At 37.4% G+C, this 277,373-nt stretch overlaps 39 protein-coding genes, 4 long non-coding RNA genes, 3 other non-coding genes and 4 pseudogenes across 66 annotated transcripts; 20 read left to right on the top strand and 30 right to left on the bottom strand.

The window, feature by feature from the left end:
- Window positions 1-786: 786 nt before the first annotated feature.
- On the bottom strand, window positions 787-4,695 carry LOC114822905 (rhamnogalacturonan I rhamnosyltransferase 1-like). The gene is made up of 8 exons (XM_029098062.2): window positions 3,942-4,695; window positions 3,164-3,231; window positions 2,996-3,084; window positions 2,744-2,906; window positions 2,106-2,395; window positions 1,708-1,912; window positions 1,427-1,584; window positions 787-1,353 (listed from the first exon to the last, which is right to left on the bottom strand). The coding sequence occupies exons 1-8, from the start codon at window positions 4,195-4,197 to the stop codon at window positions 1,083-1,085; spliced, it is 1,500 nt and encodes a 499-aa protein (XP_028953895.2). The 5' UTR covers window positions 4,198-4,695; the 3' UTR covers window positions 787-1,082.
- A 2,670-nt stretch (window positions 4,696-7,365) lies between these two features.
- Window positions 7,366-9,092, top strand: LOC114823585 (transmembrane emp24 domain-containing protein p24delta9-like). Its single transcript, XM_029099018.2, has 4 exons — window positions 7,366-7,749; window positions 7,883-8,092; window positions 8,593-8,669; window positions 8,765-9,092. Exons 1-4 carry the CDS (start codon window positions 7,543-7,545, stop codon window positions 8,907-8,909), a joined length of 639 nt encoding a protein of 212 aa, XP_028954851.1. The 5' UTR covers window positions 7,366-7,542; the 3' UTR covers window positions 8,910-9,092.
- Window positions 8,928-12,572, bottom strand: LOC114820488 (serine/threonine-protein kinase VIK-like). 2 transcript variants are annotated; one of them, XM_070811283.1, is made up of 11 exons: window positions 12,075-12,572; window positions 11,874-11,948; window positions 11,647-11,763; window positions 11,058-11,152; window positions 10,717-10,837; window positions 10,557-10,636; window positions 10,398-10,457; window positions 10,077-10,198; window positions 9,883-9,968; window positions 9,661-9,776; window positions 8,928-9,181 (listed from the first exon to the last, which is right to left on the bottom strand). In XM_070811283.1, exons 1-11 carry the CDS (start codon window positions 12,372-12,374, stop codon window positions 9,052-9,054), a joined length of 1,302 nt encoding a protein of 433 aa, XP_070667384.1. In that variant the 5' UTR covers window positions 12,375-12,572; the 3' UTR covers window positions 8,928-9,051. The 2 variants fall into 2 exon arrangements, with proteins under 2 accessions (XP_070667384.1, XP_070667383.1); XM_070811282.1 differs by having other exon boundaries at window positions 11,647-11,793; window positions 12,075-12,493.
- Window positions 12,573-13,697: 1,125 nt separating this feature from the next.
- Window positions 13,698-16,096, bottom strand: LOC114820489 (uncharacterized). The gene is made up of 5 exons (XM_029091228.2): window positions 15,360-16,096; window positions 14,703-14,802; window positions 14,451-14,571; window positions 14,204-14,299; window positions 13,698-14,078 (listed from the first exon to the last, which is right to left on the bottom strand). The coding sequence occupies exons 1-5, from the start codon at window positions 15,766-15,768 to the stop codon at window positions 13,944-13,946; spliced, it is 861 nt and encodes a 286-aa protein (XP_028947061.1). The 5' UTR covers window positions 15,769-16,096; the 3' UTR covers window positions 13,698-13,943.
- On the bottom strand, window positions 14,526-18,953 carry LOC103402860 (vesicle transport v-SNARE 12). Of its 4 annotated transcripts, XR_003767874.2 has the most exons (7): window positions 18,493-18,953; window positions 18,165-18,223; window positions 17,856-18,044; window positions 17,361-17,531; window positions 16,821-17,009; window positions 14,703-14,802; window positions 14,526-14,571 (listed from the first exon to the last, which is right to left on the bottom strand). XR_003767874.2 is itself a non-coding variant. In XM_070811285.1 (6 exons), exons 1-5 carry the CDS (start codon window positions 18,587-18,589, stop codon window positions 16,857-16,859), a joined length of 669 nt encoding a protein of 222 aa, XP_070667386.1. In that variant the 5' UTR covers window positions 18,590-18,953; the 3' UTR covers window positions 16,108-16,625; window positions 16,821-16,856. The 4 variants fall into 4 exon arrangements, 3 of the variants coding, with proteins under 3 accessions (XP_070667386.1, XP_070667385.1, XP_008339852.2); XM_070811285.1 differs by lacking the exons at window positions 14,526-14,571; window positions 14,703-14,802 and adding an exon at window positions 16,108-16,625; XM_070811284.1 differs by lacking the exons at window positions 14,526-14,571; window positions 14,703-14,802 and adding an exon at window positions 16,108-16,615.
- A 114-nt stretch (window positions 18,954-19,067) lies between these two features.
- Window positions 19,068-21,913, bottom strand: LOC114820487 (26S proteasome non-ATPase regulatory subunit 11 homolog). Its single transcript, XM_029091225.2, has 2 exons — window positions 21,658-21,913; window positions 19,068-20,618 (listed from the first exon to the last, which is right to left on the bottom strand). The coding sequence occupies exon 2, from the start codon at window positions 20,590-20,592 to the stop codon at window positions 19,324-19,326; it is 1,269 nt and encodes a 422-aa protein (XP_028947058.1). The 5' UTR covers window positions 20,593-20,618; window positions 21,658-21,913; the 3' UTR covers window positions 19,068-19,323.
- An 11,062-nt stretch (window positions 21,914-32,975) lies between these two features.
- LOC103451782 (CSC1-like protein At1g69450) lies at window positions 32,976-37,514 on the top strand. The gene is made up of 9 exons (XM_029091383.2): window positions 32,976-33,692; window positions 33,964-34,027; window positions 34,267-34,476; window positions 34,612-34,803; window positions 34,946-35,244; window positions 35,513-35,789; window positions 36,420-36,695; window positions 36,775-37,008; window positions 37,098-37,514. The coding sequence occupies exons 1-9, from the start codon at window positions 33,256-33,258 to the stop codon at window positions 37,260-37,262; spliced, it is 2,154 nt and encodes a 717-aa protein (XP_028947216.1). The 5' UTR covers window positions 32,976-33,255; the 3' UTR covers window positions 37,263-37,514.
- Window positions 37,515-41,659: 4,145 nt separating this feature from the next.
- On the top strand, window positions 41,660-45,443 carry LOC103451783 (protein argonaute 7). 2 transcript variants are annotated; one of them, XM_008391210.4, is made up of 3 exons: window positions 41,660-42,215; window positions 42,518-43,760; window positions 43,842-45,443. In XM_008391210.4, the coding sequence occupies exons 1-3, from the start codon at window positions 41,858-41,860 to the stop codon at window positions 45,298-45,300; spliced, it is 3,060 nt and encodes a 1,019-aa protein (XP_008389432.3). In that variant the 5' UTR covers window positions 41,660-41,857; the 3' UTR covers window positions 45,301-45,443. The 2 variants fall into 2 exon arrangements, with proteins under 2 accessions (XP_008389432.3, XP_070667382.1); XM_070811281.1 differs by having other exon boundaries at window positions 41,693-42,215; window positions 42,521-43,760.
- Window positions 45,444-54,861: 9,418 nt separating this feature from the next.
- Window positions 54,862-59,620, bottom strand: LOC103451784 (uncharacterized). The gene is made up of 7 exons (XM_008391212.4): window positions 57,971-59,620; window positions 56,919-57,226; window positions 56,701-56,730; window positions 56,448-56,549; window positions 55,835-55,942; window positions 55,555-55,609; window positions 54,862-55,205 (listed from the first exon to the last, which is right to left on the bottom strand). The coding sequence occupies exons 2-7, from the start codon at window positions 57,008-57,010 to the stop codon at window positions 55,134-55,136; spliced, it is 459 nt and encodes a 152-aa protein (XP_008389434.1). The 5' UTR covers window positions 57,011-57,226; window positions 57,971-59,620; the 3' UTR covers window positions 54,862-55,133.
- On the bottom strand, window positions 57,690-59,214 carry LOC103451785 (uncharacterized). Its single transcript, XM_008391213.4, has one exon. The coding sequence runs from the start codon at window positions 59,212-59,214 to the stop codon at window positions 58,147-58,149; it is 1,068 nt and encodes a 355-aa protein (XP_008389435.1). The 3' UTR covers window positions 57,690-58,146.
- Window positions 59,621-61,782: 2,162 nt separating the features above from the next.
- On the top strand, window positions 61,783-63,185 carry LOC103451786 (uncharacterized). The gene has a single exon (XM_008391214.4). It carries the CDS (start codon window positions 62,015-62,017, stop codon window positions 63,020-63,022), a length of 1,008 nt encoding a protein of 335 aa, XP_008389436.1. The 5' UTR covers window positions 61,783-62,014; the 3' UTR covers window positions 63,023-63,185.
- A 785-nt stretch (window positions 63,186-63,970) lies between these two features.
- Window positions 63,971-69,493, bottom strand: LOC103451787 (probable protein S-acyltransferase 22). The gene is made up of 9 exons (XM_008391215.4): window positions 68,814-69,493; window positions 68,613-68,726; window positions 67,373-67,759; window positions 66,904-66,972; window positions 66,745-66,816; window positions 66,177-66,305; window positions 65,928-66,008; window positions 65,374-65,562; window positions 63,971-65,134 (listed from the first exon to the last, which is right to left on the bottom strand). Exons 1-9 carry the CDS (start codon window positions 68,853-68,855, stop codon window positions 64,343-64,345), a joined length of 1,875 nt encoding a protein of 624 aa, XP_008389437.1. The 5' UTR covers window positions 68,856-69,493; the 3' UTR covers window positions 63,971-64,342.
- An 11,901-nt stretch (window positions 69,494-81,394) lies between these two features.
- LOC103451789 (protein ENHANCED DISEASE RESISTANCE 2-like) lies at window positions 81,395-86,954 on the top strand. The gene is made up of 10 exons (XM_070810635.1): window positions 81,395-81,752; window positions 84,008-84,320; window positions 84,689-84,772; window positions 84,883-85,128; window positions 85,236-85,374; window positions 85,461-85,623; window positions 85,721-85,849; window positions 85,944-86,138; window positions 86,394-86,516; window positions 86,605-86,954. Exons 2-10 carry the CDS (start codon window positions 84,047-84,049, stop codon window positions 86,713-86,715), a joined length of 1,464 nt encoding a protein of 487 aa, XP_070666736.1. The 5' UTR covers window positions 81,395-81,752; window positions 84,008-84,046; the 3' UTR covers window positions 86,716-86,954.
- Window positions 86,955-87,238: 284 nt separating this feature from the next.
- Window positions 87,239-90,583, bottom strand: LOC103451790 (probable WRKY transcription factor 3). The gene is made up of 4 exons (XM_008391217.4): window positions 89,927-90,583; window positions 88,359-89,062; window positions 88,100-88,261; window positions 87,239-87,929 (listed from the first exon to the last, which is right to left on the bottom strand). Exons 1-4 carry the CDS (start codon window positions 90,365-90,367, stop codon window positions 87,656-87,658), a joined length of 1,581 nt encoding a protein of 526 aa, XP_008389439.1. The 5' UTR covers window positions 90,368-90,583; the 3' UTR covers window positions 87,239-87,655.
- Window positions 90,584-95,955: 5,372 nt separating this feature from the next.
- Window positions 95,956-99,984, top strand: LOC103423801 (isopentenyl phosphate kinase). Of its 3 annotated transcripts, none has more exons than XM_008361883.4 (11): window positions 95,956-96,852; window positions 97,222-97,452; window positions 97,577-97,674; window positions 97,791-97,833; window positions 98,154-98,215; window positions 98,322-98,378; window positions 98,540-98,575; window positions 98,660-98,737; window positions 99,124-99,190; window positions 99,286-99,348; window positions 99,522-99,984. In XM_008361883.4, the coding sequence occupies exons 1-11, from the start codon at window positions 96,774-96,776 to the stop codon at window positions 99,722-99,724; spliced, it is 1,017 nt and encodes a 338-aa protein (XP_008360105.1). In that variant the 5' UTR covers window positions 95,956-96,773; the 3' UTR covers window positions 99,725-99,984. The 3 variants fall into 3 exon arrangements, with proteins under 3 accessions (XP_008360105.1, XP_008360106.1, XP_008360107.1); XM_008361884.4 differs by having other exon boundaries at window positions 96,533-96,852; window positions 97,190-97,452; XM_008361885.4 differs by having other exon boundaries at window positions 96,666-96,852; window positions 97,217-97,452.
- Window positions 99,985-100,582: 598 nt separating this feature from the next.
- Window positions 100,583-102,978, bottom strand: LOC103423800 (eukaryotic translation initiation factor 5A-2). The gene is made up of 5 exons (XM_008361881.3): window positions 102,648-102,978; window positions 101,697-101,819; window positions 101,548-101,604; window positions 101,345-101,419; window positions 100,583-100,966 (listed from the first exon to the last, which is right to left on the bottom strand). Exons 1-5 carry the CDS (start codon window positions 102,768-102,770, stop codon window positions 100,865-100,867), a joined length of 480 nt encoding a protein of 159 aa, XP_008360103.1. The 5' UTR covers window positions 102,771-102,978; the 3' UTR covers window positions 100,583-100,864.
- Window positions 102,979-104,037: 1,059 nt separating this feature from the next.
- Window positions 104,038-106,105, bottom strand: LOC103423873 (mitotic checkpoint protein BUB3.3-like). The gene is made up of 6 exons (XM_070811280.1): window positions 105,770-106,105; window positions 105,148-105,399; window positions 104,902-104,974; window positions 104,661-104,741; window positions 104,463-104,580; window positions 104,038-104,373 (listed from the first exon to the last, which is right to left on the bottom strand). The coding sequence occupies exons 1-5, from the start codon at window positions 105,957-105,959 to the stop codon at window positions 104,469-104,471; spliced, it is 708 nt and encodes a 235-aa protein (XP_070667381.1). The 5' UTR covers window positions 105,960-106,105; the 3' UTR covers window positions 104,038-104,373; window positions 104,463-104,468.
- Window positions 106,106-106,660: 555 nt separating this feature from the next.
- On the top strand, window positions 106,661-106,732 carry TRNAW-CCA (transfer RNA tryptophan (anticodon CCA)). Its single transcript has one exon. It is a non-coding gene; the product is annotated as a tRNA-Trp (tRNA).
- Window positions 106,733-106,937: 205 nt separating this feature from the next.
- Window positions 106,938-109,095, bottom strand: LOC103423799 (cell division topological specificity factor homolog, chloroplastic). The gene is made up of 2 exons (XM_008361880.4): window positions 108,805-109,095; window positions 106,938-107,751 (listed from the first exon to the last, which is right to left on the bottom strand). Exons 1-2 carry the CDS (start codon window positions 108,889-108,891, stop codon window positions 107,167-107,169), a joined length of 672 nt encoding a protein of 223 aa, XP_008360102.1. The 5' UTR covers window positions 108,892-109,095; the 3' UTR covers window positions 106,938-107,166.
- LOC103423798 (protein RETARDED ROOT GROWTH, mitochondrial-like) lies at window positions 109,002-112,398 on the top strand. Its single transcript, XM_008361879.4, has 7 exons — window positions 109,002-109,470; window positions 109,845-109,956; window positions 110,513-110,654; window positions 110,846-110,994; window positions 111,179-111,330; window positions 111,705-111,819; window positions 112,064-112,398. Exons 1-7 carry the CDS (start codon window positions 109,175-109,177, stop codon window positions 112,196-112,198), a joined length of 1,101 nt encoding a protein of 366 aa, XP_008360101.1. The 5' UTR covers window positions 109,002-109,174; the 3' UTR covers window positions 112,199-112,398.
- An 855-nt stretch (window positions 112,399-113,253) lies between these two features.
- LOC103423796 (chorismate mutase 3, chloroplastic-like) lies at window positions 113,254-116,335 on the bottom strand. Its single transcript, XM_008361878.4, has 6 exons — window positions 116,093-116,335; window positions 114,946-115,168; window positions 114,763-114,849; window positions 114,480-114,623; window positions 113,816-113,908; window positions 113,254-113,709 (listed from the first exon to the last, which is right to left on the bottom strand). The coding sequence occupies exons 1-6, from the start codon at window positions 116,287-116,289 to the stop codon at window positions 113,470-113,472; spliced, it is 984 nt and encodes a 327-aa protein (XP_008360100.1). The 5' UTR covers window positions 116,290-116,335; the 3' UTR covers window positions 113,254-113,469.
- A 2,212-nt stretch (window positions 116,336-118,547) lies between these two features.
- LOC103423872 (xylan glycosyltransferase MUCI21-like) lies at window positions 118,548-119,648 on the bottom strand. The gene is made up of 2 exons (XM_070810784.1): window positions 119,019-119,648; window positions 118,548-118,862 (listed from the first exon to the last, which is right to left on the bottom strand). Exons 1-2 carry the CDS (start codon window positions 119,646-119,648, stop codon window positions 118,548-118,550), a joined length of 945 nt encoding a protein of 314 aa, XP_070666885.1.
- Window positions 119,649-122,980: 3,332 nt separating this feature from the next.
- On the bottom strand, window positions 122,981-124,915 carry LOC103423871 (xylan glycosyltransferase MUCI21-like; annotated as a pseudogene).
- Window positions 124,916-130,444: 5,529 nt separating this feature from the next.
- TRNAN-GUU (transfer RNA asparagine (anticodon GUU)) lies at window positions 130,445-130,518 on the top strand. Its single transcript has one exon. It is a non-coding gene; the product is annotated as a tRNA-Asn (tRNA).
- Window positions 130,519-139,345: 8,827 nt separating this feature from the next.
- Window positions 139,346-145,512, top strand: LOC103423795 (uncharacterized). 2 transcript variants are annotated; one of them, XM_008361877.4, is made up of 5 exons: window positions 139,346-139,837; window positions 141,486-141,721; window positions 141,934-142,750; window positions 143,098-145,203; window positions 145,312-145,512. In XM_008361877.4, exons 2-5 carry the CDS (start codon window positions 141,488-141,490, stop codon window positions 145,317-145,319), a joined length of 3,165 nt encoding a protein of 1,054 aa, XP_008360099.1. In that variant the 5' UTR covers window positions 139,346-139,837; window positions 141,486-141,487; the 3' UTR covers window positions 145,320-145,512. The 2 variants fall into 2 exon arrangements, with proteins under 2 accessions (XP_008360099.1, XP_008360098.1); XM_008361876.4 differs by having other exon boundaries at window positions 143,098-145,383.
- A 4,791-nt stretch (window positions 145,513-150,303) lies between these two features.
- On the top strand, window positions 150,304-153,921 carry LOC139190672 (pentatricopeptide repeat-containing protein At2g03380, mitochondrial-like; annotated as a pseudogene).
- LOC103414443 (clp protease adapter protein ClpF, chloroplastic-like) lies at window positions 152,896-156,871 on the bottom strand (annotated as a pseudogene).
- Window positions 156,872-157,885: 1,014 nt separating this feature from the next.
- On the bottom strand, window positions 157,886-163,230 carry LOC103414292 (uncharacterized). 8 transcript variants are annotated; one of them, XM_008352689.4, is made up of 16 exons: window positions 163,091-163,230; window positions 162,706-162,884; window positions 162,117-162,571; window positions 161,907-161,984; window positions 161,613-161,668; window positions 161,385-161,504; window positions 161,196-161,266; window positions 160,596-160,689; window positions 160,255-160,458; window positions 159,731-159,982; window positions 159,197-159,305; window positions 159,020-159,087; window positions 158,655-158,724; window positions 158,506-158,580; window positions 158,317-158,408; window positions 157,886-158,180 (listed from the first exon to the last, which is right to left on the bottom strand). In XM_008352689.4, the coding sequence occupies exons 3-16, from the start codon at window positions 162,438-162,440 to the stop codon at window positions 158,105-158,107; spliced, it is 1,689 nt and encodes a 562-aa protein (XP_008350911.1). In that variant the 5' UTR covers window positions 162,441-162,571; window positions 162,706-162,884; window positions 163,091-163,230; the 3' UTR covers window positions 157,886-158,104. The 8 variants fall into 8 exon arrangements, with proteins under 8 accessions (XP_008350911.1, XP_070666883.1, XP_070666878.1 ...); XM_070810782.1 differs by having other exon boundaries at window positions 158,317-158,399; XM_070810777.1 differs by having other exon boundaries at window positions 162,758-162,884.
- Window positions 163,231-164,038: 808 nt separating this feature from the next.
- Window positions 164,039-165,632, bottom strand: LOC103414293 (uncharacterized). Of its 2 annotated transcripts, none has more exons than XM_070810776.1 (4): window positions 165,356-165,632; window positions 164,789-164,878; window positions 164,594-164,690; window positions 164,039-164,415 (listed from the first exon to the last, which is right to left on the bottom strand). In XM_070810776.1, exons 1-4 carry the CDS (start codon window positions 165,558-165,560, stop codon window positions 164,409-164,411), a joined length of 399 nt encoding a protein of 132 aa, XP_070666877.1. In that variant the 5' UTR covers window positions 165,561-165,632; the 3' UTR covers window positions 164,039-164,408. The 2 variants fall into 2 exon arrangements, with proteins under 2 accessions (XP_070666877.1, XP_070666876.1); XM_070810775.1 differs by having other exon boundaries at window positions 164,039-164,346.
- A 953-nt stretch (window positions 165,633-166,585) lies between these two features.
- Window positions 166,586-169,039, bottom strand: LOC103414295 (uncharacterized). The gene is made up of 5 exons (XM_008352692.4): window positions 168,779-169,039; window positions 168,428-168,560; window positions 168,043-168,167; window positions 167,790-167,936; window positions 166,586-166,866 (listed from the first exon to the last, which is right to left on the bottom strand). Exons 1-5 carry the CDS (start codon window positions 168,965-168,967, stop codon window positions 166,732-166,734), a joined length of 729 nt encoding a protein of 242 aa, XP_008350914.1. The 5' UTR covers window positions 168,968-169,039; the 3' UTR covers window positions 166,586-166,731.
- Window positions 169,040-179,412: 10,373 nt separating this feature from the next.
- On the top strand, window positions 179,413-180,579 carry LOC103452319 (uncharacterized). The gene has a single exon (XM_008391822.1). It carries the CDS (start codon window positions 179,413-179,415, stop codon window positions 180,577-180,579), a length of 1,167 nt encoding a protein of 388 aa, XP_008390044.1.
- A 592-nt stretch (window positions 180,580-181,171) lies between these two features.
- Window positions 181,172-181,642, top strand: LOC103452320 (nodulin-related protein 1-like). Its single transcript, XM_008391823.1, has one exon. It carries the CDS (start codon window positions 181,172-181,174, stop codon window positions 181,640-181,642), a length of 471 nt encoding a protein of 156 aa, XP_008390045.1.
- Window positions 181,643-182,550: 908 nt separating this feature from the next.
- Window positions 182,551-184,534, top strand: LOC103451779 (uncharacterized). The gene is made up of 2 exons (XM_008391206.4): window positions 182,551-182,685; window positions 183,367-184,534. Exon 2 carries the CDS (start codon window positions 183,480-183,482, stop codon window positions 184,266-184,268), a length of 789 nt encoding a protein of 262 aa, XP_008389428.1. The 5' UTR covers window positions 182,551-182,685; window positions 183,367-183,479; the 3' UTR covers window positions 184,269-184,534.
- Window positions 184,535-184,677: 143 nt separating this feature from the next.
- On the bottom strand, window positions 184,678-186,362 carry LOC103451780 (remorin-like). The gene is made up of 6 exons (XM_008391207.4): window positions 186,146-186,362; window positions 185,979-186,073; window positions 185,629-185,889; window positions 185,212-185,536; window positions 185,041-185,122; window positions 184,678-184,965 (listed from the first exon to the last, which is right to left on the bottom strand). Exons 1-6 carry the CDS (start codon window positions 186,169-186,171, stop codon window positions 184,774-184,776), a joined length of 981 nt encoding a protein of 326 aa, XP_008389429.1. The 5' UTR covers window positions 186,172-186,362; the 3' UTR covers window positions 184,678-184,773.
- A 384-nt stretch (window positions 186,363-186,746) lies between these two features.
- Window positions 186,747-186,820, bottom strand: TRNAT-AGU (transfer RNA threonine (anticodon AGU)). Its single transcript has one exon. It is a non-coding gene; the product is annotated as a tRNA-Thr (tRNA).
- A 138-nt stretch (window positions 186,821-186,958) lies between these two features.
- On the top strand, window positions 186,959-188,771 carry LOC103451781 (pentatricopeptide repeat-containing protein At1g08070, chloroplastic-like). Its single transcript, XM_008391209.4, has one exon. It carries the CDS (start codon window positions 186,959-186,961, stop codon window positions 188,567-188,569), a length of 1,611 nt encoding a protein of 536 aa, XP_008389431.2. The 3' UTR covers window positions 188,570-188,771.
- On the bottom strand, window positions 188,566-191,385 carry LOC103414289 (probable leucine-rich repeat receptor-like protein kinase At1g35710). Of its 2 annotated transcripts, none has more exons than XR_011574692.1 (11): window positions 191,015-191,385; window positions 190,789-190,936; window positions 190,604-190,675; window positions 190,314-190,385; window positions 190,140-190,211; window positions 189,883-190,026; window positions 189,709-189,789; window positions 189,475-189,611; window positions 189,282-189,353; window positions 188,938-189,009; window positions 188,566-188,850 (listed from the first exon to the last, which is right to left on the bottom strand). XR_011574692.1 is itself a non-coding variant. In XM_008352686.4 (11 exons), exons 1-11 carry the CDS (start codon window positions 191,118-191,120, stop codon window positions 188,760-188,762), a joined length of 1,002 nt encoding a protein of 333 aa, XP_008350908.1. In that variant the 5' UTR covers window positions 191,121-191,385; the 3' UTR covers window positions 188,566-188,759. The 2 variants fall into 2 exon arrangements, 1 of the variants encoding a protein (XP_008350908.1); XM_008352686.4 differs by having other exon boundaries at window positions 189,540-189,611.
- Window positions 191,386-193,395: 2,010 nt separating this feature from the next.
- On the bottom strand, window positions 193,396-193,830 carry LOC103414291 (CLAVATA3/ESR (CLE)-related protein 9-like). Its single transcript, XM_008352688.2, has one exon. The coding sequence runs from the start codon at window positions 193,828-193,830 to the stop codon at window positions 193,396-193,398; it is 435 nt and encodes a 144-aa protein (XP_008350910.2).
- An 810-nt stretch (window positions 193,831-194,640) lies between these two features.
- Window positions 194,641-198,353, bottom strand: LOC103414441 (probable pre-mRNA-splicing factor ATP-dependent RNA helicase DEAH3; annotated as a pseudogene).
- A 5,337-nt stretch (window positions 198,354-203,690) lies between these two features.
- Window positions 203,691-204,389, bottom strand: LOC139190454 (secreted RxLR effector protein 161-like). Its single transcript, XM_070810759.1, has one exon. It carries the CDS (start codon window positions 204,387-204,389, stop codon window positions 203,691-203,693), a length of 699 nt encoding a protein of 232 aa, XP_070666860.1.
- A 15,090-nt stretch (window positions 204,390-219,479) lies between these two features.
- Window positions 219,480-220,317, top strand: LOC139190460 (uncharacterized). Its single transcript, XR_011574691.1, has 3 exons — window positions 219,480-219,629; window positions 219,960-220,061; window positions 220,240-220,317. It is a non-coding gene; the product is annotated as an uncharacterized lncRNA (long non-coding RNA).
- A 97-nt stretch (window positions 220,318-220,414) lies between these two features.
- LOC139190458 (uncharacterized) lies at window positions 220,415-221,527 on the top strand. Its single transcript, XR_011574690.1, has 3 exons — window positions 220,415-220,535; window positions 220,781-220,848; window positions 221,385-221,527. It is a non-coding gene; the product is annotated as an uncharacterized lncRNA (long non-coding RNA).
- A 2,361-nt stretch (window positions 221,528-223,888) lies between these two features.
- Window positions 223,889-224,734, bottom strand: LOC139190457 (uncharacterized). Its single transcript, XM_070810774.1, has 3 exons — window positions 224,371-224,734; window positions 224,205-224,258; window positions 223,889-224,113 (listed from the first exon to the last, which is right to left on the bottom strand). The coding sequence occupies exons 1-3, from the start codon at window positions 224,481-224,483 to the stop codon at window positions 223,951-223,953; spliced, it is 330 nt and encodes a 109-aa protein (XP_070666875.1). The 5' UTR covers window positions 224,484-224,734; the 3' UTR covers window positions 223,889-223,950.
- Window positions 224,735-233,521: 8,787 nt separating this feature from the next.
- Window positions 233,522-233,971, bottom strand: LOC139190456 (uncharacterized). The gene is made up of 2 exons (XR_011574689.1): window positions 233,853-233,971; window positions 233,522-233,680 (listed from the first exon to the last, which is right to left on the bottom strand). It is a non-coding gene; the product is annotated as an uncharacterized lncRNA (long non-coding RNA).
- Window positions 233,972-240,784: 6,813 nt separating this feature from the next.
- Window positions 240,785-243,424, top strand: LOC103451767 (probable inactive purple acid phosphatase 2). Its single transcript, XM_008391191.4, has 2 exons — window positions 240,785-241,578; window positions 241,830-243,424. The coding sequence occupies exons 1-2, from the start codon at window positions 240,880-240,882 to the stop codon at window positions 243,102-243,104; spliced, it is 1,974 nt and encodes a 657-aa protein (XP_008389413.1). The 5' UTR covers window positions 240,785-240,879; the 3' UTR covers window positions 243,105-243,424.
- LOC103451768 (putative SNAP25 homologous protein SNAP30) lies at window positions 242,933-244,885 on the bottom strand. Its single transcript, XM_008391192.4, has 6 exons — window positions 244,757-244,885; window positions 244,256-244,662; window positions 244,030-244,123; window positions 243,826-243,944; window positions 243,642-243,739; window positions 242,933-243,553 (listed from the first exon to the last, which is right to left on the bottom strand). The coding sequence occupies exons 2-6, from the start codon at window positions 244,622-244,624 to the stop codon at window positions 243,457-243,459; spliced, it is 777 nt and encodes a 258-aa protein (XP_008389414.1). The 5' UTR covers window positions 244,625-244,662; window positions 244,757-244,885; the 3' UTR covers window positions 242,933-243,456.
- Window positions 244,886-246,122: 1,237 nt separating this feature from the next.
- On the top strand, window positions 246,123-247,669 carry LOC114820455 (uncharacterized). Its single transcript, XR_003767825.2, has 2 exons — window positions 246,123-246,342; window positions 246,509-247,669. It is a non-coding gene; the product is annotated as an uncharacterized lncRNA (long non-coding RNA).
- An 8,264-nt stretch (window positions 247,670-255,933) lies between these two features.
- Window positions 255,934-263,621, top strand: LOC103451770 (probable WRKY transcription factor 57). 4 transcript variants are annotated; one of them, XM_008391196.4, is made up of 4 exons: window positions 255,934-256,838; window positions 258,383-258,542; window positions 259,287-259,714; window positions 261,750-261,960. In XM_008391196.4, exons 1-3 carry the CDS (start codon window positions 256,592-256,594, stop codon window positions 259,693-259,695), a joined length of 816 nt encoding a protein of 271 aa, XP_008389418.1. In that variant the 5' UTR covers window positions 255,934-256,591; the 3' UTR covers window positions 259,696-259,714; window positions 261,750-261,960. The 4 variants fall into 4 exon arrangements, with proteins under 4 accessions (XP_008389418.1, XP_070666873.1, XP_070666874.1 ...); XM_070810772.1 differs by lacking the exon at window positions 261,750-261,960 and adding an exon at window positions 263,288-263,621 and having other exon boundaries at window positions 255,937-256,838; window positions 258,399-258,542; XM_070810773.1 differs by lacking the exon at window positions 261,750-261,960 and adding an exon at window positions 261,226-261,400 and having other exon boundaries at window positions 255,937-256,838; window positions 258,399-258,542.
- A 4,673-nt stretch (window positions 263,622-268,294) lies between these two features.
- Window positions 268,295-270,952, bottom strand: LOC103451771 (uncharacterized). The gene has a single exon (XM_008391198.4). The coding sequence runs from the start codon at window positions 270,420-270,422 to the stop codon at window positions 268,719-268,721; it is 1,704 nt and encodes a 567-aa protein (XP_008389420.1). The 5' UTR covers window positions 270,423-270,952; the 3' UTR covers window positions 268,295-268,718.
- A 3,080-nt stretch (window positions 270,953-274,032) lies between these two features.
- On the bottom strand, window positions 274,033-277,035 carry LOC103451772 (uncharacterized). Its single transcript, XM_008391199.4, has 3 exons — window positions 276,335-277,035; window positions 275,725-275,875; window positions 274,033-275,586 (listed from the first exon to the last, which is right to left on the bottom strand). The coding sequence occupies exons 2-3, from the start codon at window positions 275,867-275,869 to the stop codon at window positions 274,148-274,150; spliced, it is 1,584 nt and encodes a 527-aa protein (XP_008389421.2). The 5' UTR covers window positions 275,870-275,875; window positions 276,335-277,035; the 3' UTR covers window positions 274,033-274,147.
- Between the last annotated feature and the right edge of the window lie 338 nt (window positions 277,036-277,373).

The following is a 277,373-nucleotide window of genomic DNA, read 5'->3' as shown; positions in this document are numbered from 1 at the left end:
TAGGGAAAATTCATGTCACTGAGACCATCTCCAATGGCTTATAACCTAAAATTTCCCCTTTTTTTCCCCCTCAAATTCACTCCAACCCAAAACCTAAACCAAACCTAAAACCTAAAACTTAAAATGTAGGCAAATATAGGTCACAAATTTAGCCCACAAAAGCTGTTGGGACCCACGGATGAGAGTGAAAAGTGGACCTTGTCCTGTAGCCAACGACTACTTTTCTTCATCGGGTGGTGATGGTAATTGGACCGTTGGTTAATCCAACGGTCCACATTCAATTTTTTTTTTGTTTTATATTTATATATTTATTGAATCCAACAGCTTAAATCGAATATAATCAAATCTAACGGTAAAAATAAAGATCTAACGGTTCAAATTTAAATCCAATGGCTAAAATAATCTTAAAATTTTTGGAATTTAAATATTTTTTTCCAACGGCTAGAATAATTTTTTTTTTTAAGTTTATGTGGTTTATCATGATTTTCATGTATTGATTTAGTGATTTTTCAAAATTTATCGGAATTTAAATATTTTTAGGTTAAAATGTTCATAAAATTAATTTAGGATAGTCTACATAATTTTTTTTTTTAAAAAAAATTAACCTTAATTCATTTTTTGATAATCTGGGGCTAAAATTGTAGGCCAAAATGGTTGGAGTAGAAAAGCTGTTTCTGGGCTAAAACCTAAATTTTCTGGGTTAAATATTTTTAGGTTTTAGGTCAGGATTGAAGATGGTCTGAGAGGGAAGTCATAAATTAGCAGTAGTTTCGTCTATGGACAAAGTTTCCATCTATATTCCTGTTAATTATAATTTATATAGAACTGAACAGCGATGAATTCGTATCAATTTGTGAAATACATGAGAAAACGAAGAAACATATGGACAAATTGAAAGATTAAAAACGAATGAATACATCTTTAGACGCCCGAATTGGGAACTTGAATCCTTTTTATGCCGTTTCCTACAAAACTCTCATGTGTGTGTACATGCTTCCCTAATATGAAAAGCCACATGGATTTGTTGACCCCTCTTTAAGACAATTCTGTGGAAGGTTGATTCCAGACTTGGTCGCTTGCAGTCACCCGGTTTTGCTTGAGTTTCCAGGGCTAAAGTCATCACAATTCGTTTCCTCGCAGAGGCATTCATGAGGATTTGCGTAGAAATAATCTTCCTCCTTTGGCCTGTCTGCGATGACTCTTCGCCGAGTTGGTTGTCCCATTCTTTTCTCATGAATGGAACGTACAGCGTCCGAAAACTGATTCCACGAATGTGTCCCATTCAGATGCAAGTCCAATAATTCTACAAGTCTTTTCCTGTCGAGCAAGATGCTTTTTTTAAACCCATGGTACCTGCATGAAATATAATTAGGAAGTGTGTATTTATAGTACACAACGCTGCACCGACTTGTGAATATTTGCATACCTTCGGTGACCTTCAACAAGTTTCGCCATATTCCCATCATATGTAGGAACAAAAGTATTACTAGCAACCGAAACTATAAAATCCAGAGCTGCCATTTGAGATGAATGATTCTGAAACTGCCGCAACTCCTTCGGAGCAAGAAGTGTTTCCTTCTTAACCTGAAACAGACAAGCAAGAAGACCCAAGTGTTTAAACAACCATTCAGCGCAACAACTAATATCAGAAGTCCCAAACGCACAATGGTAAAAGGACATGATACATAATTTAGAAGACCAACTCACAATCCGTGGAAATGCAGCTCGTAGTGGACCAAGTCTCCTTTCACTACCATAAATCTCACCAGCTGCTATATAGATTTGTGTGTCCTTACTAAACCCCAAGGCTTGCAATATTAATGCACTCTCCTCGGGCGTTAGAGGACACAAACCTTGAGATCTCTTCTCTTCAGACATTATCTCTTTCTCTCTCCACCAAGGATATGCATATCTGAATGAAACGTACAACAATATATATTGCATGTAAGTAAAGCTCAATATATTTCTATGGGAACAATAATGCTTAAAGCATGTCTCTTTTATCAAGCAAACTTTGATAAGTAATACTGATGAAGGTTGTTTGTTGGCTGAATTTCAAATGAACATTCCACAAAACTAATAGTCAAGTTTTGAACACGACAAACCTCAATCGTTTGAGCTCATCAGCTTCTTCCTCAGTGCAGCCATGAGTACAACCTGAGAAAGCCAACATGTCCATTTCGTACCTTAGATGCAAAGCCACATAAGGTCCCTTTTCTTTAAGTAGACGAACCAATTTGTACCCTAAAGCCTCAATCTCGGGAGTGAACTTCAGTGCTTGGAAATTAACACGACACCGAAGTTTCTGAAGATCAAGAGGTATCCAATTGTTTGCCAAACGTGCATCTGTTCTGTTAAAGTGCAACACTTTATGCTTGCTAACAAGTGGCAATATCTGCATAATGGAATCAAGGCACTCAATCAGGATGATTACTGAAAATATGAAACTTCTGCATACAGAATCAAATGCATTCAATCAGGAAGCAGAGAGAACAGATAAACTCAATGAAACCCAATAAACGAAAACATTGAATCAGTTTTATCACACAACAATTTGGAATATGTTTTACTTGCATCTCTACGTTATGCACAAGTGAATGCATGTTATCCATAGGATGACAAATAGTTAACAAAACAAGGTATCACCAATTTAGTAGTTAAAGATTCTATAGAAAGTTGTTAACTTCGTACAAAAGTCAGATACCTTGTTCGCTAAAATAAACTGGGAAGAGAGGACACAAACCTGTTCAAGATAGTATTTTTCATTTGACCAACTAATAGGAGGCATCTCGAGCGGTTTATGTCCATATTTTCTACTAAACATTTTTGGAAGTCTTCTGACAATTCGGACTTCATCTCGCAGTGAATTAATGAAATGTCTTAGATCAAAGATATCCTCAAAGTTACTGCAAAAGAAATACCAATAGTTGAAATTAATAAGCAGAAGCGAATCAGTTTTTTAAGTCACAGTTTCATTTAGACCAAGGACCGTTACCTAGGATCAGCCCAGAAAGATGTCTTATCAAGCTCTGGAACAACCAATGTAAGATTTAAAAGCCGGGCAACAGTGACCATGTCACAAATCTGAAATGCAGAACCTTCTGTCAATAGCTAGACACAGGATAAAGTAACAAAGAAAAGTAAAGAAGAAAACAGCACAAACCGCAGCACGCATTTGATTCAAGCCCCCATTGCAGGAAACTCTAAGAAACCCGTTACTTGTATAATTTCCTGCAAAACTCAGGCCATTAGGCATACTTATCCATATTGTATTACCGAGTTCATATTCATATATCCCCGTTATTATAATATTTCAAGATAAAATTAAAAAATCGCAGAGTAATACTTAGAATCACACAACCTATTTAACAATTTCATCAAAACCTTGAAATAATGAACTTTTCACGAAAGCAAATTTCAAATTCACCATAAAAAGAGTTCCAAAACTATAGTTCTTGTCGGCATTCTTGAGTCATTCTAACAGCCACACTCACCCCATAAAAGGTTCCGAGTCTGCAGTGAGCCAGAAAAAAATTGGACAACAACCTATATGGCTATATGAGCACGTGTACCTTAAATTCTCCACCAACAACTAAAAACAACCTACTCCCTTCTCCTAACCTCAAATGATCCAAACTTATAAACAAACAATCCGCCAATGCTGCCAAATCGGTTTGCATCCATCAATCGAAAAGCCAATTTTCATGGCCTAAACTCTGAGTTCATGAACTAAAGTCCAAATTCATGCATAAGATAATCATAACAAAATCCGGTAACATTTACACAACTTAATTGAAGAAGTGCACTAATCTCAAATTACCAACTCCAACAATCACATTCATGCTCAATAGAAGTAACACCAGCAAAATTATCTGCACTATCCAACAACTTACAGTAAAAAAAAAAAAAAAAAAAAGCTTTCGTTGTATCTAAAAACTCACTGGCGGGGAGAAGAGGCGGCGGAGATGGGACCGCCGGAAGTGGAACCAGCGTGATTTCGGATATCCGATGGGTTATATTGGAGAGCAAATGCGGATGCCATAGCTCCCCAACCGCCACTAACTGAACCAAACACGTCCACAGGAACAAGCTCGAACACACCCGAATGAACCACACCTGCAACCGCGTCCGCCCAATCACCGGCGCCGGAATCTTCTCGCACCGCACATGTAAACCGACTTCAGATCTAACCTCCATTCCTCTTTCACACGCCACATAGCCGCTTCATTGATCGTTTCCGAAATTCCCACAACCCCCCAATTCAAATTCAGCTCACGAAATCCCCAATTTCAATCCAGCATTGCCGAATCAAACACACTTGGGAGCCCTCAAAGCCCAGATTTTGAAACGGGAAAAAGTTCGAAACTTTGTGTGAAGAATCGGTGCGGAGAGGCAGGAGGTTGAAATTTCACGAGTTAAATGTCTAACCCAATTAAAAATCTCAACGACCCAATGCAACCGCAAGGCAATTTTCGATTTTCCTCTTGCTTCCTCCTTTTTCCGGGAAAATCTTGTGATTTTCTCAGCGACGTGCTATGAACTCTTTTTTTTTTTTTTTTTAATTAAACATAAAAGGAATGAAGAAGAAAATCAAGAAATTAGATTCAGGTATTTCTGCTCTCGTTCTATGCTTATATAAGTTGCAAATATTCACACCAGTTTTTTGCTTTTTACAGTTTTACTCGTCTGATAAGTGCTGTCAATATTTTTTTTGTTAGTCTTATAAAAGTAGTCAGTTAATTTGCACTGCAAGCAGAAAACCAAGATCCACCATTTATTAGCTGATTCTCGTTCTTCTAAATTTAGAAATAACATACAAATTATATTATTATGGCGGTGCTATCCGCGTACTTTTTTTTTTACTTCTACACTCTTCTTAATTTTTAACCATCATAATTGAATAAGATCAAATGACAAAAAGTACATTAAGTGTATGAAAGGTAAAAATGAATGCATGAATAACACCACGCAGACAAAATATTTCCTATGTAACATAATGATACATTAGGATGAAGAGAATGCTAAGGGACTCTCTAAAAAAAATGAGATTTTTCATAAATTCTCTCTCATTTAATAGTTTAACATCAATTTCCGTATCAACATTATAAAAAATTATATTAAAAACATGAGGTGATAAAAAATTTATAAAAAATCCTATTTTTGAAAGAATCTCCTTAACGTTTGTTGTAGGATGAATCCAAACCATGTACCAACTATGATATATATTATATAGTATAAAGTCCAAATTATCATGAAAAATAAAAAAATTCCAAAGCTAATGTATGAAATGGTGGAGTTTAAAATGCATGCATGTCTTTTTCGATACATAAAGTCAACCTCCAACTAATTAAGAAATAAAACAGAATAATTGTATTCATTTTTATTTTTAAATTGATGTATTCAAGGTATAAGAGTCTAGGATTCTTCAAAACCAAGATGTTGTAAGATACTAAGATCCCTTTGCCGATCAACGAAGCCTCCGGGGATATGATTTTTGTTGAGTTTTATGGACCATTTTTCTTTGCTTAGGGAGTTCATATTTACTTTTGCTTTCCAATTTTTTTTATTTTTTTATTGTTCTAACTTGTAATCAGTCTATCAAATATTTTATTTTGTAGTGTTTCCAAATGATGGTAAGAAAATTCGAAATTGAAATCTCTTCGGATTTTATTAAAAAGAGTATATGTATATATTAATTTTTATGGATCAATCATGTATGATAGTTAACGCAATATTCAAACCATTGATGTATATTATAGGAGACGAATTTGTGACACTATTTTTTTTATATAACTTTTGACATACGTTTTTATGGGCACACTTCAGAATGTATTTTAATGATCTGAATCGTACAACATTCATAGATCATCCTGACAAAAAATTAGATAAATCTAAAATCATTAAGGCATTATTTTTTAGTGAATAAAATGGACGAATATGATTTTACAAAGAAACACCAAATTCTTAATCTAACCGTCATATGGTTTCAGATACCATTAAGACATTCATTTGTAGTAAAGAAAATAGACCAATACGGTTCTATAAAGAAACACTAAACTCTTAATCCAACTGTCATATGATTTCAAATTTAGGTACTTTTTGGTACAAATGGTATTTGAAAGAGACCTAAATGATAGACAGTCCAAATCGTTGAAACATATTACGAAATGAGTTTCACAATAATGTATATAAAAAGAATGGTGTGACGCATCCGCCTTTTATTATAGATAGAAAAGTGTTGCGACACTTTAGTATTTTGAGAAATAAACGCTAAAATTACTTGTGTTGCATGGAATTGTATATATAGTACGTGTGCGCACAAAACACATGCAACCCTTGGTAACAAGTATGAACCATTAACAAATCAGCTGGTTTTATGTTTCCAATTTTTGGCTTTTTTTTTTCAGGAATTCAACTCCCTTTCTTTCACGTAAAGTCGTTTTGCCTCATTACCCAAAAAAAAAAAAAAAAAAAAAAAGAAAAGTCTGTTTGCCTCGTAAGTTTTCGAAGGAGTGATGTCGGCAAGTGGGCAAAAAGCAGTGTCAAGCAACAGCAATTATATTTGTGTGCGTGGAACGTAAGTGAAGGCCAAAAATGACATATCAATCATGAAGCTTATATTTTTATTTTAAAAGTAAATAAAAATGGTTGAGGATGCTTATGATGATTTGGGGAATATATGGTATAGAGCTGCTTACAACGGAGATGCTATTGTGCTATGTGTTTTCACTTTTTTATATGACATTGCATGATTGAGTTTTGAAATATTTTTATAATCAGTAACGGAGTTAGGATTTTCAAATAAGAGGATCATGATTTCAGCCTAAAAATTTTCATTGGACCACTTCGTCGAGCACCTGATAGGAACATGTCGGTTCTTGTAAAATTTGACGAAGGCTATGCAAACATATGTCAACAATTACAATGATATGTAGATGCTTGTCAAGGGTGGCTATAAGAAACTATAGAGTAATGTTGAAGACTCCAAAGACTCTAGATGAGGCATTTTATCAAGCATTTAGTGTGCATAATAGAAACAACTAATAACTCTATGTTGTCTCCGTCACTATCTTCAATTATCTTGTTTCATGAAAGTCCTTCTCGTCGCCGGCTAATGCAAAATTCATCGGTCCTACGAAAGAATCAGCCTGCATAACGTTTTGGGCCTCCACTTGCAGCCCATGTCAGTTTTAGGTTGAAGTTGGGCCTAAATTTGAGTTTAATCAAATTCCAAATCGGCCCAAAAATTTTATTACAACCCAAGAAAAACAGTAGAGTATTGTCCTGGTCCAACACGGCAACCTTTTCATTTACGTACTTCAACGAATGACGAACAAACACGTGTCTAAAAAGCTGATATGGCCTGGCCTAAAGGGCCCAGCTGTAAAAATCAACACAAGCCAAGGGATTCCAGATTTTCCGAGTCCGACTCACTTCCTAAGAGAACGAAGAAAAAACCCCTTTCCTCTCGATTTCTCTCCGAGTCAGTCCGAGTCGCAGCGGTTTTTTTTTTCCCACCCGAGTCGTCACTCAGTCACAGCAATGATCGGATTGCGTCTTCTACTTGCTGCCGTGATCGCAGGGTTTTTATTGTCTACATCCGAATCTCTACGGTTCGAGCTGCAATCGGGTCACACGAAATGCATCGTGGAAGACATAAAATCCAGCGCCATGACCGTCGGAAAATACAGCATCGTCAACCCCATCGAAGGCCAGCCCATGCCCAATTCTCACAAGTTGACCGTCCGGGTACGCTTAATTTCTCCAAATTTTTCTACCCTAAAGATGAATTCGAAATCTTTTTATTTATTCATCGATATAAATTATTGGATTTAATTGTATATATATATATATATATATATATATATATATATATGTATAGGTGACGTCGCACTACGGAAATAGCTATCACTATTCGGAGCTGGTGGAATCGGGGCAGTTTGCGTTTGTGGCGGCGGAGGCGGGAGATTACATGGCGTGCTTCTGGGCGCCGGATTTCAAGCCCCAGACGACGTTGACCATCGAATTCGATTGGAAAACCGGCGTCGCCGCCAAGGACTGGTCCAATGTCGCCAAGAAAGGCACCGTTGACGTAAGTATTTTCCTACCCTTTTTATTTTCAGCTAAATTTAGCTTGTTTTTATCACGATATTGCTATGAAATTCAGCTTCAATACCGTTAACCGTGTAGTAATTTTGTTTAATTTCTAACTGAAACTGAATTCTCGTCGCAAATTATTTATAGCAAAACTATCTTAGTGCTCGCAAATTTCTAACTAGGGAGTTTCGAAACAATTCCAATTGATCCATGCCTTACGCAATGCTTGATAACTTGCGAATTACGAAACAACACCAATTTTCGTATGTGTTTCTTGGATAAGAAATGTTTTCTTGTCATCTGTCGAGGCCATCGATAGTGTGGAGTCTTGTGCGCACGCAAGATCCGACAATGTAACATTGATAGATGTATCGGAAGAATTCATGCGGGCTACATTTTCTTCGCCGAAGGTTCTTATATTGGTTAGGGTAATGCAAATGTTTTCAGTTGTGAATATATTGAGACAAATGTTTTGCCTGTTTTCTTATGTACCAGGTCATGGAATTGGAGCTTCAAAAGTTGTTTGGTACGGTTACTTCCATTCAAGAGGAGATGTTCTATCTCCGCGAAAGGTAAGCAACTGTTGTTTATTCGATGAGTATTTTCGTTTGGAACAGATGTCAATCGTTTGTTCATTTATATGTTGTCTGCTCAATGTGTGTTTCAGGGAAGGAGAGATGCAGGATCTTAACAGAGCGACAAACTCGAAAATGGCCTGGCTGAGTCTTCTTTCGCTTATTGTTTGCTTATCGGTTGTGGGTTTACAAGTGTGGCACCTGAAGACATTTTTCGAGAAGAAGAAGGTTATATAAAATGTTTTGGGAGAGGAGTTCTATAGTTCCGTCGTTTACTGCTTATTTTGTAAAATAGTTTACAACATGAGAAATTTCAATTGAATCTGAAACAGAATAGTAGAACGCTAGTCACAACGAATACTATCGCAAGCTTTCATATTTATGCATTAAATATGTGCCAGTGATGTTCTGGTTGTACAACTTTTTCCTTTACCTTCTCAAGCCTTTTGATAATCTCCAAGAAAGAAGGCCTTTGGTTCATGTCAGCAGACCAACACTGCTCTATTAACCTGTAAAACAATCGACGGAAAGAAATAAGCAACCCGGATATTCAAGTTCTAGTGGACATATTCAAAGCATAAGGCTCTTTAATTTAATTAGCAACCGAATGCCACTCACTCCTGTTCAACATATGGACATGGTTTTGTGTTGGCTTTTTAGCTGAAATGATCATTCAGATTAGCAGAACACCGCATTTTGGTACGTGAGATTTAAAATCGATAGAATTGGTCCATGAGATTGTCCATCGTCAATCATTTTGATCATTCCGCGAGAAATCTCCATTAATTGAGGGTTTTTTTTATGGTGGATAATCTCAAGACCACTTCTATGAATTTTAAATCTCAAGGACCAAAATGAGAAATTATAACAATCTCAAGATCATTTTGACCAAAAAGCCTTTTGAATTTATCTCATAGATGAGCGATGGTGGAAGAGCACGAATGAAGCGAACATTTTGTTTGACGGAAAAATTACAGAACTGACTTACTCTTTCAGTTCAGGGGTGTGCCCTTTTCCATGAAACGAAGGCCTGCGTCCTTCCGCCACATATTTGGCTGCTTCATAAGCCTCGTAATCCGAAAGTGGTTGGTTCCCTTCAAGCATCTGCATCCGTTCAGAGTGTTATAAATCAGGACTGGAATTGAACAATTTGATATCTTTTCCTTCAAGGGTGAATCTGAATTTGATATCTAGCAGAAACCAACATTACCTCGTACAATATCATTGCGAAAGAGAACACGTCAACCTTCTTATCATATCTCTTGTGCTTAAAAACTTCGGGGGCCATATAGCGGTCTTTTGTTTGTTCCGATGCAAAACACAAAGAACAAGTTTTATGACAATAATTAAACTTTATTCAGTAGTAACTTCGACTCAATGTTAAACTTTTCAGAAGACACTCACAGGTTCCAGTTTCGCCAGTCATCTTGTATACATCGTGAGAATTCTGAACCTTGACGAGCTTGCTTAATCCAAAATCTGTGATTTTTAAATGGTCGGCACTGGAATTTACTAAGAGAACATTTCTGAAATAAACAAACAAAATTCAGAAGCACAAATAGGAAATATTGCGAGCAAGGCACATTTTCCCGGTGATGGAAACAGACTAAAGAAATAGAAATGGAAACTCGTAAAATTGTACAAATCCATAGTTTCTTTCATCCTGTGCAGATGCATCATCTAGGGCATTGTATTAGTTAAAGACATTCTAGCATATAAAATCACCTTGGTTTTAGGTCTCGGTGAACTATAACATTTGGCTCGTTGTGAAGATACGCCATGCCTCTGGCCATGTTGAAATTTAGGAACATTAGAAACCTCTTTCACCTCCAAAAGGGTTGCTTAAACTAAGGCAATAAGTTGATTGAAGTTTTATTGAAGTACCTGGCAATATCCAAAGCAAAGTTAATTGCTGTTGTAGGACTAAGTGCACCCCTTTCCTTGAGGTACTGATGAAGATCACCCTAAAACATAACACAATACATTAAGTAAGAAGCAGCGTCTTTGCACAACACATCTTAAAAACTACTGTCAAGAAGTATACCCCTCTTAAATACTCCGTTATTAACATAAGGGGCTTCTTCTCAGTGACAGCTCCAAGAAATTGGACTATATTAGGGTGATGAAACTTCACTAGCAAATCAACTTCATGCCGGAAGTCTTGGCTGTCTCAGGAAAGCAAAGAGCAAGTCAGAAATCTACAACCTTTTAATATAACGGAACTGTGGGTAAAGAAAATATGCTGATTGTGATTTCAATATTAAGCATAGCTTTAAGGTCACCTCCCGGGCTCCTGAAAAACTTGATATATGCATAAATTGTTCCACAGCAACTAAGTTGCAACTATTTTTTTCTCTCGCAGTTAAAAATTTAGATGGAACTTACATCACCATTCTATCACTGGAAAGAGATGGACGAATTCGCTTGACAGCTACTTCAGTTCCACGCCAATGCACTTTTAAAACCTCACCAAACGATCCCTAAAAGCAACACCCTCCAAGGTGAGGCCATATCTTGCGGAATGCAAAAGATTATAGAAATACAGAAAGATCTAGCGCGGTGACAACAAAACCAAGAGCAGACCACAACTACTTCAACTTGAAAAACAAAAGAGAAATCCAAAAGATCATCGGCACAAAAGAGCAAGTAACTACATTCGTGAAAATAGAGTTCAACCTTGGGGGAAATCTTAGCTCAAAGGAACCTACTATTCATAGCCTGCGAATATTGAGCAGTAACTACAGATTATAGTGGGTTGGGGGTAAATATACAGCATAACGACTCGATATAACATTATGAACTAATTAAAACAACGGAAAATCTTAAAAATCACAGATGTGCAAATCCAGGCAACAAGATTTACATAGCAGTGAATTACAAAGCAAAACCGAGAACTTAACCAGAACGATATTCTTTGAACATACATTGCAAGAATTGGCCATTCTAAAACTCGTAAATGATAAGAAATTCAGACCTTCCCAATGGTAAGTGAGTTGGTGAAGTCGAGCTCGGACGGTTCAATCTCCCAATCACGCTTGCTGGGAAGAGGGGGCGGCACGGGCTTCGGTCCGAAATGGCTCCCATTGTGGCCCTGCAGCACCAGAAACACTCGAAAACAGAGCTTCAGAGCCAATCAAACGAAACAAAATCGAAAGAACTTCACTCCATGAAATGAATGATGGCTATGGAGTTTGGACTTACATAAGACAAGCCACCGTTCGATTTCAGAAGCTCAATCATCGCCTGCTTCTTAGCTCCTTCTGCATCAGCCAGAGGCTGCCATCAACATTAACAAAATTAAGACCTGATTAGCACGTGTAATCGAAATTACACACAAAAGGCATTGCGTTTAATTACTTATTTAAGAAATTGAATAACTAACAGAAGATTGGGAATAAGTACGGTGTTCTTCCAGCGATCTTGGGCGTTGACATCGGCGCCATGCTCAATAAGGCAGTTGGCGACGTCGATACAGCCGTGGAGCGAGGCGGCGTGGAGCGGAGTGCGGTTGTCGTAGTCGTGGACGTGGACGAGGGAGCTATCCTCCTCGAGGAGCTTGCGGACGGCGACGCCGTCGTTGTTGTGGGCGTGCCAGAGTATGAGGGAGGTGCTGGCTCGGGCCTTCTCCTTCTCCTTCTGCTTGTCCTTGTCGGCCGTCGAAGCACTACCCCCGCCGGACGAGTCGGAAGCGTCGGAGCTCATCAGTGATCGGAGTTTCTTCCACCAATGTAAACGCTGTAGCTTTGACAATATGGTACTACTTGGTGTGCGCTAATGCGTTTTTGTGTCATCCTTTTTATTTTATTGAGATCTAAACAAGCAAGTAGATAAAAAAAAAACAAATTGACTTTGGCTTTATGGCGTACTATTCAACGGAATCGCATTCCTTTCCCACTTTGTCGTAACTTTTGCCGTTGCGTTGGTGTGCCCCCATGTGATTCAAGTTGAATCTCAATACCGTTCGTTACTGGTACATAGACGTTTGTGTTTATGATCTGAATAATTTATATTATAAATTATTCTATAAATATTATGTTTGTAAAAAATCAATTAAAATTAAGATTGTTCAGTCATCGAATTGTATCAGAACAAATGAAAGAAAATGATAAAAAAAAAGTTACGAACCGTCTTTCTATTTTCTATAGTTGATTGACTTAACGACCTTAGTTTTAATTTATTTTTATAAAAATGATCTTTAAAAAGCGATTTATAATATTATAATTCTGATTATAAGCACAAAGATTTGTGAATAAGACACGAAGAATTTTAAGAACGAGTTCCTGTTAATCCTAGAATAATTAAGCATTACTCAATGATGTTAATGCTAATGTTTGCCAATTTGGGATTGTATTCATTTCATTCAATGAACACCGCCACCAAATTAATAGACGGCATAATTTGGCGGCGGCATAGTTAATATTTCATGGAGTTAGGGTATAGTTTAAAAAAATAGACTTATGTGTGAATTCGTTATATGATAGTGTAACAATCGCGCTCACATTGAAAACTTTTGGAACTTGGGGAGACTTGTTTGCACACGGGGATTTTCTTAGGCAAATGCATCTCAATTTTGAACTTGGACCTTACGGCAGCCGCCATCAAAATTAGAAAAAATCATTGTATCCACATGCTATACATGCATATTATGATATCCTAATTTATACAGGAACAGAGTCAGAAATTTCTTCTGGCGGGGACAACCGAAAACAACTAAGAAAACCTTATTATAGTATGATTATATGCAATATGATATTAAAAATGGTTTCAAATGATGATGTATCACAATTCTAAAATTTCAATATAGTAGTGGAAAGTAGCAAAGTGATGAGAAAAATATAACTACATGATAGGCAGGAGAAGGTTTTTTTGGTTTGAATGACAGAACAAGAGCACTATTACTCATATAATATTTGATATGGAGTACAAGTAGAATGAATGTATGTTGGATATTAGATACATATATTTTCTTCAAAGATAACCCGTGTATATTATATAATTGTAGTAGTCTGCAACTAAACAAACAAATTAGTTGAGTGAGGGCATATGACCCCAGTGAACCTTCATTGGCTCCGTCCATGAAGTTACATATAACCGGCACATACAAAAATTCAATATGTGAAACGCTATCGAGACAGCGAGAGTTGAAAACCCCCAAAAATGGCAATGGATATACATATATTACACTTTATAGATCCAGGGTATGTATAGGAGCCGTATAGAAGAATGATTTCTTATACAAATATACAGTTTCAAGAAGGAATCGAGTAGTCTTTATGGGTTTTGTTCGTCTTCAAGCGAGCGCTTTCGAGCCCGAAGGTTGAGCTCCAGGCTTTGAGGCAGAGGAGGGCTTATTCCGCGACGGAATAGAACTGCAAAAGCTCGCATTTGCTGGCAGACGTCGAATACCTAAATTTATAACACAACCACACAATTGTTGTTACACTTCAGTAAAAACTGCATCCATCGTCGTTGAATTACAATTTTTGCGATGCTAAAGAAGCCAAATTTAAAGACGGCTCTATATTTCTTACCGATGAGGCCTCTATTTCTGCAACACCTTCACAACCTTTACCTCCTCCTTGCAACAAGTCACAGTACCTTACAGCTTCGTTCTCATCCTCGAAAACCTACAAATGCCATTGGAATTTGCGAAACATATGCAACCGTAGATACAGTAAGACGAGATTTATGAATCCCTACGAAATGAAAACTTCACGCTGACACCAACAATTCAAAGCATTAACTCAATTGGCAAGAACAAGAGAGGAAAATACTTACGAGCACTCCATCCCTAATATCCTCCACAAGCATCTGGAACTTTGTCTCGTTCCTAGGCTGTTTCGCTGGGTTCCATTTCCCTCCTTTCGAAAACAATTTCCCAAGCTCCGTTTCAACTTCACTGTCACATATAAACCACAAACAGTTCACCGCACCGAGTGACTTATTGAGGCCACGAATAACAAGAATTAAAGCCTACTGAAGAGAAAAGGAACACAGACACACACAGGAGAGAGAGCTGAGGAAGGAGACCTGCGATTTCTTCGGGTTTTCATGGTGCACAACTGGTTTTCCCTTTGCGTTAATACATACACAGGCTTGGAACTTCCTCTCCAAGGGTTGGCCTCCAATACTGAACCAAGATTTGTGTACGGAGAGATTAAATCACATTCATCCGACAGGCAATTAATGTGATGGTGAGAAAAATGCACCATAACACTCGGGGTGCTACAATGGCAGTATCCTAAGCCAATTATGCACTACGATATTATCCCAAAGCCAACCATGCACGTGAGTTTTTGCAACTCTTTCATTTGCACGTGTACTCAATAGTTGACAAATGATAGGATAATCTATACTAAACTACGGAGAGGGCAATCAAATACGAGACCTCGGGTGCATGTGCGAATGCTCTTAAAACCGGGCTACAAGCCACTGCACATGTGAATACATTTGGAAATAAGAAAGTATAGCTCATGTCATGTGTGAATCCAGTAAGGTTTCTACATATTTGACATTAATTCAAGCAAATTGAATTATGAATTTCAAGCGAAATGACAAAAACAAAATAAATTGCCATTAATTGTTAATTAATTTATCAATCACTCGTTGAAAGAACAGATACTAACAAAAATCTCAATTCTCAAACGACTAAATAAAAGCAGGAGCAGCTTTGAACTGCATTCGTACCATCGTAGCTGCTGGAATCGAAGGTCTGCTGGAGGTGGTGGCGCATGTCGTAAGCACGAGACGACACGCGTTTCACGAACTCGTCGGAGGAAGAGGGGATATTACCATCGAGGTGAAGCGCTCTCTCCACCTGCTCACTTCCGTCGTCATCTCCGTCGTCGTCCTCCTCCTGCGCAGCTCCACCGCCACCGCCACCGCCGGACCAGCACACGAGCCTCCTTCTAGAATAGGGAGGGCACGGTACACCGAATACAGAGGAGGAGGAGGAGGAGGAGGAGGATAATCGACCGAGACTTCGATTGTGTAAGCTGCCGAGCGAAGACGAAAAGAGAAGCATCCGGCAGCGCCGTGGAGAGAGAGGGTTGGTGACTACGGAGGGCGACACTTTTACCGATGAGAGGGAATCCATGGATGCTTGTGTTAAGCTGTGAATTAATTGAAAATAAAAATGGGTGCAAAATTGCAATTACGGTTCGGTGGGTGGTAGGCGGAGCTTAGAAGAAGTTAGAAGGTGGGACAAGAAAAGGAAGGAAGAAAGGTTTGGGTTGTGAATCTGAATGAATCCGTGCTGGTGGTGGGTCCACAAGAATTGGGTCCTTGCATGAAACAAGACTATATTTGCACCCGGAATACTACTTTGCTACCATCCTTACTCACGCCCAATTTACAGATCTTCGTGATTATAAACTAAATAATATTCAGTAGATTAAATTTATAGTCGATGTGTTACTAATAAGAAATAAGCACATTAAACCAATCAACAATGTTTAATTTACGAGATGATACAAATCGATTATCTATTTATTACAGTTAATTGACTAAACAATATTTATTTGAGTTGACCATGGAAGTATGCAACTACGTACCTAAACGAAAATCACGGTCGTTTTTTAATATTCAAATAGCCCAGATTAAGCACCTCTGAACATAATTAAAAGTTTAAAACAACTCCGTGCGTTTATTCCGCTGGTGAGCGAAGAAGCAGGTGATCGCCATGCGTGCAGAACTGGCAATGTTGTTTGGTAATGTCAAGTTCGAAACTAATCCAGGTGTTTTTTTTTTCGGGTGATGAGTTGATAAGTACATGATCCTACTTGTTCTTGACACAATCATACTCCGGCCAGAGTTCCGGGAAATCTCCCATAAGGGCTGGGCTGGCCGGCCGTCAACTTCCCCGTAGGGATAAGGGCAGCACCACAATTGTACGGCGGAACATCTTGGAACCATCCCGCACACGTATCCGATGCCCCAATTTGCTGTAAATTTCTAATCACTATGACTAAATTTAATCACTTAGAGGAGAAAATTAGCGGAATGACAATTTTTCTTCATTAATCGAGTGGTTGAGCCCTAAACATTCCACTAAAGTGTGCAGAAATATAGAATTAGAATACGAGAATTATGACAAGAATGCGATTCATAACTCTCTGGGCAACAAAGCATATAGAGATATATAGTTACCTGTACCACACAGATGGTATCCGTATCAGGTATCCGTTAATGAGAAACCTTAAAGTATAGAATAAGGAGGATTGCAACGATAAGAGCTCCGATAACTGAGCCCATGATCCATTTATGCTTCGTCATCCTCCGTGACATGGCAGTTAAAACTCTTTTACTCTTGTCAATGGCGTCATCTACGGTATGAAGCTGCAAAAGAAAAGGGGAAGAAATAAAAAAACACAGATTAGCAATTCGTTAGTGCAGCTGCCTTGTTCATATTCTATATCGGAAAGGACTGTGGCCTGGGATGATATAGGGCGAGACGCCCACATTATATCTTGGGTTTTTGGCACACTACCACTGGAGTTATGAGCTCCACTTCATGGGTAAGGTCTTTGGTTCCTCAACAATAAAGTTTAGGAATGAGTCTGGTTTTCAAATATGCGAACGACATCTAAAGAGAAACTCCATGAATTCGATATCAGGGGATGCCAAAAGGAAGTCTAAGTGACAATGAACCTTAAGTTAAGCAGAAACAAGATTAAAAAGTTAACATACTTTTTGATGGGAATGCAGGAGAGTTTCCCGCTGTTGGTGCAAATCTTGGAGAATGGAGACACCAAGCTCTTCTGTTTCCAATATTGTTCTTCTACTCTGTGTGATTCTATCACTTGATTCATTTAATCTCTCAACAGACATTGTCATTCTCTCTCTTTGATCAGAAGAAACCTGTTTCATTGTCCATAAACCACCAAGAATATTTATTGTATTGTGCCGAAGAAAAAGCAATCAACGATAAATATTATATATCTATCCTGTAAATAGTACATTGAGAATAAAAGAAAACGGCCTGGTTGTTACCATTGTCATAAATCAAGAGGAAAAGTATGCAAGAAGGGCACCGTAGATAGTTGGGAATTCAGATTTTGATTGCAGATTGTCAAGCATAATCTCATAAAAATCTTCTAGCGAAATTCCATGCTTTGGTAAAAACTTCTCAATCAACGAAGGGTACAATGAAAGTGGAATGATCCATACAGAGTCCACGCTTACCGCATGTGTATCAGCCACTCCTGCCTCCAGCAGTTCATCGCGAGCAGCCTGAGTGGCATCAGGCGATGCAACTCTCTTGATTTCCCTTTTCAACTTATTGAGATCAGATTTATATTCCCTTAGCTTGGCAAGAAGCACCGCCTTCACGCTTGGCTGCAAGCTTCTGGCTTCGAGGTCCATTTTCCGAATCTGAGAAAACAAATCACATCACTCGTTCACATAAACAAACAAGGAAAGTATACAAAACCAGAAGCTTTCCAGCAAAAGCAAAAACAAGTGAAAATATGCGTTTATTGTGCAGCATATTACCAAAGCTTCGGCATCATCCAATCCAACTTTAATTTCAGAAAACTTCTGCTTCTTCTGCTCTGCAATTCACATTGACCCAAAACAACCCATTTCATAAAACGATCAGAACGAACCCAAATCGTAGAAAAACGCATTAAAGGACCTGAATTGCACAAAGAAATCCAACAAACGCTCGAACTAAAAAAAACCCCAATAAAAGCCCCCAAAATAAATCCCTGAATTAATGTTCTTGAATTACTAATTGATTAAAAAAAACACATAATTAAGAAGATTAGGAGCTAATCTCACAAACCCATGTCATTAAATCGGCAGAATAATAGAATAGTACCATAGTCGGAAAGAAGAGCGGCGGAGTTGGATTTTCGCGAGAGGTTTGCGGAGAGCTCGCAGTACTGACGCTCGTAGCCTTCGAACACCTCACTCATCTTGATTGCTAATTTTACTGCGCGGCGCAGAAATCTAGTAATTCAATTGGGAATATGGGAATCGGCAAGGCAACGATCTGAGGGTTCCGAGACGGAGGATTGGGGCTTCAACGTCGATTTTCAGATTTTGGTCTTTACGGAAATCCAGATTCGACTTCGAGAGGTTCGGTGAAAAATGAACAGGCGTCCACCTCTCTCTCTCTCTCTCTCTCTCTCTCTCTCTCTATTCGTTGACAGTTACTTAAGACGTTCCGGTAGATCTTAAGTTACTCCGTCTTTATGCCATTTTTGCCCCTTGCGACGCTGCGTTTCGATCATTTTGTTTCTTTTTTCCCTGCTAATTTTCTTGTTAGTTGATATGATCAACCATTTAGGAGCGAGGAGGATCGGTGAAATCAAATCCGATACAGAAGCATAGGCATGATTGTATTTCGTCATTTACCGCAATCGGCATTGAAAGGGAATGGGAATAAGGGGATTAATCAACACAAACCACAGTAAAATGGCAAATATCTCGAACAAAGTTAACCTCTAACAGTAAGTACCAAACAACCTGAGAAGGCTCAATACAAGTTCCTTTTGTGTAAAATGAAAATTCTCCGAATGGTAGAGCCTAACTCAAAAGTAATTTAGTCTAAAACCATAATAACAGAGGATTACTGACTCCGAATATAACGAAAAGAAATAAAGAAACAAAGCAACGGGCAGGAAACAGCCTCCTTGACCGTACAACCTCAAGCCATTATCTTCGCAGACCTCACGTAGAGGCTGTCCACGACCTTGCCGATATTAGATATGGTCTCCAACGTTGCAGGGTAGATTGCATCTGTCTTGGGATCGTCGAAAATGATGAGGCTTCCAGCACCCTGATCTAATGTCCCTGCAAACTTCTTGTCCAGGATCATTTGAGACAGTTTCTTTTCCACGTGATCGATTGGCAGTTCAATCAGTTCTGCAATGTGAGCAATCTCCACCCTTGAGAAAGGCTCGATCAACCTGCAGAGATTCTGTTCCAACAGTGTGTCATACAGGGAGGAGAGGTGCCTGTGGACAATAGGGTCTTCCTCTAATTGGGCCTTGAAATCACCAAGAGCAGTCTCAAAAAGCTTCAAAGAACGCTTCGAGTGAGCATCAGCAACCGCTTTCATAGCATCCAGCTCAGGTCCCACGTACTGCAGGCCTGCTTTTGATGAAATTATACCTGCCACATCATCAGCCTGGCTCACCATAATTTTGCACAGCAACATGTACTTGAGGCTAAATACAGCACGAGGATCTTCAAGAGCATTGAAAGCTTCAAATGCTTCAAAGAAATAACTGTAAGCAGTCTTGTAGTCCTTCTCTTCTGCGTGAAGGATCCCACTCTGCAAATCAATAGTTCCCTGCTGAGCTGGAGGCACATATATGGAATTGGCTGCTGTTCTTGCAGCTGTGAGCGAAGCCTTGGCTTTAGGGAGATTTCTCAAAGAAAAGTGAAGTTTACTCTCCAACAAATCTATGTCCACAAGGAGAAGCTTGTCATCTAGCCTTCTCACTTCCTTGATCAAGTCTGATAGGAGAGTTAGTGCTTCCGAGTACTCCTTGCTTTCCATCAAAAGAGATGCAAGCCTGGCCTCCACTCGCTGTCGAAGGAAAGTTCGCTTCTCAGCACGGGTCCACTGCACCATTTCTTTGCAAAGGGAAATCTGAAGTTCAGACGTGTTTGGTATCTTAGCTACTGCATCAATAATAATGCGGACAATTTTTGCAGTTTTCGCCTTGGGAATCAAGTTAAAGAAAGGCCTCAACTGGGTGAGAAGGTTACGGAGATCTTCTGCCCTATGTTCTTGTCTAAGAAGATCCGAAAGATTTGTGATAGCCTGCTCCTTTATCCGTATAGCTTCAGAAGATGCTGATGGGTTTTCAAGAATGCGATAAAGAATAGAGATGGATTCAGATGGAGTTTTGGCCTCTGAAGCCTGAGCAATCGAATCAGTAGTTGCTGGGAGATATGACGAAGACATTGTCAATGCTTTGAACTATCCAAGTCCTGCAGAAACAGAACAGACCAAATTACTAAATTCCTGTAGCAAATTACATCAGCCAATGAATATCAAAATAAAAGAGATCGGTAAGGGTTCCAAGGGGTTGCAAGTCTCTTAAGAACTCTGACGTGCTGGGTGAAATTTCTTTAATAATATAACACGCAAATAACGACGCTACTTAAACTCAAATTCCACAGCACTAACTTCGGAAAATGATTATCAATTCTCTAATGTGCAGGAATAAAAAATAACAAATTCTACCCTCTCTCTCTGCAAAGTATTTACCGAAATTTATTAGCCATCTTCAAAGAAGCAACTAATTTACTTTACAAGAACATTTAACCATTCATGTCAGCCCCAAATACATGCACCACAAATTCATCTAGCCGACCCATTTGGACTTCCGAGAACCTATGAAATCTTCAGTCAAATAAGATCTACATGGCTAGTCTATAACCGATTAGTTTCTTGTTCATCTGCATATTTATATCTGTCACCATGTCGCACCAATGCTAATCAAAATCTAGCACAACGAAAGCATATTTCATACATCGCTTTGCCAACATCACAAACTGGGTTTTAGTAAAAATTTGGCAATCTACAATATACCTTCATAACTAACAAGAAATAGCATCCCGCAGATTTAAGGCCCAGCTATGGTTTAAGTACCAAAGGGACCAAAATTCGATTGGAAAAACACAAAATTGAACTCGAACACCGACGAACAAACTGAACAGGAAATTGAAACAAAACCAGGGAGATTGATTGATGATTAATATAGTAATATATCCAGCAACACATCAACATTCGAGCGAAATCGGATGAAAAATAGAGTAAGCACATACTACCCACAGATACAAACGCAAGTCGGAGGCGGAAAAACCCTAAATTTCCAGCCGAAATCAGCATACAAACATCAAATATTACAAATTGAAAAAAAAAACCCTAAAAGTAGAACGTCTCCCTAATTTGAAAAACACAAAAAAAATTAAACCTAAATTCAGAGAATTTCAAGTAAATAAGATCGCAGGAAGGAGAGATTACCCGGTCGACCTAGGGATTTGAAAGAGCTTCAAGAAACAGTGAAGACGATGCGCAGAGGGTCGGTGGTGATGCAGAGAGAGGGAGAAGGCCGATTTGTGAAGTCCCCAACTCTTAAGTAAAAGGCTCAGCCTTGCCAGTGCAAGTCTCTTTTCTCTCTCTCTCTCTTTTTTTATGTTTTTTTTTTATTTTTTTTATTTTTTTTTAATGGTGTGCTGTTTATTTCTGTTGGAGGTGTAATTTATCTGGTGGACTACAGCTGTATGGAATAGAACCTCATCACAAAAAAAAAATAATAATAATGTTCTTTTCTTTCTTCTCAAGAAAGAATGACGGAAACAATTTGTTTATGCACTCTGGTCGGGTTTTTTTTTTTTTTTTTAACGAACACTTTGTTTCGGATTTAATCTCTACTAATCTCTCTTTTCTCTCTGTTAACTAATAATTTAATCCAATAACGTTTTATTTATGAAAAAATTATCACCAAGAATAAAAAATATTTAAGTTAAAAGAAATGGAGGAGTAAAAATTAAATAACAAAAAACGAGGGCTTAAAATAAATATAATAGAATTGTGTAAATAATGCAAAAAAGTGTAGAAAACTAAAACGCAACAGGAATGATATTGTGGTATGTAACTTGTATTTTTTAACATTTTTCTTAATATATTATTAAACCGAAACATTACAGTTTTAAAAAGCAAAAAAATGTCTCTTCCTTTTTTTGTGGGCCTCTTGTTGTAATCTGTGTTTGTAACTTTGTTTCCTTTCTTATGAAAGGTTTTCCAAAAATAAAAAAAATATTGACCAAAGAATAATAGGAAAGAAAATTAATACATAGGCAGTGTGGATCCAAATAAAAGTTCAGCGAAGGTTTCTCATTTCCCTTTCTTTTATCAGTATTTGTCTCTTCCTATGATCAATATGAAAGAAATATTTCGAACGATATAGCACATTTTTAAGGTATTTATTTACCCACTTGTAATTCAGTAATTTATAATTATTTTTAATTTATTCAACTCGCACTCAATTTGGTGAAATTTTTTTGTATCGTTTTCAAACGATGTTTGAAGTTCTAATCTCCTCTCCGGTTAATAACAAGGGAACATGGCATCGTTTTCATTATAACTCAATACAAACATATAAGTTCCCGAAGTAGGACTACTTTCACATTTTGCAATTTTTCTTCAATTAACACATCATATAATGATACGAAAAACGAATAACTAAATTAAATTTAAAAGATTTAATAGTTGTGGTTATTGTAAGAAGAAAAGCTTTAAGCTTAAACAATGGAGGTTTCACACTAAGAGAGAGAGAGAGAGAGAGAGAGAGAGAGAGAGAGAGAGAATTCTTCTTCTGTTATATATTGTTTTCTTTCACACTGAATCATTACAAACTATTGCTATATATACACTTCACTTTCCTTACAGACTAAGCTAGCTCATAACAAACTTAACAGACATATCAGCTTAATCTATTTACACCTGGTAGCACATCAGCCATTGGATTGATCCTGTGTTTTTATACCTTTACATCCCCCCTCAATCTCATGCTTATGAGAACCAAGCATGAGATTGGAACAATGATCTTGAAACAAAGATATAGACAAGCCTTTAGTAAGAATGTCAGCAAATTGCTCCTTGGAAGAGACATGTTGCACAGCTAGATCACCGCGGATAACACGCTCCCGGACAAAATGGTAGTCTATCTCAATATGCTTTACTCGGGAATGAAAGACTGGATTAGAGGACAATGCTATGGCTGAAATATTATCACAGAACAAGACAGGAGCATCATATAAAGGAACATGAAGGTCACATAGAAGCTTCCGTATCCAAGAGACCTCTGCAGCAGTAATGGCAAGTGCTCTGTATTCGGCCTCAGTAGACGATCTCGACACCGTGTGTTGTTTCTTGGAAGCCCAAGAAATAGGAGTGTTACCAAGATAAACAACATAGCCAGACGTTGACCGTCGATCATTAGGATCCCCGGCCCAATCCGCATCACTATAAGCTTGAAGATGTAGTGGTCCAGAATTGAAATGAATACCGAAGTCAAGAGTGCCACTGAGATATCGTAAAATCCGTTTCACTGCAACTACATGAATATCCAGAGGATTGTGCATAAATTGACAGCATTGATTGACTGCAAATGCAATATCTGGCCTGGTAAAGGTCAAATATTGCAGTGCGCCAACAATACTGCGATATTGTTCGGGACTATGATACAATGTGCCTTCGGTCTTGGATAACCTGTGATAAGGGAGACAGGGTGTAGCACATGATTTGGCATCTTGCATATCCACCTTGGCTAGAAGATCCTGAATATACTTGGTTTGAGAAACAAACAAGCCTGTGCTCTTGTAAGTAATCTGCAAACCTAAGAAGTAATGTAAGTTACCCAAATCCTTCATATCGAATGCTTGTGTCAAGGCTGAAACGACCTCAGAAATAAGAGAAGAACTGCTGCCAGTTAGGATGATATCATCCACATAGAGTAATAAAATCACAATACCAGTAGGGTGCTTCTTAACAAACAAAGAAGGATCGGAAAGAGAGGCATTAAAGCCTAAACCCGGTAAGAAACTCGTAAATTTCTCATTCCATGCCCTGGGGGCCTGTTTAAGGCCATATAAGGATTTTTGAAGTTTGCACACATAATTGGAAGGATGAGAAGAGCTCACAAACCCCGGAGGTTGACTCATATAAACTTCTTCAAGGAGATCACCATGTAAAAATGCATTTCGAACATCCAATTGTTTTAAACTCCAATTAAACTGAGCTGCAAGTGCTAGAATTAACCTGACAGTGGTTGGCTTGACTACGGGACTAAAAGTCTCAGTATAATCTATGCCTTCCTCTTGACTGTAGCCTTTAGCTACAAGGCGAGCTTTATACCTCGCTATAGACCCATTTGGATTCTTCTTAAGCCTGTACACCCACTTACAACCAACCAAGTTCTTGCCAACTGGGAGAGGTACAAGTGTCCAAGTCTGTTGGGCTTCCAAAGCATGAATCTCATCTTGCATGGCAACCTGCCATTCAGGGATTTTACTAGCTGTTTTATACGAAGATGGTTCTGTAAGTTGCACGACTGATGAGGTAACAGAAGCTGAGAAAGCTTTTCTCTTAGAAATCCCACTCTTGGACTTTGTTTGCATTGGATGAAAACTGACAGAAGGTACTGGCAGTACGACACTGAGACTTTCTTGCTGAAAATCAGGATCAACAGGGATCGGGGACTGTGTAGCTGAGAGAGGAGCCATCAAGGGTGAGGGTGACATATCTGGGTAAGTAGAAGGTGTAGGCAAAGGCATAGGATTGGTGGGTGAAGGATTTGCTTCTGCTGTGTTGCTTCTGCTGTGTTGCTTCTGCTATCTTCGATTCTCTCTTCTCACTTCATTCTCTGTGTTGATGGTATGAATTCTTCTCTCGTGAATCTTTATTTGTCTGGCGAAGTATGATCTGCAATTCAGTTGTGTTTCTTGCACGCAAACTGTTTGATGATATGTGTGAATGACTCTTTCTCTCTGAATCTCCCAATTCTTCTCAACACTTTCTGACTATTACTCTGGCAAAGTGAAGTGTGTGTAATTACGAACCCTAGATTCTCAATCTCTTCCAGTTTTCTTCAATTTTTCTCCAAGAATTTCGACGGTATGGTGACTGCTGCACAATTACAGATAGTTCAGTCTCCAATTACAAACCTGATTCCTAATGTTTTGGTTTCTGTAACGATGAAACTAGATGATACAAATTACTTGGTTTGGCATTATCAAATGCGGTTGCTTCTTGAAAGTCATGGAATTTTTGGATTTGTGGATGGAACACGTCGATGTCCAACTCGTTTTGTTGAAGATTTAGATGTTGAAGGTGTTGAATCTGATGAGTACCAAATCTGGAAAATGCATGACAGAGCTCTTATGCAGCTCCTTATTGCCACTCTCTCCACTCCTGCAATGTCGTGTGTCATTGGTTGCTCCAATTCTCATGAAATTTGGACAAATCTGAAGGACAGATTCTCTACGATCACTAAAGCCAGCATTTTTCAACTCAAGACTGAGTTGCAGAATATCAAGAAAGGCTCAGAGAATGTTTCTCAGTACTTACAGAGGATTAAAGATGTCCGAGATCATCTCTCCGCTGCTGGAGTTTCATTTGATGATGATGATATTGTCATCCTTGCCTTGAAGGGGCTACCTCTTGAGTATAACACCTTTCGTACAGTTATAAGGGGTCGAGAGAATGTTATATCTCTCAAGGACTTTCGAGCTCAGTTACTTGCTGAAGAAACAACTGTTGAGCATGCTCCAGTTCATGAATCATTTACTACTGCTATGACAGCACAACATACTTTGTCCAAAGGAAAGGCCTTGGTACTTGATGACGGGTCTTCTAATTCTCTAACTACTCAGTATCATACTGGTAGTTCATCTGGAGGTTCTTCCAATTCTGGAGGACCTTATCCTTCTGGTGGCACCTATCATTCCGGTAACAATACCAATAATTCTGGTGGCTATAGAGGTCAACATTTCAGAGGGCGAGCAAGAGGCAGGCATCCATTTGGTAATAATTTCAGATTCTCTGGTCCTAATAATAGTCCTGGCATTCTAGGCCCTGCGAGACCACATGTCTCTACCTGTCCCGAGCACAACAATGATATCCCTGTGTGTCAGATTTGCAACAAACGTGGTCATATTGCGGTTGACTGCTTCCAGCGACATTCTTCTACTATTGTTACCTCATCACCAGTGCAATGTCAGATCTGTTGCAAGTTTGGTCACTCTGCAATGCAGTGTTATCATCGTGCCAATTTCTCATTTCAAGGAAGACCTCCACCATCCTCCATTACTGCAATGCAAGCTAACTATCAGCCATCTGCTCCTCAAGAACAATTTTGGGTAGCTGACACTGGTGCTACATCACACATGACGTCTGATCTGTCCAACCTCACTTTTGCTGCTCCATTCACTGGCACTGACACAATTACCACTGCAAGTGGTGCAGGTTTGCAAATCTCCCATACTGGTTCTTCGGTTTTGCATACTCCAAAATCTGTCTTTCAATTAAAGATTGTATTGCATGTTCCGAAACTGTCTCAACATTTGTTGTCTATCTATCAACTGTGCAAAGACAATAAATGTCGGTTTATTTGTGATGAGTTTTGTTTCTGGATTCAGGACAAGATCACAGGGAAGGTTCTTCTTCAGGGACTGTGTAGAGCTGGTCTATATCCCATTCCATTATACATACCATCATCCATTCTCAAACAAGCATCACCGACACCTCATTTACACAAACAGCAACATTGTTACCTTGGTCGGTGTGTGATCCAACAACATTTTGAAGTGTGACTGATGGTGGTATAACATGTGAGGAAGACAGTGATGGTGACTGTGTAGTATGAGATTGAGAAATGAGAGTCAAATAGGGATAACTGTGTTCATCAAAGATCACATGTCTCGACACATAAAATTTTTTGGTAAGGGGATTAAAACAGATATATCCTTTATATTGGCCAGCATATCCCAAAAATATGCACTGTGCAGTTTTGGACTGAAACTTAGAAGTATTGTACTGTCTCAACATGGGAAAACAACTACAGCCAAAGACCTTTAAATGTGTCAACACTGGTGATTTCTGAAACAAACAAGCATAGGGAGATTGCCTAAACAAAGTTTGACATGGCATTCTATTTATTAAATCTGTCAGCTACACAGTCCAAATCATTACAAACTGCACACTGGTGATGATGATGTAGATGATGTAGATGATGATGAAGAGGTGTGTGATTTCTAAGAATGTCAGCAAATTGCTCCTTGGAAGAGACATGTTGCACAGCTAGATCACCGCGGATAACACGCTCCCGGACAAAATGGTAGTCTATCTCAATATGCTTTACTCGGGAATGAAAGACTGGATTAGAGGACAATGCTATGGCTGAAATATTATCACAGAACAAGACAGGAGCATCATATAAAGGAACATGAAGGTCACATAGAAGCTTCCGTATCCAAGAGACCTCTGCAGCAGTAATGGCAAGTGCTCTGTATTCGGCCTCAGTAGACGATCTCGACACCGTGTGTTGTTTCTTGGAAGCCCAAGAAATAGGAGTGTTACCAAGATAAACAACATAGCCAGACGTTGACCGTCGATCATTAGGATCCCCGGCCCAATCCGCATCACTATAAGCTTGAAGATGTAGTGGTCCAGAATTGAAATGAATACCGAAGTCAAGAGTGCCACTGAGATATCGTAAAATCCGTTTCACTGCAACTACATGAATATCCAGAGGATTGTGCATAAATTGACAGCATTGATTGACTGCAAATGCAATATCTGGCCTGGTAAATGTCAAATATTGCAGTGCGCCAACAATACTGCGATATTGTTCGGGACTATGATACAATGTGCCTTCGGTCTTGGATAACCTGTGATAAGGGAGACAGGGTGTAGCACATGATTTGGCATCTTGCATATCCACCTTGGCTAGAAGATCCTGAATATACTTGGTTTGAGAAACAAACAAGCCTGTGCTCTTGTAAGTAATCTGCAAACCTAAGAAGTAATGTAAGTTACCCAAATCCTTCATATCGAATGCTTGTGTCAAGGCTGAAACGACCTCAGAAATAAGAGAAGAACTGCTGCCAGTTAGGATGATATCATCCACATAGAGTAATAAAATCACAATACCAGTAGGGTGCTTCTTAACAAACAAAGAAGGATCGGAAAGAGAGGCATTAAAGCCTAAACCCGGTAAGAAACTCGTAAATTTCTCATTCCATGCCCTGGGGGCCTGTTTAAGGCCATATAAGGATTTTTGAAGTTTGCACACATAATTGGAAGGATGAGAAGAGCTCACAAACCCCGGAGGTTGACTCATATAAACTTCTTCAAGGAGATCACCATGTAAAAATGCATTTCGAACATCCAATTGTTTTAAACTCCAATTAAACTGAGCTGCAAGTGCTAGAATTAACCTGACAGTGGTTGGCTTGACTACGGGACTAAAAGTCTCAGTATAATCTATGTCTTCCTCTTGACTGTAGCCTTTAGCTACAAGGCGAGCTTTATACCTCGCTATAGACCCATTTGGATTCTTCTTAAGCCTGTACACCCACTTACAACCAACCAAGTTCTTGCCAACTGGGAGAGGTACAAGTGTCCAAGTCTGTTGGGCTTCCAAAGCATGAATCTCATCTTGCATGGCAACCTGCCATTCAGGGATTTTACTAGCTGTTTTATACGAAGATGGTTCTGTAAGTTGCACGACTGATGAGGTAACAGAAGCTGAGAAAGCTTTTCTCTTAGAAATCCCACTCTTGGACCTTGTTTGCATTGGATGAAAACTGACAGAAGGTACTGGCAGTACGACACTGAGACTTTCTTGCTGAAAATCAGGATCAACAGGGATCGGGGACTGTGTAGCTGAGAGAGGAGCCATCAAGGGTGAGGGTGACATATCTGGGTAAGTAGAAGGTGTAGGCAAAGGCATAGGATTGGTGGGTGAAGGATTTGATAACTCTGGAGCTGTAGTGGGAGATGCCAAAGACTCTGAAGCACTAGAGATCATAGAAGAAGACTCTGGAGCTCGAGGGGCTAAATGTAATGATGTAGATGATGATGAAGAGGTGTGTGATCCAACAACATTTTGAAGTGTGACTGATGGTGGTATAACATGTGAGGAAGACAGTGATGGTGACTGTGTAGTATGAGATTGAGAAATGAGAGTCAAATAGGGATAACTGTGTTCATCAAAGATCACATGTCTCGACACATAAAATTTTTTGGTAAGGGGATTAAAACAGATATATCCTTTATATTGGCCAGCATATCCCAAAAATATGCACTGTGCAGTTTTGGACTGAAACTTAGAAGTATTGTACTGTCTCAACATGGGAAAACAACTACAGCCAAAGACCTTTAAATGTGTCAACACTGGTGATTTCTGAAACAAACAAGCATAGGGAGATTGCCTAAACAAAGTTTGACATGGCATTCTATTTATTAAATAAACAGAAATGGCACAGGCATGGAACCAAAATTGTGAAGGCAAATGAGCTGTTTGAAGAAGAGTGAGAGCAGTTTCTATAATGTGCCTATGTTTTCTCTCGGCAAGGCCATTTTGCTCAGGTGTATAAGGACAAGATTTATGATGCACAATGCCTTTATCTAGTAAAAACTGTTTGAAAGGGGTACCAATGTACTCACCACCACCATCACTTTGAAAAACCTTAATTGCAGTTGAAAATTGAGTTTGTATAAAAGAATGAAACTGCACAAAGGTATGAAACACCTCAGTTTTATTCATTAAAGGAAATATCCAGGTAAACCTGGTACATTCATCAATGAAAAGTACATAGTATTTAAAACCCTCAATGGACAAAGTAGGTGATGGTCCCCACACATCACTGTGTATGATTTCTAAGGGTTTTATGCTTTTATTTGCAGGAAATGAAAAAGGAAGTTTAGTAAACTTTCCTTGCAAACAGGATACACAAACATGTTTAGAACAATCCACAGAAAATGGGACTTGTGATTGTTGCAACATTTGAGAAACAACAGTGTTTGAGGGATGTCCTAATCTGTTGTGCCACAAGCTTGTGGTCACTTGTTGACCAAGGTAACAATGTTGCTATTTGTGTAAATGAGGTGTCGGTGATGCTTGTTTGAGAATGGATGATGGTATGTATAATGGAATGGGATATAGACCAGCTCTACACAGTCCCTGAAGAAGAACCTTCCCTGTGATCTTGTCCTGAATCCAGAAACAAAACTCATCACAAATAAACCGACATTTATTGTCTTTGCACAGTTGATAGATAGACAACAAATGTTGAGACAGTTTCGGAACATGCAATACAGTCTTTAATTGAAAGACAGATTTTGGAGTATGCAAAACCGAAGAACCAGTATGGGAGATTTGCAAACCTGCACCACTTGCAGTGGTAATTGTGTCAGTGCCAGTGAATGGAGCAGCAAAAGTGAGGTTGGACAGATCAGACGTCATGTGTGATGTAGCACCAGTGTCAGCTACCCAAAATTGTTCTTGAGGAGCAGATGGCTGATAGTTAGCTTGCATTGCAGTAATGGAGGATGGTGGAGGTCTTCCTTGAAATGAGAAATTGGCACGATGATAACACTGCATTGCAGAGTGACCAAACTTGCAACAGATCTGACATTGCACTGGTGATGAGGTAACAATAGTAGAAGAATGTCGCTGGAAGCAGTCAACCGCAATATGACCACGTTTGTTGCAAATCTGACACACAGGGATATCATTGTTGTGCTCGGGACAGGTAGAGACATGTGGTCTCGCAGGGCCTAGAATGCCAGGACTATTATTAGGACCAGAGAATCTGAAATTATTACCAAATGGATGCCTGCCTCTTGCTCGCCCTCTGAAATGTTGACCTCTATAGCCACCAGAATTATTGGTATTGTTACCGGAATGATAGGTGCCACCAGAAGGATAAGGTCCTCCAGAATTGGAAGAACCTCCAGATGAACTACCAGTATGATACTGAGTAGTTAGAGAATTAGAAGACCCGTCATCAAGTACCAAGGCCTTTCCTTTGGACAAAGTATGTTGTGCTGTCATAGCAGTAGTAAATGATTCATGAACTGGAGCATGCTCAACAGTTGTTTCTTCAGCAAGTAACTGAGCTCGAAAGTCCTTGAGAGATATAACATTCTCTCGACCCCTTATAACTGTACGAAAGGTGTTATACTCAAGAGGTAGCCCCTTCAAGGCAAGGATGACAATATCATCATCATCAAATGAAACTCCAGCAGCGGAGAGATGATCTCGGACATCTTTAATCCTCTGTAAGTACTGAGAAACATTCTCTGAGCCTTTCTTGATATTCTGCAACTCAGTCTTGAGTTGAAAAATGCTGGCTTTAGTGATCGTAGAGAATCTGTCCTTCAGATTTGTCCAAATTTCATGAGAATTGGAGCAACCAATGACACACGACATTGCAGGAGTGGAGAGAGTGGCAATAAGGAGCTGCATAAGAGCTCTGTCATGCATTTTCCAGATTTGGTACTCATCAGATTCAACACCTTCAACATCTAAATCTTCAACAAAACGAGTTGGACATCGACGTGTTCCATCCACAAATCCAAAAATTCCATGACTTTCAAGAAGCAACCGCATTTGATAATGCCAAACCAAGTAATTTGTATCATCTAGTTTCACCGTTACAGAAACCAAAACATTAGGAATCAGGTTTGTAATTGGAGACTGAACTATCTGTAATTGTGCAGCAGTCACCATACCGTCGAAATTCTTGGAGAAAAATTGAAGAAAACTGGAAGAGATTGAGAATCTAGGGTTCGTAATTACACACACTTCACTTTGCCAGAGTAATAGTCAGAAAGTGTTGAGAAGAATTGGGAGATTCAGAGAGAAAGAGTCATTCACACATATCATCAAACAGTTTGCGTGCAAGAAACACAACTGAATTGCAGATCATACTTCGCCAGACAAATAAAGATTCACGAGAGAAGAATTCATACCATCAACACAGAGAATGAAGTGAGAAGAGAGAATCGAAGATAGCAGAAGCAACACAGCAGAAGCAACACAGCAGAAGCAACACCTGATCAGGATCGAGACGTGCCGACCCGGCTCTGATACCATGTAAGAAGAAAAGCTTTAAGCTTAAACAATGGAGGTTTCACACTAAGAGAGAGAGAGAGAGAGAGAGAGAGAGAGAGAGAGAGAGAGAGAATTCTTCTTCTGTTATATATTGTTTTCTTTCACACTGAATCATTACAAACTATTGCTATATATACACTTCACTTTCCTTACAGACTAAGCTAGCTCATAACAAACTTAACAGACATATCAGCTTAATCTATTTACACCTGGTAGCACATCAGCCATTGGATTGATCCTGTGTTTTTATACCTTTACAGTTATCAAACTTATGAACTAAAACATCGATAACATTGAATTCTAGGTAACTTTGAAGGGAGACCACACATTTTTATGTCATCCACACTTTTCACCTTTCAAAGATGTGACAAAGATATTTTGTGTTGCAAATTGTTAAATGCTAAAGGGACTCTTAACAGTGAAATTCTACTTCATATTTTTTACATAATATTTTATAATATTAGCGCAACAAGAACGTTAAACCTGACAGATAGTTCATAAACTTTGAGAGGGTTTCCATGACATTCCTCATTAAGCACCTTACCAAAAATATCCATTAAAATCACGTGATATATCACGTGACCGTGGCGGCAAGAGTTGAAAGAAAAATCTGGCGATGGCGGGAATTTGACTGGTAGTTGGGGCAGCCGACCGCGGCCACCTTCCTTCCTCCGTACCGAAATCCCCAAAATCACCCCCGAAATCCAAATGCAAAACACCGTCGCTTTCACCATAGTAATGGCAAAACACTGAAGCTTCCCCGCTTCCGTGAGAAATAAGCAAGCAAATGTAGGGGTATTTTCCGCATCACGAAAATATCAAGCACCCAACTGTGAGAGCAGTCCGTTTCGAGCCATTTGAATGCCAACAGTCGGATCGAAAGCTTCATCGCTTCTCGAAACCTCCCGAATCTCTAGGGTTTTTGCAGAAATTGAAAAATGCTGGTTTCCGCCCTGGTGACGTCACTCGCAATCAACTCCGGCCTCTGCGTCCTCTTCTTCACGCTCTACTCGATACTCCGGAAGCAGCCGAGCAACTATGAGGTCTACATGCCACGGCTGCTCGCCGAGGGGGAGTTCGACTCTTCGAGTCGTTTCAACCTCGAGCGGCTGATTCCGTCGCCGCACTGGCTCAAGCGGGCCTGGCAGCTCACGGAGGATGACTTGCTGTCGTCCTCCGGCCTCGACGCCGTCGTTTTCATGCGGCTCATTAATTTTAGTCTCAGAGTGTTTCTGTTCGCCGGAGTTATCGGGGTCTTCGTCCTGCTTCCGGTCAACTGCTACGGGAACCAGCTCGAGTATGTTGACTTCGCCGATCTGTCGAATAACTCTCTCGACGTGTTTACGATTTCGAATATGAACGATGGCTCGAGCAAGTGAGTGATTAGATTAAATTTTCTAATTATAAAATTGTTGATTCTACTTAATCTACAATTAAGCTCTTTTAATGTCTAAAATTGATAAGAAAAATTTATAGTTAGTCTTCCTTGTGTATTATAGCATTTTATTTACAATGTGATATTCTATTTTAAACTACGGTGAGAGGGAATTTGAACTCGAGTTGAGGGGGCGGGCACGCTACTCTGACCAATTGGCCTAACCTACGTATGCAAAAGTTAAACTTACTAACGCAGACGTTTTCGACAGGTTATGGATTCATTTTGCTGCTGTGTACCTTGTTACCATCTTTGTCTGCTGTCTACTTTATTATGTAAGTAAAATCTTTGGTGCACTTATATAGTTGAACATCGCTAAACCGAATTGGATGTGCTTAAGACCGTCATAATTTGTATTAGATGTATGTAATGTTGCTAGTTTTGTTGTTACTTTTTCCTTGGAAAGCAAGCTACGCTCGCAAGATTCGAATTGTGATGTCACTGGTTTACAGCTGATGATCTGTGGAAGAGTGAAAAGTTGGAAGTGGATACTAAATGATCCTTCTTTGTGCAGGAATATAGATATATTTCCCAAAGACGGCTTGATTATTTTCAGTCATCCAAACCTCAACCACATCAGTTCACGATCTTAGTTCGCAGCATTCCTGTTCCTTATGGGAGCAGCGTCAGCGAAAGCGTTGACAGCTTCTTTAGAGAGTATCACCCTTCAACATATCTGTCGCATATTGTTGTTCGTCGAACAAACAATCTTGAAAAACTCCTTGTAAGCATTGTTTCTGATGTTTTATGTACTGTTTTAATGTTGTAAAGTTTTCTATTTCTGTCTTTCCGCATGCTTCAATATGTTTTTGTATGTTATACTTTGTTCTTATTACTATCTGATTTTATCATTCTTTAGAAAGATGCGGAAAAACTCTATACCAGGCTCATTCACTTGCAATCAGATCCCAACCAGCAAAAGTATAAACGATCTTGTTGTTTTGGATTGCTTGGACGCAAGGTTAATCTTGTGGATCACTATGAAAAGAAGCTTGAAGGCGTAGAGGAGATTGTGAGATCGGAGCAATCAGAGGCTTCATTAGGAGTAGAAGTATGTGATGACTCTCTCTCTCTCCCCACCCCACTCTCTTCTGCATTCTAAATGATCTTTCCACTGTTTGTTGTATGTAATTGTGGTTCTCAGGGCATGCTATTAATTCAATTTTTATTTTTATTTATTTTGTATGTTTAAGGAAGTTCGAGCTGCTTTTGTTTCCTTCAAGTCTCGGTATGGTGCTGCAGTTACTCACCGCTTGAAACAATCAAACAATCCTACCAAGTGGGTCACAGAGGAAGCTCCTGAACCTCATGATGTTTATTGGCCGTTCTTCTCGTCATCTTTCATCCGAAGATGGATATCTAAGCTTGTGGTTATAATTTTATGCATAGTCCTAACAATCTTGTTTCTTATTCCTGTTCTAATTGTCCAAGGTCTTACTAACCTAAACCAGCTGGAAGTTTGGCTTCCCTTTCTCGAAAGCGTTCTAACCATGTGAGTAAATATCATAACATTGTGATCGATTAAATTCATGAATACTTCTGCAGCATTTGTGAAATACTTGATCTTAGGCAAAGTTCTGAGAAATTGGTTGTACCAAAAATATTATGGAATTCTGAAGATTACCATCTTTTGCTATTGCTGTAAATGACCGCTGTGGTTTTATACAGTTCAAAAAGTTAAACAATAATTGTTCTAACAATTTTTTATGTTTTGGATCACTTGGTGATGCAAACATCTAACTTTCTGTGTCTTCCTGCAGAACATTTGTTAGTCAGGTCGTCACAGGATACCTTCCCAGTCTTATTCTTCTATTATTTCTGAAAACGGTGCCCCCCGTCATGGAGTTCTTTTCATCCATTCAAGGATATGTTTCTCTCAGTGATATACAAAAGAGTGCGTGTACAAAAGTACTTTGGTTCACAATATGGAACATTTTTTTTGTTACTGTATTTTCCGGATCAGTTTTCTCTGCGGTTTCTATCTTTCTTGACCCCAAGAATATTCCTTCAAAGTTAGGCGTTTCTGTTCCAGCACAGGTGAGAAAATGTTTCCTTTACGATGTAATTATATAAACGTCTTGTTCAATAAATTAATAAAACTTAGGAACTGCTTATATCTTATGTGTTAATTGTCAACACATCTAACCTATAGGCTATTGTCTGTGCTTTTTGAGTACCAAATTCCTGCTTCTCTAATCGATTTCTTAGTGTAAATTTGGTACATTTTTTATTGCGCATTTGCCCTCTGTTTTGTTATCAATAACTGTACTAAATCATGATCTTTCTCACAAAAAATGTATATGAATCCTTTCAAAGCTGATGAGCTAAAATCTTCAAACTTTATTGCTTTTGAATAGTATCTTGTACAAGCAAGTTTTAAGTTATTTCACGATGTTTGTTGCAACTTGCAAGTGATCACACCTGCTGTTGCAAGTGATCACACCTGCTCATTTCAGAAAGATGGCTACAATCGATACGCTCAGACATATTTAGTGTCGGGCACTTCTGAGAATGAATCTATGTTTTTGCAATACACATCTGAATCTGAATTACGTTCCCTTCAGTTTAAGCATGCGATAAAAACGATGAGTGTACAAGTTAACTGCCTTATTTGTATCAGGTTCATTATTTTCAGTTTGTTAACATCATTTACTTTGGGTGATGCAGTCGTCTTTTTTCATTGCGTATGTAGTCACTGCAGGATGGACGAGTACTTCATCAGAACTCTTTCGCATAATTCCTCTGATATGGAGTCTATTAAAAAGACCTTTTACTGACAGTAAAGATGATGAATTTGAAGTTCCAGCAATTAGTTACCATAGTCACATGCCTAGAGTTCTTTTCTTTGTACTTCTCGGTATCACATACTTCTTCCTTGCTCCACTGATTCTTCCCTTCCTCTTGGTGTACCTCTGTCTCGGATTCATCATCTATCGCAACCAGGTCAGTAGATTTCAATTAACTAGTTAGAGGATTTGATTTGAATATAGCGTATTGATACTCGGAAAAAATCACTGTGCAGTTCATGAACGTATATGCTCCTAGGTACGAAACTGCTGGCAAGTTTTGGCCGATCGTGCATACTTCAATGATATTCTCTCTGGTACTTATGCACGCTATTGCAGTTGGAATCTTTACAATCAAGAAGGTCGATCTAGCATCTACATTAACTTTTCCTCTTCCTGTAATCACACTTCTTTTCAATGAGTACTGCCGGAAGCGCTTCCTTCCAAATTTCGTTGCTTACCCTGCCGAGGTATGTTTCAATGTCACACTTCTACTACACTTTCACACAACTTCTGGCCTATAAATCTTTGGCTTGACCTACTTTCTTTTTTGTTCCAGAGTTTGATACGAAAGGACAGGCAAGACGAGAACGATCCTTCAATGCCTGAATTTTTCGATAACTTGGTCACAGTCTATCAGGACCCCGATTTGATGCCTATCAACTGTTCTGGGAGCAGTGACAGGCTCAGCAGTCCCCTTTTATCTTCTGCTCATCGAGCATAGGTGTGAGGTATGCTCGCGAATGTCTTTACGATGTACATTGGTGTTATAGTACAGGCTCTACGCGTTATCTTCCTCCCATTTTCGTTTCATTCCATAGCTTTATTCTTTTCCCTCTGCAATACAAAATGTCCCGAAAAGATCACTCTTCCAGCCCGATCAATGTGTTTATTCTCCTCATGTGTATGCATGCATATCCATCTGAGATGTGTTCTTGAAATCAATTTTTATAAAGGTGTCTTGGTTGTTCTGTAATCCCTACATTTCTTCCGAATTAGACAAGTTAAATTGCGATTAGTCCACACTAATCGCGATTACTTATCCCGGGGAGTTGACAAATACAGTGTAGGGTGTTGCAATATCGATGCATGGTTTAAACCATTCACAAGGTAAATAATGATTAGTGTCTTTCTTTGGTCCAAGTCATGATCATGAGCTAAAATTTAGGAAAAAAGGAAAGTTTCTTAAATCAACTTTCAGATTAAAAAGTCTGATTCTTCCCCTTTTGATAGCAGATTGTCAAGATGTTGTTCTAAAAGTTTATTCAATGTACTAATTTGCAGTGATGGACTAATTTCAAATTAGTTTGACTTAACGGAATATGCATTTCAGTGTTCTAAGTAAATAGGGGGTTTGTCGAATATGGGAATAGTTGCAGAATGTGAGTAGCGAGCGCCCCGCACAAAACCGTCAGTTGACTAGCTATTCACATCTCGTAACTATCCTACAAGATTAATCAAATCCCACATTTTGAAAATTTCTATGCTCTATTTGCAGACAACGAATGTTGACACTTTCCAAAATTTAATTTCATAGTACACAAAATCGAACAATAATTAATTATTTATTTAAATATTAGTTTTATAATTTGGTCTTTAACCTTACCGGTGGCCTCTTCCCATTGGAAGTCTGTAGTGAAGTTTATTATTTGACATCACTAGACTGGTCTTCTTCCCGCCCACTGAAATTTGGCGTTTTCATAATTATGTTTGACTGCAATATATTGCAACAATCTTACTTTTAACATGGTACGACAAAAATGTGTTAAATATTTCAAAAATTTACACCAAATTTTCTAAATCTTACGTTTAAATGTAAATTTTTTTTAGCTTTTCATCATTTGTTACCTGTATTTTTACCTACCGATATTCTAAACTTCTTTATAAACTAAGATTTGGATATGAATTCAAAGGACAAGTGCCGTGTCCTAATCAGTTGCGGATTTAGGATTCGAATCTTGAAAGGTTTTAAGGGTCTAGGTTTTTAAATAGAAACAAAGTACGAAGCGTGCAATTTATTCCCTAAAGCATTTCATTGAACATTTGGTGGGTTTGTTGTTGTTAGCCAAACTAAATTGCATCCATATCAAAAGATATTGACATGCCGAAGTAATTTAACGAGTGCTATTGAGGGTGTTATCAATGCCACCCACAAGAGGCATTTATCACACTTGATATGCACAAAAATGACCCTTAAGAAATGTTCGGAAGGTCTCGGAAGACCCTCATATGTACATTTCTCGAACTTTGGGTGATCTTGGGACCACCTTGGTCCCAATGTGTATCCGACACAAGTCTTAATTAAGTGACTTAACCCGAATGTTTAATCGGTTTTGAATTGTTTAATTTGTTTTTATAATAGAAATTAGAATGATCACTTTAACTAATGAAGAGTCATATTTTATCAGCCAAAGTAAATAATTAAATAATTTTATCATTCCCGATGAATTATTTAATCAAAGGGTCATATTTTTGTGAATGTCAAAGACATCATGATCAAAGCAAAAGCAACGGTTGGAGATGAAAGTGAAATCTTGACTTCAACTTTCATAATATTCATCCATTTAATATTGGAGTGCTGGTAACAGATAATCTTGCATGACGCAATAATGATGACATAAACGATAAACATAGCAATTAGTTTCCGCTAATCAAACTTAAGAGCCGTTAATTTCTGCTAATCGGGTTCGATCAGATTTGCTTGAATTGACTTCCATTGTTGCAGTGGGGAGGATTTGATCTTTTGTCTCCATTCTGTTTTCTCTCTTTCTTCCTTGTTTGTATCCAATTTGGATTTGCATTTCTCACTTGTTGCTTTCCTTTTCTTTTCCAAGTTGTCATCATGAGCATCAAGAATATTGACACCGCCAAAGGAACGTAGTAAGAAGAAAAACTCGAGTGAAAACGTTCAACATGTTATCATTCTCTTCACATAGTAAATGTTGTAATAAATTTAAACTGTATGTAAGATTCTCTGACGTAAACTCATGTAAATGTTGTTCATATTGTACAAACCAAAACAATGGAGGCTACATGGGCAAAAAAAAAAAAAAATCATGAACAATGGATCATCGAGGTTTTCTTAAAAAAAATAGTGAACAATGGATATGATGTGGTCTTAAATTTAAATAAATTAAACATTTATGAGAAATTGGAGCAACAATTTTTTAACTTTGGCTCAATTAAAGTTTTGTTCTCTGAGTTAAAAATTCATGAGTATTGGTTATTGAACTTTTTATAATGTGGAGTAATAATCTTTTTGGCCAACTCTGTTAAAAATTTCATCTATTTTTTGTCCCTTTAAATCCTTTATTTTGAATGAAAGTTATAACGGAGTTAGCCAAAATCCTTATTGCTCTACATTAGACCAATTCTGAAATTAATTTTGACGAATTTTTAATGTAAGGATCAAAAACTCAAATTGAACAAAAATTCAAAGGCCATTGCTCCAATTATCACAATGCTTATAGGCTCCACACTAATCATATTGTCCTATCACCACATTCCAACAATGTTTATCCTTAAAATACAAAGGGGCCCACCTTCCTAAGTGGATCAATGGTCCCTTCTCTTATGATCTTATCATCACACGAGCACTAATCATGTTCACAAAAGATGGGGCAAATGGGGGGCTGCCAGTAGTACTAAAAAGTGGAAATACAATCGGGAAAAATGTTCAATAATGTTCAATACACAAAGAAATGCAGATATTTGTAAATGCACTTCATCATGTGTGTATTGAAAAATAATGATATAATTTAAGGATGGGTTCGGTTTCATTCGGTTTGGTTTTTTGATAAAATCGAAAATCAAACCAAAACTACTATTTGGTTTAGTTCAGTTTTTTTCAAGTTCGATTCAGTGTTCGGTTCAATTTTTGGAACCCACTTCTAATCTAAACGCTTCTCTTTTAATCTCTTGCACTATTTCAGTTCATGTGATTGTACAAATAAATTATAAACTAATCAATTAATGCACAAATTATTAACACATAGCCAAAATCGATATTCGAAGGAGCTAGTAAAACACAATTTTATTTGTTCTCATAACTTTTCAACCTTAACTAACACTTGTAGGTCAAGTATATATTATAATATTTTAGTGTATAGAGTGTTGAATTTTTATTCACTCGAGGTTTAAAACACCCCTGCATTAATAACAACACTTAAAACTAATAAAAAAACACTTGGAGGTCGCATAAAAATGGTCCCAAAAGATCCAAATCAACCGTTTTCAAGGACAATGATGCCTTAAAAAAAAGAGGAGAAAATAGGCAGTCAAATATTATGAATTGTAGAAAGGGAGGAACAAAGTACAAAAGATGAATAAAAAAATAGTGTAAAAGGATAAGAACCCTAATCACTATCAACAAACCTTTTCCATCCTCGTTTGACTTCCATGCATTTTCAAGGACAAGGTCTAAGGTTAAGGTCGAAGAATCCATATGTTTGACAGGTAGTCAATGAAACGAAAAGGGTGTTTGAATAATCAATACTGTAAAATAGAAGAGCATAGTATATAACGTCTCGTATCAATTGTACAATACGTTATGTAAAAAAAATTGAGTAAACAACCAGATCATATAATCCTCAAAGTAACTTTTACAAAGGCTAAGAATTTTGTGTATTTCGATTTCACTCTGTATAGTTTTTGAGTTATCCGAAAATAGTCTAAAGTTTTATTTTTTGCAAAAATTAATAATTTTTTTTAATAGCGTAGCTTGGTCACGTCATTTATAAAAAGCTACGAAATTTATTTCATTTTGTTCTTATTGAGATTGAAAGCTGCCCTAACCAATTAACCACACCAAATATTTACTCTACCCTAAGTATAGACTGCATTAGTAAGTCCAAATGTCATAATCCTACGATTCAGTGATATTTCTTTTCACTTGCAGGTGAGAAGTCATATGTTTAATTCCCGTAAAAAATAAATTTAAACCATATTATTACTAACCTATTGTGATTCTCAATGTAAATAATATCGTTTGTTAAAAAAAAAATCCAAAAGTATAAATTTTTTTTGAAGACTAGTCCAAAAGTATTTGGTGTTTTAACCTTTTCTCAGGCATCGGTCCACTTTTCCCTTCAACTTACCAGTATCAAAACCATCTCGACATAAAGAACCCCCATAGGATTTTCGGAACTCAAACTCAAACTCTCTCTCTGTCTCTCTGCAATAACTACACACAACTTCTGCTTTCTGCTCAGGCATCTCTCTCTCCTCTCTCTCTCTCTCTCTCTCTCTCTCTCTCTCTCTCTCTCTCATGCACACAGCCATTCTTCCTTTCTCACTCCTGTATTCTCACTCAATCAAGCCATGGAAGACACAGAAAACTCCAATGGCGACCAGAAATACCACCCCAACACCAGAAGTCTGAGGGGCGGCAGCAGAGCCAATCCTCAGAAGTACCACCACCACCACCAACTAATCCGCCACACAAACCAGTTCGGTTTCTGCAACCAGAACCAGTATAATCAGAGATACTCCTCTTCCTACCCAGCTCTTCTTCCTCTCCCTCCTCTCCTCCCTCTGCAACTCGCTCTAACTCCACCTCTGCCTCCAAACCACCACTTCCGATCAAAAACCCACCTCCAGAAACATTCCTGCAGGCTCAATACTCCTCCTTTCGCGGCCTCCTCCGAAACCCAGCTGGCCCAACTCACAATTTCACCAGGTAAGCCTCAAAGCTCTCTGCTTTTTTTTGCTATTTCCCCTTTCTTTGCATGCCATTTTTCTCTCTGTGTTTCAAAGTTTTGGTTTTTATATTTTACCTTCAGTTTTACATAGTTGGTTCTTGTTCTCCCAGTAATTTACTTTCAGCTATAGAGATGGATAGAAATTTATCTACAATGAGAAGGGTGATTGTTGAAAAAATGATATTTGTTACCAGTTCAAAAGCATTAATTTCAATAAAAATGGTTGATTTTAGGCTTCAAATTCCTTAAACTTTTTAGTAATCTTGTTACTATTAATCAGAAGCTTTAGAGGGGTATCAGAAGCAAACCAGTTCACCCTTTAAAGGAGAAGATGGAAGGAAGTTGCTCACAGCTGCAAGAACAGGAAAAGCAATAGTGACTGCAAGGAGGCCAGATTCTGGTGGTGTGGAGGGCACTGTAATCTCCCTCTTGGCTAACCATTTTCTTGTCCAATTCGATTTATCGCAACAAATTTTCCATTACAATGTCGACATTTCCCCTAACCCGTCGAAGGAAGTTGCTAGAATGATCAAACAGAAGCTGATCGAGGATAACTCGGCTGTGCTATCCGGTGCAATTCCAGCTTATGATGGCCGGAAGAATCTTTACAGTGCAGTCGAATTCCAAGACGATAGGCTTGAGTTCTATATAAGCCTTCCCATCCCCACAAGCAAGCCAACATTGCCATATGGAGCATTCAGTGACTTACAGGAGAAGCATCAAGAACATAAACTTTTTCGTATAAATATCAGACTTGTGTCGAAGATAGATGCGAAGGAATTGAGTAGTTACTTGAGCAAGGAGGGCAATGAATGGAAGCCGATTCCTCAGGATTATCTCCATGCCTTGGATGTCGTCTTGAGGGAGGCGCCGTTGGAGAAGTGTGTACCTGTGGGAAGATCACTCTATTCGAGTTCAATGGGAGGAAGTAAAGAAATTGGAGGAGGGGCTGTAGGACTGAGAGGGTTCTTCCAGAGCCTTCGACCAACGCAACAAGGACTAGCTCTCAACGTTGATTTCTCCGTGACTGCATTCCACGAAAGCGTTGGAGTGATCCCATACTTGCAGAAGCGCCTCGAGTTTCTTCAAGACCTTCCTCAAAGGAAGACAAGGGGCTTAACTGATAAAGAAAGGAAAGAAGTGGAGAAGGCATTGAAGAACATCAGGGTCTTTGTTTGCCACAGAGAAACTGTCCAGAGATACCGCGTTTGTGGCTTGACCGAAGAAGCCACAGAAAATCTTTGGTTTGCAGACAGGGATGGGAAGAATTTGAGGCTGTTGACTTACTTCAAGGATCACTATAATTATGATATACAATTCAGGAATTTGCCTTGTTTGCAGATTAGTAGGAGTAAACCGTGCTATCTTCCGATGGAGCTATGCATGATCTGTGAAGGCCAGAAGTTTCTCGGGAAACTGTCCGATGATCAAACTGCAAGGATACTTAAGATGGGCTGCCAACGCCCCAAAGAACGAAAAGCCATTATAGATGGAGTCATGAGAGGTCCTGTTGGGCCAACAAGGTAATCTCTCAACTTCTAAAATGTATTTCAGTTTGCTTTATGATTATTTGTGGATGTTCATTTCAGTTTTTTTCTTCACAGTGGCATTCAGGAAAGAGAATTCAAGCTCCATGTTTCGAGAGACATGACTCGATTAAAAGGAAGAGTTCTTCAACCTCCAAAGCTAAAGCTTGGTGATGGTGGTCACGTAAGAGACCTAGTTCCCTCTCGTCTTGATCGGCAATGGAATCTTATAAACAGCCATGTGTTTGAAGGTACTCGAATCGAGAGGTGGGCGTTGATTGGTTTCGGTGGCACCCCTGATCAGAAGAATAGCATCCCAAAATTCATACGCCAGCTATCTCAAAGATGTGAACAATTGGGAATCTTCCTCAACAAGAACACGATTGTTAGCCCCCAATTCGAACCATTCCAAGTGCTTAACAATGTGTCGCTGTTAGAATCCAAGCTCAAAAGAATCCAAAGAGCTGCATCAAACAACCTCCAGCTGCTTATGTGTGTGATGGAAAGAAAGCACAAAGGCTACGCAGATCTCAAGCGAATTGCGGATACAAGCGTTGGGATTTTAAGCCAATGCTGCTTGTACTCAAACCTCGGGAAGATGGGTTCACAGTTTTTGGCAAATCTTGCTCTCAAGATCAATGCAAAAGTTGGAGGATGCACGGTTTCTTTGTACAATTCATTACCAACACAAATCCCGCGGCTGCTTCAGGCTGGTGAACCGGTGATCTTTATGGGTGCGGATGTGACTCATCCGCACCCACTCGATGATTTTAGTCCTTCTGTTGCTGCTGTGGTTGGTAGCATGAACTGGCCGGCGGCAAATAAGTATGTGTCAAGAATGAGGTCTCAGACGCATCGACAAGAAATCATCCAGGATCTCGACGCAATGGTGGAAGAATTATTGAATGAGTTTCGCCAGGAAGTTGGCAAACTTCCCAAGAGAATCATTTTCTTCAGAGACGGGGTAAGCGAAACGCAATTCTACAAAGTGCTTCAAGAGGAGTTGCAAGCCATTAAAGGGGCATGTTCAAATTTTCCCGGTTATGCACCTCCCATAACATTTGCAGTGGTTCAAAAGAGGCATCACACAAGGCTGTTCCCTTTCAAAATTGATCTGTCTTCGAAGCAGAACCAGTTACTCGACGAAAACATTCCCCCTGGAACCGTTGTGGATACCGTGATCACTCACCCGAAAGAATTCGACTTCTATCTTTGCAGCCATTGGGGTGTTAAGGGGACAAGCAGGCCAACTCATTACCACATATTGTGGGATGAAAACCTGTTCACTTCAGATGAACTGCAGAAGCTGGTCAACATTCTGTGCTACACTTACGCAAGGTGCACGAAGCCGGTTTCTCTGGTGCCCCCGGCTTACTACGCTCACTTGGCGGCATATCGAGGCAGGCTTTACCTTGAGAGGTCAGAATCCACAACTTATACCAGAAGTGGTTCGACACTCACCAGAGCTGGCCCTCCGAAGGAAATGGCTTTACCAAAACTTAGTGAGAATGTTAAGAAACTCATGTTTTACTGCTGAGTTTTAATCTCTTTAATTAACCTCCTTAACATGGCAGTTAATTCATTAGTTTAATTATAGTCAAGGCCACGGAGATGGTTAGGCCAATGTAACAGAACAGCTCAACTTATGATGATTAATCTGCATGCCAAACTCATCGTAAACCCTTGTCAAATATTTGACACTGTCAAAGTTGGTAAATAGTCCGGGACGGATTTTATCTGCAGCTCTCAACATACACATGTAAACAATTTAGCTACAAACATCAACTAAAATTATCATTTTATAGTTTAATTAGTTCATTATCCTGGATAAATCTTATGCGTTGCGGTCATCAGTAATATACACTTGTGGATAGAGCATAATCGTTTCCATTGCTTCAAAACTATCATTTGTAACATGAGTATAATTTGTAACATGAGGAGAGAGGGGAGAGGATCTTAGGTTGAGACTTGAGAGTGCAGAGGTGGTGGTCGGGGCAAAAGGGCTGTAGAAGAGAGAAATGTGACATGGCCTTTTCAGTGTAATTACTCTACCATGCATGCAAACTGTGCAAAACTATGCAGACGGCAAGAAGAATAGAAAGCAAAAGTGAGAAAACACTTGATGAAAAAAGCACTTTCATATTTTATATATATATCTATATCTCTGTGTATGTATATATGGTCCCCCCAATGAATGGTATCAGTCACTCAGAATCTGAAGCAAAAGCTGTCGCGACTACCATATGCCAGCCCATTTGAATAATTCTAAAGAGAGAGAGATAGAGATGGGAACAAGACTTGGCTGCTGAATTTTCAGCAGTCACTTCTGCTGCTTATATCCAATTTCGTATAGGCATGTGTTTAAATTTTGATTAAAAAAATTAAAATTTATACACGTGTTCATACGGGATTGGGTGTAAGCAGAAGTGGCTGCTGAATTGTTCAGTAACCAAGTTAATTCCTAGAGATGGAGGAGGAAGAAGACAATGAAGAGCCAAGAAAGGGTAGGATATGAAGTAAAGGGAGTCTAACTGATTTGGTATTGATGTGTTTTAAAAAAAATTGTTTATGCTGTATTGTGAGAATAAGCTTATTTTTACTGTTTCACGTTTTAAACTTTTTTTTATTCAAAACTATGAAAATAAGCTGTTTTTAAGTGTTTACCAAACATCTTTTTTAGCTTAACTTTCTTTATACTTACTTTTTATAAAAACACCTTAGTACCAAATCAGTACTAAGTCTGACTTTGGACATCCCCCTTTGTCTCTTCAGCTTTGCAAAACCCTGGCTTTTTCCCACCATTATTTTCTCTCTCTCCTACTCTGTGCTTCTCATAACTCACCCAGAATCTGTTCATCATCATTGTTGAACTGAGACGTTACATAACAATAAACTGTTTTAGGTAAATAGCTCGTATATTCCCTTCTTTGTGGGAAGGATCCTCTCCGGATCCCTTTCTCTTAATCCACCAAATCAGTGAATTCGTGTTATTGAAATTTGATTCAACAACTGAAGTTATTATAATTTTTAAAGTTGATCCCTATTTATAGTCGTTGGATCAAATTTTAATAGCATAAATCCATTGATTTGATTGACTAGAAAGAAGGGATAGGAACCCTTTCCTTTCTCTGTGTATTTGTGCATTACATTGTGTATGCGTCAAAGTGTTACTTTTAAGTACTGCACGCCCACGAGAAAAAACAGAACGACTGGGACACAACTTGGATTTTGGCAGGGCGCCCCCCAAGCCCCTACCCTCTGTTCTCCCGACTCTCATCGAAGCTCTCTAGACAGTAGGTAGATACATACATACATGGATATTGTATACCTCGGAACTTGACACTCTTGTTAAGTGTATACCCCACACTAGCTCAATCTTACTTCATAACAAACCTAATAATTCAGTTCTATCGGAATTTCTTCACGCATTTATCTAGAGATGTACGATAAATAGAGTGTACTAAACTCAATCAACTATGCGCAAACGATTCTTAGACAGTAACAAAATGAAAGCAAAGCTGCATGAGGCAGATTCTCTGCTCTCTCACTTCTCGTGCTCTTCTGTTTGTGTGGTCACGATTAAACTATGTTAATATTTTATATTATTATTATTTTTTATTTTTTATATTTATAAAAAATAATATAAAATATTGATATAACTTAACCATAATCATACAAAACTGAAGGGCATGAGAAGACATGAGAAGTGGGACGGCAGACCTCCAAAGCTGCATGTGTTGTTCAATAATGGTAGAATTTATGTCTAATTGGACAAGAAAACTTGACATCTGTGTGATGTGATTTGTCCACAGCTCCGTACATGTAGCCTTTGGATACTACACTACAGTATTACCATGTAGGGGTGACTAGGATTTCTGTTTTCGGTCATAGGCAAGCCTTTATATCATCTCCAGCAGATGCTGTGAAACGGATAAGGATCATCTTTAGTGAGAATCTTAGGTATTCTCACATTTTAATTGTTCATTGTATATCGTACGATCAATTTTTGTTAAGTATTATTTGTGTTTAATTTAAAATAAAAAATTTAAAATAACTTATGATCCTATAATGTAAGATAAACAGATAGGATGTGAGGATTCCTATAATTCCTAAATTTTGAATTCAGATGGAATCCAAATTCCTGTAAAACAACTCTATTTTTAAAGGATCGAATTTTAAAAATATATCTAGATGCTGTAAAAGAGTTTATATTATAAAAATAAATAGTCACGCTTTAAATTTGAAGTGCAACTATTCAAGAAAAATTTTAGTGTGTCACAAACACGGTACAGTACATCAAGTGTCACAATATAAGTGGTTAAAAATTCTTTTTCAAGTATCTAACCAATTGTATTATGCACTTAGTATACCAGACAATGTTCTCAACACATTGAAAAATTTCTTCAATTATTCTTGTTTAATATTAAAATGATGATAAAATTCAAGGGTAGATCCTGGAGCAAGAAGAAAAGGAAGAGAAAGAATGTTGTTTTATAAAATGATTGAGTTGAATTTGAATTGCTAATAACAAAATATTCAAAGTTTGTTAAAAGAAATAGTTGTTGGAGATAAAAAATAAATAAACTAAGTAGCTAAAGTAGTTTTTTGGTACTGTTCACTTGCTTGTTTAACTTCTCTCGGAAATGCTCTAACAACTTCAATGTGCAAGACATTACAACCTCAACCCAACCTATCATATAACATGCATCTATTGGATGAACGATGTTTTGTTTGAACATATTTATTCCACAAGTGACACTACCAAAACTATATTTTAAAAGATCAATGAAAGTGAAAGGCTTGAATGTAATCAAAATATAAATATCAATGCATTTGTAAAATATATTTTACGTATGGACCTGCATTGTCGGCCCTCCTCATCCCATACCCTTCTATTTCTGTGGTCGCGGTTAAATCACGTCAACATTTTTATATTCCCATTGCTTTTTGTTTTATTATTTCTATAAAAAAAATCAATATAAAATTTATGACCCTATGATGTACGATAAACAGATAGGATGTGAGGATAAACAAGTATCTAACCAATTGTAAAATTTGAATTCAGATGGAATCCAAATTCCTGTAAAACAACTCTATTTTAAAAGGATCAAATTTTAAAAATATATCTAGATGCTGTAAAAGAGTTTATATTATAAAAATGAATAGTCACTCTTTAAATTTGAAGTGCAACTATTCAAGAAAAATTTTAGTATGTCACAAACACGGCACACTACACCAAGTGTCACAATATAAGTGGTTAAAAATTCTTTTTCAATTATTTAACCAATTGTATTATGCACTTAGTATACCAGACAATGTTCTCAACACATTGAAATTTTTTTTCAATTATTCTTGTTTAATATTAAAATGATGATAAAATTCAAGGGTAGATCCTGGAGCAAGAACAAAAGGAAGAGAAAGAATGTTGTTTTATAAAATGATTGAGTTGAATTTGAATTGCTAATAACAAAATATTCAAAGTTTGTTAAAATAAAGAGTTGTTGGAGATAAAAAAAAATTAAACTAAGTAGCTAAAGCAGTTTTTTGGTACTATTCACTTGCTTGTTTAACTTCTCTCGGAAATGCTCTAACAACTTCAACGTGCAAGACATTACAACCTCAACCCAACCTATCACATAACATGCATCTATTGGATGAACGATGTTTTGTTTGAACATATTTATTCCACAAGTGACACTACCAAAACTATATTTTAAAAGATCAATGAAAGTGAAAGGCTTGAATGTAATCAAAATATAAATATCAATGCATTTGTAAAATATATTTTACGTATGGACCTGCATTTTCAGCCCTCCTCATCCCATACCTTTCTATTTATGTGGTCACGGTTAAACCACGTCAACATTTTTATATTCCCATTGCTTTTTGTTTTATTATTTCTATAAAAAAAATCAATATAAAATTTATGACCCTATGATGTACGATAAACATATAGGATGTGAGGATAAACAAGTATCTAACCAATTGTAAAATTTGAATTCAGATGGAATCCAAATTCCTATAAAACAACTCTATTTTAAAAGGATCAAATTTTAAAAATATATCTAGACGCTGTAAAAGAGTTTATATTATAAAAATGAATAGTCACTCTTTAAATTTGAAGTGCAACTATTCAAGAAAAATTTTAGTGTGTCACAAACACGGTACAGTACATCAAGTGTCACAATATAAGTGGTTAAAAATTCTTTTTCAAGTATCTAACCAATTGTATTATGCACATAGTATACCAGACAATGTTCTCAACACATTGAAAAATTTCTTCAATTATTCTTGTTTAATATTAAAATGATGATAAAATTCAAGGGTAGATCCTGGAGCAAGAAGAAAAGGAAGAGAAAGAATGTTGTTTTATAAAATGATTGAGTTGAATTTGAATTGCTAATAACAAAATATTCAAAGTTTGTTAAAATAAAGAGTTGTTGGAGATAAAAAATAAATAAACTAAGTAGCTAAAGTAGTTTTTTGGTACTGTTCACTTGCTTGTTTAACTTCTCTCGGAAATGCTCTAACAACTTCAACGTGCAAGACATGACAACCTCAACCCAACCTATCACATAACATGCATCTATTGGATGAACGATGTTTTGTTTGAACATATTTATTCCACAAGTGACACTACCAAAACTATATTTTAAAAGATCAATGAAAGTGAAAGGCTTGAATGTAATCAAAATATAAATATCAATGCATTTGTAAAATATATTTTACGTATGGACCTGCATTTTCAGCCCTCCTCATCCCATACCTTTCTATTTATGTGGTCACGGTTAAACCACGTCAACATTTTTATATTCCCATTGCTTTTTGTTTTATTATTTCTATAAAAAAAATCAATATAAAATTTATGACCCTATGATGTACGATAAACAGATAGGATGTGAGGATAAACAAGTATCTAACCAATTGTAAAATTTGAATTCAGATGGAATCCAAATTCCTGTAAAACAACTCTATTTTAAAAGGATCAAATTTTAAAAATATATCTAGATGTTGTAAAAGAGTTTATATTATAAAAAAGAATAGTCACTCTTTAAATGTGAAGTGCAACTATTCAAGAAAAAATTTATTATGTCACAAACACGGCACACTACACCAAATGTCACAATATAAGTGGTTAAAAATTCTTTTTCAAGTATCTAACCAATTGTATTATGCACTTAGTATACCAGACAATGTTCTCAACACATTGAAAAATTTCTTCAATTATTCTTGTTTAATATTAAAATGATGATAAAATTCAAGGGTAGATCCTGGAGCAAGAAGAAAAGGAAGAGAAAGAATGTTGTTTTATAAAATGATTGAGTTGAATTTGAATTGCTAATCACAAAATATTCAAAGTTTGTTAAAATAAAGAGTTGTTGGAGATAAAACAAAATTAAACTAAGTAGCTAAAGTAGTTTTTTGGTACTGTTCACTTGCTTGTTTAACTTCTCTCGGAAATGCTCTAACAACTTCAACGTGCAAGACATTACAACCTCAACCCAACCTATCACGTAACATGCATCTATTGGATGAACGATGTTTTGTTTGAACATATTTATTCCACAAGTGACACTACCAAAACTATATTTTAAAAGATCAATGAAAGTGAAAGGCTTGAATGTAATCAAAATATAAATATCAATGCATTTGTAAAATATATTTTACGTATGGACCTGCATTGTCGGCCCTCCTCATCCCATACCCTTCTATTTCTGTGGTCATGATTAAACCACGTCAACATTTTTATATTCCCATTGCTTTTTGTTTTATTATTTCAAAAAAATAAAATCAATATAAAATTTATGACCCTATGATGTACGATAAACAGATAGGATGTGAGGATAAACAAGTATCTAACCAATTGTAAAATTTGAATTCAGATGGAATCCAAATTCCTGTAAAACAACTCTATTTTAAAAGGATCAAATTTTAAAAATATATCTAGATGTTGTAAAAGAGTTTATATTATAAAAAAGAATAGTCACTCTTTAAATTTGAAGTGCAACTATTCAAGAAAAAATTTATTATGTCACAAACACGGCACACTACACCAAATGTCACAATATAAGTGGTTAAAAATTCTTTTTCAAGTATCTAACCAATTGTATTATGCACTTAGTATACCAGACAATGTTCTCAACACATTGAAAAATTTCTTCAATTATTCTTGTTTAATATTAAAATGATGATAAAATTCAAGGGTAGATCCTGGAGCAAGAAGAAAAGGAAGAGAAAGAATGTTGTTTTATAAAATGATTGAGTTGAATTTGAATTGCTAATCACAAAATATTCAAAGTTTGTTAAAATAAAGAGTTGTTGGAGATAAAACAAAATTAAACTAAGTAGCTAAAGTAGTTTTTTGGTACTGTTCACTTGCTTGTTTAACTTCTCTCGGAAATGCTCTAACAACTTCAACGTGCAAGACATTACAACCTCAACCCAACCTATCACGTAACATGCATCTATTGGATGAACGATGTTTTGTTTGAACATATTTATTCCACAAGTGACACTACCAAAACTATATTTTAAAAGATGAATGAAAGTGAAAGGCTTGAATGTAATCAAAATATAAATATCAATGCATTTGTAAAATATATTTTACGTATGGACCTGCATTGTCGACCCTCCTCATCCCATACCCTTCTATTTATGCGGTCACGGTTAAACCACGTCAACATTTTTATATTCCCATTGCCTTTTGTTTTATTATTTCTATAAAAATAATCAATATAAAATTTATGATCCTATGATGTACGATAAATAGATAGGATGTGAGGATAAGCAAGTATCTAACCAATTGTAAAATTTGAATTCAGATGGAATCCAAATTCCTGTAAAACAACTCTATTTTAAAAGGATCAAATTTTAAAAATATATCTAGATGCTGTAAAAGAGTTTATATTATAAAAATGAATAGTCACTCTTTAAATTTGAAGTGCAACTATTCAAGAAAAAATTTAGTATGTCAGAAACACGGCACACTACACCAAATGTCACAATATAAGTGGTTAAAAATTCTTTTTCAAGTATCTAACCAATTGTATCATGCACTTTGTATACCAGACAATGTTCTCAACACATTGAAAAATTTCCTCAATTATTCTTGTTCAATATTAAAATGATGATAAAATTCAAGGGTAGATCCTGGAGGAAGGAGAAAAGGAAGAGAAAGAATGTTGTTTTATAAAATGATTGAGTTGAATTTGAATTGCTAATAACAAAATATTCAAAGTTTGTTAAAATAAAGAGTTGTTGGAGATAAAACAAAATTAAACTAAGTAGCTAAAGTAGTTTTTTGGTACTGTTCACTTGCTTGTTTAACTTCTCTCGGAAATGCTCTAACAACTTCAACGTGCAAGACATTACAACCTCAACCCAACCTATCACGTAACATGCATCTATTGGATGAACGATGTTTTGTTTGAACATATTTATTCCACAAGTGACACTACCAAAACTATATTTTAAAAGATCAATGAAAGTGAAAGGCTTGAATGTAATCAAAATATAAATATCAATGCATTTGTAAAATATATTTTACGTATGGACCTGCATTGTCGACCCTCCTCATCCCATACCCTTCTATTTATGCGGTCACGGTTAAACCACGTCAACATTTTTATATTCACATTGCCTTTTGTTTTATTATTTCTATAAAAATAATCAATATAAAATTTATGACCCTATGATGTACGATAAATAGATAGGATGTGAGGATAAGCAAGTATCTAACCAATTGTAAAATTTGAATTCAGATGGAATCCAAATTCCTGTAAAACAACTCTATTTTAAAAGGATCAAATTTTAAAAATATATCTAGATGCTGTAAAAGAGGTTATATTATAAAAATGAATAGTCACTCTTTAAATTTGAAGTGCAACTATTCAAGAAAAAATTTAGTATGTCAGAAACACGGCACACTACACCAAATGTCACAATATAAGTGGTTAAAAATTCTTTTTCAAGTATCTAACCAATTGTATCATGCACTTTGTATACCAGACAATGTTCTCAACACATTGAAAAATTTCCTCAATTATTCTTGTTTAATATTAAAATGATGATAAAATTCAAGGGTAGATCCTGGAGCAAGAAGAAAAGGAAGAGAAAGAATGTTGTTTTATAAAATGATTGAGTTGAATTTGAATTGCTAATAACAAAATATTCAAAGTTTGTTAAAATAAAGAGTTGTTGGAGATAAAAAAAGATTTAACTGAGTAGCTAAAGTAGTTTTTTAATACTATTCACTTGCTTGTTTAACTTCTCTCGGAAATGCTCTAACAACTTCAACGTGAAAGACTTTACAATCTCAACCCAACCTATCACATAATAAGCATCTATTAGATGAACAGTGTTTTGTTTGAACGTATTTATTCCACAAGTGACCCTACCAAAACTATATTTTAAAAGATGAATGAAAGTGAAAGGCTTGAATGTAATCAAAATATAAAATTTACGTGATCGGGCACCCTTATCGAAGTTTTCTCGAATCACACAAAATAAATGAGTAATGATGATTGATCGATCCATCAAGAAATCCAGTGTCATTTCGCTGTCACTTCAAAGCAACAATTGATCACAGTTTTCCACGGGCAAGTAAATATTTGGTACAGCAAAATTACGGTATTATCCATCAAATCAATTTCGTTCGAGGTGACCAAAGGAGGCATCTCCAGACGAAAATTATCAGGCGGCATCTCAGAGAGCCATCTCAAATCTCTGACCTTTAACCTGCAACCATGTCTCTTTTTCTTTTTCTTTGATGCGATTGCTTCAAAAACCAATATTTTTAGCATTTTAGCATGCAGATTCTTGTGTTATAAGCCCAAGAACCCTTTGGACTGCAAAGTTGGTGAGTGTACTTCCGGTGGCGGAATTCTTGGATACAGGCTGCCTCATTCATCAGCCTCACACAATGGGTCGACGGTGTGTGTGCCACACCCATTGTTTGAGGATGCCACAGCCCGTACCCAAGAATCTCTCCTTCGGGTGAGTATATTTTTGGTCTTTGGGGACAGGGTTGGGTTAAGAGTGAGCATGAGAAAATGGACACATTTCCAGTGCACCATGTATAATTGAGTTTGCAAGTGAATTCAAGCTCAAGAAACTATGGAAGGTTAAATGCTCCCATTTTACCATAACATCATGTTACTTTACATACCTGATGGCCAAGCACACTTTCGCAAGTTCTGAATCGACCACAAGGGTTGTAACGAGGTCAAAGGGGACACATGCTTTTAATTTTTAGAATAAGAAACAGCAGAGAATCATGCCAACACTCAATCAAAAATTTAAAGATGCAGCTGTAGACAAGTCTGATTTACTTGGAAGTCATGAGACAGCAAGTTTACTAAGTTGTCGATGTCAAAAAATGCGCTCTGAGGCAGTTTTTGCTTCTGCTGGAAGCTGGAGTAATTCTCGAATCCCTTCGCAGACCTGCAAGCAATTTATAGTAAGACTGTTGTAGGCAAACACTTCCAGTACTATGCCAAATTCTGTACAATCACAAAGAATATGATATTTGGAAGTTCTAAAGGAGGGGAAAAGGCTTTAATCCTTTGATCACAATTTCATATTGCCTTTTTACGGGCGTTCTGTCTTATACTTTCTATTTTGGAAGCAAATACTATCTGAATTATTAGGAACACATACTTATAAAAAACACAAAAATATCCCATCCAAATGAGATAAACCGGAGACCATCACACAATTTCAAGTTCTGCAACCCATGTCCAAGGAAAAATGTAACTAATAAAGTAGAAAGCATTGCTGCAAGTGAACATACCAGCTTTATCTGGGCTTTAATTGATGCAATAAGGTTAGTACACTCTTCAACTTGCCTACAGAGATTGATCAGACGCATTAATTTGACAGTACTTAATCAAAGAAGACGGAAGATATTAAAACAGGGAAAAGGGGTTTTTCAACGAATCTAGTAGGATACATTTCACTAATATCTACTAGATTTCGACAAATTTTATTTTGTTTCTGTCCTGTAATCCAATCTGCCATAATAAAACCATCCAAGAAAACCAACATGGAACAATTACAACAAAAGCTCGTACCTGGCTAACTTTTCTTCTCTTTGAGATATGTAATTTAAAGCTTCAGACCAGGTGAACTCCACATGAAATCCTAGTCCAATATCTACAAATATGCGTCGTGTATCTGGCCTGTGAACATGCAGACAGAGAGAAGGTGAATCTGCCCCATCCCACAGCAATAATAAGGAACAGGTAAAAACTAAAAATCCATCGATATCAAAGATGGAAACAAAACTAAGAATGATAATAGTTTCAACACTAGTAAACAAAACATACGAACATATAATGCTTTTGATGAAGATTCCAATGTGTGGACGTGGATCGTGGTAACTACCAATTTAGCCTAACATACCTATGATTACGAACAACGTAGTGATTCTAGTGAATATAAACTTACACACAAATGGAATTGGTTACAAAGTTTTAATCAAAATCAGAACCCAAGGGACACTAAGAAGTCAATAAAGAGGCACCAAAACGTGGTTTACATACGGCTCATTTCGGGTTAGTAACATTATATCTCCTACTCAATTTTTCATGGAAAGTTTGTAACCGGTTCTATTTATGCGTATCTCCCGTACCATATAAAGCACAATTAGAGAAAGTTGAACGATACAGCGATGCTAACACTTACACGTCAGCTTGCATATAAACTTCAGAGCCAAGATTCACCAAACTCCTAAGACTGGTCACACTATTTTTCTCCAAATTCTCAATGTTCTTCCGCAAATCCGAGCTTTAATTTGAACGAAAGTCAAGAAAACACCTTCAAAAACCAAAAAACACCAAATGGAATTGCATATTCCGAATGTCGAGTTTCCAAAAAAAATCACATTTGGGTAAAATTTAATTAATCAAAACGAAAGAGGGAAAACCGAAAAGGATACAAAACTTTTTGTTGCTCGAACACCTTGTCCCTGCAAAGCAAGAATCACACCCAAAAAAATATACAATTAAATTTGATAAGAAAATAGGAAACCCTAATCAAAGTTGATAAGCAATTAAATTTGATGCAACTGGACCTTGGTATTGGTAATGCACGCAAAGAAAACCCTAGAAAACGGGTTCCAGTAAAGTAGTGGGGAGAGGGCGTACGAAACGGTACCGTTGAGCAATGGCGCGGACGAGGTCAGGTTTGAGGCGTTGGTCGACAAACTCCTCGAATTTCTGAATTTTGTTTTGGCGGGAGATGTCCATGAGCGCTGGACTAAACTGGATTTGCAAAGCTCGCTTGCTTCTCTGCACACAGAAAATCGGTCTCTGGAGGTAAACGACGATGCAGCTGGAGGGATGATAGGCTTTGATCCAACGACGTCCCCGATTTGGGTCCCGGACCAATTTGGATGGACAGCATTATTTTTACTGGCTTATAGGGGTACAGGCCCAAGCCCAAAATATCTTCATTGGCACGAACTGGAAAAGAAAAGTAAAAAAAAAATAAAAAATGTGAACCTTTTTGTCCTTATCCAACAGCCCTATACCGGTTCGTGTTCCGAGTACACGAAGGGATCCTTTCAAAATCTCTTCCTCCTAATCCATCAAATCAAAAGATCGATGCTATTGAAATTTGATCAAACAGTTACAAACAAGAACCCACTTTAAAAATTATAATAACTTCAACCGTTGAATCAGTTTTCAACGTACAGATTCCTTGATTTTGTGGATTAGGAGAAAAGAAGACTTTAAAAATTATAATAACTTCAACCGTTTGATCAATTTTCAACGGTACAGATTCCTTGATTTTGTGGATTAGGAGAAAATGATCCTTTCCGGATCTCTCCCCAAAAATAGGAAGTTGGCTTCCCTGCAACAGAGTTTATTTTTGTTTCCTTGATTCTTTTTTTTTGTTAAAAACTGAAGTGTGCATGAAAGAAAATGGATAAGTTGAGATACTCTCCGTATTACCATTTGGTTTTGCAGTGCAAATTTGGATAAGCTTAAAGTAACTTACCTGTATGAATTACACTAACACTAATTTGGCATAATGTATCGGAAAATAAAAATATATATGAATTGAACTACGGATAATTTATTCTTGAAGAAAATAACGCTTCCCATCACTTCCTTTGTGGCCTTGAGAATTCTTTTCCTCATTCTTCACTCTCCTAGCTCCCTCGACAAGTCAATTTTTTGCAATCAAATGAAGTAAATACTAACCAGCTGAAGGCACTTGAGGTTACATCCGGCCGTGAACGCTTGCTCGGAAGGTCTACCAATGCACAAGTTTGCGGCATTTAACAGCCGGTGACCACAAACTGGCAACGAAATCCTAATTTTTCATGCAGCAGCTCCCATCTTCAAAGTAATTGTATCAAAAAGTTATGTTGATGGTGTCATTGAATGCCAACTGATTCAGTAGAAAAGGTTATTGTTTCCAAAATCGAATGAGATTCACCATCCAAAGATGTTTCCATCTTCAAAGATCTGCAACTGAAGTAGAAAACTGCACTGTTCATGGAGTCGATAAGCACCACAAACGAATACATGATCACCAAAAGAGGCCCTTCCCAAATGCGCGAAGACCCGTCTCCGTAACTCAAAGTCTTCACCCTATGCTCAAACAATCCCTCAACAAACGCCATTCCAATACTCGATCCAAGAAATATCAGAAGCCCCACCTGAGTTTGTCCCTTGATCAAAACCCCAGACTGAACCAATGCCTCTGGTCCAGAGACATCCTCCAACACAGAGATCACAAAAGCAATGTTGCAAATAATAATGGCATTGGCAAAAACGACCGAGAAGGCGAGCCCAACCACCATTGCAGCATACACAATATAATTCGGGGACAACCCCACTATCGAACATGCATTGCACACAGCAAGAAGAAGGACCAAAAACAAGACAACGCTACCAGCAACCACCATACACATCCACATATAAGTTGAAACAACCCGCCTCCATATCTTGCACATAACAAAGTAAAACTGGGATGCATCAAACTTCTTCAGGGAGTAACTACAGTACACGGAGTAAACCACCGCAGCCTTCGACAACAATGATAATGTGATGTACAAGGGAAAGCACATTGTACACGAGATAGCCATCTCAGCTAACTTCTGGCAAGAGTGACTGATAAAATCCCTCAAAGGGAGTCCACTGGACTTTGCAATTAACAGCATCCTAATGGTTAGTCTCTTTACAAGTGACTGATCAACTAGGAAATTCGACAAAAGCACGGCGGAAATTGGGCAGATTAGCAACATGGCAATCGCCAAAAACCCCCACGAATTGTACCGGAGAATTCTAACAGTTTCCCTCAAAATCTCCAGAGCACTCATCGAATGAAATCTATGATCGTTACCAGAGAGATCTAACTCAAATCTACGCAAATGGGGTTCTTCGGATCCCTCTTTTTTCGAGTGATCCAATCTCACTCTTGGTGAACTTTCAGCTTCCATTTTTTTTTTCTCCAAATCAATCACTCACAACACCAATTCAACAGAATTACAAAACATATAAAATGTATATATATGTGATGACAATTAAAGATCAAACGGAGCTAGATTCAACTCAAAACGCAAAACGCAGAAGCCAGATTCGCATGAAAAGATTTACCGGCACTACAGATCTGAGGAGTCACGGAATACAGACGGGACAGTACTTTGAAAGCTGGGAGGCCGCATTGGGGGTGGTGATGGAGAGGCGTTTCGCGGAGGTTCTCCGGCGAGATTGGCGGAGGAGGAAGGCGTTGAGAAGGAGGGAGCTCTGACTCTCATGGAGGATTTGATTGAGAATCGTGCAAGGCGTGTGGAATTTGGGCGTGAAGGAGAATTAAAGAAATGAATGAAGGAAATGAGAGTGTGCTCGTCGGTGAGTTTAACTTGGTCGAGCTTTTATATGGGATTGTGGTGGAGCCAACAGGATCCTCTCCGGATCGTTTGGTGAGGATGGGGATCCGTGAATCGTGTCTGTTCATCGTACATCATACCATCGGTTTTTATTAAGTACTGTTTATGTTTATTTTTAAATAAAAATATTTAAAATAATTTATAACTGCATGATGTACAATGTACGATGAACATACACAATTCACAAATTCTCGAAATCCTCACAAAGAGCATCCGGCAAAGATCCGGACTCGTGGTGGAGCTGCCTGCTGCCAGCTGCTTACGCTCTGGACGGCGACGTTTTGGACTTACTTTTGTTTGTTTGTTATTATACGGCTTAGGAGAAAATTGTTTGTTTCTCGGAGGATACAATGAAGAATTGGTTTAGTGAAAAATAAATAATAAAAGAAATGATATTGTGTACAATTTGATATGTTAAGGTCTCGTTTGGCACTGCTTTGAGAAGTGATAGAAACACGTTTCCATAAACAATTTTACAACAAGAGTTTTCCATAAAAGAACTCAAATGAGAGTAATCAATGGTTGTACATTGCACCTAATTCAAGTGACATAACAGCGATATTAGAGTAGAGAGTTTTGAACCCACGACACATGAGTGGAAACTCAATACCGTTCCACTAGGATATTAGACCACATGCGTAGATTCAAAATCATTCCTTTGTGTATAAATATACTAATTACCACATGAAAAGAGTGATTACAAGTAACAAGACTTTAAATCTAAATTCACTTTTTTTTTTGTATAAATATACTAATTACCACTTGATTATTATAATTGGGGTTTTTTTTAATTCAAAATAATAATTGAGATTGGCATAACTCATCGATTTGATCCCTGATAATGAAAATCGATAAAAGGGGTTTCTGAGTTTGTCTATTGTAAATCATTTTGGTTATTCTATAAAAAAATATGTCAATATCTTCGATAAATTGCCACGTGAATGACCACGTAACCAGACACTTTGGTCAAATTAATCATTCCACTTAACGAGGATATTGACAGATTTTTTTACAATAATACTAAAATGATTTGCGATGAGTAAATTCAAGAATCACTTATACGATTTGCATTTTCATGGACTAAAAGGTAAGTACTGCTTTGGTAATGCATGCATGTCTCTTTTCTTTTTCTTTTTTTCTTTTTTTTTATGGAAAGGTATAATATTCGGTAAGATGTACAAGAGGATAGAAAATAAGATTATTAAAGAGTTTTAAAATGACGGAAATTGAAATGATGGAAAATTTGTGAATTTTGTTGTTTGTTAACCTAAAAGAATACTTGAAGTTGAATACATAATTTGTTATTTTTAAACTCTTACTCGTAGAAATTTAGAAATGACACATATTTACATGAAAGTTAAACTTGGGAATTGGATATTCCAAATTCCAAGTTTTTTTCCATGCGAAAATTTTAAATTTATACGTTTATGAATCCAAACAAAGAAATTGGTACATGTCCATTTATAAACTCTGACTTTTATAAAAAATCTAAGTTAATTTCCCTAATTCAAACATAATGTAAAAGAACTTTACTAGAACTTTCAAACCGAAATAAAAATAGAGAGGCCACCATACATTCTAAGTCTATATTAGTAGCATGACAATGGGTTTCAATTAAATACCAGTACGGTGCAACTACCAAGCAAGCATGAGAATTAAATATTTTTCTATTGCAAATACTGCGATTTAGTGATATTTTTTTGTCTTTCTAAACAAAGTATAATATTTGTAAAATATAAAAGAAACACAAATGAAAGTCAAGTTAAAAAAAGCGACTCAATTAAAAAAAAAGTGATGTTTGAAGTACTTTTCAAGGGACATTTTTAATAAATACCCCAGATACGAGTGAAATTTACACGAAACAAATTTAGTTATTGTATCTCAACTCTATTAGGCTGTTACATCTTTTAATTTTAGGACGTGGATTGTCTGCCCTCCCATTTCGGTGCCGTCCTCGTGCCTTTCTATTTGTGTGGTTACGGTTAAGCCACGTTAACATTTTATATTACTATTTCTTTTTGTTTTATTATTTTTATAAAAAAATAATATAAAATATTAACGTGACTTAACCGTGACCACATAAAACAAGAGGGCATGAGGAGGACACCGAAATGGGAGCCAGACAATCCAAGTCCTTAATTTTATTCACGTAACATTGTGTGATTGACGTGATACAGCATTACGTTTGACTGAGTTGTACCGGCGGCCCGACGAAGACCAACCCAAGAAAATATAGCCAGGCCCGTTCAGTCCCCAACAGCCAATTCCTCCAAATTATCACCTTCTTCATCATTGGCTTCCTTCCACCTGCAGTTCCAAAACCTTCAAACTTCTTCGTTCCGGATCAGCCATGGCAATCCCATCTCCGCCTCTAACAGTTTGCACAGTCCTCAACGAATCCAAGCGCATAGTCAACGCCCACTCCTGCCACTTCCTAGCCCTCTCAGTCCTCTTCCTCCTCCCTCTCGCCTTCTCCTCCACCGTTTACCCCACAATCCAGAACCTCCTCGCCGATCGAGTCCCAGACAACTCCAAGATATTCCTCGAAATCTCAACTTTCGACCCCCATCAGCACCAACCCATCATCCCCGCCAAAACCCTTCTCATCGCCCTTGCTTTCTCCCTCTTCGCCGTCGTCTTCTCCCTCTGCGCCCTTGGGTCGATCACTTACAGTGTGTTTCACGGATTATATGGCCGGCCGGCCAAGCTCGTCTCCGCCGTCAAATCCGTCGTCTCCTCCTTCTTCCCTCTATTGGGCACTGCTTTCATTTCCCAGGTCCTCGTTTTATTGGTTTTTGTTCTTTTCGGGCTGTTCGTGTTCTTGGTGGTTCGAGGAGCTGAGCTCATGGGGTTTGAATTGGAGTACTCTTCGCCTTATTTCATTGGGTTTTTAGCGGTTGTTGTGACTGCTCTGTTTCTGGTTTTGCTGCATCTTCAAGTGAATTGGACACTGGCTGGTGTTGTGGTGGTGGTAGAATCAAAATGGGGGTTCGGGTCCTTGACCCGAAGTGCGAATTTGATCAAGGGAATGAGATGGGTGGCATTGCGGTTGCTGATATTTTTCGGCTTTTTCGTGGGGGTTTTGGGGTTCTGCAGTTGGGTTTCGGCATTGGATTTGAAGGGAGATACTGATGGTTGGAAGAGCTGGGCGTTTGTGGTGCAAATTGTGGTGACTGCGACTTCTCTCGTGCTGCTCATGCTCTACAATGCCGCCGCAAATACGGTGTTGTATATGTATTGCAAGGCCGTGAATGGTGAGCTTGCCATGGAAATTGCTGAGGAGTTTGCTAGGGAGTATGTGAGCTTGCCCTTCGACAACGGAAAAGTCCCTCATCTTGTTTCGGTTGCATATGCTTGACGAGGAGCTTCAGGTCAGTCTGCAAGCTCTGCTTTAGAATGTCTGCACTCGTTATTTGCTAGTGTAGTTTAGTACATCAGAGTCGGACTTTATGTGTAAAAGAATAAAATCAAATGTATGTGATCAATACAAATGGCTTGTAAATACAATTGGTGTTGCCTGATTTTCGTGTTTCGACGATTGTGGGAAACGGATGGCATTGTTGTTTTCGGATTGGTATGTAAAGCGAAGCCATAGCGCTTGCAGCTCCTTCTGAAAGTTGTTTTCGTGTTTAGACTAGCTACTATCCGGTAACCCTAACATTAACACTGATTTCCACAATTTGTTCCAACGAAGAAGCTATCTGCGCATTTAGATCTGTCGATTTTAAAGTTGATACGAGATGCATACCTCGCCTTGCTGACTCTGGGTTCATTTGATGTGGTTAGTTCTTCAAGCTTGAGCTTCTTTGAGTTCTCTGGTTTTGGTAGTTGCTTGTGTTAGGATGCAGTGAAAGGCACTATCGATTAATAAACTTAAAACCAATTTCCAAATTGCGAGTCTAAGTCTAACAAGTAACAAGGCGGCATTTGGCCTTATATTTGGATTCAGTGAAATGCGGATGAATGCACAACCTCTTAGGAACTGAGATGCTACGCACAATAATAAATCTGGAAGCAAATATATAATCGAAGCGCTTTTAAACGATGTTTGACAAAAAAAAAAAGTTTTAACGAAATACTTCCGGTACTGTTTACTTTTAACGAAAAATCACATTTTACCTTTCTTTGGTACTATTTACTACATCTTTTTTTGTCTTTTTTTCATTAAAACTAAAAAAAATTTAGACGATCATCCATAACAGAAACGCCTTTTGAAAAAGCATTAGTCGTGATTTTTCAACGTGATTACAATACAAGCACTTATAAGTAAAATAACTTTCTAAAGAAGCAATTTCATACAAGCCCATCATAAACACTTCTCCATAAAGCACCAAAAATTGTTTTTATGACCCAGAAATGCTTTAATGGCTACAAGCTGTCTGTATGAATTGGGAAGCCATTTGAAGTAGTAAATTATCCATATTGTTTTACCCAGCCAGTTGGGGAGGAAGAAAGAAACTACTTACCGACATTAATCCAGCTGAGGCTGTGGCTGCAATTAAGCTCACCAGACAATACAGAAGTATGTGCATCTCGGTTAAAAGTTTGAAACCAAACTTTAGTAATTTCTGTACATCGCATGAAGCCCTGAGACTAAGATCTCGACGCCGATTACAGCCCCACGAATGAAAGAATTAAAATTAAAATCACCTAAGTTCCGATAAATCGCAGTTGTTGATCAGAGCTTTCTTGTGTTAGCCAGGCCAGAAGATGATGAGGCGTTCAGTTTGACGACCCGTTCGTCCTGATCAGACCGAAAGAGAAGGTTACTCCAGTTTGTAGACCTTTGGACAATTCTAGTAGGAACCCTGTCGCTGTCTTCTCCACCCGACGCCTCATACCCTTCGTACCCATCACTGGTTGACCTTGATAGTGGTATTCCCCTCTGGCCAGCTGCAATAGCGCCTGCAGGCAGACCTGTAAGCCGCCTTGCCTCTTCAGCTCCTGATGATGACACCCGGAAGGGATGGATGTCAGGTGAGTCTAAACTGCTCTCGGGAGAAGAAGCAACAATTCCTGTGGAGCTTGACATAGCTCGGCTTGTTTGGAAAGCACTCCGAGCTTCAAGCTGAAGAGGGGCCAAACTAGTCGATGTCTCAGTAAAGCCCTTGTCAACAGCTATAGCTGAACCCTTAGTTATAGACTCCATGGGAAGGTCAGCTGGGAGTCGCACCCGCTTGGTAGGTCGCCTTCTGTTATTGTCAGGCCTTGGAACCATTCGGCGCCCACTGCTTCCGCCAAAGCTGCTGTCTCTTTCTAGTACAAAAGGAGCATCCCGTCTCACAGGCTGCAGGATCTTGGACTTCTTTCTTGCCTCTGCTGCAGCTTTTGATACCTCTTCGGCATTTAACCTTGCCAGAGCCCACGGACTTATCTTTACTGGTGCATTCTTCTTCTTAACTGGTTCCCCTCCCACCATCTTTTTTCCGCATGAACTGACAGATCCGGTCTCTGGGGGCACAACATCAAACTGGAAAAAGGAAAACAGCAAAACAAAATCAGCTCATTTTGTTTTCTAATATCAGGGCTGTTACTGCAATTTACAGATTGGCAAGCCCTATGGAAAAGGAGCTTGCACTGATGCTGATGCTAAGGAGGAGAAACTCTAGAAAAGTCCATCACTTGGAAAACAACCACCCAATGGAACAAGTATAAACACAGATCAGGAAGCACTATCTACTGTAGCAAAACAGTTGCAGGTCAGATTACCTGATCCTCAAGGAACAGTCGTGGAGGTGTACACCATGCGCCACGGTGGAAAGTATTAAAGGAGCTTGCACTGCTTAATCCCGTAAGTGAGCTAGCAGGAGACATTTGAGCACTCTGCTGACCTCCAACTCCTTGTTGCTCTTGCTCCTGCTCCCTCAAAGCGATGATGTAATCATACGTGCTGATTCCCTGCACAATTGCAGGTTACCATTGTTAGCTAATTAACAATTTATTGTATTCACCAAAAACATATATTCTGCGTGAAAAAGGATAAGATAGGTTCTGCAAGTGAACTGTTAAGCAAGAAATTGAGGTGAAACAGACAGATATTCAATGGACAAGTATCATATTGGCGAATAATTATTAATGCTCATTGACAGTGAGACGGGTGACTAACAACTACTAGAGAAAAAGAAATCGGAGGCATTGAAACGGATCCTGAAACTGTAATGACAAAAATGATCCAAACAATTATTACAAGGACTTGATCCTCTATAGTAAATATAAAACGAAAACGCCAACATGATTATGTATGAAGCAATTGCAAGGCTAACCTTCTTTATAAGGAGGATATGAAAAAAGAAAAGCTGTGCAATCGGAAGGGTTGCAATCATAGCCAAAAGGCTGCAAGCTGCCTGCAAAGCTTAAGAATTTCATAAGTTCTATAGTACTAGCACAAATCAGATAAAATAATTCTCATCACGTAGGAATTTCTCAGCTAGACTAGAAAAGCCACGAATTTACAGAAGGTTGATTAGGACATCCAGCTAAATTGGAAATCAAGACAATAGCTGAAGACTCACCACCACAATGATGAAAGGCGCCAAAGAGAAACTGCTTCCCAACTTGGATGAAATATCCACAGAGATATGCTTCCTCTCAATAATACAGCAGATAATCACAAAGATTCCAGTTGACCATTGTAAAATAAGCTGCAATCTCAAGCACATGGTGCACAAACCATGTACATATCTGTCAATAATTAATTCGAATGAAAGTGACTTGAAAATAAAAATGCTTACTCTGAGGCCATCTTCAGGTTCCGGCTTGTTGCTTTTGGGCATAATGACAGATAATATAGGATAAGGAAACCAGGAAAGGCTGTCGAGGTAACAGTTGGGGAAAGCCAATGGTGAAAACGAAATTGATTAGCAATATTGCCAAGGAAGAGTCCTACGAGTTCTAAAGCAAAGGTCATATCTGGTAAGAATAGATGACATATGGAATCACTGGCAAAGCTTCATCAAGATTTTAAAGAAAAGGCTAGAGTGCATGGGGGATGATTAGAGGGCACGGGTTATCTGGAACTGGAGCAAACTCAAAGGGCTATTAAAGAATCTTAAAGGCAAAGAATGGAGGGGGCATGCTTACCAAGAGGAGAGAAGTAACCATAAGGGTGAAAAATTGTCGGTAATTCTTTTTGCCAATACAGTTGTTAAGCCACTACAAATCAAAATTGAATGAAATTAGAGGAGTTACAAAGGCACGCAAAAGAAAATAGGATATTCAACCAATCAAGATCGTGTATACCCTGCAGTGATGATCGAACTGGTCAACACATTTGTCACAAACTCTGCAGTGCTTGCTGTACTTGTAAACCTGTGTGCGAAGAATTATTTGGATTACAGCAACTAAGTACACCATCAAAGCAAGTGCCATGAATAATTTAAGAATGGTTAGGAGATGCTTGAGAAGATATTAGGAGGAAATGATCCCCAACAGGTTACATTTTAATTAAGCTTTTCTCTTAGAAAACAAAATACAAAATAGGAAAACTAGTTAGGCAATCATGAAACGCAACCAATCCCACTTTTGCAGTAGGATATCTCCTAAATGTAAACCAAAACTAGAGTACAAAATATCTGCATGCAACACTATTGACCTGACACCTCAAATGAGTCCTTCAGTTTCCGCTGCTTGTTATTTAATGCAGAGCACGACTCAGGAAATGTATGGGAAGAAGAATGAAATTTAGTAGATGTCAACTGCATTTACACACCTCAACTTCACATAAGCTGCAATAGAACATGCCGTCTTCACCTTGTTGCAGAGATTCCTCACTTGAACCGGAGCAATTGCAGACATAAGCACACGGAGAACAAGCTAGTAGAAAGCAAGATGAATGTTCTGATGGACTCTTTCCACCATCACTGGTGGACATTTTAGAAGTCCCATCTTTGCCCAGAACATCCTTATCCAAAGGTTTTCCTCCAGCTGCATTAGCGTCATTCATTGATGATGTTGATTCCCCACATAGTTTGGAATCTTTTGTTCTTTTATGCTTTTCATCGGCTGGAATGTTGAGATATTTCTTTGACCTAAAAACTCGTGGATCTGCTGGATCAGCAGCTGCACACCAAATATATAGGCTGAAGGCACATGTAATCTGAAAAGAAAATAGATGTTACTTAACGAGGAGGGCATAGGTAGAAGTAATATTATATTGGATGCAATCAAGAAAAATGTAAATCTATTTCGTTAACTGGCACATCAAACATGTTACATGGAGCTCCAAATTTAATGGGATAATGTTGGGGAGACCAAATTTTTAAACCAAATGTGTCACCAATAGGAAATAAGCACGTTAATCAACACTTAATAATCTAATCATCAACATCCACATCCTTTCGTTTACAAAATTTGGTTTAGAAATTTGGACTGCCCGCATTACCCAATTTAATGTCCTTTCACTCAAGCAATGGGAAACTATATATGGTCTAGATTCTCAAGGCAATGAAAATAGAGAGCAATAAGAACGGTGGATTGACGTCTCAAACTTCAATTTAGTTATTTATAAAATCAACACAACTAGATTGCTACTATAGAAATGGCTGCACGGACAAAAGATATTCTCCGAACAAGCTTATTTGTAATCTCTATAGGGCACTGCAACATCAGCAGAAATCACTTCAAAATTTCGAGAATACAGAACGATAGAGCTAGACACTCAAATTATGTGCTTTTGTCCACACAAGTTGTCAAAATCTCGTACTTTAACACATTAAATTTGGAAATTTCATGCAACAGAAATCACACAAGCTAAAAGACAAGCAACCCATTTCCCTTATCAGCTAAAATGAATGATACGAACCAGAATTAATCAAACCCAGAAAAAGCAAGAACCCAGATTGGAGAATAAATTTCAGACATGAATAAACAACAATAAAAAAACGGATCTCAGCTGTCAAACCACCAAAACATGAGCACAAAATTAAGGGATTCAAAAGAAAATGACTTACAAGAGGAGTGTAGAGTCCCATCACAACATACTGAAAAAGTTTCCTTCCAACAAAAGGAGCAAAGAACACATAGAAAGCAAACGCCAGAGCCAGAAATACAGCAACAGCCACCACCTTCAGAGATGCAAAAACAACCCCGCAAAACAAGATTAGTACTCCAATTGACTGATCTTAAACAACAATGGCGGCAAAGATTTTTACCTGGAGAGGATGGTATGGAAGTTGCCATCCATGCATCCTCATCTTTCACTATTTTCAGCTGGAATGCTGAAAACCCAAGATTGAAAAGCAGAGAAAACAATGTATGGGGAAGAAAAATCCTGACTTGGGTGTATCTTTTACTTATTTTCCTCCAGTTTCCCTCATTTTCCAGGTGAATTAAAAACAATTGAGGTAGTGTGGAACCAACCCAACAGAGACTGGATTAACATCTTCCAGGAGGGTGTCTAATCAGAGGGAAAAAGGAGCTCAAAGGGTGGAGAGAGAGTGGGTTTTTGAGAGAAATGGGCAACAAACAGCAATGAGGAAGCTTAGTCCTGGTTCACTCAATCATAACCTTTGCGTTATGGAAGGTGAGAGAAAAAGAGAGGACCTTAGCTGGTTTTGGATTTTCTCTTGTTTCTTTCCGCAGGGCCTCTTTTTACTTGAGCAAAAGATCTATGGCTGGTTGACTGTACACAGATGAGATGTGAGGAGAGAGAGGAGGAGGAGGAGAGAGAGGGTCTCTGGTTTTCTTTCGTTGCCTATAATTACTTACAACCAACCTATTACTTTTTTATTTGTTGCTAGCGTTACCTTTTCCTCTGGGCAAATCATGTGTGTCACAGACCAGTGCAACAGACAGTTCACAGTTGTTTCCCTCTCCTTTTTGTAATTGCCCTCAACCCCCATGCAACCGTGTTCATTATCTCTCCGTAATATGTAGAAGCTCGTTTGAAATTGTTTTTAAAATAATTGAAATTGTTTTTAGATAAGATGTTTTTGGGTTCTAAAAATATTTGAAGGGTTTCTTAGTTGTGTTGTGTGCTTCTTGTAGGAAGTACTTTAAGTGTTTTTTCTAAAATTTACTTACATTTTTACCAACGATTGGTTCTAAAAGCATCATCAAAAGCGTTTTCAACTATTTTAAAAACACTTCCAAATGAGCCTTATATTATTGTGACGGTATTCAAAACTAACAGTTACAGTGAGAATTCATTGCTAATTATTGTTTGAGATAACGCTTCAATGAAGTAACCAATGTAAGTAAGTCCATCCATCTTGTATTTTCTAATGGGAAAACTTTGTATTTCTTATGGTGCTAACTCCTTATAGGAACTGGACAAATACCTACTTAAATTGAATGCTGTTTTTTTGTTCATCATGTTGTCTAAAATTACAAGGAGGGGGTGGTTGGATTGATGCCTCAAGAAAAAGACCCAAGTTTGGATGTATCTTTTGCCTTACCATCAAACCTTCTAAGAACTTGAGTAATTCTGCATACATTTACAACCAAGGATGTTGATGTTGAATGGTCCTACTTTGTTTTCTCTCTCTCCCTCTCTATTGCTTTGCTTTGAAGAATGCTTAAGGTTCACGTTTGTTCTTTTGCACGCCATTAGTTTGGATAAATTTAAGGCTGTTTAGGTATTGATGTGCTTTGAAAAAAAACTGATTCTGCTGTGCTGTGAGAATAAGCTTATTTTTGCTATTTCATGTTTTCAGTTTTTTTTCACCAAAAACTGTGAAAATAAGCTGTTTTTAAATGTTTACCAAACACTTTTTTGAGCTTAACTTTTTTTTATACCCACTTTTTATAAAAGCACATCAGCACCAAACCAGTACTTAATTGGTCTCTCAACTCATGTGTTGAAAGTTGAAACCATTACCATCCAATTAACTAAACCCAGTCTAGAAATAGTGATTTGCATGGATGTGTTTGTTTTTTTTTGTATTTGAGAGAATGTGTTTTATCATCGGTTATAACTTTTATATACGTTTACATGGGTGTATCGTTTCATCTTGGTAATCAGACAGATAGCGTTATAAAATAATCTTTCGACCAAAAATAAAGATTTATAAGGTAATGGAACAAGATTCACTTGTTTACAGATATTTCTTATATGAACCGGAGAAAAGTATGCATGAAGATCCTTAGCCATTAGATCCATAGCTATAAAAGTACAAGTTTCCTAAACCCTAAAGTAAAAAAGTCTTGTGCTCCGAAGAGACTATTGGTAGTTCCCCAATGTGAGAAAAACTTGTGCTTTTAAGAGAGTTGCTCAACGAACGACATAGTACAAGTTGTTCTCATATTTGGGCAGTACCAAAAGTTTCTTCAGAGCTAGAAAATGTGTGTGAGGCAGTGATGAAGCTAATATGGAATCATTGGCTGCTCATGACCCCAATAGCTAGCTTCATAACTTAAATCTATATATTTGTGTATAACACTATACATAACTGCAGCAAACTAAAAGAACAAGTCAAAAGCATTGAATTACTAATTGCCGCTTATTTTGTGCAACCCCTTGTATAACTATATGCAGTTCTTTTCTTTATTTTTCTTTTCCTATTTTTTGTGTTCAATAAAAAGCTTCAGACAAAATGTGGCATAACTTGGCAAGTAGTATATAAAAAAATGATTTGATAATGTTTTTTTAGACTAAAATTATGACCTTATTGTTACAAAATTCTAGTTCCGCCACTTAAATGGATATAAGCAATGTGTTAGAGAGCCAGAAGGAACGAGAGTGACATAACAGTGAGAAAAGGCTCAAAAGGGGCAATCGAAGGGGATGGTGCAGATTGCGAAGTCCATGCATCGGAGGGATGGGCACTGGTTTTAGAGTTTCTAAAAACATTTTGTCAATTTGCATTTGTCCTTTTCTTGTCAGATTTTGGACTCGATGACACACTAAATAACGTTATAAAATAGTACAAAAAATAATTCGATCACCAAACTTAGAGTAAAGATTTGCTCCGGATCTCTATGTCTAAAACTCAAAGATCAGATAATTCAAAATTCAAATTGAATTTGGTGGTTTTTATTATGGGAACTTTAACGAAAAGCACTCGGTACTGTTCACTTTAACGAAAAACCACATTTTTACACTAAAAAGTCAATCCTGGTACTATTCACTTCACCTTTTATTTTGTCCTTATCATTAAAACTCAAAGTTTTCAAGCCCTTTTTATTAGTTTTCCTTTTTATTATCTCATTTTATTGATCCACTTGACATAAACCAAGGGCACCAATTTTTCTTTCGCACAAACCAAGGGCTAATATTTCCTGTTCCTTAAGGGTGCGTTTGGTACGCAGACGGGACGGAACGGGACGGGATGAGACGGGACGGAACGGGACGGGACGAAACGGAACGAAGGTGTAATTTTTGAAAAATACATGGGGTATATTTGTCTTAAAATGGTAAAACAGTGTGTTCCACAGACGTGGAACAAACCCGTTCCAGGGGGGAGGTGGGACGCAAAAACACCCAAAATCTGTCCCATGGAACAGCTCGTTCCACCCATTTTTGGCGTACCAAACGCGGGACGGAACGCCTCGTCCCGTTCCGTCCCGTCCCGTCCCACGTACCAAACGCACCCTAAGGTCTAGAGACTAATGTCCAAAGAGAATCCAAATTCCCATATTTATGCACCAAATAATGTGTCATCAATCAAATTTATACATTAATTCAAGTTGGAATTTAATTAATAGTTATAAATAAAAGTTATATGGTGTAGAATATGATATCTCATTCAGTGCACAAATTTAGAATATGTAGTACCATCCTAACAAAAAAATTACCATCCTAATAAAAATGGGATAGCTATCTACACACTCATTTTTGTTTCACACATACTTCACTCAACTTATGACCGTCGAATTAAATGAATTGAAGAAGATTAAAGATAAAAAAATAACAATAGTGTTAGGTGTGTGAATATCACCAACGTAAAAAACACTACAATTAAATGTCAAGTTGGTAATCAAGAAGATTGTAACATGAATCTACATATGAAATTTTTTTCAATGTATCCAACACACGGCCTTGTGGTATTATTATTTCAGTGAAATTATAAGAAGTAGAATTAGCTTTATTGATACAAATGTGAAATTTTACTGGTTTGTTTGGGTAAAAAATAAGGAAAACTAATAAATAGGTTGAAAACTTTAAGTTTTAACGATAAGGACAAAATAAAGGATAAAATAAATAGTACCAAAATTGATTTTTTTATGTAAAAATATAATTTTTCATTAAAATGAACAGTACCGAAAATATTTCGTTAAAATTCTCAAAAAAAATTGAGGTAAAAAGTGAAAAGAATAAAGCAAGTTTACGTATAGGGTCGCTGACATAGTTGTTGGGCTGCATTAAATTCTTTGGATCTCGATCTGTCCGCATCTCGGGCCTCAAAACTCAACGAGACCCCACCTATTTCCGTGTACGTTGACCAGACAGATGATTACGACCGTGGATGTCCAGCAAAGCTGTATGATGGTTGTGATCGATGATGGAATCGACGGTTCACACAGTACATGTCGGCTTCTACATCATACGAAGCTGTAGTGGATAGATGATTGATACATTTCTGCTCTTGTTCTTTTCTCTTTGGGACCAATGTCGAGATCATGTGGCAATTGCGGTGACGGTGAGACAGAAGCTGCTTTTCTCAGTATTTTTTTTTTCAAGCAATTATATATAAATTTAAGAAAAAATAATTATACACACAATTTTCTTTTTATGTACACTTATTTAATTTTGCGCTTGTTTTTCTTTACTTTATTCAAGTTATGTTATCAATTAACAAGAGTATGTATGGGATGTGAAAAATAATATTTGAAAATTATTTTTACATCTTAAAAGGTGAGTAGGTTTAAGTGTTAAAAAATATGGGGCTTTTAGATCTAGGTCAAAAAATATAGATAGTTTTTAAGAGTGAGTCAAGTTATCTAATTACATGTTTTTATTTTTTTTATACTCGTTTTATATTTTTTAAAATATTAAAAATCAATTAAAATCTTCTAATATTATGCATTTTTCAACTCCAAAAAATCTAATTAATATCTTATAACAAAAAAACTAATATACTAACATAAATTATCTACAAAACATTATACCATAACTCAAGTAACAAATATATGAATGTATATTATACCTGTAAGCGAGATATGAAACCTAATTAAAAGGTAGGAAAAAACATAATATACCTACGAGTAAGACACATTAATCTGTGACACATTGATTATAAAAAAGAATATGTTATATAGATACATAAAAATAATTAACCTATGATATAGGTTGATTATAAAAATAAAAATAAATCTATAAATGGGGTTTAAAGCAGGAGGAAGAACAAAAAATAACAAAAAAAATAAAATAAAAAGAAATAATCAAAGAGATAATTAGGAAGAAATTTGATTTTCATAATAAATCTTATCATTGAATAGATAATTATTGATAATTAAATAATTAAATTTAAGGAATTGGACTTATTTTAATAAATTTGACTATTACTACTATTGGCTAAAAAAATTGGACTTATATCAAGTTTTCCCTAAAAATATTTATCTTTGTATTTGAAGTTCTATATTTGAATCGCTCGTGAAAAATATTCAAGATAAATCTAAGCATTGTTTTGAGGAGTTGCGAGTGAATATATTTGTAAATCTTGTTGTAAAAAAAGTAAACACTAAAAGTGTTCAATGAGTTAATAAAAAGAGATATTGTTGGTTTTCTCCCCGAAATTGTAAGAAGTTGCTAATTTTTCTCATGAACTTTAATTTTAGTTGATTGCTTATTCTGAACTTTATAATTAGCCAATTTGTCCCTAAGCGTTAAATTTTGGTATTTTCCATCTAATTGTCTATACATTTTAGTCACATCGCAAATGTTTGAGGTCAATAAAGTAATTTTATCTCGCATGTGGACAACATATTGCTTTTTGTTTTTTCTTCTCTTCCACTAGTTGACTCCTTACACTTTCTGTTTGAATTAGTTATGAGAATACAATTAGAAGTTGCAAAGTATCGGCTTTGCGCACATTTATCAAAACAAAATTACCTTTTTGCTCACATACAGTTGTCATGTGTTGTCCACATGACCAAGATGAATAGAAATTTTCAAAATTTAACATGGGAGGAAATTGACTATTTATAAATATTCAAGAGATAATTTGCTAATATTAAAGTTTAGAGAAAAAATTAGCATCTCTATACAAGTTAGGGCATAAATCGACAAATAGGTCTCATAAAAATGTTAATGTTCCAAATTTTCGTAATTTTACCAAAAAGTCAAAAGAATGATGCATAAGCAAAACATGAGGAGGTGTTATTTTTGGTAGAAATATAAGTCAAAATCTAACCAACTATTTGCCAAGAAATTGTTGCTTCGATTACTTACTTCTAAGTAATATATAATAATTATAAGACGATGATTACGAGAAGAATACGAAGGTAGTACAAATGAACAACAAAATAAAAACGAATGAAACGACTCAAAATTTATGTTTATAATAATATTATGATTAATTATTTGTTAATTAGAAGCTCGTGTCAAACACGAAGGTGATAGCATTTGAATCCGGATCCTCGTTGGATATTCTTTATTAGGATCTTGAAAATTCGTGAATCTTATCCGCTTATCGTATATCGTACGGTTATAAATTATTTTAAATATTTTTATTTAAAATTAAACATAAACAGTACATGACAAAAATTTATAGTACAATGTACGATGAACAAACACGATTTACGAATCTCCAGAATTCTCACAAAAAGAAAGAGGATCTGTTTGGATAGCATTTGACGCGCGACCATCCTTCTTTCATCTTTTTCTTTTGAGTTGTTTATTCGCAATGCTCGTGACAATAGCTTCCCTTCCCCTTTGCTGGACTTGGATGGAACCAATGGAATCCATGGTCCTTTCGCATAAATGAAACTCCTTTCCACTATTCTTTCTGCTCGTTTCATGCAACGTGATATCATTACGACGACCTTTTAATTCAATTATCACATTGTGATGTAGAGAAATTAAAATATTGTGAGTTAATATATTCGTACAGTAGCATTTTTTTTGGAATATATCTCACATTGATGAAATAAGGAACTTTACATGTACTTATAAGTAGTGAAGCTACCAATTAATTTTATGATGAAACCTCGACTCTTTATGATAACAAAGCAAGTTGTCCCGCATTTGAAGCCCAATGGCCATACATGCTCCACGTTACCCGATTTGTGTTGTCCACGTGCTAGACTTTAAAATTCGTTACACGTGAGAGGGGGTGTTGAGAGTATTAAGCCTACATTGGGGGAATGAGGGACCTTACATGTGTTTATAAGTGGGGAAGTCTATATACAAGACTTCATTTTTAACTTTTTTTTAGTAATTGCTTACATTTAGTATCGACACACATTTAATTGTTATATTTAATTCAACAACATAAGCTCGTTTAAAAGGTCAAGTGAGATGTTTTAAATTCGATTCTCATCAAATGTGAGTTTAAATCACATTATTGCTAGCCTATTGTGAGACTAAACACACCCCTCATTTTTAATATAAATAATATCGTTTGTTAAAAAAAAAACGAAAAAGAGTAAAAATCAAGGCCATGTTCCATAATACCAAAAAGGGTTATGACCATTTAGTTTAGGCCTTTAAGGATGTGTTAAGATTAATCATTGGATTATTGGATATCCCAAGTTAGCTGTCAAAAATGAACACATGTATAATGGATAAGGACTGCTGAATGTAGCTTTCGTAATTAAAAAAATATACGCAAATAAATATCATACAGAAAAGTATGTCAGTCAGATTAAAGGAGAGAGCACTGGGGAGGCAAACTTGCTGATGTTCTGTTTTCCTTTGCAATTTCTCCATAAAACTCCAAGGGGCCCCCAAAACTACACATAAGGAGGAGGAAATGAACATATATAGCACGATACATTATTGTGATGGCATATGTTGGTTTTTTTTGTTGTAAACTTACAAGGGCATTCCCTTTTTCCAAAATAGATTGAAACTTACGATAAATATGGGCTCATTCACGCTATCACGTACAGTCAATGTAAGTTCATTTTCAAATTAAGAGTTCAACTATCGCCTTGCTTCTCACAAAAAGTTTAAGTTTTTGAGTTAAAAACAATTGAATTCTTCTAAAATTTGCTGGGCATCGCTAGATAAAAATGTAGGACTCTTAAATTTTGGTTTCACTTATGATCCACTTGACGTGAGAGCTATCATGATCATGCAATCCTACCGAAATTTATGTGGCCTTTATTTTCATAAGGCTAAGAAGTAGTAGGACCATGGAGAATTAAAGGCGCAGGAGTCAGGGTCACTTTTCACTCTTTACTCGATGGGAAATTAAAGAAGGGGAAATGTTGGGTGGGTGTTGGCCCTTTTGGCTTTTGAGATAAATATTTACATCATAACTTTAGACAAACATGTTATGCATTCAATCATGCCTGGGCCTAGCTAACCTAATGTCCCAACTTTTTTCCTCTTGAGATATTTTTTAATGTGCCGGGTGATACAGCTCAGTACACCAAATATCATAAACTATTTGTATTATGACACTTATTATACAAAATCATGCCTCGACACACTAAAATATTTCTCCTCTTGGATTTTGATTAGATTAGATGGTCCCTCTACCTATATTGGTATATCCTATGTGTGTCCCGCACCTATATTCCCCACTCGGCCTGAAAAATGGGGTAAAAATTTCACACCAAAAAGAAAATTCAGCCCTACTACCTGGGCCCATATTTCTAACCATCTTATACAATGTGACTTTGGGCTGGTCTGAGCCCATCAGCGTCCAAGAGTAATTATTTAGCCGGTCTGGGCTAGGCTGAAATCATTCTCCAAATTTAGGAATCCAAATACTTTCTTCAATAATTAAATCTCGAAAACTTAACAAGTTTGATTCCTAATTTTAGGCTGAGTCCCACTTGTTAATTTATAACAAAACTGTTAGCACATGGAGATTTATCAGTGTGTTCGAAACATGGGGTCGTACCACATGTCATTATACAAGTGGAGAGACTTGAAAAATAAAATTTCCCTTTATTTATATAATGACATGTGATGTACCATCTCATGTTCTGGGCACACTAGAAAATTTCTCATTAGCATGCACTTGAATCGCTTAGAATGCGTGCAATTCTATTCCGCTTTAGTAAACATGTCATTAATGTAGTTGTGTCTACGACGAGTATAATCTGAAATCATATAAATTTCAAGAACATGGGGATTTTAATGCTTTTTCAGCCATCGATGAAGCTGCTGTGTCTCTTAATTTTATATAGTCTCGGCTTTTAAACCTTTGCATGCACATATATACTGCATGCATTGTATCAAATCTGGGAGAAACTCAACCAATGAGAAGGGATATATCCCTTTGGCTTTGCGTGTGTCAAAATACCTAAAATACTATCAATTGGGTAAAGGATTCAACATATAAAAAATATAAATATAAATATATATATATATATATATAATTTTAAATAATTAATATAGTTTATCACTCGTTAAACGGGTCATTCGTTCCAATTTCTCAAAATAATTAGCACTGTCTAAACTGGAACATTGGAAATAATTATGGCTAATGCATGCATTTTAATTTTAGGACATAATACAAAATATGAGAGGTAGAGAGTTACGAGGCAGCGGAGAATTCATAAAGAGTTGTATTTTTGGCACGAGAATTGTGCCTAAAACATAAGGTGACGGAGAGTTCATGAAATGCAAATTTTCATTTTTGAGAGTCTCCTTAACATTTCTCAATTTTTTCTTCCTTCCAAGTTCTAAAAGTGATTTAAGTTATAAAAGTGCTTTAAGTTCTAAAAGTGCTTTACCAAAAATAAAAATGTTAAAAGTGGGTGCGGATTTGTGCAACAGGGAAACCAAGCAGTTGCAGTGCAGTGTAGCTGTCTACCACAACATAATAATTGGGTTGGTGATTTTTGGAAAAATAAAAAATAAAAAAAATCTTGTATCTTCTTTTTGTTGGCTTCTTTTTTGTTCCTTTTTAATAATAATCCAGGTAAAATAATGTTTTTTTTATGATATCCAATGTTAGATTTTGTTCTTTTCTTCTTTTGAATCAGTCTCGTTTTCCAGATGATCATCCACTAATTTGTAATTAATCCAATTAAACAAGTTAAATACTCTGAGCAGGAAGTCTTTCACTCGGTCTAGGCTTTCACACAGTCGTTAATAATCATCAGATTAAATTATGATGTAGTTGTTAGAGATATATTATGTCATCCTCCTTAGTCTTTTGAGTGTGATTTGTACCTAACGAAGATATTATTTGCTTAATTGATTTTAATTGATTTGATATTATTGTATTCCTGGCTAACACTTTATGTATTGAATAATCACAATGAAACAAGGAGCTTACCCCTCATTTGTAGGAAAAAGAAAGAGAAGAATAAGTAAATTAAATATGAACACCAAGTTCAATTTTCTTAAACACCGTTAATAGTGGTGGGGCGGACCAAGATTCGAGTCTTGGATGGTCCGAGTCGTAGAGATCTCAAGTTTTTTTATATAGAAACAAAGCGTGATATCAATAAAATTTGTCAAGTGTTGTCTAGGTAATTTGACGAGATATGTCTAGCATATATTATATCAAACACTTAGTAAATACAATGAGACTCGTACAAAACATTCGGATGATCATCAGAAGACCTTAGCATGTATATTTTTTGGACTCCAAGTAGTCCTAAAACCACCTAAGTCCCAGTGTGCATCCGCCTCTTAGACACCAAATTGCACTAATATTTCATGTAGGTTACTCAAATTTTCACTTTCATCAATATAGTTCTCTTTGACAAGTTTACAAGCGTGAACGTACGAAAACAATTACAATGACAAAAGTAAAATCCGAATAAACTACAGTAAATAGTTAGTGCAAGTGAGCCAAACATTGAACTTGAAACAAGTTTGAAAGGGACTGATCGATCATCAATCGTTCTCATTTCTTAAAAATATTGTCACCTAATTTTTGCTCTTTTGGGGCTTACGAAACATGAAGTCAAGTTTTTCACTGAACACCAAAAAACAGTCTTAGTTTATGATTTGTTTGTTGTTCATTTGGTGGGTGGTGTGAATGTTCGATGGATCATGAAAACAAACCCTAATCTAAATTAATTAATTGTATAGCTCAACCACTTACACACAGCCACGCAGTTAGACTCAGTTCGTCAACAACAACTTTATTAAGATAAAACCCTAATCAAAGACAAAACCAACTAATTATGTGTTAATTTAAAATAAGGGTTTCTTGTTTAAGCATCCCATTCTGATTAAGGACTCCCACTAATTATATGTTAAACTGTTGTTTCATACTTGTTTTTCTAATGTGCAATAGTTTAGCCATCATTGATGTTTTCATAGATAGTGAAACATGCTATTCATGAATTGAAATATTAGGAAGATTCATGAATTTTTTCTAATATTTTTAAGCAGTGGCGGAATCATGAATTTTTATTTTTATTTTTATGGATCAGGTATAAAAACATTATGTGGTGTTTTTGCCTAAGTTTCCTTGTCGGTGGGCAGGTCAATAGCGATGGTGGCGCCAAAGGGATTAAGGAAGGAAATTTGGAACTTGGGATGAAAAAATTTGATTGAAGTGGGTGAATTTGGGTATGAGTACTAAATGGAGGAGTCTAGAGAAAAGTAAAAAATAGTTGTTAATTTCGTGTAAAGAAAATGATATGTAGTCCTGCGCTACCCTATCTTACCCAACTGACATTATATTTCGATCAATATTACACATAGATTAGTAACGATACTCATAATCATCCTAGGTAATAGTTACCAATCAATCACATTTATCATATTTTTGAAGAAGTGGGGGGTTCAACAATCAATAGTTTGAAATAAGAACTAAGAGGTTAGTGGTGTCTTATATGGTGGAACAGTCGTGGTCATTGGTCAGTAGTCACTTGTCTCAGCGGACCGATTCGCATCTGGACGTGCACAAAAAATAAACTCAGTGTCTGCCTTTTCCAATCTCAACTCTGCCATCGATGGCGACCTTCCCGCACTCACAACTGTTCATAAACAGTGACAATTCCTTCTTACCAGCATCCTGCATTGCAAACTCATATGCATTTTTGAACTTAATTCTTTTACATATGTAACTACTAATCATGGATCCTTAGTTTTGTTGATTGAAACAAACTTGATTATGCCGGTTTGATCATGTGACTCGTAAGGCTGCTCTCATCAAAATATGAATTTCGTATTTTTTAATCTTATTAGACTCCAATTGTATGCTACTTTCATTTGGTATGAATGTTACCCTAATCTAGCCCTAATTTATTTCGTAATTGGTATTATAAAAACTTTGGAGTACGGAATCAAGATTTCAATTGCATTAGTTATTGCTCACATAAGCATGCTTGCAATCACTTACTTCGATTAAAAATGCTTCATTCTATGCTTAAAAGTTAAATATACACATATTTAGTTTACAAATTGAGTAACTCGCTTTATTTATCGTAGAAATAAAAAAGGAAAACTAACGAAAAGTTCAAATTTTTATTTTGTTTTAATTAAAAATGATAAATAAATATGTAGTGAATAGTATCAGGAAATTATAAAAATGTGGTTTTTTTTGTTAAAAGTGAACAGTACCTGAAGTGTTTCGTTAAAACCCTCAAATAAAAAACCCAAAATCCAAGCAAAATAGTAAATCTAAATATATGGTTATCTAACACCCTGAGGCATAATTCCCACCCAAAAAACAATGTCAAATTAAGGTATGCCACCAACTCGGAAGCCAACTAAGACAAAGATGGCACCCCAAAAAAAGAAAAAATAAGATAAAAGAGGGGACGAAAGCAGAGGAAACACAGAGAGAAGGAGACTTACGAAAATTGGATCCGGATGCAGCGGAACCTGTTTTCCTTTCCTTCCTCCGTTCCTCTGCGTTGTGTTCTGTCTTGTCTGAATTTATAATCTCTGTTTTTTTTCGTTTGGATTTAAAGCAAAAAACTTTAAGTTGATCGAAAACAGAGAGGCAGAGAGAAAAACAGAGCAAGTTTCAAGGGAAGGAGGCCGAGTTCCTCACCTAGGAACGACGGTTTCCTCTTCTTTTTTTCATGCCGGAATATTAATCGATGCCTTAACCCTTTCTCAGGTTTCTCTCTCTCTCTCTCTCTCTCTCTCTGCATGCAATTATTTTCATTTCCTCGTAATTTACAATCATGCGTCATTGTCCGGCTATGAAACAGACCTCTATTTTTATATAATTCATGTTATTGGTACAAATATGAAAACATTTGTACAATAAAAAACGAACGTCATGCATATAGAATTTTTGTTACACTTGATTATGCATTTAGTGTTTGTTTTAATGTATTCATGAATCATAACACATTGCAACTACTCTCTTCGTACCACTCGATGAAGTGAATTCAATTCATCTAACATCATAACTTGGCTTTCAAATTATCAGCCCTCGTCTTTTCTATCATGATTCATGACTGATGGTGACTTGAATTTATTTCTTGTATGATTTTGCTTTTAGTTTAGTTTTTCCCATCTTATTTTTCCAATATTTCATGTTCCATTTTTTGTCTTTTAAAACATAAAATCTTAGCTGGTAGAATATTTCTGAAAGAATTCCCACCTGGGTATGTAATTCTTTTTTTTTTAAGTAAACGATAGTATTAGGGGTTAAATTGTTATGGTTAAAATATCTACAAAATTGTTAATATGTCTGTTGAAATACTTGAAAAATTAAGGATCAATATGGGAAGGAGGGTGAAGTGGTGAGATTTAAGAAAACCATTTAATATCAATGATGTTTTTCGATTCACTACATAAATTTTATCATAATCTATTACAAATTTCAAACTTTTGAATTTTTTTTTAATTTCAACTAAATCTGAATGAGTTGATATACTATCCCACTGCAATTTTCCATAATTTCTGCCAAAGACAACCGATATCGATATTTAGGGAAAGAAAACTCGGTAAGTATCAAACATGCATTACGTGCATAGACAAATATTTTTTGCTGTTGCAGTAATTCTATCGAGAATTTTTCAAGAAATACTGGGTAGTCTTGAGTTTCATGCATGCATTGAAAAACAAATTATTTTTTATTTTGAATGTTTGCAATATATCAGCCTCTAGTACAAAATTTAAAAGAAAAACTTGTGCATTAATTGTATGTTTATAATTTGATTGGACTGATTGGGGCCATGCCAACTTCAATACGTCTTAGCAGGAAATATGTTAGATTCCACATTAATGCAGATCCCATCTACTTAGAACTCCATTCATCGTCAAAGTCAATTTGCATATTCAAACTTACTCTGTATTATACAGAGTTATCCAGTACAGTCCAATCCTAGTCACTGTTCTAAATTTTTTTGTCTAATGTTGCTTAGATTCAGTCACGGCATTAGACGGTTGGTCATCGTCTCGATTAATGCCTAGACGTTTGAAAATTAAGAAATGGCATCTAGATCTGCTGATGCGCCCTTACTGCCTAGGCATCCAATTAGGTTGCGACTCACTTAAACAAAATATATAACTTTCATTTTGTATTTTTTTTAAATAAATTGTAAGTGACTTATTGAATACTTAAATGAACACACATTATATGCTTGTTTTTTCTTTATATTCTAATACTTCATATTATATATGTTATTCTATTTTGTAGTTTATGATAAAATTATATATATTTTAAATAGAGTAAATTGTAGCTATGGTCCCTTAACTTTAACTCAATTGGAGCAATGGTCCCTCAACTAAAAATCCATTACATTTGGTCCCTCAACTTATCAAAACGTGCAGCTATGGTCCCTCAACTAAAAATCCATTACCATTGGTCCCTGAACTTTAATTCAAGTGGAGAAATAGTCCTTTAACTTTAATCCAATTGTAGCAATGGTCCTTACAATATAACTCGTTTTGACAAATTTTTTGACATAGTTGACGAAAATAACCATAATTATACACTTTGATGAGTTGAGAGACCCTAATTATAAAAATGGTCATTCCAACATAGCTTATTTTGACAAAATTTTGACAAAATTGATGAAAAGGACTATAGCTACATATTTTGATAAGTTGAGGGACCAATGGTAATGGATTTTTAGTTGAGGGACCATTGCTCCAATTTGATTAAAGTTGAGGGACCATTTGTACAATTTACTCTTTTAAATATAAACAAACATTTATTTACACGAAATATAATAGATCTACTTAAATCCATCTAATCCTTTTAGGCGCCCGGTTAAGCTCCCGCCTAATTGCTTAAGTGCTAGACCCAGCCTACCGCCTGACTAGTACTAACTTCTTTTAGAACCTTGATCCTAGTCACTGAAGGAGTCCGGACTCCGGTGTTTGTTCTAAAACCGGAGTTCTATATTTGCCTTGCAGGTTAAGTTTATCTGCATTACTTGAAGAAACTTAGCTGCCATGGGCGTTTGTTACTCAAGACCACATGAAACTATCAAAGCTCATCAGAAAAAGGTCCACAGATCCGGCAAACGCCGGATTAAGGGGAGGAAGACGAAGAAGGTTGCCTCCGCTGCCATTCCCGATGCGCCTAAAAGACAGTCTGTGAGTGAGTTTGTGCATCTTGACTTCGAGAAAGGTGCTGCAACAACCTGCAAGAGATCTGAGGTTTCTAATGGAACATTTCATCTCACTCAGCTTCAGTGGAACCACAGTCAAATAGATGCAAATGGCGGTATGTTTCAAATGTTGAAGACCCGTTTGATAACCATTTCGTGTCTTGGTTTTTAGTTTTCATATTTTTTTTTCAACTAGAAATGGAGCATCATGAAAAGTTAGCACCAACAGAACCCATCTTACTTCAAATACTTTAGGGAAATATACATAGAACTACGTATAAATCTTCACTTCTTCAGTCATATCATATATGAACTTTTTCACTACAGGGACATTAAACAAACAATTAATGGATGATAAAACGTGTTTTATAACATGTTTAGTGTCTTTTTAGGGTAAAAAGTATATTTTTGATCGAAGATTTGCGAAAAGTTCTATCTATATATTTCCCGAGTTTTTCACCGTACAGATTACAACTTCGTGTAGGGAAAGGCCCAGGGGAAGCATGGTTTGACTCACTAAGCATGATGGAATCCGATTCAGAAGACGATTTCTGCAGTGTGCATGGAGGTAATAACGCACTTAAATCACCAGTTAATTTTAATTTAATCCTTCCTGTTTTTTGTGGCAGTTGTGAATTTTCGGTGGCTAAAACTAGTTCTTTGTTTTTTGGGTGCCAGATGGGTTTCCTTTAGCAGGGAACATCCCAAATGCTCAACTGGTGCAGTATGAAACCGCATCATGCATTGTCGATAATGGATGTAAGTACGAAGGGTTCTACGAAAGTTACCTAAAAATAGATGGAAATGCACGCCATTCTGTCGAGACAACCCAAGTGAGTTTCAACGACAAGAATCAGAAGAACCCCGCGGCTGTGATTATGCTTTCTTACAAGAGGAAATCCGTTGACGACAGCGAAAGGAAAAGTAAGTAGTAAATGTGATCAAAATTTGAAGTTAGAGTCTAAGTAACAATTTATCGGTGCCTACGTGCTCCCTGCTACAATACTAAATGTGCGACAATGGATGAACAGGTGCGTCCGATCAGAAGTACTTATTCCGTCCAAGAGCAGGACTTCGAATCCCTTGCTCAACGGAAGAGAAGCCAGCACCGGGATCCTGGTCTCCAGTTCCACCCTCAGTATTCAAGCTCCGCGGCGAGAATTACTTCAAGTACATCGCTTGTTTTCGTGTTACTAATTTTGTTTTGTTTTTGTCAGAGTGCCGCTGTCTAAGGATGAAATTGTGGAAATGTGCAGAGATAAACTGAAGTACCCGGCTCCAAACTGCAGCTCGTACGTACCAATTGGTGTCGATTTGTTCATCTGCCCGCGAAAGAGAGATCACATTGCCCAGCATCTTGAGCTTCCTTCTGTAAAACCACATGACAAAGTTCCTTCCCTCCTCATTGTTAACATCCAGGTACTCTGTGTATCTCCCTCCATACCTCAAAATAATTTGCCGCAGATCAGTTTTCGTTGTGTTTTCGGGGGCATTGATTCTGGTGTTGTTGTTGCAGTTGCCTACTTATCCTACAACAATGTTCCTCGGCGAATGCGATGGGGAAGGCATGAGTCTTGTGCTATATTTCAAAGTGAATGAAAACTTTGAAAAAGAGATATCACCTCAGTTTCAAGACAGCATCAGGGTAAATTTCGTCGTGAATTTTCGGATATCCCACATCTTTGATCCGTGCGCAAAGAAGACGGTTTTACTAACAACGCTTTGTTTTTCTGTCTCAGAAATTTGTTGAGGATGAGACTGAGAAGGTGAAGGGGTTTGCAAAGGAGTCTGTGGTTCCTTTCAGGGAAAGGCTAAAGATCATGGCTGGATTGGTCAATCCAGATGACCTCCAGTTGAGTTCTACTGAAAGAAAGCTCATACATGCTTACAATGATAAGCCAGTTCTTTCACGCCCTCAACACAATTTCTTCAGGGTAAAATGAAAACGATAAACTCTTTCTAGTTCGATGTTATTAGGACAAATACTTATGTAGGGCAGCCTGATCACGTGGTTGGTCATGCCACTCTTTTAAAGAAACGGACCTCACATGGGTACAATTTCCCATGTACAAGGGTCTAACTCTTTGTGATAGTGTTTGACGGGCCACGTGGTCATGCTCTCTTACCGAGGTTTTTTTTCGGTTTTAATACTAAACTATTTTTTTTTTTTTTGGTAATTTATTTGGCAGGGACCTAATTACTTTGAGATTGACCTAGATATACATAGGTTTAGCTACATATCCAGGAAAGGACTTGAATCATTCAGAGAGACTTTGAAGAATGGGGTACTTGATTTGGGATTAACAATCCAGGTAAACTCACAAACTTACCATTTACTGTAACAGTAAATGTGCATCCTGCATTTCTGTAAATTTGAGTTTTGTTTGACGGTGTTGGCAGGCACAAAAACAAGAGGAATTGCCAGAGCAAGTCTTGTGCTGCCTGCGCTTGAACAAGATTGAATTTGTGAACCATGGTCAAATTCCGACTCTCATAACTATGGACGATTAACTCGGACGGGCATCTCACCTGTATCCTGGAGGGTTTACACTTTAAAAGTCTATAATTCCGGCCAAAACACCAATCAAATGCCATGTTTTGTTAACATTCGGTCGCTTCGACCTAATTCAATGGTGCAAGAAGGGGCATACAGAGAAATGAACTGCAAATGCCGTACTACTGTTCTTGTGCAAAATGGCATCTGTATCTGTACGCTTATTCTTTTTAGTTAAAACCATGCGTTTCCTATCTGTCTTCGGCCATTAGATCTTTACCCGTATCTAATCACGTCGATAAAGCTTATAAGAACGAGGACGTAAAGGGCTTTAAGAAACGGATCAGGGCTTTTTCTTGTACATGCCATCGATTAATCGTTGATCAGCACAAAGTTTTGTTCAACAATGTCGGATGTGCAAAGATTGGTGTGTGTTGACACAGCAACAAAAACTCCCTTACAACCCACATTACAGCAAAAGAACTAAGGACGGACTACCAAGCGGCAAGCAAGAACAAAAACAGAAGTACAAAACAGAAATAGGCAACCGGAAAGTAGAAGTAATTTTCTTGGAGTTTCAGTTCAAACATCGATACAACATTACCAAACGCAAGCGTAAATAATCATATAAGCCTACATCACTGTTTACATATACAAAAGAATGCACAGAAGTTGTAAATTTCAACACAGTATGCTTGTTAACTAGTTTACATGCAACAAAAAAATTTGACCCGACTTCTTCCTTCCATAATTACCTCTTTCCTTTGTACATTAGCAATTGGGTAACAGGGCCTTGATCAAATCTACAGCCTGTAGTGAGCAGCAGATTCGGGCAACGATAACTTACAAATTTTGCCTGCTTCGTGGAAATTTCAAGTTCTCCGGCTCCTGCTTTCTTTCCTGATTGATGAAACTCACAGAAACTATGGGGGTTTTGTTTTTTCGGTACAACCCAAACTATGTTATTTGTTCTCCTTTTAAACGTAAACTTGCTATAGGCTGCTGGTCCCTGTTTCTAAGATCCATCTGGTTAACCTTCCCATTTCCTGGATTCGTTGATCTTAAAATCGATGCATTGTTGTTGCCTGTGTAGTGGCTGCTGGTTTTAGAAGCTGGTACATCATGATTATGCTTGCCCTCATATGTTGTTATGACAGCCTTAGGATCTGTTGAGGCTCTCTCTACGTGCTTACGGACGTTACATGCAGGGAACGTGCATTTGTAATAGCTCCTGTAAAATGCAGCAAAGACAAATCAGGAAATTTTTAAACCAACCATACAAGAAGGAATATACCCGTTTGATTGAATACGTTAGGCAACATAAAAATGAAAACATCGTGACATCAATGGAATAAAACTGTATATAACACTGAGTTTAGAAATATTGAGAAACAGTATTACCGTGGATAAGGATTGCCTTTGACGACTTTTTGCCCATACTTTCGCCACCTGTAACCATCGTCTAAGAGGTCGACTTCACTGGTTGTCTGTACTATGATTCTAGGCTCTGTAACAGTCCGATGTGTAGAAGCTGCCGCTGCTTCTGACCTGACCTCGGTGTTTCTGGAAAATAAAAGTTAATTTTGTTAGGAATACATGACAAACAAGTAGCATAATGCCCGCAAGCATGTGCATATGCTTATCAAGATAAAATATCTACCTTCTCTTGGGGTCAGGTTGATCTTCATCTTTCTCATCAACTCTGGTTTCCGCATCTTCTACTTCCTCACTGTCACTTGTCCCAGATAAATTATCATGTGTTGCTTGGCTGGATTCCTGACGCTTCTTAGACATTGAATAAGGACCTGTCCCTTCTTTTGGTTTGTTCAAATTCCCACCATGAACTTGGGAAGCTAAGTCGGAATTTGCCTGACTATTTCCATTGAGGGGACGCTTGGACTGATGACGTTCATGATTATGCTCGCCCCTGTAAATAATTTCAGTTATTTGTCCTTCAATCGAGCGTTCAACCTTCTTCTTTACTGGACAATTTGGATGGGTGCACTTGTAATAACTTCGAGGAAATTCACTACCTTTCACCTGCTTCTGTCCATACTTCCGCCAATTGTAACCATCATCATTAGGCTTATCGACAGTAAATGAAGACAGTTGGGATCTCTGATCTGAAAGGGAAATGTCAGATGATTCTTTTGTCGCAACGGCAAAGTCAGGTGTTCCAGACGGTATCTCTTGTGGTGGTGTTGTATCGGAAGTAAAGGATGGAGGCTGTGTCAACACTGTGGCGGGTGCTGTTGAGAAAGATGTTGAATGCTCAGTTGAGAAATTGAAAAAGGATGGGGAGAGTGCAGCAGCCTGAGCCGTGACCTGTGCTAGTGCCTGCTGGTGTGTCATTCCAAAGGGTCCCTACAACAATTCATAAATCACAACCATAAGAAACCAATATAACTTATATAGGTGGTACCAATCAGACAAGTCTCATATGCATACTTTTGGAGTACCCTTACCCAATTTGCCTAACAAACAAGTGAATCAATCCTAAGAACCCGGAACCAGGCCAATGTGTGCTACTGCAGTGTGCCCGCCCCTTGTACCCAAGTTCAAACCCCACTCCCGCATGTTAGTGTAAAATACAATATCATCTCGAAAAATTAAAAATCCAAAAAACGGTTCAGCTTCTAGTTTCAAGTCGATTTTTGTTTTCGGAAAACTGAAAACATGAAAATCGTTTGATAACTGTTTTGAACCAAGCCTACAAATAGACTAGCCAACTGACCTAACCCGCGTCTAAGTTACAGGAAGACGGATTTCAACTCCGGTGCAACTGACCTAGCTTTTACCCAATTGTCCTAACAAACAAGTGAATCAATTCTAATAACCCAGAATTTGGCAGATTCCCCTTCCCCGCCAAAGGGGTAAAAAAAGGGGCAAAAAGTTACTAAATTTAGAATCTCAAATCCTCTCAAAGTTACTAAATTTAGAATCTCAAACCCTCTAAAAGTTACTAAATTTAGAATCTCAAATCCTCTGCCTTAATTTGCCGCCATTTAACTCACTGCTTTCTTTTCTCAACAAAATTTTTAAATAATTTTCCAAGAGTAACAAATTTCCCAGTTTTCGCAGTAACTAAAGACGAGTTATTTTATTTATCTAAATCGGACTAAAAAAAAGTAAACTTTTCAAAAAAATCCCAGCTCCCTGATAAGCATACAAGCAATGGTAACAGTAATTCAGTAAATAAATGGAGGAAGTGATTGACGAGGGGTGTACCTGACCGGGTGAGAAGATTCCCGGCGAGTCGAGAAACCCGGACGGCGTCGGGACCGAAAACATAGGCGGCGGTCTGTTCTGCTTGAACCGGAAATCCGAACTTCCATCGCCGTCGCCGGAATTTCGCTCCTCGAGCTGCGGGAACCCCAGCGCCCTCGGCGACGGAGACGTCATGGCTCCGGCGAGCAGCTGGGAGAAGGACTTGCAGTCGTCGCCGCCGTCGGAGAAGAAGTTGGAGACGAGAGTCATGGGTCCGGGGCTGAACCCCAGGCCCAGACCGGGCCCAGTATTCCCGCCGCCGGCGGAGCTGAAGATTGATTCGAAAGAGGTGCGCTGCGGGAGAGTGATCGTGGGGCGGGGAGGATGATGAGTCGCTGCGGGCTTCGACGGTTGCGATGGTCCGGACGGCGGCGTGGGCGGTTGCTCTTGGTTGTCAGCCATTGGATCAAAATCCGAAAACAAAGGGGGACAAAAGCGAGAGAGTATTTCCTTCAACTAACCATTTAAACTCTCGTTTTCTCTTTCTTTCTTTCTTTCCGTGTGAAGTTTGCGTCTGTCTGTTTTGTTTTGGTATTTTTCGGATTTGTGGATCTGAACTTCTGCAAAAAGTCCACGCCGCACAGACCAAAAAGTCCTTTCCTGATTTTCCTTTAAAATAACAAATTAAAATTAAATAGTAAATTATCTTTAAAATTGATGTAACTCATCACTTTACACTCTGAGATTTAAAACCAATAGAAAATTCCTTTGATTGTCCACCACAGATAATTTTGATCATTCTGTAAAAAATCATCGTTAAATTGAGGGTTTTTTTTGTCAAATCAAACTCTCTACTTGAATTGGTGTTTTCTTCAATTTAACTGAGATTTTCACAAAACGATAAAAAAATAATTGAAAGTGAGCAATCTTCTTTTAATTTAAATCCTAGAGATCCCAGTAAGAAGGTATGACATTTTGACTAAAAAAAAAAGCTTGGTTTTATTTAATTTTTGGGGTTCATTTATTATTTTATATATGAGCTTTTGGGTTGTTTGGTGTTGTTGGAGCTAAAGTTGCAAACTACTACCGCCTCCACGATCCAGCCTGTGTTTGAAATGACGGTGATGCCCCTTAGACTTTTAGTAACTACAAAATTTCCATCTTCCAAGTTTGAAAATGGAGGGGTAGTGAAGGGGAAGATACAGAGTTGGGCACTGGATAACCGGATTATCGATGGTACCATCTACAATGATATCCATGGACTGATTATGCGGTTAATTAAAATGAAATTAATTTAATTATGGATGTTTTACTTCTGAGTTCTCTCGTGCTTACTATTTAATGTTGCCAAACTTATACTTGCATTATGGTGTGCTCTAAGTCTTTTTTTTTTTTTTTAATACACAGTGTAACATCTCACATCGCTCAAGGGAGTGGATCCTCTATGCCTTATATGTACATGCTCATCTCTTCCTAGTACAATGCATTTTGGGAGTTCATTAGCTTCAGGCTCCATCTTAACTCCGAAGTTAAGCAAGTTCGCGCGCGAGCAATCCTATGATGGGTGACCCACTGGGAAGTTCTCGTGTGAGTTCCCATAAACAAAATCGTAAGGGCGTAGTCGGGATCCAAAACAAACAATATTGTATTACGCCGGAGTCAAGCCCGGGATGTAAGGGCCCGGGCCGGGATGTGACACACATAGCTTGCTTGAAATTGTTTTTAAAAAGAAAAATTAATGAAAATAGTTTCAAATCTTTACATTTTAATCAAAAATCATCTACTAACTTTATTTAATGATAAAGACAAAAGAATAAAAAATAAAAAAAACATAGAGAACCCAACTTGTGTTGGGCGTGTCCCCATATAAACTGAGGAAAATTAATGAAAAAAACTTGAAAACTATGAGTTTTAATAATAATGACAAAATAAATAGTAAAGTAAATAGTACCATAATTGATTTTTTAGTGTAAAAATATGTTTTTTCATTAAAGTGAACAGTACCATAAGTTTTTTGTTAAAATTCCCTATAAACTGATGTAACAAATCCTTCATATTTTGCTTGTCGTACGCATTGTGGAAACCCATATACCAATTGCTTTGGAGTTGGTCAAAAGGCCATGCCTACAAACACCACCCCCACCCAGTCTCTTTTTCCACACTCCACTTTTTTCTCCCATTGTCGGCTGCATTAATAGATTTTTTTTTTGGAACTTTAACGAAAAGTTTTCGATATTGTTCACTTTAACGAAAAACCACATTTTTACACTAAAAAGTCAATCATGATACTATTCAATTTACCCTTTATTTTGTCTTTATCGTTAAAATTCAAAGTTTTCAAGTCATTTTCATTAGTTTTCCTTCTTTCTTTTCTTATAATAAGAAAAAGACTTTAAATTGAATTACATTCCCCAATTTTATTTTTGTGATGTTGTTTCTCAATAGTAGTCAAGATGATGAGAGATTTTTCAATTTTCTCAGAATATGGGGTGGTACACAACGTGTCCTTATACAAGTGATGAGATTCTTGTGTTAAAAAATTAATAACATAAAAATAAAAGTTTCCACCACTTACATAATGACATGTGATGTACCGCTTGTGTTACGGACATAAGGAAAAATTTCCCACACTTAAATAGTATCCAGTATTTTAATTTGGTAATTGAAAATAGTTTTTAAATATAATTATTGAGAATATCATATTCCCAATGTTTTGATCTAAAGGATCACTTCTGGTTCATCGGTTTCGGCGCAATGGATGCTTTTATAGGACCAAACAGGGTTTAAGTTTCAAAACCTTATGAAATTGAACAAAGAATTAGATACTATTTATAATACTTGACCAATAAATATACATTATTTATGAAACTGAACCAATAAGTAAACACTATTTATGAAACAAAACCAATAATTACGCACTATTTCTAAAACTAAACCAATATGTGGAAACCATTTATGAAACTTGACCAATAACTAGACATTATTTATGAAACATGACCAAGAACTAAGCACTCTTTATGAAAGTGGACCAATAATTAAGCATTATTATGAAATTGGACCAAGAAAGAGACAGTATTTATGAAATTGTACCATTACCATACACTATTTATGAAACTCGACCCAATAATTATGCACTATTTATGAAACATGACCAAGAGTTAGGCACTATTTATGAAAGTAGACAAAGAACTAGACGCTATTTATGAAACTCGACCCAATAATTAAGCACTATTTATGAAACATGACCAAGAGTTAGACACTATTTATGAAAGTAGACAAAGAACTAGACGCTATTTATGAAACTGGACCAATAAATAGTGTAGTACCGCTTTCATAAATATATTTTTTTATATTAAAATTATGTCATTTTTATTAAAATTTAAGTTCTTTTGTTTTTTTATTAAAATTTAAGGGTTTTTCATTAATATTTATTTATTTTTTATTAAATAAAGTTATTGCATGATTTTTTGTTAAAATAAACTTGGCCCAAACCTTTTTCATGAAAGTTTTCTTTCTAAAATGACTTAAAATGCTTTTTTGTCAACGTATTTTTGAAATTAATTTTTTGTAAAATGTAAATGAATCCTGACAAAACACTTCAAATGCTTTTAAAAACAGGAAAAAATTTGCTAAGCACTTTGAATTATTTTAAAGATATTCCAAATGAGTCCATAATCAACAAATCATTAGAAGAAACTTGTGTGTATCAAAATATCGTTACTTAGATTTATTATTTCATGTCTTATAATACGAATAATCGACCTAATTAATATTCAACTCACTAGATGTATTTATAAAAGGACAAATGCACATTATAAAAACATAAGATAAGATTGCATGGTTAATGACGTAGATTCTTTCACATGCAAAATATGGTTTGAGGCAAATATATACTCCACACAAAGCAAAACGTGTTGGCATATAATATAATAAAATCATGGAAAAGGAGCGCTGTCAAATGTTGTATTGTGGTTGTGGCACGTACAGTCGCAGTTCCAAACTGCACATATATACATGTAACATGTTGCAACTTGACCATTACAAAATTTCTTTGTCGTTATTCACCCATGAAAAGTGTTTTTCATTAATAATATAATATTATAATTCATATTTTCTTTCACATAACATTTGTATATTGTCAAGCCAAAAGACGTTCAAAGTAAAAAATAAAATAAATAAATATAGAATGGTTCACAACTACTCAAAATCCAAATAATATAGCAGATAAATTAATTAATGTATTTATTTATGAATTTGCAGACAACGTGCCTTCTAGTTCTATTTATATATTAATAATGAATGTATAATGTGTGGGAATATTACTCGTAGGAGTCGAGTTGCATTATGAACAATTATTGCATGTCAGAATGTTAAGAAATCGTATAAAAATTTATAGGTAAATTACAAAAAACTACATCAACTATTGAGTTATTAACAATTTCATACATTGTCTTTAAAAAGTTTCAATGTCATACATTATATTCGAATTTGTTGCAATATCATACATTCCGTCAGTTCCTCTGTTAAATGCTAATGAGGCGGGGTTTATTTTTTATTAAAAAATTATTAAAAACTTAAAAAAATATTTAAAATATTAACTAAATTTCATGAACGAAAATTTCGGTAAAGAGTCAAGCAAGTAAATTTTTGGTTGCCCCACAATAATGTCATGTGATTTTCTTACAACTAGTGTTTAAATTTTTTTTTTGATACGTTTGATATTTTTGTGAAATATCATAAACATCAGAAGAAAAAAAAATGTGAAAAATGGGTTAAAGTCTAAATTTCACGAGATGTTGAATAAGCTCTTAATTTTTGCTAAAATCGACAAATTTCGTCGATATTTCCAATTTAACGATTAAATATAGACAAATTATCATATGGCATTTTCTAAAACCTCGTTTTAAATTTCTACATTTTTTTAGCAAACTTCCATAATTTATATCTAAGGCAATAGTTGTTGATAAACAATTTGCATTTATTTTCCACCGATCTTGATGTAACACGTGCATATATTTATATTAATTGATCACAATTTTCTTACGTGTCTTACATCTATACCACACGTAACCTATTTAAGATAAAGACAAGTTTATTGGAATCCGGATTCTTTTTGGATTCTGTTTGTGAGGGTTCCGAGAATTCGTAAATTGTGTCCGTTCATAGTATATCGTACGATAAAAAAATATTTTAAAATAGAAAATAAAGTTTGTCTTTTCTTTTTTTCTTGTTGTCTTCCCGCGAGAACCCTGTGACAATAAAGGGAAGGAAACAAGAAAAATAAAAAAACATCGGAGGTGGGGTTTTGGGTTTTGACCTGATTGACATCGACTGCGAGTACGAAACCCAGAACTCTTTTTTTTTTTTTTTTTGTAAAAAAACCCAGAATTTTTTTTTTTTTGAAACTAATGACTTGTTTATTAATTCGCAATCAAAATAAAGAGAATGTTTGGATGAAGAAATTTAAGATTATTAAGGAATTTAAAAATGCTGAAAATTAAAATGACGAGATTTTATTTTATAGAATTTGTAAATTTTCTTGTTTGGTTAACCTAAAAAAACAATGAAATTAAATATGAAATTTGTTATTTTTAAACTTTCAATTATAGAAATTGAGAAATGACACATATTTATATGAAATTTGAACTTGGGATTTGGAGGTCCCAAATTCCAAGTTTTTTTCCACGCGAAAATTCTAAATTTCTATGTTTATGAATTCAAACAAGAGAATTGATGTCTGTCAATTTATAAATTCTGACTTTTACAAAAATTTCATGTTTATTTCTTTCATCCAAACATAGTGTTAGATTGAGAAGGAATTGAAATGGAGTGGAGTCAGAATCAGATTATTATTAGAGCTGTTTACTAAACTTTTTGTAATCGGAGTAAGAATAACATTGACTTATATAAATTATTTACTAGTTCATATAAATCGGAATAGAAACTAATGTGATTACTAAAATACCCTTGTTATACTAAATTAAGTTTGTATGCTGATTAATAGAGAGTCAAATGATATAAAATAAAATTAATAAGCAAACTAACCAATTACCAAACCCCAACCTAATTGTTCCTCTCCTTCTCCGCCTCTCTCATCTCTCAACAGTTTGAAATTGAAGGTGGGTTTGTGGCCTATGGGCAGTGGTAGTGGTGATGATATCGTTTCTATGAAGGATTAGTTTACAGGGCTGTGATTTCATGTTGGTTTGGTGTGGGGGTTTGGTTTTTGACATTTTGTTCATAAGATTACCTACTAAAATTGCAGCAAGGTTCTTCTTGGTCTGTGGTTTGATCTACTTTTGTGGTTTAATTGTTGTGGAAGATGATGATGGTTGGGTCTGCGTCCATGGAAAGGCAAGGGATGTGCGACGGTGGTGAGGGAGAAAGAGAGGGATAATAACTCTGGGGACCAGAGCTTGGGTTTCTTTGGAATTTCAACTTTTATGCAAGGGTACAATGGGTATGAAAAATGGATTCCTCATTCCCTCAATCCTCCGGAATCCAAATGCCATCCAATTGTTAGGACTCCAATTCCTCCAAATCTCGGAATTGGATTCCAAAATTTGGATGGGACCACTAAATTTTGATTTCCCAAATATGATAAGCACCGGAATAATTTGTAATCGAAGTTCAATTCCGTTTCTCGTTAGGAGTCCAATTCCTCCAAATCTCGGAATTGGATTCCAAAATTTGGATGGGACCCACTAAATTTTGATTTCCCAAATATGATAAGCACCGGAATAATTTGTAATCGGAGTTCAATTCCGTTTCTCGATGCCGATTACCTACGTAAACGTGCCCTAAAAACCCAGAACTTTTGAGAGTGTAAACTCAGAGCTTTAGGTCCCGGAAACCCCACAAATTTACGATGGAGGAGACCAACACAAATGATCTCCAAAGCGCTTCTGTCAGCCTCACGAAACCGATTCGCTGCATCGTCAAACTCGGTCTGTTAATCTAGTTATTCCTTTTTGGTAGAATTCAATTTGCATCAGAATTTGTGCTTTTGTGGTTGAGTTTTTGTTCTCCAGATTTTCATTTCGATCATTTCTAGCTTTGTTTACGCTGACCCAGAAAAGCTGATTGCTCAAACGAGGTCTAGAAAAGTGCTTTTGGCGTGCTAGATTAATGGGCAGCTGATAAATTTTAAGCCTTTGTTAATATAAACTGTGGAAAACCGATTCGTTTCAATCTGGGAAAATCTGAGGTGTTTGGATGAATGGTTGCTTATAAAACTAAATTATGAAATGCATTTGTAATCATTTGTTCGTATTTTGGTCTTAGATTGTTACAACACGATTTTTTGCCTAGTCTAGGAGGTGCAGCAGTTACTTGCAAGAACGAATTAGAGACAATAAATGAAGCAAATCTCAAGATGGTTTCGTCGCAGCTGAGGCAATCAATGGCTACGGGGTCGCCTTCTGGGGAGGTGCTTGGGATGGATTGGAGCAAGCAACCTGGAGAATCAGAAATTTCATCTGCCATACTTGATTTTGAACATCGGCCAGTTGCGGACCCCTGCCCCTTTATAGTTGTTCATGGAGCAGGTTAGCTGCTTGGTTTATTTCATCACTTGGAACTTGATTTGTTTGTTGAGATACAAAGTAGCCTTTTCACTAATTTCTAAAGATATGTATTCGTCTAATATGTTGTGTGCTATGGTGGCTTCAGGTTCTTTTGGGCATTTTCAAGCTAGTAAATCGGGCGTTCATAAAGGTGGGTTGTACCAACCCCTTGTCAAGGCTGGTTTTGTTGCCACACGCATCTCCGTAAGACTCTGCCTCGTTGACTCGCTTCACATCTATAGACTTTGCTTTAAGTTTGCTTTCGTCTCTTTCGGATTATTCCTCCATTTTCATGTTCATGTTTATTTCAATTATTTCAGGTTACAAAGCTCAATCTAGAAATTGTTAGAGCGTTAGCCAGAGGTATTAATCTACCCTATTAACAAACGTTTTCATACACAAACTATATTTCTAAAGATCAACAGATTCAAAGGAAAAACCAGCTTTCGCAGTTTTAAATTAACAATGCATCTAATGCATCAGAGATACTATTAGCTAGCGGTTGAAGAAGTTTGTAAGTTCTGTAGTTTACTTGACCAATCGGTATTTGTCAATTTTGTTTGGCTCTCAAAGCTGCATGAAACTGTTATTTCACTATCATGATTTCATGCTATTATCTGCTTAAGTTCTTAAATGCACCCAACTTTCACGTTCATGAATATTGTTATGTGTTTTCCTTCCAGAGGGTATCCCTTCCATTGGAATGTCTCCATTTTCATGTGGATGGTCGACCCGTGAAAGAAATGTCAGTGGCTTGTTTCCGCTAAATGCTTTGATCCCAAAAGTTATTTTATGTTCTCTATCCTTATTGTTAAATTTTCTTTATTAATGTAAGTTATCCCTTTCTGCAGATAGCTTCAGCTGATTTGTCTGCAGTGTCCAAGGCTATCGAATCTGGTTTAGTACCTGTAAGTTCATATTATTATTATCATTCTTCCTATCATTCTATTTTTTACGTATTTTGAACTGCCTCCTTTTGTGTTATGAATTATTTATACGTGCTGTTGGTTTCTGTTTTTCTTCTCATCTTTCCCTCAGTGATTAATGTTGATTGCTATACGCTTCCTAGGTTTTGCATGGAGATGCTGTGCTCGATGAGTTACTGGTTGGTCTCTCTTATAGAAGTTCACTAGCTTATTGCTTATATTGAACTTGTACTGATGCTTTGTTAATCGCTTTGCCTAATCAGGACTGTACCATATTGAGTGGAGATGTCATCATTAGTCACCTTGCAGCGCACTTGAAGCCTGACTTTGTTGTTTTTCTCGTATCCACACTGTCTCGAAATGGAAAGTTTCATGCATTTGTATTTTGGGAAATGACTTCGGAACACACTGCACAACTGGATAGTTGATAGAAGTGTCTTAAAAGTTACTTGAGGCCAATAAATTCGCATTAGTCTTTGTAAGAGACCAATGCTAAACCAGTTACTTTAGCAAACTTCACAGGCGAAAGTGAACTAGAGGTAATCTGTCCACTGTCTCAAACTCAATACCTGCATTAGGAGAGTAAGAATGCATCCTCCTTCCATAAAGCATCTAATCTCAAAGAAAAACTGAGTCCAACCACTTGGGGTCAGATAGGCAGGAAATTACCATTTGATATGAGTGGATGAACATCCTATGTTTGTTTTCTATTTAATGTGGATTTAAGACTGATGTTTTTGGGGTTTATGACCGTCCACCGTCGGAACCAAATGCAGTACTCTTGAGAGAAATCGGTAAGCAGTCTTACTAATCCTGGATTTGCACAGAAATGGAGTTTTGTTTTTATTCGTTGAATTGTATTGACTTATTCAAAGTTTGTCAACTGTAGCTGTGGCTAAAGATGGGAGCTGGTCGATCGTGAGCCCAACACTTGAGAACATGAATAAGCAAGGTGCGAATGAACCCAACACGTTACGAGCTTTGTTTTCGTTATTGTTGGCTGTGCCAAAATGGGAATTGATCCCGAATTTGTTCAAGTTACTAGCATCTGTTATGTGTGTGTATTATTAAGCATTAAGCATGCTTCAGCTAATGCCAGATCCTGCATGGTTGTCATGTCAACAGTTGAGACAGAAGCAGCAGCCCATGATACAACAGGCGGAATGCTGACCAAGATATCGGAAGCTGCCGCGATTGCAAAACTCGGAATCGATGTGTACATTGTGAAGGCAGCAACAACCCATGCTTTGAGGGCATTGAATGGAGAGTTGAAAGGCAGCATTCCAGATGACTGGCTTGGAACGGCAATCCGGTTTTCGAATGAATGATCGATCACTTTTGCTGTTATGAACAATCGAGGTGTTAAACGTAAACATTCGGAGACCAACACAAGAAAGAAGTCGGCGTTTGGAGAAGACATAGATGTTAACCACTTATGATTATATGAACTGTCTCGATACAAGATCAGACAATTGAGTGTTTGAGGTAAAAACAAATTCATTACCCGCTGCGACAGGCCAGCCAACTCTGGTCGTTTATGATTCATCGGTCCTCAAAACTAGGTATATAATGAGTGGTTTCAAATTCAGAGGTTAAGCGTACTCTCGCAATTTTAACCAAGGCACGGTGGTGTTTTTGGGGGTAATAGTGAAAAAATTGCTAGATAAGTCATTCTTACTATCACTCTACATAACCGTACATAAAAATATCACCTCAAACCACTCCTTGTTCGATTCTTTTGAAGTCATTAGATCATTTTCTCATTCAAGAATCTCCTCTTCTTCCACTCCATTCTGAAGAGTAACTAGGTCAAAATCGTCCAAACCCTTGTTATTTTAGTTGGGGTTAAGTCTGACGAGAATAAATATTTTACAACTAGCAATTCATTTACTTTTCAAATGACCATTTACTACCTATTATTTGATTGACGAATCCTTTATATTGGAATGGGTGAAGAGTCAAATGTTTTGGAAACTCCTCGTGCCGGGTTTGCAGCGATATAGAGAAGTAGATCCAAACCAGCTCCAAAACACCAAACAGACCATCAAGTTACCAAAGGAAAACAACCAACCGGAAAGAAACCGACTCGGTTGTACGACACCAGCCTCACCGTCGATTATTTGGTAAAGAGTAATTTAACACAGAAACACCAGGCAAACACAATGCAACAAGAAGAATCCATCGGGTGACGAAAACAAGGACCGTGAAATTTCGAACCAAGAACAAGTGAAGGTACTATACAGTCTTCAATATAACTCTTGCCAATACCATGAAATTGGGGGCATGATTCAGAACAGTAACAGAACAAAAATATTGATAACGACACGCTAATTAATGGCAACATTAACTTATAACCCAAGGCCACCTCTAATCAAGAACACTAGTTCCTGAAAGGGGTGACCCGAAAGTTTCTATTAACCGTTCCATTTTATATCTGAAAGCTAACGTTCCCGAAGAACGAAGGGCATCTATTTGGGACCGATGTCCTTCAGGGCGCAAATCTGCTCCTCTCCCATAGCAGACATGACAGAAACAACCAGATCCTTCCCCTCTGCAAACCCATCCTTGATCTGCATAAAATACCAAGAAAATAACCAATTAAGATTCTACAGGGATAACCAGCAGGAAACGTAATTATATAACATTAGTTAAGCAAAGGAAAGAAGTTTTAAAATGCGTCGAACAGTAAAAACGGGAAGAAACATCATAAAGTTGACTCTGCGTCTGGTGAAAATAAAAACATGACAAAAAGTTTTAAACCAAATTTCATGCAAGTAACACCCACAATAAAAGTAAATCCTCCAGCAGACATGGATTCTACAGTCGTTCGGGAATAAAGCCGAACTAGCAGCATGGACAACACTAAGACAATTGAAGCCCCAACAAACATGTACAAGCACACTATACCATTCAAACTAAGTGGAAGAGGCGAATGTTACAAAACTAACCTGCGTAAGCAGATTGTCATCGGTTGGAAGTCTCAGGTCGTCCTTGGTGTTACCATTCTCAGTCAGCAGACTCACCTTCAGTAAGCAACAGATTATGGTTCAAGTCAGGGTAAGCATTGTAAACTAGTGGGAACATCCAAGTAACAAGCAACATACAATGAAATCAATGAATCTTATAACAACAAACGAAAGTGCAGTCTTACAAATCCATCCTCAGAGATATCGATCAGCTGGTAGTCAGTACGGTTGACATGTGGAACCTACAATACAAAGATACAAACATTGATATACCAACGAAAGAAACAAACGACGTGCTTACATATAAATCAAACAAACTTAAGGGGGTTCGTACATCACAATTGTGGGAAGATGGAACAATATCCTCAAGCTTCTTGGCAGTGAAGATGTCGATACCGACAAAGTGGCACTTGGCATGACCGTGCTTTCCAGTCTTGGAGGTGGAAACTTCCACAACCTGTGACAAAAGACAAAAGAAAGAGCAGACCCACAACATTCCATTAGTTGGTTGTTCTTTCACGTTCATATCACAGCCACCAACATAAATCCAATCTGATATAATACCATCGACGAGACGACCTTACACAATCGATTCAACAAATATATTCACTCCCTAACAACGGACAGCCACAAAACAAAAACAAAAAATGAAAACGTAAACAAAAATTAAAAATTATTCAGACATAGCAGTGGAGAAGCAATCAGAGCTCAGCTTAGAACAAGTATCATCTATATTTTCAAGACATCAGCTATATATCTGTGTGTGTATGCGCGCATATATACGTGTGTGTATATCTGTGTATATGTATACGTTTGTGCATGTATATATGTGTGTATATATACGTGTGTACGGATACATGTGTATACATATATACGTGTGTACGGATATATGTGTATACATATATACGTGTATGAATATATGCTCGCGCATATATAGGTGTAAGTAATATGTATATATGTGCATAGTTATTATCAGTCACAGGTAGATAGCAGCAATCAGTAGCAGTAGCAAATCAAAATCAAATAATTTCATACATAATTGATCATCAGCTCAACACTATCCAATCAGTCAGAGAAGGAACAAAATCGGAAAACAATAAAATCGCAAAAACTAAACTCCGATCTCAATAAAGAAGTACCGATCATAATCCTGCACAGGAGAGAGAATTCATCAACAAATCCATACGGCATGCAAACAAATATAATGATCGAACGAAATCCCGCGAATATCTGAAATCAGAGCCCTAAAATACATGCAGATCGAAAGAAAATCAAGGAGTCGAACCTTGCATGGCCTGCCCTTGATGACAATGTAACCGTTCTTGCGGATAGTACCGGCCTGCTGAGGGTAGGTCTTGGAAGCTCCGGCGTCGGCCTTCGATTCAAAGTGATGCTCCTCGTCCGACATGGCTGGTTCTGATCGCACTGAGAGAGGTAAGAGAGAAAGCTCGAGGGAGGATGGAGGGGGAGGAGATACGCGGAGGAAGGGTTACAAGTGATGGATGGTATTTATATTTCGCAAGGAAATGGGAAGAGGACGAGCCCTCTACGGCTTCTGGTTTCAAATACTTTTTATATTTTATTTTATTTTTTGGTTTAAAAGATGCTGCGACTGTGAGGGTCGCTGTCCACCGTTGGATTGCTTGACTTTGCACTGATTAAAATATCATTTGTTGCGTATGATTGACGCGCGAATGCGGATTTAGCACGTGGGCTGCTCTTCTCGGCCTCGGATTTTTTGTTTTGCACCTGCACACACTTTGTCTTTCCATTTTTGTTTTTTTTAATTTTTTTTCATTTTATCCTTTTTCGGTTCCTATTATGGGCCGGCCAACAATGAAACCATACAATTAGGCCCATTTGTACATTATCTTCTAGTCAGCTATGGGACAAACGTCTCATTTGCCGATACGCTAAGAAGTCTTTAACCGAAGGGATTTCAACTTTTTTTTTTATAAAAATTGGAATTTGTTGTGAGGTCCACATTACATTGAACTTTAACGATCTGAACCGTCTATTTTTCAAGTTACACCTCATAGATCATCTCTACAAAATATTAGCCAAATCAGAAATGTTTAAAACATCTAATTGGGTTCAAAGAAATTAACGAATATTTTGTTATACAAGAAACAATGAAATTTTATCTTGATAATTAAATAGGTAAATGATTTCGGATTGGAATGAATTTTTGCAACTATGATCTATGAATCGAGACTTACAAAATAGATGGTTTGGATCATTGTAGTTCGATGTGAAGTGAGCCCCATACCTAATCCCTATTTTTAGAAAAAAATGAGAATCCCTTTGCATAAAGAGCCTGATTACTAATGTGTTGATGTTATTGTTGCCAACATTTATCAATACATGTTATATTGAAACAATGACAATGCACATCTGCTCTTTGTGAATATGTTAGTGTTCTATTCAATTAAGATATCAATTTATTCGAAGGTAAATAGAAGATCGAACATATCACCGGCGCAAAACGGAAACAGGGGCAAATGGTTTCATCACTTTGCAGGCTAATGCGCAAAAGAATTCAACATATCATCGGTGGTGATTGCAAAGTTTACATATTAATACAAACAACCAAGCTTCATGCTTTTCCATTTAAAACTCATGGATCCAATCAGCAGAAACTAAACAAAACCCATGAAAGTGGTATCTGTCTAGACTCTAGAGGAACGGTACATAAGTTAACCACCGACATTATACAGCAGGTGCAATTCCTAAAACTCTACCTTTGCAGCTGATTTCTGTTCATCTGCATATCAAAATCAACTTCGGCGGGTACAACTTTCATAAAAAAGGACAATGCTTAATATACAAGGACCCTGCAAACATCATGGCTTCACACATGATCCTGAAAATTACACAGAAATTGAACACATTTAGCAGTTCATTACCTTCATCTGACGGTGTACAATTAGTTTCTGCTTGAACTTCCAACAGATACAGATCTCATGTTGTCATTGCCAACTTCATGTACGAATACCAGAGGAAGCTCTTCTCTGATGAATGGAAGTGGACAAGAAAGATATATAATACTGGGATTATAGGAGGATTGAGAAATAGTAAATCTTAGTAGTAGCGTGCTCACATTTCATTAGCTTCTTGATATGTGTAGCTTGATGCAACAACCAGAAGTTGTCCCCTGTGTAGCATCCCATGCGGTAACATAAACATCATTGTCACTGGTAACAAAGGCGCTGAAGATGCTAGATCAGAAACATCAAGTAGAAAGTAAGTTTTCAATTGAAGTTGGTCAAAGCTGATAGAATATTAGAGTTACACATACAGCGGATTGAATGCAATGTCATTCACCGATGCTAGGTGATATCTCTTAGCAGTTGACTTTGGATGACACCGGAACATATATCTGAAACAAATGTTAACAAGTAACATTATTTTTTTCTTCCTTCCAAACAGAACAAAGTAGAACATAAGAAATGACAGTTTGTATACATACAAGGCATGTCATGTAGCATGCCAGGTTTGGATATGCCAATCATAATATCACATAGACTCCAGGAATTGACCTGATGTCATCCGAACTGGATGGACAGGAAATCTCCAATGCTACACGTCCATTAATCGAGCCAACCGCAAATCCTGCAAAGACAATTCAAAACTTTTCATAAGATACATGTTCTGATTGCAATGCAAAATCAACCAACAGACCTAGAGTTAATATAAATTAGCCAATTCAAATATTCATAACTATAACCGGTACATGGTTTACAACATACACCGCTAAGTGAACTGGTGAAGTATAGTGATAATACCTTTAGCATACGGAATTGAGCTCACACACACAATCTGAACATCCATATTTGAATCTTTTGATTGAATTGGCTTTTCTAGGTTCCGCAAATCATACACATATATTGATGATCCAATGGCTACCACCATATCAAGACCTGAGAGTGGCATGGACATCACCTCCGAATCCAGATTACTTGCCAACACAAAACCCTTCTCCGTACGGTTGTCCCAAGACAATATCTTCCTGTCCAAACCGGCAGTGATTAGTTGGCCTACAACAAGTTAGGAAAAAAATTGTTAACAATATGTTCGGTAACAAAACCAAAACAGAGAACATCACTATACAGAAGAAGATAGCATTATAAGCTTATTGTTAGCCCATTAAGTCTACAAGTTCAATCATTTCCACTACTCATGCCATAATGATCATATACCGCAGTTAACAATTCCGAATTTTATGAAATATTATGCACAAAATCTTTCATTTAACGGCAATATCAAGCAGTTGGTTTTATGTTTTTCTTAACATCTGCCGAAAATTTGAAAAGATAAATTATTGACTTGTGTAAAGGTCAAAATCTATACTTACAGGGTCAATCAGAATCCAATGCCAATGAGAGTGGAATGTAGATAAGAGCTTACTGGTTTCGCCCGAGTATCCAACGCATGTCGGTATGTCATCGTGATTTCCAATCGAATCATAAATTTCAGAATGCAAATCATATCTTGAGCACAGAAAAACCCAGAAAAGAGTCGGCACATATTGCCTTGACAGTGAAAAGGACATATTAGAAATCAGCCTCGATAACTGACTAAAGTTATGATTACCCATTAATTAAAGCTAAAAATTACAGCGTTACGACGGTGATGAAGGTTAATTTCAACAGCAACCCACTGCAAAATGAAACAAATCCTAGTGACAAACCTTCATCTGATGAAGCCATCAGAACCAGGCGTAAACGCGACGGACTCATCCTGGAAACAGCAATCGAGGAGAGCCGCTTCCGACGGAGCTTCTAGTCTGAGCTGTGAGCTTCCGACATCGTATAATCTTAAGCTCTGCAAAAAGAGGTGAAGAATCAATTTTTACGATTGAAAAGACAAAAGCGCTACAAACTCCAATTTCCGAGCTCAAAAGTGGAGTACCACTCACACAGTCCCAAGGGGAGATGAGAAGATTGTCTGATTTCGGAGCGAACCGGATTCTGGAAATTGCATCTCGGATCGGGTTTTCGAACTTCAAAGGAGGTGCGGCCATTGTGGTCATTGTAGACCGAACCGTCACAACAATCCAACGACCAATATTGGACAGAAATTCCAGTGATTTTTTTCAGAATTGATGAGAAATGGAGCTTTGGGATTCACACCTCCTTAGGTACCATGAACCCTAGAATTTGGTACAGAGAATTTGGGAGGGAGGGAGAAGATGAAAAGTTCCCGCTAAATGAGAAATAAATAACTCTGGTGGATTTGAATTTAATGCTGAGCTATTATTCGCTTAAATAATATTAACTAACGAACGTAACAACAAGTGGATCCGTGGCGCAATGGTAGCGCGTCTGACTCCAGATCAGAAGGTTGCGTGTTCGATTCACGTCGGGTTCAATCCCCGCTTGTTAATTTTTTTTTCTTTTTCCTAACCAGGGATCATGGTAGGGCTAGTCACATTTTTTTCTTTTTCCTAACCAGGGATCTTGGTAGGGCTAGTCACATAACAAGTCAGTAATAATTTGATACGAGCTCGTCATTTATAACGAATTCATATTCTAAGTAATTATGATCATTTCCCCAAACTTTGAATCCATCGCGGTTGATAAAAATAAATAATTAAGCAGATGATCAAATACAGAGTCACGCACGTAAACAAAACCAAACCGTGAATTCCACAGAAGATTTCTCCTAATCGCCTTACAGGAATTTTTTTCATATATATACAGAAGAAACAGGTCCAACCCAAAACATCTAAACCATAAACTTCTTTGTTTTCAGCCAAACACAATAATCTATTTCTTAAACTTAAAGAAACCGAATGAGTTGCTTTAGTCAGGGATGAAGAAATCAAATTTGACATCAACAGAGCCAGAACTGTCTCCGGTATCTTTGTACTCGATATTTGTTATCGACCCAGTCTCGTCTCCAATCTGGTATTCTGGCTTAACCCGTCTTACAGGTACAGTGACAGAGTAAATGGTTCCTACATCAGTATCGGCAGACACACTCAGCTGAACTTTGTCTCGCGATTCTATCTCAACGAAATCTGATAGAGCATGCACAATGTTGTTGACAATCAATCTTTTAGCCTCATCACTAACTGCGCATCGGTCAGAGAACAGGATCATCTTCAAGCGCTGCTTGGCAATGTTAGCATTTGAGCTCCTCCTAGATGTTGGAGATGGGAATAGTATCTTCCAAGCCAAGTTTAAACGGTCAAAGAAACTCATGTTGATGGCGTTGAGGAGGAAGCTCTCGGAATCTTGGCTACTTGAGTTCGATGACAATTGAAAATCTCCAGATAACCGCTTGGAATTTTGACGAATGTTACGTCTATCAAATGACATACTCGGCCATTTCGGCGTAATCTCAGAAATGCAAGACCCTCCATTTGGAAAGCTAGCAAAGTCTACCTATAGCACAGCACAAAACTTGAAAGTTGAGCAGAGACTTAGGGGAAGACATTTTCATATCTTATTAAACCATCTTATGTAACTCGACAATTAGGTGCAAATGAAAATTTCAACTTCTATTTAGGTAGGTTTTCAAGAACAAAACGATAGTGATAGTTTCTTTCCCTTCATGAAGAAGGAAAAACGTTAGGGACACCTCAGTCCAACTGAAGGTAACCGGCCATAAACAAAAGTAGCACTTCAATTTAACATCGAGTTCAGAAAAATACCTTATACAACTCTGCATACAAACACCATGGAAGATCACAAAGATGGACAAACAGTGATACATTATATGAAATCATAGCTCAATAGGCAACCATCATACCCTCAATCACCCAGACGACATCACTTAACTACTAAGAAGAAACACACGAATCTAGAATCGGCCACCCAGACGACAAACGCAATTCAACATGACAGCAAAGCAAGTGAACAAAACAAGAAAGTATTTCCAATAAAATCTGACACCATGGTCATCACCATGACTCTGACAATAAATCGACAATAACGATGCGAAAACCCCTTGCAGTTAACTGTAAGTTATTAATGCTGCATACTTGTTCAGCTTCAGATCGACACCTTTAAGCGGAATCGGAGATGAAATACAACAAGTAAGACTCTAAAGGACCCTCAACCAAGTCTCTCAAGGACCCTCAACCAAGTCATCATTCTCCTTTCAGCCATCAGTCCAAGGGTTAAAACCCTCAGTTAAATGGGCATAAATAACTAAATTGCACCATATCCTTCCAACTTAAGCTTGTAAATTAACTGGCAGTTTGACAAATTCGATATAATCATTCCAATTTTCCTTCCAAAACAGAATAAGAAATCTACCATAAAAATTCACAAAATTCTCCGTCACGCTTGCCCTCAATGAAAACCCAAATTCTCAGTTCATTTCTCTCATTTTCCCGGGAAACAAACAGCCCAGAAATCCAAATCCGAGGAAATGCACGAAACCAGACAAAAAACAAAATACAAGAATTTAACAAAAAAGGAAGAAGTTCAGACCTTTGAATTGGGCAGAAGGGTTCGGATAGAGTGCGTCGAGTGAGAATTCAGCGTAGCCGAGACCCTCAGATCCCCAAAAATCGACATTTTTCTTCTTCTTCCTCAGTCCCTCTGCTCCTCAGATATGCTCACTGCTCGCGCTTCTGGTTTCCTCAAAGGGGCTGGCTTTCTCAGCCGTCCAAGGGTTCAGGTTGTCACTGGCTAGTCCAACATAAAACTACACGTCGTTTGTTCTCGGGTTCAAACGACATGTCGATTTACGAAAAGTTGGAAGAGGAGCAAAAACATACAACTACCAAAACTTGTGCTTCTTTCACTTGAAAGACGGCGGCGAAATTATAACTTCCCAAAACCTTGAAGCTTTCAGTGAATGGGGAGGTGGAGAGCCACTGCTTCTCTTCTCCTCAGCCGCGTAGCCGCCGCCGGAGCTTCTAAATCTTCCGTTCCCGCCAAGCCTCCTTTCCATATAAGCTGCCCTTTAGCCTCCACCTCCTTCCACTTCCGCTTCCTCAATTCACGACCTTTCTCTGCAATCCCGTCTCGGATTTCCTTTGAAGCCAATGATTACGACTCTGAGCCGCCCTGCTACGCTCGGAGTCAGAGCCAAGCTAAGGACGACGAAGAAACGGGAAAAATACCTATTAAAGCCTACTTCCTTTGTACCAGGTTAGCCGTCATAGTTCCTAATTTTGCGAATCCTCGTCTGGGGTTTGATTGTTTTGTCATATGTTTATGTGGGTCTGTCTCCATTTGTGTTTTTAGTTTGATATAGGCTCGTATTGTTTCTTCAAGCTGATAACTTTCATTTAAGAACATTGCTTTAAGGTTTTGTTTTGCACATTCTGACCATTTACTGCTGTTGCAATGCTCCTATGATTTTCTTTTTCTTATGTTTGATCTGGGATTTTGATTTTTGTTTCGGGGTCTGTCGCGGTTTTTGTACTGGGTCAGTTCCGTTTTTCGTTGTCTCTCTCACTTTCTCAGTTGTTTCCGGCTATGTTCTTTATGATTTGGCTTTCTCAGATTCATGGTTTTCGCAGTATCAATTTGAAGAGTATGCAAGCCGAGAATTTAATCAATGTCATTCCTCCTTCTTCTCGCTCATCGAATTACATTGCCCTCAGATTTTGCGATTTCCCTTCAGAAAATACTGTAAGATGATGATTCTTTGAACAATTTGATACTTTGCTCGGTTGAAGTTCTTGTTGTGATAAAATTTCCTTCGTGAGACTATTCTGCCTCATGATATGCATAAAGAAATCATTTGTGGGCATTAAATTTGCGTTGCGGGAGTGCAATGCATCCATTTGCTTCTGTTAGCAATAATAAAAGGGAATTTAGACTGAACCTGGTAGCTCTTTTTCCAACTGGTAGAAGCATATTTTCTAGACTGTTGAAACTGATGCTTGACTTTGCATTGTTGATTAAGCTATTTTCTTCGTTTACTTTTTGGGATAGGCCATGTATGTAATGAGTGATTGATGTCTGATTGACCACTTTCGAGTGAGGACATCATAATCATATTTATACCCAGGGTCATACATGGCGTATATAGAGAAACAAGTGTACTTTTTCGAGTGAGGACATCATATCCAAAACTACAAGTGTGCTTTTCTTGTTCAGTCATGGGCTAATAGCTAATAGCTAACAGCAGCATCGAGTATAATTAATATGATAGTCATTTCATTATCTTGCTGCTTTCTTTTAGGAATTTGGAGTCTGGCGTTACATGGTCGTATTCCAGTATGGATCTGCTGTTCTGTTTAATGTTGAGGATCGTGAAGTTGATGGTTATCTGGATCTAGTTACAAGGCATGCTTCTGGATTACTTCCAGAGATGAGAAAAGACGGTAAATTTCTTGAAGATAACCATATTTCATTTGATTACTCAATGTCATATTACACTTCATTTGAGCTCAACTGCATTGAATCATCAATTGCTAATTTTTTTTTTAAGATATTAGTGTATTCTTCTGAAATAGAAAGGTTGAAAATATTTTGAATAATTCGCTGTTTGGCTTTCTGTGTGTGTGTGCATTAGATTATGCTGTAAAAGAAAAGCCACAGCTGGATGAGGACATGCAGGGTGGCCCAGACTACATAGTTCTTAAGACTTTGGACACTGATTCTATTCGCATTATTGGCAGTGTGCTTGGCCAAAGTATTGCTTTAGATTATTTTGTTTCCCAGGTAATTCTTAACCAGGATTCAATTTTGTGTGAAAAGATTGCACTGTGATGGTATTTTGCATCTTTTGTAAATCAACATTGCTGCATTTCAAATTCTCTGGAGAACCTTCTGTATTAGATTATGAGAATCTAAATCTTTCTCTATCCCCTCCCAACCCCGCGGTTGCATGGGTCTCTCTTTCTAGGTTGATGGTATGGTTGAAGAGTTTGCAGATATAAATCGTGGAATGGAGAAAACTGGAACTTTCACAATGCACAAAAAGAAGCTCCTTCAACTTGTTGGGAAGGCTAACTCAAACTTAGCTGACGTAATTCTTAAAGTTGGTCTTTTTGAAAGGTAATGCCGTTGTGCTTTCATTGGTTGTTTGTAGCGATATTTCAAGATCAGTAGTCTATTGCATTTAAAGTTAGTCCTTCGGTATACTGGATGATCTAGATTTCTCACTGACCTTCAATATTGCATTTAAACCTTAAACTGTAATTTTTCAACTTCTCCCCTCTTCTGGATTAGAAATCTTGGTACCAACTTATTGTGAAATTCAGAAAATAAGCTATGACTTGGCTGAGCTAAGAATCAGATTAAACTCAACTTTGGTATCACCAGTTGCCATCTTTGTTTATCTGGAATTGCTTCTAGTGCTCGAATATATCAGTTTGGTTCATAATATGGCATTGCAGCTTTTAGCATTTATTTTGTTCTTTATCCATCAGATCAGAAATTGCTTGGAGGGATGCAAAGTACGCTCAAATACATGAGTACCTTCGGGAGGAGTACGAGGTTACACAACGCTTCGGAAACTTGGATTTCAAGTTAAAATTTGTAGAGGTAGTTTTGTCCTTGTAATTGTTGATTCATCTTTGTTCTTAAATCATGGAGACTTAATTACCTCATCCCGTCTAGTAAGAGGTTGACTAGAAAGAGAATATAATTGAAATTTATCACTTGAAAAGAAACATATAAATGGAAAAGGAGTTACTTATAAAAAGTTAGGTTGTATGTTGCCGGCATATATGTTATCTTTTCGATCCATTCATATTTTCTTTGAAACTATACCATTCTTTCTTTGCAGCACAACATTCATTTCTTGCAAGAAGTCCTTCAAAACAGAAAGTCGGATCTTCTGGAATGGTGCATCATCTTCCTGTTGAGCATAGAAAACATTATATCACTATATGAGATTGTTCGTGATTCAGCTGCAGCTTAACATTATATCACTACACGAGATTGTTCATGATTCAGCTGCAACATCTCTGTGATCTCGTAAGCAGATGAGAAAAGTTGCAGCAGCCAAAGTTACCGTAGGAAATTAATTTTGTCAACAGAGAAAGTGATTTTTTATGGATATTCTTTCACTGTAAAAAAAATTCTGTGATTCCTTTCTAATTAAATTGCAATTTCAGTATACATCTTGACTCATCTTTTACGTGCTTTTACGTAGAAAGTTCATTTTTACTGTACCATACGCCTTAAACAGAATGCACATCAAATAGAAAAAAAGAAAAAGAAGGAAGCAATTGATTTGCATTATCCATCCAATAGACAAAATGTGAGATTTTTTCAGGTTATCTTCCGACTAACGGCAATAGAAACACCGATGTTACTCTAAACTCAGATTTTTTCTACCCTCACAGAGTCACGTGGTGTTATTGTAAACATCATTTGGTCTTGACTTCTTGAAGCCGGCTATAAACCACAAGTCATCGGACTTAGAACTTTCAACTATTCCACAAGTGACCTTAACCCATACTAGAGCCTTTGTCTTCATTCCCTCTAATCCCTGTGAGCATTCCCCTCAAAAGAATCGCCTTACCCGTTTTTGCTTACCTCATAACAGAAGAATCGTTGAATCCAACTTCACGTGTGGCAAAATATATATTACCACGATGACCATTTATCCGATTAAGCTTCTTTTGAACTACAAGTCACATTCTTTCTTTCTTTCTTATTTTCCTTTGTTTTCTTCCCTTTTGGATGCTAAAGGTTCTTCTGCACGTGGTGGGAATCACAAATCGCGTAATTTTCAGGCCATTTGATTGACGACAACTTTGGACATATGCAGGGTATTCCTTCAAATCCTAGTTTGGGGAACGAGGTCAGGCCAAAACTCACAGAGCGCATATCGTTACGTGTTTATCTCTCTCCTCACATGATTAAAACGTAGTTTCATATCCAAGGACTAATTCAGTAATCTAAGGCAAATGAATGGCATGGACAAATAGATTAAAACGTCTACTAAATAACAACTCGACTCGTAAACAATGAGAAAACAATTCACATCCGTATTAAATAAAAGATAGTGTTATTCACACATCCAGTTTTATCTCTCACACCCTTCTTAATTTTTTGCGATTGATATTCTTCAATTCATTAAATCATACAGCCAGAAATTGCGAGGGGTGTATGAGAAGTAAAAATAAGTGTGCGGATAGCACAACCCTAAACAAATTAAACAAAAACAAATCATGGATTTTCACTTTAATCCAATCTTCTCAAGAGGTATTCAATCTCAACTTGCTTCGTGAGAGGTATGATCCAATCTCCATAGAGACTGGCAACTAAATGTGGCTTGATTTGGTATACAGGGTTAGCTGCATCATCTTCCCCTTCGTCGATTTTAACCTCCTGCCCGTATCGTTTCGTCTTCATCTCCACTCTCCTCTTGATCGCTGCTTCCACTGTTTCGAATGTCAGCAACACCATCAGTTGATTCCTGTCCTGCAAGAACCACACACCGGCACAAGAAAAACACGTCGTCAATATATGAGATAATGAACCATCAAGCAATGCAATGATGAGGGCACATTTATAAGAGGAAGCTTACTTGTGCTCTAATGGCAGCCTCATATTCCGCTGGGGATTGACGGAATTTTGCCTCTGCCACGAATTTCCCATAGTGGATTCTCTTCGAAAGCGCCTGTGACAAACATCCAACATCGGAAAGGAATTTGATAAAAGGGTACACTAAAAGGATTGATGTAGAATCTAACACAACAACGCAAAGTCTTAAGAACAACAGCAGGGAACAAAAACATCGAAAATGCATCCTAAACTACTGTCCCGAACTCAAAATTTCAAAAACCGGTTCGCAAGAGCAGAATTCAATGAACTCATGAGGAGGGAAAGGTTCCATACGTCATGGACAAGGCTAGGAGAAAACGTTAAAATGCGACGCTGCTTCTTTTATCTTTTTATATTTGGGTTTGGAGAGTTGAGAAGCCTTTCATTGAAAGGCTGAAAGGCACCAGAGGCAATACAAACGAAAGGCCAAATTAGAAGGCCCAAGGCAGACGCAACAAACTAAACAACCAGACAAGAGACGAAACAGAAAAACAAATAAAACAATCCTCTCAACTATAATACGACACTTAATTACCTAAACTAGTATAACGTGACAACCTAATAGACTATTATTTGTGTTTGTCATAATTTCTGGACCGTTACGTGAGAATCGTGAACTTCTGTAAATTCAGTTGACAGTGGTTTACCTGCAAACAAAGTGTGTCACAAACAGCATCTGATCCACAATTACCATTGTCTCCTGCTTTGACTAATCTGGGAAGGAGATCTCTAAAGTACATGTTCCAAACCTTACTGTTTATATTAATTGAATCGGCATACGGATGCAAAACCTAGTTTCATTATCAGAGAAAACGCAAATCGGGTCAGAAATCACTTAAAAAGCATACACTAAAACAAGCCAAATTATGCAAGTAAATTTATCAAGTTACAGGGCAAGGGTAAATTATCATGCTGTGTATTAGAATTTACCTGTGGATACTGCAAAGGAGGAAGCATTGGCTCAGGTAAGTGTGCTGGGAAGAAAGGATGTTCATCAGGGCTCTTGTACCTCCCCGCCTGGCATGCGAAAATGAAGCGCAGTTAAGAAAATCTCCGGCATCATTAATAATATTGTAGTAGTTATATTAATCTTTTATATCTTATTTAGATTACCTGGGCATGGAGTTTTTCAGTTTCCCTGACCATAAACTCAACCAGTGAACCACGAAATCCTTCCATCGAGAAGGTGTCATGGTCATACGTGTCTGCATTATAACAGTACTGAGCCCGCTCCAGAAGGCTAAATATTATGCTGTCCTCTTGTCGAATTAAAGAGTGCCTTATACTGTCCAGAGTTAAGATTTCGCTCTCATCCACCCTTTTCTTACTTGAATATCTACAAGAAAAAGAAGCCGCATGTCAGAAGTTAGCCTGCGGAAAATTATGGATTCATTAAGAAATAGAAAGTTCATTTCCTAACATAAAATCTGCTGCTACATAGGCTTTGTTGGGCACATCTGAACTAGTTATGATCTTAGCAAGTATGCTAATTGGGAAATGAGTGCACAATGATAAATTTCCGGCTGCCAAGAAAAACATAACATGATTCTACAAAACATGCAGCACTTGGCTGCAAGGCCACCGTTATTTTATTGTAACAATAGCTCGATTTTCTACGTTCGATCTCAAGCATAATAATAGACTAATCACGTTTCATATACAAATAAATAACAAAACCACCTCACCTGACAAACAAGGAGTATCAAATGAGTCAGCTAATCTTATTTAATTCATAGTTTTCAGATAAACCAAGACTGGACTTTTCTAGCAGGCAAAACAATAAACTGCTGAACTTCATTGGTAAACTCAAAGGGTTGAGTTGCAACAATATCCTGGTTTTAAAAATGCAAGAAGTAGAGTTCTCTGGATTTACACAAATATGGGAAGAGCTTCAACTCACTAACCCAACAGAAAACTAGTGAATAATTAAACCTCAAAACCCTTTGAAAACTTATCTAAAATGTAATTAGATTGTTAAAAATCCTATGGGAAATGCTTCTCAAGAACTCTGCTGTAATCTATCTGTCGTTATTAATCGAGTTCAGATTATACAAATAACCTTTCCTTGCAAGAACATTATGCAATCAGCAAACTGTACAATCCCAAGTTACTCTCTTTCAGAAACCCATATAATTTGATTATTTTCCATTAGAATTTCCCTTTTTTTAATGGCTCTAATCAGCAATAACATAGCACTAAACAGACGATGTAAAAAAAATTAAAAAATGAAGAACAAAAAAGTGAAAACAATCGTCTTTACTTGATGGGAGAGGTTGCACAAGAAGAAGAAGAAACTTGGAGAGGAAAGTGCAGTTTTCTTCCGGGATTTGATCGGAAAAAATTGTTGGGTGTGTTGAAAATGGTGTGGGAGACAAAATGGGGAGTGGGTAATGAAGGCCTTGAGGCGTTGTGGGCTGAAGCGTTGGGAACTGAAGCTTGCAAGAGCTTGGCACCCATGGCGATCGATGGTACAATTTGATTTGTTTGGACTTGGTAACGTACGTTATGGGGATCCTCAAGCAAAAAGTGCTTAAATAAACGCTTTCTGCTGTGGCTTTGTGTTAAAGGCTAAATTCACACGTGGGGACAAAAAAAGAAGTTGGTGACTAAGTAATTGGCCAAATTTAACTACATTATGGTAAGAAAATTGATATGCACATATTATATTTTTCTTTTTTAAATGGTAATTTTAATCATGTCCGTAATTTTTGTTTTATTTATTTACTATGATGATAAAAAGTAAAGATGTTTGAAGAAGAAAAAAAAAAGTGTAATTAACTGTAATTCACCGACTAAAATATGAATTGTGAATATTAAAGGGGTTGTCATTTACACTTTAGATCATCTCTAATGGTGATGTCAAATTAAAATGTTAAATTTCATTTTTACAGTTGAGGTGGCAAAACAACATTTTGTAAAGTCTACTATTCTACCCAAGATGTCAAATAAAAATATTTTTTTGGTTTTTTTTATAAAATCAAGTGGGTTGGATTTAATAAAATCATCAATAATTGAAGAAAAATAAAGAAATATGTGGCCCCAGCATTAAAATAAAATAGAAAAAAGTTGACGTTGCATTCAAATCTGGCATCAAAGTGAAGAATGTCAATCCATGTAGGATTTTGACATCTCCTTTGGAATAAAAAAAGCACCTTTGTTTGTCAAAACAATCCAAGTAAGACTTTTTGACATCGCCTTTGAAGATGCTCTTAAAAACTGGAGGTCTCGGGTTTGAAACCTGTTGCTGGTATGGAAACTAGACTTATGGCCAAGAGGAGGCTAAAATGCATCTGCGAGTCTTCCCAGCCCCTGGAAGGGATGGATAACCTTGGCTTGCCAACAATTGTCCTTTTTTTTTTTGAAATGCACTTAAAAAAATTTATTTTGCACTTTATAATTGTGGAATGCATGACGATTTTTATGAAATGTCAATCAAATCTCTCTTGCTTATAACGATCAACTTTAATTATTAAAAAATTTGAAAGTGAATTAAAGGTTACTAATGGACAATTTATTTTGTTGATACATGTGATTAAAGAGGGTGAGTGGGGATAAAAAAAACTCGAGGACGTATACCTTTTTCTCGAAGGAGTAGGTTTTTTTTTTACGCACACACATGCGTACCATTTCAAAAAGTGGATTTCTTTCTACCACTTTATTGGAAATGTAGTCAATTGGAAACTTTCCAAATCAAACAAATGACTTCCAAGTCTTTAGCACGTTAAGATTTTACTTTGAAAAGGTCTATTAACATGCTAATTATTATACAATTATATATACAGTAGTTGTTAGGAAAATCAGCGTTTAGGTGAGAGAAAACGACTTAAGGTGGTTTGGATGCATGAAATAAAGATCTACATATATTTTAGTTAAAATATGTAACTACAAGATAGAGACTCATAGCAGAAGCAGTAGAGAAATATCTAGAAAAACTTGGAAATAGACTTTAAGAAAAGATACGGAAAAGTGCAAAACTGAGCACAATGACGTTCTAAGATGTATACAACCAATCTCACTGAATAAAATAAAACTTAATTATTGTTGTTTTTTGTTTATTAGGAAAATCACATCGCAACACAATACATGTGACCCCAGGAAAATCACATGGTGCTCAAGTAATATTGTTTATTTAGGGTTGAACCCACTAATTAAGATTCCATGAAATAATTGATACATTGTGGCTTAAGAAAACGAAGTAGAATCCTCTCCCTTTCTATTTCCATCTCCTTCTCTCTTCTCTTCTCACATATTGTTTTTTGTTTTATTATCTTTATAAAAAAAATATAATATAAGATGTTAACATGATTAAACTGTAACATTCAAATAGAAGAGGATGAAATGAGTGAGAGATTAGGAGGGAAAATAACCCCCCTTCTAAAGAAACAAATAGGGCAGGAAAATGTGAGGATGTTCAAATTTAAAATCATTATAATTCAACTTGCCACCAACCATTTGACACCTCGACAATTTCCAGAGCAGGTTCATATGATGCTGATCTGCTATACAATAAAAAATAAAGCACCAATGAATGGGATAAGAGAATTCCCACTATCTCTTCTTTTTCTGTTTTAATTAAAAAAATAATTGAAAAATAAGACAACAAGTACAAAAATGAGTAATAACTCACAGTAAATACTAGTACAATTCAATTCAACACTTTATTTATTCAGCTGAATTTTAATTTATTTCATTCATCCAAATCCAATATTACGTAACTAATCGTTCAACTTCATAAATCTCCTCGCTTTATGATAAACCTCCATCAAACAACTCTCGAACCTGGTCAAATCAAGTTTGACATCTTGTTGGCACAAGTAAATGTCCCTAATGTCGGTGGCCACTGGGCACCCATTTTTATCTTTATTCAGAAGGGCATATGGGTCCTTTAACAACAAACCCTCGTTGCCATACTTGTCCACCAAACAACTCTCGTCCACTCCAATCCTATACTCAATATACTCCAAATTTAAATCCTTTGCCACCTTCCCGTAAAATGCATCCGCCGCCCAGTGTAACCCTATCGGAACCACCTGCACAAACACAGATCCCGGCCGGAGAAAAAATTGGTGAGTGAGTGCAGCCCCATGCACTCCAATCATTGCATGGCTTGCATTCAACAATGCATAATTAAGATTCATTCAATGGGGTGGTGTGTTGGGCTCAAACACTTTCACATCAAATCCCACCTTCTTCATCAGCTCCACCACCTGGTCCAGGTTCGCGACCATGCGTCCACGAGCCCCCTTGCGGTTGGCCCACACGAGTATCGGTTGAGGGTCAGTGGGGTCGGATGCGAAGATTTTGCGGCGGGACGTTTCGGTATAGGCTTGGTGTATGAGCAGACGAAAATCCATGAACGTTTTTGGAGTGGATAGTAGTGTTTGGTTTATGGTCATGAAATCATGGGAGATGAGGCTTATGGTGGCAGAAGGAAAACAGTGGGTGGGTGTAAAACTTTTAGGGATGATGATAGGGTGCCTGGTGAACATTCGCATTAACTCTGGGAACTTGCGAGACCACCACGTGGTGGCCAAGGAAGCCACGATCACGAAGTCCTGATCGGGGCGGAAGATCGTGTTGACGGTGATGAAGAGTGGGATGAGCCCGTCATCGAAAATATGGTAGAAGTTGCGTCTTCGAATGAGCCCGCCGGCGCTGAATACCAGTGCCGGAACGTCGTGTTGAACCTCACACGGCGGGCCTCCTGGACCCGATGTGAGCGTGAAGTTCTTGATGTTAGGCATAATGAAACCGTCGAATTTTCGAGGGTAGGGTTGGATATTTTCCACCGCCGGGGGTTGGGCTGATGAGCTCATGGTGAAGAATGTCAAGGTTTTCGAGTCCAGGACAGTTGGGCCGTTGATTGAGCATTGATCGTAGCGTGCATGAGCACATGATTGTTGTGTTCTTCAGTGGAAGTTGCAAAGATTCTTGAGAGTGTGAATTTTGTGTGCTAATCATCTCCAATTTTTCATGAGCTCCTTCTAATTCTGAAATCAAAGAGTTAATTTTAATAAAAGTTCAACAAAAATAAATTAAAATATAATAAGAAAAAGAAAAAATTTGAGAAATTCTAATTACTTTTCCTATTTCTCTTTTTCTTTTAGCCTTCTTCACATGGCTTTTGAAATGGGGCATTTGCTTACGCTTAACTAAAAATTTAAGGGTAATGCTAAAAAAATTAAATTGTAAAAAAAAATTTGTAAATTAAATATTCTTATTGGTGACACATAATTTATTTTATAAATTTCGTCTACAAATTTAGTCTTCTGAGCATTATCCGAAATTGATTTTTGAAAATACAAATCAGTTCTCTTCTCTCTACCCTTTAATAAATCTAACAAACTAAAAATGAATATAAATTGGTTCCATCCACCTCTCTTACCATCTTAACCTACCCGTCTCTACCGCTTCCTTCTGCAGCACAGTTGCCTCCATGGGTATCCTCAAACCTCTTCGCCTTATCACGTCTTCCCATCCAAACGCTTCTTTCTCATAAAACTGGCAAAACACACGATGTTTTAACAGGGTTTAGGCCTCTTTACACTGCCACAACCACAATAGCCACCGCCACGCCACGGTAGAATTGAATTCGATGATGAAGAAATCCAACCCTGTATGGCTCATCGTTTCTCGAGAGGCTAAGGCCGCTGCACCTTAAAAACTCTACAAAACCCCAAATCTAACAGCGTCAATTTAAAATAATTAACTAAAAACCCTTTTAGAGAATGTTTTTGCATTTTTACTAACAATTGATTTTCAAAATATTTTTTCATCAAAAAAGTTTTCAGTTATTTTAAAAACACTTTCACACGATTCTTAAATTTTTAGTTTCAAGTGCAACTAAAGTTCACATGTCAAAAGCTGAGTGAAGAAGACACCCAAAAAAAAAAAGGATAAATAGGAAAGGTTGCATTTCTGAATACTATTGAATTACCGGTGGACCAATTAAGATCTTTGCGAGGGATCACTGCATGCACCGAGAAATCGAAACAATTAATAAGATAACTAATAAAAGTGGTGGACAATGCATGCAAACCTTTGTTTAACAAACGATATTAAAAATTACGTTAAATTAATTTAAACTACGGAATCAGAGATTTGAGTGCAGAGGGTAGAGCACAATTTTCTTAACAACTATAGTTAAATCCAAATATGTGTAGTTGCCATGCAAACTAAGATGAATATTGGAGAGGAAATGGAAATGCTTAAGCTTTTAATTAACTAAATTAATGCGGTAATTCCATACCTTGATGAGTCTGGTTTGAGTTTGTAGTAGCATATTTTTTTAAAGATCTGGAGGTTGATGAGATGCTGATCTGGAATACAATGATAAAGAAGCACCAAGCCAAAGCCACCACCGCAGCCTTCGAAACTGTCTTCTTCGTCATCTTTTGACCTTCTTTGGCTAATGGCTGCCTCTTACCACTTCTTTCTCTTCTTTAATATATATATATATATCTCTGTGTGTGTGTGTGTGTGTGAAGAGGGAGGTATATGTATGGACTCTTGGACTTTTGAGTTGTAGTGAAAATAATGGAGTTTATATAAATTTGAACTGCATTTGAATGCTCTTACAGACTTATAAGAACTGAGTTTGTGACAAACGACCAAATTAAATGGGATCATAGGCTTTTGGAGAAAAGGTGCTAAATAACTAACCAGAGGTAGGTCTCGTGCTATTGATAATTTTGAGGCAAAACTAGCTAGTTTTTCCTTTAGGTAACGATGAGTTCTAGTTTCAGGTTTAACTCACATTGATATCAGGTCGTTTTAGTCGTATTATCAAGGCATAACTCTTGTGTGGTTTATACCGTTGTACATATTCCTGACACGAACACATATGTTGTTGCATGTAGTGGCAAATTCAGGATTCGAATTAGGACGTCCTAGTGTTAAGGGTCAAGTTTTTATGTAAAAAATTAGTTGATTTACTGTGGCATTTCTCGACACTTGGTGGCCAGTCGTCGCCAACCAAACCATATTGCGCATATGTCAATAGATATCGACATATATATGTCGAAGCATATGGTGAGTGATATCGAGAAAATTTATCGACATTTTGTAGGTACAAAAGGAACTTGTATCAAACTTTCGAATGAGCCTTGGAAGACCTTCGCATGTATATTTCCCTGACTCTAAGTGTCCTAGGACCACCTTATTCCTAGTACCACCTTGTTCCCAATATATATCCCTTAATTGTGTGCATGTATTCCATCGTTGGTAAAAGAAAATAAAAAAACTTAAGTTTGAAAGAAACTGAGTCAAAACACGAATCTTGTAGTTTCAGTTTCGACTCACGTTGATATCCCAACTCATTTAACCACCATTCCGCACTAAAACTAATGCAAGGAAACATTACTTTGGGAGAAAAGCTTCCGTTTTCTTCAAAAATAGTGAATTAAGCTTGCTTGCTTAAGCATGTTATCCAATTAGTTCTAGGAATTGACAAGAAGTCTATATAGTTGTTTTTGTTGGACGTGCGCGTCGGTGTTGTATGCATGTCAGTTACACCGAAAATTGGTCGCTGCATGCAGCGCTGTCGTTGTTTCCCATCTCTGCCTCTTGCTTGCCTCTGCAATCTGCATGCTCACTCACCTACCTTACTACTCTTCTATATTTTTGGCAACTTTTAATCAATCCTTTGGTAATGTCTTGGCAAACTCTAAGTACATTGGAAATTCATATATAGCGTAATTTTTTTTATAAACAATGATATTTTGGGGCAAGATTGATCATCGTACGGGTTACACAACGAGTCAATAATAACATAGTGTTTAACTCAGTAATCATGAGAATCGAAACTAAAACCTCATACTTAAAAATAAAAATCAATTAAATTCGGTGTAGCCATTTTCATTTTCTAATATCTGGTTTTAATTTATTTTAATTTTTATATATTTTTTTGTTGTGGTCTCAAAAAAACAATATCTATTGAGCGCACTCAGGATTTTTAGTTTATTTTTTTTTAGTCTTTTTTTATATAATGAACAAGTTGCAATGAGAAATTTCTTCTTCCACCAGATTTAGACAAAACCAAACTTGGATGGAATTGACCAATATTTGATAAACGAATACCATTGTGAATTTCATTACTTTTCTTCCATTCCGTCAAAATATAAAAATTAAATGATTACTTACTAAGATGTTGTAGTGACGACCAAATTTGATATTAAAAAACCAAAAATAAACACAGCCACTACCAGCCTGTAAATGTTGCTTCCATTATTTCATATCACAGAAACAAAAAACCACAGTAATTAACCATTTTTGTCCACAAATCTCTTAGTCTTTGTATAAGCCTCCTTCAAACAACTCTTAAATCTTTCCAAATCTAGTTTGACATTTTGCTCCTTGATGTAAATCTTCATAAACTCAGATGGCCAACCTTTTTTCAGAAGGGCAGATGGGTCCTTTAGCAAGAAATTCTCCTTCCCATACTTGTCCACCAAGCTACTCTCGTTCACTCCAATCTTATACTCGGAATATTCCAAATTCAAAGACCTAGCCCCCCTCCCGAATCGGGAGTCCCGATATAAGCAAATGCAGCCCAATTGATCCCAATCGGAACCACTTGAATAAACACAGAACCTGGTAGAAAGAACAAAGAGTGCGTCAGTGATGCTCCATGGACCACGATCATGGCATGGTTCGAATTCAGTGACGCATAAGATTCGTGCAATGGGGTTGTCCTCTTGGGATTGAACACAATCACTTCAAATCCCACCTATTCAATTAACCGAGTCACTTGTTTATGGTTCGTAATCATGCGTCCACATGCATTTTCGCGGTAGGCCAACACATGTCTTGGGCGTGATCTAGTGGGCTTGGGTGTCAAAACCTTGGGGTGGGCTTTTGGCCCATAGGCTTTCTCTGGGAGCACACGAAAATCCATGTATGATTTTTTATTTGGTAGTAGAATTTGGTTCATGGTCATGAAATCATGTGTTATATATGAGGCCTATGGGTGGCGGCATGAAAACAATGGGTGGCAGTAGTATTTTTGAGGATAATGATAGGGTACTTGTCGAACATTGCTAGTAGATCTGCATACCTACTAGGCCACCAATAGGGAGCTTCGGAAACCACGATCACGATGTCTTGATCGGGGAAGATTGTGTTGACGGTGATGAAGAGCGGAACAAACCCGTCATCGAAGTCATGGAAGAAGTTTCCGGTGTACCCTCCTGCACTGAATACTAGGGCAGAAACATTGTGCTGGACTTTACATGATGGGCTTTGTGGGCCGGAAGTGAGAGTGATGTTCTTGATGCGAGACATTATGAACCCTTCGAATTTTCGAGGGTAAGGCTGGACTTTTCCCACCTGTGGGGGCTGGGCCCATAGCGAAGAATGTGAAAATATTTGTGTCCAAGACAGTTGAACCGTTGATTGAACAGAGATCATATCGTCCATCTGTACGGTCGCAGACAATTGGAAGTTGCAAAGATTCTGAAGGGTGAGACCGTGAGAGTTGCAAAGACTCTGAAATCGAAGTTTAAAACAAAATTAGTGATGATATTTAGTAGTAAATGATATTATATCATTAATCTGATATTTGATTAAATTATATTTTATTATGAAAGAGGCCTCCATGCGTTAAGTCGAGTAATATAGTAAAGAAGAATCGGTACAATCTGTTCAACACTTTTTATATATTAGCAACAATGGGGAGGGAGTAATCGAACTCGAGACTACGGATGCATTGTAAATGCTATTAATTAACTGAGCTTCAAGCATCGAACCTATGCTTTAAACGTTAAACGACTTATGGTGCATCTGGATTAATATTTTTTTTTGGGTTATAACTTTGATCTAAAATGGTAAACTTCCTTCAAATTTCTTGAAATATATATGCTTCTAAAACTTGAGGGAATTTGATACGTAATTGCTTTGGATGAAAAATAGCAGAGGGATTGAAAATATTTCTCATACCTTGAGTAGTAGTCTTCGCTGAATATGTAGTAGTGGTAGCATATTTAAGAAATCTGGAGGTTGAAGAGAGGCTGATTTCGAACAAAATGAAAAACAAGCACAAGGCGGCCACAGCCACCGCCGCAGCCCTCGGACTTGTCTCCTTCATCCTCCTTGTGCGGCGGGGGCTTGGCTGCCGGCAATGGCTATGTCAAAAACGAAGTGATCAGTTTTCTGCAGCTATATATATCCTCAGCATGCCGACGTACGTGGCATGAATCCGATGGAGAACAACCAGAACATATACGAATCTGCTTTGGATGCTGATAAAATATGTGTGTGTGTGTGTGTGTGTGTGTGAGAGAGAGAGAGAGAGAGAGAGAGAGAGAGGTAGGTTAGCTAGGGTTCTGAAATTGTACAGGATGATTGGGGAGAACAGTGAGAACAGTGCCAAATAAAATTTTAAGAAGAAAAATTAAAGTGACCTATTTGGGTCTGTAAAGAAATTAAATTAAAGCTTTGCTTAAGCTTGCAATCCAATTAATTATTTTCTAATTAATGAAAAATCTTATTTTCTTGGAAGTGCGTTGCATGTAATTCAGTTACATAAAATAGCTCCAATGCTCCATCATGTGTCGCTTGTACCAGAAAATCAAAATATATCAATACCCTTCTTTGTCCATGAATTTCTTGACCACTTAACTAGTTAAGTTCTTTCTCATGCTTCTATTACATGTTTCGTGATGTGTCTTTTCACATATTATATCACTTTTATTTAGTAAAAAAAAAACAAATTCAAATGTTATAGTGTAAATGAAGTAACTTCATGTAATCGTGTTTTTTTTTTTTTTGAATAATCAATATTATATATTAGGGATACAACTCGAGTGGGTTGGACGGGTTGGAAGGTCAACCCAATCCTAACTCAACTTTTACAATTTGGGCTTGGGTTCGGGTTGGGTTTCATTCAGGTTCATTTACGCTCTAGTTTGTTTGGGTTAGGTTTGGGTTGCCAAACTTTTTCAAGTTTAATCTTGTAACATCAAAGCTAGCTAACTCTAATTTCATAAATCAATCCACTATAAAGATTTAGGATTTATAAGCTACGAATATGGGCTGACTAATCAAAACTTCTTATTCCCTAAAAACTTAAGTAATTATAAAGGGTAATTTATTAAAAAATTATTAGAAAGGGAGTTGGTTTTTGGACTTGACACACTTGGGTGTAGTATGAGTATTAATTGATATGAGTTACAATCTGGTTAGATTGGGTGTGGTTAGTCGGGTTAGGTTGGACGGGCAAATGATCAACCCAACTCAACCCAATCAATAAACACGTTGAAATTGGGTGGGGTTTGGATGGGTTATAATTAAAAAAAAAATCCGCTTGTTCGGGTTTAAAGTCGGGTTGGACATGGGTGGGTTCGGATTAGCCCAACCCAAGTTGCACCCCTATTATCTAGGCTAAGGGGGAGGAGGATGGGCTAGCAATAATGTGGTTCAAATTCGTCTTTGATGAGAATCAAACCTAAGATCTCTCTAACTTACAAGTAAAGAGGAATATCATTATATCACAATACTAAGTGGCTTATCTTTTTTTTTTTTTTTTTCACGTGATCGTGTTTTGAATATACAAAAAAATTGTTGGGCCACTTTTTCTGAGTTTGGCTAATTTGGCCAGCTTGGGTTGGTTCTTGTTGAATTTATGCTTGCCCTATTTTATTTTTCAGTATTTAATCTGGGGTGATTCTTACCAGTTTTAATTCTATTGAAAGATGAAATTAGATATTCTGTGTAGTCAATCAATTTCGAACTTCGTAAGATAAACTTGATCATGCATAATGTATATGGTTTGGCACCGTGGCACTACCCTTCATTGTCCATTAATTTCTTGGCCTTCCCATAAGTTGACATCAAAAACCAAGTAAACCTATTCAAATCCAGCTTAAACATCTTGTTCCTTCAAATATATCTTCATCAAAATATCCCAATTGGAACCAATTTTAGCAGTCGGATCTTTCACCACAATGTCATCATCCTTGCCATACTTGTGCACCAAGCTACTCTCCTCTGCATGAATCCTATAGACAATGTGCTACAACCTCATAGTCCTAGCCGGACACTCGTAGCAATCCTTTGCCGGCCAGTTGGTGCCGAGAGGCACAATCTGCTTGAACGCCGCGGCGGGCCTCATGAACAAGTGTGTAAACGCCGCACCATGCATGCCGACCATTTTGCGTGGCTCTTACTAATTAAATTGTACGCAAAGTGCATATCAGTCATAGACGTCGGTTCAAAAGCCACAACTTCAAAAGCGACCTTCTATGTTGCTAGCTTCGCTTCATTTTGGTTCAAGATCGCCTGACCAACGCCTAGGGTTTGACTGAGTAAAACGAGGAGCGGCCGGGAAGTCGAAGGTGTAGAATGATGATCGTTTTTGCCAAAGGCTTTGTCTAGGATGGTATGGAAATATACCATCGTTATAGGGTTGTGCAACAACTTAGGGTTTATGATGACAAGTCTGTGGGATGGCAGAAGTAAAACAATGGTTGGCAGTATCGTTAACGAGTTTTATTATCGGGTGCTTGCTAAAACTCAGTCAATCTGCATACCTACTAACCCGCCAATCGCGTGCTTTCCATTCACGAGGATGGGCTCCTGCGTGATTTTGGCGTACCCGTCCGCATTGAACACAAGGGTAGGACCAGTGTGTCGGACCTGACATTTTATAACCATTCGAATCGTTAAAATGCATTACCGAATAATTTTCACAAAAATATACTTCTCAAAAGTATTTTTGAAAAGTATTACCAATAAAATTTTTGAAGGATAAGAAGGGAAAATTAACAAAAAGTTCTTTTTAAATGTATAATAAATAGTGCCAGTTAAAGATAAAAATATAAATTTTAATTAAAAATGAACAGCACGGATGTGTTTTGTTAAAACTAGGGGTGGATTTTTTTGCCAAATTGCCATGCCAACCGAATTGCCAACCGTGTCATACCGATTTTGTGCCAAATTTTTTGTACCAATCGGTAATGGTACGGTATTGTACCGTACCGAAATTTCATGGTACGGTATTGGTAATGGATACCATTACCACGGTATTACCGTACCATACCGAAAATACAATATAATTTATAATTTATATAATACATAATTATATAACACATATTTATAATATTCCAATAATTTGAAAATAAAACCCTACTTATATTAGCATTGTTGTTGGTGACTTTGATCTCTTAAAATTGTGGAAATCAAACACAAAAGAGTTCCTAATTCTTTCACAAATAGCCAAAATATCTTTGTAACCCCCACTTCTACTGTTGCTAGTGAAAATGCATTTAGTCTAGGGAGGAGGGTTGTGAACCCTTTTAGGGTATCCTTGACTCCTAAAATAATTGAGGCACTAGTGTGTACTAGTGGTTGGCTTAGGGCAAGTGAAGTAAACTTCTACAAGGACCAACGGAAGATATGCTTCAATTTTACAAGGAAATAGAAGAAGAGAAAACAAGAAAGATATGCTTTAATTTTTTTAGTAAATTTGTTATTAAATGGTTTTCAACTTTAATTCTTCTTGCTACTAATTAATATGTTTTCTTTGTTTGTAATGTAAGCTTGACACAAACTCAATCTTCTACAAGTTCAATGCCTCCTCCAAAAGCTTCGACATCTCAAGCTTGAATAACTGATCAATGAATTCTCCTTTTTGAAGTTTACTTCCAATTTTCATTTGGTTTGAAACTTTAATTTCTATTTGGATTGTTAACTTCTATTTGTTTTGGTTCGTAACTTTTATTTGGATTGTAAGCTTAATTTTCATGATGAATCTTGATGCTTCATTTGAATTATTATGTGTGTGAATTGTGAATGATGAATAATAGATGAATTTAATCTATAATGTATGAGATAAAGGTACAAAAAAAAAAGTTTTGCCCTTGAATTGGGTTAAAAAAACAAAAACATATTTTGTCCCAAAACAAAATGGCAATTACCATTGCCATACCATGCCAACCAAACTTTTGGCAATACCGAACTTCGGTATACCGAAAGTTTGGTACGGTAATGGTAATAGATTTTACCAAACCGAAAGTTTGGTACGGTAATTGGTACAAGGGTTTTGGTACGGTAACCGTACCGAACCCACCCCTAGTTAAAACTCTTTATAAAGAATGATGATCATGACTAGGAGGGCTGTGAAAATTTTCATGTGTACCCGCGCGCACAGGAGGAGCACGATTTCATCATCGTGACTGTACTCGCACGTGGCGTTTGATCGATCCGGTGGACCCCACATGATAGCTCCATCGGCGGGTAGAGGAGATAGATGGAGCAATGGAGGGCCCGCGGACGCAGATGATTAATCTGACGCGGAAGGCGCGGATTGGACCAAAATAGATTCCGGTATGGGTCCCGGGACTCATCGGTTCTCTGTTTTTTTCGTCCTTGTTCTGACTCCCTGAATAGGAAAATGACCATGCATAGTCATTCACCGTCCCATCGGATTACATGTAACGGTCCAACCTACAATTTATGACGTCAAATTACGAATACAAATGATTAAAGGTAGTTTTATTCGCGCATTATTTTTATATTTCACATTCTTCTAAATAATTAGCATAAAATGAATTAAAGAAGATTAAAATTGTGTGAACAACAATATCCATAATTAATTAGAACAAAGGCTCTTATAGCATGAATACACTCGAACTACAGCATTTTCTACCAATCATACAACATGATGGTAATTTTCTTTCGCATAACATTGCATGATTGATATAAAATGTTATTATTGTACTGTGGTATGTCGTCTGCATAAACATTTTATTAATTACAATTGCTTAAATTTTATTTCCAATCTTGCTAATTAGACAAGCATAATTGAATATTTAGTTAAATTGTTCCATCTTAACAACTAATAATGCAATAGTGGTTGTGAAGTGAATTTGAGTTATAGCAATTTTATGTCAATAATCATGATTATTTGCAATTACAATTACGATCAGAACCAAATGACATGTCGTCCTCACATAAATAAACAATCCTTAATGGTACATAGTGCCCATGATAATAAAAAGGTCTCTCGCACGCCCATCAACACATCTTAGAGGGCGAACAAAAAAATATTTCACATGCGGACCGTTTAAAAACACAATGATTTGGGACATTAATATTTATGAATGACATTGATCGATTTTCTAATTCAGGAACTATCTTAATGGAGAGGTCAAATTTAGGAACCATTTATGATAAAGACCCATAAAAAAATTAGATTACTCGCCAATTTCCTACTTCATTGATTGTTGACAATATGTGGTCTAGATGATAGACGATTTTTTAATTTGTACATCAAACGCCATTTTCAGGTGAAAACACGATGGAATAAGATACATAGAACTCAAAACATACAGTGGAGATTTACATATTCTATTTCCGTGGGATGAAATTTGTTCTTTTGATTTGAATTCCGGAATCAATAGCCTACTTAGCTGATGAAATGCATCTTCTTAAGAAGGATGTAGAATTCCAAGTACAAAGTGGCCGGGCCTAAGGATTCGCTAAAACACTGCGTAAGGAACAGAGAAAAGCCCGCGTAGCGTTTATTCTGGGCTTAACTCATGCAAAAGGGACAGTAGTAGTCATATAAGCAACAGAGCCTAGTTAAATATTATATTTGAACCATTTATATCAGGAAGCTGGAATAGCTCAGCTGGTTAGAGCGTGTGGCTGTTAACCACAAGGTCGGAGGTTCGAACCCTCCTTCTAGCGTTTTTTTAAATAATTTTTTTTTTTTGTAATTTCTTAATGTCACTTTTTAATTCTTAATGGCACTTTTTAAGCTGACTCTGTTATAAATTCATAAGTTAATTTCTGGACTAATAAGAAAAAGGGAAGGCAATGATTTGCATAGTGCACCAGACCGAAGATTAAATGTGTAATTAAATTGAGTTTAATGACTTATGAGTTGTGACTTACCACTGATATCTAGCTGCTACCCTACTAAAACAGTGGTTGTCCGTAGAACCTTAACTGGACCATTCAAGGGAATAAAATCCTACACCTACCAATCACCTTTTTCTGATTATTTTAATCGACTTGGCCGCTTACATCCTTATGGCAAAGTAATTTACATCAAATTATCAATTTCAGGTCACTTCAATATAGACGGTATGTGATTGTTGAAATATGTTACGGGCAATTGTCATGTCGATATGCTCTAATCATAAAATTAACGAGCAAAATTATTGTTGAGGAGATCATGCAAACGCACATACTAATTCCACGAGTGCAAAAAGAAAAAAAACCATTGTTGTAAAATAGTTTTATTTACTACATTTGTCGAAAAGTGATTTTCACACCTCATTATTTTACGCATTTTTTCTATTCTTTCATTGGTTTTGAATAAATAAGTGAAGGATCAAAATCCAAAAAACAAATGAATGGTTGTACAGAAGAAAAGGGGAAGTGAAAATCATGTTTAAAAAGCAAAATAGACAATAACTAGGAGTAAAATTTTGGCAATTTGGTCAAGTAATTGGTTAGGGTATTCTCAGGTGGAGTCTATCGTTTGTTTTGAGAGTTATACTTATGCAGGATTCGACGATATCTGACAATGAGTTTAGGTCACTAGTGAGAATTTTTAAAATTCGACGATAAAAAATTTATAAAATATGTAAAAAAATAAAAATAAATGCATGAATAACGCTACCGATAAATACCAAATGCATGAGAAGGGAAAGTGATTTTTGTTTATGAGTTTACCTTAAAAGGACAATTATGGTAAATGCTAGGGCAATAGTTTTGACCAAATGTCTTGAAAAAGCTGGTGGAAAAAGGAAACCAGATGCCTTGCTCACAGATAATCAGATTCTTGGGAGTTGTGAGAGGGGAACACGGAGAGAGAATTGGAGATGATGACGTCGAGGGTGAGATGCTGTGAATGTAGGGATCCATCAGGGGTATAGTGGTCAACTCGCTAAGACAGGGGCGTTCCCGTTATTTTTGTTAAAAGTGAGGGGCGGTTTCTCCACATGCTATTCGGTTTGGAAGCCCAGGAATCGTGGACGCAGATCGACATAGGGATTTGAGAGAGAGAGAGAGGAGGAGGAGGAGAGAGAGTATTTTTAAAGTTTGGGATTTAAATGGAATTTCACGCCGCAAGATTTCGGACGCATAAAAGACATGAACGGACAACGTTGGAATCTAAATGTTATCCCTCTGAAATACTCCCCCTGTCGCTTAGGAATCCACTTAATGACCGTTTTACCCTTCGATTAATGACTGTTTTACGATGGAGAATTTCTTTTAAGTTGGATTTTTTTTTCTTTAAAAAAAAAGGGTTTGTTTTATTTATTTATTTTTCTTATTCATCAATTAAATTGTTAATAAAAATGAGGGCATATTTGTCATTGTAACTATGCTCAAATTGACAGAGAGGAGCTCTCTTATTGATTTTAGGGCAAATACTTCTCTCATTAAGTTGGTGGAGAAAATATTATTTGGAAACGTAAAACTAACTATATTGTTGATTATTTTTTTAAGACATTTGGTCTTGCGTATAGTATAGTAGATGAGTAATGCTCGTTAGACACAAAAATTGATCACCTCTTTGACACATGTAGGTCTCCCATTTTACATATAAGAGAAATGCCAAGGGAATCTCTCAAACTTGAACTCTTCATAGACACTCAGTCACTTCACAGTTTAATGTCAATTCATGTGCCAACATTACAAAAATTGTGCCAAAAACGTGAGGTGGTAGGGAGTCTATGAAGAGCCCCACTTTTGAGAAAATCTCCTTAGCATTTCTCTACATATAATGATGGGTATATCTCTATAAAAAAGGTGATCAACAAACTAACTATATTATTAAATACATGTCGGTCTTACATGCAACTGAGGACGGTCTTTATTTAAGGGCTAACAACAATATGGTCGTCTAAAGTGTCAATAACATCTTTCAAAAAAAAAAAAAAAGCCTTCGTTAACTTGAAGTGATATAAGTTACATAGAGAAAGTGTTTAGGAGTATTGTTCTATGCATCGAAAATCCTATGTTTGATTACCTTATCCTCACATCACTTACTGACCATTTTTGTTCACCACCCCAAATGGTGGTACTGCTCACCACCCTGCTTATTGCTATTAGACAAGTTTAAATTTTGAGATTTGTATATATCTATTGGACATATCTCAAAATTTAAACTCATCCAACAATGATAAATAAAGTGGTGAATATTACCATCACTTGAGAGTGGTGAGCAAAAATATCCTCATCGCTTGAATAAAAAGCAATGATATATATTTTTGCCGTCCTTTGTATTTAGTAGATTCACATGCTTCACAATTTGTATTGTTCGACCAAAATTGCGTGCAAATGGGCACCTATGTATGTACCCATTAAACTATAGGTCCCAGAAAACAACAATTAGATGAATAATCAAAGTTTGGTGACCTCAAAACATATGTTTTAATTTGGTTTTCAATTAGGCCACGACCCTATTTCGTGCGTGTTACATTTGTTTTCAAATAGGACAGCCACTGAAATTGCACTAATTGACATGCCTAATTTGCACAAACAAATCCCACCTAATTGCTTAATTTTGGTTTGCAAATCAATTCCCAACCAGGATTCTTTCACAGTCGGAAAACCCTAAAATTCCATGACTGCGCCAAATAAAACCCCACCGATGGTGATGACTTGTCCATTTGATAATTTTGGCCGTCCTATGCTTGCTGCAGGCTTACCTTTCTCGATGCTGGGATTCTGTTTCAATCTTTTTCCGTTTCCATGCACATGCATCAAGTTGTGGGAATACCAAAATTAGGCAATTCTTGAAAGGGAAATAGTTTTCGCAGACCTTTTTTTTTGGTTTTTCATTCTGCATGCTTATGTTTATTTTTGTCATGTGAATCTTATTTGACTCACGAAATGTAAATATGAGTGTGTGAAAATCACTTATATGCTCAAAAAATTTAACCCTGTAAAGTTTGATGCGGTTTTTATAACTAGTGTTTTTCGAAAATCACTTACATTCTCTTCAATCTACTTTGTTTTTTTCGAGTTATAACCCTCTCCTCTCGTTAGTGTTCTTTAGAACATTAATATTTGCATGTAATCAAAACAAGCTTGAGTTAGGGTTAGTTTGGGGCTGCTGTGCTTTTTTCAAAACTATTTTTGCTGTGCTATGAGAATAAACATCTATGAAAAGAAGTATGTAAGTGTTTAGTAGATTATAGTGCTAAAAGTATTTTTAGCAAAAAAAGGACTGAGGTAGGATTTTCAATATGAAGTTTTATTAATTGGTACTGTTCACCTGACTTCAATGGAAATAATCGTTTTTTTTTTTTACAGATATATATATATATATATATATATAGAGAGAGAGAGAGAGAGAGAGAGAGAGAGAGAGAGAGAGAGAGAGAGATGCTTCTAGTTTTTGTTGCTTTGAACCCATAAATTAAAGAATTTTTTTTGGTTTCATTTAACAAACACAATTAAAATTCCAACTTTTCTAAAATGCTGCTTTTAATAAAAAATTTAAAAACCTATCCTTACAATTTACTGGTTGAAATATACTATTTGCTGTGAAAATATTAAATTATTGAGAACAATTTTGGCAGGTTCTTCTCAGAAAAAGGAAAAGTTTGGTAGGAATTTTATCAAAGTGACTCGGCCAATCCTGTTTTATACACACATAGTGCCCCTTAATTTCCAAAGCTAAACTTTTGTGCAATTTCATTTGTGCGAGAAGAAACTTATCCAAATTCCCTTCAGTCAAATCACGGATCAATTTAGATATTGGACAATTAAGTCTTGTTGCTTTCATCTTTAAAAAATGTTAAAGAAAAATCAATAACATGCCCCCACAAGTTAACTCGTTTTCGAAAACTGACCCTCAATTAACTCAACTCGACTCGTTAGAGTTTAGTTTCGGCGGTGTAGAGTTGTGCATACAGTAATGAGTTAAAATTATGATAGATTTAGAGTTTGATTTCTTTTACTAGTACCCAATACATGAACATAATGAGTACTCGAGATTCTGAACCAATTACAACGCTCAAGAAACAAAACATGAGAAACGAGAAATATTTCATCTCGATTATAAGAGACATCAAGATTAAGAGCAAATATGCCACCAAAGAAGGACGAGTGGTAGGAGCCAACAAATAGATGTGCCGATTTAGTGAAGTCAAGTCTTTATGTCCATAAGTAACCCTATGATCCCGAACATACCAAAAGTGAAGTGTTGTGCCAACCTAAATCGAGATAAGGATACATGACTTGACTTGAAAACAAACAATTGACGATGCCTCATTCTTAAAGGCAGATAAGTAAAACCTTCTCTAATAAGTTAATAACCAATCTTTTCATTAACCTTGGTAACAAATCCAAAAGCAAAACTAAAAATATGTGAAAAAAAGATCACGTGAAAAGCAACACATAAAAAACCCGTAGTTCTGTCACCGAAATCATTTTTGTAGCAATTGGCATACATAGAGTAATTAATTTGTACGAAGTCCATGCTGTTTTATTAACTCTTGTAGTTGAGAAACTAATTGAAGGGGGGTGGGGTTGCTATTCAAGGGAATCAATTGAAATACTGAGTTGGCTTTTGTAACTGTTTCTGAAAATAGTACAGAGGAGTAGATCTCAAGAACTCATTGTTCCTGTAACAAACTAGGGTTCCATCAATTTACCCGGAAAAAAAAAACAATTTGTCTTTATCTGATTTTTTTTAAAAGAAGACAAGCAGGTTGGTTTGCCACGAAAATTTACTATTCTGGGAGCCGAAAAAACACGTAGAAACAATATTTTTTTTTTTAATCAAAAGTACGATATTCATTAAGTAAGACTAAATTTGTACAAATTAAGGATAACGTGCATAATAGGCCTCGATAAGACAATTGTTATCTGATTTCAATAAGTTTTTTTTTCCACCAGAGCCTCTCACCAAATTACCCAAAAAATGGAAAAAAAATTAGCGTTAATTGACCAAAAATCAACCTTTTATATTTAACGCTTGAGTCAATCAATTTTGTGGGACCCCATGCACCATAAACCCTTGTGGGGCCCTTAACATCTAGTTTGCCAAATCTTCCTCTAGTTGGAAAGCCTCACACATTTTCCATGAAAGTGACTAATGGGGGAATTAATGGACCATCGGAAAAATATCTAGGTTGATTAAATAATTAATTAACTGGCAACCAGTTATTCGTTGTGCTTAATTGGGCATTGTAGGTTGGGTGGATTACAGAGTTTGTCTCTAGTTACTTAAGTTAAATGCTAACCTCTTATCATGAGTTACGCGTGTTATACTGGCATTTCTCGTTTGTATGAATAAAAAATCTAACATATCAAATGAAAAGAGGAAAAAAGAAAAAAGAAAAAAAATGCAACGATTACCTTACTTGTTTAGAAGGTTAATTATATATATTTTTTCCTTTTTTTTCCTTTTTTCTTTTATAATTGATAATCTACTTTAATCTACATGTATGGAGAAGAATTCAAACTCGATGGCATCTAGGAAAAACTCATTTTTGGCTGATGTCTGGTGCTTATTTTTTAATCTTTTAACTACAAAAATTGTCATTTGTTCAACTTATACAGGGTTTAACGATAGGATTTGACTATAATACTTTTAAATGGTGATTGTATTAAATACATATATTAACATGAATTAATTTGATCTGCAAATAGTAATTGTATTATATATATATAAGTATTGTAATTAATTCTCTTAATTGTATATTGAAAATAAATTGCTTGAAATTTTTTGGGTAGATTAGTCAAAACCACTAGAGAGTAATGAGAGAGAGAGAGAGAGAGAGAGAGATGCATTTTTAAATAGGCTTATACGATTGAGAAAGAGGATTAAAAAAAGAAGTTTGACTCAATGAGTATGTACAAGAAAAGGGTTTCATGTCTGGTAAAGATAATTAGAAGTGGTTGATTCAAGTGTCTTGAAGTTTGAGACATTCGGTGGAGATACACAACCAATTTATGGTTAAGAGTAAATTACCGATTTGTCCCTTGAACTATCATTCAACTTCTAATTTCCTCTATGAACTTTTTAATTGGAAAATTAAGAACTTAAACTAATTTTTTTGGCCGATTTGCCCCTGCTGTTAATTTTTCATTTATTCCATCCAAATTTCTGTTAAATGAAAATATGTGCACAACATGTGTGGGTAGTTCGGTCGCTTCATTCTTTAAAATAATTGAAAATCTTAGATTTCTAAAATATAAACATATGCAAATATGTGTAATTCTATAGCTTTTGTGTCTGAAGGTTTAGTGAAGTGACGTTTTTGTCCACAAATGAGAGTTACGTGGTTTGCATATAATAAGAGTTAACGTTAATTTGGATGAAATCTATGAAAAACTAACGGTAGAGGGGAAATCAGCCAACAAATTTAGTTTAAGTCCTTAATTTTCCAATTAAAAAGTTCAGGGGGTAAATCGAAAGTTGGATGATAGTTCAGGGGGCAAATTGGTAATTTACTCTTATGATTAAATATAATCCAAATTATATTTTCAAAAAAAAATTCATAATCTTCATTCTGATTCTTAATTAATTTTTCTAACATGACAAAAATGAAGCAATGTTTTAGCGCCACGTTGACTAGAACAAATGTACTCCCTCTGGAAAACATGAGTCCCGAGTACGATTCCTTCCCTGTGAGCTTTAGGTTGTTACAACTTGGTTTTGTTTTGTTGGTCGGATTTGCCCTAGGGTTTTGAACAACTCAACCTCCATATCTGTGTTACTTGACCTAGGCACCATGTTTAGTTTATGTCCAAAACTGGTATGCACTGTTGGCTTTGCGCAGACTATCCACTGATGCCATTTTTGGGATTGTATTTTACAGTCCTGGTTTTGTTTGATAGACGTTTCTAAATATATTTCAACACACTATCAATCGCAATTTTATTTTCCGTTTTATCTTATTTTGTGTCAAGATTATGCATATGTAAAGTTTTGTCCAAAAATAATATCTATGCAATTAGTAGCAGAACTATTTGTTAAGTGTTGTGTTTTATTTTATCAACTTTTTGGTGCGAGACTGCTTACATTATTCAACATTTTGTGTCAATTTTTGCCCGCTTGGGGTGAAAATTTTAAAAAATTGTTACGCATAGGTAGATTACCCAGCTCAAGGCCAATGATGCCTAACTCGAGAGAATTTTAGTAGAGATGCCCTACCAACCCTAACAACGTTTAAGACCTGAGTAAGGTCAGATGAGAATAAAATACAAGAGAGTCACATTGTTATTAAAAGTATTTACAAATGACGTGATTAGTCCCTACTAGAGTTTTTCATGACTAGCTCACACCTAGCTTTGACCTAATTTTGCAAGTGTAATGCATGAGGTAAGGGAGTTACTATATTTTCAAATATGTTTTGAAGAGTATTGCTAGGTAGACCAATTTTTTAAACCACATTTACAAAAGAAAAAATCAACACTTAAATAATAATACAATTATCGACAACCACGTGATATGGTTTACAAAATATGATTTAAATTGGTAGTCTTCCTAACATAACCCTATTTCGAATAAGCATTAGTTTTTTCACATCGTAAATTAGAATTTCAAGAATTTCACCGTTTATTTTTAGACAGAGAGTAATTGTCCCATAAAGATAGTAACCGATCAAAATTTTATTAGTTTTCAAATAGAGATGTACTAATCAAATAATTGGATGCATTTACAAACTTTTTGTTTCCCGAATATCATTTGAAGCAAATTTATTTACATAAAAATCTAGTATACCCAACAGCAGATTAATGTCGCCCGAGTAATTATTTTCATGAAGTATATGATAAGTGAAATCTCTCTATAAATTCACCTTCTATAATGATTAGTTTGGTAAAACGAAGAAAATCATGATTAATTAGCTTGTAATTAATAAAGTGATTAGCATTCCTAATTGACCTGGCACACTCGTCGTGCAATTCAAGATTTGCTCCAAAAAAGCCACGTGGCAGAGGCTACACTATCTGCTTTTTTCAACGAGGTACACAGTTTCTGGGGTTTCTCTCAAATAACCAAATAAACTCGCTGTTGCAAGAAAAAACAGAGGACCGGCCAATCAATGCCAAACAGCAGAAGCGTCAAAAATCCCGTTTTCGTAAATAAAATGTACCCAGAAGGGCATTTGTTTGCTCCTAAAGCCTCAGGAAACCTCATCCTTGCCACAGTACCAGGGGGACCCACATTTTGTCTGCTGGGATTAACCGATTAATCACTGCTTAAAATGGAAAAATCCGAGTGCTTTGTGTGTTAATTAATCAGTGTTTTTTTTAACAAACCCGGGCTCAGAAAGCTTTGGTGTGCCTCCTGCTGTTGCAGTAATGCAGGCGTTGCATATATTACTACATATAATATATATATTATAGGTGTGTGTGTGTATATATATATTATATGTATTTAATCTGCTATGTAGTCTACCAAGACTTGTTTCATAATATTTTTTAATATCCGTACCAAAAGCAAGGAAGGTGGAGAGAATCTAGAAATGCCCATTTCTTTTCATTTCCTGGAAAACCTATATATATATATATATATATATATATTATTGGTATAAATATTGATGGAGAAAAAAAAAAATAAAGAGAGAGAGGGAGAAGTGAAGAAAAAGCAGAGAATAAAAAGAGACCGGATGTTGACAAATTCCATGTCACTGTTCTTAGAAGGTCTTTTGTTTGTGTGAAGATTTCTTATCTGGGATCTCTCTCTCTAAGAAAAAAAAAAACTCTTTCTCTCTCTAAAGTACTGTGCTTTCTTTTTTTGTGAGAGAGAGAGGGGGATAGAGAGAGAGAGTGTGTGTGGCCCATCAGATCGAAATCTCCTCCTTTTCTTCAACCTGATGACGATCTAGGCTTCCTGAATGGTGTTTGCAAAAGCACCCACTTTGTTGGTTTTTGTATAATTTCAGATATACAATTTTAGTTTTCAGCTGCTTTGCTATTTTTTTTTTAGTGTGAATTTTCCACCGCGTGAAAAGCTTCTTCTGAATGATTCAATCTGTTGGGGATGATGTTTTGAGGAGGAGAGGTGAACAAAATAGGATGTGGGTCTGAGGTAAAGTTCTTATCTGCTTTCTGGGTAAATTGAATTTTCTGAATTCAGATAGTTTTTTTGGGTGATTTGATGAATTGGGTAAATTCAAATTCAGTATCAAGTTTGGGTAAATTGTTGGGATTTATGGGTTGAATGTTTGGGTTTATGGGTTTGTGCATTTGTTTCCTCATTGCAAGTTTTCAGGTTCTTTTCTTTGTTGATTGGTCTGATGGAAAATTAGAATTTTTGTGTGTGTCTGTGGGTAATTTTAGACTTGGTTACTGTAATTTCTGGGTTTCTGTAGTCTGCAATTTTTCCAGATCTGTTTAATTAACTTTTATTGCAAAGTTCAATTCTCTAACATATGATTTCTAAAAGTTCCAGTATGTTGGGCTTTTCCCCTCAAATTTCACTCTGGTTTGGTGATGCTGTGAAAGCTTGTCTCTAGTTATTGCTTATTTTCTATCAGCTTTTTGGCCTTTTTGTGTCTGCTTCGAATTGCATCAGTTAAAGATACCTCTTTTGTTTTCTTGAAGCTCGCATCCATTAGGCTTGAGATTGAAGGGAATAGTAAATTTAGTTTCTATTGTTGTTGATTCATTGAGGTTTCTGCTGTGGGTTGATTCCATTTTGGTTGGATCGATACCCATTAAACGCAATGGGTTCTAGTTCGTTATAGATGACATCACTGATTTGAAATCATATTAAGTGTTCACTTGTGTGTGTCTTTTGTAAATTGAGTGGTTTGGTTTATATTTCTGGTTAAGCTGTAAAGAATGCTACTTGAGGATGTGAAACTCTTTGTGCATGTGCTGGTTTGGTTTATATTTCCGGTTAAGCGGTAAACGACAGATGTGGATCCCTGCTCTCTTAGCAGCATTATGTTTTTCTGGTCGAAAAGCAGCAGTATGTTGGATTTTGTTCTAGATAGCATTCAAAGTCTACGAGGGGACAAAAGCGTTTGTTAAATTTTCAGCTGAAGTGCAGTGATATTTATAGTTGGGGCTCTCAAGCATGCAAAATTTTCTATTTTGGGTGACGTGATTCATAAAATAGACTTTAGATAGTAGCTTGAACTAGTGATTTCATATTTGAGGCACTGCCAAGTTTTCAACTATAGTATACAGGACTCAAGAATGTCTGGAGGCCTTTTTGTGTAGCAATCACTTGCATTACTCTGACAGTTCTCGGTGAAGATGGAATTCATGTAATTTGTTTCAAGAAACATTAGGTTCTCAGTTTAGCCGTAGTGAAAGCAAACCACGTTGCTTTGTTGGCCCTTGCGCTGATTTTTGCATGAGAATTTCCTCATCTTTGTGTTCTAGTTTGTACCAACTTGCTTGAGTGGTTAGTACTGTTGTCATTCCGTTCGTCCCACCTTATTTCAGGGTGGGAATGTGGATGATTTAGTAGTTCTTATGAGTTAAATCAAAGCATCTTTCTTATTCAAGCTAGTGTGTTACACTGCACGGAAGATTGTTGTTTCTTGTATATAACCGAAACTCATTTCCCTCTCCGGTCATATTAAGAGCCAGGATGAGTAGTTCTGCTAAATAGGATTCTTTGACATGTACTTGATATCATTTTCCTTGTATAGTCCATCAGTTTCCCTGTTTGGTATGCCTTAATTTTGTCACTGAAATATTTCTTTACTGTTTTCTTTTTCTAGGAATGGGAACAAAAATGGAGTGCAAAAGCTACATGCCCGGGTTTTACTCAGTGAGGGATCTTAACGAGGATCCAAACAATTGTAGCTGGCCCTTATATTATGGAGATAAAACCTTGTCAAACAGGCAGTATTGCAATGGTTTCTTGCCGAGGGCCACGAGTGATGCTTTTCCAGGGTATGATAAGGATGTAGTCAAGCAGACCATGCTTGAGCACGAGGCCACATTTAAGAAGCAGGTACTTACTTTCTTATCATACAATATTTCTCAAACCTTTACCAATTCTTCGTGATTCTGTCAATTGGATATCTTTGTATATTAATTGAATTCTATATTTGGAGGACCTTAAGTTGGGATATTGACTGATTGAATCCAAACGCTGTTTGCTAAATTATTATTCTACTCTATATAGTAGGAACTTGAACATTTATGAATTTTCATGTCTTCCAGGTGAGTGAACTTCACCGGCTGTACAGAATTCAAAGGGACTTGATGGATGAAATAAAAAGGAAAGAACTTCATAGAAACCAGATACCCATGGAAACATCATTGTCGTCAAGTCCCTTAGCATCTCAAATTACATCTGAAGATGCTCGGAAATGGCATGATTCCAGCTTTCCTTTGGTAAACTCTGTTAATGCTGGACCATTGGTTCCAGGTGTTGAAGGTACCCATTCTCCATCTAGTGCTGTCAAAGGAAACAACCAAAAAATTGGTTTGTTTCCATACCAAAATGGGATTAGTTCGAAAGATGTTGAGGTGATGGAGTTGAGACCCACAAAAGTGAGGAAAAAAATGTTTGATCTTCAACTTCCAGCTGATGTGTACGATGATTCTGACGAAGGGGAGCAGTTCACTGATGAGAAAGTTTCTGGCACACCTAGTTGTCAGCCGAATAAAAATTGTAAAACTGAACTCGAGGGTAGTGCAAAGCTCTTTTTTGGTGAAGGTGCGAAGACAGATTGCAAAGGACGTGTTTCAAGATCTGATACATGTTTGAGGAGCACAAATGGTTTGGCTGACTTGAATGAGCCTATTCAAGTTGAAGAAACAAATGCTTCAGAATACGCTTATCCTCTGGGCCATGACTCTTATCAAGGAAAGATTCAGGGCCCCTATCAGGCTGCTAAGTCGAGGTCGCAGCTTTCAGGTTTGCCAAAGGAAATATCACTCAACTCTCATCATGTAAGTGATAAGGTGATCCTGAACAACATACATTTGGGGAACGGAAGTGTAAAAGGGTGGTTTTCCCATGTTCTTGAAGCAGGTATACATGAAGTTTGGTGAAACTTTTAGTTGGTCCTTTATGACATCTGCATTTCCTTTTGCTTTAGTATTCATATGTGCGATTATAGTATATTCTAGATTGTTTCAAAGAAATTGATAAAGAAATCAAATTTATAAATAGGATTAATCTGAACAACTTACATTAGTGTTTAGAGCTGCGGGATCATCTCATTCTTTCATAATTGACCATGCACGTAGTTGGTGAATCTTTAGGCACCTGTTATGGGCTATGATGCCATTCGGCTAGGCTTTGAGAATGCAGCATTTCTTGTTATAGATCTTTTCCATTATAAAAGTTAATTCCAGCTCTCGTGTATTGTATTACAGGGCAAAGTAAAAGCAACCTTAAAACTGTTTCCCAATGTCTCCAAACAGAAAGGTTGCCGATATCGTCCCAGCCAATGCAAGGTTCTATTAACAATGTTCATGAAACTGCTTTCTATCTGACTGATAAAAGCAAGGTGGACTTGTGGAGAGAGAGGACAGTTTGTGGTGTGGAGGATTCGGAAAGAAATCATGAAATTTCCAATAATAAGCATCCGAACAATTTTGTGGCTTCTCATATGCCAAGTCCATATCATCCCATTCTTCCTTCCTCGGATGTGGCCAGGTCGTGGACTCGCTCGGTTCCATCGTCGGAAAAGCCAGGCAGTGGCGTAAGCCAAAAGCCGTTATCAGTTCAAACTCACCCGTGTTTTCCCTCATCTGCTATCTTGAGCAAGAGTTCCCAGTCATCAGTTCAGAGCAATGGGATTTTTGGAGATAGGTGGTATCTCAACAGCAATTCTAGTTCTAACCATGGTTCTGGAAGTGAAGTACCATACCAAAATGGGTTTCACCGTGGTTCATCTTCGGGATCTAAGGAACTAGTTCGCTTCCCGTCTCTCAGCTACGACTATCAGAGCAGCAGTAACGATCACAATGGAGGATCTGAGCACTTGAGGAGTCAGGGTTCAGCAGTGCACTACAAGGGTTCAACTTGCAAGGATGTGAAGTTTGCAAAGGAAGTAAACTTAAATGTAGTGCTTTCAAATAGCTCATCCGATGAGGAAATACCCCAGCAAGGTCTTAAGATCGTAGGGGTAGAACAAAAGCATGAGGACCATCTTGCAGCTTTGCCGTGGCTAAGAGCCAAGCCTTCTTCTAAGAATGAGTTTGCCAATGCAGGCAGAGTTTCAAAGACTGGTGTGCACGATTTAAATCAAACTTTTGCTCAGGACATAGAATCAGTTCCTTGTGAGAATGACATTGAGGCCAGAAGGACCGAACTTGGTGACAGCCCGTGCAAGAGAAAACTTCTTGGATTTCCTATTTTTGAAAAGCCTCATAATGCTAAGAACGAGTCCTATTCTCTTACCTCCCCGTCTGTGGAAAATAATAAGAGATACAGAGGACTGGATATCAACTTGCCCTGCGATCCTTCAGCTCCTGACTTGGCCACACAGAATGTATCAGAAATTGTAGTTGTGGAAGAGAGAATAGATATGAAGGTTGCAAGTGTCAGACATGTCATCGATTTGAACTCGTGTGTCAGTGATGATGAAGAATCTTTGAAATCTTCTGCTCCAAGCACCAGTGTGAAGATCACAGTTGGATTAGATTTGGAAGCCCCCATTGTTCCGGAGGCTGATGATAGTGTCAGCCTTGTGGAAGCATCTGCTGAAAAGCAGAAAGCAATGCCTTTAGCACCACTACAACACCCAGCTGAACCTCCTCAAGAGGAACTTGTGAGAGTAGCAGCGGAGGCAATAGTTGCCATCTCATCAACTGGTCCCCACAATCATACTGATGAATCCTCTTGCAGTCCACCCGAAGCTTCTTCAACTGACCCCCTTCTGTGGTTTGTGGAGATAGCTTCTACTTGTGGGAATGATCTTGAGAGCAAGTTTGACATTGTTGCGAGAGGCAAAGATGGCGATGATAATGATGAATCTTTATCAGACGCGTTTGATTACTTTGAATTTGTGACTTTGAAACTGAGAGAGACCAGGGAAGAAGATTACATGCCTAAGCCTCTGGTTCCAGAAAACTTGAAGCTGGAAGAAACAGGAAACACATTACTACCAAATCCACCCAGAAAAGGCCAGTCAAGGAGAGGGAGGCAGCGGAGGGACTTCCAAAGGGATATCCTTCCTGGTCTTGCTTCCTTGTCAAGGCACGAAGTGACTGAAGATCTCCAGACATTTGGAGGGTTAATGCGGGCAACAGGCCATTCATGGCAGTCAGGACTAACCAGGAGAAACTCAACAAGAAACGGTGGTGGTAGGGGCAGGCGACGAGCAGTGGTGAATCCCTCTCCCCCTGTGGAAACTATCCCAGCTTGCGCTCCGCTGGTACAGCAGCTTAATAATACCGAAATGGGACTGGAAGATAGAAGCCTAACCGGTTGGGGTAAAACGACCAGAAGGCCCCGTAGACAGAGATGCGCGGCAGGTAATAATCTCGCATCATCCGTTCCTTTAACCTAAACAATGGGACAAGGATTTTAACTTATTGAGTTTCTATAGAGAACAATTAGGGTGGTTGTTTCTGTGGCTGCAGGGGCTTGAGGTTGTCATGGGGATTGACTGCCCTCTGTACATTTCTTAGCTCAAAGTCTGGGCTGGTTTTATTTTTCTGTCTTTGGGTGCTACCATCTTTGTATTTTTCATAAATAATGTTGCATAAATTTTACTCCCGGATAGATACCAGTGTTCTTTTTGTGCTTCTCTTTGGGGAATTGAGATGTGATTTTATCATTTATCTCGGATGTAAATGTGCTGCTTCTGATTTTTGTTTATTCAAACCAGTACTCTTCTTTAATCCGATCCGAGCCTCAAAGTTCGAAGAAAGGAAATTCGAACTAGGGTGCAGAGGCGGGAGCGCATTTTTTAGCCAACTTGGCTACACCTCGGTCTACAATAGTAGCTAATTACTAGTACAAACACTATATCCACCAATACAAAAGGGGAAAAGAAAAAAAGGGAGAAAAAACACTCAACTGTAATAAAAGATGTCATGTGGGATTCATTTTCACCACTAAGTCGCATAATAGGCTAATAATAACTTTGTATCAAACTCGACGTTAAAAATCGAATCTAAAACTTGTCTCAATACGTAAAGAAAAATATTACGAAACTGTAGTATGAAATGAAGGGGATATTTGATATTTTGATCCATTTTATTATGTTGTTGCCACATAAACGTGTAAAACAAGGGGTGGGTTACAGGTAGCCACATGAGGTGCCTTGTTTGTTTGCGAATGAGGAAAGCGGTTTTTAGTTCATTGTCTAACTTTTTGCAGAAATTTGGGAAGGCTTTTGGCCAAACATGCCCCCACCAATGAGCTTCGTTTAACTTTGCAAAAGCATTGACAAAGGTGAAATAATCAAATAAATAAATATTCTGGACCGAAAAGCATGAAAAATAAAAAAAAAAAGACAAAAGAAAGCCAACAAGAATTGGCATTTGGCGTGTTCGATGCAATCTTTGCCAACCTATTACTTTATCCAACCACCTCCTCTCCCTCCTCATATCTTCTTCTTTTTTTTTTAGTTATAAAGCAGTTGAAAAGTTTGTTTCATTATTAAGATACCAAGAGAACATGAGAAATGTTAAGGAGACCTTAAAATTGAATTTTTTATGATTGTTTGACACTTTATGTTTTGGCATGATTGTTTATAATGTTGACATAAAAATTGACATTAACTGTGAGGTGACAAAGAGTCTGTAGAGAATTCCACTTTTTTTTTAACAACGATATTATCTACAGTAAGAGGTGGGAGAGTGGGCTGAGCTTCATAATAAACTAATCATAATAATGTGGTTCAAATTCTTCTTTGGTAAAAATTAAACCTAAGACTTTTCACTTACAAGTGAAAAAGAATATCACTAGATTGTAATGAGTAACGAGAGTTTCACTTTTGAGATAAGTCATCTTAGCATTCCTCAAAGAATATTTGTATAATTAACTTTTTTCTTATAGAAACGAGAAATGTTAAAGAGACTCTCGTATCTGTCACTTGTCAGATTAACTTCAATTCTCGTGCTAACATTATAAAATATTGTTCTAAAAATATGAGAAGGCCTCTTCTACTTTTGAGAGAGTCTCCTTAACATTTTGCAAAATAATAATAATAATAATAATAATAAAAAACCTCGTAATTTTTTTTTCAGTTACTTCACAAGATATAACAAAAAATAACTCATACAACCTCATTGATCAAATAATTACTTGTACAAAATAAGGTTTTATGCCATATTGACGAAAATATAAGAATTACGTTAAGAATAGTTTTTCGCAAACGTATGGACTACTGACTCTTATTAATTATACAAAAACTTGAAATATCATTTAATTTGACAATATCTTTATTTGTTATACATGTAGACTTACTTTGTAATTTACTTATTCACAATAAAAAGAAAATTTCACGCTTGTTAATAATAAAAAGATTTTTTTAGTCAAAATGGTTTCTAAGATTTGCATAACTTTTTTTTTTTTAGTACATCGATATTTTTACGCTAGAGGGAGATGGAGTTTGCTAAGCCACAAAATGTGCAATCTAATTTGGTATTGAATTTGTCATCCACAAGATTCTAACCTAAACCTCTCACTTTCAAGTGAAGAGGAATACCATAAGACCATAGTACTTAGGTCATTGAGATTTGAAATCAATAGGAAGTGGTATCTGAGTTAGTCCACCATCAACCATTTGGTCATTCCATGAATTTTTATTAAAAAAGACGAAAATAACAAAAATACTATCAATTTAATAAACAACAGCCAAAATGATTTGACAAAAGTTCAAGGTATTGGGTATTGTTGTCAATTTTATTGTATTTAATCGAGATTTTTAGCAAATGATCAAAATGATTAATGACAAAAAAATTCAGAAAGATTTCAATAATTGCTGTGAGAAGTTATGAAAATTTTAAGAATTATTTTGATTAAAAAACCTAATAAAAATAAAAATGTAATGTTTTTTTTTTTTTTTTTTTTTTTTTTTTTTTTTTTTTTTTTTTTGTGGGCAATGAATTGACGTCCTAAAAAGAAATTATTATTGTTTGTATGAGAAGTTCTCAACCAAAGAAAACGTAAGAAAAAGAAGCACGCGAAATGAGGCGCGTGGGGAGGACATGTTTCATGGACTGACAGAGAGCGAGCGTGTGCGGAAGGGAGAAGATCTTTCGGGTTGTACGACGCGCTGCCGCAATGAGAGAGAGAGAGTGAGATGGAACATGGAATGAATGATTAAATCATTGAATGGGACTGTTGTCTGTCGTCATCTGAGACTGAGTGGATTTGATTCGCTGGTACAGTGACTACTACCTCAATCTCTGCACTCTCTTTGTCCCAATCATCTAGTCAAGATCTCGCGTGTCAACCAAACAAAATCCCACCACCCTCTCTCCATCATGCTCTATTATTCTTGTAAATATCATTTTACAATGATTTTTTTTAAGAAAACTAATGAAAATGGCTTGAAAACTTTGAGTTTTAACGATAAGGACAAAATAAAGGGTAAAGTGAATAGTACCAGGATTGACTTTTTAGTGTAAAAATGTGGTTTTTCGTTAAAGTGAACAGTACCGGGAGCTTTTCGTTAAAGTTTTTTTTTTTTTTTGAGTCGAGTGATGACGTTAATAAGTTAAATGTTAGATTAGCCATAAGGTGAGATGAAGACCCGAATTTGAACCCTCGTGATCAAGCTTATGGGACGGAGTTTCAACCTCTGCCGTCATGTAAGGGCACAACACATTTCCACCACTGTGGTAAAAAAATAAATTGATATCAAACTTGTCATTTACAGAATCCTTCTAAGACTTATTATTTAGAAAGTGAAAAAAAAAAATTGTAATATTAAGTAATGTTATTTTCTTTCACTATCTACACCCTTGTTATTTTGGTTTTTTCTCTATAAATTTTATTAAGTTAAAATAGAAATATTTACATCTTAAACATGGATATTAAAATATAGATATTCTTTCCAAACTCCCCACCAATCGTATTCCTGCCCTCACTCCCTTCTCTTTTTATTTGAGAATATTTTGCTCATCGCTCTCAAATGAAATATTGTGATGCTCACTATATTATTTATTATTATTAGATAAAAATTAAAATTTGAAATTTATATATATTCATTTAACAAATTTCAAAATTTATTTTCTAGTAATAATAATGCTAAAGAAACCCACCCGACCCCCCCCCAAACTCAAAATCACACTTCAAGAATTCAACCATTCAACAATTGACAAATTGAATTGTTTATGTACTCAGCATGGTACATGTTTATATTATTTTATTATCCTTTTCTACGACCTAATAAACAATTGAAAATGAAACGATCATTAAGTGAGAATCGTGATTGTTAACCAATTAACGCTTAGTATGGTCGTAATCTTGTTCACAATATTTAAATATATTTTAGACTCAAATTCTCCCGATCGTGGCCATTTTATTATTTTGTATCGTTGTATTCTTTCTATAAAATTGTTCTTGATAACTCTTTTTGTTGACGTTCAATAATATATTCTAGAGTTTCAACTCCTATGTTATTTTCATTGAATTTCAAATTTTAATATTTTCGTAAACCCACCGAAAAAGTAAAAGGTTTTATGATTACATTTGACTACCAATAGGTTTGTTTAGGAAAAAAAAAAAGGATAATCATTGATCTCTTGAAGATACCATGGTCTCATTCAACTGGGTTTTGTTAATTTCTTTTAATATATATTTTTTGTCTTAAATTACTAATTACCTGTCTGTGATTATGAAACGAGGATGTTGGGACATCATTTTCATGCAGCAGATATGTTTGAATATGTTTCCAATTATTTTATTCAGAAATGATTAACTTTCCCTTTCTTAAATCTTATTTTGTTTGTTGGTAAATCTTATTAGTATTAATTAAATTTAAAAAGCAACTATTTAAATGAATGACATATAAGATCAATTTTCGAAGGAGATCATAAAAATTCAACGCATACTGTTGTGATAAGTAAAAATGTGGTTTTTTTTTGTTTCAAAGGAGATGCCAAAATCCTACATCAATTGACATTTTACACTTTGCTGCCAAATTTGAAGGCAACGTCAATTTTGTTGTTGTTTTATTTTAATGTTGGGCCCACATATTCTTTATTTTTCTTCACCTATTGAATATTTTATTATTAAATTTTAACCTACTTGGTTTTATAAAAAATAAAAAAACATTTTAATTTGACGTCGATGCTGAAATAGGAGAGTTTACAAAATGTTATTTTGTTTCATCAGCTATGAAAATAAAATTTGATAGCTCCATTGGAGACGGTCTAACTCCAAAAAATGACACAATCCAAACTAATCGCGTTACTATGTCATAATCCCAAGTAATTGTTAGTTAAGAGTTTTATAAAAAGAATATGTTAATCACAACATGATTAGTGATGAAATGGAATGGACCTTGAGCTTCAGAACCAGCCCAGACATTTTGGGCCGACCAATTTCTCAAGGCCCATAATGTAACGCAAAACGAAAGGTCAGGGCGCGCCAAAACAAAGAACCATATGGGTGGTTTAACGGCATCAGCCGCCATGAATCAACCGCTTTTCAAACACTGAACAATTTTCCGAGAAAATTAAAACAAAAGGAAATTTGATGAGGACGACGATGAAGAAATTCATCTCCACCTTACATCTGCAAATACAGAAAACGCCCTTACTTCAATGGCGGACTCTGATGCATGCCATCTACCAATCACCACCGTCGGAGCCTCCCGACTTTTCTCAAACCATTGCGTCGACGCACGCGGTGTTTTCGATCCCATGTTTTAATCTTCTCGTTTTGTGTAGGAACATCGATTCCCTGAAGAAAGTCCACAGCTTGATTGTCCTCCACGGCCTCGCCGACAATCTCCTTTGTCGAACAAAATTGATCAGTTTATATGGGTCATTTGGGTACATCAAGTGTGCCCGGTATCTGTTCGATAAAATGACAAACCCAGATTTTTATTCGTGGAAAGTAATGCTAAGGTGGTACTTTATGCAGAATTTGTATGAAGAGGTTATAGGGTTTTATAATCGTATGAGAATGTGCGCAAGAGAGCATGATAACGCTGTTTTCTTGATTGTGTTAAAGGCCTGTAGTGAGTTGCGAGATTTAGATAAAGGGAGGAAGGTGCACTGCCGGATTGTTAAGGTGGCAAGTCCTGATAGTTTCGTGTTGACAGGTTTGGTGGATGTGTATGCGAAGTGTGGATGGATTGAGTGTTCTTGGGCGGTTTTTGATGGGATTGTTGTTGTTAGAAATGTGGTTTGTTGGACTTCAATGATAGTTGGGTTATGTGCAAAATTATTGTCCAGAAGATGGGTTGGTCTTGTTTAATAGGATGAGAGGGGTTGGACGAAGGAAATCAGTTCACGTTAGGAAGCATACTTACTGCTGCACAAAGTTGAGATCTTTACATCAGGGAAAGTGGATTCATTGACATTTGATTAAGAATGGTATTGGACTTAAGTCTTTTCTGGTGATATCTCTTCTGGACTTGTATGTCAAGTGCGGGGACATTGGAGATGCTCGTTCCATATTCGATGAGTTTTGTGGGATCGATCTTGTTTCGTGGACAGCAATGATTGTAGGGTACACTCAATGTGGGTATCCCGACAAGGCGTTGGAGTTGTTTATGGATTGGAAATGGGTTGGTCTCTTGCCCAATTCTATAACTACTGCAAGTGTGCTTTCGTCTTGTGCACAGTCAGGTAATTTGAATTTGGGAAGGTCAATCCATGGTCTTGGGATAAAACTTGGGTTGGAGGAATCTACTGTGAGAAATGCTCTGGTGGACATGTATGCAAAATGCCGGATGATTAGTGATTCTCGTTATATCTTTTTGAAAGAATCTCCGACAAGAATGTGATTGCTTGGAATTCCATTATTTCTGGGTATTCCCAAAACGGGTCTTTGTCCTCTCAGCTTGCGCTTCCCTTGGTTTCCTTCCAGTTGGTTCATTGCGTCATGCTCACTCGATAAAGGATGGCCTATTAACTGCATATATCTATGTTGGCACTGCACTTTTAAACTTCTAAGCCAAGTGCGGGGATGCTGAATCTGCTTGTTTGATGCAATGGGAAAGAAGAACACCATCGCGTGGAGTGCAATGATTAGCGGTTATGGAATTCAGGGTGACAGTACAGGTTCCCTTGCACTTTTCAGTGACATGTTAGAGAAGCATCTAGAGCTCAACGAAGTAATCTTCACGACCTTATTATCAGCTTGTAGCCATACAGGAGTGATTGCAGAAGGGTGGAGCTATTTCAATTCACTCTGCAAGGACTATAACTTCAAGCCCTCGATGAAGCATTATGCATGCAGGGTCGATCTACTGGCTCATGCTGGCAAACTTGAAGAGGCCTTGGAATTCATTGAGAGAATGCCAATTCAGCCAGATGTTAGCTTGTTTGGGGCATTTCTCCATGGATGCGGACTCTATTCAAGGTTTGATCTTGGCGAAGTGGCGATAAGAAGAATGCTAGAGTTGCATCCCGGTGAAGCTTGCTACTATGTGCTAATGCGTAACCTGTATGCTTCAGATGGCAGATGGAGCCAGGTTAATCAGAAATCACATTGCACCTGTTAGAGATGCATGTGTTGCTTAGGATATAAAGAGTGGATTTTCCGGTGAGATGTAGCAACACCAAGAGTCAAATTGTACTGGTGCCCTTCTCCTTGTTGATTTTGGATGCTTAAAAAGTTTAACATATCTATGAGCGGATTACCAGTTCCTTGCACAGGAACTGCATCCAAGATCTGGATGAATGGATAAAATTTTTGAATCCCCAAGAGCAAGGCACTTTCTGCGACTTAAATACTGTTTTACTGGATGTATCGTTCACGGGCATGCTTCTTCAAACAAGCTAATGAAGAAACATGACAGCATGGGATGCTGCACGGCTATCCTGGATGACTTAACAGCGTTCGATAAACAGATCATCCGTGACAGATTGTTGATGCAAGACTTGGAAGGCACAACGCAGAAGAAAGGCATGCGGGTCGAGTGAACAGATTTGAACTTGGATGTGAATGGTGGGGCTATATTTGTGGATATACAAATACCGTGCTTTGAAAGGTTTAAGTTAACTTGTAAATGCTAAGGTTTAAGTGAAGGACGCTAACCCGAATGCTGTTTTTGATTAAGAGTTTGTAACCCTTCTATTTGTGCATATTTCCTCAAAGTTCAGACAAAATGCCGTCATTTAAGGCAGAAGAAACGAATATATTGACGGGCTCTATGTAAACCAGTATCTTATACAAGGTCGGTTTCCGGGATTTGTCTAAGCATCACTTCCTTGCCCCTCATCTAGTGGATCATAGGGGATTTCGTGTCGTGGCCTATTGCACTTCTCTCGCAATTGCCTGATGGGGATGAAATAGCCAGCTGCATCCATCCCGTAGAACAAAAAGGAAATGTAGGGGTGATCAAATCGATCCTGCACAAGGTTAACAGCAGACCCGATTAACAGGGAAGCTTCTTCTGTTCCTCAAGTGCAGACACAACTCAACAAGCGGAAACCAAACGTTGACGATGGAAAGAAACAAAAGAAGGGGAGAATTCTACTCACCACATCTGGTTCTTCAGGGGCTAACAGATTCTCCTTAGAAACTGCAGAAAGAGACGCTGATTACAGAGCCTAAAAATGCAGCTTTATGGGGTTCCTAAGATGCAGCTTCATGGACAACAAAGCGGGAAAAGAAAACTTAAATCTGATAAGGAATTGGGCCGGAAAGTTGAGTATTACCATATGCCACCAGAAGGTTGGGGTCAGCATGTACATCGACCAAAATCTGAGGAAAGATAATGCAGAGATCATTCAAAATCATATTGCATTGCAAGCGATGCTTGATCACCGGCCCAATCAGAAATAAAAGCAATCAAACAGAAGGGCTATAGATAAGGTCTCAAACCTGATAAAATGGCTGATTAGAACCGCGTGTCAGCTTTTCAACCTGTGCAGTTTCCATCCATGAACTTGACTCAGAACACACCGGATCCATTCCACAAACCACAGCTCGATAGCCTGATAAAGTACATAAGAATTATGTAACAGATTCTTTCAGGCTGTACTTGTTAAACAGATTCTTCCAAGTTTTTGTAGTGAATTTCACAGAAATTGTTGCAGATTTATAAAATTCAACCACCCAAATATGCACCCAACATGACTACAGAATCGAGAAGCATACATGTTCACAAACAACTTGACACCACAACTTACAAAAAAATAAAAACAAACATTCAGTGGAAGATGAAAATTTTCAGCAAAAGGCATGGATATAACGAACCAAAAAATTTATGGGTCACTCTCTGTCCCAAACGAAATGAATAATTAGCATTTTCATGTGCCAAAGCTTTGGCAGATGCATCCAGTGACTCTGCCTCCAGTTTAGAAATCGCATCTCGTAGCTTGGCTGCCACTGCATAATTCTCACTCTCAATTGCATTCTGCAGGTCCGCACGGTAAGAAAAGACAGAAAAGCAGGATACTTTAATGTATAGTTGACCCCATATGCCAAAAGAATCTACGAGTCAAAAGAAAGTAGAAAGGAGCAACATAGAATTTCACCTTTCTTACTGAATTAAACCCTTAACTAGATAATATGGCAAGGTTTGGGGCATACCGTAGGCGAATGATACTTATCGCCTTATCTTGAGCTTCACTCTTTGGAGACGATCCCCTTTTTGCCTCCTGCTGCTTAATAACCTCAGCTTCAACCTTCCAAGAAGAACACTTAATTAGGGAAGGCCGCAATTATTTGTTTCTCCACTCACCAGGAAGCTTATGCATATTGATATGGGGCACACCAAAAGATTACATGCCAACGGTCCTTTTCAAAGACGAAAAAATCAGCTACAACCTACCATAGATCTTGGTTACAGCACTTTTTGGTTTTTGTAATGTTATTAAAACTTTAAAGTAATCCAAAGTTTCGTCACTGTGGCTCATAGAAAAGCTAGGAACACCAAACCTGCATTAACAATTGCTCTGTTTCTCAAGATACTGCCAAGAAACTTGCAATTATGCATCCACTGCAGAAGCCTAAAAGGTCTTCCTTCGTATTCTTTGCCTTTTGTAATTCGAGCTCAATTTTTGTTAGATTAAAAGAAAAAAAAATTATAATCTGGAAGAGAGATCTAACCTCAGTCAGCTTGTTTCTTAGTTGTTGTGCAACATCATACTGTTCCGTGTTCAAAGCATACTGCAAATGCATCCCCAAAAAGAAAATGCTAGTCAGAATATCAAAACCGAGAGAAACCAATACCACTTCACCTAATACAAAATTTCAACTATAAAATGAGCCCCAACGAACCTGTACTCGAGTTGCCAGGTCTAGCTGGAAAAAGAATATCAAAATATCCTCATTAGCACTCTCGCTCCGCTCCGAGCTTGCATTCAACCCCTGATCACCCCCTTTAAAACAGCCACCCAGCTTCCACCCTCACATTCCTTTGTCTTACCACATCGGTTTTACCTCTTACAAATAAGCTTTGACAGCCCAGATGCCAGATACCACAACTTTCGACACCAGAACTTATCGGGGTTTTGCTCATTAGTTTGAATTGCTTCCTCCAAGAAGGCATCGACCCACATAGCCCACCATAGCGAAACGCAGTCAGAGTGCTCAGTGACAGACCTTGCACCATTTTTTTCTGATCAAACTCGATACCCTTTACAGAATACTACCCTTCCTCAGTTCTTCTTCCACACTTGTGTGTAGAAGTATCAGCATCTATACACACAGTAAATCGCATTACATTTCAATTCATGCAGATAAACATCCAACCAAGACATATATGTACAAAAACAACGGCAAGATATCAACTTCCAGCTATGATGCACGGATACTTCTGTTTGGTCCCGTATCCCGTATCCGATACTTGATCGGATACGATACTTGCCCGATACTCTCGGATACTCGTCCGACACGTATCCTGGTTGATGGACACGAATTTGACATGATAGATATGCGTATCCTACATTTAGGATACATATCCTGCTTTTAAGATACATTTACACTTTCAAAAAAAAGTAATGAGGAAGAGAAAATTAATAGGAGACATCTATAATTGAAAGCTGCTAAATACAAAGAGCTTGTTGAAAAATTAATTATTATTTTATTATTGTTTATGGTTTTCTTGTGGGCCAAGGATATTAGAGTTTCTTGCCCATTAGAATTAGGTTTTTGTTTCCTTGCTTATTAGGGACTAGGGTTAGTTTATTATAAATAGAGAGCTTTGTTATTCAGAGAAAATAAGTTATTCACAATGTAGTCTCTTAGTGTTTTGTAGCCGTTCTGGCATTCTCAGTTTGTTTAATAATATTCTTATTATTCTTGTTAGTCTTGTTCGTTGCGCACTCTGATATTCAACTGAGCTTCCCTCTAATTAAAACCATGAATACGATTCTCACACTTCTTCTACTGTATAAAGAGGATTAGATTTCGAATTTTCCTTCTCTAACAACTCAAATGTACTTGAATTTGAATGATGAATTATGTTTTAAAATGTATATTCTTGTAGCTATATACATTTTTATTTGCCGTATCCTTAGCGTATCGTATCTTAATTTTTGGAGATTTTCCGTATCGCCGTGTCGTGTCGTATCGTATCGCCGTATCCGTATCCGTATCCATGCTTCATAGACTTCCAGGTGTGAAAAAATGGGAAAGTAAAAATAATCACATAAACACAGTTGAAATTCACATAAACCCGCTTGAAAACTCCTATCAAAATCTTATCTTTCTAAATTATCACATTAAATACTCCCTAATTGTGTTCTAAATTTTAGCAGAGCAATCCGAAAAGCAAACCAAATCGATTAGCTTGAGTGTTTACTTGCTCACCGGAGAGTGGCCGGAGAAAGCAGAGAAGAAGCATACTCTGGCTGCCTGGTTTTTCGGTTCGTCTTCGTCTTCAAGAGTTTTATGAAAATTAATTTGCAGAAAATGGTGAGAGTAGTGTGGAACCGGAACGGTTTCAAGCTGAGTAGCACTGGGATTTTATCGGGTGCGTCGTGGATTAGGATATGAACGGTGTTTCTCTAAAACATAATCTGACAAGCGTAACCGGTAGACTTGGATGGCTGAGGGACAAAAATCTAAATACATTTCTTAACTGATACTATTTTTTATAATTGTGAACCATGTATGAAATCAAACAAAATCTGTTGGATGTGTGAAGTCATTCAGCCTGGCAAAATGTATTTTCTAACTGTCAGAAAATATTTCGAGAGATCAACATTCATAGTTTTAGCGGGCTCGACGCACGCAAAACAAGGCAAATCATGGCACACAAAACAAAGCAGACTCAGATCATCTAAAACGAGACAAATCATGGCACACAAAACAAGGCAGATTTCGCTCACATAGAATGGGGCGGGCTTCTTGCACGTAAAACAAGTCGAGCTTCGTGCACAAAAATCGAGGTGGGATATGTTGCACAAATCGAGGGCAGCCCTACGAACAAAAAACAAGGTTGGCTTCGTGCACGCCAAAACGACGCGGGCTCTATGGACACAAAAAGGTGCGAGCTTTTGGCTCGCAAAATGATGTGGACACCTCACATGCAGAACGAGACAAACCCAGGCAGTCAAGACGAGGTAGGCTCGGTGCATGTAGAACGAGGTGAACTCCCGGGTGCTTAGAAAATGAGTTGAGCTCCACACACAGAAAAATATATTTTGAGGAACATGAATATGATAGTTTGTTGTAGTGGTAAAAGATATAAAAGAAAAATTAACAAAAATGATTCAAATTCTTGAAGGTGAAAGAAAGTTAGACTTTATTTTATTTCTTTGACTTTTTATCGTCGTAATTTTTTTTTAAAGGATCAGCTAGTGGCTTTGTCAGCCTCCTCCTAACTCCATCGTGCGATTCACCAGCGTACCACAGTCCATAAAAATAGACAAAAACAAAAAGTGGATAAACAGAAGATCTTAGTGTAATGAATTTTAAGTATTAAAGTTGAAAAAGAGTAAAATTAATAAATTAAAAAAATATATTAGAGTGAATTGGAATGTAGCCAGAACGATGTTCGTTTTGATTGTAGATTTCCTGGTTTATAGCTCTAACTACCTTTACATTTTATTGATAATTCATCCAAGACAATTCAAGAAAGAATATTTATAATTAATTTCCATCTTTAGTTACAAACAATATTTGCTTCAAAAACAACTTTCCAGGAAAAGAAAGGATATATTTTTCTACACAAGTAACCGGCAAATTCAACTCCCATCTACCTATAAGATGTAGGAAAAGAAAATAGAATCAAGAAATCACAAGCCATGGACCTCCTTCGTTGCCTCATGGAACCGTGTACTCGCAATGCTACGGTCGATGATACACGTACTTTGTTCTCGGGTCCACGATGAGACCCTTCCCACCGTTCACTTCCAGATCGTGCCTGCATTGATCACGGTCACAAAAACCATCAGAATCAATCATCTGTTTACCTTCTAATACAATCATTGCATACTAGTGTTTTTAAATGCAGGTTGCTATAGAAATCATGATGGTGGAAAGGAACAAAGAAACTCAACTGGAACACAAAGTCGGGGATGGTCAACTGCTCACGAGGAACATATCGAAAGAGCTGCAGTAATCTATCTACATATACCACTTTCTTCCAGACCTAAAAACAAAAGTTAGAATAACATTCACTTACAGCAGACTTTTTAAATGATGTGAAGTCTTGATAAACAAGAAATCGCAGATAAAATTAGGCATACCACATTGTCCACGAACAGTTGCAGGGCAAATATTGCAGCCTTCAGTCCAAATGTTGGGTGAAGGACGTATATTGCCTATGTAAAGAAGATAAAGATTAGAGACGCAGACACAATTGCTAACGTATATGGACAAACGAAGTGATACCTACATGCAGATTACGTTGGTGTTTACGACCAAGTATCTGTTGTACCCTTCTCATCCACCCCATGTCTGGCTGGCTGCAATACATGCACGAAAGGGAACTCAATTAGTTACAGCGACTTGCTACCAATATACGCTATTAAGGTACTGATCATAACTTGTATTCATAAGCAGAAATTAAAATTCCACCAAAGAAATTACTTCAATCTACGTTAGTTTGCCAGTCCTTGTGAGAGTTCAAAATTTCTTTTTTCATCTTTCATAGAAACTGAACCGTCACATGGAGTGAGTATAAAATAACATGAAAAACCTTATGAACCTAGAATTGTTTTCAATTTTTCATTTTCTGAAACTCAACTGCGAACAACTTACAGCTGTAAAGATGCCGCAGAATGGAAGTATACAATAGTATAAGGCTTTTGTATTATGGGTTCAAACTCCTGCAAACCAATAAACAAGATTAGATATATATGTCGTCAACAACATAACTAGCAAAGATACAGTCTCTACAGCATATGCAGATTAACCCCAACTTTAATGATGTACTACCTTAACAACATAGTGTACAAATCGTTCTAGGTCAAGACATCGCAAAAGAAAATGTGCCCCCACAACCACCATTACAGGACGACCCTCACTGTCAACCCCACCTCGGTAACTGAAATAGACAGAAAAATAGACAGAAGTTTAAATGTATACATCTCATACAGCCATTCAGATTCAACCATTTTTAGATTCATAACATTCTTAGGTTCAGCCACCATTAGGTAGCAACATATCAATATTTGCACTGTTTTAATAACATAAAAGCTTCTCCTTTTTTCTGTGAAAGAACATATGAGCCAACCTAAGTGCTACTAATACAACAACAACAACAATGCCTTTGCCCACTAAATGGGGTCGGCTGTATGAATCCTAGAACGCCATTGCGCTCGGTTGTGTGCACATCTTCCGTTAGATCCAAATACTCTAAATGCTAGAATAAAAAGCACTTTACATATTAGCAGCTGTCCAGCTGTGAAAATCAACAAGCTTAGACTCCACAGCTGCTACTATGTCAATGATGAAAGAGATAAATCTTACACAATTTTCATTTCTGCAATTTCTGAAAGATTAACAGAATTTGCTTTAGCAAGGTATCTTGAATGAAGTGAGTATTCTTCTGCAGCAGACAATGGAGGTCCACCAAGGTCGCCAAACCCAAGCATTTTAGCACAATTCCATCCACTTTGTGCTTGAGCATTTTTCTCCCACTGTTCCTTGCGTCTCTGATCTGGGTCTTTTATTAAGGACATGAAGGCAGGATCCAAAAACGAATCCAAATATGATGAGTTCCTATAGAACATCTTCAGCAAGTTAGTTAAGGATTTTAACCAAAAGAGATAATGATAGTGGTATAGCAAAAGGAACAAAAAGCTTGATAACCACAAAAACAGAGAACATAAGTGGACAGAAATCTGTGAAGTATGAAAATTGACATATGAAACATGGAATTCTTCAGAAGCTTTCTGTGGCAAGAATTTTCCAAGTATTTCTCTTGATATTAGTCAAAGCCCTAAGTTTTCTCTTTGATATGTTAAAAAATTCTCATTGAGTCATTGACTGACCTTCGTACTAAGCCAACATCACTCACAGGAAGCTCAACTGGAGCCTGGGGAGGCTTTGGAATATTCTTTTTGGGCAAAGGCTTTATTCTGATTTTGCGCTCATCTATAATTGTCTCGCCATTTTCATCACCTACATCTGCAGGAAGCTTCAACACAGCAATCTCCTCTTCGAGTTTATCACGGGGAAAGTAAAGCGGAAGCAATCTAGGTTGGAAAAAAAGTGAAGGGAAATGATTTCTCAATATTTTGTAACAGTAAAACCAAGAGTGGAGTTTATAAGTCATATATATATCATGGTGAAGCAACATGTGCTCCATAAATAAATAGCTATATTTATCAACCTTTTGTATATCTCTGTATCCATTGATGTAGTAGTACAAAAAACAACAGCTGCAATTTTGTCCTTCTGCTTTTCCATAAACCGTCGCACAGTCCCTGAAAATAAGCAGAAAATAAATAAGCTGAAGAGTAAAGAATGAAAGAAATAATTGAATCTTCAGTGAACTTTACCAGCAGCAATTAAAACGTGGATGTATGTACATGACTAAAAATTCAAATAATCCAGCACATATACGAATGGATAAGCAAGTTATATTTATCACAGAATGCAAAAGACGTGCATATATTTTAAAGATGGGGATCTATGTGTACCATAATCTAACTCATCATAAGAGATTGCATCTGCAAGAGATAAAAGAGCCATCCTCACATTGTTATCCTTTTTTTTTCCTTTGAACTTTTATTTTGAATATTGGTTAATTGTTGTCCTTTCCACACCATACGAAATGAATGTCACGATTTTGTATGTAATCCAACAAAAGCTGGTATCAGCCTTTCTATGTCCCATGGATGCCCAAATATGCTCAATGTACTTCACATGCTTCGCATAATACATCATTGCTAGGAAACTAATTTCTGAAACATGTATGAAAGTAACTCACTTATAGAAACATGGGCAGCTGGCTCACGAGGGTAGTTCTTAGATTCTGTATATATACAGCCCATTGCAATGCTACAATATATTGGCCAAACAAAATAAGCTTCATACTTTATAAAGAACAAAACGAAAGGGAAGAACAATCAAATAGAATACTAAACACAAAATAGCGCAGCAATCATCTGCCAAGCACCTTTGCAGCCCATTGTCAATGAGAAGTTCAAGGCAAGAACGATAACAATGGCTTAGAGCATTTTCTGCAGCAGTATGGTATTTCACTGCATACTTGGGACCGACAGTATGGATAACTCTCCTGGAATGTACAAGGAAAGAAACATCATTCATTAAGTCTACATACAGAAATGAAAGAGTACTTGTGCACAATGAGCTCTCTAAATGAAAACTGCACTGATATACTCACCTAGCTGGAAGGTCGTATGCTTTAGTGACCTTTGCCATCCCTGTTCTACATCCACCCTGCCAACAAAAAAAAGGTACATCAAATCAGTTGACTCTTAATAAATAAAAAAACCAATTCTGACAGAACACCACAGGGAGCCTTAAAAAGCCAATGACATTGAAAGTTCCATGTTGTATCCCATTCAACATCTTCAAATTCACCCATAAATCTGTATTTACATTGCATTTCAAATATCAAGAACTGTACGAAGAATGTCTGAAGACAAGAAGTCCAGTGCAAATAAGTATAGCATACCAGTGCTGCACATTCTTCTGCAAGACCAGGTCCAGCCGCAGCATGCAAACCAGGACTACAATGTGCTTCATCCATGTTCTGTAAATTGTCCAATCAAAAAACATGTCAGACTAGTACAATTTATTTTACACTTGTCTCTTTTACCAATGTCACCAGGTTTATACGTCAAGAAATCTCTATCAAAGATTCATCGTCACAACCTGTGCTCACCTCATTTGTAGAATTCACTACTGCATCAACTTCGAGATTCCATGGGTTCCCTCTCCATAGATATGTCTTTGAATTAATTTCATGGTCAACTGGAAATCTTGAGACCATCCCATGGATACTGCTCTCTCCCCCAGATTTGGAAGTTAAAGGATCAGGAAAATACGAATTTGAAAACGAAGGATCTTCATTGCCATATTCCAAGGAAGCACGATACTCTGAATTGCTCCACCGCGGAACTTGATCCAAAGTGACAACACAATCCCCACTATCAGTTGGAGATCCACCCCGGGTTGCAGTCGCGGCCGTAGCCACAGTCCGGTACATTTTTGTGACACCGAATTGCAGTCACAATCCCGCAGCGAAAATCACGAGTATACACCAGAACTTTCAAAATTCAAGCTTCAACTCCCATGTGAATTCTACAATGCTAACCAAACTAATCACACAGGATTCCCCTGAAACCGAAAGATCGAAGCTATGTGACAATCAAATTTATCACATTTATATACAAATAAGATCATTGATTTCAACAAAGTTACATAATTTAGTTAAAAAATTGAACTTTTACATAACCAAATAAACCCTTTACCTAATTTTACCAATTACAATTGTGCGCGTAATTTCAACCGAAAAAAAATCACCTTCTCTTCTTCCTCCTTTCTTTTTCTTGGCTGAGAAGCCCCAATTCCAATTCAAATTCTGATAGAGCAAAATTTCAAAGCACCAGACAGCTGAATTTGTTAGAAATCCCGTTTGGCAGCTGAGAAACTGCAAGAAAATGAAATGAATTCAATTGTCCATTACACAGAACAAGGAGACCGTACATCTAACCGTACGCCGAAATTTTCCGAGAAACTGAGATTGAAGATGAAAATCGAACAAATAAAATAAAATAAAATATTGAAGAAATTGTAAAATTCGTTGGGAAGAGAGAGAGAGAGGGAGAGAGGGAGAGAGAGAGAGGGGAAGAGTACCAGAGAGAGAGAGCTATGATTGCCGGTCAAGCTATGATTGCCGGGTCAAGCTAATGATGGCTGGGTGGGTGAGCTTGCAATGCCCATGGGATTTTGGCCCCGAATAGGTTATATACACAAATATTGTAAAACTAAATTATTAGTTATTTTATATTTCTTTTTCCTGCTGGACCTTTTATTTTTTATTTTGTTTTCCTGTCTTTTTGTCTTTGACCGGCTAAGAATATTTATCAGAACCAAGACAGATTTATCATTATGTATGCCCAAATTTAAAGTTACTTACTTCAACAAGAAGTACGAGTTGTGTTTCTTGCATAAAGTATTTCAGTGTTTTTGCATGATTCACTTGTAATTTTTTTAGAGATTAATTTTAAAAATATTTTCATCAAAAACTCTTTCAGTTATTTTAAAAGCATTTTCAAACGAGTAATTTCTATGCATTATAATGAGTACATAAGAAAATCAATCCACATAATATAATTTGAATAGAATAATAACATCACGTAAACGTGTTTTAAGTTCATCAAAGTTTCTCCGAAACTACCTCTTTTCTAAAATCACTTGTGAGACCATCTGTTTTAAAACCAAAATTTTTCTTGTCTGGTTGAATAAATTAGTTTTGGACAATTTTATTCATGAACAATTTATGAGACATGACATGTATATAATTATATATATAAATATAAATTAGATAAAAGCCACACACTAAGTACGTATATTTGTTATGTTTTTTCATATGCGCGATTTTGATGCAAAGTAGAAAAATCCACATCACTCTCACTATGAAAATGAAATCACATAGATTTAAATGTTTGGAACTTTGTAAATTAAGATGGTAAACATTTACCTACTTTTTAAAATTCAATTTTTTTCTTCTTGTCCTACGTTATGTTTGTCATTTCACTAGTTTTTCTCCGCATGTGCTTTTGCGGCGACATAGACTAAATATCGTATCAATTTACGCATCAATTGAATCATTATATGTTCGTAGTGGTCGTGATCGTCTACTCATATTACATACGTATCCATGTCTTCAAATGAGAAGCTCCTACAAGTTTGATTTCTACTATTACTTGGAAATTAGGGTTTACACAAAGCATAAGCCAGTGGATATCAATCCTTGACGCCAGCCTCCTCCTTCAACATTGCGATGAACTTTGTCTTTCTCATCAGGTGTCATTCCCTCTGCCGAGCAATCTCCAACTCCCCACTCTGCCCCCCGTATGCAGTACTTGTCTTGAATTTCTTTACTATTCCTGCACAGTTTCAGTTTCACACAGAACACGTCTGATTTTGTTTCGACGTTGATATTGTTGCCTCATTCCCTAACAACACGATTGTTTGACATAAATGGTATCAAAAGCCTTGGTCGCTCCTTTCAAGCGTTTAGGCTCGTTCTACTGTTAGGCCGTTTAGGGTTTATAGCAGTAGCACGAGCCTAGAACTTTCACACTTCCAATTATGCAAGCAATTAGGAGAGCACAAACCAGGAATCTTACTTACTTTTCTTTGTTGAGCTTGGATTTTTCTAGTAGCTCCTTGAGTATTGGAGTTGATCTGAATCTTGCATCATTTTCTGCGTACTTTTTCTGGTTTTCTTCTGCAGTAATATATAATTGAACAACGTTCTGTCACGTATGTCAATCAGCATGTTGAATGTAGATGAATGTAAATATTCAGAGAGAGTTGAAGTCGAACCGTTGAAGCGTTTGAGGAAGTCGATTTGAGGCAGCTCAGGACCTGGAACTGATTCAATTCCAGTCGATCCTGATAGTAATCCAGCACTAGCTGCAACACCAAATTTCTCCCACATTCAGCTCCCTAATTATTTTAAAAATAAATACCCCTATGCTAGAGGACTAGTATACTTTGACGTTAGCTCAATAGTAGCAACGGTCCTTGAACTACACCTTAATTTGCATTTTGGTCCGTGAATTCCAAAAATAAGTCTCGCCGTCCTCCAATTTAATGTTGAGTTGCACTGTTAGAGAACGGCAGACTTATTACTCGACTCCTTACGTGTAAAAGTCATTCCGTCTTTGTACAAAACAAAAAGTTTTTACACGCACGTCAAATTTTAATAATGACTTCTTAGTTCTTACGTATTTTCATCTTTTTTAGGGGCAAAAATGCAACTAAATGTATAGTTGAGGACCATCGCTACAATTAAGCATTTTTTCCATATGATCATCTGTTATATTCTGCTCAAATCGCAAGGCAAAGATAAAGAATAAATCATCGTATTGGGTCTTTTGAACTGCATACCTGGATTTGAGCCGAGAAGAATGGCAGCTGAAGCAGCCAAAGAAAGAGAGGTTTGGAGAAGAACATGGCGGGGAGACGTCGGCGCCGGAGAAGAACTAGAACAAACTACTACTGGGGTAGGTCTTTTATGGACATCTAAATTGGTGTGTGGAATATGAAGGGAAGGATGGGAGCGGAAGAGAGCTGAGACTGAAGAGGAAACCATGGTTTGGCTTATACCACAGCCCCAACCCGAATAAAGAGATAACAAGCGGAGGGATACTTGTATTTACGGCTTATATCGACCACAGAAGCATCTTAAGTACTTTTGGCACTTTTCAACGTTTTTTCACTAAACGGCATTGTATTTTTACTCAAGTCGTCGTTTGAGGTGGCAACCAAAACGACATGTTTTTATTTCCTCCGTTTTAAAGGCTTTTCAAGTCTTTTAACCCTTTATGATGGAGGCAATAGTAGAAGAGGAGGAAATCCATCATAGAACTTCGAGTAATGGAGTAAATGCGTTAAATTTTGAAAGTTTTGAACACATGTCATCCATACATACAAAATGCTAGAAAAGCACGAGTAATTTTTTTAATATGATTATGATAATCACACTGTCACGTAATATTATTAATTCATTCATATTATAACACGTGTATACATTATTTAACGGATGATACTTGTTTCAAGCCAAAGTCCACTTTGCTGTCCACTTAGTTGTGATATTCAAATGAGAACTAGGAAAACAGACGATTCTAATCGCTATACAACCGTGCAACTAGATAAACAAGGAGATGCACCCTTGAGGGTCGGTGGAATTCACGGTGTAAGGGTCTATGGGAAGTGGATGGAACTCGAGGTGAGTGATTGACTTTGTCGTGGTGAGCTGAGAGGAAGCGGGAGATGAGAGCTGACTCAGCGACGGAGACGGTGGGGTGGGTGATGGCGACGGTGAGCCTCAGTGGGCAGTGGTTTTGGGTAAGCAGTAATGCGGCAAGTCGTAGGAGGGGTGTCAACTGGCCCATGCTGGAGCTCGGGAATACAACGACATTAGTTTCAGGGGTTTGGAGGAGGCTGCCGGAGTCGGCAGACATCTTTGAAGGGAGGTGGTGATTATGGTGGTTTCTAAAACAGAGAGATTTGAGTGTGGAGATGCCACATTGTAAAACTTGCATTAAGTCATAACAGCAAGTGAATGCCTAACAACGATACCGTCGACGTCATTTTTTGCGAGAGTAGGCCAACAAGTGGAAGAAATAGTGAAATAAACTGAAATTGACGATAGCCTGCAACAAATCCTTTGGTTAATTACACGAAACTCTCCTATTCTCTCTTTGTTTCTAATGGTCACTCGTGCAGTTTGTTTGCACCTAAAACAAAGCCAGTCGAGAAAATCATCCTTCAATCATGGCCTTAGCAGCGTCGATCAAAAGTGGTCTAAATTCTTTAGAAGCTCGACCAAGCACCGTGAATCCTTCCTTGTCTTCCACGTCCACGTCTGCTCCGTGCCTTATTAGAAGGAGAGAAACCTGTCATCGACACAAATGAATGGAGATCTGAGAAAACATTGAATTATGCTTTCTGTTAGACAAAACTAGAAGTTAATACAAAGTTCTTCCCATGTCAACTTGGTATTAAAATTGATAACATAGAAGTGCACCATTAACATGTACCAAGTGTGAAACAGTTAAAAATTATAACCTAAGGTCTCTGAGTACGAAGAAAAGGTTCAAACCGAGAGGGAAACAATATATGCAGGTCATAATAACTGTTGCAACCTTTGCAGAATTTCTCATCATTTCTCTAAGCATCAATACATTGACCATTGTTCTATCCTTTGCATTATCTTAAACCGAAGGCAGATAATCACATAGCAAAACTGTTAAGTTTATTTCCCATTTACAATGGGCCTATTTGTCTAGCAATAACAAAAACGGAGATGTAAAAGAATGCCAGGAATTCGGAAGAAGAAATTAAACACCACAGGGCTAGAGAAAACAGGTTAAGCACTCATTCAACAGGCTCTAAAAAGCCAGGATCAAGGTCAGTGTTTAAAATCAATTGGAGAAACACCAAAAATCTTCAAGCCCTTCTTACAATAGTTGACATTAGCCAGAAGCATTATATGGTATGAAGCTGCTAAGATAATAATGTAAGGCGCATATTACAGTCAAGTCCATACTAGTCAAAAAAAGACAGAAAGAAATACTGTAAATTGCAACCAAGCATGCATTTCCTAAGGCTAATCTCTTTCCCAACTCTTTATTTCATTGCTAAAATCTGAATCAGAAATGCTCAATCCCAACTGGCTTATTAAAACGAGAGTGTGGAAAGTAGACTCAACAAGGGCAATAAAAGTGGCATTCATGATGTAATTCTTGACCAACCAAACAAATATATCCATGTATGCGGCAAAGATAATAATCTCTTTCTCAGAGTCACCCAAACCTACCTCTTTGTTATCGCAAATCACCGCACCCATGAGAGGAGTCTGACCAGCTTTATCAACAGCATCAACTTCTGCTCCTTCCTCAACTAAAAGCTCACACAGTTCTGATTTTGCAGTGCTCGCTGCCCGGTGCAATGGGGTGCAACCAACCTGAGCACAATGCATACCATATGATCACAAATCAGCAAATACAAAAAAAATTAAAAGAAAAGGTTCCCCATCCCCAGATAAAACACTATTATGTGATGTTACAAACCTTGTCCTTCAGATTAATATTTGCCCCATGGGAGATCAAACACTGAGTAATCTCAAACCATCCCTTACTGGCAGCATAATGAAGGGCAGATCGACCGCCATTGTTTTTTATATTAACATCAGCTCCTGTTAAAAACCATACAATCAGAACGATGAGATAGCACAACCGGCCATGTTCAAGTAACCACCATTGTTTTTCAAACGATATTCTACTTTAAACCCAATTAAACAGCGAGGAGGGGGATTTGAAACTTGAGTGCGTAGAGGAGCACATCCGCTCTAGCCAACGTGACTACGCCCACCACGTCTACTACATTGCCTGGTTAACGGTGCTACAAACAACACGAAGTCATGAAGCATATAGCCATGAAATCTGACAAATTTACCTTTGCTTAGCAACAGCTCAACTATTTCCGAATTCCCAATGCTGGCCGCAGAATGAAGCGGCGCCCATCCGTCTTCATCCGTGCTGTTTATCACACTCGTTGATTCATCGGCAGCAATCAGCAACTTCACCACCTGAGTCCCCAGAACGCCACAAATTCATCAGCTTCAAAGCACAGAGTATTAAAATTTAAAATTACAATTGAAGCGAAATGAGAACAAACTCAAAGTACTGATTTTCAATTGAAACTGAAATCAAATAGAAAGCAGAGGGCACCCTCAAATGTTCTCTAATTTTCCCTCAGTTTCTCGGGAACCAAACAGGAATTTGAGGAATGCGGGAGAAGACGAACCTCGGAGCGGCCCGAGGAGACGGCGACGTGGAGGATGGAGCGGGCGTCCTCGTTCCTGAGAGAGAAAGCTTCGGCGAGCTGTTTCTGAGAGAGAGATTTGAGAGCCGAAGAATCTCCGGTCTCGGCGGCTTTGAAGAGGTCTTCGGCTTTGAGTTTCTGCTCGGACGGCGCTGGATGATCGATCTCCATGTCCACGGCGAACTGTACGGAGCAAGCTGGGAGTTGGGGGTTTTGGGGATTTTACAGGGAGTTCTTCCCGGTTTACTTCGCGTTGGACAAGTTGACATGTAAGCCCAATACTGGCCCAACTTGAAGCCCATTGCATACGTGGACCCTTCCAGTTCCTTTCAATGTCACTTTGAAGGCCCAGAGTTTGCTATACCCTATGTCTTGTTTGTGTCTATTTACTAGTTTCTTGAAACTTGTTCTTCCATTTATTTCAAAGTTAATTATTTATTTATTTTATTTTATTAATATTTAATTAGTTAACTCTAAGAACAAGTGTTGAGAAATTAGTAAGATCATTTCTAAATGAGATATTAAATTTTAAGTAGAATATCATGTAATCAAATTTGAGGGTAGGAGTAAGTTCCAATCGATATATCAAATTTGACATATGAGAAAAAGTGATGTCAAATAATTTTTAATTACTTTATTGTGTGAGTCCCATTAATGCAACAATCATAGATCTTGAAAATTTATTCTAATTGATTTCTTTTTAAAATGGATCCTACAAATATCATTTATAACATAAAAAAATCAGTTGGAAAAAGAGAAAATCTGACATTGCCACGCCAGTCATCAAATTAACATTTGACATTTATCTTTTGACATCTCCTTTAAAGATGTTCTAAAGAGTCACAAAGAAAACATGTAGTTAGGGGACAACATACCTTTGCTCACTTTGAAGAGGGAGTGTGTCGTCTCCACTAGCCACAGACCATAGTGTGCGACCATGTCATCCTTGTAACATTACTCGTAAAGGTATGAAATTTTATGGTCATTTGTATTGATTATGTTGTTTGTTTTTTATAAGCGATAATTTTAGTGTGATAAATTATTAGCTGTTGTAGAAAGAATAATCGATGGAGATTAAACCCGTACCAAAATACATAAACATAAACTACTATGGTAAATCGCCATCTACGTTTGCTTATAAAAATGATACTAATCCCACGACGATATCAATATTCTTTTAGTGCACCACTTCAGAAGGTGAGGGTCAAAAAAAAACTTGTCAATATAATTGATCAATTATTAATCCAATAATATGTATTAATCAAATGTAACTAAACATAGGGCTCCTTTGAAAATGTCTTTTTTTTCCAACCTTTGAAAATGTCTTTACAACAACAACAACAACAAAGCCTTTTCCCACTAAGTGGGGTCGGCTATATGAATCCTAGAACGCCATTGCGCTCGGTTTTGTGTCATGTCCTCCGTTAGATCCAAGTACTCTAAGTCTTTTCTTAGAGTCTCTTCCAAAGTTGTCCTAGGTCTTCCTCTACCCCTTCGGCCCTGAACCTCTGTCCCGTAGTCACATCTTCGAACCGGAGCGTCAGTCGGCCTTCTTTGCACATGTTCAAAATCACCGGAGCCGATTTTCTCTCATATTTCCTACAATTTCGGCTACTCCTACTTTACCTCGGATATCCTCATTCCCAATCTTATCATTTCTCGTGTGCCCACACATCCCACGAAGCATCCTCATCTCCGCTACACCCATTTTGTGTACGTGTTGATGCTTCACCACCCAACATTCTGTGCCATACAACATCGCTAGCCTTATTGCCGTCCTATAAAATTTTCCCTTGAGCTTCAGTGGCCTACGACGGTCACACAACACGCCGGATGCACTCTTTCCATCCAGCTCGTATTCTATGGTTGAGATCTCCATCTAATTCTCCGTTCTCTTGCAAGATAGATCCTAGGTAGCGAAAACGATCGCTTTTTGTGATCTTCGCTAGATTGCTCCGGTCATTAGTGTGGATAAGTATATAAATGGATAGAGATAGGAAAGCAAACACAAGATGTACGTGGTTCACCCAGATTGGCTACGTCCACGGAATAGAAGAGTTCTCATTAATTGTGAAGGGTTTACACAAGTACATAGGTTCAAGCTCTCATTTAGTGAGTACAAGTGAATGATTTAGTACAAATGACATTAGGAAATATTGTGGGAGAATGATCTCGTAATCACGAAACTTCTAAGTATCGGAGTGTGGTGTCGTCTTGACTTGCCTTATCTGTCTCATAGGTAGATGTGGCATCTTCTCTGGAAGTACTCTTCCTCCATCCAGGGGTGGTATCTTTAACTGGTGGAGATGCACAAGGTAATGTATCAATTTCACTTGAAGCTTACTTGTAGTTTCAGGCTTGGTCAAGCGCGATACAAACCATGTAGTAGGAGTCCCCCAAGTCGCCGAGCTAGGGGGTCTGCTGAAAGAGGTGACAGACAAGGTAAGCAATCAGAGCTCCGACTGATTGTTCACCTTCTCCCCATCTTGCAGCAGCATGAAGGATAAAGAGAAGAAAAATGAGAAGAGATGATATGAGATACTTTTGCTTTTGAAGAAGTAACTTTCCACAGGCTTATTCTTGAACTGAGCTGGAGGGTTTTCTGGTTTCCTCCAGAGTATAAGGCCGACTGAAGAATTTGAGGGTCAAAACAAGTCCATCAAATCTAGAGTACGTTCCACCCTGCTGATATGGGATACTTTTGCTTTTGACAGAGTAATGAATGTATCGGCACGTGTGCTGTTACGCTTGTCTCCACATGCTTCCTTGTATCCTTCGCACTTGCCCTATCTGTTCCTCAAGCAGATGCGGAATCTTCCCTGGAAGCATAAGATGTTGAAGATGAGTACTCGAGAGCAATGCCAGGTAAGTAATCAGGTAAGGGGTTCCAGGCAGTCAGTTCCTGGCTGGAAGCTTGATTCCAAGTGCTGACTGATTGCTCTCTTTCTCCTTGTCTTGCAGGTAAAAACAAGGCCAAAAGAAAAGACAGGGAAAAAGCATGATATGGGATACTCTTGCTTTTAACCCTGATGATATGAGATATTCTTGCTCTAGTATAGCTTGTTTGCAGAGGTATTATCGGGGGGAAAGAAAGCTGAATATTTCGAAAGGCTTCTTTGGGAGTGCCCTCTCATATATGATGAAGGGTTGAGCATTTTTGCAGGTCTGCCTGTCCGTTGGGGATGGAGGTCGACATATATAGGAGTCTCCCTAACAAGTAGTAATGCTATTCCTTTACCCTGCTTGGTCATAGCACGGTAGTGGGAGCTGCCAGTTTCACATGTTTTAACTCTGTCAGAGCACTTTGAAAAAGTGGTCTGTGGTATCTGGCTCTCGAGATTCGGAGAACGATGCCTCTTCGATTTTTGAGAAAGCAATCATGCTGGGGGTATGACTCTCGAGATTCGGAGAGCAGTGTCTCTTCGATTTTTGAGGAAGTAATCATGTTGGGAGTCTGGCTCTCGAGATTCGGAGGGCGGTGCCTCTTCGATTTTGGAGCAAGCAATCTTGTTGGGAGTGTTGTCTCGAATGTGAGTAAAGGTTGGGCATGTTTGCTAGTCTACCTTGCCACGAAGCACAAAGGTTGACACACAGGGACTTTCCAATTATCCAGCAATGGTACTGTTCCTTTACCCTATCTTCGATTTTGAGAAAGTAGTCATGTTGGGAGTCTGGCTCTCGAGATTCGGAGGACGGTGCCTCTTCGATTTTGGAGCAAGCAATCTTATTGGGAGTGTTTTCTCGAATGTGAGTAAAGGTTGGGCATGTTTGCTAGTCTACCTTGCCACGAAGCACAGAGGTTGACACACAGGGACTTTCCAATTATCCAGCAGTGGTACTGTTCCTTTACAGTTGTGGGTAATAATATGGTAGCTAGACCTTCAAAATTTATGTGTCTAAACTTTTGTTAGTGCTGTTTCTTTGCTATTCTTTTACCTTTCTTGGTCAGAGCGATGTAGTGGGAGCTGCAAGCTTCACGTGCTCAACTTTGGCAGAGAACTTTGGCAAAGTTATTTGTGGTACCCATGAGCTATTGTTGCGTGTGGGAAGTTGGTGATTGAACAGTAAGATTCATGTGCTTTCTACTTCACCAGAAGTCTTCGACAGAATGCCCATAATTTCTGCAAAGCTGAGTGTGCGTGTGACAGGTGCTGACAAGGCTAGAAAAGTAGGTGCCTCTTCGATTTCTGAGATCGGCCCTCGTGGTCTCTGAGCAGCCCAGCTTTTGAGAAAGCGAGCGCCTCTTCGATTGATTCGGAGAACGATGCCTCATCGATTTTTGAGAAAGCAATCATGCTGGGGGTCTGGCTCTCGAGATTCGGGGAGCAGTGTCTCTTCGATTTTTGAGAAAGTAATCATGTTGGGAGTCTGGCTCTCGAGATTCGGAGGGCGGTGCCTCTTCAATTTTGGGGCAAGCAATCTTGTTGGGAGTGTTTTCTCGAATGTGAGTAAAGGTTGGGCATGTTTGATAGTCTACCTTGCCACGAAGCACAGAGGTTGACACACAGGGACTTTCCAATTATCCAGCAATGGTACTGTTCCTTTACCCTCTCTTCGATTTTTAAGAAAGTAGTCATGTTGGGAGTCTGGCTCTCGAGATTCGGAGGACGGTGCCTCTTCGATTTTGGAGCAAGCAATCTTATTGGGAGTGTTTTCTCGAATGTGAGTAAAGGTTGGGCATGTTTGCTAGTCTACCTTGCCACGAAGCACAGAGGTTGACACACAGGGACTTTCCAATTATCCAGCAGTGGTACTGTTCCTTTACCCTTGTGGGTAATAATATGGTAGCTAGACCTTCAAAATTTATGGGTCTAAACTTTGTTAGTGCTGTTTCTTTGCTATTCTTTTACCCTTCTTGGTTAGAGCGATGTAGTAGGAGCTGCAAGCTTCACGTGCTCAACTTTGGCAGAGAACTTTGGCAAAGTTATCTGTGGTACCCATGAGCTATTGTTGCGTGTGGGAAGTGGGTGATTGAACAGTAAGATTCATGTGTTTTCTACTTCCCCAGAAGTCTTTGACAGAATGCCCATAATTTCCGCAAAACTGAGTGTGCATGTGACAGGTGCTGACAAGGCTGGAAAAGGCTGGAAAAGTAGGTGCCTCTTCGATTTCTGAGATCGGCCCTCGTGGTCTCTGGGGAGCCCAGCTTTTGAGAAAGCGAGCGCATCTTCGATTTTTGAGATCGGCCTTCGTGGTCTTTGAGCAGCCCAACTTTTGAGAAAGCAAACGCCTCTTCGATTTCTGAGATCAACCCTCGTGATCTCTAAGCAGCCCAGCTTTTGAGAAAGCAAACGCCTCTTCGATTTCTGAGCAGGCGCCTCTTCGATTTCTGAAGCTTCGTCGATTGCAGATTTTTATAGGGGCTGGCATTAAGTTCCAAAGCACACTTGAATCTCCACCAGTAGAAGCTTCATTCTTGCACTTCTAAGATCTTGATTTGTCCGACCTCTTCTCTCTTCAACACCTTTGAAAATGTCTGGCCCCTCCGACCGTCGTTTTGACTTGAACCTTGTTGAAGAGGCAGCCCCGCCTTCTCCAGACAACATATGGCGCCCATCCTTCGTCTCCCCTACTGGTCCTCTTACCGTTGGGGATTCCGTGATGAAGAATGATATGACCGCTGCGGTGGTGGCCAGGAACCTTCTCACTCCCAAAGATAACAGACTACTTTCCAAACGGTCTGATGAGTTAGCTGTTAAGGATTCGCTGGCTCTCAGTGTTCAGTGTGCAGGTTCTGTGTCTAATATGGCCCAACGCCTATTTGCTCGAACCCGCCAAGTTGAATCATTGGCAGCTGAAGTGATGAGTCTCAAACAGGAGATTAGAGGGCTCAAGCATGAGAATAAACAGTTGCACCGGCTCGCACATGACTATGCTACAAACATGAAGAGGAAGCTTGACCAGATGAAGGAAACTGATGGTCAGGTTTTACTTAATCATCAGAGATTTGTGGGTTTGTTCCAAAGACATTTATTGCCTTCGTCTTCTGGGGCTGTACCGCGTAATGAAGCTCCAAATGATCAACCTCTGATGCCTCCTCCTTCTAGGGTTCTGTCCAGTACTGAGGCTCCAAATGATCCCCCTCCGGTGCCTTCTCTTTCTGGGGCTCTACCGACTGCTGAGACTTCTCCTAAGCAACCTTTGTGAAGGCTCCCTCTTGTGTGCTTATTTTGACTCATGTATATGTACATATTTGTAGCTTATCGAGGATATCAATAAATAAGCTTTCCTTCATTTCAATGTATTGTGTTAAATACACCAAAGCCTTCTTCGCTAAGTTCTTTGAATTTTCTTTTGTTAAAGCTTGTATGTTGAAGCTTTCTGAGTGGAGCATGTAGGTTGGGGTAGTGTTCCCTTAATTTCCCGAGTGAGGAAAACTTCTCGGTTGGAGACTTGGAAAATCCAAGTCACTGAGTGGGATTGGCTATATGAATCTTAGAACGCCATTGTGCTCGGTTTTAAATAAAATTTTTGAAAATTTCAAAAATACTGAAAGTATTTTTTGCAAAAAAATATCAGTTATGTGTTTTTTTCTAGAAAATACTTTTAAATGTTTTTCAAAAATTTATATGTAATTTCATCTAAAATTTTCAACTATTTTTAAAAGCAATTTCAGCCTATCATATGTCAACGTGTGTGTAAGAGTGGACCAAAATGTTAAGTGCGAAACAGGATAAGATACTGCCACGATCACAAAAATCGTGTGGCCGACAGGGTTGCTCGAGTCCAAAAAGTCCAAGAGGGGTTGTTGAAGGAGTTATTCTTCGCATTATTCACCACACATTTTAACTGTACCATACGTCTCCTTGACTAAAAAGAAATAAAACTAATGAAAATGGCTTGAAAACTTTAAGTTTTAATGATAAGGAAAAAATAAAGGGTAAAGTGAATAGTACTAGGATTGACTTTTTAGTGTAAAAATGTGGTTTTTCGTTAAAGTGAACAGTACCAGGTGCTTTTCGTTTAAAGTTCCCTACAAAGAATCAACATAAAGCTTATATGCCTATAAACACTTGGTAAATCATCATCTAAAAAAAAAATTAACACAATAACGTAATAAGCTTCAGCCCATGGTTTTTTTTTTTTTGAACAAACGATATTATTCTATTAAAGAGAGATGATGGACTTAGCCTCACAATGGGCTAGTAATAATGTGGTTCAAATTCGCCTTTGGCGATAATCGAACATAAGACATATCACTTACAAATAAAGAAGAATACCACTAAACTGTAATATTAAGTGGCAACTCAAGGTTAATTTTTAGATTGGGTATGTTACACTCTTAATAAATATGTTGCTAATGCAGTTCCATTAAGGATTGATTTATTTTTATTGGAAGAAATTTCATTACGCTATTGTTTGGATGAGCTATTTTCAAATTCTAAGACATATAGGTCAAATAAAGAAGAGATAGATCGAAAAAATAGGTGGGAATTATTAGAAAATGGAGTTTATGAGCATTACAGAATAGGGAGTTTTAACGAAAAGCCCGCGTTACTGTTTATTTTAATGAAAAACCATATTTTTACACCAAAAAGTCAAACCTGGTACTATTCACTTTACCCTTTATTTTGTCCTTATCGTTAAAACTCAAAGTTTTCAAGCCCTTTTCATTAGTTTTCCTTACAAATATGTGACAAAGATTTGTAAATTACTCATTTCAAATAATCATATACAAATTTCTGTATCATGCCGTTTTCATACTTAAGTAATACATTTTTGGGCAAAAGACTGTTTACTACCCTCATGTTTCGTGGTTTTCAACATTTAGTACATAAATTTTTTTTCATCCCAGAGTCATACCTAAAGTGTTAATTTTGGGACAGTTTGATACATCCGTTAGTCAAACTGTTAGTTCTCCCGTTAAGTGATGACGTGGCACCCATGTGGACAATGATTGGGCGCCACGTGTCATTAAAAATATTAAAATATTAAAAATATTTATAAAAAAAAAAAAAAAAAAAACATAATCCCTTCCCAGCAACCCGCACCCTCCCCAGCTTTTTCTTTCTTCTGTTCTTCTTCTTCTTTCTTCTTCTTTCTTCTTCTTCTTTCTTATCTTCAGGATACAAAAATTAAAAAAAAAAAAAAAAAATCTGGGCTTTCACCCATCCCAACCCCCCTCCTTCCTTCTCCCTCCCTTATCTTCAAGATTTAAAAATTTAAAACAAAAAAAATAAAAAATCTGGGCTTTCACCCATCCCGATACCCTCCCTCATTCTCCCTCCCTTCTCTTCCCTGCACCCATCCTCCCCGCACACCCACCCATTCCCCTCCTTCTCCCTCCCTTCTCTCCTCTGCAGTTCACACAGAGATCTCTCACCCTCCCTCCAATCCCTAACCCTAACATTAATCTGGTATAAAAAAATCAAAATCTGGAATTGCAGGTCGTCGGACTTGATGGGTCCTCAAGGGGCCTTCGATCTCTGCCATAACCCCCGTGTCGACGAAGCTTGACCTCCTCCCAGTGGCTTCGGAATGAGGGGTGGGAGGGCTCCGTGTGGACTGCAGATGAGAGAAGGGAGGGAGAAGGAGGGGAATGGATGGGTGTGCGGGGAGGATGGGTGCAGGGAAGAGAGGGGGGGGGGGGAAAGAGGGAGGGTGTCGGGATGGGTGAAAGCCCAGATTATTATTTTTTTTTTTTGTTTTAAATTTTTAAATCCTGAAGATAAGAAAGAAGAAGAAGAAGAACAGAAGAAAGAAAAGGAAAAAAAAAAACCGAATATGGGAAGAAGAAGAAGAAAAATCTAGGGAGGGTGCGGGTTGCAGGGAAGAAGTAGGGGATTATGGTTTTTTTTATTTTTTATTTTAATATAAATATTTTTAATATTTTTATATTTTTTAATGACACGTGGCGCCCAATTATTGTCCACATGGGCGCCACGTCATCACTTAACGGGAGAACTAATTGTTTGACTAACGGATGTACGAAACTGTCCCAAAATTAACACTTTAGGTATGATTCTGAGATGAAAAAAAATTGATGTACTAAATGTTGAAAACCACAAAACATGAGGGTAGTAAACAGTCTTTTGCCCTACATTTTTATTCTTTTGTTGCAAGGACAGAGGCAGCTAAGACCCACTAGGGACAACTGGCCTAACTAAAGTTTTGTGTAGAGGAAAAAAATCAGAAGAATTTATCATATTTAAGTATTTTGGTTAGCTACTTAGTACTACAGTCTAGTAGTATTCTTCTTCACTTGTAAGTGAGAAGTCTTAGGTTCGATTCTCGTCAAAGACGAATTTGAACCACATTATTGCTAGCTCATTATGAGGCTAAACCCAATCTATTCTCTTTAGTGTAAATAATATCGTTAGTTAAAAAAACATTTAGTTGAAATTTGCAACAAATATGTATAATAAGTTATTATTGTGAAAAATGTCCACAAGTTGACTTAATAAAATTTAAAAATAAAAGAAAAGCAATGAAATTATAAAATAAAATAAAAAATTTACTCTCACAAATTTTTGTTTTCAAAGTCTTGAAATTGGCTCCCACTAAGACCATCTCCAACCCTTGGGCTAAAATCTAAAATTTTTAGCCTAGAGACATATTTTCTGTTCCAATCCTTGTGGCTTAAATTTTTTAACCTAAGATTATTAAAGAATAAATTTAAGCTAATTTAAAAAAAAAATATTATGTACACTATTATAATTTAATTTTATGAACATTTTAACCTAAAAATATTTAAATTCCGATAAATATTGAAAAATCATTAAATTTGGTTGAATTTTGAGTTAAATAATTTTTTTAATTATTTTAGCCGTTGGATTTAAATTTGGGTAACTATATATATATAGTTTACATTTAGATTTGATTATATTCGATCTCAACCGTTGGATTCAATAAATCCTATGAGACATGCTCATATGGATGAGGTCTAGTGGTGCCCACACCATTTTCTGGGCTAAATCCTAAGGAGAATTTGACTTTTGTTTGGCTTTTAGCTTTTAATCTACACATTTAGCATGAGCTGGGTTGGACTTGGGAGAAAATAAAACCTAAAAAATAGCATTTAGCTCAGAGTTGGATTTGATCTAAAAAAAATTAACTCAGTCCTTGCTCATCTGTGATTTTTCATCGCTATGTCAAATCTTTATAATTTGAAAATTCGATAAATATTTGTCTAAAGAAAAATGAAATGACTTCAAGGGATTGAAATAAAGAAAATGTTTCCTTTTGGCTTTTCAGCTGTAAGCGAGACGTGGATTTAACATCACCACGTGAAAGGTCCACCGACAATTATAAAATAAATCCAAATATCCGGATTTGGATCCTCTCCGGATCCCTTCCCTGGGGATCCCGGGGATCAAGGCACAATGACCGTTCATCAAATATCGTGCGGTCAAAATTAAATGATTTTATATTTTTAAAAGTAAATCAGTCTCGTTTTGCGTAAAATATTTAATTATGACCGCACGATCTTTGATGAACGGTCCTTGTATCTTGATCCCCGGGATCCCCAGGGAGGGGATCCGAAGAGGATCCAAATCCCAAATATCCATCCACCGAGAAGCATGTGCAAGTCGATTTATATGTAACCGGCTTCCACCCGTTTTATTAAATCCTCCTCACAAAGCAAAAGCAGTAGATCTACTTTTCTTCACTCACTGATGGATCGGCTTTCATCAGCTTTCTCTTCCTTAGGTTACGGGGACAAAGACGACGATGATCAATACGATGGCCAGAGAAAATCCGGGACAGAGGGTCACCACCGGTCCGGAGGTTACGGGGACAAAGACCAAGACGATCAATATGGTGGCGAGAGAAAATCCGCGACTGAGGGTCACCACCGGTCTGGAGGTTACAGGGAGAAATACCAGGACGATCAGTATGGCGGCGAGAGAAAATCTGTGACCGAGGGTCACCACCGGTCCGGAGGATATGGGGACAAATACCAGGAAGATGAATATGGTGGCGAGAGAAAATCCGCGACTGAGGGTCACCACCGGTCCGGAGGATACGGGGACAAATACCAGGAGGATGAATATGGTGGCGAGAGAAAATCCGCGACCGAGGGTCATCACCGGTCCGGAGGATACGGGGACAAATACCAGGACGATGAATATGGTGGCGAGAGAAAATCCGCGACCGAGGGTCACCACCGGTCCGGAGGATACGGCGACAAATACCAGGATGATGAATATGGTGGCGAGAGAAAATCCGCGACTGAGGGTCACTACCGGTCCGGAGGTTATGGGGACAAAGACCAGGAAGATCAATATGGTGGCGAGAGAAAATCCGCGGCTGAGGGTCACCACGGGAAGCCGGAGGGCCACTACGGGAAGCCGGGACATGCTGCACCGACGACGAGCGAGCTGATGTCTAGTGCCAAGATTGTGGCGGAAGCAGCCAAATCTTCGATGAACAAAGGCGGCGGGGAAAAGATCGACAGAGCTAGGGTTTCGGAGGCTGCTAGTAACATCCTAAGCGCTGCCGCGCACTATGGGAAGCTGGACGAGAAAGAAGGACTTGGGAGTTATGTTAGAAGGGCTGAGGATATGCTTCACAAGTACGGCAGCGGCGGCGGCGGAAGCGGCGGAGGAGGAAGCCACTACTCTTCTGAGTCTCATAACTCTGGAGGAGGAGGCCACTACTCTTCCGAGTCTCATAAGCATGGTGTGGGGAAGGAGAGAAGAGACGATGATGAGAACTATCCGGTGAGCGGAGAGCATGAGACTAAGAAGAAACATGGTAAAAAGGATGAGGAGGAGGAGGAGGGTGGATCAGGTGGGTTTGGTGATTATCTTAAGGTGGCTCAGGGATTCTTGAAGAAGTGATGATCGTCATAATTAATCACTAATTATGTAAGGTTATTATCCTCATGATCCTGCGGCACTCTCACTTAATTTGGCTTTCTTAGTTGTTAACTTAATTATGATGTTAGTTAAAGTTTGTTTTACTTTCTGTATTTGGTTTTAGGCCTTCCATTTCCATTGTGTTTTCCTGTGTATTATGTGTATGTATTTCTTAAGCAATTGTGTTTGTGTCATGTAGAAGATTTATGTATATGTGGGCTCTACTTTTCTTTCAAATAAACCCTCAATGCATATAAGACATCGATCGTACATTTAAATGTTGCGCCCTATCGAAGTTTTTCTCGGTGAGGAACGAGTGGCCGTAAAAATTCTGCTTAAATATTTGGCTATGATAATTAAAGAATAAAAAAAAGTGAACCATCAATTAACATCACCCAAAATAAAAGCTGTTTGTGGATAATGCATTAAAAACGGGTACATCACAAAGTGGAGAGAATATATACCCATGGAGAGTGTCGTATATATTCAACAAAAAGCTAATCAATTTCTCATCACTATATGAAAAAAAAATAAAAAAATATAAAGCACTGCTACATTTTCTTTGAATTAGCTAATGGATCGGCATCATGGGGATGAAAGGGATGAAGAGGATGATCAGGGCGAACATCGTGAGCGGAAAATGGGAGGAGCGAAGGAGAAGGGCGGGAAGCCATCGATGGGGGAGGTGATGTCGAGCGCGAAAATTGTGGCGGGCGCGGCTAAAGGGGAGAAGTACGACAAAGCTGAGGTTTGCAAGGCTGCCAGCACCGTTCTAAGCGCTGCCTCCGCATACGGTGGTTTGGACGAGAAGGAAGGCATGGGGAGTTACATCGGCAAGGCAGAAGGTTTGCTCCGCAAGTACGGCGGTGGTGGCACAGAAGGTGAGGGAGGTGGCCACAAAACTTCTCATTCTTCAGCTTCTGAGTCGGAGGAGAGCCCTAAAAGCAAGAAAAAGCACACTAAAAAGGATGACGGTGAGGAGGAGGGTGGGCATGGTAAATTTGGGGGCTATTTAAAGATGGCTCAAGGTTTCATGAAGGACTAATCCAGCAATCATCGTTAATCATTAATTACGTAAAGTTAATTGTCCACTTCAAGAAACTTAGATACACAGATATGTCAGGTGACAATGCAAGGCAATGATGCAGTGAACATTATAACGTGATTCATCTGAAGTACCGATACAAAACAGTATTTTCGTTGCATGGAAGTTTTTCTAGCATAATAAAAGAATATTATAAATTTCATATGTAAATTCCACATTATATTAAATTTGATTAATGAGACAGCTAAACTGAAAAAATCCGGTGCCAAATTGGTGTCTCTAAACATAATCTAAACAGATTTAGGTGATACTTTTCTTTTGGAAAATAGATTTAGATGTACATAGACGGGTTAGTCTTCAATAGTCCGTTCTACAAAATATCAATTGAATTGATAAAATAAAAATAACATTTTATCAATTCAATCTTAACTGTTTATTTTCCATACTACTGAGTAATCTGGACTATCGTAATTAGACACATCATACCATCTATATTTGTATCAGGTCTGCCCAACAAAACTTTGATTTTTCTTGGTTGGTTTCAAAAAACAGATAAAAATAATAATATTTAATTTGCATCCTATTCTATTCTCCCACTCTGTTTGCTCTTTTGTTTTTCCAACTTCATTTAGTTTGGGATATGGACCGTTGAAATTTGATTCAACGGTTACAAATATAGGGGCCTCTTAAAAAATGATAATAAGTGTAGCTGTTTAATTAAATTTCAACAGCCCGAATTCTGAATTAGATGGATAAGGTGAAAAGGGATCCGGAGGAGATTTGTTTCCTTTTCCAACAAAGGACCTAACCAGAATCCTTGTTGACCAAACAAACCAGAATCCTTATGACACGGGTTTGCCACCTGGCACCTACCCTAATTTTTAACACCGTTACGTTCTCTACGTCTCCTTTTCTTTGTCCTTTTAACACGGTAGCTGCAGAGGAACAGAGGAACCGAGCTCTGCTCGCTCATTCATCTGCCGCTCTCTCTCCGCCCTCTTTCTACATCCCCCCACTGCAGTTTCAGTCAATCTTGTTAAAAGGTAAAGTTTTGACCTCCAAATCGTCCCCTTTATATCTTAATTTGCTTTAATCGTCGATTCGAATCTACGTAAATATATGCCGCATTGAAATGTTGAATTTTGGGATAATTGTTTGTTCTGTTCCTTGTTAAAAGCTTGTTAATTTCGCCTGTCAATACTGTGATCGTGCAAATTACTAGAACCCCAAATCATATTTTGCTTAATTATTTGTTGGGTAGTTCATATCCTAGCACTTTGGTTTCTCCATCAGAAATCAATTTATGAGTTTTGGTGGGTACTTTAAAATTATGCTGCATTGTGTTAAAACTTAAGGATTTTTATGTTAACCTTAGAGAATGGTAAAGTATTTCATGTTCTAGAACCTAAATTGTTGTTGGTTATTCTTTGATTTTTCCCAGTATGCTAAGTGATTGTGCAAATTATAAGGTGTCTACTTCACTGGTGTAATAAGGACTCTACTGTGAAATGGGTAATTGTAATGATTGGGGTGTCTCGATTCGGAAGTAATTTTCATCAAGCAAGTTTGTGTTAAGGATTTTTGGTGCTGGGTTGGTCTATTGTTGCAGGGGTTGCCAATGTCATACATGTTTTTGTGTATTTGTTGAATAAATTACTTTTTCACGTCGAAAAAGGATATGTATATTCAAATTTGTAGGAACTAAACTAGCTTACTGTTGACAGGGTAAAATTGAAGAATTTGTGAAGATTCAAGTTTCATGGTTGAATGGTGTTGCAGTTTCTGCGGTTTTAGTAATTAACCCCTTAATTTGTGTCGCCCTTATTTATTTGTTACGATGTGGGGTTTTGCTTCAAATGCTTTCACAAGCGTTGGACTAAAAAGAAGCTCATCAGAGCCGAGTCAGGTTTGCTTGGACTCCTCGGACGATGAAGTCTGCTCGAATTCAAGCCGAGAGGAAGGGTTAGAATGCCCTATATGCCTGGAATCTTTCAACATTGTCGAGAATGTGCCCCATGTCTTATGGTGCGGTCATACCCTGTGTAGAAACTGTGTCTTGGGGCTTCAATGGGCTCTCGTAAAATTATCCTCTCAAAAGTTTAAGATCCCATTTTTCATTTCTTGCCCTTGGTGCCACCAGTTGTCTTTGCGGCTGATTTATAAGGGTAATCTAAAGTTTCCTCGCAAGAATTTCTTCCTTCTGTGGATGGTTGAGAGCTTTAATGGTGATAGGTTAAAGTTTGTTCCTGCAATCAGTGGGGAAAATCAACTAATTGGTTCTCCAATAGCAAGTTTGGCTATTGGAAATCAAGCTGCCAACGGTAACCTGAGGAGGAACCATTCTAGTTGTCCTTCACTTTCAAGGCATAACCGTGATGATAGGGGTGGCCATGTGGAGCGGCATCAATTCTCCCTGCACAAGTCTTTGGATTGCTTCATTCACATTACTTCCAAGTTCCCATTAGTCATATTGTTTCTCGTGATTGCATTTTTCGCAATACCTGGCAGTGCTATTATTTTGGCAATCTACTTGTTACTCACAGTTGTTTTTGCAATTCCATCTTTCTTGTTGTTGTACTTTGCATACCCTATTTTGGATAGGCTGGTAAAGGAGATAAGCTCGTGACACATCAAATTGAGTCTTCGCTATCCAAAGCCTTCTCAGATTCTGTTGTGTGTATGACAGTGGAAGTTTCAAGAGTGTATGTGGCAAGTTTTCTTGGGTAATTTGTAAGTTCCGACTTCTGTGTCTAAATGATCATCACTGATGTAACTATCATTATTAGTTTGAAGTAGCTGATTTCCTTTTGCCCAAGCTTGAGTACTCTCAAGATTGTTGCTCATGTTATTTTAGATGAGGTAATGAAAATTATCGTAGTGAATTTACATGCATGCTTATTTGAAATCCGCAGAAAATGAATAGATGGCTATGATGTCTAATTTGCTATATGAAATGAGTGCCTATTAGTTAGTTTGTAATAGGAAATTCCTTTGTGTTTAATTTATACATGTTTTAGATATGGTACGGCTAATAATGCGGTGGAACTCTTATTATGATTACACTCTGAGTGAAAATACAGGATCGTGAAAGAAATTTTACACTCTCGAAACTCGGTGAGCAACTGGTCTAGTTACAAGCAGAAGCATGTTTTAGGAGCTTTCCCTGTTGTTCTCATTGCATTTGCCTTTTCTTTCACCTTCAAGACTTCTTTCCTATGCCTCTCCTCTGCCTCTGCCCTAGCTCCTTGTGCAATCTGTTTGATAGTTTCCATCTCGCTGCTGAACTTTTGTAGTGCTTTTGCTCTTTTTCGCTCTACTTCACTCTGCTTTTCCAATAAGTGGATTATTAGTTCATGATCAGATTATTGATTATATATGAAAATAAAATGAAGCAAAACCTCTATTTTATGGAGATGGTTTGTGCTTTTCTTCTTCTTCTTCTTCTCCCATGCAAGTATTGTGGCGTTTATTTTCTCATGCCTGACAATGATATGGCTGTCAAAACCTATATGTAACATGATGTTTCAATTATAAATTATGAAAATGATCGCCGATTTCTGAGTAGCTACCTTTCTTTGAGTCTAGCGATCTCAGTTTCCTCCCAAATATCTGCTTGTGTTTTCGTTGTTCCAGGTCCTGTTGAACTCGGCCTCCTGGTTTCATTCCAATGGCTTTCAGGTTTCCTAGTTGTGGACAGATTGGGTTTCGGCGCTGCAGTTTCAGGGTTTACACCACCAGCGCTGTTTGACTGTTTATCAGCAAAAGTTGGAGTTTTCTTGATAGATGGGGCAGGAAGGACGGCCTTTTCGGGGTTCTTCCTGGTTGTGGCAATGCTTATTGGTGCCTTGCCATGCGGATCTTCTCGTTCTGGAGTCCTTTTCGTCGAACCTCCACCTAATACAGAACATCTTCTTGGTTCTAGTTTGAATGCTGGAAACTCAGTGTTTAGGGTCGTTAACAATGTTATGCGTATAAGATACTTTTACCTGAGAATATTTTGGAAAATCTTCCAGATTCCGGCTTTGAAATTGTTGTTTCTTCCCTTCCGCTCTTGATCCTCTCCAAAGTTGGTTTGCGCTCATAGCCCGTCCTTTTCTTATCAGAGATGGCCGAATCTTCGATTGATTTAACGGCCAATGCAGCAGCTCCCACCGCAGTTGCATGCTTCATTGCATTGCTAGCATCATAATCCTGACTCGTTTTTCCCGAGAGCTGTCTCTGGAACCAGTTCTGGGTCTTCCTTTTCTCTGCAAGAAATAGCTTAAACCACTAACAAAATTTGTTCCCTCACCAAACCATTTTGTATATTATGCAGAGACAAAGAGCCATATATTACCTTTGAAAGACTCAGTTTTCTGCGGCGGTATTCTTCGGCCGTAGACGCTGCCTGACTCTTCAGTCTTCTCTTGTCCTGCACCGGAAAATCTCACCCTAACAATAGTGATTAGTAATCATAATTACATAATCAAGGTCGAATATTTTCGGGGTTAAGGGCCGAATTACCTCATTTGGTTAACGAAAGGCTCCATTCTTTCAGACGAAACGAACTCGGAATTTGCTTCTCTGTGAATAAGGGTTTGGTGCTCATAGTCTGGTGTTTGTTTGAAGGATAAAGTAGAGAAGATGAGAGCTTGTAGAAAGCTAGTTAGTAGGCTAGTTAGTAGGCTTACTTTGCACGCAAGTTAGGGCCTTCTGGTGAAGGAAAGTATTGCTTCTTTTCAATGATTCTTAGCTTTCAGAATTCTAAAAGAAAAAATTCCATGAAACAATTTTGCAAATCTTTATATTTCGAATAAAGTACTTAATATTCCAAAAGAAGATAAATGAGTAAAAGTAGAAGAAACAACAAAATCAGTCATAATTTGAAACGCGTGCATTAGCTTTTTCTTTTATGCTTTTAAGAAGTTTATGAACAAGTGTTATATCTAAATCAGAAATATTGAGAAATAACTCGTTAACTATAAGGAACTAAACAATATTTAACCGAGAAAAAGACGATACATACTAGATTAGAAATGCCAACCTTCCCCAATGGAAAGTCACTCCTTTGATTCTCACTTCAACATTCTCGGCTAAAAATAATGAAATAAAAAACATAGAAAGATGCTTTCATTGAGAGTTGAACTCAAGACCTCCCGCTTACTAAACGGGTGCTCTAACCAACTGAGCTATGAAAGCATTCCTGCTGATACCCTTAGCCGAAACGTTTTTATTAAAACCGATCAAACTAACACATATGGGCTTTCGAAATCTACCAATACATCATTCTTTCCCACTTCCATTCCCATCAATTGAACATGAAGGTGTCGGGTGCCCATGGCATTATACAGCAGCAGCAGCACCACCAGCAGATGTCTCCAACTGCTAGAGAAATGCAAGAACATGAAGCACTTGCAGCAGGCTCACGCCCAAGTCTTCACATCTGGGCTCGGCAGCAACAGCTTTGCTTTGAGCAGGCTCTTGGCCTTCTGCTCGGACCCACGCCATGGAAGCCTCTCCCATGCTTGGAAGCTCTTCCAACACATCCCACAGCCCACAGTCTGCATCTACAACACAATGTTGAAATCTTCACTGCTCAGAAATGAACTCATCCTGACCGTCCATGTGTTTACCAAGATGTTGCAGAACGGGATGTGCCCAGATAATTATACCCTCCCTTATTTGGTAAAGGCTTGTGCGAGGATGCAAAGGTCTTGTCTTGGGGAATTGGTTCATGGGCTCTGTTTGAAATTGGGTTTTGTTTCTGATATCTTTGTGGGTAATTCTCTGGTGGTTATGTACTGTGCGTCTGATGATATGAAGGGTGCACGGTACGTGTTCGACGAAATGCCTAGCTTAAGTGTAGTTTCATGGACGGTCATGATTTCTGGGTTTGCAAAGGTGGGCGATCTTAACATGGCGAGATTGTTCTTTGATGAAGCTCCGGTGAGGGACAGAGGAATATGGGGTGCCATGATTTCTGGGTATGTGCAGAATAGTTGTTTCAAGGAAGGTCTCTATTTGTTCCGGTTGATGCAGTTTACGGATATAGAACCTGATGAGGCAATTTTTGTGAGTATTTTATGTGCGTGTGCTCATTTGGGAGCTCTGGATACTGGGATTTGGATTCACTCGTATTTGAATCGGCTTCGGTTGCGGTTGAGTGTTCGTTTGAGCACTGGTCTTATCGACATGTATGCTAAATGTGGGAGATTGGAGTTGGCTAGAGGACTGTTTGATGAAATGCTGCAACGAGACACGGTTTGCTGGAATGCGATGATTTCGGGAATGGCAATGCATGGAGATGGCGAAGGTGCACTTGAACTGTTTAGAGAGATGGAGGCTGCTAGGGTTAGGCCAGATGATGTTACTTTCATTGCTTTGTTTACTGCTTGCAGTTATTCCGGCATGGCAGATGAAGGAATGAAGGTGTTTGATAAAATGTGTAGGATATACAACATTGAGCCGAAAAGCGAACACTTTGGATGTTTTGTTGACCTTCTAAGCCGCGCTGGGCTCTTCGAAGAAGCAAAGGAGATAATTGCAAGAATACCCACTTCAAGTAAACCCTCGGAAGAAGCGGTGGCTTGGAGAGCATTTCTCAGTGCTTGTTGCAATCATGGACAAGCTCAACTAGCTGAGGTTGCTGCGGAGAAGCTCTTTCAGCTGGAACGGCATAGTGGGGTCTATGTCTTGCTCTCGAATTTATACGCAGCTTCGGGGAAGCACGGTGATGCCAGAAGAATCAGGAATTTGATGAGAAACAGGGGAGTAGAGAAGGCTCCGGGTTGCAGCTCGGTCGAGATCAATAGGGCAGTTCATGAATTCATTGCCGGGGAGAAAACTCACCCGAAAATGGATGAAATTCAACTAGTTTTGGAGACCATAAAAAAGCACTTGGATTTTTCAGGCAGCGATCAATATTTGTTTCTAGTTGACCAGACTTAAATCAAAGTACTTGGATTTACCATATAAGCAACTCCTTGGGGAGTTAGCGACATAGGAACTCATCAGTCACGGCAAAACTTCGTCGATACAGATTTCTATTTCATTAATTCAGAGACCATATGAACCCTTGTTTGGGCAGTACTAAGCACAATTGGTTAAAACAAATAAATAAAAGTTCGATGTCTTTTGACTAAACGAGAAATTCCGTGTCGGTGAGCTCGAGAACTTTGTGTATGCCTATTGGTTTTACGCCTGGTCGGAATGCATTCCCCTCAATATACCTGTGATGAACATGCAACCAAGATATCAAATAATTTGCTACATAAGTTCAGGAATTAAAAGTTTCCGAGTTCCAGGCAGAAGCTTACATGTCTTTCAAAAATGGGTGTTTGTAGAAGGCATCGGGAATTCTCCCAGAAAATTGATTGTGATCCAAGTACCTAAAATCGATAAAACAAAAATCTCGATCAGAAATGAAAGAAATTACATATTCATTCCTCAATCTTATGTAAGGGTAGATCCTTTGTCAAGGTTGTTCAGTTAGCCCAAGGTTTGCTATAATAATGATATTAAGTTCGCTGGTATCGCAAGAGTCTAGATTCAAGTTGAATATTGGGATAAAGAAAGAGGAGGCAACTCCTCGATGAAAGTTTCGACACCAACTAGTATAGCACAAATGCAAAGAGAATAAATATCATAAGAAGAAACTCACAAGTAAGTCAATCTCGGAATATGGGAAAGTCCTAATGGAACAATCCCAGACATCTTGTTGTAAGATAGGTACCTGTAACCAATCAAAAGAATTAACCCAACAAACTTCTTCTCCGGTAAATACATAATAAAATCCATCCTCGATGATGATAGTAACTCAAGAGTTCAGAAGCAAAACTTCAAAGGAGACATACAAGATTTCCAATGAGAAAAAGAAAGAAAGAAAGACCGAGAGAGAGAGAGAGAGAGAGAGAGATACAAGATTTCCAATTTGGTCAAGTTGGCGAGCTGTGTTGGAATCCCACCCGTAAGGTAGTTGTTGTTTAGGTAACTGCACATCCCAGTTTCAAAAACAATCACTTAATCTTTCATGTCATTTATACTAGAGGTAAAAGTAATTATGTATTCACCAACTTGGATTAACTTACAGGTTACGCAAAGCTGGAAAGCAGCCCTCAATACGTATGAGTTCCCTAATAGTACCCACCAAATGATTGTTACCAACATCCCTATGAACAAATAGCATCACAACGGCACACACGTTAGTAACCAGATACAGATGCATTATCATTAACAACATGTGAAGACTTATGTAAACATACAAATGCCGAAGATTTTGCAGAGTTCCTAGTTCTGGAGGAATCCTCCCAACAAGGCGATTTTCTTGCAGATAGAGATAACGAAGCTCAGGAAGATTAGCAAGCTCCTTCGGGATTTCCCCCTTAAAACTATTAAAGCTTAGATGCCTGCAGAACGATTAGTTGATAAAAAAATAGTGAATAAGTAAATCACGGTGAATTAGTAGTCCAAACAAGAAAATTCAAAGACATTGCGAAAGAAAGAATCAAAATTCACTCACAAATGGGTCAAACTCTTGAGTTCACCAATTTCAGGAGGAATGACATCTTGTAGCTTATTCCATCTCAAATTACTGAGAAGCAACGATAATTAGTAAAGAATTAGAAATCTAATCATAGATGTTCAATAGAAACCAAATTAATCTTAAACAAAAAGAAATAGAAGGGGGGTGTACAGCATTTTGAGACGCTTCAAACGTCCGATTTGCGGAGGAATTGGGCCGGTCAGCTTGTTGTTATGGAGATCCCTGTGACACAGACACAGTCCCATACATATATAGCAGATTTTTTAAAACAAAGATCAAGTTTTGAGTGTTGACAAAAACTAAGAAACAACTTATGGGTTATTAATGATGTATTTGCAGCTTATAAATTAAAGATTTTGAAACGTCAATTTGTATCAATTGTGATAATTGCTAAGAAATTAAAGAACAGCAGATTGAAGAGATGGTGGTCTTGGTCTTACAGCCTAGTGAGATCCAAGAGATTGGTGACGGCAGTAGGAAAAGGCCCAACAATTGAGACTGCATAAACCTCCCTGCAAATTTCCAAACCAAAAACAACACATAAATGCACAATCTTCGGTTAAAACCAAAAACTCCGGGACATCGGATCGCATGGAATGGAACGTGGAAGAAGTGATGTTCTTACAATTCGGTGACGACTCGGTAATCCCCTTGAGTGGAGCAAGTGACGCCGGACCACGGCGGAAGGTCGCCGTCTCCGCACGGATCGTCTCCGACCCAGGCGTACACCACTCTCCAACCCAGCGACGCCTTGATCTCGTTCAGTGCTTTCACTGCCCAAAGAAACCACCAATTACCATTAACTCCCAAATCACAATCGCAGAGAGGGAGAGAGAGGCGGGAGGACTTACTGTCGCGTTTGAGGGTTTTAGCGTCGAGAAGCAGCGGAGGGAAGACGAGGAGGAGGAGGAGCACCAGAGAAAACGCGGCAATTGGAAGACGAAGCGCCATTGTCATCTCCAAAAGAGAATTTCGGAATCTCTGATCTCGGACTTCTTCACTCACACACAGTTTCAACTCGGATTAAGCAAGTGGCATTTAATTATCTGATTAGATATAAACCTCTGCACTTAATTATGATTTGTTAAGTAATTAGCTGAGAGATTAGTGATTTCACTTGAGCTTCTTCAATCTCTCCAAAGTCTTCTTCTGCCAAACGCGGAATTGCAACTCTGCTTTCGTCCGTCGGTGACCTTTTTTCTTAATTTTTTAATTTAATTTAGGGGTGAATTCAATTGAGAATTTAAGAGACTTTAATGGATTTATAAATTCATGGATTTTTATTGGGTTTAATTGATTTGTAAATTTCATATAAAATTTTGATTCAATTATCTCGAAATGTCATGGGAAGAGATGAGATTTGTAGATACTTAAAATACACTACGAAATCTCTCAAATTCCCTTTAATTCCTCAATTTTCTTAAATTCTTTAAAATCAATTTATAATTGAATACACTGAAAATGTTATAAACTTCTTTAAAATTCTAATTGAATACATCCGGATTTCTAAGAATTTTAATAAACTATCTTAAAATTCTAATTAAATACACCCTGAATTTTAGATAATCACTTAAAATCTTGATTGAATACCCCTTAATTCATTAAAAGAATTAAAATCTCTCACAATCTCAATTGAATACAACCAATTTCCTTCATTTCTATTGGTCGGGCCTCCTCCGGGTTTGTTTTCTTTGGGCCTCCTCCCGGGTTTTTCTTTTGAGCCCGGTCTAGTTTAGTTATCTACGGGTGTACTCATGGGCCGTTTTTGGGCCTTTCATTTTTCTCTTTTCAATATTACTAGAGCAGTATTGAGCAACGAGACTTCGAATTCAAATTTCAAAAAAATATAAATAATTTTAATCAACTGAGTTATAAATTTCATGCATCTTTTGATTCTTCTTTGTCTTCTAAAACTTTATTATTCTTAATTTTTCGAAATAACATTTTAATCTCAAGGATAGAGCATTGTCTTCTGCTAATACATCTCTAACAAGAACTCGATTTTATCCTTGGCGTTGTTCAAAAAAGTAAAGATGTGTTAGTCAATTTACTCCACGACCTTGTAAGGTATCGTTTGAATATTTTTGTTTACACCCAATAACGCGTTTCGTTATTAAATGCACCTTCATGATATATGCAATTTATAATTCACCTTAGTATACGAGGAAAGCGAGAGATGTATGAAATATAGGACTTTGTTATGACATGAATATCATGGGAAACACATTCATTAACCAAAAGACCAATTGTGTCACGGGATTCACCTCACCTTATATGGGAATGGGAGATGCTATTCTCTTGGTTGACAAATTTAGGAAATTAATTTCAAGTACGTCACCTCAATTGTAATAAATTTTCGAGTGTATTAGAAATGGTCTAGTACACTAAATGTAATAATACAATTAGCTGATTTTAACACTTGTGCATCGAGCCGTGTTCCCGCACACTAAAAATTTCCACTCAATTGTGACATGAAACATGTTATATATCATGGAACATTTATGAACATGAAGTGAAGGCAAAAATTGAAAACCTGAAATCTAAATTAAATTCATTCATATATTTCATAGCTACAGAAGCTTCAACTGACTATACATACCCGAAGACTTTAAATTCGGACCCACATGGTACAAGTCCACTTTGACCTCAGAAAAAAGAAGAAGCTGTAGATCCAAAATATATTTATGACATTCATGGGCTTCTTTTGAGTTGCATGATCCCGCGAAGAACATCAATTCAAGAAAATTTGAGGACCCATTTCCATGCTCGTTTTTGCCGCTTCCACAAAAACTTGTCTCGTGACTTTAATTACGTACTAATTAAATCGACTTAACTATACTAAACAAAATTAAGGTGGTGATGCTATGTTAAAAAACAAGCATGGAAATAGTGTATTCATGGCACGCGAACGATCCAGTAGTAAGTAATTAAGAAAAAATATATAGAAACTATAGTTCACTTAATTATAATAAGAGAAGGAGTTAATTCAAGAACTAGCTAGCTCCTCGATAGTAATGTTACCCCGTGCATGATCGTCGTTCATATCACTTCAGCCGGAAGACGGAACGAGCAGGGCAAGAAGGACTTTGGTGATGAGAGATGCCAAGAAACGCTCAAGAACCGATCAAGAACGATAAATATAATATATTCATGGTACAAAATTCAGAAATTTGTTTTGATGAGGACGTTACTTGGGGTGCAGGGTGATTTGATGAGGTAATGGACTGGACTTTCAATTGTGAAGAGGGTTGGGACCGGAGGGGACTAATCTCTTCTCCACACCGTATCTTGGATCAATCTCGTGACCATCTTGACGGTCGCCAGGAGCCGGCTGCGAGGGGCCGGACGGGGATACCGGTGGCAGCGGCGAGAGGGGAAGGCTGGCGTGGAATATTCTGTGGTGGGTGAGTTGAAGGCACAAGGAACGTAATTGTGCGCTCGACGATTCCGAAGCTGAAGTCTGATGATCGCATTCACGGTGGTGGTGGGTTTCTTGACTATGGAGGCGGTGGGGGTTTCTTGGAGTAGCATTGGTTGGGTTAGAGATGGGTGTGGCAGCGGATGTGACAAAAAGTAGGGAGAGGATGACCGCCGCCATGAGAAGAAGCCGCAGGAGGCCGGAAGTGGAGGAGGGAAACGAAAAAGAAGAGTGAGAGCTCTTGGTCATTTTTTGGAGAGAGCGATGTGAAAGGGTGGTGGTTTTGAGAGGTGGATGGAATTGCAGTGGTATAAGGAGTTTAATGCAAGGGAAGGGCGCAAGAGACACATGAAGGACTTAAATTCACAACTCACTGTCCATTCTATTCCTCATCACCATTCACCAGTATATATTGGATAATTTGACTTACTTTTATGTCATATTTTTAAGTCCGGGGTTAAATCATTCTAAGTAATACCATTTAGATACGTAAAATTAATATACATGTATTATAAGATGTGTTAGCGATATCAAATGTTTTATTGCTACAATCTTGTCATATGAGTCAGGTAAATATGTTATATAGTACCTTTACTCCCATATACCTTTAGGTCTCGTTTGGTAGGTCGGATAACACGAATGCTACCAAATAATATTTCAAAATACTTAGGAAGTCTGTGACTCTGAAGCCATGTTCTAATATGATGCATAGCAAGTGATTGTTTTTATTGAAACAAGAAAATAGATACTATTTAGACACATAATACAATATATATATATATATTTGATTCTTTGACTCACTTTTATGTCATATTTTTAAGTTCGGGGTTAAATCATTATGAGTAATACTATTTAGACACAAAATTAATATACATGTGATGTGTTGGCGATATCAAATGTTTTATTGCTATTATCTTGTCATCTGAGACACGTAAATATGTACCCTTACTTTCATATACCTTTAGGTCTTGTTTGGCAGCTCGGATAATACGAATGCTACCAAATAATATTTCAAAATACTTAGGAAGTCTGTGACTCTGAAGCCAAGTTCTAATATGATGCATAGCAAGTGATTGTTTTTATTGAAACAAGAAAATAGATACTAACAAAACAGTCACAACTGAACAAAAAATAAAAGATAAAACACAGAACAAATAACATTTTACAAACTAAAAAACTTCAGAACCGGCCAGGTTCTGTACACCAGCAACGAGCCATTCACCGGGAATCTGGGTCACTGTGCGGACAAACTTCTTGGTTTCCACAACGCAACAGTCATTGAAAATCACCCACTCTGCCTTGTGACCCAAGCAACTGGAGGGATGCAAGTGTACCTTATCCATGGCTCCTGTCAGATAGTGCCCGGAACCACTGCCGGATGTGCATTGTAGGTGAGCTACCTGAAACGAATATCCGGCTAACATGGCCCTCTTGATGTTGACAGAGTAGTCAGGACTAGTAGTACTAATGCTAAATAACTTGAGATCACAACGAGCCATAATGCTCGCTAACTGCCGCCTCATGTTGTCTGCAGCCTTCAATGCTGCGTGATTGACAAAGTTGAGCTCGCACCAGGATGGATCCTCGTTGTTTTCCTTGTCAGCACGATACACATTCAGCAGCGTGAGGTGATCTCCATCGACATGGATAAACCTTGCTTTTCTCAGCAGCGCAGCCGATTTTTGAGCCTCCTCCCGAGGCTGAACAAAGGGACTCAACGGTACTGAAAGCATGGCACAAATGGACAAAATCTCATTTGAGCAATTGAGTTGAGGGCTAACAATAAGCATCTTCGACAGCTGAGGATCTAAGGGGAACTCGCTCATAATCTCCCCCAGCTTGGTCCAGCGGTATTCGTCATCCATTGCTCCCAGACGCTTCAAGATCTCTACCTCTTCCATCATTCGCTCGGGATGAGGAGTCTCCACAAAATCAACTAGCATCAGATCCGTGATAACTATTTTCCTCAAAGTAAGAGCTGCCGAAGCAAATTTCGACCTACAAATTTCTGTCTGTGCGTCTTTGAAGATGGTTGCGGAAACTATTCTCAGTGTAAAGTCTGAAACATTTCCCGGGCCGGGTTCCCCCGGCACGTTCATACCTCAGAGCGGCACTTGGCCTTGAAATTGGAGACACCAACAAAGATTCAACAGGGACAGGGGGGGACTGTGGGCTATATACTTTATGTGCAACCAATCCCGTGTCGATAACATAAACAATTCCAGGTACGGTTAGAGAGGTTTCTGCAATGTCTGTTGAGACGACAATCTTACTCTCAGGAATTTGATCGAACACTTGTTTTTGAACCGATGGCGCAAGACCAAGAGTTTCCGAATACAGAGGCAGGATTTTGACAGGTGCAGATACCTGAAACTTGGCAGAAGCAATTGCAATTGCTTGGTTAATTTTGCAGCACACGTTTTCTATCTCGTCCTCTTTGGGGAGGAAAACGAGTATATCTCCGGCAGCCTCGCTCGTATGAATCTGCGCAGCAGTTCGAATTGCTGCCTCACGTAATCAGTTTCAGGTGCTTCATGTTAGGAATGTCGGTACTACAAGATAGAGAAAAGGAATGTCGGTACTACAAGATAGAGAATGCACAAGGTAAAGTAGAAAATGGACACCAAGAATTTATGTGGTTCGGCAATTTATGCCTACGTCCACAAGACAAGGATCAATCTTCACTATATGAAAAAGATGAGTACAACAAGAATAGTCTTACCAAGCCAAAGACAAGGCTTGATGGATACAAGAAAGTATGACATACACTTTTTATCACTCTAAACTTTACTCACAATGTGTAGTGGAACACTCTCACTCTCACTCTTGGAGTGGAACTCTAGCTTTGGACTTGATCCTTTGCTACTCACACGTGGTTCGTAATTAGTTACATCACACCCATATTTATAGGTAAGGGCTTGGCATTCTACTAGTTTCTAGTTCCTTCTTCAAACCTCTAGTATAGAAAATTCTAGACTAGCCACATAATTGTAGCTTCTAGATCTTTCCATTTGCAACCAAGGAAGCTAGTACTCTCTAGCTTCTTCCATCAACTTAATAACATGCTAGAATTGTCTAGCATGCTCCAGCCACTTCTCTTGCTTACTAGAATAATCTAGAACATTGATCATGGGCTGGACCATATACCAACAATCTCCCCTTCCAGTCCATGAGGGAGGAATTCCGATCATGACTCCAAGTTACCTGGAGTCCATCCCAGCAGCCTTAATGCAGAATTCCAACTTTGATTTTGTGACTACCTTTGTCAACATGTCTGAAGAATTGTTATCGGTATGAATCTTCTTCAGCTGTAGCAACTTGTTCTCGATAGCATCTCTAATCCAGTGATAACGAATATCAATGTGCTTAGTGCATGAATGATATGCAGTGTTCTTGCTCAAATCCAGAGCACTCTGACTATCACAATAAACGCCATAATCACTTTGCTTCAAACCCAGCTTTTGGAGAAACCGTTTCAACCACAACAACTCTTTGCATGCTTCTGTAGCGGCTATGTATTCAACCTCGGTTGTGGACAAAGCAACACACTTTTGCAACTTGGATTGCCAAGACACGGCTCCCCCTGTAAAAGTAAACAAGTACCCAGACGTAAATTTTCTACCATCCAGGTCACCTCCCATGTCAGCATCTGTAAATCCTTCCAAGATTGGTTTGGAACCGCCAAAGCACAAGCACATCTTAGATGTTCCCTTCAAATATCTGAGAATCCACTTAACAGTTTCCCAGTGGTCCTTCCCTGGATTAGAGAGAAACCTGCTCACCACACCTACTGCATGAGCAATATCTGGCCGTGTGCACACCATTGCATAAATGATACTTCCTACTGCTGAAGAGTAGGGAACAACTGCCATTTTCTCTTTTTCTTCATATGTTTTTGGACATGACTCTTTGCTCAACTTGATATGATTGGCTAAATGTGAGCTTACCGATTTGGCTGCTTTCATGTTGAACCTTTCAAGCACCCGTTCAACATACTTTTCTTGTGACAGCCATAACTTCTTGGATTTTCTGTCACGAATTATCTCCATGCCCAAAATTTGCTTGGCTGGCCCTAAGTCCTTCATGTCAAAGGACTTAGATAACTCTTTTTTGAGCTTTTTAATCATAGAAGCATCTTGACCGACAATCAACATGTCATCAACATAAAGCAATAAAATGATGAATTTACCTCCAGAAAATTGTTTGATATGGACACAAGAGTCAGCATGAGTTCTCTTGTACCCATTACTCACCATGAATGAGTTGAACTTTTTATTCCACTGTCTCGGAGCCTGCTTAAGACCATATAAGCTTTTCTTGAGCTTGCACACCAAATTTTCTTTACCTTTGACTTCAAAGCCTTTGGGTTGCTCCATGTATATCTCCTCTTCTAAATTGCCGTGGAGAAATGCAGTTTTAACATCTAACTGCTCGAGCTCAAGATCCATGCTTGCTGCCATACCAAGGATAACTCGAATGGAAGTCATCTTCACCACCGGTGAGAAAATCTCATCAAAGTCAACTCCTTTCTTTTGACCAAAACCTTTGACAACCAAACGAGCCTTGTACCTTGTCGTGTTGTCGTCTCTTTTCAATTTGAATACCCATTTGTTTTTCAATGCTTTTCTGCCCTTTGGAAGCTCCACCAGCTCATAGGTATAATTCTTTAATAAGGAATCCATCTCTGACTCCATTACCTTCATCCATTTATCACTGTCGTTATGAGCTCTAGCCTCCTCATAAGTTTCGGGCTCTCCATTACCTTCATCCATTCAATGTACCAAATTGAAGCCCAAAGAACAAGGAATGGGGATATACCTTTGGTTTTCTCGACCGTGGGCGGAGTTGGTCAGAAAACGCCTGTAACCGTAGTTGTCCTCGTCGGAAAACTGGAAAGTGTTCCTCCCGAGGTGCTTCTGCGTTCAAACGTAAATCAACCTAATCTAACCTAAAACATGATCTAAGGGGTTCTAGGATGCTTACCTTAGTCGTGGACAGCGAAACTTAAAGGAAAGGATTCGAGCACAGTGACTGTGCATAATGTCGAGCAAGGGGAAGGAAGTTGGGTGCCTAACCGATGATAGGTGGTCGTTGTGACTTCCAAGAGGTGGTGATGAAGGTGTGGTGTTGTGTGGGTGTTGCTCGGGAGATGAGAGGAGATGAGAGTGTTCGAGAGTGAGAATTGTAGAGAGGTGAGGGAGAGAGCACGGGAAGAAAAGAGAAAAGGGTGTTCGAGGTATGGGGGAGGGGAAACACAAAGCGCAAGGGAGAAAGAATGTGGATAGAGGGATGAGTTGTTCACGGGTGGGGGAGAAGAGATCATGTGCTGGTTCATGCACCATGCAAGGGCATTATCATAAAATTGTACTAATTTGGGATTGGGTTGTTACAATTAACATAACAAAAGAGACTTCTCAACCCCAGCATCCATCACCATAATAGTTTCACGATCAACCCAAAACAATCCTCCAACAATCGCCAAATGCAAACAAGCAGCTCCGCAAAAACCAGCCACAAAAACCACCCCAATCGCCTCGATTTCAGCCAGAAATTGAGCTTGAACCAAAATTTTTTCATTGTATTTGTTGTGCAAAAAAGGTTGTGCAGCATATCTACAAATCACATTTCTAAAGGAAAACTAGTGCTGACCATAAGATGCACTCTTGGCTCTCATTTTGGGTTCACTTTCACACTGTTAAACTTTCCACAGAAACACTTCTTAACACTAAATAGAACATACAAATTTATTTTGTTTCCCTTTGCACACGGAGGTAAATCTAAAAAACGCAAATCCTCGACTGAGCAGAAAATGTGGCAAAACCGGGGCAACATTCGACATATCCATATCCAGGTTCTCCAAATGACTTATCGAGATGAATGATTATCTTCGGACTGATAGAGGAGATGAACTTTCCTACGACTGAGCAGATTCATTTGTCATCTTCTATAAGTGTAATTTAGGTCCATTTCCTTGTCGTATGATTTTGGGATGGATCACCTTCATGTCAACTACAGTTGATGGTTCAGACACTCTTACCCCGCCATCAATGACAATATCAAGGCCCTTTGGTCCATATGTATCATCTATATGACTGGATCTATCAACCATTCATTCTCTTTCGGGCACTTGACACTTGTGGATATTAATGGTGAGCCCATCTTCTTCGGCACTGTTTAACACTGTTAATGAACATTGAAATGGCAGAAATGCCCTCTTATTCTCCTTATTTACCGTTGTCTTGCCTTCTTTTTCCACTTTGAAAGACACTTATACCCTTTCTCTCCATCTGTTAATTGTTGTTGCATCTTTAGGCTTTGCTCGCTGCCCACGCGTCCATTATCGTTGAATATGCCTCTTCTCGAGTCTTCTGCTTCATTCCGTTTCTCTCATCCAAAAAATTAATCGTTGCTTCTCAAACTCTCTCTCTGTCTCGCACCGCCACCACCAAGCGCCGTAGCCGCTCAAAGGCTGGGTCTCCAAAGGCATCGTTTTGTAAAACCCTTCCTACTCAAGGCAAGTAATTTCATGCCCAATTTGGAATTTAAATCTATTTATTTTTTAAATTGATTTGGGGTTATTGAAATCAGCTATGGAAAATCTACCATTGTTTGAGAAAACTCAAGATTTCAGTATTCAAATTTTGGGTTCTCTTCAGACTTCACAATTACGAACTGGGCAGCCAGTGCAACTGGTTACAGAGCTTCCTGTGAGTTGAAGTTTTAAAATTTTGTTTGAATTTTTTTAAAGTTTTTATCATTTTCGTTATCTCTGCTGCTGTTTTGGATTTTTTATTTATTTATGATTTTTATGCGATGTTTATGTGTAATTAGTGTTTCTATGTTGATTGTAGCAATAATCTTATATTTTGATTAGGCAGCTTGAAAAATTTGGTAATTAGGGTTGTAAGCAATCTAATTTGAATGTTGATAGCAGTTGATGCACAAAATCAGTGAGGACTTTGGTACAACATAAAATGTTAAGTTTGTGACATTCGCTAGATTGTTCCGGTCACTAGTGTGGATAAGTATGTAAATGGATAGAGGCAGGGAAGCAAACACAAGATGTACGTGGTTCACCCAGATTGACTACGTCCATAGAGTAGAGGAGTTCTCATTAATTGTGAAGGGTTTACACAAGTACATAGGTTCAAGCTCTTCTTTAGTGAGTACAAGTGAATGATTTAGTACAAATGACATTAGGAAATATTGTGGGAGAATGATTTCCTTTTATAGAAGAGTTTCTAGCTTTATTCTGACATTGACACGTGTCGTGTTGTGATTGGCTTCTGATGTTGATACGTGTCGCGCTGTGATTGGCTTCTGATGTCGACACGTGTCCCATTGTGATTGGCCTCCTGGTTGGGAGGAAATTCTTCTAGGTCCTTGACGGCATAACGTTGACCGGTGCTCAGTAGTTTTGAGATTGGTCAAGTATGGTACAAACAATAGCATTTTGTTTTAGAACTTAAGGCCATCAACAACTTATTGGCCCTTGCAGTTGGATTAAAGCAAAACAAAAGTGTGAACATGATTGTGAAAAAGGTACAATTGTTTCTTATCCCGTTGTTTAGTTTCTTCTATCTTCGAATTCCTTGGATTTAATTTCTTATTCTTATTCAGTTTTGTAGTTCTTATCAAGTGCTTCTCCACCAGTTCACCTAAACGACTGCCACCACCAGTTCACCCAAATCCGATGAATCGCACGCGCACCACCAATAGGTAAGCAATTTATCCTACTCTAAATTTCAAATATTTCTTTTTAGGTCTGTACATGTGTGCATATGACAATTCATTTAACCTAATCCTTTGCATTTAGGAACATAAAACGGAAATTAGGTGAGGGTTTTCTTCTTCAAATGGGTTGATAATTTTGGCCCAAAAGTATTAAATGCCTTTTAGGGAATCTTGAACACGGTTTGGGAGAGTGATTAGGGATGGGCAAATACCCATTGGTTATGGGTAACCGCGGTTACCCGTCCATTTAAATTAAACGGTTACGGTTATGGATAACCGTTTAGATAAATAAACGGTTATGGGTATATCCGTTTACCCGTGAAATTTAAATGGGCGGTTATGGGTATTAACCACGGTTATAAACGGGTAACCGTTTATCCATTTATTTTATATATGTAAAACTAACACAAACCATGTTCTCGATCCAATAATACTTAACACCCAAGAAATTAGCAAGGAATTCATCGGTCATTCTCTCAATAACACTACTACAGGAATGATGATTCTCATCATCAAGGAATTGGCCAAATTAATTTAAATTCCTTGCGGGTAACCGTGAAATTGATAGAAATATCTCCTAAACAATTTTTGTAACCCAATAATACTTTGCAAATATTATATTTACCTTCATTGGTAACAGTTAAAAATATCGTCCGTAAATTATTATTTCAATTATTGGAATGATATAAGGATTTAAAAAATTAAAATATGGAAATGTATGATGAATGTACCTATAACGGTGTAGACGGGTGAAAAAAAGGTAATGATAAAAAAAAGAAGATAAACGGGTTAAAAATGATAAATGGGTAAACGGGTATTAAACGGTTACGGTTAAATGAGTATGCGGTTATGAGTATGGTTAACCGTTTATAAACGGTTATGGGTATGGGTATAACCATTTAGGCAATTACCCAACGGGTAAACGGTTATGCGGGTATGAGCATAAACGGTTATGGGTAAATTAACCGCGGTTACCCGCCCGCATAACCATTGCCCATCCCTACGAGTGATAGTTGTCTAACGCTTGGAAGGCAGCTTTCTAAAATTTAAATTTAGGCAACTCTCTAAATTTAAATTATCTTTATGAGTTTTCTTTTCTTCTAATTACATAAAATTGATATTGTCATATAGTTATTTGTTTGTGCTTTGTTCTGGTATATCGATTTCTTTTTCTCAAATTTTTTGCTTCGTTTTATATAATGCACAGAAAGAAGGAGGAAGGCCCGAACTGGAGAAAGGTACAATTAAGGTTGTTCAAGATCTTTATGGCGTTGTGCACCATGACATCCTTTCTATGGACCTGAGGTCAGTTAAACATGTGTTATATGCGTATGGGTAGAGTTTCCATTGTTAGAATCAAATAGCCAAGATCAAGATTTAAGCCACAGTAAACACAATCAAGAAAGCATAAAATCTTTTCCGTATGAACTATTGTATTCACACTAACCTAATGAACCTCCATTGGAAAACACCATTGCAGCAGCTGTCCAAATTCTGTATGCTGCAACTCTTCTCCTCTCTGGTAGAACTCTTAATGCTCTAACTAAGAATAAGGCTTAGTTCTTGACTGAGCGTGTGTCTATGAGAGCAGAGATTACAACATATATATATACATATACCTCTCCTAATCCAATGAGGATTTCCTATTACAATCCGCTTTGGAAACAACTCATGTTTCCTAGTCTATGTCAGTTCATCTCCATGACAGATTCCTCTATCAACAAGAACTCACATTCATCTTCCTAGAAGACTTTCTTATACTAATTGGACCAAATAGCTAATGCTAGTTCACCGAATACTCATGTTCATATCCTTACATTCTCCCACTTGAACATGAGACATTGAACAAGCACAGCCTTCACCGATTATAAGAAGTGATCACATAGCCTTATTCAAGATTTTATCATCATGACCAATATCCCATTGCATTTCAAAACACAGAAGCCAAGAATCTCAGATTACAACCAAAACAATTATTGATTCAAGACTCACATGTATCAAATATGCAAATATGACACATGATTAACAACACCAATCCAGAATATGCTCCCACTTTTCAAAAAATTATAATCTATATTAATCTTCAATGAAAAACAACATTTCAATAACTGAATAAAATTCATGAAACATATAAACCTTTAAAACAAACAAATTGTTCTTGCAAAGCATCATAGGAATCTAACAAGTCCATCATCAAAACCACAATACTCCAAAACGGAAGCCTTAGGTTTCGAAACAAAGACTCTTATTAAAATATAAAACAAACTAACAAACTAAACATAACTAAGTAAGCTAGCTCAGACCAAAATGTAAACACAGTCCCAAATTGAATTACTCACATAGCAGCAACCTTCAAATTTTCTGAAACAGATCAATTACTCCCATTGATCTAGATTTTCCAACACTCCCATCCGAGATACGTGTTTCTGAAACTCTCCAATAGGCAGCGCTTTAGTCAAAGGATCTGCAACCATCAAAACAGTGTTGATGTGCTGAACTTCAATCATCCCCTTCTTTACTTCCTCTCTTACTTTAAGAAATTTTACATCCATTAACCTTGAGGCATAAGTTCTTCTATTATTTTTTGCAAAGAACATAGCAGAGTTGTTATCACAAAACATCCTTACTGGTTTCTGAACCGATTTTACAACTTTTAAATCAGTCAGAAAATTCTTCAACCACACAACTTGTTTCATTCCTTCAAAACAAGCTACGAACTCAGTCTCCATAGTGGATGTGGCTATCACAGTTTGCTTAGCACTATTCCAAAAAACTGCACCACCATTTAACATGAAGATATAACCATCGGTTGATTTTTTATCATTTATATCACCAGCCAAATCAGACTCAGTGTATCCTTCAAGTTCCAAAGATTCGCCTTTTCCATAAACCAACATGAAATTCTTGGTTCTTTGTAAATATCTTAGAACCTTTTTGGCAGATATCCAATGTGCTTCACCTGGATTTGATTGAAACCTTCCCAGCATTCCAGTTATAAAAGCAAGGTCAAGCCGTGTACATATAGTTGCATACATGAGACTTCCCACTAGAGAAGTATAAGGCTTACCCTGCATTTTTTCTGTCTCCAAGTCAGTCCTCGGACATTGACTCTTGGAGAACTTATCCCCTTTATTAACTGGAACTTATCCACAACTACAATTCTCCATATTGAACCGGTGTAATACTCTATCAATGTAACCTTTTTACGATAAGCCAAGTAATCTTTTCTGTCTATTGCGTACAATCTCAATCCCTAACACATAGTGTGCCTCTCCTAGATCCTTCATATCAAAACTTTCACTGAGCATCCTCTCAGTTCTTTATAATAACTGAGGACAAGAGCTTGCTAGAAGAATATCATCAACGTAAAGTACCAGAAAAATGAACTGAGAACCAGAAAATTTAAGATAAATGCAATTGTCCAATTTGTTTTCTTCAAATCCCTGAGAAGAGACAATCTGATCAAACTTTAAATACCATTGTCTAAAGGCCCGTTTTAACCCATAGATTGACTTATTGAGCTGTCAAACCATGTTTTCCTTCCCCCTTTCAACAAATCAGGTGGTTGTTTCATATAAATGCATTCCTCTAAGTTGCCATTAAGAAAAGCTGTTTTGACATCCATTTGATGCAGCTCTAAGTCAAAATATGCAACCAAGGCCATGTCAACTCGCATTGAATCTTTAGAAGAGACTGGGGAAAAAGTATCGTTGTAATCAATACCTTCTCGTTGATTGAAGCCCTTTGCAACTAATCTTGCTTTGTGTCTCTCAATTTTACCAAGAACATCTCTTTTGGTCTTGTACACCCACTTACAACCTATAGGTTTGATTTGAGGGCTAGACTCCACAAGTGTCCATACATTATTTTTATACATTGAATCTAGTTCTTCTTTCATAGCATTCTGCCATAGAGTTGACTGTGAACTTTCAATGGCCTGAGAGTATGAAATAGGGTCATCCAAATCACCAATGTCAAAATCTGCTTCTTGCAAGTAAACATAATCACTCATAGTAGTTGATTTCCTGACTCTTGTGGACTTTCTGGGTTCAATTAACACTGGTTGTTCAGAATTTGAAGCAGATGCAGGTGCAAGAAGTTGATCATCGATTTCCATAGTGTGGTCTGTGGGAGAATCCAAATCTGCAAGTGTTTCTTCTCTTTCATTAAATGATGGCTGTCGGAATAATGGGACCTGAGTGTAGTTGAGGGCTTCAGGGATGTCATGTAACTGATCCACCTCTTCAAAAATGAAATTTTCCCGCGATAGATCTGTAACATCTTGATCCTCCAAGAGTACTGCATTATGCGTTTCTTGGATCCGAGTGTGATGTTGAGGAATATAGAATCTGTAGCCCTTTGACTTTTCAGGATACCCTATGAAGTAACAAGATTGAGTCCTTGAATCTAATTTTCTTTCATTAGGATTATAGAACCTCGCTTTTGATTTGCAACCCCAAACATGAAAATATTCAAAATTAGGTGCTCTACCATACCATAACTTAAAAGGTGTTGAGATAACAGATTTGCTCGGTACTCTGTTCAAAATATAATTTGTTGTCTTCAAGGCTTCTCCCCACAAGAAACTAGGCAATTTGGATCTTGACATCATGCTCCTCACCATACCTATAAGAGTTCTATTCCTCCTTTCCGAGACTCCATTTTGTTAAGGTGTCCCAGGTGTTGTATACTGAGCTACAATGCCGTTTTGCTCTAAATAGAGTGCAAATGGTCCCTTTTGTTGTCCTGATTCAGTGTACCTGCCAAAGTATTCTCCTCCCTTATCCGATCTAACAATTTTAATAACTTTACTTAACTGTTTTTCAACCTCAGTTTTGTAAACAATAAAACATTTAAGGGCATCAGATTTTTCATTAATCAGAAAGGTATATCCTAGTCTAGAGAAATCATCGATAAAGTTAACAAAATACTTGTTTCTGCATATGGTTTTGACTGGAAGAGGACCACAGATGTCAGTGTGTATGATTTCAAGTAACCCTAGGCTTCTTTTGGCATCTAGTTTTCTAAAGTTGGTCATTTTTCCTTTCAAACAATCAACACATTCTGTTACAGTGGTAGAATCTAGTTTGGGAATTAGTTCAGCTTTGCAAAGTTGAAGAATCCTTTCTTTAGAGATGTGCCCTAACCTCTTATGCCAAAGAATATAAGATGAATCATGTTCTAACATTCTTTTTGAATTGACATTTAAAACAGACTGATCAACAAACTCAACTAGACATTTTAGTCGCCAGAGATTTTCAGACAAGAGGGCAGTGCCCAAAATTTTATCAAAACTGTTTTTCTTAAAAAATTTCAAACATACATCATCAGCAGAGAATGCATAACCATCTTTTATTATTTTAGAAGCAGAGAGCAAGTTTCTTCTCACTTTAGGCACATAGAGCGCATCTTTCAGTTGTAACACAAAACCAGAATTCAGTTTTAAGTTCACTACTCTAATGGAATGCACTGAAACCTTAGTCCCTTCCCCCACATAGACATGATACATAGTATTTCCAATCTCCTTTTGTTTTTGAAAACCTTTCAAAGAATTAGTTATGTGAACCGAGCATCCAGTGTCAAACCACCAAGAATCAACAGGTACTTCACAAAGATTTGACTCAACACAGACAAGTACTTGTTCCTTTTCTTTGCTCTTCACAAAATCTTTAAAAATCTCACAATCAACTTTCAAATGCCCTTTAGTCTTGCACCAAAAACACTTAAGTTTAGACACATCTTTAGGTTTAGCCTTAAATTTGATAGATTTTCTAGGGGAGTCATTTACTTTAGCAGATATATTGAATTTGTTAGAATTCTTAGTGAATTTAGAATTCTTACCAGAACCTGAAGAGCTGTCATTATTGAATGCTCTCTTCTCTCTTCCAGGTTACACATAGTTTGCTTCTTCGATCTCCTTGCCTTTCTCTTGCTTTTGCCGAGTTTCCTCTTGCACACATTGTGCAATCAATTCATCTATGCCCCAGTTCTTGTCCTAAGTGTTGTAAGAGACTTTCAACTGACTATACTTGGTAGGGAGGGCTTGAAGGATCATGAACACAAGCTGTTTCTCTCCAATGTTTATCTCCATGGAGTTTAACTTCTCGGCAGCATCTGACATTTTCATTATATGATCCCTTATTGAGCTAGTACCTTCAATCTTGTATTGAGTCAACACAGATATATACTGGCTTACTTCTGCCTTCTCAGACTCCTTAAATTTCTTTTCAATTGCAGCCAAATATTCCACAGCTAGCTCTGGTTTCTTAATTCCTCATTTGATAGTGTCAGTCATTACAGCTTCTATGATGGAAAATGCTACCTTATTAGCTCTTGACCACCTCTCAAAATCTGACTTCTCAGCTCTGGTGCTTTAATCACTAATTACAGGCTTGGGATTTTCAATTGCTATATCAAACTCATTGAGAGTCAATAGCAAGTTGGTATCCCTCCTCCACTTCTTATAATTGCTACCACCAGTAAGGATCGAAATATTTGCTAAGTTTAAGGTCTTCATTGATATTGCAGACATCGATGAACCTGAAATCACCATATGAACATTCAAAGTTCTAATTTCGTTTCACAGTCTATTGCACATCAAAGCTTTATAACCAATATCCATATATACAATCTTAACAATAACCAGTTGATAGACGCATATAGGATTATCGATTTCAGAATAGATCATGAACTGATCACCGTATTATCAGAACCAACCATCACACTGATTTGTTCCATACATCTCAGTTTATGATCTTAATAGCGACAATAAATTTGCATTAATTTAACCAGATATAATCATCTTACGAATGGCTTCATTCATTATACAGACCATTAAGATGCATTATTTTAAGAAACTAAATCATATGCTAAGAATGACTTCTTTCATGTTCATAAAAAATCATTATACAAATCTCTATACAAGATTCATGATATTCATATTTCTAATCCGAGTTTTGAAGATCACATACCTTTTAAAGATACATCCATCAACACCTAGCAGCGGAAACATTTTTGGACAGGTATTGAACACTCAATAACAAGGTTTGATTTACTCGGATTGCTAATGAACGGGTCAGAATGAGAGGGACGAGTTAAAGTCCTCTTTTGCAAAAGAACAAAACCCAGAAAACCCCAAAAGGAAAATCGCACCGATTTCGAATACCAACAGTCATATTTATCTAACCTAATTTTATCAAAAACGCACCGTTTAGGAAAAATTGTTTTGAGATTTAGAACCGGTTTCAAAACCTGATTATGGTGATTTTCATTGACCCATGCTTGATTGAATTTAAGAACTTAAATCTAAGGCTCTGATACCACATGTTAGAATCAAATAGCCAAGATCAAGATTTAAGCCACAGTAAACACAATCAAGAAAGCATAAAATCTTTTCCATATGAACTATTGTATTCACACTAACCTGATGAACCTCCATTGGAAAACACTATTGCAGCAGCTGTCCAAATTCTGTATGTTGCAACTCTTCTCCTCTCTGGTAGAACTCTTAATGCTCTAACTAAGAATATGGCTTAGTTCTTGACTGAGCGTGTGTCTATGAGAGCAGAGATTACAGCATATATATATATATATATATATATATATATATATATATATATATATATATATATATATATATACATATACCTCTCCTAATCCAATAAGGATTTCCTATTACAATCCGCTTAGGAAACAACTCATGTTTCCTAGTCTATGTCAGTTCATCTCCATGACAAATTCCTCTATCAACAAGAACTCACACTCATCTTCCTATAAGACTTTCTTATACTAATCGGACCAAATAGCTAATGCTAGTTCACCGAATACTCATGTTCATATCCTTACATCCATTGCTTGACTCTCACCTACTTATATTACTTTATTGGCTACCAATTTTAGGGAAAACTATGAGACATGGAAATTGTTGTCAAATGCAAGGACAGAAGGTCATCTATTTGCAAAGTTGAAGTGGCCCAAGGACCCTGAGTTGGTATACTTGAGTAGATTACCTGATCCCCTTAGTTGGGTTTAGGTTTAATCCTCAGTAGTATGTTGTATTTCTGCTGCTTTTTAGTTATCGAGGATATGCAGAGAGTGCAAGTGAAAAGATTGTATTCACTATGTTGACACATTATTTATAACAAGAGATCCAAAAGGATAGATTCAATCTCAAGGTCTGTGAGCTTTCACTTAATTTTATTATTATTAATTTTGTTTGCTCTTTGAAATTTGAATGCATGATGTGGAGCAGAAAATATTCACAAGGCGACACGTGAATTTTTGGATAAAAGCGGACAAAAATACCCTTGAGGCATACCGGGATTCCTACGCACGAGCAGCGGGCAATCATCTGTTAACCAAGTCAAAAATGCCCAAAGAAGGTAACAAATAAAAGTTATTTCATCCATATACTTCACAAGGTAACCATTCCAAACATTCCATTTAAATTAGATTAATTGGTGAATTAATGGATTTATTTCCTATTAATCCATTAAATCACCAATTAAATGACCCATTATGCCAATTAATCCCCCATTACATAATCCATCACCCATGACACACCAAAAGGAGCCCCAAAGGGCCGGCCACATCTTCTAAAAAGGGGATTGGTCATTCTCTATAAATTAGACCCCACTTTCTCTAAAAAGACCTAAGTTGATACTCTTGCAAAATTCCAAAAAATTCTCTAAACACTTTTTCTCTAAATTCTAACTTTGGCATCGGAGGTTCTTCGGCCAAAGCCCCCTCCATTCATCGTGGGCGCGTGAGGCTCTTGGCCTTGACCTAAGGTGTTAATTATTTTGTAGGTGCAATTTTGTCCAAGAAGAAAGCGGCGGAAATTTGCATCCACAAATTGGTGCTTTCATTGAGAGTTAAGATCCATACTCGTAGAAGACTCTCGCATAAAAAGGTTTTTCTCAATTTTCTAGTCAATTTGAATATTTTTCATACGTTCTTATTATTAGAATTTTTTATTTGCAAAGGTTCTTTGATAAAATGTATAAGAAAAATATAATGGCTAGAAATTTAGAAAATTCCACAAGTGAAAATTCTAATACTCAAGAAATGGGACCACGACAATACACGAGGCTAAATGTGGTCATAGGTGGAGTGGTATCACCACTACAAGGTTCCACCATGGCCCAAGCCGTGCCATCCAAGCTTGCATGGGTCCGAGCCCAAGCCTCGTATTCGCATGCATCACGCGCTGAGCAACCTGCTCCCGACGAGCAGCCCACTCTCGTGGCCTAGCCTGCTCCCGCTGAGCAGCCCACTCTCGCGGCCCAGCTTGCTCCCGTGGCTTTCCAAGTAGCCTAAGTCGGCCCAATACTATCTCAACTATCCGGACTTACCATCGAGCCGGGGGTATTCTCCCCATATTTTTTCACAGATTTGACATTTCCCAACTCAAATCTCGCGCCCGGAGTCTACCACACTTCCACTACTTAAGGAGAAACATTCATTTCAAGCTCTTCCAACCCAAATGGAGAACAACACTTGTCTCGATAAGTCATAGAGTTGACGAGCGTCCTCGCACAGCAAACGACCTTGGTGAACCAGCTCTTGCAGCGCACCGAGATGCAATGTGCCCTAGATGAAGTGTCCCGAAGTAAGACAAGGGCAAACAAAGAACCTCTCCAGCAGCGTCCCGGTAAGCAGCCACTCGACCAGCCACGAAATGAGTGTTCAGGCAGTGTACACTCCCGATTGGGCCCCCGAGATAGCGTATACTCTTGTCTTAGAGCGCGGAGGAGCGTGCACTCTCGACTAGGCCCACAGACGAGCATACATTCACGGTTGGGGTCATATTCAGATAGTCAACATGAGTAGCCTTCCAGGCAAAGTGTTCATTCGTGGCTAAGCCCGCAAGGAGCATCATCCACCTCACATCGGAGTAGGCAGCACAACGGACAGAGAGAAATAGTCACTCAATACGGCTCAAGTTCAACCGGCAGCCTGCGAAGAACTCGCTCGCCTGCTAGGAACACGCTACATGCACCGCATCCGCGGCATAGACAAGCCAAACACATGGAAGAGCAGCCTAGACTAGCAAGTCACGGTTGGGGGCAGCCGAGAGTTCTGCTACCTCAACAAAGACAAATTCAGAAAGAAGTAGAGAGACTCTTGACCAAGCAGTTGCGTAATTTCCAATGCAATAAGGTCACCGATAAGGCACTACGACAGAATATGACCAACATAAGCAGGTCACCCTTCACAGATGAGATCGAACAGGCAGAGCCTCAACGGGAGTTCAGCATGCCACATTTCACATCTTTCAAATGGGATAAAGACCCGAAGAGACACTTAAAGCACTACCGAAGCGCAATGATCCTCTATCAAAACAACGATGATCTTATGTGCAAGATATTCACCACCACTCTACAAGGCAAGGCGTAAGATTGGTTCTACACCCTGCCGCCACAATCCATCCGGAATTTCGACGAACTTTCTTTGGTTTTCACCAAAGAATATTCATCATATCACTCGATCAAAAAGAAGTCCGACCATTTGTTCGACGTCAAGAAGAACCCAAAGGAGTCCCTTCGCGATTATGTGATGAGGTTCAAAGCAGAGAAGGCAATGATAGTTGGATGCAACGACTCGATAGCTATAGCAGTCTTCCAAAAATGACTTCCAGCATACCACCTGCTATTCAGAAAATTGATCATGAAAGAAGATCTAACTCTGGCAGACTCTTTCCCTTTGGCAGATAAGCATGCACTTTGGGACGAGGCTCGCCAATGCACATTCAAAAACTTGAAGAAGTACCCGACGTCACCTTCCTACTATCCAAACCAAAAGCAGCGGAGGACTTATTCACATGTTTGACGGTATCTAGAGCAGCAATAAGCTCTATCATCATGCGAGAAGAGCTGAGGGCCCGACTACCTGTATTTTATAGTTCAAAAGCTCTCATTGATGTTATTAGAAATTCAAAAGTTAACTTTGGGAATAATTGTTGTAACCTAAAAGCTCAAGTTTTACCTTTAAACGCACTCAGTCATCATCATGACGCACTATTCTGACAAATCTAGACGCGCGACAATAAAGGAGTAGACCTTGGCGGATGTAAAGTTTTCTGACGAACGCAACAACTCGGCCCAAAAGACACTCCAAAGGTAGACGAACACTGGAAGGAACACTCAGAAGCAAGTTTTGTCCTCGTCGCCCCAGAAGATTCTACATAAGAGCAACATGTACCGGCAGTTAAGCATTACCTCCTGCTGCGTGTCACACGGCCCTAGCCAACCCTTGCTCCATTATTCACCTCTAAAGTGGCCCAATACCAGAAGTTGAACATCTATTGCTACATGTAACATGGCCCTAGACCACATCTCCGCTGCCTAACGCCTCCTGACGACTTGAAAGTTCTAAGCTCAATCCACGAAGTCGTTTGTGGAAACCACTCCGGAGGTCGATCCTTAGCACATGCTACTCTTACCACATGCTACTATTGGCATATCATGCACCAAGATGCTAAAGAGTTAGTACAAAAGTGCAACCGCTACCAACGCTACAAGCTGATACCAGCACTGCCCGCCAGCGAGCTACACCCACAGACAAGTCCTTGGCTGTTCATGCAGTGGGCAATCGACCTGGTAGGACCTATGCTGCCTGTTACTGGGGGCAGAGGCATGATGATCGTGGCAACTAACTATTTCACCAAATAGGTAGAAGCAGAGCCCATGATGATCACGATTCAAACTAACATAGAGTGCTTCATATGGAGGAACATCATTTGTCGATTTGGCATCCCTCAGTCCATCGTCTCCCACAATGACCTGCAATTCATGGGCAGAGATTTGGCAAAGTTCTTCCAAAAGTATGGCATCAAACAATCCTCAAGGTAATGAGCAAGCCGAAACATCCAACAAAACGATCTTCGACTGCCTCAAGAAATCCCTCACCAACAAGAAGGGAAAATGGCCAGACGAACTTCCTGGATGTTTATGGGCATATTGCACCACCAAAAGACGAGCAACCAGTGAAACTTCTTTCTCTTTGACATTTGGCTAAGAAGTAATCATTCATCCTAATGTCATCAAGCCAAGTATCGCCTCTCTACTACCAGGCATTGAGCAGAACAATAAGGAGATGGCCACAAGCTTAGATCTGGCAGAGGAGAAGCACAAGTAGACCATCACCTGCATCGTAGCCTACCAGCAGCAGCTCTTCACCAGCTACAACAAAAGGGCCAAGATCTGGCAATTCTAGCCCGGGGATCTAGTCTTAAGAAAAGCCTTGATCATTGCCCGCAGAGAAGGTTCCAAAAAGATGAATCCTATATGGTAAGGTCCGTACAAGATCAACAGAGTAGACAGCAAAAGTAATTACACCCTCGCCACCATGAAACAACAAAAATATCGAAAAACAGTGGAACACCTACAATATGAGGAAGTACCATGTGTGACCTCCCGCTACATCAAAGCCCGAAGACTTAAGCAGCTCGACGGGCACTACCTCATAAGCTGAGGATTATCCAGTTGTTATGCAGTTTATACCTTACAGCTAAGTTTTCATTTGTTTGACTCGTTTTTCAATGTGGAATTCAGAAGTAATCACAACTTGGCTCAGCTATATGCTTATAACAACTGATCACTCCTACACTTCAAAAGAATATCGCGCCCTTCTTAGGGATTCATCGCTGGAATTGCGCCCTTCGAATGACCAACCATGCTCTCCAGTGCGAGAGGGTAAACTAATTGATCTCCAGTGCGAGAGAGTAAACCAATTCCTCGACACCCACATGGATCAGCTCTCCAAGACGGGAGGATAAACTCTACACTCTGAATATCTAGACGTGGATGAGCCTGGCTGCCCTAGTATAACTAGATGCACAATGGTTTGCACATGGATTCCTAGAAGTAGTCACAATGGTCTTTTTCAAGGCTTAGCTAACTGAAGGATTTTGGGTCTCTTGGCCTAATCCGCGGGGAACCGGGCCCTAGAGACGGAGGGGGCACATTACGCAGTACATCTGATGGACGGCTGTCTTGGAACCCTAAAGCTGCTACCGAGTGCACTAAGGTAGCCTAAAGTTTCTGGAAGACTGCTTACGGCTTACCCTTCGAGCAGTAAAGTCGCGCTAGACTTATATAGCCGCACATTCTTGTGAAGGGTTAAAGAAGCTAGCGCACATATACGAAGCTTTATCCACTGCCGACATGTTACGTAGTCGATAAACTTCACCTCTGCCAAGCACGGAACAACCTACACTAAGTCCTAAAGTGTTGTGATACTTGCTACGCAACCTACAGAATTGGAGAAAGCCAAGTTTAACAGCCTAGTGGTTACGCGGACTTGTCTGCTTCTGTAAGTAAGGCATCCGGCTGCCAACCCTATGGCTAACAACTTTGCAAAGCTCTATACAAACACCTACGGCTGCATAGGCTACGCAGGTCTGTCTGCTTATAAAAAAGTAGCACGCCTGCCACTGGACTATAATGTTTAAAGGTTAGGGCATGAACAAAAGAAGTGAAGATGAAGAAAAGCGAAGGAAACATGTTTATAAACAATTAGCAAAGGCCGAAAGAGTTCAAGCAAAACAAGAGCTACAAGGAAAAACAAAGAAAATCCTAAAGGCTACCTAAAGGACTATTCGATCGCCACACTTTCAGCAGCCTGGACATCCCACGACTATTCGGTCGCCACACTTTCAGCAGCCGCGAAGCTCTTAGCAGCGACATCACCCCCGGCTGCCCCAGCCTGGGCACCAACTTCTCCAACTACTTCACCAATGGAAGCCTCAAAAGTAAAAGCAAGCAAGTCTTCCGAAGAAATAGATAAGGTCTTGAAACCTTGAGCCCATCCTTCTCACCCTTCAGCTGTTCATTCTCCTCAAACAGACCAATACGGACGCGCTGCAGCTCATCCACTTCCTTCTTTAAACTTTCGTTGATCTTCAGTAAAAGCAAGCAAGTCTTCCGAAGAAATAAATAAGGTCTCGAAACCTTGAGCCCATCCTTCTCACCCTTCAGCTGTTCATTCTCCTTAAGCATACCAATACGGACACGTTGCAGCTCATCCACTTCCTTCTTTAAACTTTCGTTGATCTTCAGTACACCTTGAAGTTCCAACATTTGGGGTTCAAGCCTATTGACGATTCTCTTGAAGTGGATCACTTGATTATAAGCAGTAATCAACTCTTCATCCTTTGCATAAGCAGCGAAACGAAGCTCAGAAATTGCAAACTCAAGATCTTGAATCTGAGGTATGTAACATCCAATCTCCTTCTTTGCACTTTCATACTTAACTTGGATCGCGTCAAGCCTAGTCTTCAAGTCAACGATCTTTTGGCGATCGGTCTCAAGCTGCAGAGAAGTGGGGGCAGAAATATTAGACCCCTTCAAAGCAACGAGCTCAGAATCCAACCTCTTGATCTCCTTAGCCGAGGAATAAGCTTCAGCTGCTATAGTCTTCGCCACCTCCTTGGCAGCCTTGCTACATCTGCATCATAGCAAGCAGAGCAGTCATTCTATATTGGGTCGTATGCTTCGCAAAGGAACTTGGGCAAACAACCTTTCTAACACCATCAACAAACTTGGCACAAACGTCCATGTCTTTAAGCAGATCTGGTCTTAAAAACACATGGGTCTCAGCAGCCTCCCCAGAAGCAGGCTTAGTGGATTTCTCACAGCTGCCCACTCGAGTAGTCTCTTCTTTCCCAGCAGGCGAGTCAGACTTTGCAGCAGAAGGAGTGGGCCTTAGCGCCACTTTAGCAGCAAAGTCTATCTTATCGTTCTTCATAATAGCAAGCCTATCCAAAGGTGAACCAGACTTAGCTCCCAACGGAAGTTTTGGTACAGACTTCGACATTGGGGGCATAACAGGACCTCTACACTGAACAACCCTATCAACAATCGTACTAGCCATTCTCGATGGCAGGCGCCACATGCTCAGATCTAGCAGCCTTATTTTTCTTCCCATCAGAAGAAGTCATGCCAATCATAGACCTCTCGGCAGCAGGCAGACCCTCACGAGCAGTGGAAAAGTCTTCAATTTTCTCTTAACCAGCATCTCTTAAGCAGGCGGGGAAGATCTCTTCTTTCCACCATCATTCATAGTAAGCTCTACTACAGCAATCAGACTAGCCAATGCATCCGCGTTGATCCTCTTTACCTCGTCTTTAGGAGTAGTCCACCTTACTTCCGGCAAAGAGAACTAAGCAGCCAATGCCATTCACGGTACTCAGCAGAGGAGATCAACCCAGCATTCTAGCAGGTAATAGGCCTGCATGCCAAGCATTCCAGCAACCCATGAGGTCCACGACCTTCTCATTTCTTTCAGTCACTAGCCTGGCCCGAGTAAGGTCCAAGAGACCAAAGGACATGAGCCATGTGGCTCACCTAGCACTGCGTCCCAGCGCCATAATCCGCAACCCCAGCCGCATAAGCTGCCCTTGGCTCTAGCCAAACTGATCAGCCTAAAGTCGTGGTCCCTGCCACAACACCTCCTCGACCCATGCCGAGCTGACTCCTGGCTCCTGCCAACCGACGTGTCGCACCACCCCGACGGTTGCCCCGTGACAACACTATCTAAGAAGAAGACAAGAAAAATTAAATTTTTCTTACATCGGTGCGGCACAGAGAAAACGAAGAAAGCAACGAAAGACGATTATTTGCACTGGCAAGATGTAGAAGATTGCTAGAGGAGGGGGAACAAATATCCTCTAAGCTCTCTCTCTTGTAGGGTGGAATAAATTGCTCTTCAAAGTTGATTTAATAACCCACTTAAGGTGGACTTAAATAGACTTTGAGAGAAATTTATTTTCCCTTTCCTAGAAGGATCTAATTTCCTATTAAAGAGAGAATCTACATCAAAATAGGAAGCGGTCATAAGTTTCCTAAAGCAAGAAGATCTCTACACCTGCTGCCATTTTCCTAATAATACAATAATGCAAGAACATGAGGAATGTTCCACAGTTGATGCTGAATATAGGAGGAAGGGTTGTTTCCATTCGTGTTTCTTTAGTGTTGAGTAAGAAATTATATTCACGATACCAAGGCACATCGAAGCATCTGCGATCGATCATCACAAGATATAAATTAGCGCTTCCACCTCAAAATTTAAAAAAACGCACAACACATACGATGTACATTAAAACGTCAAAAGCACAGGATATTTGAAAAGTCATTTCATGGTTCCCTTCATAACCAAAAGACAGTTGTGTTCGTGTAGACCCCGTGCTCCAGAATGTGATGCTTCTGAGTTGTATGCAAGGATTCCATAAGCCGCCAGGACCTACAAACAAATTTCAGCATTAGGACTACTTTTCAATGTTTTATGCAGCAAAGATCATGAGACAGATAACTGAATGGTCAAAATTGATCAGCTATAGTGTTCACAGTTATCAAGTCAACTAGAACCTTGCGGGTCCTTGGAGTTGCAAAAGAATTTGGTCGTTCAAACAACATGATTCTTGCAAAAGCACGAGACTACCTGTATTTTGGTATCACTCAAATCCATGTTGGTTCTATCCGGTGCAAGAGCATCCCATATCAAGTAATTCTACTAAAATTTCGCCTCGAGAGTAGAGCACCGCTTACCATGACCAATTTTTTAAAAGGAAAACTAATGAAAATGATTTGAAAACTTTTGAGTTTTAACTATAAGGACAAAATAAAGGTTAGAGTGAATAGTACCATAATTGACTTTTTAGTGTACAAATATGATTTTTCGTTAGAGTAAACAGTACCGAGAACTTTTTGTTAAAGTTCATTTTTTTTAAAAGCTCTGAATCAAGAGCGAGTTTTTCCTGCCAAATTCAGCAAACAACATTATTTTCCCAAAACTCATGTGAGTTAAAACATTAAGAGCTACAGCTTCACATAATATAGTGGTAAGTAAACACACAAATACACAAAGGATTCAACAACCCAGAAAATTGGAAACCATTCTCCGCAAATTGGAAATCAAAATCAAGAAAAACCTCAAGAGGATCCAACAGTATTTACATATCCAGTCCTTACTACAAAGTGATGAAGGATCATCTGAGGAGTCACACATAGAATTAAAGTAAAAAGGGGCATCATCTAATGAGTATTTTATTGCCAAGGATGCTTGTCATCTATATATATAAAGTGAGAGCCCCAGTTTGGTGAAACATTAAAAAATACCAAGAAAACCCCTTTCTTTTCTTCACAATCCAAATCTAGAAAATGAGGAAAATGAGGACAAAATTAGTAAAAAAACCATAACTAAAAAAATCTGTGTTAAAAAAATATATCTCTACTTTAGAATTAAAACTAACTATTTAAATTAACAAAAAAATGATGATAATTATCCACAACGGAGTTTTACGGTTATAGAACTCCCTCATTCGTTTCCTCGCCCCCCCCCCCCCCACCACCCCCACCCCCACCCCCCCCCCCCCCCAAAACGTCCTCTAACTTCTCTTCCATTTTTTAAAGCTTTTTCACGCCAAACCTCCTCTCCATATTCCTTAGTTTGTTGCAGGGTCCGGGAGGTCAGATCACTCAGGAGGCAAAATGAATTTAACCCAAAAGAAAAAAAATTAGAAAAAAAAAAAAGAGATAAAATTCAAAAGAACAAACGTGGAAGACACAAATTCAACCATATTCGACCCAAATCAGTTTTCAGAGAAAAAAAAAACAAAATAAGATATAATGAATTTTAAAAAATGAGATAAAATGAATTTAACCCAACCAACCAACACCACTCCTCCTCCATTTTAGGAGAGCGAGAGTGTATAACATCTCACAGAAAAAAAAATCTATATCTATATATATATATATATATATATATATATATATATATATATATATATAAAAAGTGAGAAGCCCAAATAGGTGAAGCTTTTCAAAATGCTAAAAATGTCCTCAATTCATACACTATACCAACGTTAACTATCCAATAAAATTAAGGTCAAAATTGTAATATCGTACAATTTAAAAGTTATTATAAAATATAAAATTATCCGATGCTAATAATATAAACACCCTTCTTAACTATAACAATTGACAACCACCGGGATGAAAATACCTGCACTTCAAATTCATTTTGACCCTTGGATTAATCCTCCCACAAATACTGCATTGTGTCCTATCTTTCCGAAAAAAAAAAAAAAAAAAAAAACCCTCCACGAAAGAGTATAATTCTCGAACACCACATCGAACCGCAACGGTTGTAAACACTAGAGGAGATGGAACCGCCATCTGCTACACGTTCTAGAGTGAACAACACGTCATACATCGGAAGAAACAAACCCATTTTTGTCTTCCGCATAGACCCCTCTTCTTCGTGTTTTTTTGAAGTTCCTTCGGCATCCACACTCGATTTAGACAAGATTTCAGGTGATTTTTCCTAAATTCCTTCGATTTTTGTCTTTACAATCAATTTCGATTGGATTATTATTGTTGGGTTTTCAATTAGAGAAATTACATTGAAATATGAGATTTCAAATTCTGAGGCTTTTGCTATTCTTCGTCCTAATAAACGACTTGGGTTTTGCATAGTGTGATTCTTCAGTTATTAGAGATTCCAAATTTTTAGAAAACGGGGTATTTTAAATCCTCTCAAAGTAGTAGGATTTGGAGATGAACTATAATGGAGAAGTAATTCATTGTGTTCAAATTTCATTGGGTAAGTTTAGTTTCATATTAATTTTTGTAGTTTATTTGTAGTCGTGCAGAAATCAAGAAGAAGACAACGATGGGAAGGGAGAAACAGACAGGTAGATATATTGACAAAGACTCTTCCTCTACATCAACTGATTCTTATCGTAGGTAACTTTCAATCTCAGATTCTCCATGATCTCTGCATTCTTTCCAGTGGTTGTCCACCATTAACCAAATTCACTTTTCCTTCTATTTTCATGTATGATTGTTGGGAAACTCTTGGCTCTGGGGAGTTTTTGTTTATATTAATCCATTTTCCAATTATTTATCGTGCTTTTGCCATTAGGTTTCAAATCATTTGTATCAGTGCAGGCAGTGGAGATAAATGTGATGTGTGATGTGTGGGCGAGACAATATTGTAGGGTTAGTAGTTTGAAAATTTTCAAATTTTTTCTTCATTAGTTTATGACTCTTATTGGGTTTATGCTTTATGTTTTCAATTTTGTTCTGCCAAGACTTTGTACTACTTCGACTTCTTTAAATTGTGGCGATCATGATGTGAGGAGTGGGCCTTTTGCTGCTTCAGGCAAAAAAAGTGCATAGTGCAAAGCTTCCTGTAAGGCTGTAAGAATCTGACAAATCGTGAGTGTTTTATCAATTAATGGAATTTTCTTCTACATTTGATTTTTCTTTCAATTCTTCTTTTTATTTTAATGAAATTTCTAATCTTCCTTTAATCATGAGTACCTAATCGATCTCCCTTTCTATTTTTTTATCTGCCATTTTCTCTAATTTTGTTGATCAAGATGTGGTCTGCATTTTCTCTTTTCCAGTGTATTTGAGATTCACTAATTCAACCTCAAATGTTTGTCGTATTCATCTCACAGATATAAGCAATGTGTAGAGCTTTGACTAAAGAGTTTGACAACGAATGCTGTATAGGATAAATACGCAGGTCGGTCGTGGAATTTCTTCTACTTTGATTGATTTTGGTTTTTTTTTCTAACCACCTTTCATAAGTGGAATTTCTTCTCTTCATTTTTCCAGTTTTGTTGAATTTATTTTCTGTTCATATCTTTCCTTTCGTTCACAAGTTGATGCACGGAACAATTAATTGGCAGATTGCATCATTTGGTTTATGTTTCTGTTGGGTTCTTAATATGGATGAGTTGGTTGTGCTTATAACATATTAGTCAAAATGTTTAATGTAATATGAAGTTATTGTGGTTTTGGCATTCTTTAATTCCCTCCAAATGGAGTTAATTTCAATTATACTGTACATTTGAGGTTTTTTTCTTATTAGAATAATGTTTGCTTAATTTCAAAATGGTTTCTTAAATTTTTTGGCAATTGGCATTTGTATGTCACCTTAGGGTCGATCAAGTGCACAGTGATTGCTTAATTTCAATTGATTTTTTTTTAGTGTGATTTCTTTTAGCTTCTGTTTTCTCTTGGTTGTTTTTACTGCACATTTGGGTTTTTCAATTGCAGGATCAGCCACAAATTTGTACAGGAAACAATTATGGAGAGATGGTTCAAATAAACAATGAGATTGATAGCTTTATATTGTAAAATATTACTCCTTATCACATGGATTAAGGTGTAAGTTTATGTTGTACTATGGTCATGGTAAATATATACAATACTGTTTGTTAAATGTTAGTAAATGTCACATATCTTCTCATTATTTGAAACTTCGATGCATTTCAACATCCATAGTCTCGAAGGGTTAGGAACATGCTTGCGAAGGTAATATTAAAGAAAAGAAGTTAATATAACATGCTTGCGAAGGTAATGTTAAAGAAGACAGGTAAAGACACTGCTATGTATGAGAGAGTACATATCTTAGGGGGCACTTATCAATAACAGGTAAAAGCCTCTCTCTTACCAAAGTGAAAACGAAAAACATGACAACTTTTTAGGATTTACATGGTAAAGAATATGAGTGTTAGTATTTCAAAGTTTAAAATTTTGGATGGGCAAATAAGAAAACAACTAAAGCAATACATTCTTAGAGGCACGTAGCTCATGTGATGAAAAAATGTCTCTCGCATGAGCATGAATAACATTTAAATCATTACTTTACGTAAAGTAAAATGATAACCATGATAACTTTTTAGGACGTGTATGGTAAAAAAAAAAGTTCATCTTTGCACAATACATTTAAAGTATATCTTGACAATTACAATGGAAAAAAACTAACACAATACATCTTTAGGGGCGCGTAGCGCCCGTGATGCAAAAATGCCTCTCGCACGCACGTTAGTGCGTGCGGAGAGGCTAGTTTATTATTAGGAAGGCCTTGCATTTTGCTCTACCTTTCCAATTCTCTACAGCCCTAAGAGGACTGTATCACAAAGTGTTTACAATTGGACTCTATTTTAGTCCCCTCCACCCAAATTAACACAAGTCTGAAAGGGCTACATGTGTTTTCCATTTTTAGTATACAATGTTCATCAATCCCAGCTTTTAATTTGTTTCTCAATTTTTTATACTTTTGGATCTCTAAAAAACCTCTGTTAAATACAAACTGGTACGGTTAGTTACACCATGAAAAACCTGTGTTTTCTTTTCTTGATAATTTAATCTTAATTTCTGTTCACAAAAACAACTTAGGTGGTATCTGTGTAACTAATTGAGAACCGAAATTATACATACCTATGAATAAAGTATGAATACAGATTTGGTATGTTACTTTTTCAAATGGAATTACTCTGAATGCGCAAGAAAAATTGAAGTCATATCATTTTTCCCTCTTTCTCTTCAATTGATTGTCTGTTTACCGGCCTAATATTTTCTTTAGTTAGTTTACATTCACTTTGGTTTATATTTGATTTCAAACTGATTAATTTTTTAACACTTGCAACTTACGTATACATATATATTACAGTACACTGCCACTCATCTCAGCCTACGAACATAACATTTCAGTATGTCCTCTTCCACTCTTTCTCCTGCCTTTCCCTATATGGAACTATAGCATTTACAATCGTATTAATACCTTCAATACAGTATTAATATTTCTATGTAACCTTATAAGGATAAACATATCTCTCTCTCTCTCTTTGACTTTCGCTCTAATTAAAACTTGAAACAATGTCAAAACAAATAGAGAACCTTATGCAAGTTTTGTATACTTGACAGTCTTATACTTTTTGAAAAACATCTTTAATGTCGTTAATTTTGGTGGCGCATGCCAATTGCAAACCACTAAGGTTGCACAGTTGAACTAATAATTGAAAAGGAAAATTAGAATCATATGATAAGAAAAAAAGTTATCGGGTTTTGGTTATTACAATCATAAACTGTGCAATCTTCACTAAGGTTGCACAGTTTATGATTGTAATAACCAAAACCCGATAACTTTTTTTCTTATCATATGATTCTAATTTTCCATTTCAATTATTATTTTTCATTTTTTTCGTTTGTTCATCTTTTTGGTTTCCATTCAATGCAATCCCTTCTCACGGTTTGTTCTTTTAGAATTGTTTTCTCTTCCTTTTCGCAATCTTAATATTTTCCACCATGATCAACTTTAACAATGTGTGCTACCATTTTTAGTAATAAATATTCATTAAGGAACCCAGATGGAGAGTTTTAATTTTTATTTGAATTGCATGTTACCCAGATGAAAATTTGAAGAAGTTCGTGAATTTCGTAAATCGGGAAATAAATTGGAAGTTACACAGATTAAAGTTTTTAACTTTTATTTAAATTGAAAGGAACCATATAGAAAGTATGAATTTTTACTATGATTTTTTTCATTTTCTCAAACATGATGTTTTGCAGTGTTTGTTAGGTGCCGAATAAATACCCTAAAATCATAGTGTGTGGAAGATCTTCTTTTGATTGATAATTGTTGTAAGAAGTTGGTTAGTTAGAAGGTTAGTAGAGAACCGACTACAAGTAGCCAGCTTGTATCAGAAGGAAGATGTTATGAAATATACGAAGGTTGTTAGTATTCTCTCTGTGTAAACAAGGAAGACGTAGAGCAAGATCTTAACAGCATCTGCCATCCCATACCTTATACAATTTTTAGGTAGTTGTTTGGTTGCAGTTAAGATGAAAGTACAAGGGCCGGGTATGCATTGCTTAACATATCGGAAAAAATTTGCGTGACCTTGGCCATCACCGCGGGGAAACCCTGTCGTATATGTATCAATGTCGTGGAAGGAGTGGCATAAGATGCCAAGGGCTTTAGAGGGTCGATGTTCTTGATTCTGCAACGAAACAAAGACTGCATTTTTAAAAAACAAATTGAAACTTTTGAACGAATTCGAACAACGGAACTAAAAAATGAGAAGGTTTTACCGGCGAAGACGTTCAATTGCCGAGTTGTTTCTCAAACCACAAACTAATGCATTCCTACAATGCAATTACTGTTATAAGTTACAAATTTTTCTTTCCATTCGAGCGATATTCTAATCTAATTTAAACCGCGGGCATTCAAACTTGTGCGATAAATTTACAGACTTACACAGTATCAGTAGGAACAACACCAACAGCTACTTGTTTCAGAAGATCAACAACTGGTTCCAATTTCCAGCTGTCAGCTCCCGATTGCGACGGATCAACTTCAACGTAAGGCATCTCATCCCAAAGTTTTGTTTAATTTACATTTCAACACAGAGAGAGAGGATCGTGGTGAAGCGAGGGAGCGGAGTATTTGAGGCTTGGGGCTGCGCTTAACGGAGAGAGCTAAGACTTGGAAACGGCGGGGTTTCGGAGCGTCGAAGTATACGCGGCCGAAAGTTGCAGGCGCCGCCGAAGACCGCGGGAAGCTGAAGGAGGAAGCTAGGTGGCCGCCGTTATACACTTTCGTATGGCAACTGTAACAGTACGCGTCCATTTCTTGATTTTATTTGGTTTTGTTAAACACAATAATCCAGCAAGTGATAAAAACAAGAAAAAATAATAATTTAGACAGAAGAAAAATAATAAAAACTTGTTTATATTTGAAAAAAAAAAAAGTTCACAACAAAGATATTTCACAGTTTTTCAAACATCATTGGATTCGACTACGCTGTTGTATTGGATTCGACTACGCTGTTGTATTGGGGATTTTTACAATTATGTTGTGCCTAATTTCTGGGGTTTTGCTGTTCTTCGTTCTTGATTGTATGAATTGGGGATTTTTACAATTTTGTTGTGGTGTCTAATGGTTTTCTGTTCGTTTATTTCTTCTTCGCTCTTGATTTTATGAATTGGGGATTTTTACAATTCTGTTGTGCCTAATTTCTGGGGTTTTGCTATTCTTCGTTCTTGATTTTATGAATTGGGGATTTTTACAATTCTGTTGTGGTGTCTAATGGTTTTCTGTTCGTTTTTTTCTTCTTCGCTCTTGATTTTACGAATTGGGGATTTTTACAATTCTGTTGTGCCTAATTTCTGGGTTTTGCTGTTCTTCGTTCTTGATTTTATGAATTGGGGATTTTTACAATGCTGTTGTGGTGTCTAATGGATTTCTGTTCGTTTTTTTCTTCTTCGCTCTTGATTTTACGAATTGGGGATTTACAATTTTGGCGTCTGATTTCTGGGTTTTGGTTCTCTTTTTCTGATAAAGATTTGATCTTTGATCTAATGGGTTTTCAGATGCACAATTTTCCAAACTCTGGGAACTCGAAGAAGATTGCCATTCTTTCCACATCACTCCCTCTAAGCTCCCTCTAAGTTTAAGATTTTGAAGTTCGAGTCGAGCACCGAGCAGTTCTACCATTGTTAAAAAGACTCTGATCGCCATTCTTTCCACATCTCACTCCCTCCAGGATCGAGCACCGACTCCGAGCAGTTCTGCCACGGTTACAAAGAACCTGCGATCGCCATTCTTTCCGCATTACTCCCTGCAAGAATAAGATTTATGAATTGGGGATTTTTACAATTCTGTTGTGCCTAATTTCTGGGGTTTTGCTGTTCTTCGTTCTTGATTTTATGAATTGGGGATTTTTACAATTCGGTTGTGGTGTCTAATGGTTTTCTGTTCGTTTTTTTCTTCTTCGCTCTTGATTTTATGAATTGGGGATTTTTACAATTCTGTTGTGCCTAATTTTTGGGGTTTTGCTGTTCTTCGTTCTTGATTTTATGAATTGGGAATTTTTACAATTCTGTTGTGGTGTCTAATGGTTTTCTGTTTGTTTTTTTCTTCTTCGCTCTTGATTTTACGAATTAGGGATTTTTACAATTCTTTTGTGCCTAATTTCTGGGTTTTGCTGTTCTTCGTTCTTGATTTTATGAATTGGGGATTTTTACAATGCTGTTGTGGTGTCTAATGGTTTTCTGTTCGTTTTTTTCTTCTTCGCTCTTGATTTTACGAATTGGGGATTTACAATTTTGGTGTCTGATTTCTGGGTTTTGGTTCGCTTTTTCTGATAAAGATTTTATCTTTGATCTAATGGGTTTTCAGATGCACAATTTTCCAAACTCTAGGAACTCGAAGAAGATCGCCATTCTTTCCACATCACTCCCTCTAAGTTCCCTCTAAGTTTAAGATTTTGAAGTTCGAGTCGAGCACCGAGCAGTTCCGCCATTGTTAAAAAGACTCTGATTGCCATTCTTTCCACATCGCACTCCCTCCAGGATTGAGCACCGACTCCGAGCAGTTCCGCTATGGTTACGAAGAACCTGCGGCCGCTTTGAAGATGGGAACCATCTTCAAACCAGCATGCTTCTGGAAGCACATCACCCCTGTTTTAATTCAACAGATTTTGCTTCAAAAAAAAAAAAAAAAAATTCAACAGATTAACTACACAATTCTATATTTTAAAAATATTATTTGAATTTGGTTAAATTTCATAATTTGAGGGATATTAAATGCATAAAATAATGAGTTAAATATCTTAAATGATGCTAGAAACCTCGATCAAAATATTTAAACAAACAAGATTTTAATCTAACAATTAGGTTAATAAGCAATCAGAACAAAAATGACCCTTAAATTAAGGGAGCTTTAACGAAAAGCATCCGGTACTGTTCACTTTAATGAAAAACCACATTTTTACACTAAAAAGTCAATCATGATACTATTCACTTTACCCTTTATTTTGTCCTTATTATTAAAACTCAAAGTTTTCAGGTTATTTTCATTAGTTTTCCTTTAAATTAAGGGTTACCTTAGCTGCTCGATTGTAACAGACTCAAGCATTGGAAGAAGTTCCCTGAGCACTTTATCTCTAGGCCAGACTAAAACACTCCTGCGACGGGCCCCAAAATCTTGCCAGCAACGAAACCTCACTTGGAAGATTCCTTCTTTTGCGTTGCTTTTAAAAAGTGCCAATTTGATCTCGTATTCGATGTCTGATATATCCCTGGGGACCCTCCGGTGAAATGACCCAATTCGGTAATATGAAGGATACGTTGACCCTAAAACCGGTTGTCTTCCTACTTTATAGATCGGTATTTCGCCTCCCAATTCCTGTTTAATGTCAATGGTCCTATAAAAATACAAAGAAATTATTTAAAATCCAACTAACAATACAAATGCTTATTTAAAATCCCACTGACAATATCAATGCTTATTTTAAAAAATGTAGGAAATTTACCTGGTTCGGTAGAGATCAAACTCTCCCTCCTCTAGAGTTGCACCATCTTTTGGTTTGTTCGAGCCTTTGCCTCTCCCGAGAAAATGTACTTTTCTAGACACAGTTGTCTTCTTCGGGGTCCTAGAGTTTGGAAAATTGTGCATCTGAAAACCCATTAGATCAAAGATCAAATCTTTATTAGAAAAAGCGAACTAAAACCCAGAAATCAGACACCAAAATTGTAAATCCCCAATTCGAAAAACCAAGAGCAAAGAAGAAAAAAACGAACAAAACCATTAGACACCACAACAGAATTGTAAAAATCCACAATTCATAAAATCAAGAACGAAGAACAGCAAAACCCCATAAATTAGGCACAACAAAATTGTAAAAATCCCCAATTCAAAAAATCAAGAGCGAAGAAGAAAAAAAACGAACAGAAAACCATTAGACACCACAACAGAATTGTAAAAATCCCCAATTCATAAAATCAAGAACGAAGAACAGCAACATAATTGTAAAAATCCCCAATTCAAAAAATCAAGAGCGAAGAAGAAAAAAACGAACAGAAAACCATTAGACACCACACTAGAATTGTAAAAATCCCCAATTCATAAAATCAAGAACGAAGAACAGCAAAACCCCATAAATTAGGCACAACAGAATTGTAAAAATCCCCAATTCAAAAAATCAAGAGCAAAGAAGGAAAAATACCTTGAAGAACAGAAAATTGCCGAGAAGAAATCAGCAGCGGGAGTGATGTGGAAAGAATGGCGATCTTCTTAACAATGGCGCCGCTACTTGATGCTCAACTCGAATTTCAAAATCTTATTCTTGCAGGGAGTAATGCGGAAAGAATGGCGATCGCAAGTTCTTCGTAACCGTGGCGGAACTGCTCGGAGTCGGTGCTCGATCCCTGTGGCGGAACTGCTCGGAGTTGGTGCTCGATCCTGGAGGGAGTGCGATGTGGAAAGAATGGCGATCGAAGTCTTTTTAACAATGGCGGAACTGCTCAGTGCTCGACTCGAACTTCAAAATCTTAAACTCAGAAGGAACTTAAAGGGAGTGATGTGGAAAGAATGGCGATCTTCTTCGAGTTCCCAGAGTTTGGAAAATTGTGCATTTGAAAACCCATTAGATCAAAGATCAAATCTTTATCAGAAAAAGCGAACCAAAACCCAGAAATCAGACACCAAAATTGTAGGACTGCTTTATAGGTCAGTATTTGGTCTCCCAATTCCTGTTTAATGTCAATGGTCTTAAAAAATACAGAGAAATTATTTAGGGTCTGTTTGATATCTAACTTGAGAACGAAACTCAAAATTTTAATTTTTTCTAAAAACACATGTTTTGATTTAACAGTTTTAAATTCAAAACCTTGTTTGGTATGAAATTTCTCAAAACTAATCCAAACAGAAAAAGTCAAAAGCCCAGCCCAATCAATTACCTGACCACCCCATCCCTCCCATCCCCAGTGGCGAAAGACCAATTTCCCGACCATTGCATCCCTCACTTTCCTAGCGGCGACTCTTTTGGCTATTTACCAACTCCTTACTCCAAACTCGAGTTGACAAAGGCTAATCATGTTGGCAGTCTCAAACCTGAGATCCAACAACCATAGGGAAGATGTGGTGGCTATGGTGATATGGTGATGGCTATGGTGGATGCAAGTGAGAAGAGATAAGATTGAAGAGGCAACAAAGAAGAGAGGATTGAAGAGGCGGGAGAGATCGATTTGTCTTGGCCGGAGGGAGAATGATAGAGGTGGTGGCTATGGTGGATATAAGTGGGAAGGGATTGGAAAGGCAATAGAGAAAAGAGGATTGAAGAGGTAAGAAGGAAGGGAGTACATCAAATGGGAGAGGGGGGGGGGGGGAGAGGGGGAGAGAGAGAGAGAGAGAGAGACATGAGTGATAATCCATAAAATAAAAAGTCTAAAATCACACTTTTTGTGTTTTCAACCAATAACCCTTGTTTTCAGATATTTTTGAGTTATGGTTTTGAGAATTGTATTCAAATCCACTACCAAACAAAGATTTTAAATTTGTGACTCAAAACTTGTTTTAGAGTGAAAAACATTGGATCCAAATCAAATACCAAACAGACCCTTAAAATCCCACTAACAGTACAAATGCTTATTTTAAAATCGGCTAAATAGCCAAAATAGTCCATGAGATTTGCATAACACATCACTTTGGTCCATGAGGATGTCCACCATCCATCATTTTGGTCATTCCATTAAAAACTCAGTTAAGTGTCCCGGAGCTCTTGGCCGGAAGTTTGGGCAATTTTCAAAACTTCGTAACTCAATTATTTCTTAACCAAATTCGACCCATAATATATCAAAATGAAGATAGGAAAGTATAGAACAATATTATACCTATTTGGAAGCCCAATGGTTGACGGAGATGGCCGGAAAATATCCTCAAAGTTAACTGGTCAGTGGGAAAACTATAAAACTCGCCCGAAACTGAGTAAACTTTAAACGTTCATCAAACTATCCAAATCATCTACACATGCATACTCTAATTATTAAGGTTATTACTATTTCTTTTTATCTTGAAAGGGAAGAGGTTATGGGAAACGATAACCATTTTTGAGTTTAGGATTATACAATCTTTTAGGAGAACGTCGCAAAAACCAAAAGCTTCAATAAAATAGAAAAAGAAAAATGAAGCTTGCAACTATACCTATTGTTCCCCTGTTGTACAAACTCGAACCAAGTGCTTAAACGAATCCATCTCTCGACTCTTTTTCGATGTCGGGACTAAAAAGGATTGCATTTAGCAGCAACGTTATTACAATAAAAAGAGTTATACACTATCCGGATATTATTGCAAGCTAACTTGCACGCTTAATTAATTGATTCCTTCCCAGTATGAATTTGGTTTGGTCTGAAATCAAAATATAAATTTGTTGATTGTTTGTTTCAACGTGTTCTATTTCTCACCCAAATGTGTCATTGTTTGTTGATTAATTATTATAAAGATTGTGAAAGTTTTTGTGCCTGGATTTCTGTTTTGCAGCTTTTCTTGGCATCTAGACCACTGCATTTTAAAAGTGTTAAGGGTAAGATTTAAATACTCAAACATTCCATTTTTATTCCAAATATGTACGTTTCTATCCGTTTCTGCCAGAATTTGGTATTTATGTTAAATACTGCTTCTGGTATTTTAGTTTTTTTTTTTTTTGGCGTTGTGCTGATTATTGTGGATGCTTGCAGGACCATGTTTTGATTGTTACAATTGGTCGTAAAGGTAGAGTACAGTCATGTTATTTTGATACATTTTCTACAAATTTCGGGTTTAGACAGACTAATGGTTGAGATAAGGGAAGGATGTGGCTCACGATTTCTTAATTTTATATTAAATGTTGCATTTGTCCATGAGATAGTTTTTGCCTATTCTATCACTTTGTTTTTGAGCTGTACAGAACGATACTTTTATAAAATTGACAGTCAGCCCGTGTATCAAATGGACTGTTTATTGTGAGTTAATTAGATTCAAGCAATTGAGGCTGACTAATGTTTTGATCATCAATTGTTGATGTGCTACTTACCTAATTGGGTACGTTGTATATATGCATGACCTGATGGTATTCCGTTAAATTACTTATATGCAAAAATTGTTTTCTGTGATGGTTCTAAATGATTTGTTAGATGCTATTTTGACTTCAGTTGTTTTTCTTTTTCTTCTGCTAGTCGTTTCCTATATGTTTGATTTATAGGCCTCTTGAATTTTGAATTGTGATAGGAAATTGGAGTCCGCACATGGAGTATAGGTAAAACCACTACTTATTTTCCTCATTACTTTTCCTTTAAATGTCTATTGAGTCTGAGATTGAGTCTCTATAGATTGTAATTTCCGACAGTTATACATACTTTAGTGCATACAAGAAAGCCAATGTTTTTCTTTTAGGTATAAAGAACCAAATACGTTATATAATATATATATATATATATATATATATATATCTTCAATGAATGCTTTGCTGTTTTTACTTTTTAATTGTTTAGTTTAATGATTGTTTGGATCCTTAAAAATATTATTCGTTCAAATGTCTTTTTGGATGGATAATTCAATCGATATAAATTATGTCTTTTTGGATGGATAATTCAATCGATATAGATTATGTTACCTTTTGCTTTATCAGTTTACTTATTTGAATCAAATGCAAATTCCAATATTCCATTGTCAAGCCCTGAAATGTTTTTCACATGAAACTGAATTTTTCCATGATTGAGAACTCTCTTTTCATTCAAATTGTGTTACCAGTCTTATGTTTTTTTTTTTCATCTAGCAGGTGGACTTAAAAGACATCAAGTATGCAAGGAAATGATAGGATTATCATTTTAGAGGTAGAGGTGGACTCTTTCTCTCATGTTAAACTTCTATTGTGGTATTTTTATCATTAAATTTTGGTGAAAACATTGTTTGGAATAGTCTAATTGATGCTGAAATCTTATTTGGCCAATTTGCTGGAACTAGAGAGTTATAAGGTTACATTAATTCTTTTGATGTTTAATTCACTTTTCAAATCCACGTAGATGAATATATTTAAATTGTATAAGTCGCGCATAGAACGCCGTAATCATAAAAGAACCTTCCGCACGTGCATGAGCGCGTGCAGAGAGGCTAGTACAAAGAATGCGAGTTAAAACTAAATAAACAAAAAATCACCAGCCATCATCGCCCTCCACCACCACTACCAGTCTACCACCTCCTCTCCGTACCCCTCCATCACCTGCCCCTACCGGTTAATTTCCCTATTCCATCTCTCTCAATCTCACCCCGACACCCATTTCCATGTGCACGCACGGTTTTTTTTTTCAAAAATATTTTTGTAGACATCGAAATTTCGGTGAAATAAATGTTGATCAATAATTAGAAAAAATTTCGTGTTTACAATTTTTTCTTTAATAATTTCGAATTATATGTTTTAATTTTTTAATCACAAAAATTATAATATGTTTATGCCACATAAGCATTCTAACGGTTTATGTGATGGAGTAATGTGTTAGAGATAATAAAACATGATAAAGTGAGATATAAAAAAAGTATAGGTTGCAAAGTGAGACAAAATAAAGCCCAATGATTTCCCTCCATGTGAAATGGTGGTGAGTACTGGTTCCAAGCCCAATGATTTTACTTTATTTATTACTAGCCTTTTGACATGCGCATGTGTGTTGGAGATAATAAAACATGATAAATAAGACGTAAAACGCATATAGGTTACAAAGTGAGACAAAATAAAGCCCAATGATTTCCCTCCATGTGAAATGGTGGTGAGTACTGGTTCCAAGCCCAATGATTTTACTTTATTTATTACTAGCCTCTTCGCATCGCATGCGCTCACACGTATGTGAGTGAGCGTATGCGAAATGCCTTTTTTTAATCACAAGCACTACGCGCCTCTAAAAATATGTTGAGTTAGTTGATACTTGATAATAAACTCTGATGCATGTTAAACTTCTTGATTATCAATCTCTTTGTTTCTTTAGCTAACATGTCTTCCTAAATGAAAGAAAGTGAATGATAATAAGAGTTATGGAATTTATCCCCATATTTGTTTGGGGTTATCTCGTTGAATATTTCATTGTAATGCAAAGCTTGTATAAATAAATATATATTGAATTTATCTTTGTGAATGAACTTGATTTTAATTGTAACAAATTCAAGCTACAATGAACAACTTTAGTCATTAAATAGTCTACAAAGATAAATTTATGCCCAAAATGAAATTATGAAATGAGATTCACTCTTTTCCTAGGAATACATTGAAGTGATACTTCCAGAGACTCATGTAATCCCTCAGCACCTCTATCCTTCTTCGTAAATATGCAAAGGAAAAAGCATAAGCCGCATAACCATATTAGTGAAAACAGTAATAGAATAAATACGTTATTGTATTACAACAGTACATAATTACATGTTTTGGGAGAGAAATCGAGTAACAGGAATCAGAGATAGCAAAAAAACATACGACAATAAAGATGAGCAGCAATTACAGTTACAACAGATCTCTCGTCTACTTTTCATACTTTTGTTCTTGAAAAAACATGAAGCATGCCATGTACAGAAAAATAGTTCAGTGAACATCAGCGAAGTTGTGAAATGAATACCAAACATGTATGACATCCTATTTTCATCATTGAATAACAACTGAACAAAAAATTTAAAGGAATGAAACCCGAACAAAACAAAAGATATTGTACAAAGTCCTTAAATAAAAGCATGATTGATATTATCACTGAGACTTTGAGGATGTCACGTCCTGCGAACCCAAAGTGAAAAGGTAACAAGAAATGAAAATTAAACCAAAGAACTAGCAAGAAAATTAAGGAAAATTAAGCAGGTACTATATATATCAAATTAAGGAATATTAAGCAGACCACTTTTGGCTTGGAAGGTGGTGATTGGGTACGCTTGAAGAAAGTATCACTCACCAGTAGGTATTCTTCATTCCATTACTCGTGATGGTAGTGTAGTTGTGGGATATAGGGTTGGAAACTCTTTGGAAGGGGCATTATTCACAGTTTTAGATGGCAGAATCTTGTTGTCATGCTGAAAGCTAATGTATTGAGCCCTTGATTTGAATGGCCTCGTACGAGGACGTGGGCTACCGGGGAAGTATAATGGATCCTGCCATATAGGTGCCTTGGTGTCAAGTTCCCGAGAATGCTGACCTTTGTGGAAGAGAACTCTACCTTTGTAGCTGATCCTGCTGAAATGGAATTGGTTACGTTTGATGCTTGTCCAGGAATCGTGAAGAAGTACCAACATTTTGAGGATTTTCTTTTGGCTGTGAGAGAAAGATTGAAAACAATCAGCAACTTAGAAAATCGCTATTGACTAACCATGACAGGCCTGCTTCTTTTTGTCCAATAATCGAAAAGTTCAAGAAATATCGGGAGGAAAATTTGAGATATATCTGTAGGAATTATCCATTGCAATTCTTTCAATTCCATCTTCTCCTCGCAGAACTGCTCATTTCTTTTCTGATGTTGTGTTTGAGAATAGTATGAATATCAAAAGTGCAAAAAACATAGAGAAATAATACATGTAAACAATTAGCAATAAAAAATAGAGAGAAACAATATCTCTAAACATAATTAGCTAAATCGTTTAAAACACAAAATTAGCCAAAAGCAATAAAGAATTAAATCATAATCAAAACCTATCGATGATTGTCCATGCATGCTTGCTTTGCGTTCCAACCAAAATCTGCATTGAACAACAATAAAAAAAAAACAAAAAAAAAAAACATAGAGAGTAGCATTATGATTGATTATGCCAACAACAAAGCCAAACAATGAAGTGGGAAAGAGAGAGCGATATAAAAATAAAAATCCAAAATAAATAACTTAAGAAACCAACGGTATATATTTAGAAATTTAAAGCCTTTGTTCTCTTCATGAGTTCGTATTCATGTGTGGTAGTCTGGTAGATGAATATGAGGGGCAGTTATGAGTAACAACCGTTTATGAAAAATTGAGTTGGAAATAAATCAAAACTTATGCAATATTGCTTTGCAAAGGGACAAACATGGAGTTTATTTGTTTACATATGAATACTAACCTGCAATTTTGAGTGTGACAACATACAAAATATTCCAAAAATAATAACACAAAAGAATATATGATCAAAAAGACAGAGACAATAGAAACGAAATACCACTCAAACACCCAATGGCATTGGGATCATTTGTAAATGGGTTGAAATCCTCATCATCTCTTTATGCTGCAATTCAAAAAAGCACGCTCAGATCTCAGAATTGAGTAGCAATAGAAGAATCTAGTGGACTAAAAAAAATCCCAAATAAATTTAAACTGCTAAAAAAAAGGAAACAAAAATAATATTTGAATACGTGAGATGATTGAAGAACTAATGGAGGAAGAAAATGAATGAGTTTTTTATAAGTTTGATTGTCCTTTTCGTTGTAGGACTCTATTACTTAGGATTGTTTTGTTTTTCAATAAGTTCCTATTATGTAGGAAGACTTGTCCTCGTGCACGTTACCACTTTCCGTTAGTGTGGATCGTGGGCTGTTTTTTAGGGTTTCGTTAACTATGTAAGGCTATATAATAGCCAACGTTTCTATTCAATAAACAAGTTATTCTCCCAGTTTGCTTGAGTCAGTTGCAGTATTGCTCTTGGTATTTTTGTTCTGGTTCCCAACAGTTTTACGTTGGCCAAAGGTTAAGAGGGAGAAGTGGAGTTTGATTCAAACTGGCAAGGGCAGTTGTGAAAGAGTGGGAACGTGTTCTAATGTGTTTCATATTATATCTCAACTCAATTCGATAACTGCTTTTATCAAACTACCCTTTGGGATGATGAGTTTTGGATGTCTTTTTACCAGTTTGTCCTTATTTTCTGATTTTTTGGGGTTTGATTGTGAAGAAAACGAAAGGGTTTTTTTTGGTATTTTGAAATGCTTCACCTATTTGGGCTTCTTCCTTTATATATATAGAATAGATATAGATATAATATAAATAATTAATCGGAAAATAATGAATTTGTAGCTCAAGTATAAAGAGCAATTTACATGGAAACTCGTTCATCGTTTGATCTACTACTACAATAATACAAAGAAAATGAGGAATGTTCCACTGTCTTCAGTTGATGCTGAATATAGGAGGAAGGGTTGTTTCGATTCGTGTTTCTTTAGTGTCGAGTAATAATAAATTATATTCTCGATACCAAAGCACATCTAAGCATTTGCGATCGATCATCACAAGACATAAATTAGCACTTCCACCTCAAAATTTAAAAAGAACGCACAACTCATACGATGTACATTAAAACGTCAAAAGCACAGGATATTTGAAAAGTCATTTCATGGTTCCCTTCATGGTCCCCTGCTCCAGAATGTGATGCTTCTGAGTTCTATGGGAGGATTCCATAAGCCGCCTGGACCTACATGCAAATTTCAGCATTAGGAATACTTTTCAATGTTTTATGCAGCAAAGATCATGAGACAGATAATTGAATGGTTAAAATTGATCAGCTATAGTGTTCACAGTTACCAAGTCAACTAGAACCTTGCGGGTCCTTAGAGTTGCAAAAGAATTTGGTCGTTCATACAACATGATTCTTGCAAACTACCTGTATTTTGGTATCACTCGTCTCCACGTTGGTTCTATGCGGTGTGAGAGCAGCCCATGTCAAGTAATTCTGCTAAAATTTCGCCCCGAGAGTAGAGCACCGCTTACCATGATTAATTTTTTAAAAGCTCTGAATTAAGAGCGAGTTTTTCCTGCCAAATTCAGCAAACAACATTAATTCTCCCAAAACTCATGTGAGTTAAAACATTAAGAGCTACAGCTTCACATAATATAGTGGTAAGTAAACACAGAAATACACAAAGGAATCAACAACCCAGAAAATTGGAAACCATACTCCGCAAATTGGAAATCAAAATCAAGAAAAACCTCAAGAGGATCCAATTTGGACTAATCATGACACTTTCGAGAACCTGAAATACCAATTGAAGCATCAACTCCAGCAACTTGTTATGCTGATTTAGGAAATGAACATTCAGTTCAGGAACCAAACATATTCACCACTCATCTGGCAGAGGTTGTGACTAAAATGAGCAACTAACCATCAATCAATAAGCAGGAATAACGACAAGAAGAACTAGAATATCAGCCTTTGATCCTAACACACACTTGACATTCGGGACAAGCAGAAATTATTGTTTTTATTGAAACAAGAAAATAGATACTAACACAACTAACCAACAAAGAAAAGATATAACGACTTAATCGACCCTAAGCGGATTCTCTCCTTTGTGACTCTTTTTTGGGGTGAATATTTTTACCAAATTACCGAACCAACCGTCCTACCAACTATACCATACCAAATTATTACCAAAAGTTTGTACCAATTGGTAATAGTACGGTATTTATACCGTACCATACTGTTTCGGTACGGTATTAGTATCCAAAACCAATACCGGTGGTATACCGTATCTATCAATATTATTAATATTATATTATGTATTTATTCATATAATTATTTGAGGGCAAAATTAATAAAATCAATAATAATTATTGTAGAAATGTAAAAAAAAAATATACAATCACTCGTAGTGACAAGCTTTACAACTTTCATGAAGGGTCAGTTTCAAAATCCAAAACTATAATCCATAAACCTTAAATTTATATTTAATCGTCGAATGTCATTTACGCTTTATTCTTCTTACTGAATTTTATTTTTAAAATTTTATTTTTTGAAAACATGATCATCTGGCGGATGTAAGAAGATGAAAGGTTCAAATATTTGATATCACATTTTGATATTTACGATTAACTGAAATATGAGTCGATGTCATATAGTTTGTAGAAACTTTATAAACATCAAGCAATATTTTCACTAACCGTAAAACTCTGAACATAATATCAACGATTCAAACCGTTCATCTTCCTACATCCTCTAATAGATCATGATTTCAAAAAAGAAAATCCGAAGAAAAAAAAAACAAAATTTGATGAGAAAAATGAAGCGTAAATGTAAACAACAATCAACGGTTAAATTTTGATCTATGATTTATATGATTATAATGGCAAATTTCAAAGTTAAGCTCTTCACGAAAGTTGTAAAGCTTGTCATTACGAGCGTTTATATATTTTTTCTATATTTTTTACACTTCTACATTAATTAAAAAATATTAGATTTTGGGTAAACTAAGTGGTGTAAAACAAAGTAGCAATTATCATTGGCATACCATACCAACCAAACTATTTGGTATACCGATATTCGGTATACCAAAAGCTTGGTACGGTAATGGTAATAGATTTTACCGTACCAAATATTTGGTATGATAATTGGTACAGAGGTTATAGTACAATAATGTACCAAAACCACCCCTAACTCTCTCCCCTGAAAGTATTTCTCACTGCCTGTGAGGTTTCCGTTATTGGTTTTTGTATTCGGGCGCCGACGCTAGCTATGGCTAGGGTTGGTGGTAGTCTTTTTCTTTTTCTTTTTGCTCTTCCCTCCCTTCTTTTCTGTTACTGTTTTTCCCCTACTATTCATCATGGTTAGTGCGACCTAATGCGTCCTTGTTGCCATTATTCCTACTCAATTAATTCCTCATATCCATCCAATCCATCCCCCCATCTTCCTACCCTTCATCCATCCCCCACAAATCCGATCTTCTTTATTTTCGATTTGGCTCCATCCTTCATCAATTTATACCCAAATTTGGTATGCAGTTACTTTTGACCGTGATCTATCATGGTACAACGAGAAGGTGTGTCGAGCTCCGGTTTGCATATCGACTTAGGTGTCCACACCAGCTCATTCTCTCGGTCTGCCTTTATTAGCAGTGTTGCTTGTGGGATTCTCACAGGCCTCTTTGTTTTCTTCTCCTTGGTGGCTGCCGTCGGAAAGGGTTTCATTGATGGATCATGGGGTCTTCCTTCCTCCCATCTCTGAGGTGTTGATTGGTCGGAATTTTGGAGTAAGTTGGTGTACATGGTTCCTGCTGTTCGTGTGGTGCTGCAGAGGCGGTTGTAGCAGAAGGCTAGGGTTCTCTTTCGGTGTGTCTTTGTTTTTGGGCTTTAGCCTCTGAGGTGTTGATTGGTCAGAATTCTGGAGTAAGTTGGTGTACATGGTTCTTGTTGTTTGTGCGGTGCTTAGAGGCGGTTGTAGCAGAAGGCTAGGGTTCTCTTTCGGTGTGTCTTTGTTTTTGGGCTTTAGCCTTTGTTTTGGCCCTTTGTGTGTAGTTTGTAAGGTCCATTTTTGCGTTATGTATATGGTTTGGACCTTGGTGTGTAGTTTGTTTGGCCCTTTAGTTTGTTTGGCCCTTTTTTCTTTATGTTTTAGTGTGGCTCTTTGTGTTATAAGTTTTCGGTTGGTAATAATTTTACCATTTGTAACCAAAAAAAAAAAAACTTAAAGAATCAAACTTGATATCGCATCATTAGATCTTGCAGAATAGCAGAATGAAATTACAATCATAGACACCAAATTTGTAAATCCCCAATTCACAAAATCAAGAGAGAAGAAGAACCAAACAAAAATACTATTACACCCTATTGCATTGAGATAAATATTAGAAAAGAAAATTCATAGATATTAAAGTAATTTTACACAAAAAGATTTTTTTTAATTTTCTCATCCACATACCATCAATGCATGTCTCTATCTATATTTCCCAAAAATTAAAAATTAAATTAAAAAATCTTTCATTGTTGTAAAAATTGTGGAAATGTATGCCCACATGCTTTTTAGCTAATAGTGAGGAAGACTTGAGAATAGTTGTGTTGTTGTTGTTGATATGTGAGGTTTTTCAAAAAACAATCATTTCATTTTTGTAAACCTTCACGGATGTAGCTATATAAAGAGCACTCCGTGTGTAATCACAATACACAGTAAAGAAAAAAAGTGAAAGCAATTATATCAGTATCTCCTTCCTCTCTTTACCTGTAATCATTTTGTGTTATAGTTACGAAACTAAACAGTATGATATTTTGCATCCGCGTTCTTGTCCCTAGCAAATGTTATTTCTCTAATTTTAACCTATTTATAACATTCACGATCTATCTACTTCACATTTCCCCCCCCAACTCCTTTCTCCCATATATATTTTTCATTTTAATTTTTTTTATACACACATTAGGGCCGGCCCTGAGGATGTGCAAGTGGTGCCACTGCATAGGGCCCCGATTTTTCAATTTTACATGAATGTACGTATATATACCAATATATGTGAAAAAAATTATAAAATCAACTGTTAGCACAAGTGGTGCTTATGCTTCTCTGTAATCGTTTGGGAATGGGTTTGAGGCTCTACCTCCATCATGTTTTACTTTGTTATTATTAAATACATAACTTTCACCAAAATAATATAAAAATTCCACAAAACTAAAATAAAAATTTTAACCCTGGACCTTTAAGTAATTTTTTTTTTTAACGAACGATATTATTTACGCTAAAGGGAAAGGGGGGGCTTAGCCTTATAGTGAGTTAACAATAGTGTGATTCAAACTAATAAAAAAATTCCACAAAACTAAAATAAAAATTTTAACCTTGGACCTTTAAGTAATTTTATTTTTTTTGAATGAACGATGTTATTTACACTAAGGAGAAGGGGTAGATTTAACCTCACAATGAGCTAGTAATAATGTGATTCAAACTCGTATTTGGCAAGAATTGAATTTAAGACCTCTTACTTACAAGTAAAAATGAATACTACCAGGTTGTAGTACTAAGTGGTTGGACATTTAAAAAATTAAGAAAAAACAATAATTCACCTACTAATAATTTACTCACAGAGCTGGCTCTGACACACACAATGGCAGTATTAATTAATTGATTAATATTAATTAATATTGAACAGTGACTAAATAGATTTTGATGCCGCAGAACCATTAGGAATATGCCTGAGTATTAAATAAATGTTATTTTGATAGATATTTACCAATCCAAACCCATTGCTCATCAGTCACCTCATACGCCATCGCCATGGCCGTTCCTTCAACAACCTTCGTTTTCATCCTCCTCCTCTTCACCTTCTTCCCTCCGACCCACCAAACTGTTTCACTCTCTCTCTCCCCAACCTCCCTCTCCAAATCGGGCGACTCCGTCCTAATCCAATGGTCCGGCATCGACTCGCCCTCCCGACTCGACTGGCTCGGCATCTACTCGCCCCCTTCCTCCCACCACGACAACTTTATAGGATACAAGTTCCTCTCCTCCGCCCCCACATGGAAATCTGGGTCCGGCTCCATTTCCCTCCCTCTGGTCAATCTCCGATTGAACTACTCCTTCCGGATTTTCAGCTGGAACGAGTCCGAGGTCGACCCCAACCACGTCGACCAGGACCACAACCCCCTCCCCGGCACCGCCCACCTGCTCGCCACCTCAGATGACGAGCTTAGCTTCGAATCGGGTCGTGTTCCGGATCAGATCCACCTCGCTTACACGGACGGAGATGACGAGATGCGGGTCATGTTCGTGACCCCAGACGGCGGGGAGAGAAAGGTTCGATACGGTCAGAGGGAGGACTCGCTCGATGACGTGGTGGTGGCACGTGTGGGGACGTATGAAAGGGAGCACATGTGCGATGCACCCGCCAACAACAGTATCGGGTGGAGAGATCCCGGGTTTATCCACGATGCGGTCATGACCCGACTGGGAAAAGGCGTCAGATATTATTACAAGGTAAAATTTACATTTTACTGTTCTAGTTAAATTCTTAACAAGTTTGATTACGAATGTTTGGAACTTGGAAGTGTATTCAGAGTAGCTTTTTTAGGAGGCAGTTCCGAAAGCACTTTAATTTCTATTAAAAGTTTCGAACTTTCGATGTACTTCTAATAAAAGTGCTTTTAGTAAAATCACTCATGAACTGAAGAGAAGTGCTTTCTAACAAGCATTTCAAGAGGACCTGACAGGAAGTGTTCTGTGATCAGGTCGGAAGTGATTCTGAAGGATGGAGCAAAACGCACAGCTTTGTCGCACGAAACGAGGACTCGGACGAAACTACGGCCTTTATGTTTGGTGACATGGGGACTGCAACACCTTATGCAACGTTTCTTCGGACACAAGACGAGAGCATAGCCACTGTGAAATGGATCCTCCGGGATGTTGAAGCTCTTGGTGAAAAGCCCGCTTTTGTGTCCCACATCGGAGACATAAGCTACGCGAGAGGGTACTCGTGGTTGTGGGATCAATTCTTCATCCAAATTGAGCCCCTTGCATCCAAGCTTCCATACCATGTTTGTATTGGAAATCACGAGTATGATTGGCCGTTGCAGCCATGGAAACCGGAGTGGGCAACAATGTATGGGACAGATGGTGGGGGAGAATGTGGGGTGCCCTACAGTCTTAAGTTCAACATGCCAGGAAACTCATCTGAACCGACTGGAACAAGTGCCCCAGCTACACGAAATCTTTACTATTCGTTTGATGTTGGGTCGGTACATTTTGTGTACATTTCAACTGAGACCAATTTTGTTGAAGGAAGCAAGCAATTGGAATTTATTAAGCGGGATTTGGAGGCGGTGGATAGGAGGAAGACGCCATTTGTGGTGGTGCAAGGACATAGGCCAATGTACACAACAAGCTACGAGAGAGGTGATGCTCCTTTGAGGGTGAAAATGCTGGAGCATTTGGAGCCTCTGTTTGTGAAGAACAATGTAAATCTTGCACTATGGGGACATGTACACAGATACGAGAGGTTTTGTCAGTTGGTAAACTATACTTGTGGGAGTGTTGGACCTATTCATGTTGTGATTGGGATGGGTGGCCAAGACTGGCAACCGATCTGGGAGCCTAGACCAGATCATCCAACTGACCCAGTGTACCCACAGCCAGAGCGGTCTTTATACCGCGGTGGTGAATTTGGGTACACTAGGTTGGTTGCCACAAGGAAGAAGCTTACACTTACTTATGTTGGAAACCATGATGGGAAGGTGCACGACACGGTGGAGATTCTGGCTTCAGGCCAAGTTCTCGGCGGTAGTGGAGCCGGTGGAGGCGGTATCAAGTCTGTTAATATCGGTAGCAGTGGTGATGCTGGGGTTATTAGGAGCAGTGGGGAGTCTACATTCTCTTGGTTTGTGAAGGGAGCAAGTGTGTTGGTGCTTGGGGTTTTTATAGGATACGTTGTGGGTTACATTTCATATTCCAGGAAAAAGGCCGTTCCAGGAAGTAACTGGACTCCTGTGAAGAGTGAGGAAACCTGAGCTCCGACAACTGCAGATTGCTGTGCTTGTAAATATTCAAACTTTCTGCACACATTTGGTGTCGGTAGTGACTTTCACTTCCGTTCTCTTCCCGCCATCATCCCCTTATTTCTGCCCCGTCCCTGGATCTTATTTTATTTGTTCGAACCAAAAACTGCGAAAAAAAAAGAGTAGAGGAGAAGAAAATAGGAATGCAAAACTATATAGGCTCATGGTTTTTGACAGATTTGAACATAAAGGCTCATTTTATTGCATGTATATCCCAAATAGGGGGGAACCAGTTATATACATTCAAAAATAAATTGCAAATTTTCTGTTGACTGCTTGCCGGTATTTCTAAGAGTGTTGGCCTTCACTCAAGCAAACGGCGTGTACGTTGATTGGCACCTTTCACTCGAGAGTTAACTTCGTCAATATCGTCAGAGAGATTATCGATGGCTCTGTTTTGCCTGCATTTTTCCAAATTACTTAACAACAATGCAGAGATATAGATGCAAATCACGAAGAAAGTTCACAGCGAAGAACAAAGATATTGACCTGTCGAGTTCATTTCCCATGTCCATAGCCATACCCTTCAAATCCCCCAAAATGTTACTTAGATCTGAAAGTCCATCATCTTGCTTTGCCTTCTCATACTGTTATTCACAAACCAATCCCAAAATAAGTAAAATCGGGAGAGCACGTGGCCACATTCTTGATAATCTTAATCGCAAACACTAACCTCGACTTTCTGCATGGCACCTGAGCCTTCTGGAGGAGGCGTCGCAGGAGCTGACCGCCCTTTCGGACCTAAACCCAACTTTTCCCTCTGCTGTGGGTCAGCTTTTTTGGGTGCAGAAGCTGAGCATGATCACCATACACAAAAAACTTCATGAGGTTTTGAAGAATCAAGAAATGAAGCAAGCAGATTATAACAGAAGCAAACCTAATGACAGATCGGGTCCCGAAATATCCTTGGTCTTCTTCGGCTTCCAAGGCATTGAGAACATGCCTCCAAGATTGTTTAAAATCTTCTCACCCTGTTTTCAGAATGCATCATTAGGTATTTACGATAAAAAATGCTGCTCCTCTTCGGGTTTCATAGTTTCTTGTGTCACAAGAAAAACTAAAATCATCTAGATTACAAAACCCTAACAAGAAGGAGAGATTACCCGACTCAAATCCTTATCGATATCAACAGCCGCCATGTGAGTCCTTGTAATTTGCTCACCCTGCTGGTGCAACATGTCAAGGGTCCTTGTAGCATCCCCTCTGATGTTCTCTGCAATCCTGAGGCAATTGTTGACACTCTTTGTTGTCTCCTCGGACTTGTTAACAGCATATTTCTCTAACTCTTGCATACTCTGCTGCTCTAATGGTTTTTTTTCGTTGCTGAAATCCGGGGTGATAAGCATAGGTTCCGAAGAAGTTCTTCTCGCGGGGTTAAGCGTGTTCTTCCCCTCGTCTGAATCAGCTTGAAAACCTGGGTCTACAGAACCTTGCTTTCCAATCTTTGCAGGCGATTTCTTAAACCCAAACATTTTGCCAAAAAACCAAATAATTGTCAAAGTGGTCACGCCTGCAAAAGATTACGAATTTAGCAATAGAAGATCAAACTGAAACTTGTCGACCGAAAATTACACATGGGTTATGATCAAGAACCACAAATGTACCGAGAAATGTCGATAAAAATCGAAACTTGGCAGTGTTTCTTACACAAACTGCCGCGGTTTTTGGGTTATGGGTTTGGTTTGTGCTTGAAACAAGAAGAGGAATTACTGAAGAAATTGGAGAGAAACAAAGGGTTTTCTATGGAGAAGTATTTATTTTCCTTCTCTGTGGTTGTGAGAAAAATCAGAGAAAGGCGCCGCGAAAAAGCAGAGGAACTGGACGGCTCTAACATCCTCCGAGTCCAAGGTCCAACTTTGAGAGACCGTTGGGAAGGATTTTAACTTCTTCCCTCCTCAATTTTTCTCACTTTTTTTTTTTTTTTTGGTTATTTCTAATCTTATTTTTATGGATAAATAAAAGATTATTGTCAAAATATTTTTGCACGCCACGTGTTGCCACGTGGGTGAACCAGATGGCCACCGAGGACTGTGGTCCATTGGCAATGGGTGGGCTTTGTTGTTGAGCGAAGGAAAATCTCGAATGGTCTTTAATTGGGTCCCTCATTTTGGGTTCAATGAGAGGAAGTGATTGGGTGGCCCAAACCTTTATTTCATTCCAGAATTTGTTTGTTTTAATCTTTCGTGAGAGTAATTGAAGATTGAGACTTCTTTTATCGTTTGTTGAAGAGAAATATCGTTAGACTACCTGATAGTTAGTTTGTTCTAAAATTATTAGGGATCAATCTTTTGTGTTGTGACTACTTTTTCAGTGTGATTGTTAAACTGTCATCTAATGTTTTTAGCTCTTTTCATGTATAATATGTTTATAAATAATGTACCATAATTTTTACGAAATATCTGTAATGTTGTTGACCCATATATAATACTGAATTAGTAACACCAAACGACATAAGACTGTCACACTAAAAAAAAATTTCTCGCCAGAAATGGATGAACAACAACATAATCTCTTAAAAAGGATGATTTGAAAATTGAATTAGCGTAAAGGAAAAATCAAATTCTCAGCCAAACAAAAACACCACAAAATCAAAGTGGCTAGTTGCAATTTGAAGGGGCAAGAGTCACCAAAAGAAGGTGGTAGTTGAGTTTTCTAAAAAAATAAAGAAAAGAAAAAAGAAGGTGGTAGTTGCTTGCATGGTAGGGTAACTTGTTAGGATAATGGAAAGGCCCACTTGTCTTGGCTAAAAGTGAGATCAAAATCTTACATACATTTCAAGAAATTTCAAGGAAATGCAGAAACAATCATCATGCAAATAATTGTGCCAAATTTCCAGTTAAGTGAAAGATGGTTGGTTGAGTTGGTAAGGATCGTTTTTTTTTCACTAGATCAAAGTCTAGGTTCAAGTCTACCTATTGACAATCCTTCTTGATGGGCAATGTAAAAACCAAAAGAAGGGCTAAGATCTCCAAGTCCTCAAGGAAACTTGTGAAATGCTTGAACTCTGGAATGGGGTAGCCTCCCCTCCACCTAAACTTTTTAGGATCAAAAGAACATGGAGCAAGAACAAAAAATTTCTTTAGTTGGACTAGCCAATTAATTGAAAAAAGATTAATCGTGGAGACGTTGGAAAATGACGAATCAAAACATTTCCGTCCTCTCAAACATGAGGAAGATAAGCAGACAAAAGGTAACACACTCTCTCTTTCACTAATTCTCTCCTTGCTGCTTTCTCAGAGGGATACTGAGAAAGCAATGGCGGCAAAGCCGTCAAAGTTCGTCTCAAGCTTCACAGACTCCAACCACAAAAGGAGAAACTCAAGACTCTTCTTTATAACAACCTTTTGTTCTGGCAGCCGAGCAAGGAGGCAGCTTCGTGTGAAGAACGTGACGACTGATGGGAAAGATGTCGCCACTCAAACCCAACAAGGCTTGGTTAAATTTGTTTCCTTTTGATATAAACTTTTGGTTGCAACGTGGGTTTTTTTTTTTTTTTTTTTTTTTCACAAAGTGAAAAGATTGATGCTTTCATAGCCAAATGCATAAGCGCTCTCTACCCATCTCAGCTGAGGTGGGAATTTACTTTGCCATATCAGTTTTAAGTCAAAGGGGTTCATCACAGTCTCACTTTGAAGATTTCATTGCCCCGTCGTTGAAATTTCAATATAGGAGACCAATCATAGGTCGTTTGAAAATGCTTCTCTGGAAAGCACTTCAGCTCAAAAGTGTTTTCTCAGAAGCAAGTTGAAATTCTCTCTTCCATGTATTTTGCTAACCGAGAAGCATTTCAACTTTTTCTATGTTGTTAAAGCACTTTCAATATTCATTCATTTATATAAACTTCATGAAGTTGTTAATTGACGAGAAACTATGAAATTGTTACATTTGGTCAACTGTTTCAGGTAGTTTGGCTACAAATGCTCCAGATTCTTCGTCCATTGCATTGAATATCAAATACCATGCCGAATTCACACCCTCTTTCTCTATCGGATCGTTCGCGCTTCGTAAGGATGCTACGCCACTGCTTAAAGTGTTCGTGATATGCTCATTGTTACTAAGAAAATTACCTATGAGTACTATGACAGACTGAACGTAAGCAGGCATATTATCTCTCAATGGAGTTTCTACAGGTTTGCCATAATCATCTGTCTCCTTATCCTGACGCCGAAAATCACCTCTATTTTCGGCGAACCACGCACTTTATGAGGTAGAGCTCTCTTATGAAGAACTAACATGTCATAAAGCAGGCATATTAGCTCTTCATGAGGTAGATGGTGTTTCTCCATACTTTAATTAGCTCCTTAAAAAAAAAGTATAATGGCCCTATCAAGTGCCGTTTTTGAGGAACCCAATCACTTTTGATCCAACTCAAAGCACAATATTCCGAATCCTGGTTTAGTGTCCTCTCCCTTCAACTAAATGTAAAGGGTATTCCCTCTCTTTCTCATGCTCTTCAAATTGCCTTTCTAAAGGAACTCTTTTACCAATAAATTGATTTGATTTTCCCGAGTTAATAATTAGCTTACTATATTCAACTAAAGTTCAAAACTCAAAAGTTAGCATGCCATTTTCTCCATTAACCATATTTTTGTGAAAGTTATTCGGAGGATCCCCATCGAAGTTCTCTGAGATTCCTAAAGACAAATGTGTTCACCATTTAAAGTGGATTTGAATTTGGAACTGGCATCCTAACATTATGAGAGAATATAATTATAAAAAAAATGCCTCAATTGGAATACGATTCCCTTAACAAAAGTTGTTTTGGAACTCATTCGATCTTTGATTTCTTTGTCCGTTTCACACAATGACAAAATCACCTATCACCTAGAGTTCCTAGACCAGCAACACCACCTTTAAACAGAGAAAAAACTATAGTATTACTCCTACTTTAATAATGCAATGGTTAATTACTGGCCTACTGCTATGGTTTGCAGTGGTGGATTTAGGATTTGAACTTTGAAAGGTCTCAATGTCAAAGATCTAAGTTTGTAGATAGAAACATAGCGTGCAAACAAATTTCAATTTATTAATAAAGATATTTCATCGAACACTAAGTGGGCTTGTTGTCGTCATGCGAACCATGTTGCGCATATGTCAACTCGACATTTGCCAAAGCAATCTAATGAGTGCTATCAAGAGCATTTGTCGAGTGTTGCCTATGCAACTTGTCGAGTGTTGTTGAGATATACCTATCAAATATTACATCAAACACTTGGTGGGTACAAAGGAGACCCATATCAAATATTCTGAAGGTTCCTAGATGACCTTCAGGTGCTTGTTTCCCGGTCTCCTAGCGATTATGAGAACACCTGGATCCCAATATACATCCGCCCTTAGTAGTTTGTAAAATCAATATGGTTCATCTCCATTTAAACAAATTTAAAAAATTTACAGTGCTCAAGCGCATGTGGATGCATATTTTCGTTATTTATTTGGTCAAAGAGTCTAAAGAAATAAACCATAAAATTCTTAATCATATCATGCTCTTGTACATGGTTAAAAAAATACTCCACAAACCGTAAGCAGAAATTGTAGATGCATATCGGGAGAAAAACAGACTCATAGACATGACTTAAAAGCTTAATTGAGCATTATAGTTCTAGTGGGACTTGCATGCCCTAGCTTTATAGTTCACAAATGTGTTTGTTTTGCCCAAGCGAGCTAGCTACATCATGAAGTGTCCGACTTTTCAAGCCACTGATACAGTTGCAAGCTTCTGTTTATCAAGCAGAATGAGAAACAATATGTAGTATATCTGTATATACATTTAAATATATTATATTTTAGGTCTTTTTCTATCCAAAATGGTATATGAGATTTGTATAACTCTTCATTTTGATCTATGAGATTTAAAATCGATAGAAGTGATTTATGAGTTTGACCACCGTCAATAATTTTAGTCATTCTGTAAGAAATCTCTGTTAAATTAGGATATATTTTATACAAAGTTTTAACATTTTTGTTTTCCGTGTCTGGGTTTCTTAAACTTATGATGTGATTGAAGTGGTTAATCAGGCAGGCTCTTTACTATATATAGTAATGCCAATTGTAACTTATACCTTGGGAGGAAGATAGAAAGGAAAAGGGCCATAGAACTCTAGTGCGTGGTCCATCCTTAATTTCATAGATTACAGCACAGAAACAAAGTTATTTGCATTTTAAAGCAGCACCACTTGATAAAAAATGATTCTGTACGATATATATAAAGCTAAAGTTAAAGAGGAACACTCGATCTCCAACAATTATTTGTGCATGAAAGCTAGCTAGCAATTTGGTTCATGCATATACATATTATTTGGTATATTTCACTTCCGACATGCATATATTTGTGTGAGCAGTTAAGATTCTGCAGAACTTATATCTTTTGGTCCAAATGGTTGTGTATGTCCCTTTCAGTGCTAGGGTTTTGCTAAGGGAACTGTACAAAATGGTTGCTCAAGCTAGAATCATGGCATATTTGCCTCCACTATATAGTGAGTGTAATGATTATAATTTACTAACAATGGAAACTTATGATGACATAACACATCTAGGGTTCAATGCTTCTGGTTATTGGGATGATGCCCTGACCTACTTTTTTGTTGTAATATTTATGCTTGTAATAATTTTTCTGTGTTGGCTGTGGATAATTCTTAGCATCTTTTTCTTTTTTATTAGAGTAGAGGTTTAGAACAAAAGGAATAGAGGAAGACTTAGAAAGATTTGGAAAGAGACTTTAAGAAAAGATATGAAGTACTTTTATCTAACAGAAGACACGACGCAAAATCGAGCGCAGTGGCGTTCTAGAATTCATATAGCTGACAAGAGGCAGATGTACATTAGGACCAAGGTGGTCCTAGAACCACCCGGAATCCGGGAAATATATATGTGAAGGTCTTCTGATGACCTTCCGAATATTTGGTACGGATCCTTTTTGTTCTCACCAAGTGTTATATGTAATGTTTACTAATATATCTTGACAGAGACCTGTTGTGCTGATAGCACTCGACAGATTGTCTCAATATATGTTGACATGTGCGCGTCAAATAACAACAAGCCCACCAAGTATTCGACGAAATATCTCAATTAATAAATTGAAATTTTTTGCTTGTTTTCCTCTCTGTTTCTGTCTAAAAATCTTAGACCTATAAGAGCAAGATCACCCAAAATTCAAATCTTTGATCCACCACTATAGTCGACCCGACTTAATGAGATAAAACTTTGTTGTTGTATTATAACATAACTAGCCCTAAAATATAAAGTTTATACAATTATTTTCCATGTCAATCGATGGAGTTAAATATCATGAAAGTGAGTTGGATCTTTTTTTTACGTGCCAACTGCCAACTACATGAAATTGCCTACATTTGATCTATAAAATATATGGAATTATGTATGCATTTATGCGTTCCATTATATTAGGATAGGGGTTACCATAATATACCTCCCCTGTCAATATACATTTCTTGAGAGCGAGGGTAAACCAAAAGTAGAAAAAATAAAAAATAAAACTCAAGGAAAGTGGCCCCTTGCAATATTGATCACAAAAATTTGAGTCTTCATCATATAATTGCTACATAATTAACAACGATCACCAACATAAACAAAAATAATAAAATTAAAACCAATATGAACAGGATGTGCTTGGCCGAAGTTCCTAAAGTTATATTTCTATTTAGTCGGAACCCAAATCGTTTTTTGTTTGAAAATAATAATAAATAAAAAAAGAAGAGAAAAACTTGTTCTTTATCGCATTAATTTGGGCAGTGCTAGTGGCTTCTGCAGAGAATACAGATGCAGATCTTTGGAGATTATGAAAATGAGCATATTGGGCCTCATGAATCATGATTTACCACATTAATCCCACAAAGATTTGATTGGTACCTTGTACATTTACATTCCATACTATTATAATAAGAAGATTATGCTAGTAATTATGCTAATTATGGTGCACCTATAAATTATCTGATCCATCTGTGTAAATTTTTTAATGTTTAATCTAAACTGTTTAGAACAGTAGAATACATATTATATCATTTATACACGATATACTGGCATGCAAATTAATGTATAAAGCGCCTTATTCGCGTAGGTTTGTCTGAGTCATGCATGACAATGATTAAACTACATCAAGACAAAGTTCCAAATCCAAGGAACGTGATATATATAATTGCTTGTTTCTATATGCCATGTGATGTTTATGTAGATCGAGCTGGATTTTGGTATTTTGTTTGGTGAATTCTGAATTTGTACTATTACTTTATCTAAAGGCTGGAGGTAATCCTGAACTGTTGAAGAATTCATGTTTTACGCTTTTAGTGAGTCACTCTCGTTTTTTTTTTTTCTTCTTTAAAGTTCAACATAATGCAGCGCAATCAAGTGCACTGTGCAAACGCATTCAAATAGAATAGCTTTCTGGATCATGGGTTAGGAGTAAATCATCGATATGGCAAGTTGGCACTAAAGCAGCTCTTAGTTGGATGAAAGTTTGCATGAAATCGGATGAGATCAAAATACATAAGAATTCATGTTTTTTTTTTTTTTTTTTTTTGGGAGTTCATTTGAGAAAGAAGCTTTCTTCACCGGTTGTGCCGGAGATATTGTTAGCTTGGACCCATCCTGCCCTGTATATATGCTAGTATAGACATCATAGAGAACCAATAATTCAAAGATTAATTTGCAAGATATTGATCTCTTATTGTATTTAATTAATACATAAAAGAATTAATATTATTTTAGCAAGATAATAATTGATATGAGATTTGTAATAATAATCAAATAAGATAACCAGTGGATCCAGAACAAGGGACGGGGAGAGGCTCCTCACTGTTCTCAACTGTATGCTGAGGAGGAAACCGCAACTACTCTGATGATGACATTACAAATTTTGGATTCCGAGGTTAGACTTTAATTCAACCATGAAATCATAATAATGCACATATACTTTCCAATTTCCATACATTTTGAGGTAACTTTTCAAGTTAAATTTCACAAAATAACTACATATTTATATTAAATACCAAAGGATTTCGGATAAACATACGATAATTAGTCTTAATAATTTGGTATCGAACTCATTATCCATAAAAATCATATCTAAGAGCACAAACTTATAAATAGTGTAACGCCAACAAGATAAAGGCTTAATATTACTACACCAAATATTCATTAATGACAAATTAAACACTTACTAATTGACTCTACCCGGTGGAATGTGTAAAAAACACAATTTTTGAGTCACCCACTTCTAGGAGGGACCCTAATGTTTTAGGGCAGGCGATTATATGGAGTCCTACAATAGTATGATTAAATATACAAAATACAAAATAAAACATTTCTAAATATAATAATAAACATGATAAAATAAAGATATGTATGATATTTTATAGTACTAAGTAAGACAAATGGGATTAGTTAGGTACATTTCAAGTGTCATCCAAATTTTTGGAATCAGAAATATTCACTCAGAATGGAAAATTTTTCTTTTTAAATTTCCATTTCCATTTCAACTTATATCTTGTAACAATCGATCCAATTACCCCAACGTATCTCTATAAAATCCTGTGAAATGACATGTGGGTCCCTGGGTTACCCAGTCTCCACACACCCATCTAACAAAATACATAGTATATTAATTTATATCGTATCTTGACAGAGCAACTTACATAAATTGAACGTCATGCGACAGTAAGTTTATTTTATGTAATTAAGTCCTTCTCACACTTCTACGTAGGTCTTACAGATCATCGATTGCTTAAAAAATAAAAAAATTATAGTGTTCCGAAATATACTATCCACAAAGATTTTCAAAGTTAGCAGTTCTTTATATTTGACCAAATTTTTTTTTACAATGGTTGCTCTTTAACAAGGATTTGCATCATCTTCGGTGCTTAGGAGGCTGAGCCTCATAAGTAAAGCACACGAATTGTTGAATTTTGATCAAATAGATACAAATATTATAATTTTTAAAAAATCTCATATTTGTGACCGTTTAATCAAAATTTAACAATTCATGTGCTTTGCTCATAAGACTTAACCTCGAAGCTGAGGAGATGATTCAAATCCCTTTAACAATACATGGTCTATTATTTTTTATTTTGTAAAAATCGGTTGAAACGACGTGCTTGCTTGCTTGCACGAGGCTCAAATAGTTTTTATATCAATTAAAAAGATTTGGATATCAGTCTCTCTCTCTCTCTCTCTCTCTCTCTCTCTCTCCCTCTCTCTCTCCCTTCCTCCCTCTCAAAAGCCTTGACCAATTGAGGAAGTGTAGTATTTAATTATGAAAACTAATGAAAATAGTTTGGAAATTTTGAGTTTTAACGATAAAAACAAAATAAAATAAAAAATAGCAGAATTGACGTTTTAATATAAAAATGTGGTTTTTCATTAAAGTGAATAGATTTCGTTAAAGTTCCCTATTTAATTTGGTTAATAAAATAATATCCTCCAAGATTTTTTTTTTTTTTTTTTTTTTGAGGAAAATAATATCCTCCAAGATAAATATATTTGATTTATTATTTGTAAAAAGAAAAGGACACGACAAAGAAATCAAGGTAAACGGGGATGATGAACTTGGTTAAGTGTTCATCCCCTTATCACCTGTAGCCTGTAGGCATACATTGCTGGTTTGTTTATTTATTTTTTGGTCAAATGGATACATTGTTTGTTGAAACTTAATTTGACAACTGAACCATACTCGTTTGATTTCAACACCTTCTGATTTGATTCATTGACTTTAATTTTAATTAACTACGGTTCATGAAAGTTGATAGCAATACTTCATCGCTCTAATCTAGTCATGTGTATCTAGCATTTACCCACGTGATGCATAGATTGATTATGACGAACTTTACTAAGGAGAAAAATTACGCTATGAATGTGAGTTAGTTACCGCAAGCGACTATGGAGAGCTTGAGAGAGAAGTTAGGGGTGTTGGATAGAGGAAGGTGGGTAAATCAAATTATATATAAATTGATTTAGAGTAATAATGACATAATAGTTAGTTTATCGTTGTCAAATGGTTGTTTATTTCTCTTTGGTTAACAAAGAGTTCTCTTCATATCTAGATATAACATTTACACGACAAACATTGGTGAGATTCGTGAGAAAAGAAAACTTGTTCTCTATGAACAAATATAGAACTAAACGTGGATTCATGACACCGTTTTTTTACATAATTTTTTACACACATTTTTGTTAGGCCCATTCCGTAATATATGTTAATAATTCAGACCATCTACCTTTCAGAACATCATTCATAGATTATCATTGCAAAATTAGACAAATCTAGAATAATTAATACATTCATTTGTAATGAAGAAAATGGATGAATACAGTTCTACAAAGAAACTCTAAACCCTTAATCCAACGTCATTTGGTTTTAGATTTGAGTAATTTTTGGTAGACATGAACTTTGTAGGAAGACCTAAAAGATAGACGATTCAGATCGTTGAAATACATATTACAAAGAGCCCCACAAAAACGTGTGTAAAAGAAGTAGTGCAACATATCCATCTCCTAAAATTTCTCTAAGAATTAACTATAAGTATCATAGAAAAAAAGGAAAATTCATGAAAAGAGTTTGAAAACTTTGCGTTTTAAAGATAAGGACAAAATAAAGAGTAAAGTGAATAATACCAAAATTAACTTTTTAATGTAAAAATGTGGTTTTTCGTTAAAATGAACAGTACCGCGGATTTTTCGTTAAAACTCCCTAGAAAAAAGCCACAAAGAAGAGAAAACAAAACGAATTCAAACTTAATCGTACCATAGATGGATTTTTTTATATGTTACACGTGTTAATGTTCTCACAATTATTGGTATGAACATGATGTTACAACTCAAGCAACATGGTTAACTAAAGCCATGAATGTTGAGCATTGGAGAATTGTCTAAGTCATTGCAACAGTCGTACATGTAATCAACATCGTTAATTAAACACATATATTGAAATAAAAAAATCGAGTTTGGGATTCTACAATAAACTTGAAAATAAAATGATGAATATAATGACGAAAATCCTTCACCACCACATGAACCGGCCACATGATTATATCTTCAATACACACACACACACGCATAAAGGGTGGCATTCACAAAGTACCATGCTACTATTCTTCAATTAAGTTACTCAATAAACATCTGACCCATGCAATAATATATATATATACATGATGCATTAATTCCGTAGCCAAAAGACATGAATATAAAGAAATTGAAGAAAAGTACATCTCACTGTAATTAACATAAGGGTAATGCTAGAGAAATCAACTATTTAGATTAAATTTTGTAAATCATATGACGTGTTTATGGTTAGATTAGTACTTAAGTGTTAATTAACATGTTTGTTTCTTACTTTAAACACATCACATAGTGTACAAATTTGATTTAAAAATTTGATCTACCTAGTACTACTTTTCACGGAAAAATACATCTAATTGTAATTAACATATTTTTATTGGAAAAATCTTGTAGTCAAAACTATTTATTCTCGAATAACTATTTAAAGTTCGTATGCCAAATATCAAATGAACCGGCGATTTTTTTTGTCACTCATATGTAGTAATAAGGTTGAAGCATCAAAACCGTTGGATACACGAGGATGGTTAGATAGTTTTTTTTATTGGTTTTTAGCAAAAGATGATATTTAAATTATTATTAAAAAAATAAATGGTTCTCCTTAAGATATTTGTACGATAAAAGTATATTACTTACAATTGAGTGGACAATGAAGTGCACCGAATAAGTAGACATGAGTATTAATTGTCTTCATTGTTTAGATACAAGCAATGTTTGGAGAGAAATTCAAATGAATACAAGAATGAAGACTCTTAGCCAGCTGAAATGCAAAATAGGCTCTTTTCTTATGTATAAACGCGTGGGGGGCCATTTGCCCCGGTCTCTCCTTGGCTTTGCTTAAATCTGAGCCTCCAGTACTATATTTGCAAGGTTGACGGCGATTTTTCTAACTTATCTTTTCTCTCTTCTCTCCCTACCTTCTCTCTTCCTCCATTTGATTCCTTTTTTCCAATTCTTTCCACCTCCCTCCCTCCCTCTCTCTCTATCTCTCTCTCCAAATATTGCAACTGTGCATTGACGAGACTAAGCTTTCCATCCCTTCCTCATAAAGTTCAAAAACTACGCGTCCTTCCCAACACTCACTCACCAAAACCCTAATTTTATCTCTTTTTTTTCTCTCTCTCTCTCTCTCCCTCATCCTTCAAATTCATGCTCAATTCTCACGGCCGATTACAATCCACCACTCCACGGCGGATCGTCCTGATCGATTCTCATGGACGACAACAACCAAAAACGCGATCCACTAACCACGACCGAGTTCACGACTCACACCTGGACTCCCGACTCGGACAGCGCCTACTTCTTCAATACCCACGACAGAGACAACAACATACTCAGCGACTTCGGCTGGATTTTCAACCCGGAAGCCTCCAAACCCGATGACGGCTTCCCCTGCCTCGACCCCATCGCCGCCGCCGCCGACACGTCCGATTTGGCGGGAACTACTAGTAGTGGTCCTCTTGTTTTGGATAACAACAGCAGCAGTAGCAGCGCCGCCTTTGGGAGCCCCGACCCGGCCCCTGTTGTCGGATCCGCTTCGACCAATCCGTCAGTGTCAACGAGCTCCAGCGAGGATCCGCCTGAGAGGTCTACAGGCTCCGGTGGCAAACCACCGTCCGAGATACCGTGAGTTGGGTTTCCATGATTGAGTATTATTTATTAATGATGGCTTAATGCGTGATTAACTTGCTTTTTCGTGGGCTAATACTGTGGTAGGGGATCTTTTAACAAAATAAATAGTTAAACGGTGAAAAATGAAAAATATCAAAAAGGGAGTGCAAAATCTGCAATTGGGGTGTGCGTCCGTACGCTGTAGAAAGTAAGAAACTAGAAGAAGCTCCACTTCATGCAAGTTGGGGTGGCATTTTCGTAAATCCACAGAGATTTAGGGCGTGGCAAAGCAAATTTAACCGAGATGGAAGGGCTTTTCAGGTTTCTAATTTTATGGACGCGAACACCGCCGTAACAGCGGCCGGATGGCGTGCTAAAATTCACACTTTTAGGTAAACGCGTGCGGGGAAAAAAGAGGGAGAATATGGTGCAAGTAAAGCGAGTTTTTATTATATGATTGTTTGTAAATGATTTGGGTTTAATGAGGAACAATAATGTAATTTTATGCTTTCTTTATTTGTTGTAGGGTTTTTTAATATTTTAATATTGATTCGTTTCGTTATTATTGCGTCTAGTGCAGTAGCATTTTCGTGAGTAAGTGATCGATGCATGTGACATATTTGTCTCTTAAGTTGCATTACCATAATAAAGAGGGGGTTGGGTGATGATAATTCTGGATTCTTCTTTAATTTGTGGTCCATATTTTTGGATTTCTTCCTAATAATGGGGGTTTATAATTACACGGAGAGATTTTTCAATGTGCCGGGAATATGGGTTGTTACATCAAGTATTACAATACAGGTGGTTGAACGATACAAGTGATTGAATACTTGAAAAAAAAAAATTCAACTACTGGTATTATGACTTGACCGTGTTCTTGACACACTGAAAATTTCAAAATTACATACACCATCTCACTTATAGTCGCTGACCATGTTGAACCATTTGCTAATGCATGTAAAGTACTGTTTGGAATTTGAGATTTAATGTAATTTTGATAAGAATTACTGGTTTATTCCCTGACAATTTAAGGTTTGGTCCTATACTCTGCAATCCCACCTGATGTGCACTAATTGTTTTTTTAGAACATCAATATATTTTTACACAAGAGAAGATGGAGAGTTAAGCTAAGCTACACAATGAGTAACCTAATTTGATATCAAATTTGCCATCAGTAATTGTTAAAATAAATATATGGTTGTATTTCCAAAAACTCTAGTATTTAACAGCTACAAATACACTTGCATTTTAGATTTAATTAACGTAAAACATAATGCATGATATATATACACATAATACACCACATTTCCCTTTTAATTTTCTGATGAATGTATTAGTTTTCAGTGGTAATTGAAATTTAATTAATAGAGCACCACTCTTTCATTGGTGTTAGTTTTAGTTGGATCACATTAATTAGAAACTAAACATGCACGAATATGTAGTAGTACTTTATATAACATTTCCGTTTAATTTCCAATATATAGGAAATAAAATTCACTTATGTTTTGCCATTTTTCTTTGGATTTTTCAAGCTATTGTTTTTGTTGTGATAATTGTAGGTAAAATATTTTGTAGGAGTAAGGTTAAAATGAAGGGGCCGAAGAGAATCCGGCAGCCACGATTCGCATTCATGACAAAGAGTGAAGTTGATAATCTTGAGGATGGCTACCGTTGGCGGAAATATGGTCAGAAGGCTGTTAAAAATAGCCCCTTTCCAAGGTCTTTAACTTTTGTTTAAATTTTTTTATTTTATTGTTATTTGGGAAAGGTTCGAAACTATTTCATTAGTTTAGGGAGGAAGAAATTTCGAACTCTCATCGCATAAATAGACACCCAACACTCCATCCACTAGGATGTTAGACCTCATGTAGAATCTGATTCATGAGGTATGCACCATTTACATACAAAGCTTAATACACACACACACACTAGTTAAGCTGAAGATACTACGTGCAGCTGCTAGGCAAGCTTGGCTTCCAAGGTCTGTCACCAAATTACTATCTCCACTAAATTAGCTGGCGAGGAACTTGATATTCTTTTCAGTGCTGAATTCAAACTAAAAATGTCGGTTGATTTGATTAAACAACAATTTTCTTATGGTACCCGCTATATATTTCATTTTGAGATTGTTAAATCCTTGTCATCTATAAACATGGAAACATTTTTCTTAATTTCTTACAACTGATAACTTTATTTATGTTTACCCTAAGTTTCTAAGCCTCAGGAATACGTCTAGAGATTGTATAATTTGTGAGCGTGCCATGCCATTATCTACCAACAGAGAATACTTGAATATTAAACAACTAATTTCTTCTAGCTGACAAAATTTACAAAGATGGGCTCAAACAACTTCAAATTGAATTATTGAAACAAAAGAATATTCGAACAGTAAATGTATGTACATGCATGCCTTGTAGTTTTTATATGCACATTCTTACACTCAATCTTTTGTTTAATTTGCAGGAGCTATTATCGCTGCACAAATACCAAATGCACAGTGAAGAAAAGAGTTGAGCGTTCCTCTCAAGATCCCACAACTGTAATTACCACATATGAAGGCCAACACTGTCATCATACAGTTGCATTCCCTCGTGGGGGAGTCATGGGTCATGAATCTGGCTTTACAGGCCACCAGTTGTCTCAGCTGCCTCCAGCCTCACAGTTCATGTATTATCCAACAATTCGACCGAGAGAGATAACTAGTCCTATTAATTTGACCCCAACCTCGTCGCACCAAGTAGTAGTCCCACGTCATGACGATGATCAAGCTGCAGGAGGATCATCCCACTCCACTGACCGTCAGCCAACCCCACCTCTTCCTACAGACGAAGGGCTTCTTGGAGACGTTGTACCTCCTGGGATGCGAAATTGATGAGGACACGGATAAAATGGTAACAATACACATTAATATTTTACTTGAATTATTTAACTGTTGAATGCATATAAAGATCTTTCTAATTTATAATGCCTAAGGAGAATTACTTTCATGACATAACACGTTATAGGAGCAGTGTACTCGTAAAAGTTGCTCTTACGATAAAAGTTCATGACGTCTGTACTTCCTTCTTAACAATCACCTAGCTTGAACACTTGCAGATACATATTAATCACCAGAATATAGGCAATACTACTGTTGGTTTGAACACCCTAAAAGTTAAAAAGGATGATGATGAATTATAGCAACTTCATATTATAGTAATTTTGATTTCTGGAGATGCATGTTACTTTAGGCGCTGCTTGAATGGAAGAATGTAGCTTTTTAAGGATGAGGATCTTCTCCGGATCCTCTTTGTGAGGATCTTAGGGATCCTCATATCATGGCCGCTCATAGTACATTTCGTTAGGTATTATTTGTGTTTAATTTTAAATAAATAAATTTAAAATAATTTCTGACTGTACGATGTACGATAAACGATTAGAATGCAAGGATCCCTAGGATTCCCACAACTTGAATCCGAATAGAATCCAAATCCGCTTTTTAATTCTGAAATCTGTAGATTTAATGTAGAGGTGTTTCCCTTTTTCATTAAATAACAAAAGGGTGAAGTATAATTGAGTGGTTATATTCTTGAGAGATTTTTCAGTATAATTGAATGGGCGTGACTTGGATCCTCACAAAGAAGATCTGGAGAGGATCCTTGTTCATAGTTTTGTGTATTTAATTGTGTGCTTGTGGCTTTTTATGCACCACCATCAACATCATGTAGTTCTCATTGGCTACAAACTTATCTGCTACGCTTGGGATCTAGTGCTAGGTTGCTAGGTTGTTGACTATATCTTATCTTTTGATTAGAAGCATGCCAACTTTAATTATTATGCCTACATATCTTCTTTTCAGCTGTCTCCTCATTCAGCTAAAACAAATTAAAGGAAGCTCTATGACATGATAATTCAATTTTTTTCCCTTAAAGGGCGTTTGGATTGATTATTTTCATCTCCATAGTTGCAATACATATCTGATCATGCAAATGTTATAACTGTTATACTCTCGGAAACCTCCGACGTTATTACAATCTTGTGGGGCGAAACTCAACATTTTTTGTTATGTGAGTTTAAAATTTAACTGACCATTTAATAATCATTTTATTTTTAATTTTAGTTTATAAAAACTATAAACTTATTTGGTAAATGTTTTCAGTTTAAAAAAAAAATTGAAAGCTATTTTTTGAGTTTTCATACATTCGGGGATTTAAAAAAAAAAAAAAACTTAAATGGTTAATTTTTGGTGTGTACTAATAAGAGTTTGAAAACTGAAAATAAAAGGTTGTTTGATAACCAATTCAATTCAGTTTTTATTTTTATTTTTATTTTTTAAACTAAAAACTTGTTAGCAACTATTTTTGGTTTTTCAAAAATTGAAAACTACTATTGAGCCTGGTAACATAGATTTGTAACTATGCAGCACATTAAAGTGATTGGTACTGGCAAAGCTTGAGTTGGGTGGGTAAAGGCGGGGTGCGAGGTTGCATTAAACATGTCCTATGCTACTCAGGTTAGTAAGGCACCCCACTCCCCAAGGGTGGTAGCAAACCAACTAAAATTGAAAACTTCTTTTTTTTTTTTTTTTTTTTTTTTTTGAGCTTCCAAAACTTGACTTGGTTAACAAATGGGGTGGTTATATTACTCTCAGGAGGTGGTATGCACTAAGACTCGTGCATTCATATATATATATAGATCAAAATATGCGTCAATTGAGAATTTTGGGATTGACCAAAACATTTTAAAAAGTAAAAGGGAAAAAGCTTACAAAAGAAGAAACGCATACAAATTGATGCCGTACGTTCTCATTCTTAATGGCTGCAGTAAAAAACGCAAAACCCTGTAGTGTGGAATAATCCATGAGAAACGCAAATTTCATTTTCAGTGATGTTAATCATGGTTTAGCAGATAATACGTACTTAACTAACCTAAATCTTTGTTGTGTAGGTAGGGCCGTAGGATCAATATTGTTAAATTAGCTTGGCCTACGTCGTCTCTACAGGCCATGCATGCGGGTAGGCTTAGCAGCTGCATTATCTTCAGCTTCTGATCTAGCTAGTATATATTGAGCTTTGTATGTAAATTAATGGATTATACCTCATGAACAGAATCTTTCATTTTTGGTATATATATAAAAAAGGTCATACCCGGTGCACAAGGCTCCCGCTTTACGCAGAGTCTGGGAGAGGTGAATGTCGGCTAGCCTTACCCCCATTTATGGAGAGGTTGAACAAATTATCCCAAGAATATCATATATTTATTCGCAACGTTAATTGCGAAATTTGATTAACTCAAAACTGAGATTTGATTACCATATTCAGGAAAACTAATGAAAAGGGCTTGAAAACTTTGAGTTTTAATGATAAGGACAATAAAGAGTAAAGTGAATAGTACCAGGATTGATTTTTTAGTGTAAAAATGTGGTTTTTCGTTCAAGTGAACAGTACCGGGTGTTTTTCGTTAAAGTTTCCTATTCATTCAGACAACTTTTGAAGACTACACTTTTTGTTTTATATCACATGATATTTTTTCAGACATAGTATCGTTTTAGTATTATTTCATAATATGAATAAAGCATTTATTTAACAAATAATATATATACGTGTGTGTGTATGTACCATGCATCGATCGTATTGTAATCATTTTGGTAGGTTTTGTAAAGTAATCGTCAGCTTAAAAACCCAGAATTAATCGCCAAACTAAATTTGTATGATCCTTGAAACATATTGTTTTTGCAGGAGATATGTGAATTACCCTAGTTGTATAGTTGTCGGCTGAGTTTGCGTACGCGTTGCTTGGCCGACATTGCTTTTTTCACTCTTCCTTTTCACCTTTGTTTCGTCTTTTTCCGGCAATTACGTACGTAAAGCTTCCTAACCGGCCGACTGGTGTTAAAGTGCCAATTCCCTTACCCATGCGCCATTTACCCGAATTGTTAATTAATTGCCGCCTAATATTCTAAAGCTGGACATGATTAATTTATGTATACCTCCCTGCCTAGCTTTTTCATGCATAGCAGTTTTACAAATTCGGTTTGAGATTCAGAGAGGAACGTACACTTGTTAATTAACTACTAATCAAGTAATGCAGTGACCAGTGGCCCCCTCTTTTTGTTTGGTGATGGCAGTTGCTTTCTGTTGAACATAATTTCCCTTTAAAAACCCTAGAACGTATAAAGAAGTTATCTTACGTTAGGTTGCGGATTAATCCCGTTATAGTTGATATCGTCGTTATTGTGTTTGCAAGTGCGGCTAACTGCAACGGAGTATAACTGAAACATAAAAATCCAATCGATTAGAACTAGATGGTATATATTTTGGTCCATGTTTTAGAAATTATAAAGATGTGGTTAATTTTGATAAATTCCCTGTGTGCATGCATACATTAACAATTCCAATTCCAACTCCCAAAGAGCGTGTGGAGTTGCATGATTAAAATGAAGGCTTTCAACATTCATGCCTGAACAAGTGGCGTGGTGACTACAGGTTCTTCAATGTCAGCAGAGCAGATAGCAGAGGACGCGCGCGTGCCGTATTGAGCAGCTCTCTGAGGCTCTGAGTCGGTGATGAGTGAATGAGCAGCGTAAAGTGGTAACATAGAAATTGAGGTGGTCCAAAAGATGGGCTAAACCTGCCGCTATGTGCGGGAGGGGATATGATCACAGGCCAGGAAATTTCCAGTCTCCTGTCTCCTTGATCGTCGGTGGCATGGAATATGTGTGTGTGTATATATATAGGAAATCTTTAAAAGAAGGGGTTCTCATTTTTTTATAAAAATAGGGATTAGTTGTGGGGTCCACACTACATCGAACTTTAATGATCTGAATCGTCTATTTTTCAAGTTGCATCGCATAGATCATCATTGCAAAATATTAGCTAATCGAAAATGTTTAAGACATCTAATTGGGTCCAAATAAATTAACGAATACTTTGTTATATAAGAAACAATAAAATTTTATCTTGATAATTAAATAGACAAATGGTTTCGGATTGAATTGAATTTTTGTAAGGATGATATATAAATAGAGACTTACAAAATAGACGATTCGGATCGTTGAAGTTCGATGTGGAGGGAGCCCCACACTTAATCCTCATTTTTTGAAAAAAATGGGGATCCCTTTACATAAAGGATAAATTTTTAATTGTGACAGGAACATGGATGGTACACAATGTGTTTTTATGTAAGTAGTGGAAAATTATATTTTTTAAGTTGTTATCTTTTTGACAAACATACCCCATTATTTATGTAATAACACGAGGTGTACCATCCCGTGTGACGGTCACATTGAAAAATCTTTCTACATAAAAAGGCTTGTATATATACATAACGTTTATTTTATGTAAATTAATAACATCACGTGACCATATAATTGCCATATAATAAAACCTCACGTTCTCAATGTGCGCATTAGCTTCCCATCAAATCCTCATTCTAACCGTAGCCGCTGTTTAAAGTTATATAGAGTGGTGGAACTGTCGAATCTTGTGGCATCCGCGTTTGTACGCCTAGGCATTCATGGCATCTTGGATGATTAATGCAATGTCACGTATTTTGAGATTTTAATATGTGATTAGTTTTGAGATATCGTCTTGTTTGCATTCTAATTTTGTTTCCTCTCGAAACTGGACAACAAGTGGCAGACCGTATGTCCATATTGTTACTGTGATTTCAGTTACGTGTAACATCCCAATCAATCTACAAATCGTAGCCGATCTCCATCAAAGCAACTGATTGAGAGATTTGAGAGTGACACAACAAATCAAATTATCTTCTTCAATTAACTGAGCCATGTTGGCCTTTCTTGTGGCTGGGCTTTGTTACTTTGTAATCTACAATGTTGAGCATGAACATAAGCCCATCTACTATAGAAGATGGTTCGAACTCGAGTGTAAAAGGAGTCGGGAATTCAGAAAAATTGTTATGATTTGCTCTGGTCCAGCTTATAAACAAAATTACTCTCTAATTGGGGTTTTTGAGCACAGTTCCGCGCCTAAACGTTCATTCGATTGCAGGAGCACTCTATGTTTTCCAGATCCTGCTGCACTCACTTTGTGATTTTTATTCTTTTTAAACATATTCTTTTGAGCAGCATTAGTCTTTTCAGACGGCTGCTCAAATCTCTTTTAAGAAGGGGCTGCAAGTAGTAGGATGCATAGAGGGACTTTAGTCTCATATTCATGTTGCTGCTTAACTATGAGTACGAGTTGAATCCAGATAAAGCATGTTATTTGTTGCCGATCCGATTTTCGATTAAGGTCATTTCTTGGTGAATGCGATCTACCATAATCTCTTTGATCCTTCATTTATGTGCTAGAATAAAGAGAGATTTGATAGGAAAGTGGAAGAGACTTTTTAATATATGAAAATCATCCACATTGTAGTATCAGAAAAGGCATGATAAAGATGTCCACCCAAAAACAAATAAAAATCAGAAACACAAGGAACCCTAGCCACCCTCAATTGTTCATGTTAGGTAATACATTTCCATCTTCTATGCAGAGATAAAAATGGAAAAAATAGTCATGACCAACCCCACTCCTAATTCTTCCATTTCATATAAACATTTCTCCATCGGAATAAATGAGTCAACTACTCTATCACACCAAACAAATAAGGTTTCATGCCATAATATGGTTACACTTATACATTGATTTAATTAATGGGTACTTATTGCCAGCAGGTTCAGAAAAACAATGGGCCTGGTAATTTGTATAGTAAGTCTTTCCAAGTTGGCCGGGTATTCCAAAATAATTTAGCTTCTCGTATATTCATACTCTTATTTTAGGGGAGGAGATTCAAATTTGGATGAGAGCTCAGTAGGTAAGCATATTGTAACGACCAATTCACCTAGCTCACGTTTGTATCACTAGTATTGTGGATTCTATAAAAATTACAAGTTACTCGATTTGGATTAACAGAAGATAAAACGAGTACTAAAATATCTACTCAAAAGTGACAGAGGTTTGTGATATGATATAGTGACAAGCCAATCCAAGTTGCCTAAAGAGTTAGAGTGTGCAATAATGAATGTTTGGTTTTGAAAGATTTGGTGTTTCCATATGAGTTCATAATTCTATTTACATAAAGCAATTGATACTCCTCTCAAGTGCTTCTTGATTCGAGTTGATGCGAACGCAATGCGCTGACTCGAGCTTTTATTTCCCCATAAGAAAAAGGTGGTCTTGAGGGCTGAGGGCTGAGGTCATCTACAGAACACACACTACACTCAGATGATGGAAGGAACATATTAGTTGGAAAAGAATGCACAAAACAACCTGTGTGTGCTTTGTGAAGAATAAGGTAAATAAGTAGTACTTCGATTCTGTCATGTAGTATAATTAATTTATTCATATGTTATAATTAATGTTTAAAATATCGATACAAGTGAAAATATCAATATTGGTTGATTTCGATAGAAATTATGAAAATTTTGGGATGAATATATCAACTCATTTAGATTAGTGGTAATTAGAGAAAAATTTCTCAAAAAAAATCCAAAGTTCGAAACCTGCAATTGGTTATGGCAAATTTTCTATAGTGAATCGGTAATATCATAGGTGAAGTTTGCATTTCATCGCCCATTTCTATATCGATCCTTGATTTTTCGGATATTTATACAGAAATATCAATAATTTTGTAAATATTTTAAACACCGGCTATAACTTATAACACGTGAATTGAGTATTAATAGAATATTCAAAAGCATAAATTTAGGAAATTATTATTGGCACTCAAAAAATCTAATTGTGCACTCTAGATTTAGAAAGAAAAACATTATTATGAGAGTGCATATTGCATAATTAGATTTTTAGAATGCCAATAACAGTTCAATGAATTCAACGAAAATCAACCATATCATGTGACTATATGCCAATATCAAACAATGATTCTTCCAAACGGATATGACCCTTTTTGACCAAAATTTCACTAACACATATGAATTAAAACAAACTCAAATGCTTAGTGGTAGGTGCTATGCAACCACCTTGAACCAAAATTTCTTCCCCATTGATGAAAAGTGCACAATGGACTTTGATTCCTCATGATTCCACAAACTAATTATTTTTCTTTAATCCAATATTTCAACCTTGATGCTTAAGATATATCCATATCTCCAACAACCCCAAATTCTATTTGCAGAAGCTTTTACTATTTTAGGATCCCCTAATTTACAAGTTGTAATGTGAAACAATTTTGTTTCTTATTTTATAAAACTGAAGGGTGTTCCTTTGTGACCAAGATGTCACGGATTCGAGTCATGGAAACAACATATTTGCAAAGTAAGGATAAGGCTGCGTACAATAGCCACAAACTCCCCCCCCCCTCCTTCCCACCAACCGCCACAAAACGGAGAGCCTTATTGGCTTAAGGTCGCCATTTTTTATCACATTGAAAGAAGACTCTACAAGGAAGAGTAGCTTGAAACTTTCTTCTATGTAATCATAATTTTACAGAAATGCAAATGCATATCTGAATGTGAAAATACGGTGTGAGTGATTTAGGGATGTAAATTATGGAGGAAACTTCTCTTCCAACATTTTAAGTGGCACCACTTTGTAACATTTCCTCATAAAGCAGGTGGTCCTTGAAGAAACTTTTGGATAAAACAGTTTTCAACACTGAATATGGTGCTTAATAGGAAATCAATCTCAAGTTCTGAATGGTCACAATTACAAGTGGAGTTGGTTATGTAAGGTGAGAAATCCTTTCAATTTGTCTCTGTAATCTTTTAGGGTTAGTCTAAATGAGATTTACATGACGTCTCGTATCAATATTATTATGATATTAATTAAAAAAGTTAAAACACATACCATTATTTTATTAACTACAGATGTCGTTCGAAAATCCAAAGAAGTGTATAAATGTAAATTTTTTTATTTACGGTTCAGCGAAAAATTAAACTAGTGTGAATTCCAATTTCCCTTGGTCTTTAAACTTTTCCATTTAAAGTTACAAGTAAAAGAGGAAAGAGAGTATGTGCTCTTGAAAATTACCTTATTTATGAAAACCATATCTGATGAAGTGTCACTTTCCATCACCTAGGACCCCATGACTTAGCTATTAGGTTCCGTTTTTGGTGCTGCGAACCATCATGGGCCAGAGTATTTCTTTGGGTCGTCCTAGACTCTCTCGGAAGAGTTGAAATCTTCTGTACTCAAAATTCTCTGTAATTTTTCTGTCTTATCTACTAAGTGACATATGTTCGTTTGATTTAATTTATCTTTAGTTTTTGATTTTTTATTAGGAAGAAAAATTGAAAAGTTAACACAGATAAGTATAGTTTAAATAAACGGTTTAATGTCAACAAAAGAAATAGGTCACAGAGAAGTCACATAGGCTTTTGGATGCAGAAGATTTGATGTCCTCTCAATTAATCAGGGACTAGATTATTAACATATTGATTTATTATTGATGACACATTATATGATTTATAAATTTAGTCTAAAAATGTCAATCCAGCATTACTCTTAACTTGTGTTTTATCCAAAACATTGTAGAAGAATATATAATAATTTAAAATTCCAAAACAGTGCACTACAAATGAGAAGGATGATGAAATCAGAACAAGCCAAAAACTAAAAGATGGAAAATTTGCAAGAATTACTTAATTCTTCCAAGTCTGAAACTAAAAATGCAACCATTACCTCTGCAAGGCATTCCTTTGAACTGATGGGACCCAAAGAGAAACAAAAAATTCAGCACATTGCCTGTACTTTGCCTTCATTTGCGTCACTACAGTAACAGATAAAGAGACCCACCTAAAAAGTTTCATGCTTTTGATGCTTCTTCCTTCCACGAAAATTCTAAAATCAACTAGGTGAATGAACGGCTGGAAGTGCAGTTAAGGATTCAACGTTCAAGGATTCTGTTGCATACTGTGTTTCGGTCCATACTTGAAAAACCCTGTCTTCCAATCTACCATGCCATGTACCCAAAATGGTCATTTGCTTCATCCTCCATTGGAGCTGGAAGATTGAGATCAAATCGTGCTGTGATTTCAGCCTCATGAGGAGGGGGTTGATCGGGTTCTTGTTGCCCAAGTACCACAGTTTTGACTTCACATCCTCCAACAAAATGTGACCTTTTGTGACCTCCCAAAGCTTGGCCTGACTTGAAAACCTTGAAGCAGAATGGACACTCATGCCCCTTGCTTTTCTTGGTCTCTGAACTTCTCTTTGCACTGCCACTGAAGTCCTGATCATTCATTGGTTTTTTCCCACTGCAATGCTGATCAGCAAGCTTGCTGCTTTCGGGTGTCAGAACTGGGGAGGGATCAGTGTCTACGCTGTTTTCCCCACTCTCATAAATGGACTCAGAGTAGGCATTGGTCTTGGTGTGACTTGCTCTGTGCCCCCCAAGAGCCCTATGAGAATGGAACGTTTTGTTACATGTCAAGCACTCGTATTTTCCGCTCTTTCGCGCATTTCTGCAGGGTTCGACATTGGACGAATCATCGACAATTGGTCTGTGAAAAGTTGTATTCTTGGTTGTCTTTCTCAGTGCATACTTCAAAGTCCCTCTATCTCTATGCACTTGATCAGGACTACGAGCTTCTGCATTTGACACATCCTTCCCTAATTCAGATTCGACACGAAAACCCTTCCTTAATTTCACATCATAGGACTCATATCCCTCAATTCTGGATCCAAATTCTGCTCTACCCTTGTGAAATTCACCATTCCTAAAAAACCCATCAACCGAAACATCCGAATCAACTTTCTTAGGTTGCTCATGTCTAAAATACCCAGAATCAGAATTGTCAGAAACCTCAATCTCCTCGGACTTCAACTTTTTCTCTCTAACTCTCTTCATCCCCATAACATCACTCACTTTATAGGCACAGTTCAGACCTTCCTTAGTATTAATCCTCATATCGATAGACGAAGATTTGGCCTCCAAAATCACAGAGTTGTTGTCTGAAGATTCAGCAAACGAATTCAAACCCCCTTTACCACCCGAATCGCGTGATAGCATCATCAAACTAAGAGCAACCTCTTGCTGTTCTTGCTCAATTCCGGAACCACCAGACGAAGAACCACCATTTGCCACAGAAGAGTAAACATCCAGATTCTGCTGCTTCAATCTTTTGGAAATCCTTCTCTGCCTCGGAGGAGCCGATGTCTCAGTATCCGACTGACTGTCCATTACATCAAGCAGCTTCTGTTTCTCACTGAACTCTGAGATTTCTTCAAACTTGTTCATCAGCTTCTCCTTCTCCGAGTGACAAGCCATGTGACCACACAGAGCTTTCAGTGACTGAAACCCTTTGCCGCATTCTTTGCACACTTTCTCCTGCTGCAATTGGAAAGTAGGGCCCGCATCCGAAAACCTCCATGTTTTCTTGGGATTTTCTCTGAGAGAGTACCCAGAATTCCCACCATCAAAAGGTGAAAACTTTACAATCCTAGCAGCAGCTTTGGCTATAATTTCATCGTCTTCTTCCTCTTCTTCTTTTTCAATAACTGGTTTTTTGTTCAGAATCTTCAGATGGGTTCTTATGTGACCACCCAATGACTTCCCACAACGGAATCTTTTGCTGCAAAACCTGCAGACAAATTTCTTTTTCTGGTTCTGATCGTTCTGATCTTCTTCTTCCATGGTTGGATTTTTTTTCATCATTCAATAGTTCAAACCAAAAGATGGGCAGCAGTAACAAAGTAAAATCAGCAAAACTTACCTCGAACAAAGTAGCTAGAATGCAGCATTATTCGGTTCCCTGATTCCAGCAAAAAAATACCCAAATAGCAGATAGAAACAGAGGCACAATCTCTCTCAGATCGAGCGAGCAACTGAAGACACAGATCACAAAGTTTGTAGCTTTATTGCAGATGATGAACAGATGGGAGAATCGAAGTGCTGAGATGTGACGGTTTTGTGAAGTACGAGATCCGACCCAACAAAAAGTAACCCTTTAAATTCCATTTCAAAGTATAACCCACAATCCCTTTCTTCAATGTTGAAAACAAAAATTAGGATTAAATCGAAAAGATTAAATTTTGAAGAAATGGGTTTCTTCACGCTAATGATGGCGATGAAGAGGCCTGTAAAAAACAATCAAAAAGCTAAGCCATGACTGATTCAGAGATTCTTCTCTCTCACTTTCTCTCTCCAAACTCTCTCTCTCTAACTTGTGTTATAGTCGGAGGAGAATTCCATGCATGGAAGCAAAAGATAAAACGGGAGTAGAAGATTGGCAGCACGTGTAGTCAAGTGAGACGTATTCGCTGTTCAATTGGACGGCCAGGATTGATGGGTGTGTTTTGAGGATCCCAAGGTTTGAGGAGTAATACTACTAGTTAGTCTAAAATAAAACTGAAACATCATCGTCGAAATTAGGGTGGAGGATAATTATTGTAAATTTTTTTATTTAAAATTAAATATAAACAGAATTTGATAAAAATTAGTCGCACGATATACAATAAATGAATATGATTAGAGGATTCTCAAGATCCTCACAAAAAGAATCCGACGAGGATCCTCCTAGTCCAAACTATGCCTTAACCTTGTCTTTGCTTGTAATTGTAGAGAAGCACAATCCAAAGGTCGGATCTTTATTGTTTTATAAGCTTCCTGTAGTCTAGTCATATAGTCGGAGGAGTGCTCGAGACAGTCTTCTACTCACGCACAGGTGATGCTCAGCCATTGGTGCAAGTGCGAGCCCATACGAGCCGGTATGAGTGATTGCGTCCAGCACAATCCGAAAAGGAAATGTATTTGCATAGGTGAGGGGCGTGTCAACATTTGATGAATTTTCTTTGTTTTCAATCCCTTTCCCACTATAGTAGTATATGACTGGTGTTTTGTAGTCTTATCCACACTTTCATATACCTTGTTTCTTTGTTGTTAGTCCACATTTTCATACTTGAATTTAACAACTTTTTCACCGTGTAATTCAAGTTTTATACTTGATCCAACGGTTGAGATTGAAATCATCAAACTAATCTTGAAGTTGGATGCTGACTAAGATGACACATGTTGTTCCCAATTCTTCAAACACCAAAACAAATTGCCGTTTAGAAGTGCTTTTAAAATGACTAAAAGAGTTTTTAGGAAAATTGATTTTGAGTTTCAAAATCACTTTTAAGTGTTTTTTAGAAGAAGCACCAAATATGTATTTCTTACACGAAACACTTTAACTGTCTTTCCAAAACCCATTTGATTTTTACTAAAGATTAATTTTTAAAACATTTTCAACAAAAACATTTTTAATCATTTTAAAAACACTTCTAAACACATACTAAATTCCACACTATTCAATTCATAGAAAGGCATATTTGCTTAGTAATTACCAGTTCCCTTGATTAAGTCAATCACCCATCTTGTAGGGATCTGATTGTGATATATCCATTTCAGATGTTTATTTTTTTTTAAATTTCCTGCTTGGCATCTTCCATATCATGCATTATTCTTTTGTGGGTCTTATTTTTTGTTTAAAACTTTTATGAGTTTGGATAACAAATACTATTGGCCAAAGAGAAAATAAAAGACGAAAAACAAACTTATCTGCTCGATTGCATCTCCTAATTTATTTTATTTGTGTCTATTAACATAAATCAAAATTTTAATAGACAGACACTGTTTTAATCAATTAATTTAACTCCGACCTGCGTTTGGCAGCTTAACCTAAAGGGTGAAATGCCGATTTAGTCCCTAAACTATTACATCAGTGAAAATTAGGTCCATAAATTTATTTTTCGGTAAAATAAGTCTTTAAATTCATTAAAAATTGCTAATTTCATCCATACTATTATATTCAAAGCTATTTTATCCAGTTTTTCTTCAACTTAAGTCATTTGACACACTTTAGAGTGTAATACCGTCATTTTCTCGCTTATAAGCCCTTCACATTTCATATAGGTTACGAATCTAACATCTAATTTACCCTCCAAAGTTAACTTAAACGATTTCTTATGTAAAACTACCAATTTACCCTCCAAAGTTAACTCCATACACTATTTCTTTATGGAAAACTACCAATCTACCCTCTAATGTGTATCATATGCAAGTAACGTAACTTAAATTGACAGAAAATTGAATATATTAGCTTCGAATATAATATTAGAGATGTAATTGGCGGATTTTTATAATTCAAGGACCAATTTTTCTAAAAAACATATTTTAGGATCTAATTTTCACTGAAATGATAATTCATGGACTAAATTGACAATTCACCCTAACGTAAATATAAGTTCTAAATTTTATAGTTGTTTGATAAATTATCTAGTGGTTGACCAAAATTTGCCAATCCAGCTGAAGAGTACCACCTGGCCAACACAAAAAAGTTAAAGAATTCAACAACCCATATTTGAAAGCATTGACTTTGAAGATATGAGTCGCAATTGCAGTGTGCATGTCAGTCCTCCCTCATTATATATTCTGAGCAGAGTGCTTAGTCGGCTGCCGCAACAAATACATTTTCTAGGAACCGGATTTTCTCTGGACCCAAATAAATTGAGCATTCTGAGTAAAGAATTCATCATTTAAAATTTGATCTAACAACTACAAACAAAGAGCCCTTTAAAAATTATAATAATTGTAGCCGTTAGATCAAATTTCAACGGTCAGATCCTTTGATTCTTAGGCTCAGTTTATTTGGATTCGGAGGAGATCTTGTTCCCATTTTCTATTATCTCTCGATTCATGTTTGTCGAGATGCCAACAAGACCTTTTTAAAAGTATGACTTTTTATGAATTTTCTGTGATTTTATATTTTTTGCACAAAAATACATAATATGAGAGAATTATCATTAAAATGAAAGTGTGAATATCATTGTTCCGAGACATCCAAAAAGGGGAAGTATTGATAAAAATTCTCATGAGGGTGCCTGCTGTGGGACTATAAATAAAGAGGTAATGGAGCTGCGGTCTTTCTTCGGTGCAGGTCGGCATTTGTGCCGAATTTTTGTGGCCGTCAGATCCCGTCCAAGGGCCCAAAATCATCACCTGATGGTGGGGGTTTTTCATCGGAGTATGATTTTCTTCCGTCCTACTCTCTTTTCCTTCTCCTCTCCCATCACATTTTTTATTTTGTCTTTCTATATAATTGCGATTGGAGAAAGAAGAAAGAAGGAAGAGAATCCAACTCCGTTTCCCATCTAATCACAAAGCCAGGTGTTTGATGCAGAGTTGGGAAATTTGCTTAGAAAGTTGGGAATTTCGAATAAGACGAGGGGAAAGGTCGACTTCTTTTGTACGATGATGATGAAGAGGAGAAGAAAAAGAAGAAGAATAAGAGAACAAACAAAAAGACAATGTATTTGATGACGAGTTTAACCACTCAACATTTCTTTTCATATTTTTTATTAGCAACTAATTGGGGTTAAAAGAATTATTTCGTAAGCCACCTAGCCACCGGCTGGTGCCTTGCGCTCATCCGTCATCTTGTAATCCGCCGCCATTCCTTGATCAAATATGTCTTCAATCATACTCCACGTTGGCAGTAGATCATCGCCTTTCATGGTGTCCACCCCGAACCTTCCATCCCAAACTTTAGCGTTGCAAGGCTCCAATAAATATGCATGACCAGCTGCATCACTGGATGCATCAGGCTGGGTATCCAAGCATTTGCTGCGAGAATCATGGATATTGGACTGAAATTCGAAAGATACACATGAGTCATCTTGGAAATCAAATTCGTCTCCAGTACACCCTGAATTCTTTTCCCAATCCCCAAGTGTATCAAACTTTCCTTCTTTAACTGACTTCAGCATGTATGATTGCGATACATGATCTATCCTGCCATCCGCTTTGCTAGAATCTCCTTCAACATGCCCCACATCACCATCACTGTCGCCACCATCACTACTATCATCTTCTTCAGAGTAATCTTCTTCATTGCCCACACGATCATCTTGATAATAAGGAGACTCAATAACGGAGTCTTCATCATCTTCAGCATCTGGTGCGTCATTGGAATCTCCATTGTTTCCATGCCACTCATCATCATCACTATCTATTTCTAGTATACTAGATCTGTTCTGAGTGCCCCGCCTGCGAAGCATAAACACATTAAAATAATAGCTGACCAGTTCCCTTTTACTACGAGAAGGGAACACTGCAGACAACTGCTTCCAAAACTTCCTCCCCAATGATGCAGGATTAGAGTAAACAACCTCAAGATAGGCCTGCTCTTCTTCTTCACTCCATCTTCGTGCCACTTCCTCCCCCTTCTCACAAAACCCCAACTTGACAAACTTTTCATTTCCAAGAGTTCTTCTAAGTTCTTCCCGTGCTTCCATGACATGCTGTCGCACACACCTGACTGTACCTGCGTCCAGGCAGCTACAATCTGTTCGACCAAATCCAACCTTATCACACTCAAGTGCTGAGAGGTTTGACTCAGGCATTGGAATGACACAAGTCCCTAAAAGCTTTTCCTCACTATCATTGTTCACAGTCTTTTCTGATTCCAAAGATTGCAAGGAAATGTTGTTGTTATAAATCTCATCTTTCTGATCCGTCGATTTCATGCGTCCACTCCATAAAGGTATCCTGGCCTGATGATCTGGTCCAACCGGAACTTGTTTCCTTGGAGAGAGGTCAAACAAAGAAGAATAAGCATCCTTGAAAGGAACACATGTTCTCCTTGGGAAGTCAAATTTGAAATCCTCAGCAGAAGGTGAATAAGCATCTGGTCCAGAACGCACATCTTCTTCACCATAACTCCTGGTAACCAATGAGAAGGGAACACAACCCTTGTTGGCAGCTGTTGAATCTTCAGCAACAGTATATTTTTCAAGAACCTCAAGCCACTGGGACTTACAATCACCACTCCCATTCTCACCTGTTTTATGAAAAAAATAAAAATAAAATTAGACTTCAACATGAATCAGTCAAAGCAACCATGTTCAGTAAGTTAAAAAGCAGGCTATATTAGCTACAAAAGGAACATGAAAGTAATGTAACGCCAAAACAACATTACCTGAAACATATGTTTTTCGGGGAGCACCATAACAAGAAACAGCATCAAAGAATGGTGAGCACCTATCACCGAATTCATGTTGTCTTGAGTGCTTATAAGGAAGCTCCTGGAACTCGACATCATCAAAGGGCCTTTTGAATCCCATATTAACCTGAAGCCCAAATAATTAATTTCTATGAAAAATTTGAAAATATGCATGACAACACCAATAACAATAATACTTATGCATTTAGCAGGAATAAAATACTACGTTTGTCCTAACAGATTTTCCAAGACAAGAACTGCAGGCATGTAACGTTGCTAATCTAAATCCGCCAAAACCCGCGTAACTTGCTTTCAATTGCTCATTCACTTAATCAGAACACCAACATATCTTCACTTGAACACAGACCACTTAAGCCATTTTCACCGGACCACGCACTCCAACTTAAGCTAACCAAAAAGTTACAAAATATTTTGAATAATATCAATATCAATCTCAATACTGTTTCCACTTATCAAATTTATTTGTCAGCATAAGAATAATAATGATAACTGATAGGGCAAAAAGCTTCCAATAATTACAACAAAAACCCATCACAAGATTATAATGACAACAACAAAATTGTACCTCTATTAATTCTTCAGAGGAACAGCAGACGGCTTAAGTAATACAATTGAACGCTGGTTATGAACAGAAACGGATTTATCGGCCTTATGAACCGTAACCCTAATCCAATTTTACCAAATAAAGAAGCTGAATTTTTTCAGAAACCCTAACCCTAGAAATTGCAATTGACAAGTGAAATCGTGAAATTATTGACAAAAAAACATACGAAATAGCGAAAGAAAGGTGAGGCGAACAAAACCCCTACAAGAATTTACACAAAGAACAAACCCTAACGAGATGAACTCTACGAAACCCTAGAAATTTGACGCGGCCGAAAAAATCTACAAAATTAGGACCAAATTCAAGAGGGCAAAGCAAGGAGACAGAAATTAGATCGAAGAAACGAGATGGATTGGAATATTACGAGGCGAAAGGGGCCGATTCAGAGTCGAAACCCTAGAATTGTACGAGGCCAAAGGATTTGGTCGAATTTGGGATTAATCGATAGGGGAGATTCGGATTTATACAAACGGACATCCGATTCAACGATTATGATAAGAAATTAAGGGAAATCTGGGAAAGAAATTTAGATCGATCTGTCTGGGATCGAATCGAAAGGGGATGACGATGAAAGATAAAGGGGCTACGGTTCGTACTTTTCTGTAAAGAAAGCGGTCCGGATTTAAAAAAAAAACCGGTTTAATCTTGATACCGTGAGAGAGAGCTTTGGTGTGGGATGGACCCTATATAACTCGAAAGGGCTGAAGCCGGCTTTTGTGGAATTGAATTTACGATAAGGTCCTCACAAAACCTTTATTCTTTAATCATTAAAGAACTTCTAGCCAACTGTTTTTATTTTTATTTTTTTAAAACGTAACAAGTATTAAATTACATTGATGACAAACTAATTTATTATTATGCAACCCCGACATTATATAAGAAGGTACCGTACTTTTAGTTACTAAGTTAAAAGATACGCAACATAAACGGTGTTTTCAAAAATACATTTGTGAGTTTGAATTCGTCAAGAAAGTTTCAAAGCAAAATATTATTCAGTATA

This window comes from Malus domestica, chromosome 13, assembly GCF_042453785.1.
Source record: "Malus domestica chromosome 13, GDT2T_hap1".
Lineage (NCBI taxonomy): Eukaryota > Viridiplantae > Streptophyta > Magnoliopsida > Rosales > Rosaceae > Malus > Malus domestica.
This window is presented reverse-complemented; position numbering and strand designations above follow the sequence as displayed.

Coding starts and splice junctions, on each gene's coding strand:
- LOC103451783 (XM_008391210.4), top strand. CDS start 41,858: ATGGAAGACACAGAAAACTCCAATGGCGACCAGAAATACCACCCCAAC. Junction 42,216..42,517: donor CCAACTCACAATTTCACCAG/GTAAGCCTCAAA, acceptor ACTATTAATCAG/AAGCTTTAGAGGGGTATCAG. Junction 43,761..43,841: donor GGTCCTGTTGGGCCAACAAG/GTAATCTCTCAA, acceptor TTTTCTTCACAG/TGGCATTCAGGAAAGAGAAT.
- LOC139190457 (XM_070810774.1), bottom strand. CDS start 224,483: ATGCCTTACGTTGAAGTTGATCCGTCGCAATCGGGAGCTGACAGCTGG. Junction 224,259..224,370: donor GTTGTTCCTACTGATACTGT/GTAAGTCTGTAA, acceptor ATTGCATTGTAG/GAATGCATTAGTTTGTGGTT. Junction 224,114..224,204: donor GCAATTGAACGTCTTCGCCG/GTAAAACCTTCT, acceptor GTTTCGTTGCAG/AATCAAGAACATCGACCCTC.
- LOC103451785 (XM_008391213.4), bottom strand. CDS start 59,214: ATGGAAGCTGAAAGTTCACCAAGAGTGAGATTGGATCACTCGAAAAAA.
- LOC103423800 (XM_008361881.3), bottom strand. CDS start 102,770: ATGTCGGACGAGGAGCATCACTTTGAATCGAAGGCCGACGCCGGAGCT. Junction 101,820..102,647: donor TCAAGGGCAGGCCATGCAAG/GTTCGACTCCTT, acceptor CTTTTGTCACAG/GTTGTGGAAGTTTCCACCTC. Junction 101,420..101,547: donor ATATCTCTGAGGATGGATTT/GTAAGACTGCAC, acceptor TGCTTACTGAAG/GTGAGTCTGCTGACTGAGAA.
- LOC139190454 (XM_070810759.1), bottom strand. CDS start 204,389: ATGCAGGGTAAGCCTTATACTTCTCTAGTGGGAAGTCTCATGTATGCA.
- LOC103414293 (XM_070810775.1), bottom strand. CDS start 165,560: ATGGTTTCCTCTTCAGTCTCAGCTCTCTTCCGCTCCCATCCTTCCCTT. Junction 164,879..165,355: donor TCTTCTCGGCTCAAATCCAG/GTATGCAGTTCA, acceptor TTGGTGTTGCAG/CTAGTGCTGGATTACTATCA. Junction 164,691..164,788: donor CTTCCTCAAACGCTTCAACG/GTTCGACTTCAA, acceptor ATATTACTGCAG/AAGAAAACCAGAAAAAGTAC.
- LOC103451780 (XM_008391207.4), bottom strand. CDS start 186,171: ATGGAGCCTTTCGTTAACCAAATGAG. Junction 186,074..186,145: donor CCTTTCGTTAACCAAATGAG/GTAATTCGGCCC, acceptor CACTATTGTTAG/GGTGAGATTTTCCGGTGCAG. Junction 185,890..185,978: donor GAAAACTGAGTCTTTCAAAG/GTAATATATGGC, acceptor TATTTCTTGCAG/AGAAAAGGAAGACCCAGAAC.
- LOC114820487 (XM_029091225.2), bottom strand. CDS start 20,592: ATGTCTTCGTCATATCTCCCAGCAACTACTGATTCGATTGCTCAGGCT.
- LOC103451767 (XM_008391191.4), top strand. CDS start 240,880: ATGGCCGTTCCTTCAACAACCTTCGTTTTCATCCTCCTCCTCTTCACC. Junction 241,579..241,829: donor GCGTCAGATATTATTACAAG/GTAAAATTTACA, acceptor TTCTGTGATCAG/GTCGGAAGTGATTCTGAAGG.
- LOC103451787 (XM_008391215.4), bottom strand. CDS start 68,855: ATGAGGATGCATGGATGGCAACTTCCATACCATCCTCTCCAG. Junction 66,009..66,176: donor CGCCTTTCATCATTGTGGTG/GTGAGTCTTCAG, acceptor TAAGCTTTGCAG/GCAGCTTGCAGCCTTTTGGC. Junction 65,563..65,927: donor ATATCCTCCTTATAAAGAAG/GTTAGCCTTGCA, acceptor GCAATTGTGCAG/GGAATCAGCACGTATGATTA.
- LOC103414289 (XM_008352686.4), bottom strand. CDS start 191,120: ATGACAATGGCGCTTCGTCTTCCAATTGCCGCGTTTTCTCTGGTGCTC. Junction 190,937..191,014: donor TAAAACCCTCAAACGCGACA/GTAAGTCCTCCC, acceptor TTCTTTGGGCAG/TGAAAGCACTGAACGAGATC. Junction 189,010..189,281: donor ATTCCGAGATTGACTTACTT/GTGAGTTTCTTC, acceptor TATCGATTTTAG/GTACTTGGATCACAATCAAT.
- LOC103452319 (XM_008391822.1), top strand. CDS start 179,413: ATGGATCGGCTTTCATCAGCTTTCTCTTCCTTAGGTTACGGGGACAAA.
- LOC114820488 (XM_070811282.1), bottom strand. CDS start 12,374: ATGAGCTCCGACGCTTCCGACTCGTCCGGCGGGGGTAGTGCTTCGACG. Junction 11,153..11,646: donor ACTCACTTACCATTGGGAAG/GTCTGAATTTCT, acceptor TGTTGCTTTTAG/GGATCGTTTGGTGAGGTTTT. Junction 9,182..9,660: donor CACACCCCTGAACTGAAAGA/GTAAGTCAGTTC, acceptor ATTGTTTTACAG/GTTAATAGAGCAGTGTTGGT.
- LOC103451789 (XM_070810635.1), top strand. CDS start 84,047: ATGGGCGTTTGTTACTCAAGACCACATGAAACTATCAAAGCTCATCAG. Junction 84,773..84,882: donor TTTCTGCAGTGTGCATGGAG/GTAATAACGCAC, acceptor TTTGGGTGCCAG/ATGGGTTTCCTTTAGCAGGG. Junction 86,517..86,604: donor ATTTGGGATTAACAATCCAG/GTAAACTCACAA, acceptor CGGTGTTGGCAG/GCACAAAAACAAGAGGAATT.
- LOC103414291 (XM_008352688.2), bottom strand. CDS start 193,830: ATGACCAAGAGCTCTCACTCTTCTTTTTCGTTTCCCTCCTCCACTTCC.
- LOC103414295 (XM_008352692.4), bottom strand. CDS start 168,967: ATGGAGATCGATCATCCAGCGCCGTCCGAGCAGAAACTCAAAGCCGAA. Junction 168,168..168,427: donor TGAGCTGTTGCTAAGCAAAG/GTAAATTTGTCA, acceptor GGTTTTTAACAG/GAGCTGATGTTAATATAAAA. Junction 167,937..168,042: donor ATATTAATCTGAAGGACAAG/GTTTGTAACATC, acceptor CATTGTGCTCAG/GTTGGTTGCACCCCATTGCA.
- LOC103451770 (XM_070810772.1), top strand. CDS start 256,426: ATGGACGACAACAACCAAAAACGCGATCCACTAACCACGACCGAGTTC. Junction 256,839..258,398: donor AAACCACCGTCCGAGATACC/GTGAGTTGGGTT, acceptor AATATTTTGTAG/GAGTAAGGTTAAAATGAAGG. Junction 258,543..259,286: donor AAAAATAGCCCCTTTCCAAG/GTCTTTAACTTT, acceptor TTTAATTTGCAG/GAGCTATTATCGCTGCACAA.
- LOC103451772 (XM_008391199.4), bottom strand. CDS start 275,869: ATGGGATTCAAAAGGCCCTTTGATGATGTCGAGTTCCAGGAGCTTCCT. Junction 275,587..275,724: donor CCGAAAAACATATGTTTCAG/GTAATGTTGTTT, acceptor TTCATAAAACAG/GTGAGAATGGGAGTGGTGAT.
- LOC103423873 (XM_070811280.1), bottom strand. CDS start 105,959: ATGGGTAATCATAACTTTAGTCAGTTATCGAGGCTGATTTCTAATATG. Junction 104,742..104,901: donor TCCAGTTCGGATGACATCAG/GTCAATTCCTGG, acceptor CATTTGTTTCAG/ATATATGTTCCGGTGTCATC. Junction 104,581..104,660: donor GACATTGCATTCAATCCGCT/GTATGTGTAACT, acceptor TTTCTGATCTAG/CATCTTCAGCGCCTTTGTTA.
- LOC103451784 (XM_008391212.4), bottom strand. CDS start 57,010: ATGGACATCTCCCGCCAAAACAAAATTCAGAAATTCGAGGAGTTTGTC. Junction 56,550..56,700: donor TTCGAGCAACAAAAAGTTTT/GTATCCTTTTCG, acceptor TTCAAATTAAAG/CTCGGATTTGCGGAAGAACA. Junction 55,610..55,834: donor AGAGAAGAAAAGTTAGCCAG/GTACGAGCTTTT, acceptor CAATCTCTGTAG/GCAAGTTGAAGAGTGTACTA.
- LOC103451786 (XM_008391214.4), top strand. CDS start 62,015: ATGGCAATCCCATCTCCGCCTCTAACAGTTTGCACAGTCCTCAACGAA.
- LOC103451771 (XM_008391198.4), bottom strand. CDS start 270,422: ATGATGAAAAAAAATCCAACCATGGAAGAAGAAGATCAGAACGATCAG.
- LOC103452320 (XM_008391823.1), top strand. CDS start 181,172: ATGGATCGGCATCATGGGGATGAAAGGGATGAAGAGGATGATCAGGGC.
- LOC103414292 (XM_008352689.4), bottom strand. CDS start 162,440: ATGTACCGGACTGTGGCTACGGCCGCGACTGCAACCCGGGGTGGATCT. Junction 161,669..161,906: donor CAGAAGAATGTGCAGCACTG/GTATGCTATACT, acceptor TTTTGTTGGCAG/GGTGGATGTAGAACAGGGAT. Junction 158,409..158,505: donor AACTGTTCGTGGACAATGTG/GTATGCCTAATT, acceptor TTTTGTTTTTAG/GTCTGGAAGAAAGTGGTATA.
- LOC103423796 (XM_008361878.4), bottom strand. CDS start 116,289: ATGGGTGCCAAGCTCTTGCAAGCTTCAGTTCCCAACGCTTCAGCCCAC. Junction 115,169..116,092: donor TGTGCAACCTCTCCCATCAA/GTAAAGACGATT, acceptor TTTTTCTTGTAG/ATATTCAAGTAAGAAAAGGG. Junction 113,710..113,815: donor AGGCTGCCATTAGAGCACAA/GTAAGCTTCCTC, acceptor TGGTTCTTGCAG/GACAGGAATCAACTGATGGT.
- LOC103423795 (XM_008361876.4), top strand. CDS start 141,488: ATGGGAACAAAAATGGAGTGCAAAAGCTACATGCCCGGGTTTTACTCA. Junction 141,722..141,933: donor AGGCCACATTTAAGAAGCAG/GTACTTACTTTC, acceptor CATGTCTTCCAG/GTGAGTGAACTTCACCGGCT. Junction 142,751..143,097: donor TTCCCATGTTCTTGAAGCAG/GTATACATGAAG, acceptor ATTGTATTACAG/GGCAAAGTAAAAGCAACCTT.
- LOC114822905 (XM_029098062.2), bottom strand. CDS start 4,197: ATGGAGGTTAGATCTGAAGTCGGTTTACATGTGCGGTGCGAGAAGATT. Junction 2,396..2,743: donor AAAAATACTATCTTGAACAG/GTTTGTGTCCTC, acceptor TCCATTATGCAG/ATATTGCCACTTGTTAGCAA. Junction 1,354..1,426: donor CTTGTTGAAGGTCACCGAAG/GTATGCAAATAT, acceptor TATTTCATGCAG/GTACCATGGGTTTAAAAAAA.
- LOC103451781 (XM_008391209.4), top strand. CDS start 186,959: ATGGCATTATACAGCAGCAGCAGCACCACCAGCAGATGTCTCCAACTG.
- LOC103402860 (XM_070811285.1), bottom strand. CDS start 18,589: ATGAGTGAGGTGTTCGAAGGCTACGAGCGTCAGTACTGCGAGCTCTCC. Junction 18,224..18,492: donor CGCTCTTCTTTCCGACTATG/GTACTATTCTAT, acceptor TGTGAATTGCAG/AGCAGAAGAAGCAGAAGTTT. Junction 17,532..17,855: donor GAGTGGCTGATACACATGCG/GTAAGCGTGGAC, acceptor ACAATGAAACAG/GTTTCTTCTGATCAAAGAGA.
- LOC103451779 (XM_008391206.4), top strand. CDS start 183,480: ATGTGGGGTTTTGCTTCAAATGCTTTCACAAGCGTTGGACTAAAAAGA.
- LOC103423872 (XM_070810784.1), bottom strand. CDS start 119,648: ATGAGCTCATCAGCCCAACCCCCGGCGGTGGAAAATATCCAACCCTAC. Junction 118,863..119,018: donor TGGTGGAGCTGATGAAGAAG/GTGGGATTTGAT, acceptor GTGTTTGTGCAG/GTGGTTCCGATAGGGTTACA.
- LOC103451768 (XM_008391192.4), bottom strand. CDS start 244,624: ATGTTTGGGTTTAAGAAATCGCCTGCAAAGATTGGAAAGCAAGGTTCT. Junction 243,945..244,029: donor GGGACCCGATCTGTCATTAG/GTTTGCTTCTGT, acceptor GATCATGCTCAG/CTTCTGCACCCAAAAAAGCT. Junction 243,554..243,641: donor ATGGGAAATGAACTCGACAG/GTCAATATCTTT, acceptor GGAAAAATGCAG/GCAAAACAGAGCCATCGATA.
- LOC114820489 (XM_029091228.2), bottom strand. CDS start 15,768: ATGGATTCCCTCTCATCGGTAAAAGTGTCGCCCTCCGTAGTCACCAAC. Junction 14,803..15,359: donor CGATTCCAGCAGCTACGATG/GTACGAATGCAG, acceptor ATCTTGGTTCAG/TATTGGAGGCCAACCCTTGG. Junction 14,079..14,203: donor CAGAAATAGAGGCCTCATCG/GTAAGAAATATA, acceptor TTATAAATTTAG/GTATTCGACGTCTGCCAGCA.
- LOC103423799 (XM_008361880.4), bottom strand. CDS start 108,891: ATGTCGATTTTTGGGGATCTGAGGGTCTCGGCTACGCTGAATTCTCAC. Junction 107,752..108,804: donor CCCTTCTGCCCAATTCAAAG/GTCTGAACTTCT, acceptor GCTGTGCTATAG/GTAGACTTTGCTAGCTTTCC.
- LOC103451782 (XM_029091383.2), top strand. CDS start 33,256: ATGCTGGTTTCCGCCCTGGTGACGTCACTCGCAATCAACTCCGGCCTC. Junction 34,028..34,266: donor TCTGCTGTCTACTTTATTAT/GTAAGTAAAATC, acceptor TTCTTTGTGCAG/GAATATAGATATATTTCCCA. Junction 35,790..36,419: donor GCGTTTCTGTTCCAGCACAG/GTGAGAAAATGT, acceptor TGGGTGATGCAG/TCGTCTTTTTTCATTGCGTA.
- LOC103423798 (XM_008361879.4), top strand. CDS start 109,175: ATGGGGAGGTGGAGAGCCACTGCTTCTCTTCTCCTCAGCCGCGTAGCC. Junction 110,655..110,845: donor TCCAGAGATGAGAAAAGACG/GTAAATTTCTTG, acceptor TGTGTGCATTAG/ATTATGCTGTAAAAGAAAAG. Junction 111,331..111,704: donor AAAGTTGGTCTTTTTGAAAG/GTAATGCCGTTG, acceptor TTTATCCATCAG/ATCAGAAATTGCTTGGAGGG.
- LOC103451790 (XM_008391217.4), bottom strand. CDS start 90,367: ATGGCTGACAACCAAGAGCAACCGCCCACGCCGCCGTCCGGACCATCG. Junction 89,063..89,926: donor GAATCTTCTCACCCGGTCAG/GTACACCCCTCG, acceptor GAATTGTTGTAG/GGACCCTTTGGAATGACACA. Junction 88,262..88,358: donor CAACCTGACCCCAAGAGAAG/GTAGATATTTTA, acceptor TTTATTTTCCAG/AAACACCGAGGTCAGGTCAG.
- LOC114823585 (XM_029099018.2), top strand. CDS start 7,543: ATGATCGGATTGCGTCTTCTACTTGCTGCCGTGATCGCAGGGTTTTTA. Junction 8,093..8,592: donor CCAAGAAAGGCACCGTTGAC/GTAAGTATTTTC, acceptor CTTATGTACCAG/GTCATGGAATTGGAGCTTCA. Junction 8,670..8,764: donor ATGTTCTATCTCCGCGAAAG/GTAAGCAACTGT, acceptor TGTGTGTTTCAG/GGAAGGAGAGATGCAGGATC.
- LOC103423801 (XM_008361883.4), top strand. CDS start 96,774: ATGGAGGAGACCAACACAAATGATCTCCAAAGCGCTTCTGTCAGCCTC. Junction 97,453..97,576: donor TATAGTTGTTCATGGAGCAG/GTTAGCTGCTTG, acceptor TGGTGGCTTCAG/GTTCTTTTGGGCATTTTCAA. Junction 97,675..97,790: donor TTGTTGCCACACGCATCTCC/GTAAGACTCTGC, acceptor CAATTATTTCAG/GTTACAAAGCTCAATCTAGA.